We start from the raw sequence: 288358 nt of genomic DNA, 5'->3' as shown, positions 1-288358 counted from the left end.
TTTAAAGCAAATTCTCAAGTTCCACTCCAGCCCCACTGAATGAGAAATGCTAGGGACGGGCTCACATCCTGAGTTCCCACAAGTCCATTGGAGGACGTCCGTGCACATGGAAGCTTGGAAAGCACTGCTCTAGAGCATTTCTTCTCAGGTTTTAAGGTACAAGGGAATCGCCAGATGATCTTGTTAAATAAAAATACACGTATTTGCATGAGGCTTTACATGACAGAATTTTGGACAGAACTTAGGATACAATAAAAGGAAAGTAGATCGGAGAAACATTATGGAGGAAGTAAATTCGAGTAACCCTGCCACCTTCGAGAAATGGATAGCTCTTCCCCTCTATGGATTCCAAAACCACCACCGGAGCACCTCATGATAGAGATGGAGGACTTTACCTATTGACTCATCTGCTTAATGGCTCTGCTCCCTCAAGGTTCAGACCTTGTTTAATTTGATTTTTCCCTCAGCACAAAACAGAGGATGCAATAAAAGGAATTGCTACTTGGTCTTTCTGAATGTAAATTTAGGGTGATGTCTGGAAAAGTGTGATCGTCTTATCATTGAATGATTCTGTCAAAAAATGAATTTGTTGGGCATCAGATACCACCTGGGATTTGGGAGAGCAGGTTTCAGAAAACTCAGGGTTTGGATAATTCTGTAGCTACCTAGTCTAAAAGAAAAAATGCCAAAAAGATATTGAAGGCTCTAAATAGGCAAAATTCTGTCCCTAAAACTTAAGTGAAAAAAGAAAGAAGGGTTGCAGAAATCATCATGCTTTCACCAGGTGCTCTTGGAGCTAGGAAAAGACTTGCTTTAAAATTGGAAAGAGAACCCCCCACAACCCCCAGTGAAGGAGCGTGCAAAACCATGGCCTGAGCTATGGCAATGCTGCCAGACAGGCGCAGCGCCAGGAGGAGCTGATGTTTTGTAATACACAGACAACACAGAAGACGGACATTTTTAAAAGTATTGCCGAAGTAAGAACAAGAAAGTTTAGGATTCTTAACAAAGACAAAAAGGACGTAAACAGGCCCAGAAAACAGAACCTCTCCTTTCCTGCCTATGTCCCTATTCTCTGCGAATGAGAAAGAACTTTAAATGAAATGGGTACCAGATCCAGCGGAGCCAAGGCCCCTGGAAGCTCCATACAGAGAGCTCAGTGCAAGAAGAAGCGTTTAGGCCACCATGAACCGAACAGACTTGGGTACTTATGGAAAATGAGAACTTAAGTAAAGAAATAATAAAAGGTTAATGTATTTGTAACTAATAGCTGAAAATGAGGCAACAGCACAGTGAGGTAACTGCGTAATGAGTGGGCTTGAGAAGTAGAAAAGTTGAGGTTTTGTTAATAGAGTACTCAAACGGGGGAACAGGCAGCCCTACCCTTTGATGCTGGCTGGAACCCATTTGGAGCATGCGTTCTAATCTACGGCCTACTCTTTAGGAAAAGGGGCTATGGACAAGAAAGGCCACATACTACACCTGACAAGCTGAGGGGAGGCTTGCGTGGTGGCCTTACAAACTCAGAGACCAAAAGTTACCACATAAGATGGTCTAAAATTAAAACTTCTTAACTAAAAGTGAGTCATGGCAGGTAATCATGTCCTTGGCTGGTATCTTCCTCGACAAAGGTCAATCTTTACCTTAACTGAGTTATCTATTGTCTTTTTGCATTTATGATAACACACCTTTGGATTGTCAGAGGAATCCTCTTTTTTCCAGACCCCTCAGGGCATGAGAGCAGGCGACCATAGATTTCCTCCTGGTTATCTTATTGTCCAAATACCTACCATTTCTATGTGCTGTAAATGTTAATTGTTAACTATCCTGTACCTGCCAATATAAAAGAAGTATGCGCCTCTTCATTGCACTCTTCATCCGAGCTCAGAGATTTTCCCACTTTGCTTTCTCTTCTACCCATGAATTTCTACCTCCCTAATTTTCTACCCATGAATTTCATGTAACCCTTCTTACAACTCTTCCTTTGATTAAGGTATAAAATAAACTGCAAAGCTGCCACCCGCTCGAGCATTTTCTCCAGTGAGATTTTGCTTCCCATCAATTGTTGTCTCTTTGGCTCAAATAAACTCATAAAAATTCTCCACAGGTTTGGACGTTCCTTACATCAACAGGACAATCAGAAACTGGAACGCCTTTTGTTTTTCTTGATAAAGAGTTGAGGGAAGATGGACAGAATAACCTTCAGTCCCTTCTAGTGCTAAACTAAGCCTGGCCTTTGGAAATTCTCTCCCCCTTTCCCAGAACTTCTCTTGCCCCCACCCCCAAGTTCTGTCAAAATAATTGCCTTTCCTCCAAGGCTGGTCTCCAATGGAGAGGTGCCAGTTGGGTCTTTCCCTGAAATCGAGAGAGTGGCTTCCAGCCTGGGCTCTCCTATAAAGCAACAACCTAGCAGGTCTGAGAGTCAAAGCAAATGCCACTCACCCACCACTGACCTGCTGCTCTGCCGCATGACCTGACACAGTTGCTTTTTTCCACTCCTCGTTGTGCTCAGTTACAAAGTGGGGATAATAATATCTACCTGTGAGGACTGTGGTGAGGATTAAATGTGTTGACTACAAACAAAAGTCAGCCAGATATTTCTCCGGCAAAATGGGTTTATTCGGAATCAACAAGCAATTGCCAGTCAGAACACGGACACCATGTGGAGCCACGTGCCAGTCAGTGAAAACAAAGGAGAAGATGCCTTTATTATAGAGGGGAAGAGGAAGTTGAGAAGAACTGCTACAAAGTGTGTCCCCCCTGTTGTATTTTACTATCAACGTAGGGTGTAAGAGCTCCCCCTTCTGGCCTCCTTACTTCACTTTAAATGAGGTTTCTGTTGATCAATTTTTTACAAATGGGATTAACATTACACAGAAAAGTTAGTCTAGTGTTTGACATGTGGTAAGATTGTATAAATGGAAAACCACTAGAAGCACACAGGGAGACATTTCATTTGGGAAACAGTCCACGCTGAGCTGGTCTACCAGTGCCTAAGTCAGGCCGCCACCACACACCTTAGGGTCGCCTCAGAATCCTCTCCTCTCAGAAACTCAGTTGCCTTCAGGGTCGGGCAATGCATCCAGAACGAAGCGGGAGGATGGTCCGTCGAAGCTTCCCTCTGCTACTTACCAACCAATTTCAGTTCAGCAGGTCTGGATTAGTTTTTTTGGAGTATTGACTCACCTCCCCTGGGCCCCCCATAGAAATGGAGAAAATTAGGGACATTCTCAGCTCCTAATCAGCTCTTCTGTTTCAACACTGACATTTATTTAATAAGGCCATGTGGGCTGTAGCCTAGCCCTTCAACCCTCAGCATTACCAACGTTCACAAAGGCAGGTATGGAATTCCTCAACATGCAAATCCTGACCAGAGGCCTAAAATGTCAAGGGCCTTCCTGACTACCAACCAGCCCATGCGCATGACAGGGCCCCGCGATGCCGGGCCTGGGGGCTCGAGCTCTGGGCCAGGCCCTGCGAGTCCTGGACTCCATGGCCTCCTGGAAGCTCTGGGTTGCTCCAGGCCGCAGGGCGGGGACCACACAGCACACCTACCAGTCAGAGCAGCAGGGCTTGCTCGCCCTCTGACACCAAAGAACTGTTGTAGGGCAGCATTTTAATGAACTGAGTGCAAATGCATTAGAAACACATGGGATAAATGCTCCTTGAAATAAACATGGGTTTAAAAAAATGAAGAGGAAAACAAATGTTTTGGCAAAATGCATTCTGGGTTTTTTGAACCCCAAGTATTTGAATATTATTCAGGCATTCTTACTCAATCCAGAGTGCCATTTAGCTCTCCCGTGGTGATTAATAATATATACAAGAGTGGGAAACTTTAGCTTATTTCTCTAGTCATGGCATTTCCAGAAAGACACAGACCAGCAGGAACGCTTCCAGAAAGTAGTTTTTAAAATACTTAGGAAATGAAGTTGTTGATGTTTGAAGAGAAACAAGACGACTTAAATATATGTAGATTAATTAATGGAAACAAGAGTAAATAGCTCCTACATTATTAACTTACATGCTGAGATGCTGAGGTGCATAGTTGGGGGCCCACACAGTGAATATTTATGCTTATGACCAAAAAATCACAATCAATCTTATCTCCCAAAGAATAAAAACAAAACCAATCACACAAACAAACAAAACAAAACCCAATGAAACAACCAAACAACAAAAACTCTTTATTATTAAGTTTTCTATTCCTAGTCCTATACCTGGGGGTATTTGATGAGAAAGCGGAACTACCCGTGAAGGTAGGAGTACTGAGGCTGGAGAACACTTCTACGGCCCTGTGCCCCACCCCGGCCTTTCCCTCGACCACCAGGTCGCTGGAGCTCTCCTACCACCTGAACAGCCTGTTCTCTGACGATAGAGTCTCAAACCACTTCTACAGCCAGACCCAGCCCTGGAAACCGTGTGCCGTTCTGTTGTAGAACAGAAAGACTTCCTCCACGCGTGCTTATTGCAGCGGAGAGAGAGTGGCTGTATTATTGATGAATGGCTCCATCCAGAACAGGAAGCTAACGCTCAGAACTCCTCAATGGTGTGTAGGTTACAGATCACATGGAGCAAAATCACAGAACACTGTGGATTAGAGGTTGGGGGTCTTGCTGGTTACAGACTGTATAAGGTAAAATCACAAGCACTGTGGATTAGGGGTTCAGGGTCATGCTGGGAGCTGATTGGTCAGGGCTGAGGTAAGGGTAATAAAGCATTTCTTCAAGTCTCGAGGAGAGTTCTGAGGTCTATTTTTGTGTCTCTCTGTCTGGTTTCATGGGAAGTAACCAGAGGGACCTTTCTACCTGAGGGTTCAGGAACTGAAACATAATTTAGGTCAAGATGTTATCTTTAGCCTGCCAGACCTTCTGTCCATTGGTCCAAGCTACTGTCTTCTGATGCCTGGGGAGTGTGCGTGGGGGGTGATGCTGATTATTGGGAAAAGGCTAGGTCTCTGAGGAGGATAGATAGATATGATTTCTAGAGCTAAGAGTTAACTCTAAACTTAATCTAAGTATATAAGGGCTCTTCATTTCAATTCTGAACCATGTCAACTAAGGTCCCAGATGTCCTCCAACTTGCTGGCAGCATTTCCCCACCTCTCTGGAAACTGATTTCCCAACAGGCACTTGCTTTCAGATGGCTGTCAGCTCAGGTGTTAGTTAATAAGCAAGGTGTTTGCTGACAAGGGCTTAACACCTCCCAGAGGCATTTGCATTTTAATAGGGGACTGTTACAAGAATTCAGACCCCAAAGGAATGAAGGTATGGTGGTAAATTGCCTGGAGCCAGCCTGGGTATTTCAGAGCAGGGAGCCCTCTCTTTACATCTTAACACCTTCTAGCAGGCCCAGTCTATCGCTCTTCTCTTCGGGATCAGCTTCCAAAGTGCCATGGGCTCCTCCCCAGCAGCAGAACCCAGAGCCCTGAAATCCTGGTGGGGCCTGACGGGATGTCAGGAGAGGCCTCTGAAGAACTGAAGACCCATGGAAACCACCATGGAACATCCCTGGGCCAGACTCCCTGTTAGGTGCAGAGCTTACAGGCAGGAGTTGCGTGCAGTTAGTGGAGGAGGCAGGTCTCAGCAGATGGGGGTGCACAAAGGAAGGAGAAGGTGGTTCTGCTGGGGTGAAGAGGTTTCACATCACAGCAGGAGGTATCTACCCCCACTGCTGTCTCCTCCTGTTTCTTGCACCACCGCATGCCTTCATTATGCACTCATTTGGGAGCTTTTGCAAACTATAAAACTAAGGTGAGCTCATTTTAGAAGTCTTCAAAATCACAGAAAAACTCAAGGATCAAAAATCAATCATAACACCGCCATCCTTGGAGCCTCAGAATTAATTGCTATTTAATATTCTTCTAATCTTTATTCTACACGTGGGGGCCTAGTTTTAAAAAGCTACTAAGTGATCCCTGGCTGGTGTGGCTCAGTGGATTGAGTGCAAGCCTACAAACCAAAGGGTTGCTGGTTTGATTCCCAGTCAGGGCACACGCCTAGGTTGTAAGCCAGGTCCCCTTTAGGGGGCATGCAAGAGGCAACCACACACTGGTGTTTTCTCCCTCTCTTCTCCTCTGTCTAAAAATACATAAATAAAATCTTTAAAAAAACAAAAAGCTACTGAATGAATAAAGGGTGAGGCAAAAGTAGGTTTACAGTTGTGAACACTTGAAACACAGAGTTTATTCTTTTTTTAATTATACCTTATTGATTATGCTATGACAGTCGTCCTGATTTCCCCCCTTTGCCCCCCTCCACGCAGCACCCCTCACCGCCTCAGGCCATCTTCCCACCCTTAGTCATGTCCACAGGTCACGAGTGTAAGTTCTCTGGCTGCTCCCTTTCCCGTACTGTACTTTACATTCCCATGGCTATTCTGTAACTACCTATTTGTACTTCTTAATCCCCTCACTTGTCACCCAGTCTCCCCCATCCATCCTCCCATCTCTTTAACCTTTGGCATTTTAATCACTATGTGTCTTGAGGTGGGCTTCTTTGCATCCATCTTGTTTGGGACTCTCCATGCTTCCTGGACTTGCAAGTCTATTTCTTTCACCAAATTAGGGAAGTTTTCTTTCATTAGTTTGTCAAATAGATATCCAATTTCTTGCTCTCTCTCTTCTCCTCCTGGTACCCCTATAAAGCGAATGTTGGATTGCTTAAAGTTGTCCTGCAGGCTGCTTACACTATCCTCATTTTTTTGTATTCTTTCTTCTTCTTGTTGTTCTGATTGGTTGTTTTTTGCTTCCTTAGGTTCCAAATCATTGATTTGATTCTTGGCTTCACCCACACTATTGTTATTTCCCTGTAAATTGTTCTTAAATTGTGCTTCATTTCTGACTGGATCTTTTTTATGCTGTTATGGTCCTCACTAAGTTCCTTAAGCATCCTAATAACCAGTATTTTGAACTCTGCATCTGGTAGATTGCTATCTCCATTTTGTTTAGCTCTTTTTCTGGGGCTTTTATCTGTCCTTTCATTTGGGCCATGTTTCCTTGTCTCCTCAGTTTGGCAGCCTTCCTGTGTTTGTTTCTGTGTATTAGGTAGAGCTGCTTTGACTCTGTGTCTTGGTAGTGTGGCCTAATGTTGTAGGTGTCCTGTAGGGTCCAATGCCACAGTCCCCGCTATCATCCAAGCTGGGTGCTTGAGGAGCACCCCTCATGTGGGATGAGTGTACCACCCTCTTGTAGTTGAGCCTTGGTTGCTGTTGGCACGTCAATGGGAGGGGTTTACCCAGGCCAGTCAGCTGCAAGAACTGGCTATGAGCATTTACCACCAACCTCCGCCCTCTATGGAGGATCAGCTGTGCAGGGGCAGGGTGGTGATGCTCTGAGGTGGTCTGTAGCTGTCCACTGGATGTGCTGACCCCTGGGGTTTCCCAGGTGGTGCAGACCAATGTGAGTCTCAACCTATGTTTTGCCGGGGGCCACCTAAGTTATAAAGCAATCTGAGATGGCAGCTACTTGGGCTGGGCTTGGAGATTCCCAGTGAAGCCAAGCTGTGAATCTAGGCTGCTAGTTAAGGGCCAGGAGCTCACTGAGGCCAGGTGTTGCCTGTTTGAGGGGATTTAGGAAGTTGTATAGCAGGAGCCAAGACCATTAATATGGAAAAGCAGCATGGGTGGGCCTGTAAATTGGGTAGGTCAGTCTCTGGGGATCTCCAAGGTGGATCAAACAGTGTTAAGCAGGCTGATGGAGCCTCAAATATGACACTACTCTCTCCCAAGATTTTTATCCCTCTCAAATTTTTATCTACCACATATGGATGTGGGACCAGCCCGTTCCATGTCTTTGCCCCGCCTACCAGTCTGGATGTATGTGGTTTCTTTAATTTCATAGTTGTCAGACTTCCATTCAACTCTATTTCTGTTGGTTCTGAGTGATGGTTGTTTTATATCTTAGTTGTAATTGGGTTGTGGTTGTGTGAAGAGGTGAGCCATGTCTGCCTATGACTCCATCTTGACAGGAAGTCTCAAAACACAGAGTTTATTCTTGTATTATTATTTATTAATTATTGTATTATTTTCTATACAAACAACCATAAACCTGCTTTTGCCCCACCCTGTATAAATATATGTGTATGTATGTAGACATATATATGTATATTTATTATAAGAATTTTACCATGTTGTTAAACATTCTTTGAAAATGCTATAGTCCATAGTATAAAGATAAAATAAACAAAATATAACTTTGTCATGTATGTAGGTTTTAGCAAGAGATCTTTCTTCCCGTTATTAAATAGCTCAGGCCCTGTATTCCACTTCATTCATTCTGAAGTGGGCCCTGGGATGCTTATATTTAACAAGCTCCCCATGGGATTCTAACATCCCAGGGCCACCCTTTGAGGAACACTGCCCTACCAAAGGGCGGTCCAACCCCTTGTCATAAGATACGAGACCCTTCTTAACCTGGGTCAGCTCTGAGTCCCGCCCAGCTCACCTCCCCACACTAGGCCCGTCTATTCTCAGCTACCCTAATTACCCCATCTTCCCCTAATATGCATGCCTTCATCCGTTTGGTCAAGCAGTGTAACTGTCCTTTTCCCTCTGGGCTTAATGAAATCTTCATGATCCAATGTCTCCTTTTCTGTGAAACCTTACCCTGTCCTTAAAGTAGAATGGATTAGTTCCTTCTCTGAGGTGTTGAAATCTTGCTGCTCTTACATTATTTATCACAGAATTACTTGCACATTTGGGTTTCTGCTAAATGAAACTCTTATGGGTTCTGGGGCCACATCATCCTATTATGTGCCTGATGATTTCTTAGTGCTGCTTAGGTACATTATGTATATCAGTTTATTTTATCCAACATTTCTGTTATACTATTATTATTCATGTATTGCAGTAGAGAAAACTACAGTTGAGTTAAATGAATAAACAGATGAATGAATAGTAGGAACATTTATTGAATACAAAGTTAGAGCTTGAATAGAGTGGGACGAGATCCTATCTCCTAGGCCTGAGACTTGAGGGACGTGGGGAATAATTGTCTATATTTCATGGGATTATAAAGATAATAGAACACTGATAATTCAGTATTTAAGAGGAAATTATTTTTAAAAAGTCTCAATTTTTTTGCGTATATAGCATTTAAATTATAGTTTGGTGATACAAGTAATTTCATAATTTTATACCAGTTCAAAAATATGCAATTGACACATAACCTATATTATTTTATTTATGGACACAAAATATATTGGGTTGGCCATAAAATAAAAGACACATTTTTTTAAATGATTTTATTTTATTTATTTTTAGAGAAAGGAAGGGAGGGAGAAAGAGGGAGAGAAACATCAATGTGTGGTTGTACCTTGTGTGTTCCCTACCGGGGACTTGGCCTGCAACCCAGGCATGTGCCCCACACTGGGAATCGAACTGGCAACCCTTTGGTTTGCAGGCCAGTGCTCAATCCACAGAGCCATGCCAGCTAGGGTAAGAGGCACATTTTTAATTTTCACCAATAACTTTACTGATATGGATATTTTGATTATGTCAGCTATCTCCTGTGTGGTATAACATTGACTGATCTCAATTAATGTCTCCATTTGATTAGTATCAACTTCAACTGGTCTATCCAACTGCAGAGCATTGTCCAGTGAGAAATCTCTGGCACGAAACTTTGCAAACCACTTTTGACACATTCAATCAGTCACAGCACTTTCTCCGTACACTGCACAAATCTTTTTTTTTTTGCATTTCAGTTGCATTTTTACCTTTCTTGAAATAATAAAGCATAATATGCTGAAAATGTCGCATATTTACTTCATCTTCAATATTAAAATGGCTACACAGAAATTCACCAATTTTGATAAGTTTTTAAAAAAATACACACTGATATGAGAACTGTCACAATACAATCTAACAAAATTGTTTCAAATGAAGTTAAAGACAACTAAGCACTTACCAGGGCCATTTTGTGGAACAAAAAATTTTTTTTCCAATGCAATATAACATCTTTTCCAAGGATGCTCTTTTGTTGCTCTGGACGGCTCTTCCCTCAGGCTACAGTGTGACTCTGTGCATCCCTGACACAATGGCTTTCTCTCCGTTCCTTCCCGCCTCAGAGCCTTTACTCAAATGGGCGCTTCTTACTGGAATGCCCCTCCTCTCCTCGCCCAGCCAATTCTAACTCATCTTGCAAAGCCCAGATCAGATGGGACCACCACTAACATTCTCAGGGTTCAAGGCAAGAGTTCGAAGAGAAGTTCACACACTTTAGACAGAATTTAGACATCTTAAGCTCCTTGGAGTTCCACGTGGGAATGCTGTTGTGCAAGGACAGTGACTCCTGGTTCCTGGATCAGGAGTGGCCAAAGGCTCACCCCTTTTTTTTCCCCATCCTTGGTCCATTTTGACGTCATGAAAGAACTTGAGAACATCCAGTGTGCACATCGAAGTCCACGTATGCTTACTTTCTGCAAACAATCCCTCCTGGCCATGCTGAGGTCTAGTAGTCCTCCTTGGGATGACAGACCCAGAGAAGAAGCCCCCGGAAGCCTGAGAACCAGGCTTGAGGTCGTTTGGACGGGGGTTTTGAAGGCCAGGGCTGCCTGAGCATGGTCTAGAAGAGGTGTGGACGCCCTTATAGGGATGGGGACCCTTGACGGGACCTATCACCGACGCTGAGCTCAAACATCCCTTTCTCAAAGAAATCTTCCCCGGCCCCCCAGACGAGGCCAGATTTCCGGGTAAACTTTCACAGCAGCTTCTGGTTCTCCTTGAAGCACTTGCAATGATAATTAAATAATTCACAGTGTCATGAATTATTGTTCAATTAGTGGCATAAGGTCTAATCCCCTTACTAAAAAGTCAGTTTCACAAAGATGGAGCAATCTGTTTTTGTTCACCTTTGCTTTTTGCCTAAAACGGTTCCCGGAACACGGAAGATTGATGGATGAGTGAAGGGAAGGCTCGCTGGGACATCTAGAAAGAGTTTAGTTCAAAAAATGTGACACAAGTTTGCACTTTTTCTCACGTATCTCTATTACCACCATCAACAACTTTGCAAAAGAAAAGTTTAAATATTGCAAGAGGTTTCCCAGTACTTTGCTTCCAAAGACAAGAGTCCCACTGGGGCGTTTAGAGATGAAGGACTTAGATAATATTCGCAGGCACAGGGTCATGCAAATACGTGGAGTGACAATCCCGTAGCATAAATGCCAGTATCACACTATTCACAGCGTTTTTTCTTTCTGGAAAATCATAAAATTAACATTTTAAAAGTCAAACTGGAAGTGAAATGAATAAAATGTATCCTTTATAGGATTGCATGCAATTGTACTTACAGATTTTCATTGAAAAAAAAATCATTTTTGAAAGAAAAACAAATCTGGGTAGTGCTTGAAATTCAGAAGGCAGCTAGAAGCTTTGCCAATGACAACTGTAAGTAATAACATGGTATTAAATTTTATTTTCCATTTTTAAGAGCAGATTTTCAAAAACCAGCAGGTATGTGGAATTATATTCCTAACAGACATTCTGAAAAAAAAAATGTAATAGTTTTATTTATCTTGGTTGGTATGAAAACCTCGACCTTCAAGGGTAGGGTTTTGATTCATTGAGAGATATAATCCTAAGGGACAGAAGGCCTGAATGCCACAATTTGGGGTTTTAGCTAGTTCCAAGGTTTTTTGTTCTCTTTTTCCATCTTGCTGATTAGTGGGCAAAAATTATCTTCTAAATCTGAAAATCTGTTCTCACTTGAAGGCTGCGCGGTAATTTTGAATGATCTAGCAGAGATAATATTGGGAATATATCACTTTTCCTCTAAAAAAACACCGAGAGATGACAAGACCACCTTAGCCTGGGAGCCACTTTGAACAATGACCATCATTATTCAATGAAAAATGCATACCAAGCCCTAAGAATTCAGATGCTCCTTAAACAAGCCCTCTTCCATTGGAAGCTGCCGAATTTGCAGGAGCTTAACAAGCCTCTGTCCTGAATTTCCTCTGCGGGGAAAGAGGAGACAGCAGGCACTCAAGTTCAGCAAATAAACCCAGTCAGATCAATTCACAATGTAACAGAACCCCATCCTGCCTCTGTCACAGCTCCTGACCCAAGATTTCTCAGCCTCCGCACAACTGACACCTTGAGTCAAGTGACCCTTACACAAGTGTTCCCCTTTGGCTCCTGTATCTTTTTTTTTTTTTAGTCAAATTTATAGATAACAAAGTTTTTCGTTTGAATAATTTTAAATTGTTCAGTTCAGTAGCATTCAGCACGTTCACCTCGTGCAGCCATCATGGATAATGGTTATCCACGTGCAGACCTTTTTCATCTCAGACTGAGATTCCCGTCCCCATAAACACAAACTCCTCAATTTCCTCTCTGCAGTCCCTGGAAACCACTTTTCTTTCCTTTTTTTCTTTTCTCTCTCTCTCTCTCTCTTTCTTTCCTGCTTTCTCTTTCTTTTCCCTCCCTCCCTCCCTCCCTCTCTTTCTCTCTCTCTTCTTTCTTTCTTTCTTTCTTTTTCAATTTAAAAGTACTCAAAACCTTGAGGTGAAGGTGAGTGTGGGTAGGCATGTGTCATGATGTCATTAAGTCCAAAGGGCCAGGGACTGGGTATTTTTCTTCCCATGTCTGTGGGGCTCCAGGGACCAGGCCAGCTGCCTCATGGCCTGGCTTCGATCCTGCCCTTTGTCAACAGTGGACCGTGAGGCAGGTCGCTGAAAGTGGTACTGCCTCGGCTTTCCCTTTACACAGAGGGGTTGATCATAGCACTGTCACGGAGGATCCTTGTGAGGATTAAATGAGCTAATAAACACCAAGTACTAGGACTGCTTCGTACTCCGTTGAGTCCAACATCCACACAATGATGAGAACCAGAGCTGTTGCTGATACTTGGCCTAAAGTCTCCTGGCAGCTCAGTTTGTTGCTGGGGTAGAAATAGACATTTAATCCCACTGTTCTCTCCCTGTTACAATCTATCTCTAATTCAGAGTGCAGTATATTAACTCCATGAGTCTGGATTTTGTTTTCACACTCCAGGAGCAGAAGGTGAGATTAACAGCAGATCTGGAATGTGATTCAAATGCCTGCTGTGTGTACAGACATGATGGCTGCCCATTCTCAGCCAGGAGACTCAATGCTCCTCAATCAAGGATGTTTCTCTTGTCCTGCAGGTGCTAAATCACAAACTCCAAACTTCTCTGAGCTCACCTTCCTCTCTCCTCATAATGTGACTCCCAGCACATGGTTTCTTTTCTCTGCCCTCTAAATATTGTTTTCTCCTCTACCAATAATTTAAATAACTTGGTATAGGGCTTGGCAGATACTAAGCCAGTCATTCTTTTTAAATAAGTATTTCATTTATTTATTTTTAGAGACAGGAGAAGAGAAGGAAAAAAGAGAAACATGGATGTGAGAGAGTCCCAACAGGGGATCAAACCCACAACCCAGGCCTGTGCCCTGACTGGGGATTGAACCTGAGAACTTTCACTCTGTTGGATGACACTCAACCCACTGAGCCAAACCCGTCAGGGCTAACTTGGTGATTCTTATCTAAGGTCAGATTTCAGCCATTTGAATTCTGTCTCCATCAATTAACTGGTATGTAACCTTCAGGTTCTTAGCTTTAGTTCCTTCATGTTTGAAATAGGAATAATCATACTTTCTGCCTCATGGTTTTTTGAGAATAATGAGATACTAAATGTCATGCACTTGGTGTGCAAATTCGACCTTTCTTATCCATGGGAAAAGAGACGTCTTAGCAGGCTAGACAGCTGTCATATGAAGTCAGAAAAAAAAAAAATCAAGGTTTCTCAAAGAAATATCTGTTGGTGAATTAGAATGATGTATTGTTCATGAACCAAATTGAATAAATACTATTCTAAAAAGGAGGCTTCTACAGTTTAGAAGGAATAGCTATTAATAATTGTTTATTATATGCTTAGAGCTGTTCTAATGATTTTGCAGACATTTCCTACTCAAATCCTCATACAGGCTACCTGCAGGGAGGTATTACTGTCATCCACATTTTGCAGATGAGGTTTCTAAAGCAGAGGGGAGCTAATGAACTTTTTCAAGGTCACAGAACTAGTAAATGACAGGACAAAATCCAGTTTTGTCGTGTTCTCCACGGTGTAACGTTACTTCCATGCCAAAGCGCTAACCGATGAGGCCTGATGATGCCGTAATGATAAATGATGCAGTAAACCAGCGCTTCACATAGAACAATGCTATGCCACTATGCATTTTCTCAATTTCATATATTGTCTCTTTAAAAAATTCATTCATATGGGTGCTTATAGACTGAGACTAATTTTATTTTTTCATGTAGGACATCAAATCAACTAGTATTTGGTCACAACTAACACTAAATATGTGAATGATAGTGGGTGTTTTTTTTTTTTTTTATCTTTTACCTTGTAATTTGGCCATTTGCAAATTAGAAAGTTGCTTTTTGCAAAGCTTTTGCTTGATTTCGGCTCACTAGTCCAGGCTTGAAGACCTAACCAATACCTGAAGGTATTCATTGTTGGATAGACCGTCCCATTTTGAATGAGTAAAACTGGTTAAATTTGAAAAGTCCACTGTATGAGATTGGCACATAACCAAATTATAGCTTTAGGAGAAACAAACAAAAAAAAAAACCCTGATTGCTTGTTGCCTTCCAAATTCTTGACATGTTTTTAATGTAGAAAGCTGTTCTGAAGAGAAGGGGGGCGAAGGAGCGAGAAACCTTGAAAACTCCACAATATACAATCTGCGTCATTTGCTTTTCTAACTTGTTGTTCCTTGCCAGTGTCAATAAACTGCTTTAAGTAGTTTAGCATGTTTGGTTGGCTGTTCCTATGCATAAAATAAACAACGCATCTAGCATTTTCTTTACAACGGATGGTGATGGGCGCTGTGTAACTACCCTGTATAACTCTTAATGAGGGAATAAAGAAATTTACCTTGCACAGTTATCAAAAAACAAACATGTTTTTCTAGTGCCTGGGTCCATGACCAACTTTCCTATGGCTGTGTAATAATTATATATATTGAATGTCTTAAATTCCAATTCCACATGCCAAACAAGCATTTCAAAACCCTCACTCGTCTTATCTGAAATGACATCAGTGTGATTACTTCTTTCTCCCTTTTAGAATAGTGTTAGCTGAGACTCAGAAGTGAATCAAGACGGCTCAAGGTCTGAAGAAAATGTGAGTGGTTGAATTAAGGCAAGATGTTTACACTGAGCGCTTACAGGAATGAGGTGCTATATGTGGTAACTCGTTAAAAAATGTTGTGTACTGAGGTATTTACATGAATTTTCATTGGAATAGCTTGTTGGTTTTATTTTTAAATTACACAATTAAGTCTTAAGAACAACAGGCAGTACATTGTGCAAGAGTTTGTCAGGAGAAACCTCAGGTGGGTTGGGAAGCAGAAGACAAACTCATTTTTCAAATTATAAAATCTAGTATCAGAGGGTTGGTTTTAATTTTGTTGCTTTTTAAAAAGATTAATAATAAATGGAAGATGCTAATACACAGTATATTTGGGTTACCTTAAAAATAGATTTTTTTAATGAAAAAAATTGCAAAAGTTAATTTCTTGTGGGAGATTTTCTGATTCTTAAGACTGATCAAAAAGAGAGAGAGAGAGGAAAAGAGGGAGAGAAAGGATTTTTCATAAGTAGTTTTGGAACGCTGAGTCTATGGTGTCCTTCCAAGCTGGATAAATCAGGAAGCATGCCCTTTACCAGGAAAGGGATGGTCTTTTGGAAGACAGGGTAATCAACCTAGATTTCTTCTACTCGGCATAAACATCAAAGTTCTTGTGGCGGTTCACAGAAGGGAATCCACTTCCATACATTTGGCCAGATTTTTGGCACCTGCTTAAAAAGATTGAGCAACCATAAGCCTGGCTTGAATTTTATTAAAATGGAATATTCAAAGCATACTCTTACAATTGGAGTGGAATAAGTTGAGTCCTTAGATTGGGATGGGCCCTTAGTATATGCATGGCTTGGACAACTTTCTTCACTTGTTTCATTGGAAAACTTGTTATTTCCCTTTCTCTGTCTAGACATGGCCCTCTCTGTCCACAAGATCCTTTGAAGAACATCTAGCTTTCTGTAAAACATCTAGCGAAGAAGGCAAAAATAAATCCATACTTTCACAAATGCTTGTCAAAATTTTTTGAAAAAGCAATGGAATTTTATATCAAGTCTTTGTCTTCTCTTACACCTAAATTTGATTAAATGTGATGCTTGTGATTAGGTTAGAAATGAGTAATGATAAATGGTTGTTTGTTGAACTAATTAATGGAGGAAAGTGACCTCCCAAAGCAACCCTGCTGAAACCCTGTTGTGGGTTTCCAAGGAACCCTGTGTTTTCCATCCATTCCCAAGAAATTTGAGGGGAGCCATCCATTTTGCCAGTGGTTTAGCTAGAACTAAAACTAATAACCTTTTGGCCCAATGCCTTTGCTCAAACTTCTGGGAAGCACAGACTTCTGTTGTTTAGTATTGCCTGCATCTTCCAGATTCTCAGTTGGGGAAAATACAAAGTCTGCACTCTGGCCTTGGGCGGCGGTGCCCCCGGCATGGAAACCAGAGCCTCATGTATTCGCAGCAACACTAAAGGCCACCACAGGTTGGCAACCTCAGAAGCTAATCTCTTTCTCCCAACCACATTACAGAATGCTGTTCAATGGGATGTAAATACTGTATTTTGCTACGTATAATGTGCACCCACATTTTTGGCCCAAACTTTCAGGAAAAAAATCTTTCATTTTAATTTTTTAATTCAATTATTTTTTAATTTATATTTAGATACTTGTTTTTTGTATTACAAAAGAATTTTAGCATATGTATTACCTTGCATACAGATATTGTTATTGCTTTCCAGAGTTTCACTTTTAAAGGATAAGCATAAGTAAAAGAATTAAAAACATTTATATAGATATGGAATTGGTACTACCAATGTATAAGGCACATCCTTATTTTTCCCTCACAAATTTGGGCAAAAAAGGACACATTTTATGTGGCAAAATACAGTACATCTCTTGAGCCTTTGCTTCATTGATCAAGGCAGTTATTTTTTTTGCTTCTTTAAACCTTTTTATTTTGAATATTTCTAAATTTCATAAAAGGTAAAGACCAGTATAATAAAAAATCTGTATGCCCTACACCTCTATTTATCAGTTATTCTTATTTATTTCTTATTTATTTATTTTTACCGAACTATTTGCAAATAAGTTGCAAACACAACGACACCTCACCTCTATGGACTTTATCATGCATTTCCTACCCATAAGGACATAACTACAGCACTGTTATCATACATCCCCAGGTTAATAATAAGTCCATTATATCATTTGATAGGAAGTCCATATTAAAATCTCCCCAATTGTTTTCCAGATGGCTTTTGTTGTATTTATTTACTGATCAATGTAGGTGTTCATCATGGTTGGTAGATTGCCTTTGGTTGTCTTTCAGTCTCTTTTAATCTAGAACAGGTCTCTCACATTCTATTTGTTTTTGTTTTTCTTTTGGTTGTTTTGTTCTCATGACAATGACTTTTCCTGAAGAATTCAAGCTAGTCTTCTCAAAGGATCTTCAACATTGTGGACTTGCCTGATTGATTTTTCATTGTTAGATTCAGGCTCCTTGGAAAGAACATTACAGCGGTGTTTCATATTTCCGAATGCTTTATACCAGAAAGTCTGTGGTGTCATACTATGCCACCATTCATGATCCTTTTTGGTCACTTGGCTAAATGGTGACTGGAGCGGTCTCTCCATAGCGAAGCACATTTCCCCTTTGGGATTAGTAAATAATCTGTGTGGGGGTTGGGGGGATGGGGTGGGGAGAACCTTGACTGTGTGATTAATCTGTTCCCTAACAACATTTCATTTTATATTTTCATGATCCATCAATGATTGTTGCCCATTACAATTATTATTTGGAGCTTGCAAATCGGTAATTTTTCCAATGCTACTACTATTCCTTCTTCATTTATTAGCTGGTATTCTTCTACAATGAAGAGATTTTCTTATTTCTCAACATTGCTTCTTCTCTATTATCATTATAAAATCATTTAAAAAAATTCAATGGATTATAATTCATTGCCATCATTGTTCTTTTTGATTCTCCAATGTTCCGAGTTTGGCTGATAGAAGCTACTTCCGGGAGGCTCTCATGTTTCTTTGATATGGTCCTGTTAGTATTTGAGCATTTTGTTGTTTTCTTACACTACACTGTCCCTTGTGTTTTCCTTGCCCTAGACCTGGGATTAATTGTTGCTGTAACAGGCCATGGTATTTTATAGTGTGGACAGTGTTTGGAAATCAACAGATGAATATTAACTCTGCTCATTCTTATTGGAGTGCCATTATTTCTAGTTAATTTAGGTAGACAATACTAGCATGTATATGCATTATGAGTTCATATCCATTCTAATTAAGAAAAAGTATAAGATTTTAAAATTTTCTTTAATTTTATACTAATGCCTATATCATCATTTCAGTGATCTACTGTTACAATCTGAAGGAAAGAGACATGGATATATTTGGGCTTATAAGGAAGGACATGACACCAGCTGATATCTAAAGTATGGGTAAAAAGGTAACTAGCTGAAGTGGGAAAAGTTACATGGGGTAGGAAAACTATGACTAGATTAGGACTGTGATTCCTAAACTAGTGGGTATCATTCCAGTCACCTGGTAAGCTCAACAGGAGAGGAAGTGCCCAGGCCCATCCCCAGACGTCCCTATTGCATTGGTCTGGGATGAGCCCAGGCGACTGTGTTTTTAAGAGCTCAGCCAGCGATTCTGCTGTGTATCCGGAGTTGTAAATACTGGATGATCAACGCTGGCAGCACCTGGAAAACTGTTAAACAGGCAGCTCCTCCTGTCCATCCCAGACCCAGGGTGAGAAACCGTGGTTGTGGGGCTCGGAAAACAATGATGGTGCCCTCCTTCCCAGCCACCCTCCTGCAGCATGCATTTAAAAAGAAATACTTCACTGAACTGAGATTTTAAATAATGCAGGAAGCCCCACAAAGCTGTGTCCCTTTCCTAGGATAACTATGTTAGTGCTTTCTTTTCATTGCCAACTATAAAGATTTTTTGCTCATTTTTTGGTTGTCTACAGTTTATTGGCTTTAAGAACATGCTTAGTCTCCTGATTGGGCAATGAGTAGTAGGAAAACAGCTTTTGCAGAAATAACATGCAATGTTCAAAGAACTCAGGAGAGCAGGCTGGAGGAGCACAATGCGACTGAAGTGCAAGCTGGTGCGAATGGAGACCGAGGCCTGGGCAAAAGCTGCACCATGCAAGGCCCACAACAGGCTTTTAGTAACATGTTTAGATTTATATTTGCAAAGGTCAGTTTGGTTGTTGTGTGGACAATGGTCTCATGGACCCGGAATGGATGCCAGTCTCCAGGCGGTTAACAGTCAGGATGACCAGTGTTGGGGATTTGTGGACTACGTGTTCCCATCCTTAAACACTGAGGAGGGAGCTCTCTGGCAGGTCAGATGGGAAAGGGAAGCGTGGTGAGAGTAGACTGGTAACATAGCACAAGGACACTGGCCAACAACTAGAGTAGAAACTGTATCTGAGAAAGAGGAATAAATAAATCATTGACATTGCCTGAGGACATGTCAAATGTTCCCAGTCCCACATTCCAGAAACCGCAGCTCACTCTGTCCTTAATGAGGCTGAGGAGCTGTACTGTTACATGCTCTCATGTGACTTGCCAGCCAGCCAGGGGTGGGGACCACTTAAGTAGACGGACCTCAGTGTGGGTGAGCGTCAGCTCGAAAAGTGACTGGTGACCAATTTGGGCAGGCCCTCGTGGTATTTCTAACGCTGAGTGATGAGACTGGCCAGACTGGGAGCGGGGCTGCTAAGAGGCAGGTTCAGGGAGTAGGAAATGGCTGCAGAGGCTGTTTTTTGTCCTAGGCCTCAGAATAGAGTGGGAAGGCTACAAAATTTTGTAAACTGAAGCCCACAGGTTTGTCCCCTAGAGTGACTACATTATCCAAACACCTTGAAAGTAGTTTGTGAAAAGGTCTGAGTAACCGAAGCAAAGTAGGGAGCTGTTTCCTTTATAGCATCCACACCAGCTGCAGCACATGCAGGTCTCCTGCACTGATGCCCAACCGACAGCCCGCAAGCTGGAAAAGCGACCCGCGGCTCTGAGAGACGTGCACGGGGCCTCCTGCCCGGCATCTTCAAGCGCTGGCCTGCTGACTTTCAGATACCGCCTTCAGAGCTTTGGGAACTCACTAAGGACCTGGTTGTGTGGGTAATGTGTATAGCGTTTAGTCAGGTCTCATTTTCCGTTACCTAGTAACCTATGGCAGGGCTTCTTGGTCTTGACTTGAAGCCAGGTCCCCGGAGGATGAGTTTGCGTGGGTGGGCGAGTGCTGATGGGAGCAGAGGCGGAGGAGGGACGGGCAGGGTGCAGGTGACAGGGTGGGGCTTCTGGGCTTTGCCAGGGCGACTCCTAGGGAGGAAAGAAGGCAGGAAGTGGAGACCGGGATTCGAGAATGGGGGACAGACGGACAGGGGTGTCTGAAAAATACCAGCACAGCTTTTTCCAAGGGCTTGCCCAGGCTGCCTGGCCTCATAGGTATGTAGAGTGTGTTTCTTGGCTCCGTAGGCAAATTGAGGTTTTGGGGGGCCCCTAGTTTGTATAATTTTGGAGTCCCTCTTTGATTTTTTTATTTTTTACTGTTATTCAGTTACAGTTGTTCCACCTTTTCCCCGTTGTTCTCCCCTGCCCCTCCCGCATATCCCTGCCCCCCTACCCCTCCGCCCAAAGTCAGTCCCTGCCCATGGTCCATGCCCTTGAGTCCTCTGTTCATGTTCCTTGACTTGCCCCTTCCCCTGCTTGGAGAAAAAGAATAAAATTTGTGAAAAGATTTCATATGGAAATGAATATTATTTTATAATGAGATGGGCAATCACAACAAATCACAAAATTTGAAAACACCATATGTATTACCCTAAAAACTCCAAAAATGACATAGATTTTAATTAACCTCACAACGCACCTCTAAAATACTCCATTCCTCCATTTTTTCTTCTGCATACTCTTTGATCAACTCCTTGTCACAGTGCCTTTGCTATATTGTTGGTTTATTGAGAGAAAAGATAATCTTTCCTTCAGCATGGGTGATCAAAACTTGTTTTTTATTCTTGTTTAATAGCATCCTTTCAGCTCCATGACTTGTTAATGATATTGTTATATGCAGTTGACCCTTGAACAACAGAGGTGTTGAGGGAACTGACAACACCCCGCCCCCCACCAAACACAATTGAAAATCTGCATATACATGTTGACTTCCCCAAAACTTAGTTGTCCCTTGGTATCTCCAGGATGCCCACCCCCCACCCATTCTGTGAATACCCAAATCCAGGGATGTTCAAGTCCCCTCTATAAAATGTCATAGATCAGTGCATAGAGTCTGCATCCATGGACTCCAACCGTATCGGTAGAAAACCATGCAGGTATTCATTGAAAAAAATTGCATTTAAGTGAACTTGTGCAGTTCAAAGCCATGTTGTTCAACGGTCAATGGTAAATAATGAGGATTCTTGTTGAATTTGGAAAACTATCGAGCTCTGTCACATAACTAGTGTAGGTTTCACAGTCCTATCAGGGTCTGAGCAATTTTCAAGTTCAGAGATGTGAGGTGAAAAGGCTGGGTGTGTTTGGCAAATGTGCTGTCTGAATGGGCCAGAGCTGTTTGGTGGGATTTGTAACTACAAAGAGATTGCAGACCATCTGACTGAATGCTAATGGATTGATCTGAGGCAGGTTTTAAAAATATTCGGTTTTATCTACTCATTGCAGAGTTAACAGGTTCTGATGACTCTGGCCCTTTCTTTTGTGCTGTGTGTGTTACCGGGCCAAATAACCTAGCTGCGTTGGAAACTGGTTTCAAATTACTTGCAGATGGCTGGAGGCAGATGAAAGCCGCCATCTAGGTGTTCCTCATTCTCCTCTCTGGTCCCCAGACTGTAGGGCCATGTGCTGACACTTGGATGCTTGTTTTACAATATCATTTGACAAGTGGGATTTATGTGTCAAAATTTCAGCTAAAGCCAAGAAAATGTCAGAGTTAGCAAAGAGAGGCAGCATGAGAACGGTGGGGAGGGGGATGCTTTTGGAACCCCGAGTGGGTGAGCTGGCCGGGGGTGCCAAGTCTTCACTGTACCAAGCACACAGGGAAATTAACCTGGCTGCCAAAAGCCGGAGATTTCTTTGGTGTGTTTTTGTTCAGTGCTCTCTGACTGCCTTTATCTTTAGGGAAACAATGTAATAAAAACGAGACCTTTTCCCTGAATGCATTAATAAAGATAACTTACTGGATCGAGTCCAAAACCACTGGAGCCACATTTAATTTGCTGGGCTTATTGTTTGGGGATCTGGTACACAGAGGGGCTCAAGGCCACGGCAACATCAGTGGGAACCCTGACAGGACGCGCAAAAGGAGATGCCTGTTCTTTCTTGGAATCTTCAAAACGCCCTAGGTACTAAATATTCATAAATCCTTCTAAACTTGGTGAATTTTCCCAAAGGTTTCCATCTTGTGACTATTTTTAAAAGGTAAAACACATACACACACACATACAAAAATTTTTTAATTCTTAAATTCAGAAACTGTTAGAGTTTCCTATTAACTCTTTCATAAGGTAACTTACTTTCCCTGTTTCTTTCCTTTTTTATTTTTTTTTGTTGGGTGTTGGGGATGGAGAGAAGGCAAGCCCTGTGCATTGCTCACCATATTAAGAGCATGTGTGCATTACTTCATAAACTATCAGATGACATGCATCTTTATTTAGACTCAGGGAAGAAAAATAACGAGTTATTATGCAAAGTTATTTCTGACACAGGGCAAAATAGCTTTGCAAAAAGGCACCATTCATGGGGGTTAGCCCAGACTGGCTCAGGGACCATTATCCATTCGTTCCAAACAAATTCAGGAAAGAACTACATCTGTGGACACCGTGTCATGTGCCAAGTCTGAGAAGTAGGTCATGAACAAGTCACAATAAATATAATGGCAAATGCTGTATTCTCCATTCCATCCTTCTCTGTGGATTAAGTTGATCCAAGTTCAGGATCAACTGCCTAGGGAAGCCTGAGAAAATCTGAGTGTTTGTCTTCCTCAAATTTATGAAAGACAGGACATTTTGCAATGCCCTCAGATGAGCACATATTTATTTGATAAGGAGGGACAAATACTGAGATTTATTTAGAGGATTTCATACCTTTGTGTTTTCTCTAAACTTTCCTATATGAAATATAGAGAATGTTTTCTGCCAGGATCCTGGGCAGATGGCTAAGTAATTTCTCCCAATGGAAATGGTGTTCATGAGGGAAATTTCATGTGTGCAGTTGCTTCTTAGTTAAAATAAATTCTGGGAAACATACCTGGAGCTCAAAGGTATCAGAAGTGCCTTGTAAAGTGACCCAAAAGCTGACTTGTTGATTTAGAAATTTTGGAAATAAAAAGATTGGGATTTTGGAGAACTCCCACTTCATATGATGTCAGTAGGTTAACTATGTGCTGTTAACTGCTGAGAATCAGCATTTCATTACTGGTGGAATAGTTTGAATTGCCCCCTAGGAGATTGTATAGGAACACAATGCACAAACCTAAAATGCACTAACATTTATTTGTCCCTGAGCTCTATAAAGATGATCCATTACTAAATAAAGACATTAATTTTACTGGCTTATACAGACTTAAATGCATGTGTGTATATAAAATGTAGAGAAGAATAAGCCAAGATATTTGAATAAAACTAAAAAGAGGGAAAGAGGAAAACTTAGCTTCTCCCTGTGAAATGGTTATTTTTAATGTCTCCATGCAATAAGCAGGGAAAGAGAACAGTGGATGCAATGGACAAGCTGAGGCATTTGGTATCTAAATAGCTCCATGTGCTAATTGTTACAACTATGTTCTGTTCTTTAACTGAACTCAGCAGGTCAGGAACAGAGACAATGGATGTGATGAAATCATGTTACATGGTAAGTTGTTGGACCCAGTACTCAGAAGGTCATGGGGGTGAGGGACTTAAGGATGCTGTCAAGGATGTGTTGCAGTTACTGACTACAGGGTCTGAAGCAGGTGAGAAAATCAAAGCCAAGTCAAGTTTCTGAGAGTAAGAAGGCCCGGTGTGCCTGGAAATTTCACAGAATAGACATCACTAGTGTGAGAAGAGGAAGCACTGGAGATAGAATTTAGAGTGAAATTTTACTGGCACAACAGTTCCTGATAGTGGCAATATCTAGACTGTGGGTCTGGGAGTGTGGACTGATGTGTAGGAATGAAGGATAAGGTCAAGGAACCACAAGGCTGAGAAGATGGGTGAGTCAACACAAGTATCATTTCATCTAGGATGATGTTAAGACTCTGGCTGAAGAAAAAGTTTTATGCACATGAAAGATTTTATTGTCCTCTTTGACTTTCTGTGAAAGAGTTGCTAAATCATTGGTTGGTTGTGCTTTGAGAGAATCCTAAGAGTCATAAATTCCCATCAGAGAGGCAGACCCTCAGAGTGTGTCCCGGAAGCATCCTGAGGCAGCAGGGACTTGGAACTGGCAATGCAGAATCCTGTGTGGTTCTGTCCTTGACTTACTCGTGTAACTGACTAAATAACAACCTCTCTGGGCCCCTTATCTGTGAAATGAGAGGTTTGGCTTATGTGGTTTCCCAGCAATTTTCTGGCTCTAAATCACATTCAGTTTCAGCAGAATATTTGTTTCTAACCTTCCCCCATGTTGCTGTTGAGCTAGCCTAATTGCTACCCCTTCTCTACTGATTTCATTCTGCCCCACCTCACCCTCCTATGACTCCTTCTTTCCATTCAGAGATAACAGTCTCAGCTAGCTCAGGATCATTTCCCCAGCTGCCAAAACTATTTCCAGAATGCAAACTTGTGGCTGCTGATTCACACACTGCTTGAGAAACACTGCTTCTGACTGGTTTCACATATATGTTGCCATTATATACAGAGACCAAGACATCGGTGAAAAGCCGAGATAATCAGGGAAAATGACCACTTGAGATGTTATTGCGTGACTCAAAGAGGTAAGAAAGATAAAGCTTTCAAATTACCAACATCATCATTACTAAAGAGTGGAAACTTAGTTAGATATGCATGCCCTCTGCCCTTTGGAACTTTGAAATTGAAAACATTCCAGCTTAATGCCAAACATGTAAATATACAAAACACCATGTAAACATAATCTTGTTGAGTGAATAAATAGCTAAATGATTTAGGAGCCAACAGAGATTACCCAAGCACCCCCACTGAGACCTCAGGTCTTGTTAACAACATGCAGGATGGAGCAAAAGTAGGTTTACCGTTGTGTGTAAAACGTGGAGTGTATTCTTGTGTTATTATTTATTACTTTTGCCGACACTGTATATTTGGAGTTTATATGTGTAAAGCCAGTAGCATGAGAATGAATGAGGTGATAAGCCGAAAGTATGGGATGCAGTGAAAGGCATTCTCAGCAAGGGGGCTGAAGGATTTCCCCACTCCACCCCTTTGATAAGACTGAATAACAAGGGGAAGCAAAAAAGACAATAGTTGATAGAGGGAACTAGTTCAGAAATGCTCTGCTGTATCAAAGAAAGGATAGTTCCAGGAGAAGGAGCTGGACTGCAGAGGAAAATGGTACAGGTGAGTCAAAGAAGATGAGGACTGAAATAAGCTATTGGATTTGCTCATTAGGAGATTATTAGACAACCTACTCACGGGAGTTTCAATGGAATTATGGGGCAGGATCCAGATAGTATGAGGTTACATAGTGAATGATTGCAATGGAACTGATGATTCTAAGGCCAGGCTATTCTTTCAGAAAGATGGGTCTTGTTCAGATTTTCTCAATAATGTTTTGTAGTTTTCAGTTACATTTGTAACCAATGAATAGTATCCTTTTAAATTTAATTTCTCTTTATTGTGGAAATATAGAAGTACATTTAATTTTTATACAATAATCTTGTGTTTAGCAACCTTGAAAATGCTTTACTTATATTTAAAATTTTTTTTCCATCACCATTTATCCCCCTTATAATATCTTCTACCTCTGCCCACATCCTTTAGGGAGGGTTCTGTGTCTGCAATCTTGTTGTCTTCTTATGGCAGTTATCTTTCTTTCCTTTTCCTAAAACTATTTTTCTTTTCTTATTAAAATGGATAAGACCTGAAATGCAATGTTGAAAAGAAAAGGTGATAGTAAGCATCTTTGACTCATTCTGATAACAATGGAGATAACTGTCAGTATGTAATAACTAAATATCATTTTTTGTAAGTACTCTTTATCACAGAAAGAAAATTTTGTGATTATCCTTTCTACCCTGGTTTGCTAAAAGTTTTTTTTAAAATCAAGAATCAGTATTAAATTATATTAAATATTTTTCTGCATTTATTGAAATGATTATATAATTTCCTCATTTTGCTAAGAAGTAGATACATTGTCATTATATATGTATGTGTGTGAGGATATATACCTGGATGTAATTTGCTAATATTTTCATTGATTTTAAAAATTCATGTTAAGAAATTGGCAGGTACAGTTGGTCTGGAGTGTAGATTTCTGGAATGTTTATTAATGGTCCTCTTCTGTGGAAATTTGGTCCAAACTCCTTTTTCTCTTTGGCCCTCTAACAGTGCTGAAAACACTACTCTGCATTTCAGAGTTTTTTGCTTAGTTACATAGCATTTTACCCCGAGCAGATTAATATTTGGCAATTCCTCTGAGGGTATAGCACAAATATTGGGCTTATTTCTTTGTGTTTCCTTTGTGTAAGATCTTGGCCCTTCAAGTCCTAGATGTCTTGCATCCTAACTACAATATTTGTCTTCCAAGCCCACAGGATTGCCTGAAGCTCTAATGCCTCCTGAGCCTCTGCATGGCCTCTTGTCCAGGCCTAGAGTCAGCAATGTCTCAATGTGAAATTTGTTTCAAAGAATGTCAATTCTCTTTTTTTCTCTCTGAGATTGTGGCCCATTGAGTCTGGCTTACCCTAGTAGTTTTTTGATTACCCTCAAGAGAATTTTTGTTTGCATGTTTTCCAGCTTTTCTAGTTGCCTCAACAAAAGCATGGTCTGCTGAAAGTGACTCCATTTCAGCCCAACAAGATTTGATGGCATTGATTGATTTTTTTTTAAAGTTCTATAGGTTGGAAATTTTGCATTGTTCCTTGAGCTGTTTATTTGCATATTTTCATTTTTATTTTCTCCACAGGTTTATCCTATGTAATATAGGATACTTACGTAATATAATTTTACACCTAAATGTATATCGACCATCATATAATTTTTTATTAAACAAAATGGACATATAATTCTTTATAAATTTAATTCCATATGACCAATGGTTTCTAATAGCTCTCTAAGTCTCTGATTCACTGGTTCTCACTTTTGTCTGCATTTTGAATTACCTAAGGAGCTTCAAAAATTGGTCACGCATAAGTCCTACCCCTAGACATTCTTATTTCATTGGCCTTGGGTGCCGCTTTGGCATTAAGATATTTTTAAATGTCTCCTAGTAGTTGTAATGTGCAACCACTGTTGGCAACCACTGCTCTAAATGGTAAAAAATAATTTGGATCATCAAGATGGCAGAGGAGTGAGTAGAAGTGACACTGACCTCTTCCCAGGACCAACCTGGAATAACAACTAAAATGTGGAGAAATCACCTGGAACAAACAACTGAACAAGAGTTGAGAGAGGAGCCTTATAACCTCAGAGACAGAAGAATCAGCTTTAGCACAGCCTAACTGGTAAGGAGTGCAGGTGAGACTCAAAAAGGTGGGCGGGGTGCCCATAGGCAGCAGCACTAGACAGATATTGAAACGGCCAGTTGGATACCCCTTAGAAGAGTGGGGTCTAAACCATAAGCAGGAATCTCCAGCTTATAGCACCAAAGCCCAAAAAGTACACAGATAACAGCCAGCTGCGAAAACCGGCAGGGTTGCTCTCTGCCAGAGACAGGAGGCTGGAGACACAAGGAGCCATTTAAAGGGCCAACACATACATTTTTGTTTGCAGCCACTTACCCTGGGCTTCAGCAAAGGCGGGGGTAGAGTGGGCTAGAGACTCCTGAGGAGAGACTGGGGAAGGACGCTTTGGGGAGAGAGCTGAGAGAGTAGCCTGCGGATCCCAGTGCTGACTCATCCCCCATATGGCAGCAGCCATCTTGCTCAGGCAGACCACTCCCCTGAGCAGCAACAGTGTGAGAGGAGCCAATAGCCCCACCCCTAGGAGGGCTTTTGCCCCACCCTGTGGTGTCTCTAAGCCAGCCTGCTGAGTGCAGATGGACTATATTAACATCTGAAGGAGAGAGCCACAGACAGTAGATTTCTGAAAGTCTCGAAGACTGCTTAAGGTCAGACAGGGTCAACATCTGACATCATCAAAGGCAGATCCAGCGAGGAAAAAAAAAACAGCAGTCTCCTACCATAGAAGTTCACCACAAAGTCAGGAAATCAAGACAGATCAATTTAAGAAGCAGAAGCAAAAGAGAAGAGCCTCACAAATAATGGGAAGACAAAGAAACACCCCCTACTTGAAGGGAAAGGAGGGATCCCCAGAAACAGAAATAAATGAAATAGAGGCAAGTAAACTGTCAAATATTGAGTTCCAAACAATGGTTCTAAGGAAGCTGAATGAGCTCAGTAAGCTCAGAGAGAATTACCAAAAACTGCAGGGAAACTACGAGGAACTTACTGCAAACTATATCAGCATGAAAAAGGACATAGAAACTATCAATAAGAGACAAGAGGAAATGAAGAATACAATTTCTGAATTGAAGAACACAGTAGAAGGAACCAAAAGCAGGTTCAATGAAGCAGAGGATTGAATCTGCGAGCTGGAGGACAAGGTAGAAAAAAGCTCCCAGAAAGAGCAAGAAAATGAAAAAAGACTCAAAAAGAATGAAGAGGCATTGAGGGAAATGCAGGACAACCTGAAACATAATAATATTCGTGTAATAGGGATACCTGAAGGAGAAGAGCAAGGGATAGAAAATCTGTTAGAAAACGTAATGATGGAAGACTTCCCTCATTGGAGGTGAGTAAAAGTCACACAAGTCCAGGAAGCACAGAGGGTTCCATTCAACAGGAATCCAATGAGGCCCACTCCAAGACGCATCATCATTACAATGCCAAATATCAAAGACAAACAGAGAATCCTAAAGGCAGCGAGGGAGAAACAGGTAGTAACATGTAAGGGAGCCCCGACACGTCTAGCAGCTGACTTCTCAACGGAAACACTACAAGCCAGAAGGGAATGGCAAGAAATATTCCAAGTAATGAAAAGCAAAGGCCTGCAACCAAGACTGCTCCACCCAGCAAGGTTCTCAATTAAAATAGAAGGTGAAATAAGGAATTTCCCAAGCAAAAGAAGGCTGAAAGAATACATCTCCATCAAACCAGCATTGCAAAATATGCTAAAGGCACTGCTTTAAGATGAAGAAAAAGAGTCTATGAATACCCAGTTCCTTTCAGAGTTGCCAATACTTTATATTACCAATATTTTTAATACTTATTAATCTGATTGTGACAATGATGTGTTATTTTAATTGTTTGTTTATTATTTGTTGAAACTGAACCTGTTTTTGTATATTTCTTGCCTATTTCTATTATTTTTAAAAAGCTTTAAATGACTTTTTGGTATTCTTTATCCATTTTTGATTAAATGTTTGTAGAATATTTTCCCTAAAAACAAAACAAAACAAAAAGCCTATTAACCCTTTTTAGATGTGTTGCAAATCCTTTCCTATTCTATTTCTTGTCCTTTAACTTTTTGTATAGGTATAATACTAGATAGTCTTAAATGTTTAATATAGTCCTATTGTCAGTATTTTACTTTATAGCTTCTGGGGTTGAATATGTTACTTCAGGGTAAGGAAAGTATTATTTTGTATTTTCTCCTAGAACTCCTTAGATTTTTACATATTGATTTTTAATTCACCTGAATGTTTTTTGTATAATGTGTGAAATAGGGCTCTATATTTGTTTTATTTCAAGTAATAGTGGTCCATGCACCTTATTTATTGAATAAGCCTTATGTTCCCCATTAATTTGAAATATCAATATAATCATATATTACATTGTTATACAGATATATATACATTTGTTTCTAGAATGCTCATTTTATTGCATTGATCTACTGGATTATTTCTGTGCTGGTGTCATGTTTCAATTGAGGAGACTTTATAATTGATTTAAATTATTTAATATTTTATAATGGATCTTGACATTTAAAAAAGATGAAATCAATTTGCAAAAAAGAAATTTGTTACTGGTTTGAGTAACCACTGCAAATTTAGTAATCCACAATTGATCACAATGAATTAAATACATTATAAATTTTGACAAGAGAGACTTCACAGAAATCAATGTTTCAAATTGTACCTTTGTTAGTTTCTTCAAAGGTTTTCATACTTCATTATAATATATCAGTAGGGATAAGAGGTATATCTTTCCTTTTAGATGGGTAAGATATGCCTAAAAAAAAAAAAAAAAGATTAACAGAGCATTTATGAAAGCGGAAGCAGGAATGAAATCACCTCAACCAAAGACACATGCTCAGGCAGATCAACATTAGGAAAAAATAATACAACTCAAGGATCTAGAACTTGCGTGTACCATAGGAAAGCCTCACACATCCCCCAAATTAGGTAAGGGTATACCACTTTGAAAACCACTTTTTTTGCAGTGTGCTAGATGATGTTCCTCTTCTGCTCCAAATTCATTCCCTGCCCTTCTCCACCTGCTCTCTGTGTCTGGAGACTGATCTGAATGGACTATACTATCAGTCTTTCTTGCCCTCTGGCTTCTGTTTAAATTTATTCAGGGAGTTAGAGAGGAGAGGGAGGTCAGGGTGTTTATTTTCCAGGTTCCCTTTCAGCAGGGTTTTCTAGGGAAGACTGACTCCCCTGATTAAGATCACATTTAATCTTAGGTGGCCATCTCTCTCCCTGACTTTCTTCAAGTTTTTGATGGTTACTCTCTTTTGTCCTGTTGGCCTTAGGACAGGTAACAACCCAAAGGTACTTCACTATTCTTTGTGATTTCCCTATAGCATTTGAAACTGTCTCTCTATTAGGCCCTCCTTAAATTCTTAACTTGAATGTGCTTGCTGATATGTACTGGGACAGAGGAACTCTGTATGACTAAGAGGCTTCCACAGCGATTGAATGGGATCAGGGATGTTACCAAACAGTTCCTCTTGTTCCTTGTCTTCTCCAGTTAGAGAGCACAATAGATATTTCTGAACCAAACCTCAACAGAAAAACCTGGTATTATGGCTCTTGCAATATACAGATTCAGAGAATGAATGCTTCAGCTGACATAATCAAAACTAATACAATGAGAACATGGATATTCCGTTCTGGATCATTTCCTGCCCACAACTGTATGCTTGGCAAAGGAGGGAAAATTTGACAATCACTAAAGGAGGAATGTCAAGCATACACAATACGTACATTCTTCCATCACTTTCCCCTACTTACCCCTTATTTATATACAATTATATCTTTTGTTGCTTGCAAATTGTTTCTTGGATGTTAGTTTCCTTTTCTTAGCTAGATTGTAAGTTTCATGGGGCCATAAACCACAAACTTCTATTTCTTTGCAGTTGCTGTATACTGCATATTGTCTACTCAGCTCTCTTCCAGTGCACCCATATTTTGCATTTTCAATCAGATGTCAAACTCGCCTATTGAGTTCTTAATTTTAATGATTCTATTTTCTTTATTCATTTATTCAACAATAATATTTACTGAGACTCCATGCTGGACATTGTATAAAAATGAACAGAGGACCCTGACTAATTTTAATTAAAGAAGAGTGCAATAATGATTGATTTAGAAAGATTGATTGTTTTTTTAAAAATCGCATGCCCTTATTCATCTTTCACAAAACTCCATCTACTCTGTGAATGTCTGAGTTCTTGATTGAAAACAATATAAACTAACTCTGGGTAACTTAAGTAGAAAAGGAAATTATTGGGTCAATACCTTATAAATTACAGACTCAACCAAAGGTCTGTAAAATCAGGCTTAGACAATGGGCAGAGACTTGAGGAGGCTAATGGGACCAGGCGAGGATTCAGGCAGAACACAGGTGGGTAACATGGTCCTGTCACAACACCAGCGACGGACACCTGGCTCCATCACTCACTCTTGACCCTGATATCTCTATAGAGACTGGAGAGCAGAGGCTAGCACTTCCCCTGCCTCTGGCAGGTAATGTCAACTCTCTCTGCCCTTTGAGTCACACTCACTCAAGACCCTTGGACCTCATGGTGATCATCTGTGGAGCTGAGTTTAGATCTCTGCCAATTGCTAAGGGTCTGGAAGAATGTGGGCATTTAGGGTTTCTGAGAGAGGTGTACCACTTCCCGTTGAGACCGATACAGTGGAAGATTTCCCAAGCATGGGAAAGAGGCCCACATGCTTGGAGGCCAAAAAAGGCTTGTAACTGTCCATTCTATTTGTAATGGAGTTTGCAGCCAACACACTGATGATGGTAATGTGCATGGGTAAACTACTTATTCCAGATATTTGTGAAGCCTACATTTTCAGGATAAATCCTAATGACTTTCCCAGGAATTGAGCTATTCAGGGCGGAATTTGTCATTGTTAGTTCACTTAAATATTTTTAAGCACAAAACAGATCAGAGCTAATTCATTCATTTCCAGAAATATTTATTGACCACATGTTAAGTGAAAGGTAGTGGGAAGTAGTAAAAACACAGTCGCCCTGCCTCCCACCATTCCAGCATCAGCCTCTAGTCTAGCCTAGTCTTGTAAATCCTTGTAAATTCAAGGCCCCCGCTTTATTAAAATTTCTCTCTGTCTGTCTGTCTGTCTCTCTCCCTGTCTCCCTATTCCTCTTCCTCTCTCCAGAGAGCTTCTCTTGGTGAAGACAAACTAAGAAAAGGAGGTTAGGTGAATGGTAAAATGCAGAAAGGGACCCAGTGTCGGAAAAATTACTATTAAATTTTGGAGTAAAAAGCAATAAATAGACCCAAGAGAGCATCCTGGCAATGAAGGTAATGACATAAAGACAGGGGATACAGCTCCTATGCAAAAAATTTGAAAGTACTCTTTAATTTTCCTTGTCCCTCCATTGAACATCCACTCAATGCCAAATCCAAGATGATTAGGAATATGACCACTGCAGCAGCTGACCATGGGGAAGCTACTCTGTACTACGCACCACACCAGGCACTTCAGACCCATTGCTTCACTTGGCCTTGACCACAATCCTATGATGTAGCTACATATTATTCTCCCACTTTGTAAATTAGCCCATGGACTTCCAGAGAGGATAAGTAGCTTACTTAATCACACCGCCAGTAAATAACAGCTCAGAGTTGAACCCAGCTTCACCGGATTCAAAGCTGAGCTCTCAACCACCACTCTACACAACTCTTTTCTTAGGAAGACAAGAGGGAAATTTAGTGGACGTACCTGTCTGGGGTGTTTCTTGGGCTTGAAGAAGAGGTCTCTGCAAGTGGCCTTGGAGTTTGTTTTGGTAGAAGATGACAGTGGGGGCACTTCGTTTTATTTTTGTTTGGCGTGTATGAGCTTGCTCCTTAGAATCATATTGATGATATTTGGGGCTATTAAATGGAGATTAAGCATGTAAAAATTAAGTGTGTTATTGTGGCGCATCCTGACAGCTATCTTAGACATACTTAGGCATCTCTCTGAGCTTGTGAAGACGCAGCCCAGAGATTGTGCGGACTGCCTGTGGCTGGCTACAGAATGTGCCAGGTAAACAAGCAAGTGGGCCCTGATTCTTTCTTTTAAGACTGCTTTTGAGAAGGACTCACAAGCCCCAGTGTTTTATCATAGAAATATTACTGTTTTATTTGCACGAATCTTCTAAAAATGAAAGAAAGGCCGAGTCTGGGGCTTGATTTTATAGAACACTACATGTGCCAAAGCCATTCCAAATCTTACCTCATTGCAACATGCCTTTGTGGCTGATTTTATTTTTCATTTCTTTCCCTTATTTTAGGTCATTATAACACATTTTATAGGTGAGTGTCAAACAGCAAGACTTCACCAGTGTGGGGACTATTGCTGGAAGTCATGCCAGAATGCACAACTGTAATCCACTAAGTTCATGGAACTGCAACATTATGGCTGGGATTTTACGTATGTGGCAATCATGAAAACTCACAACCTCAAATCCCTCCTGCAGCCCACAGAGAAAAGAGAACTGTGCTCTATACTATAAGCAGACGGCCCGCACACCGTTAACGACTCCGTTTGTGGGGTAGGAGACCCCTGCTAGTTCCCATTTCAATAAACCATAAACTTTTACATGTGCACTAAACACCAGAAGGCTTGCAATCATTTCACTATTATCTAAATCCATTGAATATGCATGTATGCAGTCAGAGACCAAAGTGCAAGACATAATGCTACTCCTTTAAAAACCTTGTATTTTGATCCAGTCAATGCCTCCTATGCCCCCAGGAGTGCAGCAGCATGGGAAATAAAGTTTTCTAGTCCCATTTGGGCTCACTGGATACTCTATTTTACAGCTACAGTTTTCACTTGCATACAACCTTCACATCTTTTTTGCTAAGCAGAGCCAGCAGGGGCAAAACTGTAAAAGAGTGATTTTCAACTTTGGCTGCACATTAGAATCATCTGGAAAGTTTTTAAGAATCTTGATGCTTAGGCTGCACCCAGACCAATTACCTCAGACTCTCGGGAGGTGGGACACAGGCATTCATATCTGTGAGCTCTTCCCAGGTGGGGGTGCAGCCAGGCTGTGGCCCCCAGTCATGCGTGTCCTGTGCCTTGTCTCTTTGCTTCTTCATCTACTGCCCCCTTCCCAACGATGTCCCTAAACTTCAAAATGATTTTTTCCTCAGCATAAACTATTTCACGATAACACGAAATTTTATGTTTTCTCTAAAGGAAAGTGGCCTCCTAAGGAAAAAAAATAAAAGAAGTTTCAAATGGTATGTCTGATATGCAGCGCCATGGCAGTCCGCTCTCAGAGAGGGTGAGGGGTGAATTGTGTATTTCTACTTTCCATTTCATGAAAGAAAGAACTTGTTCTAACTATGTCAAGAAGACTCAGTTGCTATGGATGCCCAGGGGCTAGGAACGAGGGCAGCATTTGCTTATGTGTGGGCCTTCAGCTAATTGCCCAAGTCACCTGGACCCCAACTCCAGATCACCTGAAAGTCTAGGACAAAGCCTGGTAATCTGCATTCTCACAAACTCCTCAATGATTTGCACATTTTGGAAATTACTGAAGCAACATGTTGACCCTCTGATAGTAGTGCCATCTCTATATATCAGTTTATCCAAAAGATTAGAACACTGAATTTGAAGAAATGTCAAGTCCTATGCTAATACAACCAGTCGTTAGGAATGAACTTCTATAGAGAGTTAAAATACAATGGAAGTACCTAATTGTTTCTGAAGCTCTTGGGTCTCATTGACATTAAATGTATTTGACTGTGTCTTTTTCAATGGATAAATGGAAGCCTCTCAGAGGGGATTGGCATCATCAAGTTCCAAGCACTAAAATTTCATGCTTGTACATCACACAATCTGTGTCTTTGATACAGCCCTGGACACTTTCTATCTGTGTGACCTTGGGCAAATTATTTAAATTCCTCTGATTATCGTCATTGAACAGATGGGGACCCTGAGGCCTCACAGACTAAGTGAAAATTTAATGATATGGTAACTGTGAAAAGTACTTTGTAATCTGCGATGCATTACACAAGTGCTGGCTATCATTAGAGTTCCTGTCGGTTAGGTCAACATCTTCATGTTGCTCAAAGCTCTCAAAAACCCTGGGCTTGCCAGGTACATCAGTCAGTTTCCTGGCTGGGCTGCTGTATAGAGCAGACTTTTTGGACACTTTTGGACAATCCATATGGAGTCGACATCAACCATGACAGTTATGTCAAGTGGCACGACGCCCAGAATTGAGGTAATGAGGTGTAATGGGAACGCCCTTGGGATGGGCCTGGAACGCCCAAAACCCCAAGTCTGGATGCTTGGATAAAGACTCCATCTGGACACCAATGCGAGTGGGACTACCACCAATTGCTGACTATAAGAACTCAGAGCTTTGACCATTTGATGCTCAAGTTTGGCCGTACGACGAATCGCGCTGGGAGCCCCGCTGGACTTACACTGCACCAGATGCATGCTGCCACCGCAGCCCCCTGGATTGAGACCCATGTTCACCTGTCATCTGAGGGCGTCTCCAGTGACCAGCGTTTCATGCCAGATGATCACTTTACTTGCTGTATTGCATAAGCTCGCCCTCTCTGTGTGTAACCTGCCTGTGACACTATTGGTTTATTGGGGAAGTCTCCCGTAATAAACCTGGTATTGTAGAAAGACAAATGTGTAAGTGACCCTTTTCAGGGATGCTCCTTTGCTCAAGACAGCTGGGACTCCAGCCCAAGAGTCCCAACTAGACCCAGTCCTCTTTCCATTTCACTCTAGCATCTAAGTTGAGGTTCTCGACTTGACTTTGTTTCATGCTGAACATAGAAGTCAAAGCAATGACTGGAATTCCATATGACACAGGAAAAAAAGAAATTTTAAGAATTTAAAATCCTTTCCTTCTGCCTTCTAAAGAGAAAGGACACTTCATCAGGTTAGGTACCTGAAGGTTGCTATGCTAAAGAGAGAGATGATCAGTGGAAAGAACTGGAAAAGCCGAGAAGGCGAAATTGTGCTGCTGAGAGAAGATGAGGCTGACAGCAGAAGCCAAGATCTGAGGAGCAAAAGTGAAGAGGGCAAGGAGGGTGGAAAGAGAGGAGTAAGAGTTGAAGAGGGAGGTAAGAAGGCAGGGACTGCCTCAAGAAGTGGAATTTCTGGATGAAAAGAAATATTCAAAGAAGATGAACAGGCTGTTTTTGCTTTCTAAATTGGTGCAATGTTATCTGTTTCTCCTCTCTAAGACAGTACTATCAGGACAGATCTACATTGCTTTTAAATGGTTTTAGAGTCTGATTTGGGTTTGTTTTCATGTTTCCTTTTTAAAATGTGTTGTTGTATTGAGTCTGGCATAAAGAGTAGAAAAATTTACCGTGGTTACACCTGTTTGGGTAAATATTTCATCACCCCTTTCTTCTCTGAGGCTTAAAAAAATTACAGAACCTAAGTAAACCACCATCGAATAACAAAATGAACAATCCAGAAAACAGCAGGGTTTGTTCAATGGGTCAGGTCTTCCTCTAAGTCAGGTGTCCCCTCACCAGGCAAAGTGTGGCAGAGTGAAATGCTTCTTTTCTCTGAAGGCCTTGAGGCTAAGAGCTCCTGCTATAGAAGTGCTGATTAACTAGAAGAATTCTACTTGAGACTTGAGCAGCCCCTTTGTCAGAAACAGGTTAGGAAATAAGCACAAAGTAATGACTTCTGACTAACTCAGATCCATGGGGGTTAAGAAGCAACAGAGGGATTTAGAAATTTCCAGGTTTTCTGGGATCCCTTTTGGGTTCCTGGCTGTCTACAGGCCTCAGCCACAGATTCATTGCGTGCAGCCTCCCTTCCCTTGTATAAGATGCCTAAATTTTGATCTCTAAAAATGGATTTGATAATTAGTTCCCCCACCTTCTCAACCTAAGCCTTCTCAGTCAATAAACCTATCCTTGCTCCTTTCTTTTGGAGCACTGGATACACGAATTTGTAACTGTAACGCTGGGGCCATTCCCAGGCTGGACTTTCAGAGCCAACAGTCTCTTGCAGTTCCAACAGTCTCTATACTAGTTAGTTAGCTATTAGTGAAGGAAAGGAGCAAATGAAATCAGGCATTTAAATCTTAACAGGTAGGAAATGGCAGCTTTGCAGCTGCCCTTTGCAGGGAGGGGGCGAGGTAAGAAATGAAGGAGGGGGAAATTTCTTTCCTGGGTGCACACACAGTAGAACAGCAACCATAAAGGGGAGGAGACAAACCTGAGAAAAAAGGATTGGATAGAGGACGGGCCCAGAACAGCCCTGGGAAGATCCAAGAGAGAGATTGGATAGTTTGAAAGAAAGCCTACTCTCTCCCAAGCCCAAGGAAATACAATAAAAATTTAACAAAGGTCAGAGGCTCTCATGCTCTCTCTCTCTCTCTTCAGCAGCCAAAGAGGCTGAAGCATAATGTGCTGATTGTGGTTTGGGTGCCATGGAGCTTCGGTGGCAGTCATGCAAATGGGGAAATGAGGCCCAGGAATTCTGCATTCCTGGGCCCTGGCCCTCCTGGGCCTGATTGCCGCAGGTGTGGGTCAGAGGGCCTTGAGGCTGGACTGCTGCTGCAGCATCTCAGAGCTGAGCCACCTGATTGGGGATGAGAAATCACCTAAGCCTTTCCTTTGTTTTTGCTCTATTAAATCTTGCCATGATTGCTCCAATTGCCCCATGTGTGCCCCCCAAATTCATTTCCTGCAATACCATGGAAGAATCTATTTCCAGATCAGTTTTCTTCTGATAATACCGTTGCCAATTAAATCTGAACTTCCAGCAGGATGGGGGCATTCTGAGCCCCTCAATGCTCATTCAGAGGCCCAGATTTACTGCTGCTTGTTCCTTCTCATTGCCTTCCTGACTCACTTACAGTCTACATCCTCAGCTCTCTTGCATCATACTCTATTTTTAAAATCTATGTCATTCTATCATTTTTACTGGCACCTAATCTCCTCGGTTCCTAAACTTTCACCTAGCCTCTGATTTATAAGATTTATAATTTGTACCAATTTTTCAAACTCGATTACTGTTCTGAGCAAGGGAGCATCCCCAGAAGTAGTTACACGTTTATGTTTCTCCCTGATGCCAGGTCTATGAGGGCAGGCCTTCCCAACAAGCCAACAGAGCCAGAGTAGAGAGGGGGGGCTTATGCAATAGAAAGAAGCAGAGAAAGTCTCTGAGGCCAAGTCTCAGTCACTGACTTTGTCTGCAGGTGGAAAGACAGGGATCAGTCTCAAGCCAGGCGGCTGTAGTGGCAGCATGCGTCCCATGGAGTGAAGTCTGGCCGGGCTCAAAACACGACCCGTGGTACAAGCCAAGCTCAAGCTCTGAGTTCTTTTAAGTCACACTCGTTTATCAGTGTCCACATGGAGTTCTTATCCAAGTGTCCAGACTTGCGGTTTTGGATGCCTGTCCCCTCCTCAGGGCATTCCCATTATACCCCATTACTTCAGTCTTGCCGTAGCACTTGACATAACTGTCAAGGATAATAGTGATTCCATACTGGATTGCCGGAAGTGTCCAAAAAGTCTGCTCTGCTCTTGCTCTATATAATTCCTAACTCTCATCCCAAGGACTGCCATCTGGCTTTTCTCCTTGTTTGTGGTTCCCATCTGTCTCTTGGACACCATTGCTCTTAGCCATTTCTGGGAACACTTCTTCCCTTTCAGTCTCTCCCATGAGGCCAAGACCCAGATACTAGCTAGCAGTCTCTGTTAAGCTCACTCGTTCCCAAAAAGCACCATGGAGAAAGTCAAAGTTCCTTTGAAAACAAGGCTATCGTATTCCCTATTCATGCTTTAACACTCCAAAGGACTGGCTTGGATTTTGGATGTAGACATCTACGCAAAGGATGGCTGTATCATTATCTGCTGTAGATGAGTCAGTGAATACCCCAGAACCTCTTCTGTGTTCATATACCAGAGGGCCTGTGTGTGTGTGCATGCATGCTGGTGCATGAATTTATCTAAACCTCTACATTTGGTGTTTATTAATTTTTTTAGAGTCTTTAATTAGGAAACAACATATGTGTTCTGTGCTATTTCCATTTGTTAATAAATTCTTTTCTTAACCAATTCTAGTCAAGCTTAGCAAAGAAGATTGAGGATACATTTTGTATTTTTAAGCCCATCTGTTTTCCCATCAATTGAAATGAAAAAAAGAAAAAAAATGAAAGAGGAAAACTCCACTTGTATTACACTATTTTTCCTGGGAGGTCACATCATTTTCACCTTTATTTCCAAATTGCCTTCTGAGGGCACAGACATAACATGCATTAGCCCCAAAGCTAATTGGAGCAAAACTATTTATGGTCTGAATAAAATATTTTTATAGACTTAAGTAGCATAAAAATCAACAGTAAGCAGCTGTATTTTTGTGAGAAGTAAGAAGTGAGTCCACAAAACTCTATCACTGATGCTCTTTACTACCTTTTAAAATCAGCACATTTTCACCATGAAAGTTGCTAGCTTCTTTCCTTGGACACCCTGCCCCATGTTTCTGCCCTGCTCCTTTGCTGGGGAACATTAGAGGGAAGGATGTAAAAGGAAGATAATTGCAAAAACATGGGGCTTTGTGCTTCAATTGCCAGCTTTCCCACTCCAAGTAATACACTGGAATCTCAATGTATAATTCTTTGTGAATAAAGCATAGAATCATTTTGAAGGAAAATGCACAGAGAAAAAAGTCATTTGTTTAAAGAGGGGAAAAAAAGCTACTTTCCCTCTGTTGTCAGAGTTATTATCAACTTCTTTGTTTTTAAATGGGTTTTCCCCTAGTATGAGATAAAGAGAATTCAAAGTAAATTTATTCAATTTATATAAGCTTTTTGAGGGGGAGGTGAATAGGGGACTGTTAACATTTCATTCTTGGGTCTCCCATCATTCCCCTGCAGAAACTATTTGGATGGTTCAGAAGGCCACAGCTACGGGCAGCCGGCGATGGACCCCAGAGGCTGAACTTTTACGGCAAGACGGACCTGGGCCACCTGGAAGTGGGCGAGGCAGTGCGCCTATGCCCTTCCTTTGTTTTCAAGCCAATAAATCTTGCCATTCTACCTCAAGTCTTCCTACGTGTGAGTACCCAGAAATTCTATTCTTATGACTCCATGGAAGAATTGTATTGTGACCAGCAAAACAAAAAGCTTTTGTTTACATACATTCTATCAGCAGTTACCATATTAGAAAATAAATGAGCAAGTTTTTAAAATATGTATTAATTCACTTAGAAATAACAGTAACCAACCCATTTCATGTGAACATACTATATGTTTATGAAAATTAACTCTATTTTCTACAACAAAAATAAACCTAATGAGAAGAGTAACACTGTTTTACATTTTTGTAAATCTCTTCAATTTTGACTTAATAAAAGACAACTAGATTCTCATGTCTGCTTCTACAGATTGAATCTGCTGCAATTTCACCTATCATGTAATTTACATAAGAAAGCATATGAGAAGAGAGAGGGGAAACAATGTGATGACACAGAGAGAGAGCCATTGTGAAATTCAAGGCTGAGATCGGGGGATGCTTCTATATAGCAAGAACTGCCAAAGATTGCCAGAAAACCACCAGAAGCTAGGTGCAAAATATGGAGAGCTTCTTTCTCAGAGCGCTTAGAAGGAACCAATGGTCCAGTATCTTGATGGTGGACATTTAGGCTCCAAAACTATGAGACAATACATTTCTGTTGTTTTAGCCACCCAGTTCATGACATTTTGTTACGGTAGTCTAGTAAACTAGTATGGTCTCTTTCAATGAATGTGTCCATTTCATCTATGTGGTTGAATATATTAGATTAAAAACATTGGGTTAAAACTGGGGGATTTAAGTTGGAACATACACTGTGATAACTAAATCCTACTATATTCCAAATATTTGTCACAATGACAAGGAGGTAAGGAACAAAGCTGGAGATCTAAGTAACTTTGGACTGTGCTTCTTGGATACTGTGAAGCAAAAGAAAAAATATTTTTTTATATTTATTTTTTAAAAGATTTTAATTATTTGTCCTTAGAGAGGGGAAGGGAGGGAGCAAGGGTGAAAAACATCAATGTGTGTTGCCTCTAGTGTTGCTGGGGACCTGACCTGCAACCTAGGCATGTGCCCTAGACTGGGAATTGAACTAGTGACCTTTTGGTTTGCAAGCCTGCACTCAATCCATTGAGCCATACCAGGGCAAGGAAAAAAAATAATTTTATGCAAACACTGCTTTCATTTGTAAATTTGTTTCTCACAAGGGTCTGTATTAGCAATTCTGAATTTTCTTTACATGTATACTAAAGTTGAACAAATAAGTAAATATGAGGTCTTCCCAGCAGGTATCCAGCCATGTACTATGAAAAATAGAGACATTTTTTCAAAGATACAAGATACAAGAAACATTGTACATAGGACAAGGATGCCTCGGTCCCCTTCAAATTTGGCACCCGGGGACCTTGTACAGTTCTCCCAGTCGCTGTCAGCTGCCTTGTTGAATTTTCCTTCATCTCTTCGATGGTTTGAAATCTCTGCCCTTTCAAAGGTGATTTTAGTTTTGGGGAAAGCTGGAAGTCGCAGGGCACCAAACCTGGGCCAAAGAGGGGCTGAGTCACCTGGACGATTTGGTGTTTCACCAAAAATCTCTGCATAAGACGTGATACATAATCGGGCACGTTGCCATGATAAAGCTGGCGATCACCAGTTGCCCTTAGTTGTGGCCTTCTGAATCACCTGAATAGTTTCTGCAAAGGAATGTTTGAGCTTAGTGCAAAATTTGATGCAGATTCGTTGCTCTACTAGCTCAGTCGTTTTGAATGTGATGGCTACACAGCACACATGCTCGCTCAATGGTGTTTACTACCCCCATTGACTAGTACAGTGAAGTTATCATTGTTCACGCATGCACATTCCAGTCCACTCTCCTTGGCTGCCAGGTTACATCAATGTCCTGCAAATCATTTTCTTTATATTAACAATGGCTGGACTTTTTCTGGACAAACCTCATATGTTATAGATAATGAAAGCCAGGCCTCTCATTGTCAAAGCAAGAAATTACAAATAAGTAAGGGGAGATTCTAGAATGAACCATGTGATGTGCTGGCTTGGATTAAGAGGTATTCATATGAATTCACATGTTTAAGAAAAGATGACTAACAGCAGACATGAGTTGATATACATACATATATCTATGCTCTAGCAGGGGTGTCCAGCCTTTTGGCATCTCTGGGCCACACTGGAAGAAGAAGAGTTAGTTGTCTTGGGCCACACACACACACACACACACACACACACAAATCTCATAATGTTTTAAGTAAATTTACAATTTTGTGTTGGGCCATGTTCATAGCTATCCTGAGCTGCATGTGACCTGTGGGCTGCAGTTTGGACACCCTTGCTCTAGGGTTTAGAAGCATTGACAATTTTGTAGCAATGAGGACACCCAGCACTCAGAGACTGTGGTTCCTAAATACCTTCAATAAAAGGAACCAGGGCTCCTTGGAGAACTGGTTGATTCCGGGGCTGAGACAGGAAAATTACAAAATGAGGTTGAGACATTTGTGGTGTTAGAAGGCAAGAAAGTCTCAGAAGGATACACAAGCCAATGTGAAAGAACTTCCAATAGCTAACAATGGAACTATTTGAGCAATAAAATTATTAGTGATAATAATTTTAGGCTCATTCTGGGCTTCACCTAAAGTACATTGAACAAAGACATAGCTTTAATATTATTAAATGAGACTTTTTGATCTGTATCTACAGGAGGCCTACTCTATTTTCCAGTTAATTCAGAACTCTGATTGGAATCAATGTGTTATTTTCCTCTTAGATACACAATATGAGCTTGTGTACCTAGATGAATATATGTAGCCCTAAACAGAAGGATAAAGAAGACCAAAGGAGCAATGAATACGGAGCAAGGAAAAAAATCATCTGGAGTATTCAGGTTCACCAGAGAACTCCTTGGATTCTTTCTCTGAGCTCATTCTAGCCCAAAGAATGGCCTCTTTCTTCCTTGTGTGATATCTGTAATGCTCAATGCACTTAGGTTAAAAACCATCAATAACAAATTAAATGACTATCATATGTGTCCAGTTATAAATCTTCTCTTTCTCCCATGATGAAAGCTCAGCTGCTCATTTTTACACTGAAGTTCCAATTCATCTTCCTCTCAAACTAAATTCTGAGTAAGATTGCTAAGCCATTTCAATATGGCAACTCAGCCGTTTGGCCTCTTCTAATCTCAGAAGACAGCCGTTACCCACATAGTAATCACAACGTGTTCCAACATCCTGCTTTGTGACTGAATTTTCCAAGTACCTCTAGAACTAAGCTTGTACAATCTGTTTCTATTTTACTATAATTCCTCTTTAATTGGTACTTCGCTAATCCAGAATTTTACATAATTTAAACACCACTCTTATGATTCCTACTTAATCGAAAATTGAAAATTATTTCCTTATTGAAAATCTTTTGGGCTCTTAAGAAAATTTGATTCTCAAAGAAGTTTTTTATTCTTCAAAATATGAGCTGAAAGATTAAAGTTTCTTTTAGTTTTTATTCCACATCCAGATCTAGCAATTCCCTTTCTTATAAAGGTCTTTGGGATTTTTAGTGTAGGCCTATTGAGAATGATAACTTCTCCACTTCAGTCCATTTATAAATATTCAATACTACTCTATATGTACCTTGTAAAAGAAAAAAAAATCTGCTTTCTTTAAGTAATAGTCGGTAAGCTAAATTCTTTATAATCAACCTAGTCTTGTGGTTTGATTACCATTTTATACAAAAACACATGTAAATACATGTAAGTGCTGCTTATAATTACAGGCATACATCATTTTATTGTGTTTTATTGTAGTTCAAGCATTTTTTACAAACTTAGTAACCCTGTGTTAAGCAAGTCTGTTGGTGCTATTTTTCCAAGAGGATCAGACTATGGTTAGCATCTTTTAGCAATAAAGTATTTTTTTTAAATTAAGGCATGTACATTTTTAAAGCATAATGCTATTGCATGCTTAATAGACTATAGTATAACAAAAACATAATTTTACGTTCACTAGGAAACCCCAAAATTTGTGTGACTTGCTTTATTACAATAGTCACTTTATTGTGGTGATCTGGAACCAAACCTGTAATGTTACTGAGGTATCCTCTACTTAATTATAAATAATTATAAATGAATAATAGTACTGACATGTACAATGCAAGGGACACTTTTACAATCTATCTGTACATCCCTGATTTTGGCCACACAAATGAATGTTACATCCTCATTTCTGAGACACATGGTTTCTTATGTAGTCACCCATTATGAGGTATTTAGAAGACTTTCTAATTTTGTGCCACTTGTAAAAGTTGATGTTCACATAAGCCATCAGTGTAATTTGAAGAGTTTGATGAAAACAGATATTACTAAGGTTGTATCCTCAAAATGAAGATTCTTTTAAAAAGAGATTTATTTATTTTTTTAGAAAAGGGGAAGAGAGGGAGAGGAACATTGATGTGTGAGAGGAACATCCATCGGTGGTCTCTCACATGCCCCCAACTGGGGAACTGGTCCTCAACCCAGGCATGTTCCTGGATGGGGAATCAAACCGGTGATCTTTCAGTTCACAGGCTGGCGCTCAACGGACTGAGCTGCACCAGCCAGGGCTGAAGATGTGATCATATGCTTTTTCACACATCTCAAACTTGTGAAGTCTAAGAATAATTTTAGAAATGACTTACTATCAGGTTGCAAAACTACTTGGAACCTGCGTTAAGTAGTCATCTTCTTCCTTTTTATTGTCATGCTGATTCTGAAAATCATGGACCGTGGATATAGACCCTGTACTGTAAATGATGGCATAAACTGGCTTCTAACTCTTCTGTTAGGAGTTTTTTGATTTGAGGGATTATTATTTTTTTTTTGTACTAGCAAATACTCTCTTCCCATTTCCAAATCCATAAGCAACTATCAAGGAGATTACCACCTTCTGAGTCTGAATGCTCAGCGAGGACAAACAGCTTCACTAAAGGATATCACTAGCCACATGTTAAATGATGGTGGATCAATGCACTTATTTAACTTTTGGTCAAAAACAGACTCAAAGTTAAACAACTTGAGTAAATAATAGGCAATTGAAGTTGACCATTTTAAAACAGGGACAATGAGCATGAAAAAAACCAATATGAATGCATTGTTTCAATTTCATGGACAACATGAATTAAAAGCAGGCCACTGCCATTCTGCTTTAATTTAAATGAATAAAATGTTTTCATTGTCTCAAAAAATAGTTTATTTTCAATAACGTTTATGATATATTTTTCTTGGTTTGCGTGACTCTTTGGAAAAACAAGAGTCATTGGCTATGGAAAAAACAACTCACTTAGCCACTTACTGGGCTACACAGAGGGTGGTGGAAAACAGTTTCTTCAGATAAATCGCTATTGGCCATTAACAATATATTGTGCTTCTTAGACAGAATAAATTTACCCAGTGTGTTTGCGTTGAAGGATAAAGTCTGAAAAGTGATTGATGGCAGGAAGACAGGATAAGATCTATTTTACACCAGATTTGTGATTCAAGTTAGCTTTAGAACAAACTATTTCCGAGAGAAGTTTTCATCGACTTAGACTGGACCAAGGATTGTGACCACAGACCACAGTCAGTGCCATCCAGCTGGCTTTTCCTATCAATTAATCCAACGGAGCTATGAAATTTTAGCAGGATCAGGTGGCCAGAGATCTGCTCAGTTGTGCCTCTGTCCCCACCCTCTCTCCTCACTGCCTCCCCTCACCCCCAAAAGGCTGATGAAGTGGATGTCTACAACTGAAGTGATTAGCAAGGAAGCCTAACCGATGAAGAGAGACCAACAGGAAGCTAAGCAAAGGCAGGCTGTGCAATGGGACAGGCCTGCTTCACCCAGGGCAAGCCGGGAGCTGCTTTAAACCTCTTCAGCACAATTTCAGGCCCAAAGGAGTTCAGGGAGCTAAACGTGAGCAGTGAAGTTGGTGACATTGAGCACAAGCTTGATAATGGTAGGAAAAACGGATTGGAATTATTTTCATGACAACACAGGTCTGAGTCCTCTGAGGCTTGGTAGAAAATCAATAGACAGCTGACAAGACAGGATACCTGGAAAGGATGTTGAAAGAATTTTTGGATGCTTGTGATAAGAAAAGCAGCCTCATTGGGAGTATTTAGTTGCTGTTCCCTCAACATGGAAGGAGGAGTTTGGACTCTAGGGTATTCCACAGGCAGAGGAGGGTCAGAGCGACCACTGACCTACAAGAAGGCGACCGAGGTCAAAATGATAAAGACAGCAGCATACAACAAATATCTGGCCTTCTGTTCCTTAGCCTCTTACCCGGGTGGAGCTCTTAGGCTTCTTTCCTAGTAAACTGAGTGCCAAAACTTCACTCTCATTTCTTCCCTTAATTCATTTGTCTTTTTTTATCCTGCCAATTTTTTGAACCCCTCAGGGATAGTAACTAACTTCAAACTAGAGTAATTATTAGACGAGGTTTAAATATACAGAGTATGTAGGCTCACCTTCATTTGGGCACATAAAAATAATGATTACTTTCTTCTCCCGCAGGTCAAGTCATCCTTGTGCTCCTAGCGATAAGTGTGAAAGATCTCAGGGTAATTAAAGGAAGGGAAAACAGAAATAACAAACCAAGACTTGTAGAGGTAGGGTGGGGAGGATGGCAGGGAAACAAAAGTTGGGAAAGCACACAGCTCAACAGACAGAGATTGAATCCCCACTTGTTATTCATCATGTTATGTCAGACAAGGACAATCCCATAGTTCTTACTTGTAAAGTGGGTATATTTTCCCTGCAGTCTTTCCCCCTCAGGGTAGTAACAGAATTAACTGAGGTGATACAAGAACCACTTTGGAAATAGGGACAAAACAAATGCAGAATAAAACACTGTCTCCAAAGGAAGAGAGTAAGACTAAAATAACATTATTAAACTATAATGTTCAACATGGTTTTTGTTTTCAAAGATTTACAACTGCAGGAAATGCAAAACAAAATCAGCTTCAGCTCATTGATTGAGAGGATCATTTTTCCCCCTCTTAACACATGGACACTGTGCTTTCATCAGTAAGAGCTTCTTCCCACCCTTCTGTTCAGATGCGCTCTTACTCCCGGTATGCCAGAGGTGACTAATACAGGCAACTTTGAACTATTTAGCACAACTTTCAACTACACCTGTCACATTTATTTTTTTAATCCTCACCTGAGGAGGACATGCATATTGATTTTTAGAGAGAGGGAAAGGAGGGAGAGAGAGGGAGAGAAACATTGATGCGAGAGAGAAACATCTACCAGCTGCCTCTCATGTGTGCCCTGACCCAGGGACAAAACCTGCACCCTGGGCATGTGCCCCGACTATGAATCAAACCTGCAACTCTTCTGTTTACTGGATGATGCTCCAGCCTACTGAGCTACACCAGCTGGGACCACCTGTCACATTTTTATCTAAGCTGAAAGTAGGAGTATTAAAACAGAGTGAGCAAGTTCAAGGATGGGGTTTTGAAAAGAGGGAATAGAAGCAATGGGAAAATCATGACCTTCTGTTCCAACTTAGTGCATTACCAAATTGAATGCTGATGAAGAGTTTAAGGAAGGAAGAAAGGAAAAGGACTCTACTATAGAAGATATCATAAATACTGGGGCAATTCAATAAGCCAGTTAATTGTAGAAATAAAAAGTTGTGAAGAATAAAGGAAACTGATGAAGGGACCAGAGAAAAAGCACTGTGGGAGGAAGCTTGTAATTAAAATCACAAAGAATGAAAATGAATCACAACTGGCTAGGCAGATGAAAAGAGAAAAATGGAAAAATAAAAGTTGGTTTTATTTTTTTAAAGACAGTGATAGAGGATAAGACTATTCCAACAAAAAGCTAGGTTTAAAATAATGAAAAGCTATCTCCAGAGCAAAATGAGGCCCAAGGGGAGGCCTCAAGCTGAATGACAGATAAGAAAACCTATAACCCCAAATAGGAAAGAGACAAAACATATGGGGCAGATAAATTGAGCCAGAAACACATGAAAAAAAACCCCCATTATAAAACATGCTTGTTTTATTCAAACATTAATAAAAGAATGAGACTCTGAGAGTAATAACATATGATTTATTATCCACAACATGCTGACTGTCTCTGCTGGCAACTTCAGCATTTCTATTTTTTCGAGTGACAATCTCCTATCTTTGCCATTTCTCCTACTTTTTAAAATCTCCACTCCCTAGGGAAAACTTGTATTATTCTTGTAGAACCAGTTTAAACAACAGGCCAAGAAGCTTTGTGGTTTGAGGGTTTACTGAGAAAGACTATGTATAGTTCTGAAATTTCCCCCAAGTAGAAAAAATTAGAAGCTTTATCTCAAATGGTGGTCAATACCTGGAATGTGCTCTAACAGACTTGTATCTGTAAATGGGAATAAAGGCAATTTATAGGGTTATTAGGGGATGAAATGAGATCATACACTTAGAACATTGTCTGGCACCTAATGCATGCACAATAAATAGCTGTTATTATTAGCAAAATAAATTTAGTTTACATCACCAAAATCAGATGGCACTCTTGAAGCAACCAAGGTATGAAACCAAGGATGTGTGGCCAAAATGTTAAGTTTGACTTGTTAGGACTCCCATGCCAGAGGACTAGAAGATTACACATGTAATCTCAGTCAAAAAAAAAAAAAAAAAAAAAAAGAAAAAGAAACAGAAAAAGAAAAAACTACAGGGAGAATCCAAGGACTTTACATCATTACACTATAGTTCTATTCCAGACAAGTTGATATTAGGTTATAACTAACAAAGTATTGGCCTATCAAACCTAAAAAAAAAACAAAACAAAACCAAACAAAAAAAACACCCATGGGGCAATGTGGGTTCTCCAAAAGAAGATTTTAAAATATGTTATTAATAAATTGCTGATTTCCTTAAAGAGCTAAAAAGGCATGAGCATAAACAATTAGTTGCTATAGTCTACTGAGAATTTTAAAAGGCCTTTGACAAAGTTCCATGTAAGTTATTTTAAAAATCTGGTCATGGTGTAGTGAAGAGGCTATTTTATCTTGGAAAGAATTTAGAGATAGAAAACAAAGGGTGAAGGTAAATGAACTCAATAGAAATGGTCATAAGAGAGTTCTGTACAGACATCAGGAATTAATAAATGACTTGGAGTAGAGGCTACACAGCAAAATATTCATATTTGGGGTTGATATAAAGTCATTTTTGTGTGGTTGAGATGAAATAGACTTCTGAAAGATCTGATTTCTCGGTGAAAATGAACAGAAAAATTATTGATGTTGGACAAGTATGAGGCATTGTATTTGTATATTAAAAGAATCCAAGCCAGAGCAATGGGATTCTAGTTTCTGGTAATGGATGAATAGCTCCTATTGGACCAAATATCTTTCAAATAACAACTCTGGAGAAAATACAACAACTACCTGAAGACACCAGAGAGCAAACAAAAACAGGCAGAAACTCAATAGCAGTTTATTATTGGAAGGAAGACATGTTATAGGATAAGTTTCTAATTTTTTCTCAGCGTTTTACCTGAAAGCAGACCCCAGTCCACACCAGATGAGGTGACTGAAACTTGGCCAGGAAATCCACAGTCCGACTGGCTTGAAGAGAACACGCAGCACACAGCTGTGACCTCTGAGAGGGGGCGTGACCCAGTAAAGTGAGTCTTATGACTGTTATTAAGTTAACAGAGTCTTATGACTGTTATTTAGTTAACAGAGTCTTATGACTGTGATGGAGTTAGCAGATTAAATCATTAAATACAACTTGGCAGTTATTTTTCAACAATAGAAAAAAATAGCTATTAAAGGAAAGTGGGATATATGTTGAAGGTTGATTGCAGAGAGGGTATCAACTTTTAATTTTGGGAAGGTGTTAGTTAAACAAAGGAAAGTAAACAAATCACCTCCACCACAAACGGTACTTAAAAAACAAAACGAAATAAAAACCAAACCTCTCATCTGGAGGGGCCGCTGGTGTGATCCAGCATCAGAAAAGGTAGTTCAGGAAAGTGATCAAGGGAATATTTAGGCTCTGGAATTGGACTTGCATGGGCTCAGTTACTGACTTAGCTACTTGGTAACTGTATGACGTTGGGTAATATTATTTAACCACTCTGCCTCAGTTTCATCATCTGTAAAATGGAAAGTTACAGTTCTTACTTTGTAGGGTTAAAAAAAGTAAAATACTTATAATGTGTGATGCATTTAGAATAGTACCTAAGAGAACACCCACTCAATAAATATTACTTTTATATTTTCCTCTATAAATGTGGCTGTTTTCATGTCTCTATTTTTCTGCAATAAGTGAGCAGAGTAGAATCAGTTGCATTTTCATTTAGATACATAAGGGAGAGAATACAGTATACCTCTGATGAGGTGGGGCAGATTGGATAGGAGTGAGAGTTTTTTTGGTTGTCACAGAGATTGGAATACATAGGCACCTAATATATAGCAACTAAAGATGCCAAATATCCTGTAATTATGGAACAATCCAGTACAGCAAAGGATTGTCTAGGTCAAAAAGCTGAAGTGGTCGGGTCCCTGCCACCACTGAAAATTGCTGAGAAAGATAGGATAAAGTTGCTTGTCCTTCATTCAATGTGATGAGAGGTCTTACCACTCAAATTGCGTCTTCCCTTAATCTGGGCTTGTTTTCTCGTCTGCAAAATAGGAGCAATGATACCTTCCCAGAAGTGCTTTGAGGATTAAATATAACATGCCTCTTGCTCAATACTCTGCCTGGCATGGAGTTGTTGCTCCATGTATGGTGCTAGTCCTTGTTGCTATTCATTGGTACATACACTTCCTTTGTCTCTATTTCCCTAAACTCTCAATCCCCTTCACAGTTTTTTTAGGCCTTGAGATTTGCCTTCCCAGTAAGTTGAATTGACAATCTTTATCCTTTGCTGGGCAACAGGCCTTGGTTGTGGAATCTCATTCCATTATGACTTTTCTGCTCCAGCTGTGTTCCATTTCCTGATGTTCACAGCCCACTTTCTGGACCCATTTCTCTCATCTGAGGTGTTTACGTGGGCTCGCTTGCTATTTCTGGGTCCAGCCTCCTGGTATTCCTGCTGCCAGGTCAAGCTTCTTGGGTCCTTACCCAGGCAATCTACTAGACAGCAAGCACCCTTAAATAGAGTAGAAATAATGCCTGACTGGTGTTTCTCAGCAGGTTGGGCATTGTCCTGCAAAGCAAAAGGTCACCAGTTTGATTCCTGGTCAGGGTACATGCCTGAGTTGTGGGCTGGGTCCCCCCTTAGGGGCGTGCAAGAGTCAATGGATTGATGCTTCCCTAGCGCATTGATGTTCATCTCTCTCTCTCTCTTTTTCTCCTTCCCTTCCCCTCTCTCCAAAAACAAATAAAATCTTCTAAAATGTTGAATAGAAATCATAGAAAATCAAATATAAAGACTACCCAAGCAATTTATGCTATGCAGAGGAAATAGCTTCAGATCTACCTTTATTTTGAAATTTAGTTAAGAGCAGGTAAACTTTTCTCAAAACATCTTCTTAGAAGCCCCTATCTTTCCCAGCAATGGCCCTGAAACCTGGGCCCTACCCTCCATCTCCATCATAATGAAAGTCAAAGAAAATGGTGTATATTAACAGGAAAGCACATTCACCTCCACTGTAAGGTACATTACCATAACTCCAGGACGATGAGCCCTTCTGTGCTCCTCCTGCAGCTCCCGAAGTCTAACTGAAGAGAGCCCTCCGGTTCTCCCTCTTTGGTCTTAAAACATCTCAGGCTTTGCTTGTGATGGTCTCATTTCTATGTACTTGCATTTTTTTTATTGTGGCAAGATATACATAACATTTACCATTTTAATAATTTTTAAGTGTACAATTCAGTGCCATTCAATTCTTTCACATTTTTGTCCAACCATCATCAGTCTGTTTTGGTTTTTGAAAGGCTCAGAGCCGAGAGAGAGCCCTCTAAGATCCATTGCTATTGTAGGGTCCTTTGCCATTTCTTTCTTCTCCACTCTTATCAAGCTACTCGTAAGAGGAAACAAATGCGATGCCTACTCACAACACACCAGGCAGCAATTAGTTAAGAAACATTACTCTTAGCCCTCTCACCACGTGGTAGGTTTCTACCCAGTTCCTTTAGGCTATCTTACATTGTCTTCTTTCAATTAAGGAGCCATTTCAACTCCAGAAGACCCTTCACCCTTTTGTTAGTCTCCACTCCGAGGAAGAGCTGCAGAGAAACCCAGCCCTTCCTCTCTAAACGCCGACATGGCTGGAAGGCTTTGTAGGAACCGATCCACACGGTGTTATAGTGCAGTGATTGCCTCGCACCTTCTGTCATTGCAAAGCTAACTCTCACTGTGGCTTTTGGCCTTGAAAGTTGAGTTTACATGGCCTCTCGATCAAGGTGTCCTTAAAAATCTCCTTGGCTACCATTACTTGAAAAGTTTGGTATGAGTATAAGGATGGTCATAGAATATGATCCTTTAAAGTACTCCCCAGACACGGTGGGCTGTGCACCCAGGAGTGACAGATACCTGGAAGGGAGATAAGAAAAGACAGACCCAGCCTCACATACAGCCAGCCAGGCCCCGGACACTTGTGCCTTATTGAAACAAGTGACACTATCACCTTGGGAGATCTGCTCATTGTTTAAGCTCCTCCTTAGTAATGTTTGGAATTTGCTTCCTATAGTGCCCAGTGTGTTAAAAGGATGAAGTTACTGGTCATTGCTAATGTTGTTCTTGTCATACTGTTTAAGGAATTTATAAACTTTTCAAGAAGAGCTGTGGACATGTGCATGGTTGATAAAAATGCTTTGCTAAATCCCTCAGAATGTGGCAAATTACATGTTTTTTTCCCTCCAGTCCCCTCCCCCCCTCAGAGCTCAGCCCAAATGAAATCATCTGGTTTTGACGCACTTGGTTCCCTCATAGAACCAGGAATTATTCTAAGAATCTCTTTCCTTGAGTGCAGATCTCCTGTTGTTGATTTGTGGTTTCTTTTCCTACACAGGGTGGCAAGGACCCTCCCAGCTGGCTTCCACATGGGATTCTGTCCCTGCCCCAGCCCTGGGGAGCAGGCAGAGGAATAGAGGGTAATATCTGTTAGTAATGGACCTCAGAGCTGAAGGGTGCCAGTCTAGACTATGGATGGTCTTCCTGCCCTCCCGCTCCCCTTAACAGCCCTGATTCGTTTGCCCTAAAGTAACAAAAGGCATAATAAGATGAATAAAATGATTTACATTGCCAGAAAAATGTATGCAGCTCCATTTTTAAAAATACAAACATTGTGAGCAAGGATACTCACCTTTATCAGAGAGTGGGTGGGACCCTGTTAGATTGTGACATATTTATTATTTATCCCTGGGTCCCTGGCCCAAATGAGTGATGAGCAAAGAAACCACTTTGAGATCCTCTGATTTTTTAGGACCATAATTAGATCAATTAATCCTTTTGTTTTGTTACTTTCCATAAACAATCCAAGTTCTTTCCTTCCTTGAAGTGCTCTGTGGTCAGGGTCAGACCTTTCTCTATGCTTGATCTCTCTACCTACATTTCCCCTGCAGCCACCAGGGACCCACAGGCAATAGCCTTGGGCCGAGTGTACAGAAGGGTGGTGCCCGGTAAGTGGAATGGGCTTGTGTCAATGGCAGGTCCCAGGAAGGTGGGCGCTGCCCTCCCCCAGGGCATTGTTGAGTCTTCTCCCTGAAGGTGAGAATTTTGTCTCACCTTGACATAGATGTGCCTTACTGGGTTTATCTGTCCATAGAGAAATTCCATGGACTCCCCGCCATCTCTGTTCCCTGAGATTAAATGTTAGGGGCGGGGTCCAGAGCATCTCTGGGAGCTCTCCCTGGGGCCCGACTGACACAGGACCACTCTGGGTTCTATTTCTCTGGATTCTACTGCTCACTGCCAAAATATCTGTGACTCCCAATGCCAGTGTCTTATGAACAGGAAAGGAACTATTTATTTATAAGTTAGATTTACAACAATGGTGGAATTCTGCCGTTAAATCCCACTCCCTTTAGAAACAAAAAAGCACCCACAAATGCATACAGTTCTGCCTCCCTTTTGTTAAATCAGGCTAGTTTCAAAATATGAAACTATGAAAATATGAAAGACAGAGGTACTGTCTTTCAGGAACAAAAAAACAGAAGTCCGCAGCTTAGCATTCCCATCTGTGTTTCAGCTTCTCTCAGTCGTCTGTGCTCAGCTACGCTCCTGCTCTTAATCCAAAACCATATGGCCCTTCCTCATGGTAGGCTGGTGGGGGCCCTTCTCCATCCTTTCAAACCGCAGGGCCAAGACCCTCTTCTCTGCTCCCAAGCCACATGGTTAAGAGAGCATGGCTGCTCTGCACTTGGGTTTAAATCCCGGAATGGATCTTCCTCTATAATCCCATTTCTGACTCCTCCCACAAAGAGCTACACCTGCCAGTACTCTGGTTTCTTCTGCCTGTCTCGGCTGCCATTGTTAGTCCAGGCAGGCTTGGTCCTATGACGTGGGAGCCCTCCAAGCTGCTTGCACAGGCGCAACTGGGGGACTGCCTCTGGGCTGCATCACAGGGTGGGGCTAGGGGGAAGTTGGTTAACTTCCTACCCATCTCCCTGGCTCTGTGCAGCAAGCACAGCTATTAGCATTACCAAAACACTGGCCAAGTTCTTTAGATATGCAAAATAACTCTCAATGGCCCTGCTCTGCTTCCCCTTCCCCCAAGCCTGGTTATGGGGGGATTCCCATTTTGGGGACATCTAGCTCTGTACCCCATTACATGTCCCCATTCTCAGAAAATGGGGAAGGTCTAACAATCAAAGTGCCCTGGGGGCTTCACGTAGAAGTGGGCAGAATGAAACAAAGAATGAGTAAGAACCTTACTTGTTGGCAGTCTGGATAATAGGACCAGAAAACCAAGGACCACCCAGCACACCAAGCTCATGGGACAGAAAGAAGAAAGATCAAGAAGCAGAACTGGAAAACACCCTGAGGTTCTGACACCCGATTCCAATGTAGGTGGGGTTTTTCATACCACTAAGCAATGCTCAGAACACCAGCTGGTGTCTTATAATTCAACTAAATTCTGACAGTATTTATCCAGACATAGTATTAGATCCCATAGGTAAAGGGTTCAGTCTATAAGACTCCGGCCCTCCTTCCCCCAGTCACCAGTTCAGGTTATCACCAGTGCTTCTGACAGCCTGGCTATAGATGGGAGGTTCCATGGATGCTTCCTTGGGTTTGATTAATTTGCTAGAGAAGCTCACGGAAATATTTTACTCACTAGACTCATTTATTCTAAAAGAATACAACTCAGGGACAGCTTGATGGAAGAGATGTATGGGGCGAGGTGTGTAGGAAGCAGGAGCAGACCTTCCGTGCCCTCTCCAGGTAGCTGTTCTCTTAGTACCTCCCCGTGTTCACCAACCCAGAAGCTCTACAAACCCTGTCCTTGTGGGGCTTTATGAAGGCTTCATTACACAGGCATGACTGATTAAAGCATGAACCAATAGGCAACTGATTCAACCTCCAGCCTCTCTTTCCTCCCCAGAAATCAGGATTGAGGCCGAAAGATCCAACCTTCTAATCACATGATTGGCTCCACTGGCAACCAGCTCCCATCTCTAGGTGTGCTCCAGAAGTCCCCTCATTAACAAAGCAAAAGGCACTTTTCTTTTTCTCATCACTTCAGAAATTCCAAAAATTTTAGGATTTCTATGCCAGGAACTGGGACCAAAAACCAAGTATATCATTTTTATTATAAGTCACAATATCACACACCCATACACTCCTCTCCCACCCATGCCAGAATTCCAGTCCTCGGGCTCAGCACCCCCAGAAACCCTCTGGGTGACACTCTGACTCACTTGTCCTTACTTTCTTTATGTGAAAAAGTGGTAATTTTATAACTTATTTGTCAATCTCTTCCTGAGGTCATACTTTTAAAAATAAGACACAGAAATACTTTGCAAGCAGATGAACAAAAATACATCCAGAGAATTGGCAAACTCTGCTGCTACCTCCTACCCTCTTGTTAGCTAAGCTCTGGAAGAGGACTTGTGGGCAAACATCCTGTTTTTCATCTCCCATCTGGGGACAATATATTAAATGACTTACAACATGTTAATTGTGTAACACAAGTCTACTGTAATGAGAGCTCTCTTTAAACAGCGACAGATTAAAAAGAAGTGAAAATGACAATGCTCTCATTTCCCAGTTATGTTTGCTCCAAAGAAGTCAGAAAAAACTCCAATCTCAGTCATTATCACTGAATCATGTTTGGTCAGCAGACAATGTGTGTGTGTGTGTGTGTGTGTGTGTGTGATATGTACTCAAGAAAGACGCTAAACAGATGCAGACATAAAACAATCAAGCAAATAAAACCCTTCAAGCGCCAGAACTGACCCTCCAGTTGAAAATGCCCAGAGTATATGATGGCTTTTCACTAGCCTCTGATGACCCTGAGGCCATGTAATGGAGCAAACCATGGCTTAGCCATGTGGCTGGCACCTCGACACACGACCCAACAATTAGTGTTGAAGGAAACAGGTCTTTATTAACAGGGTTCCAACCTCAGGGGTGCTGAGAGCTCTCCTGCTCAGAGCCTTCCTCTCCCATGAGAGCCAGCTCCCCAAAAGGCTAAAGCCAAAAACCATGCCCAGAAGTTCCCTTATCCTTATCTGCCCATCAGCCAGACACACAAACAGACCTCCATCCTCTCTGGAATGTGCGCTTGTGGGTTTCAGAGTCACCATCTTCTCACAGCAGCTTTCTCCTTCAGGATCTGGGGTACGCTGTTCTCAGTCTCCATGCAGTGGATCAGGAACACATGTGCTGTGTTACACTGGGTCACGGTGGGGTCCAGGGAGGCACAGTCCCAGGAGAGTGACTTCACACGTCCTTCAGAGAAGCCAAAGTCTGCAACTCAGCATCCCCGGTCGCAGTACAGTTCCAAGCATCTCCCATGAATCCGTGCTTGGTTACGTAGGTCCCTGCAGCTCCATCATCTCTGCCATGGTCTTCTGTAGCCTGACCTCCCTGTAGACCTCGTGGTGCTCTCCCGTGTATTCTCACTCACTCCGGACCTCTTCTCTTCATGGTGGACTCTCCTACAGCCTTTCAGCCTGCGCTCATTTAAATGTTCGGCTGGGAACTTCCTATGTGACGTCATACCCGGCTCCTCCTATGATGTGTTGGCATCTGCTATTTCTGCCAGTTCCCCAGTATCTTTTATTTTCTTTTGGCTGCTGTCTTTACTTAGGGCAAGAGTTCCCAGTGACACAGGGGCATCCAGGGTGGGCATCAACCTCTGCAGACTATGTCGCGAGTCACTGTATGCTCTTAAAGTCATATACACCTTTTGCCCTGAGTGGCAGTCCTCTTCCCTTCAAGAAAGGCATGGCTATTAACTGGCCATTGTTATGCAAAATATCTTAAATGCTGTATCATCCACTTCCCCCTCCCCCCAATCCAGGGTTGTGGGGGGTACACTCTGCTATTTTCAGAGGACCACTGCTCCGCATCTCATTACAGCCACAGACTGGGAATGCAGGCCCTATACAGTTAGCAATTCCAGACAGGACCCATTCCTTATTTGTTAGTATACCCCCAGTTCTAGGGCAGTGCCAGGCATCTAATGGATTTGTGGGGCTAGACTGTTTGTTATTCATGATCTTTTAACAGAGAAGTATAAATCTCAAGGACCAGACAGCTGTGGCCTCAGAGAGAGGATTTCAATAGCCGAAGAGGTTAAAAGGTAAGGCCAACGCAGTTACCCACACTGCCAGGAAATGGCAACACTTTTCGGGAAGAGGACAGGGACAGACCCAACAACCAGCTAGATTTCAGGAGAGTCCCCGGGACATGAACTTGATTTAGTTGTGGAAGCTGGGGTACCAGATGAGCTATGACCCAGGAAAAGCCAGACAAGAGTCCGATTATGAAAATGATTGAGACAGATCACAGAGCGTCAAGGTTCCTCGCCTCCCTGGGCACTGGTCAAGGTTCCTCGCCTCCCTGGGCACTGGGATACCGGGCACTGAGAGGCAGGGAATCACTGCCCCAGGCTCTCCCCTTAATGTGCCTGGAACTTGACAGTTCGGCCAATGTCTCTGATGTTGTCTCAGGGAGTCTGAGTGTTTCCAGTGCAAATGTAAGCCCACTTTCAGAAGTTCATAAATGTAAGACAGCTGTTCAGTTTTAATTGTGTCTACCTTGCACCAGGCATAATGTACTGAAAAAAATTAAGCAGAGTAGATAAACGTAATCAGTTGTCAAAAGAATTAATCACTGATATTAAAATGTTGCTGATCCTTATACATTATTCCATGTGATAAAGTCTAATGAAAGTCATTTAACCCTAATACTTAATCATCTCCTCCTCAAACCCTGCTGCTCTCCTGGGAGTATTATGCTCCACTTTTCCAAGAGGCTGGGGAGTATTTGGAGAGAAAGACCCAGAAGAGGGGCTTCATAATTGGATAGGCTGGGCAACATTTCAAACAGATTCAGTTACAAGAACAAAAACACATTTCAAAGGCAAATATAAACGATTCCTGTATTAGCTGATTTGGAGCAGCTAATTAAGACATCTAAAAATAGTAAGTTTATAGAATGTTAGCTTTGGAAGAGATCTTGGAGATAGCCACTTTCCAGCCTCTAATTGTAAACTGAGGAACCAGGTTTTGAAGTTGGGTGACTTGCCTAAGTCCACGAGGTTAGAGGAAGGAACAAGGACAGTCAGTTCTTAACTCTCATCGCATCTGTGCTGCCTCCAGGGATCTCGCTGGAAGGAGGGGAAGGGATGGGGGTGGGGAGGCCAAGAGGAGAGATGCATAGCCTGACTCTTTTTTTTGAAGGTCCACCAAACAGAAGGAGTCATTTTGTTAAATGGGGACACTGTAAGAAAAAGTAGATTTTAAGATTCTCTAACAAAAATTAACATCACAAATCAGGTTTCTTCTCTAGAATTTCTGCCTCTAATGACAATGTTCTTTGTTTACTCACATAGTGTTCTTTGTCCTGCCCCAGGAAAAGGAAGGTTTTTGATAGCAATATTTCTGAGGTAGAAAAAGCTGGGAGATCAAACACTAGGAAAAATGTGAACAAAATCATTTTAAAAATTGTTTCCCCCCCTAAATTTTGTTACTTTTCTAGAGGGGAAAGCCAACTGTGACTATTTGATACACTTTTTCACAGTATTATTGATGAGGTTCAAACTGTTGCAAAATTACCTTTGATTATATTTCCAACAATGGCTATTCCTGTTCCTTAAGGAATTTGCAAACCCTGAAAAATGTTCCTTACATCTCTACTTGCATGTCTGTGGTTAAAACTGATTAAATATAAAGAATGCTCTTCCTAGATGAAAGAAGAGTCAGCATGTCTTGCTTCCTCTGTAAATGTATTTGCTGGTGGAATGCTCACGGGCTACCAGAAATGGGCAAATTCTACTGACAGGCCCTTGAATAACTAATTGACAACTGCCATGGAGAGTCTCCTGATAGGCCACTTGGCATTTATTAAACACCTAACTTCTTTAGACCTCCACAGAAATTGTATCCTTCAAAAGCGACTTGAACCCCTTGAGAGAAAGAAATCAGGCATATATGGTGCCAGTGTTCTGAGCTGCCTTTACTTAAAGTCAATGCTCCTTTACAGAATGTAAGAGTTAATATTGATGGGGTATTTATGTGCAAGGCACTGTCCTAAATGTTTCATATGGATTAACGGCCATATGAGGAAGGCATTATTATTTTCCTAACTGTACTATTGAAGGTTAATAGCTTAATAGCTTGCTTATATGGGAATTTGGGTCCAAAGTCTACTCCTTTATATTATCCTGCTCTTTATCTGTAAAAATCTCACACATTGTTATCATCATTGCTAATAGATAATGATCTTGTATTATTATCTAATCTTCTATGAAATGAAGAAAACGTGAGTCCTTAAAAATATCTTAAATTAACTCATTATCTCTAGTTGTCTCCTTTCAATGAGCAGTGCTGGATGTAATGGCCATTATTATCACTATGATCATTTTAAACGACCTTTTATATCCAATGGAAATAAATTGTCAATATTGTTGCTATGGTCTCAATGTTTGTGATGCTGAAAACCAAATACCCAAGGAAGGGTGGCCTCCTCGTGGGCAGAGGAGAAGCCGCTTGAGTGCTGCATCAGGGAAAAATTGGCCAGTGGTGGGGCAGGGAAACAAGACACATTTTATTGTGTTGTTTAAGCCACGTAAACCTTAAAGCAATGGAAATTAACATCTAAATGAACATTTAAATAACCCCAGCAGGAAACTAGGCCACAGTCCTGGGTACAAGTGATAATATCTCCTTCTATAACTGTCCCAAGTTGTTGTCCTGGAAGAAGATGAGACTGGCTGTATTGACAATAACCTGCCTTCACTCAGGGGACTTTCTATGTTCTTACCCTTGACTTAAAGGGAGCTTTTCCTGTGTTCTGTTACATAAGTACTAACACACCAGAAGGACCGAGCTTCTCTGAATCCCGATAAATTTATGTATGTTTCAACTCAGGAAAAATACACCATTTTAGAGAATGGGTGCTCTCAAGGAGTTAATGAAGTAGATGAACTTACGCGATTAAACTGGCTTGTCAAATGGAATAGCAGCGCACTTCCCAGGGTTTGGATGGTTTCCTCTTAGGCTTCTCCCTCCTTCCTCGGCGCCAGGCAACTTAAAGCGTCAGCAAGTATTAATTACCAACTTTTCTCTAGGCACACCATCTCTCTGGCGGCACAGAATGTTCTGCTGTTTATCATTTGTGTTCCTTTCTTTCACCTCAAAACAACCTGCTAATTCTTAGGAAAGAGTTTCTGAGGAGGCCGGCCATTTGGGCTGACGTAGGGCGATGGTGAGGTGGGCGTGGGGAGGCAATCAATCAGCAGAGTTACTTGTGAAAGTGGATACAAAGTGTGCATTCAGATTTTTGGCTCAAGTTTTTGTATATCTTTCGGTGCACTTTAGGTTTACTGCAATAACTTTGAAAAGCGAAAAAAATAATTGGAGAGTTAAGACACATATCATATATAAAGCACTGTCTAAATTCATGCTGGGGCTGAGATCATTTGGGCTCCAGGGAGAAAAGTCTACAAAAACATTTTTTTTGTGAACATCTTTAATGTTTGAAGTCATAAACATGAATATTGTCACCTCTAATTGAAGCAGAAATGCCAAGAGTCAGCTTTTCTCTGGCTTCTCCCAAAGCCACCCTCATGCTATGAATCACGGCCTGCCGCATGGGTTCACCAATAACATGATGAATAGTAATATGTGATTTTAGGCAAACGTGTTCATAGAGACATTCTGGCGATAAACACGGTAATCATTTGTTCCACGAGCCCAGTGGTGCTGCAGGCATTGGTTTGCAGGTGGAACCCAGTCTCTGCTGACAGACTGGCACGCTGAACTGCTGGTCCCGACATCTTCGTTAGTGCATGGTTATGCTTCTCGAATCACCATGGGTACATCAGGAACCTGCTGCTTGCCAGACACTGATTATGGGTTTGTGATGGTACATCTTCATGAGAAAATTGGGGCTTGCTTGGCCATTGTGAGTACCATATCCTTTCTTTCCATCCACCTCTCCTTGAAGGAAACCTCATGCTTGAAGAGCCAGTAGCCACTAAGCATCCCTTTTCCTTTAAAGGAAAGGAATAGAGCTGCATTTATGGGACTCTTCCCTGCCTCCAGGACCGTTTTATTGTGCTTGTAAGACAGTGTTCAGCATACAGAGCACTGTCATGTACATATTCATAGTTTTCAACTTCCACGTGTTGTTCCAGAGGGAAGATGTGAGATTGTGCTGGAATAAAACATCTGTGCGTACATAAAGCTATGTCCAGGAGCTAGACACTTAAACGAGTCCATTTTTTAATTGAGGCAATGCAGTTTAGGGATGAGTATCAGATTAGCAGCATTTAGCTGAAAGGACAAATTCATGGTTATAGTTAAAATGCCCAGATGATACAAAGACCTGTGCTTTTCCTGGGAAAACTATGGCAGCTAAATAATGGAATAAACATTCTACTGCTATCCCTACCAAACAAATCTCCCAAGTTTTTATTGCTTTGGAGACATACCTCCTCTTATTCCTTTTTACATAGGGCAAGTAAAAATGCAGACATGACTGGGAAATCAAGGAGCTGGCTTCCAACAAAAGCAATTAAGGTCACAAACAAAACTACACTTAATTATGAAGTTGAACTGTGACATGATCAGTCCCTCGGTGCTTTCTATGCATCACTTGCCAATCAGAAAATGCCACATCACATTCATCACAGAAACAAGGGACTCTTTTGCTCAAAATTAAAATGTGTATTTAAAAAACCTTGGCAGTTTTCAGGTTCTGTGGTTCACCCCTAGTAATGCTGTGCAGTTACATGATTGCACTCACCCTACTGGTATTCTTTGTAAAGTGAAAGCAAAGAAAAATCATTGGCCAAAGATGCTGATTAAAGCATACTGCCTCAAAAATTTTCCACTGCACTTGAGCACTTAGGTTCACTGCCACAGTTTGCATGGGGAAAGCACCCTCCTTTAGAAGACAAATAAGTTTTCCTAAGTTAGAAGTAGCAATGGGAACTTAGAGAAAGCCAGATTTTTAAAGTAAAATCTTCTTATGTGATAGTTGATATTTGTAATTAGTACTACATATTTTTAATTTAAAATATTTCCAACAACCCAGCTCTATGAAAGTTTAATATTTTGTCTGACTTGCTTCAGATTTTTAAAAGGAATAAAATATTGCAGACACATGCCCCTCTCTTCCCAATGGTAAGAACCATTGTAAATTCATTTATTTTCCTAGGCATGAATTTAAACTAATGCTACATATATATTACATATGTATATACTGATCATTTATATAGCACTGTTATGTAAGTGGTATCATATGGTATATGCTACTCTGCAATATAATATTTTAAAATGCTTTCCCATATTAATACAAAGAGATCTAGCTCATTCAGTTTAACTACTGTAAAGCATTATGAATATATCACAAATATTTATCAATTCTCCTTTTGAAGGACAATTATATTGTTTCCATTTTCTTTTAGAAACAGTACTATAATAAAAGTTATTATACATGTCTTCTTATATGCATAAGGGAGATTGCGTCTAGAGCATATACCTAGAAATAGAATTAACTAGGTTGTCAAGAAAGAATATCATCAACATTACTAAGTATTGCTAAACATCTTTCCATGATGGTTATAACACCTAAGAATGTATGAAAACTATGAAGTTACCACAAGCATTGTATGAAAGGTCCTGATTCTCCTTAATCTTGTCAACATTTAATATTGTCAGGTTTTTTATAATTTTTGCCAATCTGATAGGTATGTAATAGTATTCCATACTGAATACATGTTAATTGACCATACAAACTTCCTTTTCTGTAACTGTCTTTGTTCATTTTTCTGTTAAGCTATTACTTTCTTATTATGTTATGGATATTTAGCTTTTTATCATGATATAGAGTATAAATGCTTTCTTCTAAATTATAGATTTTTTAATAAATTTGATCATATGCTGTCTTTGTTTCAATACCCATTCTTAATTTAAAGTAATTATATTTATCAGTCTTTTGTTTGTGTTTTTTGTTTTTTACTTTCTTAAAGTTTAAAAGTTTTAATTTTCACTTTAATTTACCATTTGTAAGAGATCCAATTTCATTTTCTTTTTTAAAATACAAATAACATTAATTCAGGAACATTTACTAAATTACCCACTTTTTTCCTTATTTAGTAAGTCATCTTCACATGAGATTTACACACACACACACACACAGACACATATTTCTAGGACTCTCTAATCTATTCCATCTCTTTATAGCTGGTAGAAGAAGCAGCAGCAGCAGCAGCAGCAGCAGCAGCAGCAGCAGAAGGAGGACGATAAGGGGAGAAGGGAGGGAGGGGGAGGAGGAGGAGGAAGAGAAGACTCTTCACTCCCCATCCTTTGTTTTTCTTCAATATTGTCTCCATTATTCTATTATTTTGGGTTTTTTCTCTTGTGAATTTTTAAATAGCATCGCTCAATTACACAAAAATGCACAATGGCCTTTTGATTGAATTGCATTGAGTTCATAGATGAATTCATAAAGAATTATCATCTTCAAATTATTTAGTATTACCTTCTACTATATACCTTGATTTAATTAGGTCTTTTACTTCCTGCAATAATAGTTTTTAAATTATCCAAGAGGTCTTTAAAATGTTGTTAGATTTATTCTTAGGTACCTTATAGTCCTCATTGTTGTTATGAATGAGATTGTCTCCATTTACCTTTTAGTTGAGTATTGGTAGCATGTATGGATGTTAATGATATTTGATACTGATCTTATATTCACAAATTTGCTGAATTCTCTAATAATTTATGCATAGGATCTCGATTTAGAGAGTGGTACTGTCTAAAGATAAAGATTGCTTTTTCTCTTTCTTTCCAAATGTGTACTTGTTCTTTCCTTTTTTCTGGTCCTATTGCATTATGTACAACTCCGGGTGCACTTTAAAATAGTAAGATGAGGTTTTCCTATTATTTCTGACATTAAAGGGAATGACGATTCCAGAGTCAGATCTTATAATGATTTTTGAAGGCACAAGTATCTTAGTAATACCTTATTGGATACTGTAGACTAATCACTGAGCCCTGGGAAGACTGGTTTAATTCTTAATAATAATGAAATTGAGTATTTATTCTTCAGGTTCTCAAATTCACCAGCTCACCAACAGCCAAAGTACCAGGGGGTCAGCAACCTATCTTTGTCCATCCTTTATGGAGAAAGGGAGCCCAGCAGCATTACTCAGCTCCTGACTTTAAGCAGTTATCCTAGTTATGGTTCTCAGCTTACATAGAACCTTTTTAGCACTTTCCTGCATGCCTAGCAGTGCCTGCTTCCTGGAGGAGAGCAAGCCTAAGTTACAGCCATGCAGATTGCATTGAGTTTAAGTTCTACTCTTCTTCAGTATCTTGTGAGTTTTTTTTCCCCTAGTGCCTATATCTAGAAATGGAATTCACCAGCTTATAGAATAAAATATGTTGACTTTCTTAGATATTGCAATGGAAAGAATTATCTTGTTTTTAGATTGTCTCATATTTATTTTTATTTTTGCTTAAAACATTTTATTTCTTGTTACCATTTGTTTGCAGTGGAGACTGAAGCAATGTGCAAAATTTCAGAGCCATTTTGGCCATAAATACGATCAGTTCCACTTTTAAAATAATTTTCTTCTGTGTAAGAAAAGGTGGGAATCAGAATAAAATTATACTGGTTGTGTGTCTGTAATCTCTAATTTATGAATTGCCTGTGATTACAGATCTCAACACAAGGAAACTCCTCTTCCAGTTGCCACACGGCTTATTTGTCATTTTTTTAAAAAAAACAATCTGCACATATTAAGGAATTTTTTAAATGGAGCCAATAGAAGTTTATGATTGAAAAAGAAAACATATATCCTTAAAGAACTTTCAAGTGTGAGGGAATGCAGTGAAGGAGTTAAGAGAAGAGCTTCTAGCCACACCACTGAGTTGGATTCTAGGCTCCACCAATTATTAGCTCTTTAAACCATAGTTTCCTTATTGGTAAAAAGGGACTATATCTACTCTAAAGGGTCATTATGAAGATTAAACAAAATAAAGTACACATAAAACATTTAGCACAATATTTGGCACATAATGAACACTCAATAAAATTTAGCTGTTTTTAAGTTGACAAAGGTTAACATATTTCCCTTTTATATAGCATATAATTTGACAATAATCTGAAGCCTTTTATTTTCATTACTTTCAATTTGTTCATATCATAAAATTAAGCACATATGCTTTCAGCAATTAGCATGTGGTATAGGGTTTCCCAGAGTTCTTAGATAAGAAATAGAAACCATACTTTTAAATAAATTAAAATGGAGAAAATAAAACTTTATAAAATAATCAAAGTCCAATTAGTTTTGTCATTATTGAGAATTACTTTAAACATTAAACAAATGAGTTGCTTTACATTAGCTGAAGAGAAAAATGAACGATAGACTAGAAATTGCAGAAGAGGAAATTAAGGTAATTAAAAATGAAATACAAATATCTAACTTTAAAGACCAAATAAGATTCACTTAATAATATTATAATGTTTTTAAACTTTGCTTAGTATACAAGCACATCCCATTCTTTGAAATAGCACTTAAACTGGAAAACTCATGGTTTAACCAATATAGTATATTTACCAATTAGTTTTATAGGTACCCATGCAATGCAAACAACAATATTTAATTCATGTTGTTATGGTGATAGACATCTGTTCATATCAGAAACTGGCCTTTCTCCATCAGATGCTTACCACTCACAAGGTCTACCTCTCTTACCACAAAGTTGAACACAGGGTCAGAGAACATCTTATTGAACATTGTAATTTATTTAGAGATTTATTGCCATGCAAAATGTTTTTTAGCCAAACTTAGTTTCTCATTGCTTCTGGATTTTGATTCTTGTTGGAGACTTTTCCATTTCTATTTCTAGTATTTAATTGTATTTATTTGTATGGCTTATCCTGGTGTCTAGTATGTTCAATTTAATCTTTTTTACTATATGGCTATCCAGTTATCCTACTCCCACTTATTAAAAAAAATTCTTCACTAATTCGATGTGCTGCCTTTATCATATGTCATATATCTATATGCATTGAGTTTGTTGAAAATGTGTCATTTCTCCTTGAATATTTTAAATATTTTTCCTTTTGCTTTGTACAATTTTACTGATTTGTGTTTAATTGTGTTTTTTGAAAATTATGTTTGTGATTTGTAGCACATTTTGACTTGTGATTTAATGTCAGTTTTGAAAGAGTCTCAGCCACCATCTTTCCAAATATTGCTCTTGCCTATTCTTTCCGCTCTCTTTTTGGGATTCCTTACACATATTGGAAATTTTAAACCATGTTCCACATATCTTATTGCTTTTTCAGTATTTTCCAAACATCTCTGTTTTAGTTCACTTATTTTCTTTTGACTTATCTTCTAATTTACTAATCCTCTCTTCATCTGTGTCTAATTTGATGTTAAACATATTTATTGAGTTCTTTATTTTAGTTGTATTTTTAACAATTATTGAGATAATATTTACACACTATTGGCAGTATCTCTTTTTAGCTTCTCAACCTTGCAGTGGATATTTTTTTGCTCAGCCTCAAGGGGATTTGAGGTACAGTAGATTAGGTATATGTCTCTGAGTTTTTGTTTTCTCAAAGGTCATGGTTTCTCAGGTCTTCACTGTCTTGGTAGTTCTCTGATGTCTCTTGCACACACACACACACACAAAACTGTTTCATTCTCTCCTTGGTCTTATTCAGGTTTTTACTTATTCTTAGCAGGAGAGTTGGTATACAAGTTGATCTATCATTACAGCATGTCTTTGCATGCACTTGGATTCATTTCTGTTTTCTATTCTGTTCCATTAGTCTCTTGCCATATGCCAGAACCACCCTATCCTAATTATACAGAACCTCATGACATACTTTTATATATGGTAGGGTTAATGCATGTGTGAATACTTGTACACACATAAACACACACACAGCTTGTACATTTTCTAACTATTCTTTTTTGGTTATTCTTCAAAATAAACTGTATAACCAAGTCATTTTACTTCATAAAACAAAAACAGTGAGTGTATTAAGATCAGATTAATTTGTAAATTTACTTAGGAGCAACATACTACATTCTAGCATTGAATCTAGTATTGAATCTATTAAAAAACAATCTATTTAAGTTTGCTCTGTGCCTTCAGGAGATATTATAACTTTCCTCATATGGATGTTACACATTTTGGGGAGGATTTCACTTTGTTTTATTTCTGTTTTAAAGAGAGGCTTCTCACCCTGGCTGGGTAGCTCAGTTGGTTAGAGCATTGTCCCAATATGCTGAGGTTGCATGTTTGATCCCCAGACAGGGCACATGTGAAAATCAACCAGTGAATGCACAAAGAAGTGGAGCAAAGAGTCAATGTTTCTCATTCCCTTTCTCTCTTTCAAAAAGAAGTTAATAAAATAAAAATGAAAAAAAGAATCAACAAATGAATACATAAATAAGTGGAACAACAAATTGATGTTTCTCTTTCCTTTCCTCTCTCTAAAATCCATTTAAAAAATTCAAAATCAAAGTGGCTTCCACTTTAAAAAATAAAATAATAAAAATAAGTAAATTGATTTTTCTCTTTCATTTGTCCTGTAATTGGTTATTGTTCATATCTGTGAAGGATATTGATTTTATTTTTGTATATTAATTTCATATCTTGCAAATTTGCTGAACTCTTTCACTGTTTATAATAGTTTTCCATCAATTATTCTGAACTTTCCAGAAATATAGTAATATAGTCTACAAACAGAAATAGTTTTATCTTGTATTTTCAAATTCTTATGTTTCTAATTGCTTTCTTGTTTAATTGAACAATATTACATTTTGGTGGGGATACTAGACGTATTTTCTTATTCTTGGCTTTTACAGCAAAGTGTCTAGGGTATCTTCTTTGGGGAAGATACTGGGTTTTCAGTGAGATGTCATCTTATTATTTTAAGAAAGAATCCATTAATGAAAACTGAGTAATTTTTTTCCACAAAAAATGGATATTTTGTGCTGTTCATTGCACCTTTTGCGATGTAATGTGGCTGTTGCAAACAGTGTGCTTTTGAATGTCATCTATAATTTTTTATTATGTCTAAAACTCAAAAGAAACATATGTAAATTGCAAGGAAAGGAAATAAAAAGGGAAGACAAACCAGATTACAGAAGGGATTTCTAGTCATTTGACTTTGCCTAAGATGTTCTATAGTATTTTGATAGGCCCTTTTTGCTTACTTTCCTTCCGCCTTGTGATTGGCTAAAATCACATAACTATGTTAGAATTCACACTTAACGGGTTCAAGACCTATGTATCATACTCTCACTTTATAGTACCCTCTGTGCCCATTCACATATGTACTCATTCATTCTCAGAAACATCTGTATTTCATAATACAAGTTGAGACCAAGATTTTGCCCTGAGGGTTTACTATCTAACAACGAAATCCATGTAGTTAAGTTTTCTAACCAAAATAATGCTTTCTCATTCAAGAGATGTACTTGTGCATCTGCTATTTATTTGGTATGCTTTCCCCTGTTACTACTCACTTCACAGTTTTGGTTTAGCAAATACATTGAGTGAAATGAGGAAAATTATGTAGATCAAAACAGTAGGGAGTGCTAAATTGTCATCAAATAGCAAAATGCTGAGTTTATAAGAGAAAGATATAGTTTGATACTCCAGTCACATTTTGCTAGATCTTTCTAACACTGTCATAATTTTGTTTCTAATAGACAAATCTCTTTGACCTATATGGAATCAACGTAATTTATGACATAAGCATTTAAATAAAATTGACAGTATTTAAGAACTATTGACTATGTATTATATATTGTGTTTTAAAAGTTATATAAAATGTAATATTTTAATATAAAATCATGAGTATCAAGCAAGCACTCAGCTCTAAAAAAGGACAAGCTACCAGAAAAAAAGAACAGGTTCTACAACTCCATATTCTGTCCCAACTGCCTTCTGAACTTCCATTACTTGGTAAATGTGTAAAGTCACCTACTTAATATTGTGGCCTTCTCTATGGCAAAATCATAATAGAGTTGGAAACAAGGCAGGGTAATCATTCCAATTTTTGTATTCTATCATTCACCAAAAAGAAACTTCGGTTTTCATGGTTAAATGTATTCTAGTTTACTGCTGCCTAGCTTTAGGTTCACAACTTGACAAAACTTAAATTTTCAGACAATGGAGCAATGGAGATAAGAGACTTGAAAGGAACAGAAAGGAAGGAGGAGAAAAAAAAGATTCCTAAAAAAAGGATTCCACCCTGGCTGGTGGGGATTGAGTGCTGGCCTGCAAACCAGAAGGTCACCAGTTGGATCCCTAGTCAGGGTATGTGCCTGGGTTGTGGGCCAACTCCCAGTGGTGGGTGTGCAACAGGTAACCACACACTGATGTTTCTCCCCCCCGCCCCCATCTCTTTCCTTTCCCCTCTCTAAAAATAAATAAAATCTTCAAAAATAAAAAAGACTCTTTAACAAGATGAACCTATAATGGGGAAATGACTCAGCAACATCTTTACAGTTATTTTTGTAAAATTATTTTTTACAAATCCTTTTCCCTTCTTGCATTTCTCTACACGTGCCCTAAACTATTCCTTTTCAGATTTAATCTTATGTTTTCTCTTCCCTCCTTCTCTCCCTCCATCTCTACAATGGGCAAGAGCTACCTCCATTCGGGGACTCACACTGGAATGCTGGTTTTGGCCATAAGCAAAGCTTTCACAACTTCACTGATCCTGATGTCCCTCTTGAACAGGGTCATTTTCCATACTAACTCTCCTCAGCTATGACCACACAGATGGCTCCATACTTTTAAGCTCAAAGAAAACATGCTGTGAAAAGAAACCGAGTGAGCTCATTCATAATAATCATATGCAAATCCACTAACCATATTCACTCCATATACTTTATTGCTTTAAAGTAAAAAATGATCTTAGATCCTTTTAGTTATGTCTTGCGCTTTTTTTTGTTAAAAAATGTGTAAAGTGGCAAAACAAAACAAATGTAACCAAACACGTTAGGATGTAAATAAATTTAAAATTAGTAATTAATTTTCATCACTACAACTTCTGGAAAACACAGCAAGGAGGCCATTGAAATTGAAGGGGAAAGTGCTGAGAAACACACAAGTCCTGCATCAACTGGACATTTATGATAGACTGAGTATGTATACATGTAGGCAGCCAGTAGTTTACAGTGCATTTTAATATTTTTTAGAGAACAGTTAAATGATCCAATCCCTGAAGATACAGCATTTTCCCCTTCCTCTGCCCAGGAATCTGTTTTGGAAGCCAATTCAATGATTACTACTAGGACATGGAATTTTGATATCCATTTGGTACTGATTTACACCAGTATTTTTAAGGCTGCCAACAAGAAAGTCCAGAATTTCAGGCAGCCAAAATTCCACAAGAGACAACTGTCTTTTATTTTATAGCTTATGAGTTTGGGGCTTAATATGATTTTCCACTAACAAGTTCTGTACCCCCTCCAGAGTGCTAAAGCCAGTGTGTAGATCAGCAAAGTAACACAGAACATATGAGGCAAGTTAATATTAAACGTGAAGGAAAACTATACAAATTATATTGTTTATTTAGGGGGAAAAAAAGCACTCTAGTTGAAAAGGCTGACATATGATTTATTGCGAACACTTAACCAGCATGTTTACATTTTTTACTCTTAACCCCACTTGCAGCATTTGTTTCGTGGTGGTGTGGCGTCGGATACGGTATTAATAAAGTCATCAATTAAAAATCCACTAGATATTGGTAAGGAATGGCTCTAAATACTTCATGTCTTCTGTTTTTGTTAAACGTCTTTTAAAAATGCAGAATCATGTCCAGAAGGAATAATAAATCACAGACAAATAACTTAAGGAAGAGTTAGATGGACAACTCTTTTTAAGCATAAAATAAAGAATGTGTTTAATTAAAAACAATAAAATGTTCTTGGTTCCTAGAAATAATTCTGTTGCAAAACAAAATATCCACATATAATTAGAAAAAAATCAGTATATAATTTCTTTGTAGGCTCAAAGTAATCTTTTGAAGGAAGTCAAAGAGAATAAATATTGGAAGACTGGGATAATTAATTTTTTTTTTCAGGAATACCATGAAGTCTTCTTTCCCAGATGCTATGAAGAAAAGGATAGACATGCATCGTCCTTTAATATTTGTTTCATGCCTAAATGACAGTTCCCTAGGTTCCAGGCTTGGCCCCAAACCTTTATGTTTCATACAATTTCCAATGTGGTTTTATACACTTATTCTCAATTTAAGAGTCAGCAGAGATATATAATTGAACAAATCAGCACAGAAAGCCTTAGAATTATTTACCTACAAAATTAGATACCAAACACAGCATCCTGCAATATTTTTCAGTAAAGAGAAATGAGTTATCTCACATAATTTTACAGATGAGGCCTATTGAAAAAAACATAAAGGAAATAGTTCTATAGCAGACACCCATACTAACCACCAAGAAAACCATACTCATGAAAATCCTAAAGTCTTATTTCAAAGACTGGCCATGTTGCCTACCATGGATGACGCCCGGACCATCATCATCAGGATGTGCTCTGCCTTCCAGGAATGGGTAAGAATTTTGGATGGATTCTCAGGCTGAGCAGGGAGGGGAATATAGCATTTATGTGAGCACCACACAACACCACTATATTTCTGAAACCACAGCCGTACAAAACAATTATTTTAACTGTGTTGACGCACTGCTCCATCTCACATCAGTTTAAGCTAAACATTAACAAATGGAAGAAACACTCCTCACATCCATTTTTAATTTTTATAGTAGAACTATTTATATAAAAAAAATCTTCATTTAAAAATATATTGCTAAATTACTCCATAAAATTATTATTAGCTAATAACATAATTTTATCTACACGAACATTTAGAACTGACATTGAGTAGATAAATTATTTCTCACCAAAAGTTACACTATCTAGAATAAAATGAAAAAAAATCTACAAATCAATCTTCAAACTTGAATGTCTGTACCCGTACAATGTTACAAGACAGAACATTGAAAGAAAAAAAATCATCATTCTATTTCTAAAGAAGATCGAGGAAGCCTGTCTTAGGTGACAGCCAACCCCACACTTATTGCTTTTATCAACCCTGGCCCTCTGTCAAGAACAAACATTTCTGGTTCATTTAATTGAGAATAATTTTCTTTTTCGGCACAGAGTTATGACACATTTCATTCTTAATTTCTGATTACCTTTCCAAAAGACACCACATTAAAATTCAAATTAAGGCTGAACTCCACAAGTGTGGGCAATGGCAAAAATGAAGAAATGCATCTCTAAGCACGTCAGATCTACAGAAAATTGCTTTACTTTAAAACTTAAGTTTAGCCTTCCAAATTCCTCCTCTGTTACTGTCTGTTCTACGCTCATTCCTTATTCTGTCTTTACTAATTTGTTTTAGACATAGCAGCAAAATCAGCAGTAATATCACCGAGTGGAGTATACCTATACTTTATTTCCATTGATTTTCACATAAACATGTTGGCAATCAGTCACGTTCACTGTGTCTTTTGGAAATCTAATCATACAGGAAACCAGGTATGACAGGATATATACTACTTAACATATACAAACGAGACCTGAGAGCAAAACATAAAAGTTAAAAGAGGGGGTAACTTCTCATTAAGGCTGAAAGAAATCTGAGAAACTTAAATGAGGAGGTTCTAAAAACTCTGACTAAATTGTATCACTCACTTGTAGATAAAATTAACTCAATCTCGAGGACAGGAGCTTGCTTAAGAAGGTTCTGTTGAATAATTCATGACCAGTGGTGAGCAGGTGCTTGACATCACAATCGTTTTATATTTGAACTTCATCTTCTGCTTTAAGTTCATGGCATGTATCACTTAGACGTGTTCCTAACAATTCTCCATACGACAATAGTGGAGTCATGGCAGGGGTCTGTGTCGTCAATAGGGAAAGAGATGGAGAAAAACTGGGAGTCATGGCTCCTGGCAGAGAACTGGGATGATGGAGAAGGGGGGAGTGTGGGTATTTTTGCAGAACCTGCCCTGGGGTTATGGCTGGCATTCTTGGTGGAACTGCTTTAATTCCAGGTTGAGCTACTGCTGTTATCAAAGGGGGTGGAAAAACAAAAGATTTCTTCTCTTTGGGAATTCCAGGTTTATGTAAGTGTTCATCTTTTAGTTTTGCAATATCGTTAAATACGGAGGCAAGTGGTTGGAACTTGGGTTCCCAACTGAGGAGATAATCCCAGTGATAGCTGCTTCTCGCGTCATGGTCGGAGGTTCTCTGTGCTGAAAGAGTTGCACATCTTGTTTCCGGATCACCTGAAATAAAGATGGGCTCCTTCCTGACGTCAGCCAGGATGCCCACTTTTACCTCTCTCTTCTTTAATATCTGAGGTAACACACTATTTTGAACATAGGCTGGGCCACAGCCTTCTCCTCCATCTCCTTTCTCAAGTGTGTGGCTGGTTTCTGCTGTTTCACCAGTGACCACCACATCGGTTTCCCCGGACAAGCAGGAGAGCTGGTCTGAGTCCCTTGGGATTCCCGAGTCTGGCACCCTGGACTCCCGGTCACTCAGAGCTGAGCCAGAGTCCTTTCTGTAAGGGTGCTCATTTATCCTCTGGATCTCCTTATCTTCTGCACTTTCTCCTTCCACAGAACAGTGGCCACTGGAGTTTGAGTGCCTGTACATATTTACAGCATCCTTCTCCATGACGCTTATTAAACCCAACCATTCCGGCATGGAGCCTGCCGGCACCGCCTCATTACTGCCGTGGCTCGGTGTCTGGGAGGACTTGAGCAGGCTGGCGTCCCTGCTCAGTCTCAAACTGATATCTAAGGATGATGACGTCTTCTTGTCTTCATAATTGTTGAGTGTGTCCTTTTGTTTGTGTCTTAAAATCAGGACAATTAGAGTGAAGACGAGTAACAGGAACACTAAAAACGAGACTGTGAGGCTGATGGAGAAGCTGCTAGCTGACAAGGCCAAGTGCATTCCTTCAGAGAAAAAAGACACATTCACAAAAACAGTACAAGAGGCGAACTTGGAGTCCTGTTTGGGGCTATGAGCAATTATTTTCATTTCAATGGTGTCTTCTTTGCTGACTTGACTTCTTATTAGGGGAAGGGCTCTGGTCAAATAAATATTTCCATTTGTTTTGTTTACTGAAAAGAAAGGAGATGGAGTTTCAAAGGAGTAAAGAATAACACCATCGATACCAGCGTCTGCATCTGATGCCTCCACTCTGCCAATCAACTGTCTTACACTGTTTTCTGGGAGGTTGAAAAAATATTGATCTTGAGTAAAAATGGGTTCAAACTCATCTATCCCTTCAATATCCACCCAAACTATTAAAGAGGCCACTGAGTCGCCTCTGTCTTTTGCCTGAACTGTGAGGCAGTATTTATTGTCATTTTCATAGTCAAGGGCTTGTTTCGCATGAATGTCCCCTGTTAGAGGGTCGATGAGGAAGGGAGCATGGTCACGAGGCATCCCATGAGTGAGAGAACAGGGGGATGAAATAGAATAGGTCAATTCTCCATAAGGACCTGCGTCAAAATCCAAAGCATTTACAGAACATATGGTGGATAAAACAGGCAGATTTTCAGGAACAATACAGTTCACGCTTGGGAACATGAAATGAGGTTCATGGTCATTATCATCTAGGACACCAACAAACACAACTGCAAAAGAAAAATATTTCTTTTCTTCATCTGAAGCTTGGAGAGTTAAAGTGAATTTTATTGTTTCTTCATAGTCCAAAGGTTTAATCAAATAAAGAACTCCAGTTCTTTCTTCTAAGTGAAAATGCCCCTTCTCATTCCCAGAGATTATGTGGTAGATGATTTCTGCATGTAAACCCACATCAGGGTCACTGGCAGAGACCACAGTGACATGGCTCCCTAGAGGGGTACTTTCCTTGACATGGGCATGGTATCTCAGACTGCTGAATCGAGGTGGGTTGTCATTGACATCAAGCACTTCTATTGATACAACGGCTGTGGAACTCAGGGGAGGGTAGCCATGGTCAGATGCCAGAATGACAAGCTTATGGGTGGCAGACACTTCTCTGTCCAGGTTGTGAAGCAACACCAGATATCCAACTTGCTTATAGGCATATTCTGAATGAATGAGACGAGTTTCCATCTGGAAATTGTTCTGTGAATTACCACTGATGATGGAATATTCAACATGTGTGTTTTCAGGGGTCCAGTCATGGTCAGTGGTTGAAAAGGTGACAAGCGTGCCTCCAATTTGAGCATCTTCACTCAAGCTAAGATTGTAATATTCTACTGCAAATTCAGGGGCATAATTGTTCATATCTTGTATTTCTATCTCCACTAAGGCAAGAGCCCTCAGGTCAGGAATTCCACCATCACTGGCTTCAACAAGAAATTGAATCGTTGATTTTTTATCCAGAAGTAATACGGGATTGTTAGTAAATATTGTGCCTGAAAAACAAGACATAGCATTTCAATGTTGTGAAATGACATTTTCATGATCCATTTAATTAGCAAATATTTTCAAATCATTACAAATTGTTTACTCATTTGTTATATTTGTTACTTAAATTACAACCAAGATTAACTCAAAATTGAAATTTAAAATTACTATATTTATACTTTTGTAAATTTAACAGTCAGAAATAATACTCACGACATTCATTCAATTAAATATGTATGCTGCTTGCAGATAACTTTGCCATAAATTTCCCTTAATTTTTTTTTGTATAGTAAGTTGCTCCATTTCTATTTTTTTAAATAAAATGTATTCTTATTTAAAAAACATATATCCCTTTCTACTACCCGTAGACACATGTATAGAGACATTCTGGCATTCATATATTTATTCTGGAAACACTGGTTGACGCCATTGGAATAAAATGAAAATAGAAAATATAATAATACAGAGTTACAACTATTGCTTAATTATGGAGCGATGTCTTTCCTAAAGTTCTTGGTTAATTCAGCATGTGGATTTCCCCTTATTGATGAAATATATTTAATATAGTGTATTGTTTTAAATATAGAAATATGTAATTTTTGTAACTATACACGTAACAACATTTTTGTAAGACAAATGTGTTTTAAGTATGGTCACTGAGAAAGAATACAAAACGATGTCACTTACATGCCACATTTCGGTTGGAGTCCCACCATAAACAAAACTGACCTGACACCAGCTAGTGTGTTAACGACGTTCTAACTGATAGCTCATTGCACGGTTTGTTGCTAATACATTTCACGCAAAGGCACTGCTGCCTCCCTTCCACAGCGTGATCTGCTATGGCCAGGGCAGCACTTGTCATCCTCTGAGGACAACTATAGATATTAAACGTATTTATATATTAAAGTAAAAGTAAGTAAATAAGTAAAAAGAGAGTGAAGTGCATGTGTGTGTGCGCGCGCACAAGAAAGAGTGAGAGAAGGAAAGGTAAGCCAAAATCCTGGCATGTTTATTTCCATACAATATCCACTTATCCACACGTGTGACATTGTCTCCTTGTCCCCATTACAACACTCCATGAGTAATTTTATGCTGGTAATTTGTGACTAAATTCACAGATACTCCTGAGGTTAAATTTTTAAAAATTGAGATATAATTGGCATATAACAGTATATTAGTTTCAGGTATACAACATAATGATTCCATGTATGTGTATATATTGCAAAATGATCATCACAGTAAGTCTAGGTAATATCCACCATCCCCAGAGTCATTTAAAAATCAGCCCTCACTTGTGAAATGATGCGACGGGGTTGGGGGTGCAGAGGGGGATCACGCACTGTGCTGTGCCTCAGGTCGTCATTCTCTGTACTGTGCTCCGTTAGTGACAGTGCTTTGCTAATTCCTCATCTTCATCAGAGGTAGCTTGAATGTCTACTCACTGTTGAGCTTTCTCTGCACAGTGCCTAACTGCTCTGAGAAATTACTTGCCTGAATGCATTTCACAGCCACAAATGTTTTGCTCTGATAAAAACACAAAGAGCTTTGGAAGGCATCGAATAAACCAGAACACCACAATGTTTTTTACTTAATAGAGATGCCCAAATAATTTCCTTTTTTTGATTTTTTGTTTTGTTCCTTATTAAATGCATGATGCCATTACTGAACTTTTTGTACCTGGATTTTCATAAAAATTTTCAAATTCTAGTAACATGAAGTCCTCAGAACTAAATTAATCCCTTCAACTTCCAATTCTATTTGCTCCATTCAAGGCCTGGGACAACTACCTGAATTGTGCTTGGTCGGACCAATGGACTAGCCGTTCACTATGTGGGGTCTCTGAACTTCTGAGCCATTGCCAGCATGGAATCAATTAATCCTTTTGCTTTCCAGCCATGGAGAGGCTGGAGAAGAGAAATGACACTGGGCCTTGCTACCACAGTATTTGATGCGAAGAGAAATAAGATGGTGGTGTCTATAATACCGTGGTGTGGTGGCTTGGTGGGTGGGGGGTGATTGGAGGAGCATTTGGAAAGGATTATTTCAGGTTTCCACCCAGTAACTCAAACCTATGAACACTAAGGCCACTATAAATAACTCACCATTCATGGGATCAATTGAGAATTCCTTAGAAGAAGAAAGGATTCTGTAAGAAATGTACTTGTTGCTCTCTGCATCTGTGGCTGCCACCGTCAGCACAGGGTACCTGGCAGGCACTGATTCTGGAACTGCAACCTGAGGAGAAAGAGGGAGAAATGGGCTTTGTGCTGGAAGACTAGATATTTTCATGGACGGGGCCAAAACATGAGATCATTTTACGTATTTTGCTTATGGAAAATACATGGTGAACCTGAATTTATTAGGCATGTTCATATAGAGAGCTGACATACTAAGAAGATTATATTGTAGTCCCAGATTTCAGAAAAAAAGTATTGTCTTAAAAAAAATTGTCTCAATTTTTATTAAAAAAATTTTCCTCTAAATTATTTTTGTGTGGTAGAGGATAGTTAATACATTCACTAATATGTATTATTACTTATATATATTACATAACTTAGCAAGCCTTCACAGAAGTTCATTACTTAGGTTAGTCTCCTTTCTGTGTTTACACAGAAACCTTGCATAAATTACATTCAAGAGTCCTAGAGCCCATTTCCAAGTACTTAGTTGAATGCTATCATTGTTCCTACTTCTATAAATATATACTATGCTCTGAAAACTAAAATTTCCACTTTACACTTTTGTTCATACTTTGTTTCTTCAAAATATTAATCAATATTCCAAAATATTCTAAAACTATGCCTGGGAAAGAAAAAGCTTTCCTAGATTAACTGCAGATAATCCAGACTATCTTATTGTTTCATCTGTGACTTTGAAAATATTAATCAAGTTCCAATTGTTAGGAACAATGGGACCCCAATCCCTAAAAACTAAAGGAATAATGACATTGTTTCACATGATGACATATGATACATACCTAAGAAACTGCATACATTCAATTTCATATATACTTCTATCCTCCATGATATTAAATGTAAAACCCTCAGCATCAAGATAAGCAGTAAAAACAGTGGCTGCTGTATGTCTAAATTAATCTGTCTATAATGGTAGGCTTTCTAGCTTGGGCTGTATTTCAACATCTCTTTGAGCTACTTACCTGATACGAATCTTGGGAAAATACTGGTGAATTATCGTTGACGTCCAACACATGGACAATGAGCGCTCCCTCTGTGTGGTGCACTGAATCAGAAATTTGGATAAGCAGTTCATACTCAGTTGCTTCTTCAAAATCCAATGTTTTCACCAGCACCACTACTCCAGTGTTCTGATCAATAGCAAACTTCATTCCAGGATTACTCTCTTTTGCGAAACTGAAGATGAAAGCTGAATTCAGATCCACATCATGAACTGATATCCGAGTCACAATTACACCAGGCAAAGAATCTGAAATAATCATGACCAATGTCAGTCTCCATTAAAATTCATCCTTTGAAATACTTTCCTTTAATAGTTCAATCCAAGCGTTTTTTTAGAAAAATTTTAAGTCCAACATGATTTGCCGTTTCTTGGCATGATTTCTCATACAAAGCTCATTATAAACCGAACAAAAACTTTGAAGAATTTATAAGCCCAATAAAAGTGAAAATTTACCACTGAGTAGGGAATTGAGGAGGTAGGGAATATTCAGTTTTTATATTACATTTTTCATCATATGTTTACAACACAATTCCAGGACCAAGAAACATTCTAAGCCACTTATTTGTACTATATAGTTTCTGTATCTAAATCATATATTCATAGGGGAGATGGGTGATAAGAAGGTTATTACTCAAAACATTAATATAAAACATACAATTTTGAAAAGTAGGGAAGGTTGAAATGAAAACCCTTCAACACTGAAGTTAGAAATAGATACAATATTTAGTTCTTCGTACTTATCTTGTGAAATCATTTCTTTTGGAGTGACATACACATTGTTTCTATCCCTTAAAATATGACTCTCAAAATTATCAATGCTAGAAAGACATTAATCCATTATAGAAAAATGATCAATTATAGAAAGACAAAGCATACATAGTACTAGTTATGAAAATAAATCTTTAATATTATTCACCAAAAATAATCACAAAATGGATGATATGCTAAATGTCTCACATACTCTATGTGCTCTTTAGCTTAAATTGCCATGGAAGGGACTTTGTTTTTAAGCTCACATGGATGAGATGGTACAGGTAGAAAAAAGATACCAAGATATTCAGAATAATTCCACTGTATACAAAACTCATAATTTTCATATTTCAAGCTTGAACATTCTTGATGTGTGCCAACTATACCTTACCCCATTCAATATGGTTTGGTTTATGTTGTTTGTTCTTGTGATGTATTTGTACTGAGCACACTGTTGCATTTTGATGTCAATGCATGTACTTTAGAATAGTACCTTAAGCACATGAAAATATATCAAATAGGTAGCAAGCAAAACTGAAGACTTTTTTTTTATTGATAGAATATTTTGGTATATATAGAATATGTATAGATATCCCTATACATAAACATTTCTGGAACAAAGCCCTCTGTGAATGGTGATTGTTATAATTTGTTTGGAAAAGGGACATACAATATTGGGAACACATTAGAAGTTTGGAATTAAGGGTGAAAGGAGAGAGGCAAATGAGGGACCATATTAATTGCAACTTTAACTATAAAAGGGTTGGGTTGGGTTTTACCACTAGAGCCATTGACCACAAGCAACTTTGGGATCATAGTCCATGGAGTCATTGTATAACCCAAGAGGCTCAAACAGTTAAGATTAATCAGCATATCATGTACAATTTTGCATTTGCCACCTTTACCACTAATGCGGTGACATTTTTCTGCAGCAACTGAAGTTTAGTTTACACAAGAGGAAAATGATGACTTTGTATAATGAACCTCCAGTTCCCTTCCCTTATTACTTCTTATTAGTATATTGCAAAGACTGACAAAGTTCTCAGCCCAAGATCACTTCTTCTCAAAGAAGCTTTAGGATGATTATCAGTCAACCAAATATGCTTCTTGATAGACTAGGTTTCATGCTCATGAAATGTCCAAACACAGACAGAGCCCGTGTGACATGGTGGTGTGAGCATGCGGAGCTGGCCTCCTGCTGATCTGCATGCAAATCCCAACCTTAACCCTGAACTTCTTTGACATTTGACTAGTTAGCTTCTGGCCATCCATACTCTGTTCTGTAAAATGGAGATGAAAACTCCCTATGCTGTGTGTTGTTGAGAATTAGTACTCGTATGTAATATAGCGCCGGGCTGAAAATATGGTAGAATACAAGTTAATACAAAAGCCTGATTCCAAATTGCCACACTTACTTTCTGCAATTTCCACCGCTTCGAGGGGGAGAAAAGCTGGGGCGTTGTCGTTTACATCGGTCACCTGTATCTCGACCACACTTGTGCCAGAAAGCCTGGGCATCCCTTTATCTGTGGCTTGCACAATCAAGCTGGGTTGGAAAAGAATCCAGGAATGTCATCCATCATCCAAAGAATAAGAAAAACCACAGAAATATCAAATTCCCAGTTGAAAATCTAAAAATGAGCTGACTAGCTACATTTATTTGTTCTCCTGGCTTTTTCTCATTGGCATCATTTAAAATTTATTTCACAAGAATGGTAGCCTGAAATTTATTTACTTATTTTTGACATGTTTAGAGAAGCAAATCCAGCAAGCCACCAGGGGTCATGAGGCATTTATGCCAAAACAATGACCATTTCTGGGGGATTGACCATCAGATTCAGTCCTTTCTTACTAAGAACAACCTGAAAGATGGAAACAACATGATCTGTTCTTTGGATAAATAGATTATCTCTATTCTGCCACACATAGCCTGGGTATTGCTATATATTTTTATTTTCCTGTATTAACAAAATATAGAGCCACTAAAAGATTGCTATAGATTGATATATTTTTTCAGATCCATATTGCAAAACAATCAAAATTGTAGAATTAAGAGAGGAAATTTCCATGATTAATACACATACAAAAAATACACGATTGGTTAGGACTATAAAGTAGACACAAAAGTCCATAGTCTGAAAGAATTCACATGCAGTGATTCAGTCTCTCTTGGATGATGGTACAACTAGCTCCTCAGTAACCAAGGTAGAGACCTCATTAGTGTTTTCAACTTCTCCTGTCCTGTCACAACCCTTGCAACACCCATCTATCTATGAGTCTCATAGACTTTACCTCCCGAGTATCACTTAAATCAGTGATCTCATTCATTTCTAACTTCAGAGCTTCAGGAAGGCTGATCAACCATCCTGCTTTACCAAGGTCTAAAGGGTTGGCTGGGACATGAGACTTTCATGTCTAGTTAAAACTAGAACAGTCCCAGGCAAACCAGGACATGTTGGTTCTGTAGCCTCATCATCTTTATCTGGAATGGCATATAGTCATTATAACCTTTCTCATTTGGAGTACTTGTTTACTCACCAATCTCCTTTCTGCAAGTCCTATCTGCTCCTATTCAACCCCCATGTTACAACTCAATTGTTCTATCTAAACTCCTGATTTGAAAACCTGACTCCCTATTTAAAATCTTTCCTTGGCTCTCCCTGACTACAAAAGGTAGTCCAAGGCTTGAACATGTACACGTGACCTCCTATGATCTGTCTCCTGCCTGGATCCCAGTCCTTACACCCTCTTGGTCTTTCAAAGCTCATGCCTTCAGTAAACTTTCATTGACCTTTCATTTGATTTGGATGACCCTTCTCTGTCCCATAGCACCCTGTATATCCTTCTGCCACAACAATTTGTCAGATTTTTTCTTAATGATTTATTTGTTGGCCTCTTCCACGAGCTCTTAGAGGGCTGGTGGGCTACCTTATCTATTTTTCTTTAATATATGTTGAGTACTTGTTTCTCAAGATTTGTTCAAGATTATGAATGTAGTATATCATGGAGTCAGGATTCAAGTTCAGCTCTTGGTTGACTGGAAAACTTTTGCTCTACTATACACAGGATCCTCTTTCAACTTGCCTCTCTTACTGTGTATATGTCACTCTTTCATGCATAATCATCAGCTTATTTTTCACTCTCCCCTAAACACTGTGAGGCCTAGGAGGGTAGCTGAGTGATAAAGTCAGTTGTCAATCAGAAGATGATCTTTATTTCAGAGGTGGTATTAGTTTTAGCCAGATCTTGATACTACTGTTTAAGAAACTGAGTCAGAAGTTGACACACTCTTTGTTTTTCACTGTTAGCTTACCTGTTAAGTCTTCTTTCTTTCCAACCTTACGTTAAAAAATGATGTAGAACAAGCATCAACTCTTTCTTGGTTTAAGTTCCGCTTAATAGCAAATGGTTACTCTTTATTTAGCATTCATGGAGTACACAGGCTGCCTTCAACAGTATCAATGTTGGGACATCAGTATAATAACAACTTGAGTTTCACACTTCTGGAGCCCAGGACTAATTCCATGTGGGAAGTTTGTTTTGTTAGTATGAACATAAGTCAGGTACATATGGAAATACTTTACTAAAAATAATACACTCATAATGTTCTCTTCCCCTGCTGCCTGCCCTTCCCCAATGTCATACTAAAGTCTCGGCCAAGACATCAAAGTTATGTCTTATTCTTCCACTATAGCCATAACCACCCTTATTTTCACAACATTACAACTTCAGGGGTTCTATGTAATGCTTATGTCAGGTTAAAAAAAAGTGGGTCTCTTTCATATGGAGAAAAAAAATATGATTCCATTTCAAAATAAAAGGACAAGTAAAGGTTTCTCAATAGATTAAGAAATGAAAAATTATAAAGGCAGATCCACTGAGATTCTACACACAGCCTCGGCAAGACCTTAAGTTTCTTTAATGGCTCTTTGGCAGTCTTTGTGCCACTATCGGCTGTGGCCAGTCCACGGGCTCCATGTTTCAGAACTGCTACCCTGATGAATGTTATCAGCAGAGGCTGTAAGTGAGACTTGCCAGATTTAGAACAGGCCCATTATAGTTCAGAGCATTTTTCTGTTATCTTACCTGGGGAAAGCTTCTTTTACCATGTTTAAGTTTAAATGAAGCTTTGACCAGGTAGGATCTTTGCTGATTAACTAACACTAAAAATGTTGGTAGAGGACTTTTCAAAACTCTCTCTCAGTATCCTAACAGTATCTTAAATGTCTACTGTCAATGAAGTGTTCCTTCTGAAATTCTAAAAAATAAAATAAAATAAAACAACAAAGATATCAGCCCCTACAGAAACACCTATGAAAGTAAGAGCTATGACTTCTGGTTACATTTACACAATTTTATCTCCTGTTCTTCCTGAGATTCTACTATAATTACAGCAAAAGAATTTAAAATAAGATAGATATCCATAAAGCTAAAAAGAAATGGGAGAAGATAGCAGGTGGAAAGGGTGAGAAGTTTCAACAAATTTATGAAAAATGCAAGCAGGTTAAGAAGTGGTCACTCATGAGTGGGTCAGAGGAAAGCACAGATTAAAATGCATTTGGAGAGAGATTAGGACAAGTGAGAAACAGACTTGCCCCCATGTAACCAAAAAGAAGCTCAAGGCATAGCAAACAGTGAGGTGAGATACTGAGTTAAAAATAGCTTGAAGATTATTTTAAACTCAAAATACAGAACAATCAAGTCCCCCTTGCCCATTGCTCTTCACTCCCAGGCAAAAGAATTCCTGATGATCAAGCTCAGAACAAGTAATATTGAGGGACTATCCCAGGAGAAATGAAATCCCCTTCTAAAGGGAAAAAAACTCTCTATATATTGTCATTTGTATGTCATCCTGGAAAGTAGTCTACTCCCTCTCTGCTTCACTTGAGAGTAAAGTGTGTTGGTCAATAAACTCTGGTGGCCCACTCAGGGGTTCCCGTGACTTCAGTATTGCCTCTCTCAGAACCAAGGATCACCAGCTACTTAGAGAAAGCGTCCAACATGAAAAGAAAAGCACAAAATAGATGAAAAGAAGAAATGAACCCAAAGGAAACACATATCTTGAAAGAACAAAAGAAAATGTAAAAACAATTCTAATTAATGTCCTTGGAGAGCTAGCAGAAGATGATGCATGCATAAATCAAGAAAGAGATGCTACGGAAAAGCTCAAATTCAAGGAAGAGCTTTTGGAAATAAAAATATAAACAATATCTGAAAATGTTTTTTAACTGGAGCAAAAAAAGAAAGTTGAGAAGGTTAAAATCAAGGCACTCACCCTGAAAAATGAAACAAAAATAAACCAACACACAGAACAAGAAATGAAAGTAGGAAATAAAATTTATTGACAAAGGATGTTGGACCTAGGCAGTCCAACAATTGACTTAATAAGGTCCAGGAAAAAGAAAGAGTGCAAAGTAAGAAAACAAAACAAAACAAAACATAAAACAACAACAACAACAAAAACCAGAAGACGTAATTATCAATGAAATAATATAAGAAAATAGAAAGATTTCTCTTTCTTAAAAGTGCATACCAAATACTCAGCAGAATGAAATACCCATATCACAGTATATAATCATGAAGTTTCTAAACATTAGGGATAAAGAAAATAACCTGAGAACTTCCATAGAGAAGGAAATAACCAAATCATTTACAAAACACATAATTAGAACAGCACCCAGCTTCTCAAAGGCAACACTGGGTTTTAAAAGATAACAGAACAATACCTTCACAATTCTAAGAAAAAAAATTGATTTCTGTACTATCCATTGTACAAATCACATGAGATTTATAGAATTTATAGAATAAAGGCGTTTTTAGATGTTTAAGAACTTAGAGAATTTACTTCCCTGGCATTTTTTCCTCCAAAGCTACTGGAAGAGAAAACTAAGAAAAAGACACGTGATCTGTAGCATGGGCTCAGCTTAGGAGAGCAGTAAAGCACAATCATGGGACCACCAGCTTTGCTGGAGGCTTAGAAAGCACCCTGCAGATGGTTAATGCTAGGCCAGGAGGGCAGGAGGCATCAGGAACAGGTCTCCAGGGAGCCAAGGGGACTAGACAGAATATTTAATAGCAGAGGCACTGTGGGGAGGAAAGACGGTTGGGCATGGCAGGGCTGCTGCAGTGCTTACAAGGAACTAAATCCATGGATGTAGTAGACTGGGTGAGCAAAAAAGAAAGATAAATTATTAACTTTGGAACAGGGGGAGGGTAAGAAAGGGGATATGAGTAAGACATGGCTCTGAAGTAAACATTTATAGATTCATATAATGTGAACACTGATTGTTAATTAAATGAAAACCAGTAAGTGAATATAGAGAAAGAATTGGATATGAAAAAGTCAAAATATTAAATGCACATCTACTATAACAGGAAGTTGAGAGATAATGTTTAAAGTTATAAATTAAGACATACTGGTGTTTATAATAATGGAGAAAACCAGTCAAAACCCTGTCAGTCTCTGGAGGGCTTTAGTGCTGGGCTGGGTGATACGATGCTGGCTGACTTTCATCTCAATCTGTTGATAGACTCTATGATACTGCTTGATTTTTTAAAAAATGTATTACTTTGATAACAATAAAAACCTTGGCTCTGAAGTGTAACAAGTCTCCCAGGACTATCCAATGATCAACTTAGATAGCGGTAAGTCTCCTTGTCAGTTAAGAGTCAAGCAGCAGAAATGGTTCCAAATGATTCAAATCCCATTTGTGCATGCCCATGGCTAGACATGTGTTATCTCACAACTGCAAGCTGAAGCTTATGTTATTATTATTATTTTAAGTTTCAAAAGTATTTTTTTGTTTTGTGTTTTGTAAACACACAGGTGTGTACTTTTAAGAGTCATTCACATGACACAGTGGGAAGCCCTACTATGACCACTCACATGGACAACAATCTCAGTTGTATCATTTACTAGCTACCTAACCTTGGCAAACCTTACCTCTCTGAACTTCAATTTCCTTTTCTGTAAGCCTGAAGTCTATTATGGGAATTCAGCATGTAACGCAGGTGCTCCATAAATTATTGTGATCATTAATATGCTTCCGGCCATGGATTGATTGTAAGGGCACTGACTTTTTGAGCTCCTTGAAAACAAGAATTATTTCATATATCTGTTTATCCCAAGTTTGGTAAACAGTTTTTAAATTCCAGAAACACCAGTCAGATAGAACTTAGGGTCTGTTTTATAATTTTTCATCATCTTTCTGCTGAGTTTTCTTATATGTGGCTTAATATGAGGGCTAAAAATTATTTAATGCATTTATATTGGATACAACTATAAGTGCTATATCATTTCCCCCCTCATTTTATATTGTAAAACATAGGACTAGAATTAAGAATATTTTCCTTAATTGGATGAAATAACAATACTTCAAAAGTAAAGAAAAGTTAAAAGCTAAATGACTCCTTTTCCAAGGCATTCAATGGAAGGATAGAGGGTTAGGGGGAAATCATCCTATAGTTCCCACTGCCTTAAATATTAGATAAAGCACTTAAAATATTAAAGAGGAAGAGAAGCCACAGGGAGACGGGGAGGACCTCAACTGGAGACTCTGTGTGTGTGTGTGTGTGTGTGTGTGTGTATCTCTTTGTGCCTGTTTATGTTGAGTTCAACGTCTCCCTGTTCTCCCAGCCTTGAGCTAAATTCTTTATGGGGAATTGGGGAGGGATAATTTTAAATACTGGAACTGAGTTAAATGTTGGGAACATTGAAACTATGACGCATGTAGGAAAAACTGGAAGGAGTTAGATTTAATGCTAATTAGGCTCCATTGACTAAGGGGGCCACTGTAACAGAAAGTCTACGATCAGGAAATGCTTAGTTCCTGGAACACAGCAGACCTTCAATAACCTCTGCATTTGTAAACACTCAGGTGGCAACTAGGCTGCAATTTACCTGTAGTCACATATGGAGAGAGAAAAAAGCTTAGTGCTTAAAGTTAGTATAGAAACAAAGTGGAAGGGTTAGTTAGGTTTTAAGCTACAATTAGTTTTAATATATTTGTACAAGAAGCATGATAAAAATTGATGACAAAATATTATCAAAAAGTCCTACTAGTTAATATAGGGTAATCTTAAGCTTTTAAAAATATGTTTGAAGTAATATTTTGAAGTATATTAAAAAGAAATAAACTTGTAGAATTGGGAGGTTTTTCAGAGGTTAATTAATCCAGTCCTCCTAGTAACAGACCCATTTTCATCAGCCCTCACTGCTCAGCCACAGGGATGTCCTGCGCTCTCCTCATAAAACCTGAATGTAGCCGAGCCCAGGAGGATGCTGACACTTAGCTCTTCTGTAGGCCTCCCCCGCCGCTCCAAACAGAAGCCAGCTCTGTAGCGTGTACAGTAGAAACAATGTGACTCAGAATGCGAGTACCTGGCTGCAAATCCATAAATGAACATTAAACAGGTCTGAGACCCTGAGTAGACACTGTGTGTCTGTTGACTTTTTAGTGAATGAGAAAACGCCCAACTTGGCCTCCATGGGAGGTGATTAGGAGGATTAAAGGAAATACAGGATGTGCAAGACCTTTTGGGAGAACATACAGAAATACGACAAAAACATGAGGCATTTTAAAATAAGAAAGAAGAAAGCCAAGCATCTCTTTGACCCCCAGGCTTCTCACATGACCACATCTCCAGAGTCAAACAAAGTTAACAGTTTCTTCTGTTTTCTTCCTGAAGTCATCTGATTATGTGGGTGTGTTTTTGCTCAAATAGCCTTGATGTATGAACACTATGGTGCACCTTGCTATTTTGTCTGTGTAGTCACATAGCCTAGCGCTCTATCCTCATTAGCACCTACAGATATATCCCTTTCTCTTTGAAAATCAGTTTCATTGTATTCCACAGAAGACTTGGCCATCATTCTTAAAGCAGACTTCATTCACAGCCATGTTAAGCTCCCTGGTCTTTTTCTTTTATAGACTGAGTTTCCATAAACATCTCTGTATGTACGGCTAGACTTTTGTAGCATTGACATTTGAAATACCTAGGACACTTATAGTGCTATTATTCTCCCTTTTATGGAGTCCTGTATAAAGCTGGCATATTTTGGACTCTAGACAAAAGAAATATTTAATGTTGCATGGGTGCTTTCAATGAAATCATTTCTATTAGAACACAGCACGGCAACAAAGGTCCTGATGACAGGATTATAATTTCGTACGCAAAAGGAGAACAAAGAATTCAAAGGAGCAATGTCATTCAGTCTTCACTGTTTTGAAAACAATAATAACAAACATTTCCGGAATGCTCAATGGTTCAGTAGACATTTTACAAATACTGATTTTTTTTAAGTCTCTCATTTAGTTCTTCATAGCATCATAAATTCATGAAATCTTAGAACTAGAAGGAACCTTAAAGTTCTAGTCTAATCACCTTACCAAAACTTCAGATAATATCTAAGACTCAATATATCCAAAAGGTGATCAGAAGTTGGATCAAAGGGAAAACACATTTTACAACTAAGTTTACATTAAAGGAAGTCAAGCTGTCAAATGTCAATGCTACAGAGCAACAATAATGTTGTCAGAAACAAAGCAGATCACCGATCGAAAGGAGCGGAATCTGAGACGAACCTGTAGGAGCTGGTGAACTCGTAATCCAGAATCCCGTTTGCTGTTATCACACCGCTCAGCGCATCAACCTGGAACACTTGTCCTTGGTTGCCAGAAAGAATGGAATACTCAATGAGGCCATTCAACCCACTGTCCAGGTCAGCAGCAAAAACCTGTGAGGAAGCAACTCTTGCATGAGATAAGGATTTAATCTGCAAAGTGAGTTAGGTCTGTTTTTCAGAGAAATGCATTACAAAAGAATCACAGATTGTCAAATACATTTTAAAAAATGATGATCAAAGCAATACCGACAAACTGCTGAAGCTTACATTTCACTTTACAATAAAGTGGATAATGGGTTAGGAAACAGGTCTGTGTACTCATTCAAAGGATTTCCAAGTAACTTTCAGTAGGAGCCGCACATGTTTTGAGCTACAATTTTAGGCAAGAGGAAAACATAATTTAAAAAAAAATCTAATTTGCTTGAATAGAAAGCTTCCAGTACCATATGTGGATTCAGTCTAGCACCAGAAAAGGAAAGAAATGATAGAGGAAACCTCCACATAGTGAATGGTAATCTGTCATTTGCTTTCTTATTCACTGCTTACAGTACTGTCATACTTGAATTTTTTATATTATATTGAGAGTCTCTTTCTAAAAGGATATTTAAATAGATAAAACAAACTTGATTTAATACTAACCAATTTACCCCCTGATCATTTATATGACAAGTTATCAAAGTAGTAGCAAGGGCCAAAGTTTTCCATGGGTCTCCAGGGAGACATATTATTTAGTCTGCTTTATATTTTGGTCATAAAATTGTTAGTGAATGCAAGATTTTGTTAATGAACAAGTTGACCATTGAATTTAAATTCTTTAAACGTACTTTTATACTTTAAGCCCATCAACCGTGTGAGTACAAAGCATCAATTTAATGGTGAGAGGAAAGGGAAAAAGGAGCAGCACTACTCCTGAGCAGGTGGAGAGACTACCACAGACAGAGGGATTCAGCCTGGTGAACAGATTCTGTCCCAGGACCTGCAGGCCAGGCCCGAAAACAGTGCATCTGTTCCTTTCATACGAGACATCTGCACGTCTCAGACAGGGGCAGTGCGTCCATGCATGTGTGCCTCAGTTCAGGCTTGTCTGGCAGCAGATCCTCTCAGCAAACGCCTAAATGTGCCTTAAAACCTAGTACGGATATCCTTCTTCTGTGAAGCCCTATGCTTTTCACCAGGAAGAGTTTGTGTCTCCTCTTTTCTCTCAAGACATTAAATGCACACTTGTATTGTAACATTAATTATGTGCATTTAAATTACATACTTACATTTCTGATTTCCCCATTAAATTGTATGCATTTATAAGATGAGTTGATTTTTGTGCCCCTATGGATTGATTTCCTGCTCATGTGCAAGTCCCCAGAGAAAGTAGGTAGGCACAAATTGAAAACTAAATAAATACAGGAAGAAGAGTAAACTCAGAAACTCCAAACTTCCTTTAACCTAATATTTCATTCGGCCATTAAACATTGGACATTTCTTGCAAACATTTAAACTTCAATTTATGTGCTCAAAAATAAGGCCTGAAATATTTCGATGTACATTGATTCATGATTGTCCACATACACGCGTGCACAAAACATACTTCTGTTACCTGTATGATGTGAACATTGTAGAACTGGCCTTCAGACACTGATACTTGGTAAACACTTTGCCCAAAGCGCGGTGAATTATCATTCACATCTTGTATCAAGACGGCTACTTTGCTGTAGGCTCTCTGCCCACTACTTTCAGCTAAAACAATGAGTCGTATTTCTTTTCTGACTTCAAAATCAAGAAACTTGGGTTCTTTCACAGTGAGCTCTCCTATTTTTATTTCCAGGGAGAAAAAAAAAAAAAAAGAAGTTGATGTAGTTATTATCTAAAAAGTCTCAAATGCCTTTATGTTCCCATGGTCACCTGTCCTTCAAAGCCTTCTGTTGGGTGATCTCCCTCCTCTGCTGACTGGGGACATTGTGAAAGGAAGTTGAGGGCATGAAGATGTTTGCAAATTATGTAGGAAGCAAAAAAACCTATAAAATATCTGAAACCCAGGTGCTATCTCTTGAATTGTCTTTCTCTGTCCCCATTTGGTCTATCACCCTGCCTGGGAAATCTACCTTTCACACATCCCTTGAATCTACCTCTCTCCATCTTCACTGCACTGCCTTCCTCCAAGCCACTGGCATTTCCCGTCTTGTCCCCTGCATTAGCCACTTGCCTGGTCTCCCCAGTAACCCAGTTCCCATTCTGAATTAAATAATAAAAATGACGTGGTCATTGTCCTGTGTAAAACCTTTCAATTGCTTTCCATAGATATTATGACAAATTTCATCATTTTAAACCTCTCCCACCTCAGAAGTCTCATGATGTCATTCTGCTCTGTGCATAACACTCATAAGTGTTCTGTACTTCAAATGCTCATTTCTGAGTTTCCCTGTTGGCTCTTTCATCTGCCTCCAACAATCCGTACTTCTGTGCTTCCTCAGAGGTCTTTCCAGACCACCTGTCCCGTACCATCACTGTCAGCCCTCAACGGACTCTCCCAAACACCTGCTGTACTTTGTTCAACTACTTCAGTCTACTTACTCCTTGTGATTTAGAAGTTCTGTAAGGTGAGGATGGTTACCTGTCTCTTACATCACCTTATCCGCAGTACTAGCTTGAAGTCTGGCATATATAAGGCTCCCAATAACATTTGTTATACCCTTGTATAAAAAGCATAACCAGCCTAGAGAAAGTGACCTTTGGGTGTGGTGCCATGTTCAATTTCTCCCCCAAATTAAGGAAATCCCCTATTATTTCCTTCTTTGGGTTCTACTCTGTCTTCTCCTCCCCTCCTTTAAACCAAATTTCTTACTGAATTTATTGTTATTATTGTTTTTATTGTTATGAATTGCTTGGCTCTCACTGTCAGAGATGCCATCAAATGAGGATTTTCTGAATGAGCATTGATTTGGAGTTCAAGAAACCTGAAACCAAGCATAGGTCCTAGATCTGGCTACTTAATTTAGGCCAATTACCTGGCTCCACCACCACTAACTCTGTGACCTGGAGTCAGTTACTCAGGTTCTACAAAGCTGAGGCTCCTCTTGTATAAAATGTGGATATTCATAATGACTTCACAGGGCCACTGTGAAAAGTAATCAGTGCACATATAGAATGTCTCTTTGAAGTTGGATGGTCTAGATTCCTGTGTTGTACCTACTTCTCTCTTCCTTATCACCAGTTATAGATTTATTAACTTTATATAAAGTCTGAATTTAGAAAGATAAAATTTAATAGCCACAGACTGTTAAAGAAATCTTATGTTCTGGTGAAAGAACTTGTTTCTGGATCTATGGTCTGGAAGTCCCAGTTCTTCCCAGTTCTTAGTGCTCTCTCTGAACCAGTCTCCTTAGGCAACCAGCAACCCAAGAAATGTTCTAACTCTGGTATTGAGTAAGTTTGGGGGGGGCGGGGATTTTATAGCTTCTATTCTGTTACTAAGAGAAATTAAATATTTATGTTCTATATGAAGAACTCACTATACCACCAAATTTAAAATTTCATAAAATCTCTCTCATTTATTGTCAACAGATTTAGTTACCATTCAGAACTAAAAGCAAATTACTTTTACAAATCACAGTCTGATGTTACCGACACCCCTGACAAAATTTAGAATACATCTAACTATTGGCAGCTGGAGAATCATTAAGCTGCATTTTGAAGAGTAGGTAATGAAGGAAGCTGGTCTTTAGAAACCTCCATGAAACAAGGGGCAGAGCCCACACCCCCAAATGGGAGCAGAGCCCCAGTCTGAGGGGGGTCCAAAGTTCTCATCTGGAGCTCTCTCTCCATCACACAGGGCACTCAGCTTGCTATCATGTGCTGTTACTACCAGTAAAGGAGAAATGCAATGGAAATGCAATACTAAATTGCCAGTGTCACTGAGTAGAAAGTGTGCCAATTATAGTGCAGATCAAAGTGGGGTTTTTAATAAAAGGCTTGTGTTTAGGCTTTGATAATTGGAATTTTGAACTTGGAAAGGATCTGCAGCTCTAATGCTTTCCTTGCTTGGTTTTTATTTTTGGCATAATAATTGGCATATGCTGTGAAAGTTATGCAAGTGGAAAAGACAATAACCAGTCTGTGAGATAATTCACGGCTGGCGCACCTACCAGATCCACATTTTGCCTTGGATGATAGACGCATATTTTTCTCAGAGACATCAAGGATTTACTGTCACTGGTGAGATGAAAGTACAACTAGGCTCTGTCTAATAGTATGGGCAGAAGACCATGTTTTCCTTCAAGTAAGGGCCTCACCATACCAACTTCATGTTCATTCTCATATGTTGGAGTGCCAGTTACACAACAACTTGAGAATGAAACTGTAGTAATCTTTTCCTTCTGATACATGTACATATATTGCTTTTGTCCAAGTTATAAAATACACATCAAAATGAGGTTAAGAGTTTTCAAATGCTAAATGTTTGATAGCATACCCAGGTTATTTCAGTCAATTACAAACTGTGCACATGCATATTGTATACACAGCCAAAGCAGAATGTGATAAATATTTATGTTATCCCAAAGCCTTTAAACTCTCTCCTGTTAAAGCTATATCCTTGAAACATTGAAAGTTTGATCATTTTTGTTTCATGTCAATCGACCAAATAATGAAATGAATACTACCATCTGCTATTGACATGTGCGAGGCTAGTAAAACTCCAAAATTCATGCTGGTTTAGACAGTGAAAAGAAGATATTTTTAAGCTAAAGTGACAGGATGTTTGGATACAAAAGCAAACCTTTGGTTTGTGTCTATGGAACACAGGGCAAATGCTGGCACAGATGGACAGAAAGCACAGTGCCCAGACAGAAATCCCTCTAATCATAACTTATTTAACCAATAACTAATAAAATGGCTCTCTCCCATTTTTACCATTTAAGAAAAGTGACCACAACTTAAACTCCATTGATTTATCATACATACTAGTTTTCTATTTTAACTGATATACTGTTTAAAGAACATATATTCATAAAATCTTAAGATAATAAGTTTAATGATTGATTGGACAAAAGTGGCATAAAATATAAACTTAATATAAACTTAATATCATACTTAACTGATTTTTAAAAATACTTCTTGACAGTAATGTGATAAAGTATATACTGAAATGATCTTCATGATAAAAACAACTAACATGCTTGGTACATGTGTGTGTTGAAATGCATTATTGAGGTGGTATAGTAGAAGAGAATCCTCAGAAGAAAAAAAAATTAATGAAAACAGTATGGGGAGGTAAGCAAGTATGAAAATCCTATTTTTGTTGCAAGGATTTCTAACACAACTTCCTTCATTAAGATTCATCTCTAATAGCTGCACAGGGTGTGGAAAAACAAGAGAAAAAGACTGAACCCACAAAAGGTAAAGGGTCTAATAGGAAAATCAGAATAAAGCTATAAACCCAAAGGCTCCAAATGCACCAAATGAGTCATCAATATTTAAAAAAAAATTAAAAATGGATGCACAGAATCTTGCTTTCCTTGACCTTGGTGTTGACTGGCAGAGAGAAAAAACGTCTGCCAATAATTCATTAGCTTAAGCCTGAATAGGTAGTAACCAAGCTATCATAGCTACATATTTTTAGAAATCTTCAATAATTATGTTTAAGCTAAGCTTTGCTTGATGATGTGTCCAGGTGATTTGCAGAAAGGAAAGCAAATCCTTTATAAAGGGAAGAAATTCAACCCAGGCTTTGAAGATTCTCACAAACAAAAGGAAGCAAAACTAAAACGTTTTAAGCACAATGAGCAGTTCCTAGTTAAGCACAGAAGTTACAGGGAAACAAGGCCTCATGAATGAGAGCTAGCAAATCCACAGAGAACAAAATACATATTCAAATGCTGAAGACACTAGAATTATTAGCCACAGAATATGTGATTAGTATATATGCTTAGGTATTAAAAAAGAAGCTCAGAAACATGAACAATAAACCAGAGATTACATTTTTGAAAGACCAAGAAGAGTTGAAAAAAAACCAAGAGAACTTCTGGAAGTGAAAAATACAGTAGTTCTAAACTGACAAAGGTCAGAGATGAAAAATATGAAAAGGAGATGTAGGAGAGAGTAATACCACCCAATATTTGTCTAACTGTAGATCTAAAAATACCAAAAAAAAATGGTATTTAGGTTAAAAGCTTACTTGTTAATGCAACAACTGGAAACCAGAAGACACAATATCTTCAAAATAATTAAAGTAACTAGGAACCCAGAATTCTAAGCCCAGAAAAAAAAATCTTTTCAAAACAAAGATTATATAAAGTCATTTTTAGATGACCAAAATCTGAGAAAGTTTACTATAATAGACCCTCAGTAAAGGATGTGTTTCAGGTAGAAATAAAACGATACTAGAGAAAAGTCTGAGGCCTAAGAAAGAATAGTTAGCAAAGAGAGTAACAAAGAAGCAGTTAAATATATTTAAAATGTTAATAATGCCTAATCTGAAAATAGTAAAATAGCAGTCAACAAAAGGCAATAAATTAAAAAAAAAGATATTTGGAGCTAAAGAATTCTAAATTGCTTGTATACTTCAGGAGCAAGATATTGATAAATGTTAGACTTTAATTATATATATTAAAATAGCTAGGCTAACCATTATAAGAAGAGAAATAGCTATGTAACTTCCAACAAACACAGGGGAAAATAATCATTTTCAGATAATGATTGTATATGTTGAACATACAGAAAAATATTTAAATTAATAAGTTTACAAGTTTGCTGGATAGAAAATTAAAATATAAAGCCAATTTCAAGTATATACACCAGCATGGTAGAAAAAGCATAGTTCCATTTACTTTAGCAAGAAAACGTATAAAGTATTTAGGCCAAATCTAACAAAAAATAAACAAGCTTGCTACAGAAAAAGATTAAGACTTTATTAAGATATATTTAAGAATAATATTGGTGTGATTTTCTATATTATCCCTGGTTTAGAAGATACTACTGTAAAGATATATATTTTCCCCGAACTGATATCTGGATTAATACATTTTAAATAAAAATTCTAACAGCATGAATGTCCATCAATGAATGAATGGATAAAGAAAATGTAGTGTACACATGCAACAGCGTATTATTCAATGTCAACAAAGAAGAAAATACTGTCATGTGGGACAACATCAATGAACCTTGAGGACATTATGTTAAGTGAAATAAGGCAGTCACAGAAAGATAACTACTGCATGATGACACTTCTCTGGGCTATCCAAAATAGTCAAGCTCCTTGAAGCAGGGAGTAGCGAGGTGGTGGCCAGGGCTGGGGAAGAATGGAATGGGGAGTTGATGTCCCACGGGTATGAACGTTCAGTTATGCAAGATGAGTCAGTTCTAGAGGCCTGTTGTGCAACGTTGTGCCTGTTGCTAACAAGGCTGTACAGTACACTTAAAAATGTAAGTGGGTAGATCTCATGTTCAATGTTCTTACCACAATTAAAAAGAAGAAAAGTAGATGATTGTTATCTATAATGCACAGCTATGCAAGATTTGTGAGATTTGTGAGATTTGAAAGGAGGACATCGTGGCCTGATGATGAAGTTACTTCAGTTCTAGATTGGATTTACCTGATTTTTTCTTTGACATTTTCTTTGTTAATCTGGGTGAGGATACATCTAAAATCATATGTGCATGCCATGGTTATGTGGGTTATATGCATAAAGATATAGACAGCTGTACATCATCCCAAAATTTATAAATAAGTCTCCTTTCCTTGTGTAAAAAATCCCAATAGGTATATGTTAGGGAAAAGGGTCAATGACAGCTAATATACTCATGAAAACGAATATGAAGATGGAGTAAATACTGGGGGAAGGTGGCAGCTTCCCTGACATGAAGACTTATTATAAAGCCAATGCAATGGGGTGTGGTATTGGTGTGTGAATACACAAGAAATGAATGGAAAAGAGTGGCAGCCCAGTAAAATGTCATGGAAATGTGATAGATGACAATGGTGAAACTGCAGATCACAGGAGGAGGTTAATGCTATTTAGAATAACTTATATTATGCTATTAGCATAATAGTTATGTTATGCTATTAGCTAACTCTATATGCTATAGCTATTATGCTATAACTATTATGCTAATAGCAATCTCATTGAAAAAATGGAAGAGAAGAAAAACAGAGTTACCCCTAACTCAACCCTACATATCCTAAAAATATCCATGTGTGCACAGGAAAGCTATACAATTTAAAAAGACAATGTAAGAATATCTTCATGCACTCAGGGTAAAGAAAAGTTCCTTAAACACCTTACAAAATAAGAGCCTGATTCATTCTAACTCATTCAAAACATAACATGCCATGAAGAGAGTGGAAGATAAGTCACAAACAGTAAAAAATGTTTGCATCAAAAAAACAGGGGAAAAATACTAACAAAAGATATGAAAAATCCTTACACTTCAGAAAGAGAACACAAACAACCTGTAGAAAATTAGGACAAAGATATCAATATGAATTTCACAAAGAAAAAAACAGGAATGCTCAATAAACTATTAAAAATGGCTCAAATTCATTAGTAATAAGGGAAACGCAAATAAAAACCACAATGAGATACCATCTCATCCCAGCAGATTGGCAATAGAAAGTACAACATGAACAAGCTTGACAGCTGTCACTCGATGTTGGTGGAATGTAGAGTGGGACAAACCATTTCATCAAACAGTCTTGCACTGTCTACAAAGCTGAAGAATACATCTTCCGAGGCATACACCCAGCCTAGACTCTGAGGCCTAAAGAGCTCCTTATCTGTGCGCCAAAAGATGTGCATCAGATGTTCCTAACAGGACTTGTCATTATATCCCCAGACAGGAAAACCTTACTGTCCATCAATAGCACAATGGATAAATAAATGATGCTATAGACTTATAGCAGGATACCATAAAGAAGTGAAAATGAAAGGACCCCAACTACACCTTAACATGAATGATTCTGACTATGAATTAAAAATTTTAATCCCATAGAATACAAGAATATGAACCCATTTATAGAGAATTTTAAAAAAGCAAAATTAAAGTGTCATGCATAGGGATATATTTACTATAAGTCACAAAGGAATGATTACTCCTGAAGTCAGGACATTGGTCATCCTGAAGCAGTGGAGAGAAAGGATGCAATGAGAGAAAGGCAAAAAGTGAGTATTGATGACAATGGTCATGTTCTAGTTTATAACCTTGGCAGCAGGTGCATGTCATTCTTTGCTATTCCTCTTAAATCATAGGTAAATTGATGAGCCGAAGAATCAAGTCATAGAAGTGTACATTAACTGTGATTCTGCTATGTGGTTTAAATCAAGGAAAAACTAAATAACATGTTGTTTAAGGATTCACACATGAGGAGAATATTATAAAGAAAAAAACCAGGCAATTATCAAGACCAGATTCAGATTACTGATTGCTGATTTCATCTGGGGTAAAAGAAGAGAGATGTGAGAGGCACACACAGAGTATTTTGAGGCTCTAGTACCAACATCTCATCTCTAAAGATGGGCAGCAAATAGATGAGTTTTTATTTTACTATTGTCTATTACACAGTTTTATATGTCTTAACACATCATCTTATAGATATTTCACAATGAAATTTTGAAATAAATTTCAACATAAATAACTACTTAATTGAAAAAATAGTATGCTGTGGATATTTTATTTACATTCTAATGAGATACTACAGAAAAGAATAAAGCCAAGAGTGAGCAATGCCAGGAGTGAGAGAGTAGAAAGAAACCAGGAGAGTAGCCTGGGAAAATATGCAAGCTCTGCTCTCCTTCCTCCTAAAGGTTCTAATCTTAGCTGTTTTCCCAGGACCCTCAGACACCTGGACTGCTGGATGCTTAAGGCTTGGTGATGCTCACAGTGGCCCTCTTGCCAAGAGGCCTCCTGTACCACCCTTTAACCAAATGATGGGATGAAGAGATGAAGACTCCTCGCAGACTACTTCAGAAAGCTCCTGAACATGGGCTGTGTGGATCAAAAAGTCATACCACTACTCTGGACAAGAAGGCATTTGCTTAAGAAATTACCCCCTTTCAATTCTTCCCATGTGCATGCAGTACAGATTAAATAAGGCACTTCTATGGTAATACAGAAATTATTAAAAACATTCTTCTTGAGGGTTGACAATGAAGCTGTAGATACATATCTACTATGTAGTCGTTAGTCAAAAAAATATGTTTCAAATAATCAATTGGTATTCATTTAAAACACAATAATGGTCTTGTTAAAACTAAATTTAATACATGCTGTATTTGGAAGTAATTTCTTCACCACCACATAGAAACCTTTCCAGCTGTCCTTTCTTGTTGCATTGTTGACATTCAGTGGCGAATTGGAGGAATCTGATGAAAAGGCTAGACATGTGTGCTTATTTTCAATTCAATGTCATTATTAATGATCTCCATACTATATCTTGAATCCTCCCAAGTAGATGGGTAAATTTTTAAGTAGAAACCAATTTATCTCAAAAATTAGAAAAGTAGAATAGGAACTGTCTAATTTGGAAATGTGAAGAATAGAATTCTTAACAAGAACGTGTAAAACAAATAAATTGTTCTTGATTTCCCACAATTTCCCATCTGCTACCTTAAAAACTTTCTTGTTTACCTTTTAAATTATTTACCTATAACAATTTCTATCTTTCAAATTTTGAGTTTCCTTTGGAGAAGTATTTCTTACTGATAACATTAAATGAAGCAGGACATAAAGTTGTTACTGGATAGAGAAGATTTACCTGAGTTGGGGCACAGGGAAAAAACTCCATCTTCATTTCCACTAAAAATGGAATATTTAATATTATCTGGAATTGAGTTGAGAGCAAAAGCTTTTACAGTCACAACAGAAGTACCTGTAAAAGTGAGGTAGAAAAAAATTTTAGAGAAAGACTTCAGGGCAAAACAAGAGCAAACACTGGGTATTTATTATTTGCCTACTACATTTTCATAAGTTCATTCATTTGATGATTACTCATTGAATCTCATCAATAAACTGATCCCATGCTAGCTGCTGGGGAGATAGTGACAAACAAAATACAAAAGATCTCTATCCTTGTGGTGGTTATTAACTGATTGGAGGACACAGACAACAAGCCACTAAATAAATACACAGTCAAGGTAGATTTTATATTTGCTAAGTTCCTTGGAAAGAAATAAACAAGGTTGTATGATAGAAAACATTTCTGTTGCTGGGAGACAAACGTTCCTTTGGAGAGATCTCAGAGCAATGACCTTCCAGTTGACCCTTGAAGCATGAGAAGCCATCGCAAGAGCGGGAAGAAAAGGATTCTAGGAGGAGAACAGCAATTGTAAAAACCCTGAGCTCAGAAAAGGCGTGGTTTGGAGAAACACAGTGAATAGGAGACAAGGTGGAAGGTAAAGATAGACTCTAGTCAGGCAGGGATCACACTTTACTCTAAGTGCAGGGCAAAGTTGTGGAACATTTTGAGGAACAGAGTAACAGAATAGGATCTCCTTTTAAAAGAGAACATTCTGAATGCTGTGTAGAGAACAAAGCGGGGTAAGGATAGAGCAGAGAAACCAATTAAGGTAACACTGATACAGTCTAAGCAAGAGACAATAAACTAGGATTACAGGAGGAAAAATGAAAAGAACTGGAGAGATTAAAGACATATTTTGACACATTTCCTTGAACAGTAAGTGGAATGTGGGAAAGGAGGTAACAGGAATATAAATATTAGAAATCTTCCCTCAATGAGTTTCCAATATGGGTTTAGGTAAAAGCAGCTCAACTAAAGGGTAACTGAGTTACTAATTGCATTATATCAATTCACTGAAGAGTTGTTAATGTACTGCAGGAGTAGTCACAAGAACTTGAAGAAAAAAACCCCCAGAAATTGAGTTAGGTGTAGGAATTAGAAGGGAAGAAGAAAATCATTTCAGGTTGTAGGGTACAGATTGCTTACCAGTGTGGAAGAAGAAATAGTGGGTACAGATAATGGTGATATGATGACTGTTGTGACCAGAAGTGGCACCTCATTGCCAGGGTTCCCAAGAATCCATTTGGGCCCCAAAGTGTCCATTTAGGCACTTCGTTGTCTTCATTTGTAACAGCCTCTGCCCTTTGCTGTTCACCTTCGCTTTGCTTCCTGTGCTGGTTGTCCATTTGTCTCCCTCCTATGACTACTTGTTGTGTTTTTAAAAATATTTTTTTTATTTAATAAACTTCATTAAGTTAAACTGTATATACAACATACACATATTTTAACTAAACAGTTCTATGAGATTTGACAGCTCTGTATAACTGTCACCACCGTTGTGATCAAGATGACAGTATTTCCACCACTCCAGAAAGTTCTCTCACGTTCTTCTGTAGTCAATTTTCTCTCACTTCCGGCCCCAGGTAATTACTGATCTGCACTCTGTAACTCTAGATTAGTTTTGCAAACACGCAGTGGCTGTCTCCTTTTGTGTAGCACACTTCCGTGAGGATCAAGCAGGCTGCTCTGTGTCTCAGAAGTTCATTCCTTTGCCCACAGTAAACGGTTAGTAAGGAAGGGGAAAATGGAGGTGTTAGAGAAGAAAGAGAAGGAGTGAGGGAGGTAGGTGGTCACTAAAGTATTCTAGCCCAAGAGATTAGAAACATGCTTCTCTGCCTGCAGGTCCCTTCTAAACCGACAGCATTTTTTAAAAATCACTCAATGCTATGATATCACATCTGGTAATGGGAATTGCAAGAGTTGAAAAAAACAACAATAGCAACAACAACAAGAAGACAGCACCTACTGAAGACCTCCGCTGGTCATCCTCACTGAGTATTCCTGTGCAGGCCCCAGGAAGCAGGCTCGGAACCCATCCTGTTTGAGGCCCTGGTAACAGGGATCCCTAAACTAGGCCGAAGGGGGTCTATGTTTTTTTTTCTAGATACTTTAAAGTGTTTCACTAAAATGAAGAGAGGAAGGAAAAGCTGGAAGAGACAATATTTTCCCCAGGAGCCTTTTCAATACTTAATGCCCAAAGAAAACTGCAATTAGTGCTATAAACATTAAGAGAAACAAGTGTCTGATATTGTCTGTAAAACAGAATATTCAGTGAAAAAGGCATAAACAGAATTTGTAGAGAGAGAGAATGGAACACCAAACCTAGATTTATTGTTCTCTTTGTAAACATCATGCTTAATATAACTGTGACAAAATTTATAAATCATTTATTAGGTTTACAAATGTTGCTCTAGTAAAGGCAGTTATGAAATCATTTAGTTACAAAGTATTTTAACCAATCATGGTGGAATCCAGTTACCACACATGTTCATTATAATCTGAGCCTTATTTTGTTACATTTTAGGAGGCATATTGCGAGTATAAAAATGTCTTATATTTTGGGTAGGGACATTCCTTCGCAGTAGGGCACTGTTTTATCTTCAGTGCTCAGTCTCAGTGCTGTGCTTCCTGATACGATTAGTTTTTTAAACACAAGAAATTTTATTTCAAGTGGCTCATCATATATTCTTAAGAATGGCAGAAAGAAGAAAAACAGCTATGCAGGAAAGATGTACAGTCTTGCTGATGGCCTCTTTTTCGTGGGTTAGGATGCTTATTACATGCCAAGTTATGAAAAAATGTGGAGATCACTCACATGTAGAACAACAGAATTGCAAATAAAAATTTCATATGGCCGCTCCCATACAAGGAACAATTCTAGTTTTATTGCACTTGAAATGTTCATAATATCAATGAAATTGTAGCACAAAAACAGTTTCATTCAACGAAAATACTTCAAACTAGATGCTAAAGTCAGTGAAGAGCTGCAAATATTTATATACTTTCTTCGTCTGACAATGTTTACATGTGAGGCAGGCTGACAAAGAGGAAATAACTAAACGGTCTTGCATCCTTCTAGGTCTTGGCTTACTACGTACATTTGAAATAAAAGTCTATCTTTGGGCACCAAGATGAAACTTACAATTACTTCTCATTTCACATCAAGGTAGAAATGATAAAATATAAAAACCAATGCTGTACCTTCAATTCCTATAATGTAAGTAAAACATAAAAACATAATTTATTTTTTATATTTTCAGGCTTTTATGAATTTCACTTCATGTCTAACATTGCATCAAAAAGTATGATATATATGTACTGTTTTGGGTTTTTTTCTCCTTCACAAAAACCGACTTTAAAAACTAATGCCACTAGAGCAGCAGTAAACTATCCACTTAAAAGCAGAATTCTCTAAATATTAATGCTCTGTGATGACAGAAATCGTAGTCATGGAAACATTTAAGGTAAAATATTATGAAAAATATTTATTACAATTTGTCCGTGAGTAAATAATTCTAGAGTTTTATTTTGGTATTTCTAAGCAATGCAAGCATTTTTAAAAAAATTGATAATTGACTTGACAGAAATAGATTTTCAAACATTTGGATGATTTTGAATTATCTATTATCTCTTAAATGTCCAGCCACTGAAGTGCTAAACATATTTCAATCATTTAAGAAGAAAAGTTGGGGCGACATTAGCAAGATTGCTGAATAGAAAAATGTCTTAGAACTCGTCCCTCATAGAGACACCATCTTAACAACAACAACCAATTCCACTTGTCTAGGCCCACTGCTGTGGCTTTATTTGGGCCCTGGCCACTTATCATGTGCAAAGCCATAGTCCCCTCCTCACTTTTCTTGCTCTCCTTCAGCCACCCTTCACAAGGCCTCCAAAGTAATCTACAAAATAAACTGTGTTTGGTCACTTTTTTGCTAATTAAAGGCCATCAGTATCTCTCTGTTCCATTTTGTCAATGGAAAGCTCAGGGGAGCTTCTGCCCAGCTATTCCAGAGTGTTTGCAGTGCAGGATGGTGACCTTAGGCTCTTGAGTCCCTGCACCTCTGTGTGAGCCATTTCCCCTGCCTGGAACTCAGTACTGGCCCCATCATTTTTGTGTCTGGTTTTATTCTGTCTGGTTTTACTGTGTCTGGCACATGGCTTTTACCATTGTCAAAGTATAATGGTTAAACGGTGAAATGATTTCAACAGACGTTTGGTGAACACCTACCTAGTAGGAGCAAGCTTTTTCTGGCTCTGCTCCCCACAGCAGGGAGCTTCTCCCAACTCTTTGTGGCTGCATATTCATCTCCATGTCTTATACTTATAACTGTTGGTAATTGTGATGGCAAAATGCCTTAGAGGTTAGTAAGTGCTCATATAATCATCATAACTTCTTGTTAGAGAAGAGGTGAAATAGATGTTCAAGGCCATTTACAAGGCAGACCACTTGCTTCCTATATCTTTCAAAAGTTGAATATTAAGTGTACAGTATGGAGTATAGTGATCAACATTAATGTAAAGTATGAAGGGGAAGGATAGAAAAATGAGGTCCATCTCAAGAGTATTGTTTAAGAGTTAAAAATGAATGAAGCATAGTTACAGTTTCACACAGGACAATTTAAGATGTGCAAAGAATTTTTTTTAACTTTTCACAATTGATCTAATATTTCTTATGAACCCCACCCTGATAAACAATAGTCAAAAAACTGACCATCCTAAACATACTATTTAAGGTCATCTCAGTCTCTTCTCCTTAAACAGCATTTGTAGATGACTTAGTGTTTCTTGTGAACATGGTTAGTCTTTGAGATTTCCTCCCTCTTGTGCTGCTCCTCTGTAAGGTGACATAGCTGCGTGGGTGGGCTGGGGACCTTTGTGTGGGATCTTTGTGTGCTGTCCAGTGGCTCTTAGCTTTGTCCCTAGGAAAGGAGTCTGCTCAGACACGTCAACATGTCCAGTCTCAGAGCTCTGCCCCTCCCACCCGGCCCCAGGGCAGCCGTTTGTCAGGCTGCAGACCCTCTGCAGGGTCATCCACACCTGCACTCAGGCTGTCTACGGAGCAGATCTGGGGATGGACTCACCTCATCCATTGCAACAATGGTCCCCATGGCAGACCTGCTGGCCTGCACTCTGTGTTCACACGTGTCCAAAAGTGGGAATGCTGGGGCCAAAGGATGCCTTCTAGGCCTTGGGAGAGCCAAACAGGGGTGGGGCACTCACTTGTGCCTTCTCTTTACCCAAACATGTTGCTCATTTTACTCTGCTCTCACTTATCCTCTAATAACATAAGCAGCAGTGTCCTCCTAGAGCTGCAAAGTATCCTTTGCTGTTAGCTTTTCCCTCAGTCTATCTCAGTGGCTGCCTCCAGGATTACAGCTTCAGGAAAGGGAGGGGCCACCATGCACCTGCTGACTGCTTTTTTCCTATACCTTTTCTCCCTTGTCCTACCCACACTCCCAAGCAGCTAGAAGAGATGGCCTTTCTTTTCTTTTCACGTGGCAACTTCCTCATGAACTATCTTTGTTTGTGGTAGAACCACCTATTTTGTTTGTCAAAGGCACAGCATTTTTTCTTTACATTTTTTATGTAATTATACTAATGCTATATAAAACAAGTGGGTACCTCTGCAGAATAGATGGAAGGCCTTATCCACAGACAATAGAGAAAAGGATGAAAATACAGTTCAAAAATACTAACCCTATGGAGAAGAACAAAGCTGGAGAGCTGACACTGCACAACTTCAAGACTTACTGTAAAGATACAGTAATCAAGGCAGGGCAGTATTGGTAAAAGTAAAGACAAATAGATTAATGGAACAGAATAGAGAGGCCAGAAACAGATTCACATAAATAGTCAACTGATCTTTGACAAAAGAGCAAAGGCAATACAATGAAGCAAAGATAGTCTTTTCAGAAAATGGTGCTGGAAAAACTGAGTATTCACATGCAAAAAAAAAAAAGACTATAAATACTGACTTTACACTCTTTACAATAATTAACTCAGAATGGATCACAGGTCTAAATGTAAAACCAAACACTATAAAACTCCTATAAGATAACATAGGAGAAAACCTAGATAACCTTGGGTTTGGGGATGACTTTTTTAGAGAAAGTGTGAAAGGCGCAATCCATGAAACAACAATTGATAAGCTGTATTTCATTAAAATTTAAAACTTTTGCTCTGAGAAAGATAATGTCAAGAGAATGGGAAGACAAGCCATAGACTGAGAGAAACTATTTGAAAAAGATAAAGGACTGTTATTTAAAATATAAAAGAACTCCTAAAATTCAACAAGAAACAAACAAACTAATTTAAAAATGGGCAAAGACCTAAAAGGACACCTCATCAAAGAAGATATGCAGTAGGCAAATAGGCATATGAAAAGATCCTTCCCATCATATGTCATCAGGGAAATGTAAATTAAAATAACAATGAGACATTACTAAATACACTCTTATTGGAACAGCCAACATCCAAAACACTGACAACATCAAATTCTGACAAGGATGTGAAGCAAGAAGAACTGTCCTTCACTGTGGTTAGGAATGCAAAATGGTACAGCTATTTTGGAAGACAGTTTGGCAGTTTCTTCAAAAAACTAAACATACTCCTATCATAAGAGCCAGCAATCAGACTCTGGAATTTACCCAAAAAAGTTGAAAACTTATGTCTGCACAAAAACCTGTACATGGATATTTTTCATAGTAGTGATTTTTTATAGTGGCTCTATTCATAATTGCCCAACTTAGAAGTAGCCAAGATGTCCTTCAGTAGATGAATGGATAAATAAACTATGCTATATCCAGACAGTACTATATTATTCAGTGTTATCAACCCGTGAAAAGACATGGAGGAACCTTGAATGCATATTACTAAGTAAAAGAAGCCAATCTTAAAAGATTGCATACTGTGTGAATTCCACTGCCTGACATACTGGAAAAGGCAAAACTATGGAGACGGTATAAAAAGATCAGTGGTTTCCAGGGTTTAGGGCAGAAGTGGGGAAGGATGAAGAGGCATAACATGGAGGTGTATTAGGTCAGGGAAGCTGTTCTGTATACCATAATGATGAATTTGTCCAAACACCAAGAGTGAACCCTAATGTAAACTGTGGACTTGGGGTGATGATGACATGTCAATGCAGGTTCATCAGTTGTAACAAATGTACCACTCTGGTGCAGGACGTTGATAATGTGGGGTATATAGGAAATCCCTGTAGTTTTCTCTCTTTGCTGTGAACCTGAATTTCTCTAGAAAAATAAAGTCTTTAAAAATACATTAATCCTATTACACTACAAAGAAAACATAATGGTTCAGAAAGAGTTATGCAAAACCACCATATAGAAACAGGGTCACTCCTAGGGCAGAAGCCTTGACTAAGGTGTTAAGACACTTAAAAGAAAAAAAACACATGAATCAAAAGGAAATTGATGTGCAGTGGAAGTCCAAACAGCCGTGGCGAAATCACAAAATCGCAGTAGGTAGTGCTGTGTAAGCCCTTTCTGAGGAAGCAGTAACAAGGCTGATGATGTTTAATACATGAATCACACCCTGCTGGAGTTGTCAGAATTGCCAGCCAACTTTCTGATTACAATTTGGCTTCTGGTGTCTTTTTTCTTAGAAAGAGAGAGCTGGTCATCCTGACATGGCTGCTGTAATTTACATGGCAGTCATTTTTCTTCGTATGAATAAAAGAACTTGAGCTCTGATTTATATATGTCTCTTTCATATTGGTAGTAAGTCTTAGTCTTGGGGGAAGAACTCCCTGGTTTGTTAAAATGAGGTCTTGAGCTGATAGGGCTAAGATCCAGATGTGGGACTGGGGTAAATCATAAGGATCAAAACTGTCTTGTAAGGTGCTTGCCTTCCGAGAAAACTTGACCTTGCCCAAGGCCTTCCTTTCCCTTTCTGTCTCCCCCAGAGCTATCTTAGAGTCACAGGAAAGGTAATAAAATTCAGTGTCATTGTAAACAGGTAGTTAATACTTATTCCAGTGAATTTCATTCCAAATATGAGGCTGGCCTTAAATAATGAAGTAAGCGTGACAGATAATGTTTCATTCCTTCTTTCATTACCATAAAAATTTATGTTCCAAAGTTGTGGATGACACAGAGACACCACTGCCATAGCTATGGGAACTCTGGCCCCTTGGAGAGTATGACTCGTATCTGGTTTTAGACAAAATGGAACAAAATGGAAGAGCAGGTTTTCAAAACTTCAAGTAGTTCATTGTTGCTATAAAATTATTCAGTAATAATGGGTTGCTCCAGTTAGAATTTGTACCCAGATAAATTTATAGCATTTAATTAAAGATTTAGGACAGACGGAAGATAACAATAATAAGAAGAAAAGCATTGATTACCACACTAGGATGGCCTCATTTAAACCTTACAGCACTTCTGGTGAGTGTTTATCTTCTCCCCTTGAAAGAGAAAAGAGCTTGGCCATTGTGAGCAAAAGAGAGGCTACACTACCTGCTGTCTCACTCAAGCAGGGGTGTCCAAACTTTTGGTGTCCCTGGGCCACAAGAGAAAAAGAAGAGTTGTCTTGGGCCACACATTAAATACATTGTGGCATGTAATCACAAAAAAAAATCTCATAATGTTTTAAGTAAATTTACGATTTTGTGTTGGGCCACATTCATAGCCATCCTGAGCTGCATGGCCTGCAGGAAACCCGTGTGTCACAGTTTCCATATTCTGCATACATGTGCCAGCCTTTCCAAGAGTAGGAGCCAGAAATCGCTGAATCAATTGCCAAAGAGCCAGAAGATTTCCTCCAAAATATCAAGGTCTCACTTACTTATAATATAATATTAAATATATTTTACTAGTTAGAATGCCTCCAAGGGTCATCATGTTCTAATTTTATTCCAAGTCTTTTAAAGTATGAGCATTAACTTTTAATCAGGGTCTTGATAAAATTCATCATTTCAATTTTCTCCTTATGGTAATTCAAAGAAACGCATGAAGTCGTGAAGAGTCTACCCTGGGGACTATGGTTGCTGATTCCTCATCTTCAGGACAACCAAAACACTGGCAGTAACACAGAGGCGATAAAAACTGGCTTGAGAAGGTTCATTTCAATTGTTTCAACGGGTGGAAAGAAACATCATGGACAAGAAAGCGGTTTATCTGTCACTTTAGAAAGGTTCAGCCTGGTTAGATGTGCCCTCAACTGGGTTGAAAAGGAGCCGTGGGAAGAGTAAAGTGTGGGAAGCCACTCGGACTTCAACTTGTCACACTGCCGCTGCACAGCCAGCCTCTCTCTTATAGGCAGCTGGTGCCCTTGAGAATAACTCTTTCTATGTCTAAGCGAACACTTCATAACTGGCTCTCAAAGGGATTTTATCTACCAAAAGGTTGTTTTCAAAATGGAAACTCCTTACTGAACTATGTATTGTATTAAGCAATTGATGTTTTAAGTTTAATGTTGTCAATAGGTGAAGGAAAAGTTAATAAAAACTCAAACTTGTGGGCTTTCTAAGATAGAAATGTTAAAAAAATATAAATAAATTAGAATAATTAGTTTTAAATTTTTACTTTCTTAAAATAACATCTAAATGTTCAAACCAGTTTAGGATGATGAAAATTTAGGATAATACAAAAAATAAGTCACTGACGGTGTCAAGTGGTGCATACTGATAGGATTTTGAACAACCCACAGAAAATTTAAGCTTCTAATAGGCATATATTTTTCACATGAAGATAAAATTAGAATTTTGGGCATATTTGGGAGGGAAATCATTCCGGGAGCTATAAAACCATAGAAAATAATTTATATCAAGGACACTCAATGGATTCACAATCCATTAAGTCCACTGGAATTCAAACACACACAAACACAAAATCACCTCTGGTATCTGTGGTATGATCTGGTAGTCAGTAATGAATTCATGTTCCAGGCAACGCTTTGCCCAGCTTGAAAATGTCAATCAATATTTTATGCACCTTGTCATTTTTTTTCAAAGGGTCCTAGGACACAGGTGTAGTTTAGTTGTATCAAATCAGATTCAACAGCCTTCTTGACTGGCATCCTTCCCTTCTCCCTTTCTTCTTTCTGCTGATGAGTTTGGTTTACCTCTCAACTTAGGCTTCATGTCCTTCACACATGTCCTAGTTAGTCTTCAAGGTGAGGTCCCAACCTCTTGCTCTAGATGTCCTGAGATGTATACCTACCTGGGTACTTATAGATACTATATGCTTGTGTTACTGCCAGGAGTATTTCTAGCCTTCCTTATACGTAAGATTTAGTAAAGAGAGTGTAAGTTCTATTAAAAACAAATTTATCCAATAATTCCAAATACAAGAGGACTAAGAAGGGCAACTCCGATCCGAGGTCAAAGACAACACAGTGACGCAGACGGCAAGACCAAGGCTCCCCATCCATTTATTCATTAGCTTTTCGAGTGGAATCTTAAACAGAGGGCCAAGCTTCAGAGGTAAGAATGTAATTTGGTCTTCACCGTCTTCTGCCCTAACTTTTTACCTCATGTTACTCTTAACCACACTGATTAATCACAACTGTGATGGTTGGGAGTGGATGGAAGGTATACAGGTTTGATGAAATGTTGCCAGAGTGATGGGAAACAGGCTAAAATCGAGGTCATTTCCTCCTAGCAACAGAGCGAACCTGTGACATATAAATGAATGGCACACTACAAAAAAAAAAATTTTTCCCCTTCCACAGAAGTTTTTATTGGTGTTATTATTCAATCATTTCTGAATTCAACCAGAAATATTATTATATTTACTAATCCATAGCTTAATTTCATATTGAAACAATTTCTTTGGGGTGCCTTAGACATTGACTTTTATTTAGGTTTAATTTTGCAAATTGATCCTGGGAGAGCTGAGAAAGGATAGTTTAACAATTAGGAAATGCCTTAGGTATATTTAGAAATTTCATTCACTAATGTAAAAAATTGTAATGACAATGATGGCTTCCATGCCGATTCTTTTGAGGGATAAGATATTTAACATCTATTACTCTGCAAGATTTATACTGGCTGTGAATGTTCACTAGCAGTGGTTGGAAACCCTCTTATGTGAAGGATAAGTGAACAAACTGGAGAAGGGAAAATTATTGCCAGTAAAATCTGAAGTCCTCTTAGTCCTGCGACCTCATTTCCCACTATTCTCCCTGTTGCTTACTCTGCTTTAGTCGTACAGTCCTCTTTGCTGTTCTTTGAACAAAGCAAGCAGGATCCCACTAGCTTTTCCTTTTTTCCCCTGAAATTCTCTGTCCCAAATATAGAAATGGCTACCTTGTCCCTTTAAGTTTGTGCCCAAACATCACTTGCTCAGTGACACTTGCTCTTACCTGCAATTTGTCACCCCTCCAGCACCCTCTCCCTCCTCGGAGCCTGCTCTGCGTTTCCTTTATCCAATGGCTCTTACCACCGTCTAACATACACCATACTTTAGTGGTTTATTATGTAGATTGATATTGTCCTTCTATCTCTGCTAGAATGTAAGTCTCACAAGAATGGGCAGCTTTGTCTTTTAGTTCACTGGCATGTCCCAATGAAAAAGCACCCGACACTTAATACTCTTAAAAAATGTGTTGAAGGAGCAGATAAAATATCTGAAGCGTGACTGTGTATAGCACGGAGTGCTCCAGGGGACAGAAGTAGGATGTAAGGGTAGACACGAAGGAGGCAGACCTGGGCTCAATACATGAACAACGTTCCAAATAAAGGGGTTTTCCAATTTTGACATGCAACAGATCAGCTGAAGAGCTCGTTAAAAACAGTGGGGTCTGGACCTCAAACTTCAGCAGAACCTGGAAGAACTGGGAAGTAGAATCTGTGGCAGGGGAGGAGGGTCATAGATCACTGGTTTAATATTCAAGTTCAAGAACCATTGCCCTAAATTCTCAATTACCGAAATATTCAAGCGGAGACTGCAAAGCCACATGTCAAAGATGTTTAGGGAAAAATGCTTGTATCTGCACTGCCGATGAAGGCTGGGCTTGATTGTATGATTTTATCTGATTAATTTCAAGACTGATTAATATATTTTGTGCTATATTATTTAGAACGTGTTAACTTTACTTTCCATCAGGCTCTGCTATAAGGTTGGTATTTATGCCTCAAGAGTAATAGAAATATAGCTGTAAGAAGAATCTCATATTTTTAAACATTTAACTCTTATGTGGAAGTCTCATTACACATAAAAATATATACAGACTGGAAATCTCTAAGTTATTTTTGAAGCTACTATTATTTCATTTAATGAAGATGATTGCAATTTACTCTTAATTATGTTTAGAATAAATGACAGGACTTCTGAGTCAGCAAGAGGGTGGAACTCAGGATAATAATTTGCAATTGAGAACAACCTTAATTTAATATTCAATATTAAATGGAATATTCTCTTTTCACATAGGAAGCAGTATATAATGTGCAAAATATATTTTCACTATAAAATAAAAAAAATTTCAGAAAAATGCAGGTTGCCTTTTAAACAGAGGTTTATGTAGGTATTAAGTAAAATTGAATCATGATAAAATGACAAACAAAAACAGAAAAATGACATGAGCAAGCACACAGCACACATCAGACATTCAGCAAACAAACTCCTCCTCTCCCAAACCCTCGAGTTCTTTTGCTTTGCCCTCTGGTTGGATAAAAGAATCAGAAGATTCAATTCTCTGTTCTCGAGTTGGACATAATTACCTAGACTGAATTTTTTTCAGTTCACAACGATCTACAAAGAAGTTTTTTTTTTCTTTTATATAGAAGGATATTTTAAATTGACCTGTTTGGTAGGTTTTTAAATATTTCCCATTATGGCATACATTTGTATGGAAATTGAAAAACAATTAGTGTTATGAGGAAAAATAATCACATGTGTGTTTTACTCTATTTGAGTATGTTTTTCCGATATACTTTGGATGAAAATTAGCTTACTAAGAATTGGCTGGATTCAGAACATTTATAAATGAATCTACAATAGCACTCTTATTGTATAGTCAATCCTAAGTTTTAAGCATTTTGCCAAAGTAAGTGCAAAAATACAGAAAAACTCAAAGGAGCACTTACCTGCCTCACAATTTTCAGTCACAATCCCTTTATACAGCTGATGGCTGAAGGACATCTTTACATCTTCTCCTTCCATGTGGATGACCAAGAGACCAACGGTTGTCCTAGCTGGGACCCCTTGGTCCGTAACTTTAAGTGGCAGCCAGATAGGAAAATATCCTGAAGATGGGTTTTGCTGGAGCTGAATTTCTCCTGTATATTTATTAATAGAAAACATGGACTGGGTCTCTGCAAAACTGAAAATGACAGTTCCATTGGGCCCCAAGTCTGGGTCACTGGCTCTCAGAATGGCAGTCGTCTGGTTTACAGGTGACTGAGGGGAAAGAAAAACGTCAAAGGGGTTCTGTTCCCAAACTGGATCATTGTCATTAACATCAGTGACATGTACTTTTATAATTACTGTGGTGCTTCTGGAGCCCTGGGCGCTACGGTCCCTGGCCACAGCCCTGAATGTAAATTGAGACCTGGCTTCTCGGTCGAGGGTGTGGCCCGTTCTCAGAGTGCCTGCCACAGGATCAAGGGTGAAGGCACCAGAAACCTCATCCATCAGAAAGTATTCAGTTTGCCCATTCAGGCCTTCGTCCTTGTCCGCAGCGGCGAGCACAAGAACCACCGTCCCCACCTCAGCATCTTCTCTCACGGAGGACTGGTAATGAAGTGTGGGGAAGGAAGGGCTGTGGTCATTGTCGTCCAAGACTCTGACTTGCAGCTGCACTATGGAGCTCCGCGGTGGGTCCCCCAGGTCAGAGCACAGGATGACAAGGGTAAAATTGTTGACTTGCTCCCGGTCCAGAGCACGAGCGGTCGAGAGTTCTCCTGATGTTTCATTAATAGAAAAGTACCCATCGGTATTTCCATCTGCCAAAGAAAACAAATTCAAAAGTCACTTGAATTAAAGAAGCAGCAGCCCTTGGCTAGCAATATATACATATATATTCATTGATTCATTCATTCAACAGATATTTATTTCCTGGTTACTACATCCTAGTGCTTTTGTAAGCACTGAGGCTATGACAGTGAACACAAATGATAGCCTCTGCCCTCATGAAGTTTCTCTTATCAGGGATAAACAAAATAATATAATTCAGTCAATAATTAGAACATTTACTTTAACTGATTTGTAAAAGTATGATTTTTGTGCATGAGCTTTTATATTCATATATTTTCCTTTTGAGAGGATTAAGATGTACGTTTTATATGAAATAAAACAATAGTTGGCAGGGATAAGAAACAAGATGCAACATCTATTTTTATCTATTGTGAATTAACAGATTAATAGCAGTAATTTTCCCAATCATTGCTCACTAAAGATTGCATGGCACTTATATGACAACAGTAAGCTCTTCTACATTTCCATAGCACTTTGTGTATGACTCGTAACCCTTCCGTTTCGAAGAGTGAAATACGTGTCTATTTCTCCTTGTCATAACGTAAGCAAGGAGAGGTTTTATTTGTTTCTGCATTCTTCATAAACATCTTTCCTTTATTTTTATCCGTGGTACTAAGCAGAATAAAATTTAAAACTGAACACAGGACAAAAAGTCCTCAAAGGCATGTGAAAGTCACCCTGAACATTAGTCAGGAAAAATGTGGTTCAATAAATTGCGGGCCATATTCTTGGATGAGGTGCCCGTTCCCAATAGTGTGGGAATTTACAGGAGTCTGCCAGAGGCCTCTGGGCACGAAGTGGGCTGGCGTTCGGAGAACACAGCAGACATAGGCAGTGCTAGGGGCTGAGGAGAAGGAACTTGAATTTGTATTTATTCATAAGACATGGTTAATTTGTACCAAACACAGGGATGATCAGAAAAACTACATTACTGTGGCATTTGTGGCTGATAAACAATTCATTCACTCAGCAAACATTCAAGGAACACCCGCCATGCATCAAGTATGCGCTGGATGCTGGAATAGGAGGAGAGCAGGACATGATCCCAGCCTCTAAGGGTTCATAGTTCAGGAGGAAAGGGGGTCAGTGCCTGGACACTGAAGTACGGTGTGAAAATCCTACATATGGGGCACTGGGGTGCCCTGAGGAAGGGCACACAGTCCTGTGTTAGGATGGCCGGGGTGTGGTTATTAGAGAGAGTGGCATCAACATTGACTCCTCGAGGGGAGGAAGACAGGCCACAAGTCTCGGAGAGAGGGAAGAGCAAGAGGAAAAGGGAGGAGCATGTGGGAAATCCCCAGAGGAGGAGAAATTCATGGCTGCAAATGTTTTGGAGAACACAGGGCCCCCTGGGTATTTGAGTGTTGAGGATAGGAAGAGCTTCTGCAGTGGATTTCAGAGAGAACCAGAGGGTCAAATATGAAGTGCCCTGTGTACACCTTTGAACAGTCTGTACTTTATCTTAAAATCCATGAGGAGTCCCTGAGGGACTGCAGACAGGAAAGTGTCATGAATCACATTCCTGTTTTAGAAAGAGTCCTGGGCAGCAGCATCAAAGCCTGATGAGAATATAGGAGGTTCTGAAATTATATATGCAGAGAGGAAGTGGCTACATTCCAAAAATATGACGCAGGAAAAGAAGGAGTAAGGCAGGAAGAATTCATGATGGGCTTCAGTAAGAGACAGGAGTGTTTAGAGCAGTTCTCTTTAAAGTAAGGTCTGAGTGCTCTCAAGGTTATATGAAGATTTCTAAGGAGTTCCTGGGGACAGGTAGTTTCACAGTAACTTCTAGAATCTTGATTTGCATATCCTTATACCTAAAACTTTTCTGCCTGAGAAATCACGTGGGTTTGTCTTTCCCACATTTACTTTTGCAATCACCCTCCTTTGAAATTATAGAAGAAAGGCTCGCCTGTTGCCCATCCCAACATGACCCACGTGTACTGTCCCAGAGTGTAAAACTTTCTGCCAAGTAAAGGGGCATCCCCACTATTGGTGTTCCACATTGAAAGAGTGACAGACATTCATGCCTGGGAAATGCATCCTTTGGTAGTTGTAGAGGGTCTTTGTTATGAACTAAATTGTAGGACCTATTCAAGTTTCTAAGTGGTAAATAAGTAAAAATAAAGAGCATTCATTGATTTGGGATTATAAAACTCAGAAGCGTTACAACAATCCTTCTCCCATGTAAAAAATGTGAACAAGCATTTTCAGTGCTTACATGTGGAACAAGATTTTTTTAAGAGCAAGTTGAGCAAAAATGGTTCTTGGTGTGTGTGTATGTGTTCCTTGGAATTTTCCTTGTACCAGTTTAACATCGATTTTTTCATTAGTTAATGAGTTAAATACAAATCTTTGGCAATTGTTCATTTTATATTTGTATGAAGTTATTACTTTAATTTTATTTTTTAAAAAGTCTGGTAATGGGACTGAGATCTATGATTCAGATAAAGACAGGAAGACACTGAGGTACTAATGGTAGCTAAAGACAGGAACCAGATGAAATGATGCATTAAGAGTATGTCTCAGAAAAGAAAAAGGATAAGCACAAAAGACCCAGGGAATTCCAACAAGTCAGAGGGCCACGAGGAGAACAAAGACATTGGGAAGTCTTGTCTACAAGGATCAGCAGAAAGCAGCTTTCTGAAGACAAGGTAACACCAAGTATCCAGGGCCTGATGCATGAAGGCACAAAACAGTACAGTGAAATTAAGACTTGAAAAGGATCCACGGATTCAGCAACAACCAGATCCTTAGTGTCTTTTGCAAGGATGGTTTCAGTGGAGTAACTTCAGTGGATCACATATTGTATCAGGCTAAGGAATGAAAAGTGAGGTAAAGACACAGAAAACAGAGGGCAGATGATTTGAAGAAGCTTGATTGTGAAGGAAAAGGGTAGCGAAAGAAGGGATACATCTAAGACGGGATGTTTTTCAAGATAGGAAAGGCTGGTAAAAAGTGATGGGAAAAGCCAATAGAAGGGTAAACGTTGGCCATACAGGCAAGAGAGGTGAATGTGCATAGATAGGAAGGAGAAGTGAATGAGCATTCCCTGGTGCAACGGAAGAAGACAGGTGCAGTCTGGATATTGTTTGTAATTGGCCCTTAACAAGATGAATGCAGAAGTAGAGAGTAAGAATTTAGAAAATTGGACGGCAACTCAAGAAAATAATTTTATGTTTGCATACTACAATAATAATTCTTAAACACTGAGGTCTGCATTTTGCATGCCTTTGATTCTTTTCCCCAGTAACTGATACTTATTGCATTTTATAAAAAGTAACAGCCACAATTGATTGGAAATTTTAAAAATTTAAACCACAAATAGGTTGAGATGATCTAGAAAACAGATGGAGTTTACAGAAGAGGAAAATATTTATTCCACTGCAACAGGAGGAAAGAAGTAAGAATTGGGCTTATTGCTATAAGTTACTTGGAGGGAGTATTATTCTTCAGGATGGCAGTACAATATATCTTTATCATAAAGACATAATATAAGTATTGTTCAATACATCATTTTATAGTAGTAAGACTGTTCAATATCTAAATGACCATAAAAAGGGATGAGTGAAATAAATGACTTTATGCCTATGCATAAGAGACAGCATTAGAAATATGTATCCACTGACATGAAAGATTCACACATTATATTCATTTAAAAAATGAGGTAACAAAATAGCACACAGAAATTACCCAATATGTATAAAAATGGTGTCTGTATTCACTGAACTTCATGGAAAAGTGTTTTTCAAAATACCAAGTAAGTTACCTCTGCAAGACATAAGATTTTTTGTTATTACTTTTGTTTTTTATAAATTTTATATATATATATATGTATATATTCTACAACAATGATATATCATTTTATAATCAGGGGGAAAGGCAATAAAACTGTTTTCATTTTGGAGTAAAATGGGTGGTATAAGGCAAATGCAGCTTGATTATAGATCTTACAGCAGCTAGAAAGTGAGAGCTTCCAGAAGCCAGTCCTAACACTATGTTTACAAGACCTTAACGCAGTTTCTCTTCATGTGGAACAGTCCCTGAAGCACTGCGCTGTCCTTAAGTCCCCTCATGCCGTGTCCTCTCTGACAAGCACTAAAAATGGGATTCCTCAATCACTCTTTTTAGATGGATAAGATACGGCTCTCTCACGCTGACCGTGCTGATGCGGAAGATACTCTGTAAGAAATCCTCAGGCCTCTGGTCCAAAGGGAGCCATGTCACAAAATTACCTTCTGGGGAAGAAGTTCCTTAAGACCCTGATCTTTGGGGTATAGTTGTAGATCTGAGGGGTCACAGTGACATTCAGATCGGGGAACTGTTTGCTTACACCTATCTTCTAGGTGCATTTAGAAGGACCTGGAAAAGTCTGAATTGCTCAAAGTAAGAAAAATAAGCGATTATAAGAAAGAAACAAAAAAAGCTATCTGTTCAACCTGCATACCCACTAATGTTAAATAATTTAGGGCAATAGATGTATTGCCCTGTAGAAAATTTTACAAGAGTTGTTGACAGTGGTGTTTCTGGATGGCTGTAGAAAGGAGGCAGAGAGGAAACCCAGGGCACCAATCAGTTTTAACTGGGTATGTACTTTGTCAACATTGCAGTAGACACCAAATACAGGATAATCACCCTACAGCGTGTCAACTTGATCAGTGTCCTGGGGGAATTGGTAAGAAAATACTTACCAATTATATGATACTTGACAGCTCCATTATTGCCAGTATCCATATCAAAGGCCAAAACAGTGTAGACAACCCCTGGCTCTTGGTTTTCCAGAACCTCAATGTCATGAGCGGGGACAATAATCTTCGGAGCATGATCATTTTCATCTTCCACAGTACAGAGAATGGTTGTGGTGCCAGACAACGAAGGGACTCCCCCGTCTCGTACAAGTACTGACATGGAAAGAAAAATGGTACAGATAGGAACTATTCATTCATACCTGAAATACACTGCCTTCACTAAACAGTGTCAGACCAAACAAACCCCATGGTACTGGGTCAATAACGTTTTATTTAAAGACGCCCTCCTGAAATGTAAAATGGCAAAACTAACCCTGCTACGTACATGTTTGTTTGTTGAGCAGAGTGCAGGGGTCCCTTACCTCGGAGGGAGAGGACTTCCTGAAGTTCTCTGTCAAGCGTGGTGGCTGTCACCACCTCCCCGGTGTCAGGATTTATCTCAAACAACCCAGATGATGTACCTGGCACGATTTCAAACTGAAGCTTGGAATTAATTCCTTAAGGAAAATATAAAGAAAAATTTTAGCTACTATCCCTCTAGAATCCATTCATCTGTTCTCCTATTCTTTTCTCTTATGAACATATTAGGTGATAGATGAAAAAGGTAATATGCTTAAACAACCCTCAAATTAAGGTTAAAAACAAAACAAAACAAAACAACTCTTTTGGCTGTTCTTGCTAAATAAAAGCCTCATGAGCCAAAACGCTTGATTTTCAAAAGTCTTATGAGACTTCCCCACAGTGAATACTTAAGATTTTTTCCCTCCCATAAAAAATTTCTTATGAGTGTGCAACTCTCCAACATATTCCTAATTACTCTTTCTAACACCCCTGATTGTGACTTCATGACGTAATTGTAAGTTACAGGGCAAAGGACAATTTCCGTGGACTGACCCCCTATTTCCATGCTTGCACTCAGTTATGATACTCTGTTCTTTTTCCAGCACAGAAGGTGAGCTCAGAGTTTTCTCTGCATATTTTTTGTTTTGTTTTCTACTTAGTATTTAGTCTCCTATGTGGAGTGAGACATGCGGTACTGCATTATTACATATTTTGAAAATAATACTTCCCATATTTTTTGTGGTTTCATTTCACCCCTGGGAAAAACATCAGGCCATTTCCCCAGTGGTTGTGAAGACCTTTCATACCATTAACTTGAACGGATTTATCCTGTGCCATTGTAGCTTAGTTGCACTTTACACAAGTTCCTTTCAATCATTTTTCTACATTCTTTTCTTAACTGACAAGAATCTAGGCATAGATCTAGTACTTAGAATATAGGATTTTACACTTCAATAAAAGATGAAATACTGTTCTTTGTTCTTACCAACAACAACAAAAAAACCCCCAAAACTTCAATTAACACATTTCCATCTTGCCAATCTTAAAAAGTAAATTTCATTATGATCTAGTGAATGTAATATAGGACTGAGTGCTGGAAGGGGTGGAATATCATGCCATTTTACATAAAAATAAATGTACGTGTCTTCTTACTATGTCTCTTGGAGGAGAAAAGATATTTGAGATAATCTGCAAGCATTTGAATGACATTTTTAAAAGTCTGATAAGATCAACATATTTGATATGCTATGGCCAGCGGTCATCGAAACATTTCATTCTGTCATTAGGCATTCATCATATTATTACACTAATAATTATTTAATATCACAGTGATTACTTTGATCTCATAATGATCACATAATCTCTCTTCTAGCCAAGGCAGGATTCCTAAAAATTCCAGGTTGTTATTCTCATCCATCTCTTCCTACCTTATGGAAGTGGGAACAATACCTTACATCTACTTTACTTGTTCCTCAAGTGCTTGGTGAGCAAATTAGGTGACAAGCATAGTGCTAACTTGCCAAGGAGACGGTGGTCAGTCCAACGGGTATGGCTTCTGCTTTCATGGAGCTGGCATGGAAAACCGCACCTTCTAATCTTTGGACCTTTTATTTTTTAAATAAATTTACTCACTTATAATATGATTTTATTATATGTTACATAGAATGTTACATATTAAATATTACATACTTTTAATCCCCAGTGCTTGTCAAACCTAGAAAATATTTTTAAATGTTTCAACATAAACTCAAATCTTTATATATTCTCTTCCTTCCATTGTTCACATTGTTCTCTAATGTGCTTTGCCACTATGCTTTGATATAGCTTCTATCTGTAAAATAATCACTCACCTCCAACCCTCCTGGGTGTATTATTAAAGATAAGTAAGATCTTTTTTTATAACTATAGTTTGCATATGTACATTTTCACACTCCAAGCTTCACATCCTTCCCAACTTAAATAATGTGAGACAAATTTAAAGCATTTTTACTATGACTCTTTTGGAACTCAGTTCCTTGCTTCTTCCTCCACACACACTCACAATCCACCAGAACAAAGAGAGTATCACCGAACTTGAAAACCAAGAGAATAAAATAAAATGGAGATTATTTAGTCAAATTCTGTTACCTTGCTAAGCAATTTGGAAAGCCGGACCTGTGCCTACTGTGTGATGTACTCATGATGACACCCAACAAAGGACATGTGTGTGCCCGTGTCTGTGTGCACACACACACACACACACATCTGCTCTTGACCTCAAGACCTATAGCCTTACGACACCTTCATTCCTCCCACTGTGGGATAGCCTTCCTCCTCAGTTCATTTCTCTTCTTGCCAGGCCAGCTCCGTGAATTCTCACTTTGGCCATCCTACAAATATCTTCAGGTTCTGTGTGTGGCTTTTTGCAGAAGAGAATCAGCAAAGCTCGGACCCAGGATCATTCCAACCATCTCTCTGCCCTCCTTGAAAATCTAGCAGATAACTACAGCTGGAGAAAATTTCACAACAGCATAGATTGAAGCAACTAAAATGTCCTTGTCATCTGGCCATCTTTCCAAATCTTCTTGGTCACCTCTTTTCCATTTGTGTCTCCTGCCGAAACACCTCCTTGCTCATTCCCAGTTTGCTCCTCTCTCTATTTCCCAGTTAAAATGAAGACACTGGGAAAAGATCCCCTCAAATTCCTGCATCTGCACTCAACTCTATGTTGTGCTTTCTGTCTTCATGGCCAAATAATTCTTCAAATACCCTCCTTGGAATTTTCCTATCTGTCATAGTTTTTCTCATTAATTTTTTCCCCAAAATTATATACTTCTATAGCAATAAGACTCAAGATTTTTTTTACTTTTCTTTATACACAAATGTCTTTTAAAAACACTACCCATTCTCCATAGCTAGCTTGAAACCACTGCCATACCTAGCTACTTTTTTTAAAGTCACCATTGACATTCTGGTTATAAAATCTACTTGTCAATTTTAGTTTTTGTCTTCAGATATTGCTGACTGGTGTTAAAGAAGACAGAAAGGAAGGAAAAAAGGGAGAGCCGAAGGGAGGGAGGGAGAGAAGAAGAGAGTGAAGGAGAGAAGGAGAGAAAAGGAATTCATTCTTCCTCCCTCCCAACCCAATGGCTTCACTTTCCACTCATAAACAGATGACCCTTGTGTGTCTGCACTGAGCTCCAGCTATTTGGAAGTTTCATTCATGCATGCATGCACACATTCATTCATGTGTTCCTTTAGGTAATGCACATCTACTGAGTGACAGGCACTGGACAGGTACCACTGAATAATAAGTAATTCTCTTGATCTTCAGAGTTACCCTCTAGTGGGAGAAACAATTAAATCAATGAGTTACAGACACTGTAGTACAATATATTGAATCACTGATCCATATATTGGATCAGGGAAGACATATCACAAGTACATCATTTGTTCATTAATTATTTCATTCAATAAATGTAGAGGAGCTAATAGTAGGTGTCAAGGTACTGTGGCCAGGTGCTAAAAATATAACTGATAACAGGAAGACAACTTCTCTGCCCTCACAGTACTTACAGTATAGCACCAGGTACAAGTAAGTATGTGGGCAATTACAATTCCACCTGATAAGAATGACTGACTAAGTATAAATGCCTTTTGGATAAGCTGAGATGCTAAAGATGAATAGGATTTAACAAGTAAGGGGAAGAAAGAGTGTTGGCATCAAAGGGACATCACAGGGAGGCTGGGAGTCAGCAGGAGAGGAGATAGGACCTTCTCCTCCCATTTGCTTACTGTCCCTAACAGCACTGCCATTTCACCCCGCCACAGCAACTACTCACAGCCTTCAGCCTCTTCGGTGCTCCCAGGACCAGGCTCTGCAGGGCTCCTTCTCTCATTCCTTCCTAGGTTCTGATCAGGTCAACCACTTTTCCTTTTTTATCAGGATTTTTCCTGGGTTACGTCAAGATTCCCCATTTACATACCCAGCCTTCCAATGCCTGTATTGTAACATCCAGTTTTCCTGACTGCATCTGACCGATATAGTACTTGGCCCCAGCAGTGGGTCCCAGGTAACAGGAACTCTGGGGTTGGTTTCATTATGTCTTTGGCCTTGAATGCACTGCTGAGGTCCTTGCCCATGGGAAATGGAATACTAGTAATTTATCATTTGCAATGATATCCCAGTCAATTAAATTATCACCAGTGTTGGGTTGCAATGAAGTGACTATTAAAGGACTTAAATGCCTTAGAGGACCACATGGTGCTGACTTGGTCCATATGACAGTAAAAAGGAGTATGATGTAAGGTGGCTGTTTCTGAACTTACAAGGAACTTATAGGAAGGAAATGACAAGCTGAGGCTTTAGTCATAGTCAGAACACCAGAAAGCTTCTATGGGAGCCTTAACATTAATCTTCCTGAATATTAGACACAAATTGAGTGGCAGATACAAGAGGGAACTTCTTGCAAGTGGATGCTTATTGACCTTAAGAGCCATAACTAGAATCAGAGCTCAACATATTGCAGGCAGTCATGTACAAACCTGACTCAGCCAGAGACAGCTTATTGTTTCAAAAGAATATCAAGTTTTCTCACTTATATTGGGATACACCTGGGAATATGTGTGGAAGTTATTTCTAAGGATGTGAGATCCAGGAAAACGAAACAGAGCTTTGATTTAGGCTGGATTTATTGATATGGTGTGCTTACCAGAGATTATGAATTTAATGTGTTAGCTCATATCGCTATGTCTCTTGACAGTTTCTTTGATTGGCTGGATTCAATACTGGCCTATCATCACTGAGGCTGAAGGGCCAGATCTTCCCTTCTTCTGTACTATAAAGAATTGAAAGCTTAAGGAAATGGGAATGTTAGGATGGATTTACTAGGTCTGACATGCTCCTCCCATTATATTTCCTGAGTTGAGAGGATTCTCCCCTTATAAAGACCCTTAGAAAGACATTGGTTAGAGGGACAGCAGCATCCCTTAAAAGCCCTCTGGTAGTTGTCTCCATGTAGACTGTAGATGATGGTGTCACTGGTCCTGGAGACCACCTTTTTAAAGCCAACACTCTCTACCAATTTGTAAGAACTACAGAAGTGATTTCCTTTCACCCTGCAGGAACAACAAAGTACATCTACAGGGTAAACCCTTAAACTATCGGCCATTATCTACTTGGCAAAGATATTGATCTTCTTGGCACTCAGTAGAACACCACATTGATCCACAACTTTTGACGACATCGTAATTGGATCTGAAGAACAGAAAGTAATAGCAAGTAACTTAGATGTGTTAAATAGATGCATACGTGGATTAAACCAGCAGTCAGCAAACTACAGCCCACTGGCCAAATCCACCTCTTGTAAAGTTTTACTGAAACAGAGCCATACTTATTTCTTTATATATTATCTATTGCTGCTGTCTCCCCACCATGACAGAGTTGAGTAACAGAGATGATATGGCCTGCAAAGCCAGAAATATTTACTGTTTCCCCCTTTACGGATAAGAGTTTGTAGAACCCTGTTCTAGAGTAAAGGGTGGGAGAGTGATAGGAGTTGAGGACAGAGGAAAACTGGAGTCACTTCATAAAAACGCCTGGTTGTCAAGCTAAAACACAATAGAACTTTCCCATAAAACTCATGGAGAATTAATAAAGAATTCTGGCCAGCAGAGTGCTCTTTTCGGATATTCTTTTTAGGAAGAACATTTTTCATGTAATCCCTCAACTGTACGATGCCTTGCAACTCAGACATTTCTGAAGCAAATATAGGATTGTCTCTGGTGGATGAATAGATATGAATAGAATTGAATGAAGGAATTGATAAAAATGAACAAATTCTGAAGGGTAAAGGCAACTTGAAGCAGCATATTTCATGGAAACTCCAGTTTCTCAGATCACATAGTCAAAAATATGTACTGAGCTCCTAAGTCATAGATACTGCGCAGTAGCTAAGGGACCTGGGATAAAAGTGAATAAACTATGTCCTGAATCCATGAGAAGTTCATAGCCTAATGGACAGGCAGACAAGTAAACTGTTATACAAATACAATTCCATGAATTAAGTGAAAGAAAACTTCATATCAATATCCGCAGTGATTCTCTCTGGATGAGTGAGATTATGAGTGTCCTTACTCTTTTTTTTTTTCTGTTTACAATTTCATTAATTCTAAGACTTTTTTTCACATTTTAACACTTTTAAAATTAGATGCATTTGACAATTAATGGTGCCTTAGGCTCCATGAAATAGATGAAATGCTGCCATGTCCCCAGTTCTCCCCTGCTCCAAGTGTAGGATGTTGGGTGCAGTTGTTCATCTAGCATGAGACATTCTCCGAGAAACCAGATGTAGAGTATATTCAAGATAAAACCAGATGGGGGACACATTTTTATAGAATAGAGAATAAGTTCTCATAGAATTCCACACTCCTGTATGGCAATCTGCTGTTAAGTTATTTTACTTTTTTTTTCGCCACTCTTACATAAACCTACCAGCCAGCAGTGAGCTGTCTTCCTTGGGGGGGTGCCCTTTCCTCTCCGCAGCGGAGAGGGGCACCTGGGGGAAGGCCCTTGCTCACTAACAATGGGGCTCTTGTTGTTGGCACCAAGTACTGTAGCAGTTTTAATATCTTAGTTAAAACCTGGTAGTTGTTTTCCCCTTTTAATACAAGAAAAAACTCCTGTTGGAACTAGTGTGAGTCATTCATCATAAACATTCAGTGCTCAAATTCCCATGGGTTTTGAAGGCCAACACTTCAGGCTTAAATTTTTAAAAACTACATGGTAGAATGTTAGAAAACATATGTTCAGCTTTCTGGTATTAAGTCATGCTATGGTATTTTTTAAAATACATACTACAAAGTAACCCATTCATAAATTCCAGTGTGATGCCAGTATGTTAAAATCTTGCCTACGTCATTTAATTCTCACGCATAATCCTTTTTCATTGTTTTAACCCAACATGCAAAAAAAAAAAAATTGGTGGGAAATATGTTCAAAATCACATGCATACATACAAATTCACATGCATGGACGTAACTACTTGCTTAAACAGATCTGGCCTCAGAAAAACACTGAAACTTCCAGTAAATCGCGATTGTCTCCAAAATACATGAAGGTACATGGGACCCACAAAGATGCTAAGTATGTATTTCAAGCATACATAAATGCAAAGCCAGAAAAACAATAATTTAACATCTAAATTCCCCATCCAGCAAACTGTAATCTCTAGAATAGTGAACATTCAATTCAAGTAACAGGTTGCAGACTGTTGATTCTAAAAGAAAATAACACTAACATCAGTTAACTTGACAGTATAAACCAGAAAGCATTTTTATGGTAATTGTCTTTAGTTGATATATGCAACTTTGAGAGAAAATCTTTCCTCCTTCTTCGAACATTTAGAACAAAAGAGATTCTGTCAGTAGAGTCCATTAGAAAAAAATAAAATTAAGAAGTGAAAGTAAAGTCAAGGGGAGGAAGCATTTTACATACTTTAATGATTGCTTTATCGCGCAACATCGGTGACTGGTTTGGCATATGTATGGGTACTTTGCGAAGTGGTTTCTATGGTGCCCTGAACCCTGTATTGTTCACTTTACACCAGAGCACACACTAAAAGAACTTTACTGACCAGAATTATGGTGAAATGAAAGCTTATGTATATTCTCCCTTTTTTCTATCACTCTAAAAACCATACTGTGAGAAATGTGCTAATAAATCGTGGTTGGGACAAGCTGTTAGCATGCTCTCACCCTGTGTCTTTAAGAAAAATTGCTTGATCACACTGCCCCGCTCTGGTCAAAAGAGAGATTAGGTTAGCCCTTAAAATGAAAGTTTTTGTAATGTCACATCAAAATGCATGTATTTCATTACAAGATGTTTTCCAAAAGGGCAAAGCATCTCAATGGTATACAATTTACAATAAAAGGTCAAGGAAATGTACATTTTACTCCTTTGAAACAGGAGGAACATGCTATTATTAATAGTATTTCTCCATAGAAACATCTATTACTATTATTATAAGGAAAGAACAAAATATTATACTGATTATGTAATGCCACTTGCTATGCACAAATGTGAATCTCAGAAGACTGGCTTATTAAACTATTCATATTAATTCATGTGGGAAAATTTGGCATATGGTGTTAATGGCAAATAAGTCACTGTAATTTTCATAATTATTTTGTTTAAAATAAAAACAGGATATTATTAAAGTTACTGAAACTTAAGTGCCAAAAAGGTCAGTGGTATCGAAAAGTAATTCTAAGAAATTCTAGGAATTTACAGATTCCTAGCCAGGGTAACTGTTTATTTCAAAGTCATTTGTCTCAACCCAGTGGTTGACAATAATAACAACAACAACAGAAGTTAACACATCTATTGACCATTTATTGTGCCAGACACTTAAAATTATAAATCAGGTAGTATTATTATTCCTGTTTCAGAGATAAGCAAACAGAGGAACAGAGAGGATCAGCAACTTGCTGAAGGTTACACAGCTTACATGATGGCAGTTCTAGAATTCAAACTCAGGAAATCTGACATCAGCATCTTATCTATTCCATTATGCTATATAGAGAGGAAATAACTATTTGCCTTCCTATAGTCAATGTATCAATTATACTTTGAAAGAAAAAATGTGATACCTATTCTATACTTCTGCTTATGATCACAATCAAATCAATGAATTCTATGTTAATTAGGTGTGTATCACTCTACTATAAATAATGACAAAGATCAATATAAGGAAATGCTCTATAAAAGCACACAGTATCTTTACACATAGATAGGCTTTTCCATGCATGCTATTTGAAGAGGTATGGGAAGTTTGAGGTGACTCACAAGTGTTTCATTTTTCTGGGATATGACTAATTTGAATTACGTCGATTTTTGTTTTTAACATTAATTCCTTACTTTTCATATTTTAAATTACCTGAATCTCTGTCCATAGCTTCAACTCTTATGACAAACTCCCCTGGACTTTGGTTTTCTTTAACTGAAGCTCGATACAGGTGCTGCTTAAACACTGGTGCCTCGTCATTTACATCTAGAACAGTAATTGTCAAAGTCTGGGACGAAGACAGTGCCGGGGTGCCGCCATCCAGCGCCAGAAGGGTCAGAATGTGCTGAGTCTTAATTTCATAGTCCAGGGAGCAAGTTGTAGTTAGTAAGCCTGTTTTGAAAGTGGAGAAAAGTAAAATCTAATAAATATTCTTCAGAATAGACAAATTCTAAAACATCCATCTCGACATACATCTAAAAGTGCAGAATCTTTCTTTGTTAAATAACAAATCTTATTAAACTAACTTTAAAATTATATATTATCTAAAATAAAATCACATTTTTCATCAGAAAAGTCATCCTCATTTAAACTATAAGGATGCATGAAAATTCAGAAATAGTCTATCATATACCATTATTTACTATGAGGAATATATCAAAACTGTTTCTATACCTAACATTTACCTTCATTTTTAAAAAATGTCTTCAGGTCAAATGGCAATTCATGTTTAAAGTGACCAAGTTACCAAAAGGTGAGTATGGCTACATTCTTTAAGATAGTTAGTCTTTAACAAATTTAGTCTTTATTACACCCTCTGTATACATATTCTGTTAACTGTCTTCTTTATTAACCAAATACACTAAAGGCTTTATAACTCAGAAAAATTTCATGAACAAAGTATGTCTGCATCCCATTGTCCTTGAAGCATAAAATTCATATAAGCAAAGTGTTATAAAGACTTGCACACATATAGCTGCCAGGTGATTCCAACTGTCACATTTTTTTCTCTTAGGATGGCTGTTTGCTTCTCCAACACATGCTCCTCCTGTAAGAACTTTTCTTCAAACAATTAAAGAGGTCTACTGCTTCAGATTTTGTAAAACAGTTTTCCAGTAATTATGTATTATTTCATACTTCACAGCCAAAAGCCATTGAAAAGTTTGCCATGTCTTCTTGATAAGTAATATGAGCCTTCTGAGAGAAACACATTAATGCATTCAGCAATTATCATTTTATGTCTTTGAAAAATATCTCAACTGAAACAGTCACTGCAATTGTTCAAGATCCGTGATACCTATATTACTGAGACACAGTTCTAATTTTATCCATCTCCTTTAACAATCTGAAATCGACCTTCCCTAGCCGTTGTGGAAAACATTTTAAGTACCATTGAAACAGGTCCTTGGAGAGCCCAGCTCTAACAGCAATCAGTAACTAGGCCTGGACTATCTCTCTGTCAGTTGGGCTTTTAGGTGGTATTCACGCATGCCTCAGAATGGAACCATATGTACAGGATTCAATAAATATTTTGATAAAAATTTTCAACAGTATATAGCCAGACTATAATCATGACTTCCAAATCCTACACATTCAGTCCCATTCCAAATCATGGTCTTACTAATAGTTGGGCCAATTGGCATACATCTGAGATTTTTTTCTAAGGTTCATGCAGAAATGACTTTTTTCTTCTTTTTTTCTTTTAGATTGAGATGGTAGTCCATTTCTTCAATATCTCCTTAAAATCAGGTTGAGGGTAGTTCATTTCTAGTTTCACAAGAATGACACTTTATACATACAATCTTCCATCAAACTACATCAAAACTTTTAGTTGTTATCCAGCAACATGGTAAGAGCAAGACAAGTAAAGTAACAGCGAGTGACATTACTACAGAGTCTTTGACAGGAAACAAATGCTTCTGCAAAAAATAAAATGGTACAGTTGATATGAGAAGGGTCTTTCACCCAAATCAACCCAGCCTTTTAAAAATACATTATTTCCAACTATTTACAAATGTATGTTTGTATGATATTAAAGATAATTTTCCACACTAAAGCCTTTGAATAATGTTGTTGATTAGTCACATTCTACCTTTTTGTATTTTTGGTACCATCTCCTACCCTGTGAGGACCCACAATGGGGGCAAAGAAGTTTGCTACTGTAGATTCATCCCCTGAAATGTGAGCTAGCTACAAAGCACAGGCAATATGAACAAACAGGCCAACTACAGTTGGTTCTCTGAATACAACTGTTGTGCCTATCAATATATGTTAAAGATGAAATCAGGTCACATTTCTTTAAAGCTTATTCAATTTGTAACTATCATTTTAACAGGGAAATGACAAAGATAAATGTAAGCAAGCAATCAGAGGCTTTAACTGACAGTGACAAATACCTGATGACTGATCAAGCATAAAGGCCATGTTTTCATTTCCTGAGAGAATGCTGTAGGTTACTCTTCCATTCCTTCCTTCATCTGGATCTTGGGCAGTTATGTGGTGCACCAAGGAGCCCACTGTGGCATCCTCTTTGACATGCGCAGTAGGGAAAGACATAAAAGTGGGGCTGTGATCATTTACATCCAAAATCACTACCTTCGCCATTAGCGATCTCAGTCGCCGGTCTGTCACATTCACAGCCTGATCAGATGCAGTTACGGTCAGGACAACAGTTGGAACTCTCTCTCTGTCAAGGGGGGATGCAGTGACTAATGTGCCAAATGTGGGGTGGATGAGAAATGGATTGATTCCAGGATGGTGGGATTCAATGAAGTATTGAATTCTACTGTTCAAAAAACTGCCATCTCCATCTTTGGCATTGAAGACGTGCACCAGAGTTCCTATAGGGACGTTTTCTTCTACGCTTATCACAATGAACTCATCTTGGAAAGATGGGGAATGGTCATTCTGATCTTCCACATCAATACTAAGGAAGACGGTGTTGTACAGGGGAGGGTTTTTGCTACGGTCTTTAGTAACCACCCTGAAAAGGTAATGAGATGTCATTTCATAATCAAGTTCTTTAGAAAGGAACAAGTCCCCTGTTGAGCTGTTGATTTCAAAGTGACCATCCTTGTCATCTGCAGCGATACTAAAATGTAGTTTTCCATTATGATGTTGTTGGAAGTAATCAGGTGACTTTACCAGGCTCATTATTTTTGCAGGCTTCAAGTTTTCTGGTATAACTAAATGTCTAATATTCTGAGAAATGGTAGCTCTCCCTTTGGATAGCGGTATCACCTGAAATAAGAATTAAAAGGAGTTGTCATTCTGATGGATTTTTTTTAACAGTCAAATAAGTACATGTGATGATGTTATTTTGGAAATTAATTCCTTTTATGAGTGTGAAATACATATGTTAATTTTTGATAAAATCTATTTTTATTATATAATTCCAGTGTGCTCCTGATGATTGAAAATTGCATAATATCCAGGAGATAAGAAAGTATAAAACTTTCCACTTCCTGTTTGTTCTAATGTGTGCAATGATATACACTCTATATTGGTGAGAACATGCTATATACTATAGTTAAGCTGAAGAGCAGTCTTGTGATTCTTCCATAAGAATGTGGAATAGCTAGTTCTCCCAATTACTCTGAGTCCTAGAGACCAATATATCTATAATGACAACATCTGTGTTCATTTATGTATCGTGTGTCTTTGTTTATTTGCAACCAGGGACTTGAGGAATTACGATATAGAATTTTCTCCTAACACACACATCCTCAATCAATAAAGAACATAATTTGGAAACAGAACTCTTGGGGATATATAGTCTTGATTTTTATACATGCCAATATTAACATTACTGATTTTAATGTGCATGAACAAAGAAATGGCTATGCATAGTCATCTTATTTTTGACTCACTGGTGTAATTTTTTCCTGCTATGAAGACTTTCCACAACTTGTTTGCTCATTCTGATTAAAGTAACGCCTTAGAATGTGGATCCCAAGTGACTTTTCTAAGTTTAAAAATAATTACAAAAAAACTATGATTTATTATTGGCCATTTGTTTACATAAAAGTTTCTCCAGCAAATTTACCAGGTCTTTGCAACTAAGAGAAAAGTAAAAGAAAAGATTCTTTTTGTTGTTTATTAAAACAAAGCAACAAATGTCCATACAGTGATGAAAGTAAATATCTTGTCAAGACCTGTGCAAAGCTCAAATAAAAATGTATTTGAGTTTAATCATTTCTCCAGTGATAATAAAAGGGCATGCATATGTGCAATGCTCTCTAAAATAGTATTCATATACTTAGTGTATCTTTACTCTGTATGGTTGTATAAGAATCAGATGGCACCTTCGAACTTCCTTCCACATTTTATGGGGATAACAGAACATTACCTGAATATTAATAATTGCCTGTCCTTGAAGAGGAGGCACTCCCTGGTCCCTGGCAATTATGGTCATCCTGTAGGAAGGTCTATAATCATATAAAAGTACTGTGGTTGTTCTTATTTCACCACTGTTGGCATCAATCTTGAAGTGATCAGATCTATCTTCTACACACACACAAAAATTAAGAAATTAACATTAATTGACAATGCAGAAAACAGAATTAATTAATCCAAATACATCTGTGATCTTTTGGAAGATATATTTGCCTTAGGAACTGTGAGAGAATAAACATTAAAAAATACTAAAAATATACACAAGAAACATATTTTTTAACAATTTAGTATGGAATTTTAAAACATATAAAAAAGTAGACAAAATTATATAATGAACTCTCATGTGACTATCACATTGCTTCAATAATTATCAACTCATGGACAATCTTCATTTCCCATTCATATACTTCCCTTTGTTATCCTCTCCTGGTGTATATAAAAATTATGTTTATACTCTACTGTAGTCCATTGAGTATTCAATAGCATTGTCTACAAATCTACATATATTAATTAAATAGTAATTTATTGCTAAAAAGTGCTAACCATCAGGTAAATTTTCAACAAGTCACAATATTTTTTCTGGTGGAGGGTCTTGCCTGTTGTCAATGGCTGCTGATGGACCAGGGTGGTAGTTGCTGAAGGCTGGAGTGCCTCTGGCAATTTCTTAAAATAAGGCAGCAATCAAGTTCGCTGTATCGATTGACTCTTCCTTTCATGAACAATTTCTCTGTATGCAATGCTGTTTGATAGCATTTTACTCCCAGGAAAACTTCTTTCATAATTGGAGTCAATCCTTTCAAATGCTGTCATTGGCTTCATCAACTATGTTTATGTAATATTCTAAATCTTTTGTTGTCATTTCAACAATCTTCAAAGTATCCTCACAAGAAATCACTTTCTTTGCTCATCCATAGGAAGCAATTCCTCATCTGTTCAAGTTTTGTCATGAAATTGCAGCAATTCAGTCACATCTTCAGGTTCCACTTCTAATTCTAATTTCTTGATATTTCCACCACAGCTGCAGGTACTTCCTCCACTGAAGTTTTGAACCCCTCAAAGACATCCATAAAGGTTCTAATCAACTGCAAACTCCTGTTAAGGTCAATATTTTGACCTCTTCCCATGAATCATAAATATTCTTAATGGCACCAGGAATGATGAAGTCTTTCTGAAGGTTTTTAATTTATTTTTCCAGATCCACAACAGGAACCACTGTCTATGGAAGCTATAGCCTTATGAAGCGTATTTCTTAAATAATGACTTGAAAGTCAAAATTACTTCTTGATCAATGGGTTGCAGGATGGATATTGTATTAGCAAGAGTAAATACAACAGTAACCTCATTGTATATCTCCATCAGAACTCTTGGGTGACCAGGTGCATTGTCAATGAGCAGTCATATTTTGAAAAGAATCTTTTTTTCTTAGCAATAGGTCTCAAAAGTGGGCTTAAAATATTCAGTAAACCATCATGCTATAAACAGATGTCTTGTCATCCAGGTTTTGTTGTTCCATTTTTAGAGCTCAAGCAGAGTAGGTTTAGCATAATTCTTAAGGGTCCTAAAATTTTCAAAATGGTAAATGAGTATTGGTTTCAGCTTAAAGTCACCGGCTGCATTAGCCCCTAATTGTAGAGTCAGCCTGTCCTTTGAAGCTTTGAAGTTAGGCATTGACTTCTCTTCTCTAGGTAGAAAGTGCTAGGTGACATCTTATTCCAATATAAGGCCGTTTTGTCTGCATTAAAAATCTGCTGTTTCATGTAGCCATGTTCATTAATTATCTTAACAAGATCTGAATAAATTGCTGCAGCTTTTACATCAGCACTTGCTGCTTCACCTTAACCATTTATGTTAGGGAAACAGCATCCTTCCTTGAACCTGATGAACCAACCTCTGCTAGCTTCCAACTCTTTTTCTGCAGCTTTCTCACCCTTCTCAGCCTTGATAAAATTGAAAAGAGTTAGGGCCTTGGTGTGGATTAGACTTTGACATAAGGGAATGTTATGGTTGGTTTGATCTTCTATCCAGACCACTGAAACTTTCTCCAAATCAGCAATAAGGCTGTTTCACTTTCTTATCATTTGTGTGTTCACTGGAGTAGCACTTTAAGGATTCTTCAAGAACTTTTCCTTTGCATTCACAAGTTGGCTAACTCTTTGGCATAAGAGGTCCAGCTTTCAGCCTATCTCAACTTTTAACATGCCTTCCTCACTAAGCTTAATCATTTCTAGCTTTTGATTTAATATGAGATGTGAACTCTTCTTTTCACTTGGACACTTACAGGATGCTGTAGGGCTATTAACTTGTGATTTCAATATTTTTTGTGTCTCAGGGAATAGGAAGGCTCAAGGAAATTTATAGAAACAGGGATGGCTGGTCCATGGACCAATCAAAACACAAAACATTTATCAATTAAGTTCACTACCTTACCTGGGCATGGTTTGTGGCACCCCAAAACAGTTACAATAGTAACATCAAAGATCACAGACCACCATAACAAATATAACAACAATGAAAAACTTTAAAATATTGTGAGAGATGTCAAAATGTGACAAAGAGGCAGGAAATGAACAAATGCTTCCAAAAATGGCACAGATAGCGCTGCTCAACACAGTTGCTATAAATCTCATATTTATAAAACAAATGCAATATCTGAAAAGAGCAGTTAAGTGAAGTGCAATAAAATGAAGTATTCCTGCATTAGTTGTGATTTCTATGCTTTGATCCATTTATCTTATTCTCACAGGAATACTTAGAATACTTTCATAGAATGTAATACATATCTTCATTCCTATTATATTGATTTTTTATCTTATTTCTATTTTGTAGTTGCCTCAATTTTGCAGTTGCATAGAGTGAAAACAAAGGTATGAATAAAATGATTTTTATATTGCTATGCTGTATTTTTAAATTGCTATGCCCCAAGAATCATTTTAGAAGCTTATTTTTTTTTAAAAATCAATATTTCAAACATTCAGAAATATATGATGAACATCCATGTAAACATCTTCCAGATTGATCCATTCCTGATATTTCTTTAAAAAATGTTTAAAGAAATGACAGTTTAAGTGCAGAAGAGGACCTATGAATACTTCTAAACCTCATTCTCCTCCCCCTTTCTGTAGATAGCCTCTTTTTTAAAATAAGACTGTATTTCTAGTCCATATATCCATAAATAATATATAGCATGTTTTTAAATTTATAAACAATGCTATGATATCAGGATTATAGCTTAATTTGTTAATCTGCATGTTTGTGTGTTTGTGTGTATTCTCTCTACCCTGTTTTGTTTTTACAATTATACCAAAAAATATGTTCTCTTCCCAGCCCAAATTAAAACAGGAACATAAAAATGATACAAAGATCTCACAGACTAACTGCCCCTTGCAGGCATCCTAGCCAAGCCTGTTTTTCTTCCCTCTAGGACCAGATTAGAATAGGCCAAGGGGGTGGGGAGAGAAAGGTGAGTGGTGACTAATGGGAGAACTGAAAAAGGAGAAGGAATCCCTGAAGCAGAGAAGAGGACCCAGAAGAAGCCGTGTCCTCGCGCGGATCTGCTACAGGCCCATTCTCTGGACAGCCTGCCATGTTGTCTTGTGGGTACTGAAGTTGCCTCATCAGGAACTCACAGGCCTTTTATTTCATTCTTCTTTTATTTCTTTGTTAATATTTTGTAATTTTTGACATGAAAGATCTCAAACATCTTTTATTAGAGTTTCCTTGCCTGTGCTCTAATCAGGATGATCCTCATTATAGATGTTTTGAAAATGATATAATTTGAGGGTCCCTCTTTAAGAAAAATAGAACAATATTTATAAGTATAAATTACTCACAGGTTCCCACCCCCACTCTTGAAGAGCTTGTGCAAGGGAAGGGTCCCAAAGCTTAAACTTTGTGATAAATGAGATATTTGAAAACCTACTTAGTTTTTTAAATGCTAGAGAATTTTGTATGTTGACATTGTTCCCAGAAATTTTTCATCTTATTAATTCCAATAGTTGACCTGTAGCATCTTTTGGATTTTCACATAGGAAATTTATTTGCAGGTTAGGGCGATGTTGTCTCTTGCTTTATTATGTTTTTGTCAAACATGACAAAGCTCTAAATGTCTTTTAAAATAATGTAGAAACACAATGTCAACTAAAGTTAATCACTGGAACACATCTGAGGTCTGTGTATTCTAAAATAAAAACACAAAAACATGCCTGTCTCTATCAAGTTCCCACATACACATACATTATGTACATATGTGACACTTTCTAGGTGTGATTTACTCTAACCTTACCAATATTTAGTCTTCATAGAGATTCATAGATGCTTAGTCTTCATAATCACATTTCCTTACACTAATACTATCCACTAACTACTACTTTCCTTTCAATAAATGTTGATTCACACTTTGTATTATTAAAAATTATTCATTTAAGGTGGGTAGTTGGTGGGTTGTTTTTCACTAAACTTTTAAATTGTTTTTGCAAATATAAAGGTGATTCTAGACAATAATAAATGTAAGTTGTTTGTAACTTGATGTTATTTTCAACATTAACTATGTTCCCAGAAGGAGAGGGGATATTCTTAAAGCTCTTAATTCTGGATGCTTAGTGACATTTACCTGAAGATACTGAATATATAACTTCTGCATTGTTTCCTTCATCAAGATCTTTCGCAAACACAGTTGTAACCAACATATTTACTGGCTGACCTTCCAGAACCTGTCAATAAAACAAATGGCTTAGAAATTACCTGATAAGATTTTTAAAAGAAAAAGCAATGAACTTAAGTGAAAGAACACACTACTACTAAGCATTTTAAAAATGTTTTAGAATCCACATATAATTCAAATGTCTACCATATAAAAATTATATGGATGTAAATCCACAAAAAGAATCTACATTACAATTTAAATCTTTTACTCAATTTGAACAAATTATCTATAGCATTGGAATTAACTTTAAAGAGTGAAAAAGGAAATCAAATTAACTAAACAATCTTAGATTTTGAATGTATTTTAAGAATTCTAGCATCTTTTGATTCATCACCCTCTCAGAGTGTTTTCTTAAAGGTTGCTGTTGAGGTCTAAAATATGCTAAAGATAAAAAAAAAACTTATTTCAGGAAACATACCTCATACAGGAAAGATAACTAATTAACAAAAACTTTCCTAGAATATTGAAAGTTATGTGCAGAGTTGTGTAGTTGAAAAAATAAATTAATTAATTAAAAAAAAAGCTCAGGGGGAAAAAAATCCTACTGCCTAATTAAGCCACTAGATATTTTAATAATATTATTAAAATCATAATGATATCATATTTTGCTTTGGTAAAATTTTCTTTAAATGTGGCTTTGAAAGATGAGTTTAAAGTTATTAACTTCCTCAATACCCTACACATACCTGACCACAATTTGAATGTCTAATTCAATTGTTTGGGAGCTACAGCTTCCAAATTTTTTTATTAACATAATCCATTCATTTTTAAAAAGTATGAGTACCTCCAAGATATATTCATTTGTTAATTACATGCATGAATTAACATGCTAATTTAATGTGTACATTATAAAACATACAAAAACATAGAAATGAAAAAGATTATATATGTGTGTGTGTGTGTGTGTGTGTTTCTGCATGTGCCCTAAAAAAGATCAGCTTTTATAATCTCTGGATATATGTCTCTCCACATTAGAGCCACAGGTCACTCCCCCATCTCTAACTAATCATCTCAGCGATGTGTTCTGATTGCTCATAAGGAGCTCTGCACAAAGAGATGCATGCACATTATTGGAAATACAATCTTTGTCTAAGCATTACTGATAGTGGGGAACCATTATGTTTGTACACAAAGGGCAGAACTCCATTAATCAGAAAACAACTTGATGTTAGATCACATAGCACATATGACCATTTTTTTATAGGGTTTTTTATACTCGTGCACAGTTTCTAGCTCTTCTAGAAATGAACACACTGCCACAGCATGACTAATTTGATAAATGCCTGCTTCTTACCACAAGATGGTGCTCAACACAAATAACTAAGAGCACTACAAGTACATTGCAAGGCTACTGCACCCCACAAACCTTGATGTGTAATTCCTTCCCGGGGAAACACTGTGGGAAATATGGCCTGTTATCATTGATGTCAGTAACTGAGACGTAAACCACCATGCTGGCGTTTCGTGGTGGGGAGCCATGGTCGGTCACTAGGACAGTCACCTGATGGTGCACCTGAAGTTCGTGATCCAATGCCACCCAGCTGATCAGCTCACCTGAGGAACACAGAAGACAAGAGTCTGACACTGTGTACTAGCATTCTGGCATTGGGAACCACGTTCAAAATAATTTGTGGGAAAGAAAAATCAAACACCATCAATCTCTGAGTAAAAGAACAACTTCCGAGGCCATGAACATTAGTAGTGTGACTCTACTGTTGAAAGAATTTTCTAAAGTTTCTCCTAAAAATTACACCTTAAATTTGCCGTGCTTCATATTTCAACTTATCTACCATCAACCATTTAAACAAAAAACTGAATTCATAGAAACAGATTATAAAATGCTCTGTGAGAATTCAGAAATAACTCAGGAGATTTTAAACCACAGCACCTTCCCCTTCATACTGTTATACAGAATAACGGAGAGGAGCACCTCAGCTCAGCTTGCACATCACAGGCTCTGAGTCTGGGTCCCAGTTTCTCCGTCTCCGATGCGGAAGGGCCTCTCTGAGCCTACTTCCTTAGGGCTATCAGCAGCAAATGCAATCATACATCTAAAAGTATTTTGTAGGCTGTCAGTCATTACACCCATGGCTGTTGTTATCATCCCTTTAAAGCAATAGTAAATATCTCCCTAGGAATCAAATATATTCCTCAGGTTACAATTTTTCTTTTACATATAGTTACTTATCATTATCTCACAAAATACATGTGTAATGATGGACAGTGGCTTCCCAAATAACTCTTAATGCTTTACAAGCCTGATTTGACATATTCTTGCTAAGAACCCACTTCTAGGCAGTGTCCCTCACATTTCATCATTGGGGATTCAGGCATAATATTTTAACTGTCTCTACCTCTTGTCAAGAGCCATTAGAAGCCAAGTGCTCTCTCTGGTCTGAGCGTGTCAGGAATTATCTCCTCTATTCATGGTCAGGAAGCCACACTCTGAGGCTAAGCCACTTGCTTAAGGCCATGTAACAAAATTAGGAACACCTGGGCCCTGCACTAACGGAGAGAAATGATCATAGGGGAACCAGATGTAGTTTGCATATTTTCAAAAAAATAAATTACTAAGTAAAATAGGAGACTTGGAAAAATAGCGCCCAGAAGTCAAGAGAGAGCAGGGCCACCCTGCATTGCTGTGCAGTTTGTGCCCTGTGGAGGAGGAGGGAGCCAGAGTAGGAGCAAATGGGCGCTGGAAGCCAGTTCGGCTTCTTGCTGAGCCACGTGCCCTGGGGGAAAAGCGCCATCTGCTGGAGAATAGAGGAAAGGGCACCTTTTCCTAATTCACACAGCAGGGGTCTCTGGAGTAAAGTTAATCAGAGCTGAATTCAAATTCCATCCACTACAGGGCATGGAGCGTCATTAACACAGGCCACTGATGCGCATGGTACCTCCAGGAGTTGCACCAACTACTGACCTCCTCTCATTTCCTTCTAGCTCCGTGACCTTGGGCATGTTACTTGAGCTATTGGGGTCTCGGTTTCCCCAGCTATATAGTTGTAGCATACCCGTATCTCATTTGTAAGTGATTTCAGGGATCAGATAAAGTTCTTGTAAATTTATACAACATTTTTATATTTAATTTTATAATATTTATAATAACATTTTTATATTTAATTCCATAATTAAGACTTGAAAGAACTCACTGTAAATATCTGCCCTTTGGTTCCCTTATCAAAATGAGGTTGGGAAAAATATAGCAATAGAATGGTTTTGAAATCTTGGATTGATTTCTACTTTTATATCAGTGACATTTATATTTTCCAAAACATTATTTGGTGTTTTAAAATCTACAGATGAAAAAGACTGGTAAAAAAAAGATTAGACTTTATAAAAGGATTTATTCAATCCAGTTCTGACTGTATCTCTAATACAGAATAAGAGCCATATATTAGCAATATGTGGGTGAGAGGCAAGAGAGGTATGAATCATTGTAGATAGAATTCTATTCATTTCACTTCATTTTAAAATCACAGAACTATAATCAATATGGTATGTACTAAAAACTGTAATTTTAACTATATGTACTAATGTTACAACTAAAAGATTTGGGTTTTGTCAATTCCAGTTTTAAAGGAGTAAGTGGAAGCTACAAAATGCTACCTGTATGAGGATTCATCTTGAAGAATTTTCCATCAGACAAAAGGAAATACGACAGCTGCCCGTTCTTTCCCGAGTCTCTGTCAATTGCTGTAATTTTGCCTATTACCCCCTGGGGAAGGGGGCTCTCCTCGACTTTCAGAAACAACACATCATGCAAAAAAGTAGGGGAATTGTCATTCTCATCCCGAACGTGAACAATTACTGAAGTGCTCACATTTTGTGACAGTCTGTCTTCTGGGATCCGGGCAAACACTCTAAAATTATATGTTTGGGTGGATTCATAGTCGAGCTGTCGCCGCAGATAAATCCAGCCTGTGTGAGGGTGAACGGCGAACACAGCAGAGTCTGTGCTCGGCTCCAGCGAGTACAGAGGCTGGGAGGTTTCGCGCCGTGGGCCGAGCGGGTAGGCTCGGACTTGCAGTATTTGAGTCGTCAGCGAGAGAGACTCACTAACTTCTGCTTGGTAGACCAAATTTCCAAAAATCAAGGATGGGCTCGATTCTTGTTTTTCAATAACGATTGTCAGCAGGAACAAGGATGCTCGGGGAGGAACGCCAAGGTCCTGGGCCATGACAGTTAGCGTGTGCTCCTGGGCCACATCGCCTCCCAGACTGCCATTGAGGTACACCACCCCGAGCCCGGGGTCAATGGAATAGATGCTGGGGTTCTGGCTGGCAAGGGAGTAGCGGATGAATCCGTTCCAACCGCTGTCTTTGTCTTCCGCATGCGCACGGTACAAGGCTGTGCCAGGCAGCGTGATCCTGGGTATTTTTACCTCATCGGAGGCTTTAGGAAACACTGGGTGGTTGTCATTGACGTCGATTACAGTGATGTTGACTTCTGTGCTGCTGCAGGCTGGGGGGCTGCCCAGCTGCGCCTGGACCGTGAGCACAAACACGGGCTGCGTTTCATGATCCAGAGGCTTCTGGGTTCGAATGGTGCCCAGCCACGGGTGAACAGAGAACTTTCCGTGCGCATCGCCAGAGGAGATTCTGTAAAACACTGGCTCTGAGGAATCTGAATAGAAAAGGGAAAAAATAAAAAAATAATAAAAATAAGCAAGCACTGAATGTCAAAAGAATGTACCTACTAGGAACACTGAAATTTGAAAACAGAATAATGTCCCCTACATCTACAAGGAATACTATGCAACGTCTGGTGTAAGATACTTTAGTGGATAAAAGTAATGTCCAGTGGGAAAAAAAGCAAGGGCACAGGTTTCACTATCTCTCTTCATTCCTCTTGCATTAGGTAAAAGGAAAAGATATTCAGAAAATTATTTGGATGCCTTTGTAATATATCTGAGGGAGCCGAGTTTAAGTTTATGTTGCTGTTTCTCTGTGATATCTGCCTATGAACGACAGATACCCTCCACAGAAGTCGAGGGAAGGGACAGAGGAAGGAAACGGAGGGACTGGGAGCAGGGCAGATACTTAATTCCCTTCTAGGAATTTCTCCTGCAGAGAAACTTCTACAAATCACACAATAACGTTGCTTATTATCTGAACTAGCAAAATACTGTAAATCATGCCAAATGATTGCAAAAGAGAAATGTTTAATAAAACGTGTTTTACATCGAAGTTGAAATACCATGCAAATGCAAACTTTTTAAAATGAGACAAAATAATGTACATTTACCTGCCAAGTTACACTGTAGAAAAAATTACACAGTACAAATTATACAGTGGAAAAAAAGATAGTGGTAAGACAACAAAGATACTAGGATATAGTTTTGTAAAAAATTTCACAGGTGTGTATGTGTGTGTTTGGGGCTGGGGTGTAGGAGATGTATACTTTCTACATCCTGAGGTTTTTCTGTTTTAAACTTTCTTTTAAAAGTACCTATTAATTTTGTGATTAGAAAAAAACTGTAGGATAGAAATAATGAAGAACAAAGGGCAAACCACAGACTGTGCGGTCTCCCTTCATTCTTCTTGTCTGGACACAGGGAGAGGGTCAACCTAAGACTGTACAGCCTAAGAAAATACAGGGAATGTTCCAATAGCGGATTTCAATGCAGTATAGGAGTGGATACTTGCTCAAAGACTCTTTTGCTTTCACTGTTCCAACAGGACTGTCTTCAGGCACATCTTCATAAACTGAGAAAGTGTACTTAGGCCTTTCAAATTCAGCGGGTGCCAGAGTTGTCTGAAGAATGTGTATAGTGACGTCGGCATTAATGGCAGATGTGAGCCCACCGCCATCTCGAGCACAGACCATCAACAGAAGTGTAGTGGATTCCAAATGACTGAGAGTCGAGGATAAGTAAATAATTCCTGGGGAAGGGAAAGAAAGAATTAAAACACAGATAACATGCAATAAATATTGATGAGCAACAGAATATCTGATGTGTTGATTCTACTGTGATGGTCATTTTATGGCAAGTTGATTGGGCCATAGAGTGCCCAGATATTCGGTCAAACATTCTTCTCTGTGTCCCTGTGAGGGTGTTTCTAGGTAGATGATATAGATATAGATAGATATAGATATATAGAGCTCCTATTATGTTCATTTTTCTGGAGAACCCTGACTAATACATCAACTTTCCAAAGACTTCAGAGTATTTGCAAAATGATGGTCCAGAACCTGTCAAGTAAACAATATTTTCCTAGAGATTCAACATTGGACATCTCAGAAGTGTGTCAATTCAACAGAAAAACAATTCAACATAAATTGTGCTGCCTTTGTCAGGCCTGTCTACTGTGTCACCTGCCCAGAATGTAATGTCAGCAAAGTCAATTAGTAAGAAATGGCTGTCACCGATGAGACTGAGATAACAAAGTTCGTTATATGTCAACATTGAAGCACTAGACCAATGTTAAGTATTATCAAGAATGCTTAGCTTAGAACTTCACATTTATAGTAGTCATTCAGAGAATAAATTTATTGGGTCAGGAGTCCTACTTCCCCAAGGGAAGTGCCTTGTTAAAAAAAAAAAAAGTTTTCCAAGCTTTTTAAAATAATGACTGGCCATAAAAGGTAAGTTCTTCCAATCTCAGTTTTTCACTAGGTTTTGGAAAGAAAAGGCTCATTATCTTATTCCTCCATGTCTCATTTCAAAGCAGTCTTAAAATTAAAGTCTTCACACTAGGGTGTCTGCATTAATATATTTTATACATACACACATATACATTTGTATATACAGATACATGCATATATATTTACACATATGTGTGCTATATATATATATATGTATATGGAAATATATATACAACTACTGATCTACCCCCAAATTCTTTTCTAATGATGTGATAGTCAATATTGTATGAACAAGAGACCCATTCATCAATTGCTAAGCCAAGAATTTAATTTAACATGCTATTGACTGGCAAGATACTTGGGCAAGAGAAGCACAAACACTTTCCAGAGGAATCTACCTTCACCCCAGGGTTCAAAGAACTCTCTCAGATAAAGATCAAAGCCCACACTGAAAAAAAAAAACCACACACACACACACACAAAACATCTGAGGAAATACGTTAACATGAATGAGACTGAATACCAACAGCAGATTTCAACTGGGAAACACTTCAAAAAATATAAATGGACAAAATGCTCTAGTTAAAAGACAAAAGTTATCAGAATGCATTTCAAGATAAATCCAAACATATGTTTATGAGAAACACACCTGAAAAAAAAAGGATTGTGGGCAGACGTCAGTGAAAGACAGGCAACGAGGTGCCATCTCCAACCTCGTGCTCTTCGACTCCTGCGGCCATGATGTTCTCTTGATTTTGGACTCTTTCCTTTGGTTATATGATAGTTTTCTTTTGCCTTTCCTAAAAATTCCTGGAATTTCTACAATGGTCCTTCCTCCTCTTCAAACTTCTAAGCATTTCTCTATTGGAGGCGTTTCTCTTTGTTCTATTTGCTGGAAGGTCTCAAAGGGTGTTTCCTGACCACCTGCATTCAATCATCAGGGATACTTGCAAAATCAAAATTTCTAGGCTCTTACACAGACATTCTGATTTGTAGATGTGGGGAAGGATCCAAGGGTTGCATTTTTCATAGGCTCTGCCAGTACTTTTTATTTACTCTAAAATTTAAAAACCACCGCTATATACTCTCCTTCAAAATATTCATATGCTCTATGATAAGTCCTTTATCCTAGTATCTCCCCATGTCTTTCCACCTGAATTATAGTCCTATGCCTCCTTCTAAATGGCATTTATCACTTTGACTTCAGTTGGACCATCAATCATAGTTAAGATTTAAAAATTACATGTGACTCATCGTCTTTCATTAATAAATCAGTCACCTTCTTATATTTTCCTCTTAAAATACCTTCAATTAGTTCCTTCCTCTCTGTTTTTATTACTATCTCCTTAGTACAAACCTCATAACTTGACCCTTAGATAGTAATAATAACATCTGGCTGTCATAAATATGTATAACATATTACATATTTATGTAATCAATATGCATTTCCTGTTAATCAATATGATTTCCTGTTCAGATTTTCTAGTCCTAAAACCCACCTAGCACAATGCTGCTGGGGTAATTTTCCTTCAATGTCACTTTCCCCACAATGTGCTAGCTGCTCAAAACCCTTATGTCATTCTTACTTCCTGTAATAATCAAAGTTAAACTTCTCTGTCATGTTTTTAAATTCCTTTACAAGCCACCCCACTTGCTGTAGCTTCTCAGCATTCTGTACCCTATCTCTCCCCTTCAGACATGATAATATCCAGCTGTCATAAATATGACAAGTATGATAACAAAGCTCAGCTCAGGGGATGCAATCATAGAGGGACTTTGGGTTTTTTTCCCCTAATTAAATTTATCTTCTATGGCTAATCTCCCTGCCCCTAAGTCAAAATTCAGGAAGCTCTTACACCTTCTATAATCATTATCAACCAATTAAAATCCTGCTACTTTAACTCACAAAACAGTCTCGATTTAATAATTTGACTATAAAGGTCTATGTGATGATCAGGATGCTAAACGTAAAGTTCAAGTGGGTCAGAAATAGTTGGCTTCTCTCTTCCTCCTCTAGCTTGCTGCAAACCTCTAATCTGAAGCTGCCTTAACAGAGGTGAATACATCTGTGTTCAGACTACTCATTCACTCGTACCTTGTCTCCTGAAAAGCTGGCTGTGCTTAGAGCTTCTCTCTTTGGCCCTTCCTGGGCAGGACCTGAAACAACTCCGCACCAGCCATCTAAGTCACAAATGACCCACATCCCGGAGAAGCCATTAAGTACCCTTTACCTTTATAAACTCCTGGAGTGCAAGGTATCTCCACCCCCAAAAATTCTCATTTGTTCCAGTCAGTCATTCCCCCTTTAGATTTCTCAAGTGAGAGACAGACCTGAGTCTGCAAGCTCCAAACTGCAGAGAACACATACTAAGTTCTCAAAGTACTAATTGGTTAGGTATAGGTACCCCACCCTGGGGGAAACCCATAGACCTACAGCAGGCCTCTACAAATTATCAACCCTTTTATGTCTAATTTATCAACCTTTTATATCTTTGACAAGGAGGGTTAAAGTTCAGAAGAATAAAAAAGCGGTTTTCTAGTACCTCCTTGGGCAATCCCTCATAAAGCAAGACATGAAGGATGACTTAGGTCATTAACTAAATGAAGATGTGAGTATGAGAAGAAGAGAGGAGAGGGGACAGTCAAATGATCTTGGCTGAAGAAAAAAAATATGCAATGTGCTTGCAGAAGGAAGCAATGGCATAGAGAAGAAGGAGGAGGAGGGGGAAGAAGGAAGTAGAAGGAGGAGAAAGAGGAGGAGAAAAAGAAGAAGTAGTTGGTGTAAGGAAGGAGTATAGAAATTGAAGAGAAGAATTCTTTCCTGAGGCCTCACAGGAAAGCAGGCCAGTCATGATGGGCCTGGTTGACCATAACAAGGATTTGGTCTTCAGCCAAAGAGCCACAGGAAGTCATTAAAGATTTTAGGCAGGGGAGCAAAATGGCCAAATCTGGCTTCTATATATTTGAACAAGGTCCATTTAATGCTTACATGTATAAATTTTACTAGTCTTCCTTTAAGCCAATGACTACTTTAGTTGGCCTTCAAAGTCAACTTTGTATAGCAAAACAATTTCTACTAGAGACCAGGGAGAAACGTGTGAATTTCTTTGAACACTCACCACTTAGATAAAGAAAGTATTAAAATTAAGTTTGTCCTTCTATATGGTGAATGTTTCAAAACATTCACTTTTTTTGATATTTGAATATAAAGAGTAACTAGAAAACTTATTTACTTGAATCCAACATTCTTAAATAAACTGAGCTGCCTATTAAAGTTGAGGAGCCAGAAAATATAGCTCTATAATATATAACATTGCATATAAATATGCATAATATGTAGTAAATAATGAAATAGTAAATAAAATAAATAGCTCTCTGTCTATATATTTTGTCAGCTTAAAATTTATGATACCATATTTTAATATTGTTAAGTACAATGATTAATGGTCTCTCATTTTTTCATAACTCCTGAAAATTATCATTAACGATCCATTCAGGGGTAACTTTAAAATAGCACAGATTCTTTTACACAGCACTGATTATTTAGGTTTAATTACTGGGTGCTTAGATTTATATATTCCAATTACAAGGTGCAAAAGTATTTGTCTGTTATCTTGTCACTTTTTACTTAAAAGAGGACACTGCTGGAATAAAATTTATTTGAATTGATAGATCAATAAAACACCTTAAAGAAAAAGGTCTTCTCTTAATTAAATTGAATATATATGTAAAATCATGTTCTACTAATTAAGCAATACCTACTTTCATAATCAAAACTCCTGCAAAAGATGGGATATTCTTAACCAAGGTGGTAATTCCTAGTTAGGAAAAAATCTGTAGGTCATTACTAAAACTAAGCTGTAGGATAGCTAAGAACAAAAACAAGCACAAAATCATGACCTTTGCCAAACATGTAGTCTGTAAATCTGGTTTCCTCAAAAACAGAGAAAGGCCAAAAACTATGGGATATCAATACTACTTTCTTATTGGTTATTGACATTTATGATATCTCTCCTACAGTCAGTTTGTGAGAATACAGAAACTTATTTACCAAGTAGATGACATTATACTCCTTATTACTCTTTATTTTGCACACAAACTTGGGTAACTAAACTGTAGAGGCTGACAACAATAGAATGGATTCAAAATTCTATCTGATATTGACAACTAAAACAATTATACAAAATCTATAAAGGACTTACAGAAGTCAACACCAAAAAACCAAACAATCCAATTAAGAAATGGGCAAAAGACCTGAATAGACATTTCTCCAAAGAGGACATATAGATAACTAATGGACACATGAAAAGATGCTCAACATCGCTAATCATCAGAGAAATGCAAATTGAAAGCACAATGAGATATTACCTCATACTGGTCAGAATGGCCATCATCAATAAAGCAACAAACAACAAGTGCTGGCAAGGATGTGGAGAAAGGGTATTATCCTAAGTGAAATAAGCCAGTCAGAGAAAGACAAATACAATTTAATTTCATTTACATGTGGAATCTAATGAACAAAACTAACTAACAAAATAAAAACAGACTCATAGAGAACAGACTGACCGCTCTCAGAGGTGTGGAGGAGTTAGGTGAGGAACGTGAAGGGATTAAGCAAAAACAAATAAATAAACAAACAAACCTCACAGACACAGATAAGTGTATAGTGATTACCAAAGGGAAAGGGGGGGTGGAAGAGGGTAGAAGATGGTAAGAGATAAATGGTGATAGAAAGGAGCTTGACTTGAGGTGGCAAACAACACACGATACAATATACAGATGATGTATTATAGACCGGAAGCCTATATAATTTCATTAACCAATGTAACCCCAGGGAATTCAATAAAAATAAAATGTAAAAAAAGAACAATTTACTTGTTTTTGAAGTTTTCACTCAGTTGTATTTATTTAATGGCAAAGAATAAATAAATCAACAGGTAATTTGGTATTGTAATAGGCTTATATAGGAAGTCACAATGAGAGATCATTTTTTATGTTATTTATTTGAAACTAGTGGAGCCTATAGTTATCTTAGCTTTGTCTTTAGTTAGTTTTTTTTTAATGTCATAATAATAGAAAGATCCTTGAAATGGAAGTTCAAGAAGTAAATTCAAGGGTCGGGTTTCCAACTATGTCCTTGAACAAGTCACTAAGACCCAAAGGATCTTCATTCTCTTAATTTGCAGATGGTCATAAAAATATCCACCTTGCTTATTATCCCATAAGTTGGTATAAGACTCAAATAGGCAATAAATGGAAAAGATATTTAAAAGTATTATTATCTGAGACAGAGCAATATAGGGACAGATCACAGGTCTAGGACAAGGTTCAAGTTCAGGTCTGCTGTATGCCAGCCGTGCACCTTTAGGCAAGACACCAAATCCCTTTCTGCCTCACTTTCTTCCTCCACTAAATGAGGGAGCTGAATTGTAAGGTCCCTTTCATCTCCAAGAGTCTGTGATCTTATATTGGAAAAACGCATGAGAAAAATCTCTAACGTGCTTTTGTTTCCTATAAAAGTGACATACACTGATTAGGTGCTTGTGATTAATTTTAGTCTCTGTCTAGCAAATAAAAGAAAGAATTTTTTTGGCGTGAGCAGGCTCACATCCCTTACCAAATAAGATGTGGTATTAATTTATTAACTACATATCAGAATGTTCTATATGTAGAAAAGTGACAATCATGAAAAATTATGAGAATCATTATGTGGTATGAAATCTGAGCATGAAACTAACATTAGAAAAGAATCTGCCCTTGAAATAAAGAAAAACAGAGTCTGTGCTACATTACTTAGAATCCATATTAAAATCCATACACCCATACAAATATAGATTACAACTAAACATGGAGACAAAGTGGCCCTTGTCTGGCAGTTTAATTCACTCAGTTACCCTTTTAATTATTTGTTCTTCTGTAGTGCTAAACTTGGATTTTGTGTACGTCACAACTTAACATAGATCAGACAATAGGAGAGGCAGTGTAAGCTTTTATTGTATGATATATGAGAGCAGGAATTTGTGTTTTATTCATGGATGCATTCCCAACATCTATAACAGTACATGGTGCATAGATAAATAATCATTGAATAAATATGTATCAAAAGGATGAACTTGCTTCCATTTCCTGACTTGAATAGACAACCTACTTTTTTTTAGAACTTCTATTGACTTTTCTTTATATCAACTTGTTTCTATAAAAAGAGATAAACCACAAGAATTTAAGTGGAAGTTAATTTTGTAGAAAAAAAATAGTTAAGCAACAATAAGTAACCAACAAAAATGCTGGCAATCTCTGTCACCTTAAAATAAATTGAATTAGAAGTTATATTTGTTTCAGTGTAAAATTACAAAATAAATAGCACAAACACAAAAGCTAAAGAACTGCTCTTTTCCTGCTACTAAAGGGATACTTCAAACAATGTAGAAAAAATCTACATATTGTTCATTAAATGGGATTAAAAATACATGAAAAAAGAGCTATTAATAAATATGCCTCTGTGCTTCCTCCTTTTAAAACTCAAAATACTGTGGGCTGCCTCGTGCCCACATCAAAGGAACCCAAGTAACTGAGAGTAAGAGAAATGAAAACTCAGTTCAATATCTCTCTCCTGGTGCCTAAACACATTTTACAAAAATGTTCTTTGAACTAACAACACACTTAGAAAACCAAAAACAGACCAGGGAGATCAACCCACAAGAGAAAACAACCATGACATTGCCACACCCCTTCCAGTTTTCTCCAAAACACTGTTCTTACCAGATGAACACAGTAAGTCAAAGAGCTCTATTTTTAATGCATGAGTCTTGGTTGTGGCACAAATAGGTCAATGGAAAAATCTCTTGTCTTCAGAAAAACATGAGCCTATAACACATATTCTATGTAAGCTTACAGATACAGAGCAGCACGTCTTGTATAGGAAGCATCACAATGAAAGCGCAAAGGGACCAGTGAGCAAATGAATGAATGTCTCGAAGGGAGAATTTTAGAATAACTTGGGAAGAAGTGACAATGTAGAAATTTGCTCATCAATTATCAATATTCTTCTCATATGACATAATTGTATATAACTATAAAACTATTCAACTATATAATCAATAAACTATAATGTACATATGTAGCTATATATAACTATATACATAATATATATAAGAGTATTTATTAAGTATACAAATCGAGAAAAGTGGCATCCAGCACAGACAAGGTGGAAAGAAAATGAGAGAGCTTGGGACAGTTTTGAGGAAAAATAGGGTAGGCCACAGAACCACCTATCATGGTATGATAGAGAAAGAGGATTTTAAGCGTATTATCAATGACACTCTCTTGCAATTTCTTACAAGAATGTAATAAGAATTTAAATCATTTTTCAATTATTTCTACATGTGAGTTGTTCTTTTATTCCACAAATATATATTGGTATAGATATACATATAGTATACATGTACATGTACATATCTCTCTATATATATGCAATTCCTTGAGGCTATATTCACATTGGCAGCTTCTGTAGAGACCGGCTGTATAGGCAAAGCAAGAAAGCCCAGCTTTCTATAGGCTACAACAAAAGCACAGATCCAGAAGAGGAAAACCATGTTCCAGACTGCACCTTGTCTTATTCTTTGAGAGCACCAACAGTTTGCTTACCTTTTATGGCATGCCCTTGAAGCCTATTTGTGCAATATAGAAAATGTATGTGGAGTGGCCGTCAATCAACAGATGAACCTGAACACAACTGTTCAAATGAGAGACTTCCTGTTCACAGGCAACCCTTTTCTAATAGCCGGTCATAATGCCGTTCAATTCTCTCCTTTAAAGGTCAAAGCAAAGCATTACCAGCCTTATGAATTTCTCATGAGTTGTGATTAAGTGCAACTAAATTCTAAGCAGTTAGACTGAGAAATGTCTACAACCTAAGTGCACTGATATGAAATAATACAAAAATAACCCGAAGCTACTTCCATTACGAAATTGATCTTTGCTTTAAAAAAAAATAGCATGATACTTCCCTAGACAATGACTCAGGTAACGTGTTCTCCTTGATTAACAATGGCATTTGTCTTATCCCCAGTGCCAGGAGTGGGAACCTGTGGCTGGCTGAAGCCAGCATGACAACAGAGATGTCTTCTAAAAACAGGACACCATGAGGTTCACTCTTCAAGATCTTCCAGGAGAAACTAGGTGATGAGTGTGTTGATGTCTTCAAAAAACAATCTGCTAAGTGCTTTTTGATTCTGTGCCCTGATTGCTGGCCGACCTATATAATTTTGGCAATGCTGTTGCCCTAGAGGGCCTGGCACTTTGACAAGAAGTTAAGGTCTGTAGCTTAGAGGAATGTTGAAAAAGCCAAGATAAGCAGACCAATTTCCTAAAAAAGTATGTTCTTCTGATGCTTTAAATATTAAAGGGGCCACATCAGAGGATTATTTTGAGCAAGGGAAGTTCTGCCTTATAAAGACTGCCATTGCAAATGACTGATCCCCCCACGGTCGCATAGTCCAGATGAAGTACACTTTCCAGGCAAGAAGCAATGACTCTCCACCCCCTGGAGCTGGGAGAGAAAGCAAGATAACTTGGTATTAGATGCCCCATGTAAATTCCTATTTGTTGCTAATGAATATAGTGGTTGCCAAGGGCATTTTAACGATCCAGCAGAACAATGCACAGAGCATGCCTACCATGGCACCTGACATTTTCATCCTCATCACAAGAGAAACACAGTCTGCCCATGCTCCGATCAGGTTCTTTACAAAGAAGCGCAGCCTCAAAGAGTTATCCTCACTCCCGTGTTCACTGCAGCAGCACTATTCACAATAGCCACGTTGTGGGAACAACCTAAATGTCTTTCAATGGATGAATAAAGAAAACATGGTATATATACATAATGGAATCTTAGTTAGCCTTCAAAAAGAAGGAAATACTGTCATATGTAACAACATGGATGAACCCGGAGGACATTACATGAAGTGAAATAAGCCAGTAACAGAAAGGCAAATCGTATATTATCCCACTTATATAGGGATCTAAAATAGTCACACTCATTGAATCAAATAGTAGAAAAGAAGTTGCCTGGAGGAGAAGGGGAGGGAGAAAAGGGAAGTTGCTAAACAGTGGGAATAGAGTTTCAATACAGCAACATGAATGAGTTCTAGAGACCTGCTGCCCAACGCTGCACCTGCAGCTCACAATAAAGGCCTGTACACGGAACACTTGTGAAGAGGGCCGATCTCGTGTTACATGTTCTTACTATAAAATAAAAAGAAATTTTTTGAAGAAGAAATGTAAAAGAGAAAAAAATTTTTTTTGTATGCAGCCTCATCTTTGGACCAGAATAGCTCTAATATCTCAAAAGTATTATAATATAATATACTTGAAATTTTATGTTTTCTAGTAATAATTATTTCAAACATTATTTTGTTCATAAGAATTCAGTAGAAAGAGGAGAATAACAACTTAAATACTGATCATTTCTTTAAAATAAAGACTCCATTTGCTCACTGGTCTTTTTTGACAGGAACACAGTTATCATATCAGAAAACTACAAGGAGCTTTAGGTATTACTTTTTTTAAAAAAGGAAACTTAAGACCCAAAAAGGTTAAGAGAATGCCAGACCTAGTATTAGAAAGGGACATCTGTACAACACTCTTTGCCTTAATATGATTTGAACACTGAAATGATGCAAATTATCCTTGGATGGCATAAAGAAAATAAAATACTATTGACCAGTTGTTTCTCATAATTTATTGCCTTCAATCCTCAGGAAAATTTTGCAACATAGGGGTTATTCACACTCCTTTCCCCCGCAACCCCCCACCCCCAGGTAAAGAAACTGAGGCCAATGAAAACCGGAAGACCAGGAGGAAGCAAGCTGGGACTCAGATCCAGGTCTAATCTAACTGCGGAGCCTTGGCTCCTTTCAGTGCACCTCATGGCCTTCTGGGAGGCACCACGAGTCTTGCAATACACTGCAAATAAAAAAAAATTACTTGGTAATTTTCTGGCTGTTTCACAGAAGCTGATTTCAGAGAACTGTTCCAAGATCACGTACCTGTGGTAGAGTCGATTGTAAAAAGGGATGACAGGTCGCTGGGGATGAGCTCGTAAGCCACTGTTCCATATATCCCAGAATCTCTGTCGGTGGCGAGAACGTTGACGATCTCAGTTCCGGGCTGGGTCTGGCCGCTAATGCTCGTCACATAGGTGGACGGGTTAAACACAGGTTCATTATCATTCATGTCCTCCAGTTCCACACGAACAAAGGCTTGGGCACTTAGCCCACCCTGTTGATGAATGAGAAGTGATTGATTACAAATGCGTCTCTCCTGAACACTGGGATATGGAATAACTGACAAAGATCCTAGAACAGACTTGTGAAACATGTAAAACTTAAAGATGAGCTCCTTGAAGATGAGCTTATGTGTAACAGCATGGTATCTATACTTCAGCACTTATTCTTAAATATAAAGGCTATGTACTCTTCAGCATCTATGAGGCAATAGTTTCAGACTGGAGGCCAAAGGTACTCAAAGAAAGTTTTCTTGAGGCCCAAAGAGGGAAAAAAAATATTCAGCTTTATCTCCAGAGTAATTTTTAACTGCTAAGGAGAAAGGGGAAGAAAGTATTGGTGGAGGATACAATTTTAGAAATGGTCATCAGGGAAAGCCTCACTAGGAAGGTGCCAGTTGAATTAAAGGCTGACCTGCATGGGGAGCTAGGCTGCAGTTATCTGGATTGGAAAAGCACAACGGAAGAAAAGAGCAAGCGCAAAGGCCCTGAGGCAGGAATGCCACTATGTCCCTCCTCCGCCTGTTCAGGGAAGAGAAAGGCAGGGACAGATCAGGAAGGACTCTGTGAGCCTCTGAAAAGACCAAGTCTCTGACCCACCGGAGGGTTTTTAACAGAGACCTTGCTTGACTTGACTTCGATTTGCACTGATTCTCTGGCTGCAGCATTCACACCAGGCTGAAGGCCAGCAACGGTGGAGGGAGGGAAGCCAGTTGGGGGGCTGTTCAGAACCATCAGTGGCAGCGGTGAAGGTAGTCATTCTAAATACCTGGGGCCAGGCTTGGTTTGGAATTCGGAATTTTTCAAGTTTTAGAAAAGCAATACACTGCATAAAATAGTGAGAAGTGGATCTGATACTGTTTACTTTCTGTTGCATCCATCTCAGAACAAGGAGGAGCGGAGAGAATACAACAAGAAAATACTCCTCTGTAATTTTTACTTTTCCAGAGTAAAAACATATGTTCCTACTTTAAAGCACCATTTTCCATTTGTATCTGGTACATCGTGATACTTTCATCTTTGACAAAAATCCTTGGTAAGTTGCACAGCCTGGGTTTTCTCACTCACTTATCCTCCCCCTTCCCTTGTTCTCTCTCCCTTAATTTTTTTCTTTTTTCTGCTCTGGCAGGGAAGCACTGAGGAGGAAAATGAAAGACAGTGGGGAAGAAGTTCCGGTGGAGAGGAAGGCAGGCCCGCTGCTGGCAGGTCTGGAAGACGCTGCTCACAAGAGGGCGAGGGAGGGCAAGAAAGGGTATTGTTCGGGATGACGTTAAGGATGAATCTGGAAGTGGCTCTCATGCTCTGAGGTCCCATAGAGCTCACACTATGGGGACCAAAACTAAATTAACAAATGCATGTTTAGAAAGTGTGATTTTCCTTGTTCTCAGTTAAATACAGTGCCAGGGCCAAGCCAGTGATGAATTAAAACAGGAGAAATAAAAACAATGAACATTCCAGCTAGCCTGTATGCATGAAATGCAGACTGGCTCTCTATCTTCAGCAAATCTAAACGACCAGGAGGTCCCCGGGTGGAGCGGAATAGCAGGGGCCTGCAGACTGATCGTGTGTAGGTAGAAAATACTGCATACCATCCCACAGAGACCTGCTGTTTCTCTGAGCTGCCTCCCTGCCCACTTGTGCCTCCCTGTTCCCTTTCCTTTCTCCTCCTTTTTCTATTTCTACTCAGGTTCAAGACATCACTTCGGTCTGAAGGGGGGCTAAGACAGCAGGTAACAGAAGTAATGAAAAAGTGAGGAAGATGTGAAGAGATGAAGAAATCTCCACCTTACGATCTTTGAGAACAAAGATGTTAATTCCTAGGCTCTCCATGAAGATCCCAAACTGGGCAACACTACCAAAAACAGGCAACATGTTAGATGGACAAAGTGAGAAGTGTATTGTCATAAAACAATGAATCTTTTTTGCAGTATTATAGATCTCAGTCTTTTTTATTTATGACTGCAATTTTTAGCTGCTGAATTTATCAAATGGGATAAACTTTGTCTCATAGTAACCATTTGTGAATGTTTTAAGTGTACTTTACATATATTTTCTCCTTTGATTGTTAGAATCTCCCTTTTTCAGACTTTTATGGTTTCCCCCATTTTGACAGGTAAGAAAACCAAAGCAGAGAGAAGTTAAATGATTCATCCAAAATAAACAAGACTGTAAATAGCAGATTTGCAGGCATGTCCCCAAAGCCCCTCGTGACTTCTTTTAGATTAGATTTCTTTAAGTATTGCTATGGTACCAATTCTACCCTTCATGAAAGGCTTGTTTAAAAGACTATGCTAGGCGCAATGTCCACCTTGGACTCAGCCTTAGGGGTAAAGGAAGACAGAGTCCCTGTTTACAAGGGACTTAAAATGGAGGAGACTGACTATACAGCTGGGTTTGTGGCACGGTGAAACAGTCTGAAGCCAAATGATCTGGGTCTGATACCTGGCCCCGCCCGCACCTGGGACCACAGCCTCAGGGAGGTCAGAGAGTCCCCGGGTCCAAGCTACCGCCTCTGCAAAGTCGGGCCATCTGCTCACCTTGCAGGCCTGTCGCTGGAAGAAGTACCGTGATGCGTATGAAAGCATTTATAACAGTTAATCACCATCAGTTATAAGATTTTATAGGCTCTTTATCCTAAATACTTGGGGTCATATAGATCTGTCTTAGAATTATGAATTATTCAGGTTTTATAAAGGCAATATCATGCATATGCCTAGGAAGGCCTAAAGGAGCATCCATAATCAAGCACTTACTATTCTGCAGCAATTAAATAAGAAAAGGACAACAGTGTGGCGATGGCCATAGGCCCCGGGGGTGGGGACTGGGTGGAGGTGGGCAAAGGAAGAGTCAAACGGGGGCATCTGTAATATTGTTAACAACAAAAAGAAAGAAAAAAATAAATAAAATAAAATAAAAACCATGAATAGCCTCATGTCAGTTCAAGTCAGATTTCTCATCAAGTGAGTTTTTAAAACTTTCCAAAATGAGTATTTTGGGGTTTCAGAACTACAGACAAAGGATTGTGGCTCGTTGTTATTCAGAAGCTGACCTGAGCTATGAGCAGTGAATGGGAGGAACCTCACTGCTGAAGAGATCCTTGGGACAGGTCCTCAAAAGCAATAGGATCTTAGATCTCCCATTGATGTGCAGTTCCCAGAGTGTGGAGGAGCCCTTTTTACCTTGGACTCTGAAGTGTGGCTGCCCAGTGGGTAGTAAGGAGAACTAGCTACGGTCCCTTCCAACGAGGTTCGGCAGCACTCTTTGTTCTCAGTGACTCCAAATCGGAAGGGTGGGAGAAAATTGGAAATATCGGTTTGATGAGTCACAGCCAAATATTTGAGGAAACTAGAAAAAGTCAGAATTCAGCCCAGTTTATAGGTAGACAACAATCGCAAAGGCATCAGGTTGTATACCTTATTAATTATATCTCAATAAAGCTGCTGTAAAAAGGTAGAAAATGCATGTGCCCTTTTATTCAGTAAGTTTGCTTCTAGAGAGCTATCTGCTTTATACACAAACCGCGCGACACAAGCTCAATAGCCAACCTTTATCATGAATACATATTACGGAGAAGGGCTAAATCAATCTACTTCCTATACTGCTAGTGTGACACAGCCCTGCCCTAAGCCTGGAATGGTGAGATAGAGGCGAAACAACTTTATCTCAGACACATACTTCAGCTGCAGAATACAGCATGTCACCAAAAATGGAAATGGAATGTTAATAAACATACACACCAGAAAAAGAGACATGCACTTGATGAAAATAAATGGGAAAGGGAAACAGGAGTTTATATATCAACATGGAATAATTAAATTATAGAGCTTTATCATGAAAACCCATTTTATTTCCAATGTAATCCAATTATTTGTTTCCATTACATAATTTTATAGCATCCTCATGGCTTCTATGGATGAGATAAATAGCAGCAACAGTAGCAGCAAAAATAGGTTCTTTCAGAAGTGATACCAGTAAAATAGAAGTGATTGAATTTTTAAAAAATATTGACAGCCATCCAAGAATAAATAGAAAAGAAGCCTAGGACACCTAGGTATTTGATAAGAAAAAAATTCTTCCATAGACGAATCAATATCTTAGTAACCACCAGTAAATGGGCTCTCAGCAATTTTCTTCCATAGTGCTTTCAAGGCAAGTATGAGAAAGGGGAAGGATCAGGGGAAAAACCACAAACTGTCGAGGTAATTCTGTGAAGTGAAAGGTCTTTTGTCAAAGTGCAGTTCATTGTTTTAAATAAATTCATTATAGCCTAGAATCCAACATCTTGAACCTAAAATATCTTGTCTGAGTTCATTTGTTCCTCTGATCCAGTCTAGACTCTATTTAAGGGACAACCTACCCAGTCATTGTCAACATTATTATCCTCATCTTTGCCAACCTTTCTGAGTATGGACATATGCTGCTGGTAGGTATTGCACAGAAGAATTATGACAGATGCAGACTTTACCTTGTAGAAATGCACAGTTCCTCACAGAAGAAATTTATAAATATTATGCAGGCAGCAGAATAAACACTGCACACTGGACAACACACACACACAGAGTCTTATATTGCTTGGTCTCATATGTCCTGAGCAAACATGGGAGGCAGTTTTAGGTCCAAACAAAGTGGAGGTAAGGAAGCTGTTCAAAGCTTACCATTTAGAGGAAGGGGGAAGACTCTTGTAAAAATTGTCTTTAAAAATGCATGGCCAGGCATGCCTCTAGGGGAACCTGTTTTCAGGTGGGCCGCATGCATAGCTCTCTCCTTGGGCTTTCCTGCACCTCCTTAGGCTCACGTGATGGGCAAGAAGGAGAACAAGGCCACACAAATGAAGAAGGTGTCCAAACTCTACAGAAGGAGACTTTGAAGCCCTGATAGCCCACTTCCAGGCAGTAGATGCTAAAAAGATTCAGACCATAGAAACACCATGTCCCCACCTTCATCCAAGTTGAATGTGACATTCCCTGCTCACCCTGAAAAGGATGCATTGATCGTCTTTACTACAGATCTTTAAAGGGCCCTGCATTTAGCAACAAAAACCTGGGAGCAAGACAAATCAACGCAGGGGTCTTTAGGTCAAAGTGGGCATTGAGTGGTAGCCTGGATGACATAACCTATGCTTTTTGGTAGTTTCCATGAGTGTAGAAGGGATTATATCATTACAGTGACAGGTATGCCTTTACCCTGGACACATCCACATGGAACAAGCTGTCCCCATGAGCAACTGAGCTTGCACCCAGGTTGTGCTGCCGAATGTCCATCACTCCCAGGGGAAATAATCATCTATGGAGGCTACTGGACATTCAACAAAGGTGGACAAACACACCCTGCATTCAGATATGTTCTGACTGAAGTCTGAGGCAGGAAGGAAAGGCAAATGGGTGTGGACTCAGACCTCATGGGGAATAGAGCCCCTATAACACAGGGCATCACAGCAGCGACGGCCCTGGGTCATCAGACACTGTTCCCCAGGGAAGTCTGCGGCAAGGGAGAGGAAGAGAGCCTGGCGGACAGCTTCGTTAAAGACCTGTAGCCTAGGACACCACAAAGAACTGCTGGTCTGCGGGACAGCTGAAGGGCGTGGGTCAGAGCAGAGGAAATGTAGGCAAAGCAAAAGGAGTGGAGCCTGGAGGAGATAACAAGCAGGAATGTAGGGAGGCCGGCAGCCAGGAGCCTGGGAGGTGGTCAGAGTGGCGGCCACAGAGGATGTGATGGTGACCACTGCTGAACTAGTGCCCTCTGCCCCCGACACCAGAAGGAGGAAGGTGGTTCCGACAAGCCAGTGGCCATCCGATAGAGCTGAGGTCTCACTCCAAGGCCACACTGGCCCTGAAGCGTCGTCTACGGGGATGGGGGCATGATTGAAGCAGGTCACCCCAAAGACTAGGTGAAAGAATGGAAGGCTGTGGTGGGATGGAGCCACACACTGAAGAACATGTGGAAGAGGTAAACTTGGAAAATGGTCGAGATGAGATACAGGGTGAGGAAGGAGGACAGCAGAGAGGGAAGTGGGGAGGAGGGCGGAGGGCAAGGGTGCTCGTTGGTGGCGCCTGAGGAAGAGTATGAGGACTGTCTGTCCAGCACTGAGCAGAACTGAGTGAAGCTTGTGAAGGACAACATGGAGCTTGACACAAAGGAGGAGAAAGTGCTGAAAGTTGCCCACCATGCCCAAAACTTTCTTTGATGATTTAAGGCGCTATCCTGGGACAACAGTTAAACTGAGTAGTGAATTCCCTCAGTATCACTGGGTGTTACTTTCAATAAATTGGAGTGAGACAGGTGCCTGCAGGGATCTTCCTTTGCGAGGTCGTACAGAGGCCAGGAATGCTGACAAGGCCTTCGCCTTCCTCTTCAAGGGGGATCTGTACCACAGCAACATGTTCTCCATGTATTCCATCTGCTGTGACCTGACACATGGACATCTGGGACCTTGCTGATCCTGGAGGGACTGATCAGGACCAGGTGACCATGCTTCTCAAGAGAAACCAACCAATCCAAAGCCCACACCCCCAACCACTTCCTTTGTTGGGATTTCACACTCCAGGCCACCATGCCTCTGCCCTAATCACTCCACAGCCAGGTACCAGATAAACAGAGGCATCCTCTATGCCCCAAGAGTCCACTGAACCTATTCAAACTGGCCTATTGTAAGCCTGCTTATTCTGCCTCCCCGCTTCCTTCTCTTGGAAACCACAATAAAGACCCTTGCCTGAAGCGTTTCCTCTCTCCCTCTGCCTCCTGGCCCCTGTGTTTCTCACTGTGCACACACGCACTCCCTTGGTGTGGCGTGCCTTCCTCTCGGCATCTGTGAGTATAACAAACTGTTCTTACAATGACAATTGTCTCCTTACCCATACCTAAATAATGAAACTTCCATTGACCCAAGCAGGGTACAGACCAGCTGCCATCTGTCCCTGGGCTGGGCTTAGGATGAATCATCCAAACAAGAGGATGAAACCTTGAATATGAAGTACCTGCAGGAAGGATGTTTCTGGTCTAATAATCTAGAATATGTTGTGCTTTGTTGGAGGGTATTCCTTCTATGTAACAAGGAGTTTTTATAAAAGAATATTCTGATTCATATATCTCATTTTCTCTTCAGGCTGCTATAACAAAATACCATAGACTGGGAGATTTGTACATGGCAGAAATTTATTTCTCACAGTTCTGAAGGCTAGAAGTCCAAGTCAAGGTGCCAGCGTGGCCAGGTTCTGGCGAAGGCCCAGGGACTGCCAACTTCTGGCTGCACCCTCAGATGATGGAAGAGGTGAAGGAGCTCTCTGGGGCCTCTTTTATTAGAGCCCGAATGCCATTCACAAGGGTTCCGCCCTTGGGACCTTCCAAGGGCCCCACCTCCTAATACCATTAACATATAAATCTGGAGGATCACAAATGTTCAGACCACAGCAATCATCATCCTAAAGACTGTTTCTTCTTTGATTTCTAAAAAGTACCAAAAACTGCTATATAGCTTGTAAATGCTTTCTTAGTTACCTTGAAAAGAAAATAGCTTCTGGTTGGAGGTATGGGGTGAGGGGAACGCATTCCCTTTGTTTGAGCTGGGAAAGCTTGGTGGAAGGATGATGTGGTTAAAGATGCACTTGAATATTGCCATAGACGCTGGTAAACTGAGAGGAAAGGAAGGAATTTCCATAGAGTGAGTGTGTAGAGTAGGTTCCATCTGGAGATGGAAGTAAGCAAGGAGGTTTAAATTAAATATCTGGACTGGTATTTTTTATTCCACTGACAATGCTCCTAATGAATGCACTACTTTTTGGCAGTAAAATATTTTTTCTGGCATCAAACGATCTTATTTCTATTAGGATAATTTCTATATACACTTTTACAAAACCATCTGAAACCAACTAATTAGAAAAAGGTGTTTGACTACTGCAGTATTGGATTTAAATTGGTTATTCATTCTAGGATGGCCTTCTATAACTGTCTTAAAATCTACTAATAATATACTTCCGAAGCCATGGATAAATATTTGTGTGTGCATATATTGAGCTTTAAATAATCACACAGACCTGAATTATTCTAAGCTCCTCTGTTTACTCCTATTTTTGTTTACTATGTGTTTTCTTACATAGAAGCAAAGATTCCTGGAATCACATAGTCAGGGGTTGATAAAACCTATTCAAATAGTTCACAGTAATTCCACTGAATATAATAAGAAACCATAGTAATTTTACTGAATATTTTCATGTTAGTTTCTAATAAGTATATTTTGACTCATTTGCTTACTTGTAATAGGTATATTTAGACTCATTTTTTTCCCATCAACTAATGCCTTAAGTAGGTAGATTCTCCTATTAATTTCAAAAGAGGAAGATTAACCAGAAGGGTGTTAGCAATACCCATCTACATGAGGGAGTAAAAAGTAATCAGATCAAAAAGAAGTGATGAAAGTCTCCAAAATAGACTTAGTGAAAAGAAAAAGTGCAAAAGTATGTATCGCTGCTGTAATGTAATGGAAATTGGACAAGCTGTTTCTAAACTGTACTTGGAAATGTAAATGGTCAGGAATAGCCAAGGCAATCTTGAAAATGAAGAACAAAGCTAAAAGGATACATGTATCAGGACATGTTATAAAGCTAAAAATTTAAAAGAATATGGAGCTAGTACAAAGTTATACAAATAAGTCAAAAATAGGGTGTCCAAAAATAGACGCACACATATACAGTCACATTATTCATGATAAAAGTGATACTTCAGTGCTGTGAGGAAAGAATGATCATTTCAGTAAATGATACCAAGTCGACTGTTTACCCGTATTTGTAAAAAATAAACCTCCTTCTCACTAGATTGAAAAAATAAGTGTAAAAGGTAAAACAATAAAGTTTTTGGAAGAAAACATAAAAGAATACCTTCCTGTCCCCAACAGAAGCAACTACTTCTTTAAAGGACAGCTGTAAAGAGAAAAAGTACTAGTTGTAAAGGGAAACAAATTGATAAACTGACTTTATTATAATTAAGGATTTCTGTTCCTCAAGAGACACCAATAAGGGAGTGAAAAGACAAGCTACAGAATGGGAGAAGACATATGTAATAAATATACCCAAGAAAGAACTCAAATGCAAAAAATACAAAGAATCCCTAAAAACCAAGAAGAAAAAAAACCAACAACACAATAGAAAATGGGTAAAGAACTGAATAGACACTTCACAAAACAGGTTAAACAAATAGCCAGTAAAATAGCCAGTAAACATATGAAAACATGCTCAATTCATTAGTCTTCAAGGTAATGCAAAGTAAACCCAATATGCTATACCACCTCACAGGTACCAGAATTGCTATAATTAAAAAGACATTAAATGCCAAATGTTGGGGGACACATGAAATTCTCGTACTTTACTGGTGGGAGTATAAATTCGTGCAACCATTTTGAAAAGTTGTTTGATTTTCTTATAATCTAGCAATTCCACTCCTAAATATATACTCACTATAAATGCTTATATTTGTTCACCAAATTGTAATGTATAAGATAGTCAATAGAAGCACTGTTTGCAATAAAAATGGGTATGTTCAATTACAGAATAAATATTATGTGAATTCACAGGACAAAATACCTTAAACCAATGAGAATGAGTGAACTATTGCTATACACAACAGTATAAATGATTCATACAAATGATGTTGGGCAAAAACAGCAATAAAAACACATACTGTATGAATCCATTCACTGAAAGTTTAAAAATACGCCAATAATGTTTGGCGTTAGAAGTCAACAGTGATTATTCTTAAAGGGTGAGAGGGTGGAAGGGGCAGTTACAGCGAGAAGCAGAGAGACGTAATCAACCAAACAAGCAAATGAGCAAAATAGAACCAAAGACGTGGAAATAAAGAACAAACTGACAGTGACCAGAGCAGAGGGAGAGGGGGAGAACAGGGGAAAGAAGGGGGAGGGCAAGTCAAGGACCATGAACAGAGGGCTCAAGGGCCTGGACAATGAGGGGGATTGTCCATGGGGGGGGCGGGCAGGGCAGGGGAGAGCAACAGGGGAAAAGGTGGGACAACTGCAACTGAGCAATCATAAAAAAAAGAAGAAGAAGCTCCTAGAGGGGCTTCCAGGGTGACAGTAATGTTTCTTCATCTGCTTCCACATGTGTGTTCATGTTTCAAAACTCTGAGAAGCTGTACTTGTCATTTGTGCGCTCTTCTGCATGTTTTTAAAATGTCAATTTAAAAGTTTACAAAAAAAAATACATAAGAGCCAATTTAAAGGTGCCTTCACTGACCTAAGGTGGGTCAATATGAATATCAGAAAGGGTAAGGTCAGCAACGTATGAAACAGATCAAATATGTTAAAATCCAAGAGTGTACAATAAAACTAAGAAAAACATCACGAGCACTCTTTGGGGATAGCAACTGTACCAACTTGTTATTCCAAAAACTGATAAAGAGAAATAATCAAGTATAACTTGCCTTTCTTATATGAATCGTGTTGCAGGGTAATCAAATAGTTAATGAGAGAACATTCTTCTTAGTTGAACATTCCAGATAATAAATGCAAAAGAAGTAATAGAATTCAAAAATCACTGTATCATTACCCGTAATGAAATAATGGTATGTGTCTGCTGATGCAGTGAGAAGCACAAGGCATCACCTAAATGAACCAAAAACTAATCAGTCTCTGGCTCTAAATGCCAGTTTAGAGGAAATATGATTTTTAAAAAAACAGATTAAATGAATCCCAAGGATGGAATCAGCCACATTCAGAATTTAGAACATTTACAGTGAGAATGATCTGATTTCTTCAAAAAATAAATATCCTATGAGAAAAGGAAAGGGGGAGGGCTGACTACCGTAGACTGAAACTTAAGGAACATAAGTGATAAAATCAATTGTGAGTTTATTTGAATTTTGATTCCAACAAGGAAACTATGAAAAGGCACTTTTAGATAACCCAGAATTTTTCAAATGGAATGGATATTAGATATTATTAATTAATGTTAATTTGTTATAGTTAATTTTTAAAAAATCATTATTTGTTAGAGATATTATTGAACTATTTATGGATGAAATAACATGGTGTCTGGAATTTGCTTCAAAATTCCCCAGCAAAAAAAAAAAAAAAGAGATAGTGATTTATGAAACAGTATTGTCCATTGACAACCATTGGTGGTCTCTAATGTACACACAGTGGTTCATTTTTGAGTCTGTTTAAAATTCCATCCATAAGACTTACCCCATCTCTAGCTTTCACCAAGAGATCATATGTGGCTGGATCCCTTTCTCTGTCGATATCTTGAGAAACACAGATTCGCCCATCATGTGGGTCGATCTGGAAGGCTCGAGGTGCTTCATAGCTTTGGAACCCATCATAAAGAGAATACTCAATCAAGCCGTAGAGCCCTGCATCCACGTCAGAGGCCTTTACCTACGAGATAGGAGGTTAACCAGTGAGGACATAGAAATGCTAGCATCACTTTTCAGTTGGTCATGAATTACCATCATGATTTGCACAACCAGGTAACTAACCCTCACAGCCATTCACAGAGCGTAGACTTTGGTTTTTTCTCTCTCTTCTCTCACCTGCCGTGACAACTCCCCCTCACTTCCCTCCTTTCTTTGTGAGTTCTCCTTCACAGCCTCCTCTACCTGTCCCTGTGCTTTCATGGGATCTCTGAAAGCTTGAGTTTCTTGGGGCTCAGCCCTCGGTCCTTTTGCTTCTTTATTCCTCTCACTGTATCGAACGGATCTCATCCACTCTCAGGGGTTTTAAAACACCCCCATGCTAACAACTTGAAAACATATCTGTGGATTCTCTTTCATACTGAAGTCCTCTAAGTTATGGGTTCAACACCCACACCCACCTTTTCAGAACAGCAAGGGAAGGGCATGGAACCCAAGGTCATGGGTGGCACAATTACTAGTAATCCAATCCAACTGACAGAAGTCACCCTGGAGTATGAGGTTGAGTTTCCCAAACAAAGGTTTCTTTGCAGGAGTAATGCTCCCATGAGGCCCTGCAGGGTCTGCAGACCAAATCCTACACAGAGGCCCCATGGACTGGGGGATGCGCAGGGATAAAATCCAGCCTGTGCTCTGCTCACCAAAACATGCACACTGACGCGGAGCAGTAACTAACTGCCCAGAGGGAAAGGCATGCTTGTCTTCACCCATAAATACCTTTCATGTTAGCCATGGGCATGTGCCTGGGGGAAAAGATGAAGCAACTGGAATTATGAAAGGCATTTTAACTTATTTACACTAACTGTGGAAGTATTTAGTGAGAAATACAATAGGCTATATAGAACTTAAAATACTTTTGAGCTCATAGGCTTGGTATAATCCTTCTGATTTATCCAACTAACAGCAAACATCTAAACACTACTTACAATAAAAGAAGCACTTTAAGGGAAGATCAACCACAAAAAAAAAAAGAAAGAAAGAAAGAAAACTGCATGTTATAAAACAGGTACTATCCTAATTGCTTAATATACATTACATACTTATAACCTGTAACGACCTCCGCTTTACAGGTAAGAGAAGTCAGGCCTGGGGAGCTTAAGTAACGTGCCGAACATCACATAGCTAGTAAGTGTCAAAACTGGCATTCAGACCCAGACAGTTGGACAGCAGAGGACATGTTATTAAAGATCATATTATCCTACCTCCCAAGTCCTACCCCTTGTCAGTTCACCCTTCATTTACTGGAAACAAAAACAAAAACAAAAACCTCCCAAATCTCCTGACCTTTCTCCAGTGCACAACTTGTTAGATTACGTGCAATGTCATTCCAAGCAACCGTTTACTTAGTATGCACGTGGCTTGCTCTCCAGAATAGCATTAGCACAAAGAAAGTGAACTGGCAGTAAAGCCTGTGCTCTTGAGTTCTAGCTGAACCTTATATTCCATGTGGTCAAATTCCAGCTGGGGTCCCAAAAGTAGGAAAATAGTTACAGTGATAACAATTGGAAATAAAAGAGAATTACGTAGATAATTCAGAGTCCAACATCCACCTAAGAGACATCCCAAAGAAAGAGAACAGAGAACAGACAAGAGGAAAGAAAAGGAGCAGCTGATTCTTTGGTTCATTGGACATGTACTGCTGAGGCCCCCAAAGTCACTCTGACAGAGAAAGAGAGCAGGGATGAGGCACTCTTGTTTTGAGCTTCCTCACCCCAAAGGTTAAGTTCAGCTCATACTTCACTGCACAGAACATGGCCCCGGCCTTCCTGGAAGAGAGACTGGGGAAGCGAAGGATGCCAAAGATGTTGGTGAATACAGTCTCTGCAACAAGGGCCTCGATGTCTTCATCTGAAGACCAGCACGTAACATTATGTAGTTTCTAGGTAGCTTCTACTATGCAGTGATATTTAAGGAAGTGGAAAGTCATATCCAGATGAGGCTTCCCAATGTGATCCTACAACAGATTGCTTTTGGACGGCCCTACACCTTTCTGCAAGGTTTTTTGGAGGGAGGCACAATAGAAGGCAATCAACCACCTACATTATTAGTATTTCTACTGTAGTCACCTAACTGTGGATTTTAAAAAACTGATCTACTCATCATCAATACAATATACATGTGGGATATATCCCCTAATTATTACATTTACCCCATCCAGATAACATGTTCAACAACTTCTATCCCAATAACATGTTCAACATCCAAAGTTCTCAACAAGCAGGACCCTCATCCCATTCTACCTTGAGCATATTACTGGAATGTGACTTTAGGGGTGATTGGGTAGTCCAGCCCAGTGGTTCTCAATCAGGGGCAATTTTGCTTCATGAGGACATTTAGCAATATCTGGAGATATTTTTGATCATCACAGCTGGGGAGAGGGCACTGATGGCGTCCAATGGGTTGAAGTTAGAGATTTCATGTTAAACATCTTACAGTGCACAGGACAAACCTGACAACAAACAATATTCTGGCCCAAAATGTAAATAGTTCCTGGTTTAAGAAACCCAGCACCTGATGAAACTCATAACAATTGGCAATATCACTTTCCTCTTTGTCTTTAAATTTTTTCAACTAATGACACAGTCTTTTAAATTTATCTACACTCTCATCTATCATGTTCTCTGGCAAAATTTCATCCTGTGCAACTAGCTAACATGTTTGTGAGTTATTCTTCTCATCAGATGGGCTGAACCAGGAAACCCACAAACTTCCCCACTACAAAGGACTAAATTCCAAGTACATTTGGTCTATTCCATTCTGGCAGCTGTTAATGATTTAGTAGCCTCAAGTTCCCAAAGACACCAAATATATCTTCTAAAACCATATGGTATTCTCAATAACTTTGGCTTGATTGGAAGATAAATACAATGAACTTCAAATTCTAAAACTCATTCTCAGCCTTTTACACCACATATTAACAAGTTATTTAGCTTATATAAAACAAGTTTCCTTATTTACATTTTTCTCTCATCTGGACTTTTGGTAAAGCAAAATATAAGGAATGAAAATCAGGACAAGCGTACTGTTCTCAATTTATGTTAGCAGTTCAGATTCTGAGTGTCAGAATCATAAAGTAAGAATGTATTCCTCTCTGTTTTTAGTCAACTCCCTAAAAATATTGACCTAATATTCCAGAACAACATATTCCACCAGCTAATATTTGGTCTCGAATGCTTATAATTAATTTGCCCTCTTTATGAAGTCTATAATTCCCAATATCCATTGACTGACCCCTAAAATGTAGGCAATTGAAATAATAGAAAGTGGAAATGGCTTTGCCAAATCTTCAAGAGGAAATGTTGACTAGTAATTAAGCTTAGTGGGTCCTTTCTCCTGAGATAGCTGCTTACATCAGACAACCAGAGAAGCATCCAACCAGAGTCTATTATCACAATCTTACGGGCTGAATTAGGGATCTAGAGGTCTTGGTTTTATCCTTGAATCTACTCGAAGGGCCACATCCCAGCACTGGCAGTGCCATCCCTCTCTGCCTCTTCTTGCTCTCAATTTCCCTCTTTGAGACGGAGGTGAACTTGATGGAGGTGAAATTTACTTTAAAATTATTCCAACACAGAACTGTTCTCCCTCAACATGATCTTTCACAAATTTAATGGAGACATTATAAGAATGCAAAATATCAATATGATACACATATCTCCCATTATTAGCTTCCTGAAATTCAAAGAATTTTTACCACTTTCTTAAGGGTTAAATAAAAGATATTCCTTTTACATCTGGGTAAGGATTCCCCCATATGCAGGTGTCATAGGGATGGAGATAAATTGAGTACACTGTCTCTAGAGGGCACGTTTGTATATACCACAGTGGAATGAATCTATCTGCATTTCCCTCACCAGAATAACTCCCTGCTCCCAACCATTTAGGAAAGTCTTCTCTTCAACAACTGGGCAGCTCTGTTGGACATTACTTGCTCAGCCAAACACATCAGCACCCCAAAACCTGAAAGTCAGCCCAAAGTCATAGGGTGATATGTTGACAATCATATTTTTTAATTCAGTGATGCTTATAGAAAAGCCAGAGAGCCCAATTAAAAAAAAAAAAGAGCAAAACACCAAAGATGTCCTAGAAAAATTTGGCTGTACTTTAGATGAAATTTAAAATTAAGTAACCCACTTTAAGTTTTTCTTACTATAATTCCAAAGTTATATTTTATGTCCATGAGCACATAACAATTTATCTGAAGAAACAAAGTTATTGACACAACAAACACACAATAGAACTTCAAACAGAAAGAAGGAAAAAAAAAAAAAGGAATCACAAAATAACTTTTACATCTGAAGTATTCAGCCAATCACTGATCATACAGTTAAACAGGATTAAAGTATCCCAGTGACAGTTGGATTCAGCATTGGGACAGTAGATGGTCCCCAAATGCAAGTATGCCACTCTCTGAACACAATTTGGGCAACTTCCCAAATGACCTGTGTCATACCAAGTCTAATAATCAAGACCGGGTCCTTATTTTGTATACCATTCGGCCACTCCTAACACAGTTAATCATCTCCTTAATGAGACACCTCCTCACCAGACACCACTCTAACTCTCCTTCTCCTCCAGTAACTAAGTTTCCTGTACTGGCTGTGCTCTTCCCAGCCTCTGAACACCCCAATGCCCTAGGCCTCAGTCTTTGGGTCCCTTTTCATTTCGAACCACACACACGGCCTGTAATGGACATTGCTCATTGCGGACAACTCCAATAAATTTGACTTGCCTTTATCTTAACCATCAGAACATTCCTTCTGCAGCTGAGGAGGACATCCTCATCCTTGTCTGCTTGAAATACCCTATAATCCTTGTGCTCTTGCTGTACTTGTTTGGGGTCCACATTTTCTTTACCCTCCCCAAAGTCTCTTTTTAATTGTTTGTTACATTAACAGCATTGGTAACAAGAGTAAAGTTCTCTTAGTTTTGTTTCTTCTCATCATCTTATATGTATTATTCACCTCTTGTCTCCTTATATTTTTACAAGCCATATTGCAGCGTGAACTCTTTTCTTTGTTCAAGACAACCACCATTTTCAAACACTTTATACTACTCTTTATCAGCAATCTATAATAAAATGAAAGAAAAATCGTGTTTCAAAAATAAATCAATCTTTAATTGAATGTTTTCATAATATCCTTACAGATATCTAGAAACACAAAGAATTACAGGATCAGAAACACTTTGTGTATCCAAAAATGAACTTGTATTACAAATATTATACGATTATCAAAGACAGTCACAATGTCTAATACCATAAATCCCTAAATGACCAACAAATTCACAAGAGGATCTTTGCTAAATATTTCCTCTAAAGTTTTATTTTCCTGAAGTTCAGACGTAAATTCTTTGGCCAGTATGAACCTTATGTAAGATTTGGCAGAATAAAAAGGGAGTATAAAAGCTGACATCCTATTTCTATTATTTCTTCCTACCTCAAGGATTTCACAGTAAGATTTATTTTCAAATATACCTAATACACACAAGCATCAGTCCTTTCAAACTGCTGAGTAAACATCTCCTTTTCTTTCTCTGGATTCCCTGCTTTGGTGATCTCATCCAGTCTCATAATTTTAAATTTCTCCCGCATTAGGACAAGCCCAATTTCATATCTGCAGCATGAACCCTTTCCCTGTGTTCCTCACTCACAGGTGAAAGGCTTCCATAACTGGCCCACAGGACACGGTTCACGGGCACCTCATATTCAACATGTCCAAAATATAAATTTCAATTTCTTCCCACCCACTGCCCCGAGTCACTACTCTCTCAGCTTTTTCCAATCAAATGACAACTCCATCCATCCTGTGACTCAAGTGAAAAACCTAGGAGTTACCCTTCCACTCTCATTCTTAACCATGAGGGGGAAAAAATGCCCAGCAAAATACTTACAGACTATGTCCCTTAGTGTAAAAGTGGAAGTTATAAAATGATGCTGAGAGGTCAAGTGAGATAAGTAAAACCCATTAAACATATATAAAAATATGAAATGTTTTACTTAAAAAATAATTATATGAGCTCTCATCTGATCTTTTTCATCATTGTTTTATATCATTTTTATTTTTTAGATTGGGAAAGACAAAAATGCTTATCACATCCGGTGAATGTCGAAGACATTCTCATTTTTCAGTAAAAATTTGGAAACAATACAAAAGGTCCACCAAAATGGAATTGGTTAATTTAAACTGATACAATGGAATAGTATGTGTTTGTTGAAAAGAATAAAGCAGATCCACATGTGCGTACACAGAAAAATAAACAGACTATACTTTTAAAAACAAAAGTTGTAAAAATGTATAGGTCCAGTAAGATCCCACTTTTGAATTAAAAAAAAAAAAAAGTGCTGCAATGGTCCTATTTCTGCTGAGTCTAGAGCTTCACAGACTAAGGGAAGAGAATAGCTTTTCTAATCATCCTGGAGACGCTCGGGGTCTGTCAGCATAAACTAAGGTTAATATCAGCCCCCATCACGAGAGATGGCTGAACGGTCCTTGGGTCCCCCACAGCTGTCCAGGTCAGATGGAAACCCTCTGCCTCTACTTGCGACTCAGGACTAGAATCATCCCTGTTCTAGAAGAAAAAAAGGGTGGATCAGAGAATTTCTGGGGCTGAGTTTGCAAGAGTAGATAAAGTGCTAAAGAAGAAGAGGACCAGCTTAAAAGACTGACAGGCTGAAGCAAATGCCTCTCTAAGAGAAGTGTCACTTGCAAATGGGAATGAAAGCCCAGAACAGACAACAGTGCAAATGGGGAGCAAGACTGGGAGCCCCACACTTGACTTCTCAACCCTCTTGACACCATGTGTCATGTGGCAAGCAAAAACCTAAAACACAAAGGTGACTTTACAGCATCAGTTACAGAATAGTCACAGAGATGTAAATTATAGTATAGGAATATAGTCGATAATATTGTAATAACCATGCATGGGACCAGAGGAGTACTTGAAATATGTACATCTGAAACTAACACAGAATACTATTGAGTGTAAACTGTAATTGAAAAATAAAAAAATAAATTAAAAAAAAGGTGACTTTCCATGTTTGTGGCTCCACCTGTGTGTTTGCCAGCAGCAGGAGAAAATCAGGTATGATTTTCCTGGCTGGCACCTGTGCACCTGCGGTCCTTCTACATGAACAACAGGAGACCGAGGCGCCGGGCCGCCGGGCCACGCAAAGGCAGGGCTCATTTCCTCCCAGCCATTTACCCAACTCAAGAGAGAAGGCTTTTGTGCAGAGTTACAGAAATGTTAGTATTTCCAGAGCACATAAAAATCTGAAAAGTATTCCCCAAACTCCTGACAGGTGTTCTCTCTTGGGATACACTCATGGCGAACTTTACTTTTTAAATATGTTTTTGTCAAAGGTGTTTTCTATTGAGCCTGATATATATATATATATATAAAATGTTCTCTCTCTCTATATATATAACCTTATATATATGTAATCTTCTATGTTATGTGATTTTAAGGGCCACCTTCTGCCCACTCCACCACAAAGCACACTTTGAAAGGACTACTGAGTCAAAAAAAAGGGGAGCTGGTTGTTGAATTTTTTAAAGGATTCATTTTAAGCATCGTATTCTCTTCTGGGAAAGAATATTATAAATTAGAACCATGTGACTTTTATCTTTTAGTTGTACTTCTCCTGTACATGTTTTGTAAAACAAAAAGCTACTTTAAATTTATGCCCAGAGGTCCTCCCCAGGAAAGGGTGTGCTCTCAGGTATAAACACAACCACATGTGCTCCAAAGTCCAGGGTGGCCAGCGGGTTTGAAAAATTCTAACGAGAAGACAAATAGTGGGAAGGCCAAGTGAGGTTGTATTCACAATGTAACTTCAGGCTCTGAGTTCAGTGCTGACTCTGACTTACAGAAACATAGCCAACTGCTGTTTTCACACCTGCAAAGGCATCATAATCACAGTTGGCAAATGTTAAGGTCTGGAAACTGAGACTCCACTTAGCAGCTTTGCTTTCCTGGGGAAAAAGAGAAGATGGTGCATGTAGATCTAATGGAAGCGTGGGCTGCACTGCTTTGCATCCCCCCCCCACCCCCACCTCCACCCCATCGTACAAGCCCTTCTACAGAACTGCGTATTTATCGCAAGCAGACTCCTGCAGGGGTGTCCAAACCACGGCCTGCAGCCACATGCGGCCCAGGATGGCTGTGAATGCGGCTCAACACAAAATCATAAATTTATTTAAAACTTTATGAGATTTTTTTGTTTTTGTTAGTGTTTGTGCACTTAACGTGTGGCCCAAGACAACTCTTCTTCTTCCCGTGTGGCCCAGAGACGCCAAAAATTTGGACACCCCTGCTTAGAGGAAATTGTATTACATTTCAGTTTCTCTGTTATTAAGACCTACAGGAAAAAATTCCCCAAGGCTTTAGTTCCAGGAAAGTCAATGCTGCTTCTGAGCACCAGGAGTGTTCTAACTGGGTGACTTCAGGAATCTTGTCACCCTGGAGAATCATACCAGCTCTCATGCATGTCCATGATCTTGCAGATTCTATTCCCATGGACTAAATTCTTCCTGGCTCTGTCTTCCCGTGCCACTTCATGTTCATGTGCCCCATTTTCCCGAATTTTACTTTCATCTTTCTGAATTTTGTGTAGTTTTGTTAGCAGCTTTGTTAGTCTTTTAATTAAGTAGAGCACAAAATACATTTACTTACTAATATCACTGTGCAGAAATGGATGTTATAAGCATAACAGCTGTATGATGAATAATTGGCCAAGGAATGCAAACTTAGGGGGTATTTTTAGGCTAGAAAAGGCCAAAAGATCACTTGAAACATGCAGCTAAAATGAATTAAAAGCAAAGCCTATTCCTTGAATGTTAGAATCTCTACAGGTTGACTCAAGTCCCACTCAGACAGTTGTTCAACTCTTCCCACAATGTTCCAAGTCAACATTTGGGCTTGAAAGATTTTGTTTGGGGCAGGGGGGAAATTTACCTCACGTTTTAATACATATGAGGTGAGACAAAGGCAGCATGAGGGTAGTAAGTGATTATTTAAAAAAGAAAAAGTGTCTCTTCATTTAATTAGCTTCCCATGCCTGTTTGGTAATTCTGTCTAATTAGCAAACCCACGTGGCCACCAGTCTGAAAGAAGAGTCTCTAATCAGCATTACTGTTAATAATGTCCCAGTTTGTTGACTCCTGAGATCTTTTAATTGGCTATGAACTCAGGAAGGGAACAGAGTCTGTTGAGTCTCCGATGCCAGCACCTGGCAGTCACAGTTTCCATGGTGTCCCTGACCCAACTTTATAACCTGTTTTCTCTTATTTCACTTTTAATGTATGTATTACTGTCAAAAAACACAATCAACTGTTTCACACACTCCTTGCTCCAAAGTTTGTCTTATGATGGTCTTTATGCATGGAATTCCTTCCACATTCTGCTTCAGTGTGATCAAATCTGACTCACAATTCATTCATTTTTAATACAAAGGCCCAATGTAATTGCCACCTCTTCCAAGAAGCTTTCCCTGATGCACTCAGCTGAAGTAGGCTTCTTTTCTACTGAATTCCCATAGGCACTTACCTCTTTCATTGTTGTGATAATGACCACTCCCTATTTGAGTTATTTGTGTGTTTTAAACCTTACTTATTTAAACAGGATCTCAATGAATTGGTAGGAATTGAGTACTCCAAGAGAAGATGAAGTCATCTCTGGTGAAATGAACAGCCTTAGCAAAAAATCAGAGCCATGACTGTCTAACCCATGCCTGTGTGGAGTTGAGGGGGCACAGAGGCAGGTTGTATAAGCTAAAAGTAGACAAGGACATTGCACTGGGAAGCAGAATGTGCAGTCAAATATCTGTTCTATTCTAATGACACTAGAAGGTCCATAAAAGTTGGAATAGCAAAGGGACGTAAAGGGTTATATGAGTGAACATTTATTAGGCAAAAGTATGTTATACATTTGTCCAATCTTATTTCACCACACATATAATTTGGGCTAGGACTTAATGACTGGTTATTGTCTCTATTTCTGTTCTCAACTTCCTTCCTAAATTAAGCCAAATGTTTGAAATTAGGGCTGTCTAGGTCTAGGAAATCTATTCTATATTCAAGAAGAAGCCCATTTGTATTCCTGCAAATGGCCCAAGTTAAAATATGAGCCCCATTTAAATAAAATATTGCATCATATAAAATAAAAACAGTTCACTTACACTTCTTAAGCTTCGTATCAAATAAGACTTGCTTTTTCACAAAGCTGCAATAAACCTTTAATTACATGACACTGTGTCCTCTGGTTTTTTCAGACAACCGTCTCTCCCAGTGGGCACTCTTTCACTCTTTAAGCCCAAGGGTCCAAGTTTTATTCACTCCACAGTTAACTCTCTCAAGGATAGACAAAACATTTACTCTTTACAAGAGGTTTTCTTTTAAAAATACCATCTCCTGAGACCCATGCTTCACCTTTGCCAACAAATTCGGCATGCTGTTTCCACAGCAACAGCTTCTCGAGATGAAGGAAGGGCTGAGAAGTCATTTTACTTTCTCCTTCATTCTCAAAACAGTGAATGATGAAAACCTGGCCCACCATCTCAGAGTATCTTCTTATCTCTCAGCGGGACAGAGGGAAACTAGGTAGAAGGGAAACAGTTAGTAAGAGGAGAGTTTGAAGCTATAAAACAAAGTGTTAATGAGTGGATCCAGGACTGAGACTGGAAAAGGAGGTAAAAATGGGTGTGAAAGTCGATATGCTTTGTTCTTTGTTTTTGCTTTGAGGAGGGTGAGGAGTCACATCAGATACATTTACCTTACTATCTTCTTTTTAAATTTAATTTTTAAGTGACAACTGTATGTGTGTGTGTATGTATGTATATATGTGCGTGTATATATATGATGTGCAACATTTGGTATGCATATAAATAGTGAAAGGATTACTAGAGTCAAGCTAATTAACATACCCATCTCAGTTACCTTTGTGTGTGTGTGTGCATGTGCAAGTGAGAGAGAGAGAACTGGTATCTACTCTCTGAGCAAATTTCCAGTATATAGTATATTATTATTAACTAATGTCATGGGATACCTTAGATCTCTAGAATGTATTCATCCTACATAACTGAAACTTTGTACCCTTTGACCAGCATCTCCCCATCACCGGCCCCCAACTCCTGGCTCGTAGTAACCACCATTCTACCCACTGCTCCTATGTATCTGACTTTTTAAAATTCCACATATAGGGGGGATCATGCGGTAATTTTCTTTCTGTGCCTGGCATATTTCACTTACCATAATGTCCTCTGGGTTCATCCATGTTGTCCCAAATGGCAGAATCTCCTTCTCTTTTAAGGTTAAATAACCCAGAATCTATGTCCTCACAAGGCCTTATACTATGACCAATGAATAGCCATTAGTTTGATTTTAATTTTATTCAAATAAAGAATTATGATAAATTTTCTCTGTGTCCTAAAATAATAAAGGCACTAAATGGGAATTTAAATCCAGGTGAACCATGTACTAATTGTGTCAGATGGGAATAGCCACTTCCCAGGGTAAAGATTCAATAAAATAATGTACAGAAAGTGCCCAACGTCTGACATAAACACTCAATGAAACTTGGTTATTAGTAGCCCCAGTTCTCATCTTCCTGCCCACGTCCCTGTCTTTACCCTTCACACCTCCATCCCCTGTCATCGTCCTGAGCTCAGCAGCTCTCGACCACCACAGGCCAGTACACCACTCGGGGCTCAGCCGTGAAGCAGGTCTCAAATAATTCACTGAAGATATGCAGTAACTCCCGAAGTACTTCAGTGATTTTTGGCTTCAGTGCCAATCCTTATAAGGCTACCCCCCCATAGTGCCACTCTTAGTCCTTCTCATCCCTGAAAGCTCCCAAGTAGGACCCCTTCTTCCCAAATGACTGGCAGCACCAATCACTGAAGTCATATTAATGTACTCTAAGAAGTTTAATTCTCCATTCCTACTCAAAACTAAAGCCTGAGTGTAGATTTACATATTCAAAAGCTCGTTAAGATTTCTACTGAACAGAGGCCGTTCATTGCAGGTCTCTACATCTGGGAACCAAGCACTGACAGAGCCTTCAGAAGGACAGTTTTTCCTTTAAACACAATCAAATTCTTGGTCAGGACTTCCCTCCCTGCTCCCACCTCCTTCTCACTAGGCCCAAGGAGAATAGAAAACAGACTTATTTTCCCCTTTACTGCCATAAGCCCTCAGTGTTTGTGGGCTTTTTCCATGCCTCCAGAAAACATCATCTTAAGAGGAGATTTGGAGTTTCATGAAAGATTTCATGATATCTGTCTTCTGGGAGAACTGGAAACAGAAATTGAGCTATAAATGCTAGATTGTCATGCCTGAAAGCAACCTTCCATTTTCCATTCTGGATTGACTTTAAAATGTGGTATCATTCCCAGAACTGTTCAGAATAATTCAATGTTTACCTACCCACCTGTTCCCCTTTGCTCTTAAGCCTCCCCTCCAATCAGATGGCATGCAAGATTTTAACATTAATATCTGCCCCACCAAATATGAAAAACTAGTAAGTACAAACCTGTTCATAGTTAGAAATACTTTATGGACATATTTCAAGTACTTGGCATTTAAGAAAAAACACATCCTTTGAGACATGCCTCACTGCTGGGATATATGTGTGAAGCTGAGGACCGGGTATGAAGTTGAGGACTAGGATCTCACAGTGTGAAGACAGAAGGGCTGGAGGTGTGATGGGTAAAGACAAGAAGTGGGGCAGGATAGTAGGGACTGGGGATAGTAATAACTAAGTTTTACTGAGCTTAGTCATAAGTAAACATTTCACTTTGTTTGTGGTTGTTATCTTTATACTCCAAGGAGATTTTAAAAAATCATACCAAATGGGGAAAAGGGTTGAGCAGGAAGATACAAATTCCAGGCCAGCAGGGGGAGTTGGTGGCCAAGGGATTCATACACCAAGGTTGAATCCATAACTAACGCTGGCCTTTAGGGGCTCAATAGTAAACAGTCAGTTCCAGCTGCGCTCAGAATGTTCTGCTGAGGTTTCCTAGCTCCAGGCTGTTTCACAACAGTCAGGGAAGCCTAGGGGTCCCCTTGGGAACAAAGAAATGGAGAGGCAATTCCAAACTGCTTCGAACAAGTTGCAAGAGAATATAAATCCACAGGGAGGTTTACACTGTACAAGCAACCTGTAAAGAAATCACTGGGATTTTTCATTTATAAAACATTAGTTAGATTTCCCTTTAAAATGACTAGGCTCCCAAGACCATCCCTTATTGTTTGATGATATAAGGACCCCTGCAGAACTTCCTCCAAAGGCCCTTCTCACCCAGGAAATCAGAAATTTACAAATTTATAATACATTCCTCAGTATTACCCTCCACCCAACCAACCTGTCAGAGTACTGAGAGTTAAACACCCTTTCATGTGCTACTTGAAGCCCTTAAAAACGTGAATCCTTTTATGCCTGGTCTCAGTATGGTGACATTTTCAAAAGCAACATGAATCTACTCTGAAAGCCAAGAAGAATAAGCAAGTGCTTCACAGTTGCTTGAAGGGAAGACAAGAGTCTTCACACTGTTTCAAACAAACAGAACTCCTTAAACATCCTTCTTAGACATTCTTCCCTTTCCCCCAAGTTTCATACTCATGATGGCTATGAAATCCCTCCTTCTCTCCAATGCACTGCTGCGCTCACATTCACCTCTTCCTTTACCTGCACCCACCTATCATTCTCTGCCCTCCCCTCCATGCTCCTGACTTGCCACTTCCAGCTGTGTAGCTCCAGAAAGTGAAATGAAGGAGCCCAGTCTCTTACTCTAAGCTTTTTCCTTCATTTTCTTATTAAAGTAAGATTTATACTGAGTGATATGCATTGATCTTAAGGCATAGTTAGGTGAGTTTTGAAATAGATATAGATATATTTATATCTATAGATATAGCTATAAATAGATATAGATATAAATATGTAGATATATAGACATAAATAGATATATCTCTGTAACCAACATACAAATCAAAGTATGGAGCCTTTCGACGACCCTAGAAAGTTTCCTCATTCCTTCACTCAGTCACTCCCCACTCCCATAAGCAACCATCATTTTTAATTTTTGTTGCTATAGATTAATTTTGCTACTTTATTAACTTTACATAAATAAAATTATGTTTGTGTTTTTCTGTGTCTGGTTTCTTTCACTCAACATTAGATTTTTGAAATTTATCCACAGTGTTTCATGTTTCAGTAAGTCATTCATTTATACTGCTGGATCATATTACATTAAATCTATATGGCACAATTTATTTTTCCATTCACCATGAGCACTTGTGTTGTTTCCATTTTGAGGCTATTATGAATGAAGCTGCTATGAACGTTTTAGTAAGTGTTTTTTTTTTTGTAGACATATGTTGTCATTTCTCTTGGGTGAAAATCTAGACATGGAATTGCAGGGTTATGAGATAATAGTATATTTAACTTCATAAAAAACTACCAAACACTCCCCCAAAGTATTTTACCAACAATATGTGACAGTTACAGCTACCCCACATCCTCAGTTGGATTGATGTTACCAGACTTTTAAATTTTATCCATTCTAGTGGATGTAAAGTAATATAATATTATGACTTTAATTTTCATTTCCCTAATGATTAATGTTGTGTATAGATGAAAAAGGGACCACATACTAAACCTGACAACCTCAGGGGAGGCCTGCATAGCAGCCTTACAAACTCAGAGACCCAAAGTAACCACATAGGATGGTCTGAAATTAAAACTTTCTAATGGAAAGCAGTTTGTGGCAGGTAGTCACGTCCTACGCAGGTATTTTTTCCAACAAAGGTCAACCTTTACCTTAACTGAGCCTGTTGTCTTTTTTTGCATCTATGATAACATACCTTTGGAATATCAAAGTAATTTCCTTCCCCCACCCAGTCCCCCAAAGAACAACCACAGCCCAAGAGCAGAGACCACAAATCCCCACATTGTTATTATCATGATAATTGTTAACTATCCTATACTCACCTGTGCAAAAGAAGTATGTGTCTATTCTTTTCACTCTTTATCCAATCCCAGAGATTTACCTGCTTTGCTTTCTCCTACCTCCCTAATCTATCACCAGTGTATCTCATGTAACCTCCTCCATGAATTCCCCTTTGATTCTGATGTATAAAGTGGTAAAACCTCCATTTTCCAGAGCATTTTCTCAATCTGTTGAGATTTTGTTTCCTAGCAATTGTCACCAGTTTGGCTCAAATAAACTCACAAAAATTCTTACAGGTTGGATGTTTCTTAGATTGATATGTTGCTTACTGTAGTACAGGGGCCCCTAACCAGGGAACTGCTTAAGTGTTCATGACACTCCTAAAACAACCACCTGGTGGACTAGCCAATGTGGACATGCCATTCATTACTCTCATTACCGGAGCGTGCACCCACCATGATGGGTCGGTTTGAGAGAGACCGCATTTCCTCCTGCTGAGGCTCACCAAAAGGGGTCCTAGACAAAGGCAGCGTGGGCCCAGGTTGCACAAACCTATCTGTGGCCTGGAACTACGTTACATCAGTGTGTACGTGCAGAAGGAAAAGGTCAAGAAGCAGTCACAGGACAAGAAGCTGTTCCCATAAAGAGATAAGGAGGGAGTTACAATCCATTCCCAAAACAATACACATTCCTTCTGGCCAGGGGCCTCCTGGCCACCAGCCCTCATCACAGGTGGTGGGAGAGCCTTGTACTGAGTCCACACACACTTTTTATAGATTTATTGGACATTCCTACGTGTCTTTTTTTGTGAAGTGTCTATTCAAGTATTCTGCCTATTTTTTATAGACTTGTTTCATATTTTATTATTGATTATAGCAAGATAGCAAATATATTCTCCCAATATGCATCTTACCTTTTCATTTTTTCATTGGTATTTTTTTGATGAACTGAACTGTTTTGATTTTTATGAAGTTCAATTTTACCAGTTTTTTTTTTTCTTTTATGGTTTGGGCTTTTTTGTGTTCTCTCTGACAAATCTTTTCCTCCCTCAAGAGTGCAAAGATATTCTCCTGTGTTTCCTTCCAGAATTTTGAAAGTGTTCGCTTTTACATTTTAATCTACGAGCAATTTCAAATTAATTTTTTGTGTATGGTGTGAGATTGTGGCCAACTTTTCCCCTTACAGATATCCAATTATTCCACAATGATTTATTGAAAAGACTTTTTTTTAACCATTGAACTGCCTTGATACCTTTGTCAAAAACCAATTATAAGGATCTCCTTCTGGATTCTAATTCTGTTTCATTGATTTGACTGTCTTTATGCCAATAGTGCACTTTCTTGATTATTGTAGCTCTATACAAAGTCTTGAATCAATTAGAACAGTTCTCTCAAATTTTTTTTCTAAAAATTTTTGGCTATTCTACAGCCTTTATACTACCACGCAGATTTTAGAATCAATTTGCAACTTTTGTCAAATAAGTCTGTTGGAATCTTGATTGGGGCTGTGATAAAACTGTAGATCAATTTGGGAAGAAAGGACATCTTAAAAGTATTAACTATACTAGTCTGTGAACATTATATGTCTATATATTTAGATCGTTATTTTCTTTCTGCAAAGTTTTGTAGTTTTAAAAGGACCTACCCATCTTTTATTAAACTGATTTCTAAGTATATTATTTTGATATTTAAAAATTGAGTATTCAATTGAATATTTGATATTCAAAAATTTAACTTATAATTTTTATTGCAAATATATAGAAAAATAATTGCTTTTTGTATATAGACTTTGTATCTTGTATCTTTGTATCTTGTGATCTTGCTAAATCTGCTTATTAATTATAATCTATTTATTAGGGTTTTCTATGTAAACAAGCATATAATCTATGAAAAAAGACTGTTTTACTTCATCCTTTCCAATCTTTTGTCGTTTTTTTTTACTTGCCTTATTGTTATGTTAAAGACAATCATGTACAATATTAAATAGAAGTGATGAAAATAAACATTCTTGCTTTTTCCTGACTTAGGAGAAAAGCATCCAGTCTTTCATCAAATATGAAGCTAGCTGTAACTTTTTTGTAGATGTCCTTTATAAAGTTCTATATCCAGTTTGTTGACAGCAGATTTTTTTTTAAATCTTGAATAAGTGTTGAATATTGTCAAATATGTTTTCTGCATTTATTGAGGTGATTATATAAAGTTTGCATTTTATTCTGTTAATGTGGCTAACTTACATTGATTTTCAAATGCTGAGCAACCCTGTGCTCCTGGGATAAACCCCACTCAGCTTTATTAACCTTTCACATATTATTACATTTGATTTTCTAGTGTTTCGTTGAGGATGAGGATTTTTAAATCTATATGCATTAAATATATTCATTATAACTTTGTTTGCTTATTTTTTGATCAGGTTTTAAGACAGGATTATCCCGGACTTACAACATGAGTTGTAAAACATTGCCACACCCTCTATTTTTTTAGTTTATGTATGATTGGCATTAATTTCTTGTATAGCTGATGAAATTCACCTATAACACTTCCTGAGCCTGGATCTTTTTCATTTTGAGGGAGAGGGGTGGGTAGTTATACAAATTCTATTTCTTGAGTAAATCTAGAGCTACTAAGATTCTTTTGCTTCTTTTTGTGTCCATTTTGTAAAATTGGTTATTTTTCCTGTCATATAAGCTACCAAGTTTATTGATGAAGTTTTGCATAATAATCTTTTTAGCATATATAGAATCTGCTATAATATCCTCATTTCCTTTCTTACTATTGATAATTTATTTTTTAATTTTTTTTCTCCTTGGGGGCCAATCAATTTTATGAATCTTTTCAAAGAAAACTTCATATGGTAATTATCTCTAATATTTATATTTTACTTTATAGAATTTTGCTTTTCACTTTACAATTCCCTCCTTCTGTTTACTAATTTGCTCTATCTTGAACTTTGTTCTTTTATAATAGAAGTATGTAAAGCACTACATTTCCCTCTAATAGCTGCTTTAACTGCATCCTACAAATTTTAATGCTATATTTTTACTGTCATTCAGTTTAAAATATTTTCTAATTTCCTTTTCAACTTCTTCATGGACCTATAGATTATTTAGAGTATTACTTAATGTTCAAATATTTGTGATTTTTTCCTAGAACTTGTGATATTGTTTTCTAACTTAATTTCACTCTTGCCAGAAAACATGGTCTCTATGATTTCAAGTTCTTAAATGTGTTGACGCTTTTTTATAGGCCAGCACATTACCTATGATGTTGAATATTCCACACATACTTGAAAACAATGTGTTTTGGAATTGTTGGTTATAGGCTTCCATAAATGCCAAAAGGGGAAGAGAGTTGTTTAAATCTATATACTTTTTTAATCTACTTAATCCATCAGTTACTCAGAAGGGCTATTAAAATCTCCAACTTGTATATTTTATTATTTCTCCCTTTAGTTCTGTCAGATTTTGAAATTCTGTTATTAGATGCATTCACATTTAGGATGATTATGTCTTCATTATTAATTGTCCTTTTGTCATTATGAAATATCCTCCTTGATCTGTGGTAATAGTTTTTGTCTATTTCATCTGAGAAGATAAAGCCACGCCAAGTTTTTTATGTTTATTATTGACATAGTTTATCTTTTAACTGTTCTTCCCTGGTGTATATGTTTTCTTCCCCTCCTCCCTCTGGCCACTTTCATGGTATTCTCCTTGTCTTTAGTTTTTGGCAGCTAAATGATGATATATCTAAATATATTTCACTTTTTATTTACCCTGCTTGGGATTTGCTGATATTTTTAGATATGTAAATTGATGTTTTTCTCCAAATCTGGGGAATTTTTAGACCTATTTCTTCAAATACATGTATTTTATATTGCCCCATTTACTTTCTTCTTCCCAGGGACTCCAATTATGTGTGTAATAAATTACAGGGTGGGGCAAATTAAGTTTATAGTTGTGAGTATGTGAATACAGAGTTTATCCTTATATTATTATTTATTTTAATTATTGTATTATTTTCCATATGAACACCCTGTATATTGTTTTACACATCATTAAGGCTCTGTTCATTTTTTAAAAAATCATTTTTTTCCATTCTTCAGATCATACTTTTTATTTCAGATATTGTCCTTTTCCTTTCTAGAGTTTCCACTTAGATCATTTTTATAGTTTCTATTTTTTTACTGACATCCCCCATATGTTCCCTCATTCAAACACTCCTTTCTTTTAAGCCCTTGAACATATTTATAATAGCTATTTTAAAATCCCTGTCTACAAAATCTAACCTCTGGTTCATCTTGAGGTCTACTTCTGACTCACATTTTCCTGCCTCTTTACATGTTTGCAAAAATTTTTATTGCACACGGGGTTTGGTGTGTGACACATTGTAAAGAGCCTGAATTATGCCGTCTTCCTTTAAAGAGGTGGTGTTTTTGTTCTTAGGGTGTGGCTCTTATTTGAGGGCGTGGTTCTTATCCCCAGGGTGTGACCTTCAGTGATTTCAAAAGAATGTCCAAGTAGTTCAGCAAGGGCTCCCTGCCCCTGCGGTAAAAAACCAGTATCTCTCAGCCCTGGATAAACTCTGTGTCACCTCTCGCCCCAGAGCAAATGCTCTCTGCTCTACCTCACAGCCTGGGCCTGCACGTGCACAGCCTAGGCCAGGATCACAGACCTGCAGGAAGCATCGGCACAGATTTCTGGGTCCCCTCTGAGCAAGTCCCTCTCCTCCAGCACTCTACCCACAAAGTTTTAGCAGCCCCCAAGACCCAACCACTGTCTCTTAGTTCAGCAAGACTACTGCTCCTTGGGCTCCTCCCCACTTCTCCACAATGACAGAGGTGCCCTGAGATGGGGCAAACAGGGGGTCCTACTCTGCCTATTGTCTAACACCTGAAAACAGTTGTCTCATATATTCTGTCTGGTTTTACAGTTGTTTACAGTGGGAGAACTGCTCTTTTTGGCTGGAATTGTAAATGATAGTCCTTAATGTTTTTCTTGTGAGAGTCAACACCATACAGGAAAGTTAATGATCAAATGTCTTTATCTCATTACATCTCACTGCAAGAAAACTTTCTGGACTCCTGACAAATCTATTACATAGTTTTCTCTCAGAGGGATCATGAGCTATATTTGCTCGTGGCGAGTGAATCTCTTCTGACTTGCAGCATAGATCCCATCTTCCTTTCTTCTTCTGCTATTGTGTTGGCGACATTACCAATTTCCCGACTGCACATGACTGCATTCACCAAAGTTTCTTCTAACAAATTTTGGAGCTAGGATCTGAGTGTCTGTCTTGGAAAGGAAGCAGTTAGCATCAGGTTCCAATCTTCCCCTCCTCTGGGGTCTGCCTCCCTCACCAGAGAAGAACGATGCCAGCTCCCCTAATCCGTTCCCTCACAAATGCAGCTGGCTACCAAACCCTGCCAGAAACACGGAGGTGCCCACACTCCCCAAGTCCTTGGCAGTCCTGAGGCTGCCGCACACTTACTTGGGTCTGCCGTGAGCCAGAGAATAAGTGGTCACAGAAATCCCTTTTAGGACAATGTGGGAGAGAATAGGATACACACTCAAATGCCCCAGTTCTGGGCCCACAGGGCCTTTTGCTTGGAATTGAGGGCTCTTTTTCTTCCCTCCCCATCATGGGGACTTTCTCACTTATTACAGATCTGACTTGAAGAGGCTGAATCAGATCTACCTTAATTTCTGGTTCAACAACAGTCTTATATCAGGCCTCTGTTAGTGTGCTGCAGGCTACTATGTTTTTCTCTTTTTTTTATGTCAACCCCAATCAACTTCACCAAGAGGAAAACTCAGAGGCTGTGCAGGTGTGTGGTGGAGCAGAGGTCATGCGGTACCTTCACTCCCAACAACTCCAGCGCAGGCCTCGGCCTAGCAGGCATTCCAGACGGGATAGTGTTAGAAAGCCTTTCTCTCCTTGTTGATAAGTCCTTAGGAACTTAAAAGTTCTGGGGACGCGCTGCCCTTCTGTGTGCTTTAGAGCACGTCATGCAGTTAGTCACAAGAAAAAGGTCCTGGTAACCTTCTCGCAGACGCTGAGGACACACACCCTGACAGTCCCAGCTATGTCCCTGAGATCTTCCACACATGCCCGAGTCTTTTTTCTAGCACCACCCCCAACCCCCAGTCTTTTCTACAGCGCTTCCTTTCTCCAGGATCTGGAAGAAGGCCGCTGTACCAATGCTTGCAAAGCCTGCTTTACGGCAAGCTCCACAGTAGCAGTCCCTGGCGAACCACTTTTGGGTAGTGGGACAGGGCTAAAGCCTGTCTCCACACATTCCCATTATGACATCCTGCCTATTCTCTGCTTTCTGACCCCTTCCTCCCCCATCTCCTTCAAAAATGAGAGTTTCTGAATCTGAACCCGCCTGCCGCTCCACCCGCCCACCCGGGGGCAGCCCATCCTCCACCCTCAGGCCACCCGTGTCACGGGTAGTCCCTAGGGTTCTGCTCAACAGTACCTTTCAAGTCTGTATGCATTTGATACAGAATTAACCTTGGGAAGCAAGTTAAAAAATGAGAAAGTTAACACCAGTATCACCTTAAGATTAACTTCTCCAATACCTAGATTCCAGTTATGCGTGGTAAGAATGCAAATTCAAAACCCTTCTCTCCTGTGTGAAACACACTCAGCTACATCATTTTCAAGTCACACTAATAGCATCTCATTTGCTGCCCAGTGATTACTTCAATTTAAATATTGTGATGGTGTCTGAGCTACATTTAATGAACAAATTTAATTAAGACTAGCACCCAAGAAGGTTAAGAATTCTTGAGGGACAAACTTTCGTAGGAGACCAATCTATAATTCATATATGTTGTGCAGGGAAAATGAACCATGTTGCCCTTTGCTAATGTCAGCCATCACTATTTTTATACTAATTTATTTCTTTAAAGTAGCCTGAAGTTCAAAAGAAAAGACTTGAAAGTTATAAGGGAAACTCAGTTCCTAAAGAGCTTAAAACACACCCCCCCCCCACACTCACTAATTGTGAATCACCACGAAACTCTCTTTTTCCAAATGAATCCCCTCTTGTCAACATCGGAAATGAAGAGAAACCACAGCAAGCCTCTAAGGAAACATTTCTCTGAGGACACAGTGCAGTCAGATTTCCCAGCTCCTCTGGAACGGAACCAACACTCCACCCTGAGAGACCTCAGCCTCTCCTGGAGCTGAGCCTCCAACGTAACCCCCTTCCCCATCCCCCGCAAGTCTGGCTGTGTCTCTCAATTTCCTGCCATCCGGTGGAAGCCTTAACCTGCCCGGGTTTCTGCTGAGCTGAGGTCTGGAATCCCAGAAAGGAGAAGAAGAAGGCGATGTTCCCATGGAGCAGAAGGAAATCACTTTGGACCCAAACTCAATCTCCATGGGTCTCCCACTAAGAAAATCTTCCTCTTCCATAATGTCTGCAAAATTAAAATCTTAGGCACACCTGGTATGTAGTGGGTTATCCAGTCAATTTGCTATTTCAGCAAATGAGCACTTCTTTGAAAACAGTCAAATGCACCTTGATAGGGCCAAAACACAGAAGATCGTTTCAGTAACACTTTCTCCCAAGTCTTTAATGCGTTCTTCTTAAGACAGACCAAGTCTTCTTTAATTAGGACCATGGCGGGTATATAAAAAGCGTTCAGGAAGTGTTAGCTATCAGTATTACCATCTCGTTCATTCACTGAGAGACCCTCTGGGTTAGGAGAGGGAAACCGCGCTCCCTGACTGATTAGGGAAAAGGTCTCATTGCTGGCTTATTGCAGCTCTGCATTGTGGATGCTCAATCAACGCTTGTCGAAGGGCACGGAGGTAAGGAGGGAGGGGGAAGAGCACTAGAGAGGGAAGAAGAGAGGAAGCTAGCTAGTACCTACAGATGTGATTCCTACACTGAGTGGGAGTTTAGAAGAGAGGAGGTTTATTTTCATTACAAGTCTATGATTCTAAAAGAACTATAGAATCATCCAACCGCTTTAGCCAAATTATTCCTAAAGTATGTCTCACCTGTGCACTTTGGCCAGTGGCATATTGTAGTCCTGGAATGTTTCCTTCTTCTTACCCAACTATTAACAATCTATCCGTGCCTTAAGCTCAATTCCAATTACACTTGCTCCATGAAATGACCCCTCAAAAGCAGGAACAATCACTTCCTGTTCTCAAATATAAGTGTTAGGGTATGCAATAGTTTTATCGCCTATTCCTGGTTTTATTTTGCTAGTTTTCTTTTCATAAATTTATTTTTGATTGCCTTGAATAAACTGTAGGCACACTTGCGGCAGAAGCAATATGACATTTTCCAGCACCCATTGTCTGCCCCACATATTTTGTTCCAGTTCCCTCTGGATATCCCCGCCCCCTCCCCGCACCACGCCCCCGCCCCCAGGCCTCTAGATTGACAGAGTCCACCTTCCTCCCACCGGCTCTCTGCCGGAGAAAACTGACCTGTGTGGATTATACCATGCGGCTCCTTCTCCATGTGACTTCTAATGGGTCAGGCCAACGGGGAGCCCGTGAGGCTGGCCACCCCCTTCCCCAGTTTCCTTCCTGCAGAGACCAGAGAGCTGGCTGTGACCCACTGCAGGGCAGGGTCCCCAACAGCAGCCCTCTCCACATGGCGCTCTCTGTCTTTTGGGTAACTGGGTCCTCTATTGCAGGGTTTCCTCTGTTACTAGCCTCAAAGTACTGCACTCATTTATAAGGTCTCCTTACCCTGCCCCTGCCCATAGCTTTGTAAATGGAACTTTTATCAAAGTGTTTTCAAATTATCATAATTTAAGTATTCCCTCCATTTCATGCTGGGACCATGATGAATACGATTGCTTTATTTTTCTCTTTGCTTTAATATTTGAAATAATCTTATTAATTTATTTACTGTTTTGTATTCTACCCTCTTCCCCAAATAACAATAAGCTCATATGAAAGGCATTTTGTCTTGCTCACCACTATTACCCTCAGCTTCTAGAACATGCTTGAGAGACGAGGCAGTCAATAACTATTTATTGAATACATAAGTAGATATACACATGGATATATTCCAATTCAGAGCAATATATCTATATGTTTAAAAGACTATTCCAAAACACTAAGTTGGTTATTAATTCATTTTTTCAAGGTTTAGAACCAAGTACTAACTCAAAGCTGGAATGTAGTATTTCTGCAGCCCAGTCGAAAGGCAAAATGCATAACTGTGCACGTTATTTTCCTGAAGTTGAGCTTCTAATATTAAGGGAAGCAAGACAGAAAAATCCCAGAGACTATAACATAGAATGAAGGCAAAACGACATCTCCAAACAACCTTTTTTCTTCCCAATAGAAATACGATACCTGCAGAAAAATCAAGCCGTAATTCAAGAAGCACCTGTGACATCACTGTACACTTATTTCCTGACTCAAAACGCAAATTTATCCCCAACTGTCATTGGACTGCCATCCAACTACAACCTCCCCATTTCCTGCCTACAGTTATGCTTTTAAAGTATTAAGACATTAATCCTACCAAAACATGTGTGGGCGGGGAAGGCCTCTTCTTACACAAATACCCAAAAATGAATTTAAGTGTTCAAAATAGAGCAAGGAGGGAAGACTGGGAGGCAGACCCTGCCCACTGCTTTCCTAAATGAGATGCTGTGGATTACGGGGACAGCCAAGAGGACATGGACAGAAGGGACTGGTTCAGAGAGACCTGCAAGTGCCAAGGCAGGGACGCCACCGGGGAATGCCCGACAGCTGCGCGCAGGCTGCAGTTGGGTCCGGGGTTCCAAAATGAGCTCATGTGGGTGTGGCAAAAGGCTTGTCCCCTATAATATGTCCTCCAACAAACTTCCACAGCTGTTCCACTGCGGAACAAATGGCTATTTCCTTTGGCTAAATACATTATCACTGAATTATCCTAGTGAGAATCCTGAGGGACCTAATGAAGCTATTACTTGCCAATCAATAGATGAGGAAACTAAGCATAAAGATAAACAGTATTTTCAGGAATTTGACAGTAATTCGAGTGGTAGTTTTCCATCACTTAGGATTCATTTCTAGCCTTTGCTCTCAAATACTGGTGAACCATTTCATAATTTGTTTTGAGCTATACATAAATTTAATTGCATGTACACTTGACCGGAGCCCATGACTTATTTGCAATAGAACTTCCTGACTTCCTCCTCATTTGTAATATACTTGGGGATCTCAGAGACCGAGGCTCTCCCAGTTCCCCAGGACTTCGTATCTCTGGGGGTGTCACCGCACTATCAGCTGAAAGGCTTACCTACTCCCCGATGTGCCCTGAAGTGAGCTGGCATTTGACGGAATTCCTCCTTGGTCAGAGAAACAGCCAGAGTCAGTATGAGATTATTCAGGCATTTATTTATCCCTGACCTGTGGTACTGAGGGGAAGCCAGAAAGCCAGTCCTTTCAGCTAGAGATTCTCAAGCAAGTCTGACCCTGGGTATTGGGGGCTCTGCATATCAGTCAGGTGGAGCCAGTCAGGAGGCAAGGGAAGCTGGCAGGGGCAATGACAAGGAGCCGGGATTCAGACCAAGGTGCAGCTCCTGTCCAGCAGGGGTCTCCAGAGGGCACAGGGCCACTCCCAGGTTTGGCCCAGGGAATAGACAGAGTTGTGGGAAGAAAACAAATTTATTTTAATAATGCTTTCATCTCCTCCATTGTTTATATTCTAATATTTTATCAGATATACTTTAATGCATATTTTGTTTTACATACTTATATTTCATATATTTTATATTTATATCTATATATATACAAATTCTTGCATATGATTTAGAAACATAATGAAGATGATTCCTCAGAAATGTTTATTTGTTAACTCAAGGATGTTTGCAGGCTGATGCTGTAGAAATGAAATGGACACAGAGAACAAGCAGGAAGAGGGTGCTAAGTAGCACGGCCAGCATCACCTGTGGGGCTCGGGAGCCCCCACAGGGCCCAGGAGGAGAAGAGGCTGCAGACAGCCCCAGCAGCGGGGACCCATGGAACAGCCTGAGGGAGGACCCACAGCAGAAATTCAGGAGAACTGTGACCTCCAGGAAGCAGAGGCACTGCTGCTCAGGGCCCAGGTGTCTGTTTCTGCTGGAATGAGAGGCCCAGAAGAAGCCAGAGGGACACAGCTGACCTCACAGTCACCCCGGCACCTGGGCATTAGCAGCTGACAGGGCCAGAGGGGCTGCGTTTGCCCAACATCTTTTCCTCCCTTAAGACCCCTGGTGCTGTGCCCCGGCCAGCGAGGAAAGGGTCTGCCTTCTGTTTCTAAGACTTCACACTCTCTGAGTCCTACTGTTCCCCATTTCTGCCATCCGATCCTCGCAAGTCCTCCTGTTCCTGGCTCTGGTGGAGGACTTCCCCACATCTGCAGCCTCCAGAAGCGCATTTAATGCTCTGCGGGTTCTCGTGCTCTCAGATCACACAGCAGCTCCACCCACTCTCCTCCACAGAAGGGGAACTGGGGAAGGTCAAACTTAATACATGTCTATAAATATGGCCAATTTCCCCATGTGCAGCCATAGGATCTCTCTGTTGTTGGGGTTTTTTTTTTTTCAATCTCCAAGCTGGAGGCCGAGAAGAGGGACGTAGGCGTCTGCTCCGGTTCCTCACTGCACCTTTCTTACACAACCTTGGCAAACGTTTACATTTCCAGTCGGCTTCACTTGTTTTATTTCCCAGATGTTTTTATGCTCCAAGGCCAAACTAACATGAATCGCTCCTTCTCTGTCAGACCCTGACTCCATCTGTCCCTGTCACTTCTCCGCTCCCAGTTACAGCCACCCCCAGCTGCATGGATCATGGATGCGAATTTTATTATAATGTTATCATTATAATATTTACATGAGCACACTCTTGAGAGCACAATCTGGGGGTGTCACCACACTGTCAACTGAAAGGCTTAGGGTTGTTAGAAACCATACAAATGGGACTTCCATGGCTACAAAACCACACGAAGGCCATACTTTGACCCCTCGGGACAGTCCCAAGTGTGTGGCTTGTCGGAGGGACGGGAGAACTCAGTCTTTCTTTCCAATTTACACTGTGTTCTCCCTGGTGTACTGTGAACAAATTGAGAAAACTGAACTTGGCTCAAAGCCCCTGCAAATATGTCACTCCGATTTTGAAGGCTTAGAATCCAACGGAGCTTCTCTACATCGCTCAGAACACTCAATGTGTGCATTTTCACGACACTGATGAAACAATTAAAATCTACGAATGCATACTTAAAATTTTATTATTGAAAAAATGAACAAGAAAAAAAAACCAGACTCTAGAACAGAAACCAAAGGAAGGGCTGCCAGAGAGAAGGAGGGCAGGAAGATGGGTTGAAAAGACGAAGGGGAATATAGTCGACAATATTGGGATAAGTTTGCACAGTAACAGAGGACTGCTAGGATGAGTGGGGTGACCGCATTGTCAAGTACAAAAATATCAAATCACTGAATGGATAAAGAAGATGTGCTACATAAACGGCAGTAAAAGTAGGTTTACAGGTGTCAGTGTGAGAAACAGAGTTTATTCTTATATGATAAATTATTAATTATTGTATTATTTTCCATACAAACAACCGTAAGCCTTCTTTTCCCCCACCCTGTATATATAATGGGCTTTTAGCCATAAAAAGAATGAGATCTTAACATTTGCAACAGCATGGATGGACCTAGAGGGTATTGTGTTAGGTGAAATAAGTCAGATAAAGACAAATACCATATGATTTCACTTATATGTGGAATCTCAAGAACAAAATAAATGAACAAGTAAAACACAAACAGACGCATAGATGCAGAGAACAACTGAGGGTTGCCAGATGGGAGGGAGGTGGGGGGCTGAGTAAAAAAGGTGAAGGAATTTAAAAGTACAAATTGGCAGTAACAAAGTAGTCATGGGGATGTAAAGTAGAGCATAGGGAATATAGTCAATAATGTTGTAATAATTGTATATGGTGCCAGGTGGGTACTAATATTATCAGGGGGATCACTTCATAACTCATATGAATGTCTAACCGCTATGTTGTACACCTGCAACTAATATAAAACAATATTAAATGTCCACTGTAATTGAGAAAAATGACAAATCACTATAATATTGTATACCAACTCTAAATAAATAAATAGATAAATAAGTAAATTTTATTATACACCTGTGCACATTTTTTCTTTAAAATGCATACAAATCACCTGGGATCTTGATAAAATTCCAACTTTGGTTCAGCAAACTTGGGGGGGCCTGAGATTCTGTGTTTTCAACAAGTTCCCAGGGGAGGCCAATGCAGCTGCCCCAGGGTCCTCACTCCCAGCAGGGGGCTTAGAGCATCCTCCCTTACATTCTCCAAGCTTGCTCATATTTGAAACATGCATTTAACTAATTTTTCATAAATTACTGTACTTACGATGCACATAGTGGGAGCTTAACAAAGACCTGTTGATTAGTAAGTGTGTAAACAGCAACCAAGTATAAAATGTCTCCCATACAGATAATAGCAGCTGTGGCTCAAAGAGCAGGTAAATGCAAGGAGCTTCGAAAAACAAAAAATTCAAGAAGAAGAAAGAGTTAAATTGGATCCTAAGCAACTATTAATTCAGGGCAGAAATAGAAGTCAGTCGCTGAGCTGAATGTAAACGACAGTAAAAATAAACCCAGAGAAGAACTTCTTAACATACCAAGAAAATGTGTCTAGTATCTGAATAAAAAGCTTCACTTGTCTTTATATACAATGATTATAAGGAGCTTGAGAAACTATAGGCTGGAGGAAAGTGGAAATTTACAGTGGATAGGAAAAAAAACACATGCAAGAACAGGAAAATGAAGATGAAAGCCAGCTGCGGATCCAAACAACCCAAATGAATTTTCTTTTGAGAAAATGAATTATGCAGACACTAAATTGAATTACTAAATCAAACTAGAATGTTTTGGATTTCAGGATAAACAGCACAAATTCACACTGCGAAGAAATATATGAACACTGACACTCGGGATTTTAAAAACTGCAACTTGCCTGAACCCTTCCCAGCTCTCATTCAGTTTGTTAGGCCTGTGTATCTACCCCTGTATCTCAAATCAGTTGTCTGACTGAAAATGGGAAGGTAATCTTCATTTAAGCCCATCCCATTTGAGATTCAGGACTGCGTTATCTGCAAATACTGCCTACTCTTCTACGGGGTAAGGAATGGTCGCTGGAGGCCTCCGGCTGGAGGACCCTCCCCTCCCCCCATGATAATGACATCCACAATACATTGGTCCAGAGTCCAAAGATAACCGTGGAACTCAATAGCTCACTTTTGGCAGCTCTATTTCTTTTTTAATTAACATCTTTTTCCAGCGAGAGAGAAGACCACATTGCAAAAAGCAGATTCCTGATAAGCGCACCTTGACAGTTGCAGATAAACAGGATCTCCAGGCTGAAGAATCAAGGCCAAGTAACAGGTGACAGCAATTATTCACCATGGCTGTGCAACAGGGCCTGGTGGGGTCTATCCCTTCAGTAAAGAGATTTACCTTCAAAGTCACCCAAAAGTTGCAGCTGAATAAGAGGACAAACTACTTCACAAAAGCTCTGCCTCCATCAGAGGGAAAGCAGCTTTGTGCTATACCTGTGTTGTACGAACGTTTGGAAAAAGCAGTCCTGGCTATCTCTGGTCCCTCAAGGGGTGTTTGGAGGATTCTTCTCTGTTCAGAATCCCTAAGCTAAGTAAAAACCACACTTCTTCCAGAGAGAATAATTTAATCGACCATGAGTGTTTGTTTTTCCAAATGTTGCTGCAAAACATCTAGCGGGAATACAGAATCAATGCTCTATTTAGAAGCCAAATAACCAATTAGCAGGTCCCCTAAAGCATTAAAACTGGAGCTTTGAAACTGACCCAGTAGTTAGTTCATTTGGAGAATTTAGCATTTTAACACTTAGCAGGAACTGCCTTTCCATCCCACCAGATCTCCACGTCTCCACAACAGAAAGTGCGTTTCTGGTTCAGCAGGCTCCACTTAACCAAGGCAAAACCCATAGCTGTGAGGTAACTCCCAAAGCCACAGCACTTAAATGAACCATGACCAATTTTTAAACGGGGCTTTTAAAAAGTAATACTGTCATCAGGTTCTCGGTCTGAGCCCCACAGGCCCCTTGCACCCCAGCCAAGTACGTCTGGTCGCTTCTCTGCTGGGCCACCCGCACTCCGGGAGCCGCTCGGGGCCTGGGCGGAAAGTGAGGAAGAATTCAGTATCACGTTCCATTTTACTGCTGAAACATTCTGTTACGGTCACCTGCCTACTCTCTAGGATTGGGACACCGTGAGGGTCAGGGAGGGGAATCTCTGGCCCTCTGAACCCCTGCCCTGTTTTTCAGTTTCCTCCCTTGGTTGACCTCTTGGCCTCCATTTTTCCTAAGGATTAATGTGCAGGTTGTCCAGACCAGAATTATATACCAGACTCTTCCTGGGGCCTCAGTCCCTACTTGGCTCTCCTGCTGTCACCCAAGTCCTCATATGACACACAGGAGACAGGAAACTCTATTATATCACATCCCATCTAAATATACACTGTTATATCTCACTTCAATTTTAATTATTTCTCAGTGGCAGATAGTGAAAAGTATGGCAAATGGAAAAGCTGCCCTTAGTGGCGGGGGTATTAACGTGTGACGTCTGTTGTGTCGACCCTGGCCTTGCCACGGACATCATCCACAATGTCGTGTCCTCAGCAGCCCTGCTCAGCTCCTGTGGACTCAGGCTCGTGGCTTCTTGTATGGAGTCGGCCCATCTCATAGTTGGTCTTCCTCTTTTCCTGCTGCCTTCTATTTTTCCCAGCATTACTGTCATTTCCAAAGAGCCCTGCCATCTCATGATACTAACATAGGTTCTTTAAAATCACTGTTTTCACGTTTTCCATTCTTTAGATGAGGAAGCATTTTATTCATTCATCAGTGCTAATACTTTGATAATGTAAGGGAATGAGCAGGAAATATCACACATGGTCTCTCATTAGCCTGTATATGAAGAACGGTAATGCAAAGCGTTGCTCTATAGAAAAGAGATAAAATGCCACAGGAAATCAGAGGGGGTGGCGTTACTCAGAACTATACTGAGAATGTTTCACTGAGAAGGTGGCATTAGGATTTTCTTTAAAAATGGAGAAATTTTAATCATATCAAAAGAAGGCAAAGGGAATTCCAGAGAGAACTGAAAAAGCTGATGCGAAGAGGGGGTGGAGTGTAGTAGAAAGATGACAGACCTCTGGGCTACACAGTGCGGGCTTGAAGCTCAGCTCCACCACTTACTGTCACAGCAACCTTGGAAAAGCCCCCTGGTGTGAACCCTCTTTCCCTTCATCTGTAAAATGGAAAGAATAAAACCTTTTCACATAGGATTTCTGAGACAACATATATAGTCAAACCGCAACACCTGCCCTACACTTTGTAAGCAGCCAACAAAGTATTCACTCACAGCTTGGCTGGAAGGAAGTGTATACAAAGGCGGAGAGTGGGGAACTGGGTTGGGGATGTGGTCTGAGGCCATACCATGGCGTGCTCTGAACTCACGCTCAGCAGCTACAGCCGTCAAACCCTGTGGAGCAAGAGGGTAACGGGGACAGAGCTGTGCTTCAGAGTAAGTTAATCTGGTAGCAGTAAAGGCAGATTGGAAGAGGGAAGACTGGACATGTGAAATGCAGTTAGGTATCAAGTCATGCAAAAAATAACAAGGATGAAAATAAAAAGAGAGAGACAATGCTAGGCATATAAAAACATAACTGCTAAGGTTTGCTTACCACTTATAATTTGGTAAATATATAGATGTTGAAGTCAAAGGGAATGGAAGAGAGAACTGGGTAAAAAACAGTGTGATTTACAGAGTTGGAGAACTCCTAAGAAGAAATAACTTTGAAAAGAAAAAAAATGAATATAATTAAGTTTGAGGCTCAAGCAGGACATTCGATTATAGTGTTTCTAAACATTCAGGAAGATCTTCAAAAGGGCAAGCACAATCAGGCAACGGTATGCAACACTAAAGGGTTATTGCTTCATGTTCTAAGTGTGGCTTACGCAAACAGCCTGCCTATTCACTGGCGTGTTGCCTGGCATGGGATGAAGCACCTAGTGGGCAGAATTGCTGCTTCAGGGTGAACACATGATGATCAACAGGAGAGCTGTAACGACTGACCGTCACTTTTTTGTCTGCTCAACATCAACCACCCCACTCCACATTAACCTTGTGGGGAAGCCTTCAGTGTGTGGGTTTTGATGGGAAGCCACATCCTACTCTCACCAAAAGCCAAAGGAGGCCACATACTCCATCCTCACCCTTGGCAGACGAAGCACGCACAGGCGTCTGAGGCTTGGCCAAACGGAAGTTTCTACAAGATAACTTAAATTGTTGAACAAGAGAGGCAATGACAAGGGGACATTTGAGAACTTAGCCTTAGCCCTGGCTGGTGTGACTCAGTAGATTGAGCACCGGCCTGTGAACCAGAAGGTCACAGGTTCAATTTCCAATCAGGGCATGTGCCTCAGTTGCAGGCCAGGCCCCCAGTTGGGAGTGTGCGAGAAGCAACCAATCGATGTTTCTCTCCCTCTCTTTCTCCCTCCCTTCCCCTCTCTCTAAAAATAAATAAATATAATCTAAAAACAAAATAAAACACCTCAGCCTTAGCAGGGGCACCAGCAGCAGCAGATTTCTCAGACTACTTCTGCAACATGACCTAGCTCTTTGGCTTTCTGCCCATACTCCTAGTTGCCTAGATATTGGCTCAATTTTTAAAACTACCCAATATCCTTCCAAGAATCTTTTTCTACATAAGTTAGCCAGGGTTGGTTTCTGTTACCATAAAACCTCAGAACTTCTTTTCTATAATCAAGTTCAGTATAGAATAAAAATCATTATACAGTAGAGAGCAGCAAAGACCCCAGAATAGGCCTCCCTGGGTTTGACCCCGAGGTCTGCTCCCTACTCACTGTGAGATTTAGCAAATCACTTCACACCTGTGCTTCAACTTCCCCATCTGCAAAATAAGGATTGTAACAGTAACTGACCTCACGGGGGTGTCTTGCCAATTGTGTTGATATTATAAAGCATCTATGAGAGAGCATGGCACAGAGTAAGCATAAATGTCCGCTGTGATTATGATAATGATATGACAATTACAGTGAGGTGCCCCTCAAATAAGGCACGATCACTGTCTTTGGCACTTTGGAATCTAACCGAAGAGGCAGGAGGCATACATATGCAACATTCCATATGGGGGAAAGGATGGCACAGATGTAGATCTGAACCCTGTTAACATGGTCGGTTTATGAAATATTCTTTCTTAAACCAGCCACATTTAGGCCACTGAAATGTTAGGCCATTCCCTAAGCCCATGAAAATGTTTCAAGGTCCACCTAAGAACTCATGATAGGTTAAAATTAAAGGAGAAAATGAGCAAAGGATGTTTGTTTCAAGCCTGAACAGCATCAGAAATCTAAAAGCACCCCCCAGCAAAGTATGTTCCAGAGTCCCCTAGGGGTTCTGTTCAGATACACAGGAATCCCAGGCACAATAAAATTGAGATATGACCTCATAGGATCCTTCCTGAGGGAATGGGAGAACAAATTGTCCAGGCTGAGGAGTTCCCCAAAAGTCTCTTCTGTGGAGCAGAGGAGGCTACAGAATTCTTGGACCTGTTTGCACAGCCCAAGTCTGAATTGTGTATCCTTTTAAATCTAAGCCAAGTTGTGTGATGCAGCATTTATCAATAGTCTACAAAAATGTATACATCCTTACATCATCCAAAACAACACTTAGGGATTCAATTTCAGCATCATTTATTATAATGGTGTTTGGGGGATTCAATTTCTTCTCCCTTCCCCCTATAAATTTCCAATGGTCCCAGCACCATTTATTGAAAAAGACCATCTTGCCCTATGGCTCTGTGGTGTCACTTTCTGAAATAAATCAAGTGTTATATGCACGAATCTGTTTCTGGACTCTCTTCCCTTCCATTGATTGATTTGTCCATTCCAATGCCAGCGATACACTATCTTAATTACTATGCTTTAGTTGCAAGTCTTCTTTCCTGGTCGTTCACGTTTCCTGACCTCCTTCTTCAGAAGTGGCTCAGTGATTCTTGGCCCTCTCCATGTTCACAGACACTGTAGAACCAGCTTGTCAAATTCCACCCAAAAAACCCACTGGGCTTTTTACTGGGATGGCACTGAATCTACCAGTCAATTTAGGGAAACATTAACATTTTTTCTTTCTTAATGAAAGAAGAAGAGCAAAAAGACCTCAGCTGGAAAAGATTTAACACTAAATTAGATTCTGGTTTTTGGCTATAACCGAGGCTAGGGACTCTATCTAACAAAATAAGGCCGCGTGTGTAATTTAAAGAGAACATAGGACTTATTACCTGAGAGGAATCAGAAAAGACAGAAACTGCTCTTGTTGCAATCCCAGTGCGAAGAGAGCTCCTTGTCTGTATATATTGTCAAGGGAAGATAAGAGGCACAAGTAAAGTTACCTTTTGGTTATATCGTAAGCAGCCCTAGTTCATCTGGAATCCCTCAACACCAGCATGTGCTTTTCTCAGAAAATGTCTCACACAACTTTTGTTAGCAGTATTTTGTTAAAAGGTTAGTTAGTTACTTTCTCTCACATTTTCTCATTGCTTATTACATGTATGTAGGAATGCTTCTGAGTTTTTGTATTAACCTTGTATACTGCAAAGAAGTCCTTTAATTATTAGTTAATTTTTAGAACTGTTTCTATGCAGATAATAGCCTTGATAGACTGGATCTCTCCTAGTGCTCGTAATGGCATCTCAAGCTCCTGTCCCATTGGGTACACGGGGATGTCCTATTCCTAGCCTCAATGTCTGGATCAGGTTTCGGTCACCTGTCTGCACCCTCAGACTGCCTGCAGAAACCGAACTCTAAGCCATGCTGCCTGCTTCCCGAACACCCCAGGACCAGTGCCCAGTAAGCCCAGGGCTGGGTTCCAAACACCATTTTTCATTTCTGTTCTACAGAGAGGAAGGTGTTCTTTCAGAGCTTGGATCTATATTTTTGGTTTCCTCTCTTAATATTTCTTCTGCTATCAATTGCGTTTGCAATGAAGGGAATTAATCAATCTATAAACCACCTGTGACACCTTGTCAGAAGTTAATACAACCATCATTATAATGTCTTGACTATAGGAAATGTTTTGAATAAAGCACAGTGCACACAACACACCATATTTTGCCATGTATAATGTGCACCAACATTTTTGGCCCAAACTGTCAGGAAAAAAATCTTTTGTTCTAATTTTTTAATTCAATTTTTATTTATATGTAGATACTTGCTTTTTTGTATTACAAAGGAATTTTAGCATTTATTTTTGAACATATTATGGTACAAGAAATTTTATGTAACAAATAACTATAAAACACAAGAACAAATACAAAATATTTCAGGTACTACCCATGTATAATGTGCATCCTTATTTTTCCCTCAAAAATTTGGGCAAAAGTGTGCATTATACACAGCAAAATATGGTTAAGTGTGAAATTCTAAGAGATCATATGGCAAATCATAACAAAACCAAAAGATGCTTTTAGTTACTTTGTCTAAAGAGCAACATTAATAATCAGTCCAATGTTTTTGTGTATTCAACCAGATGCTATCACGTGGATTATATTTTACCTCCATACCCTCAGAGTCCAGCATAAAATACCACAGCGGAGTTCTGCCTGACTTAGGGAAGGCCGCGTAAGCTCCAGAGCCTCACTTTCCTCACCAGACAAGCTGTGTTAAATTAACCATTTCAAATAGACCATAATAGCATCTAAGGTGGGGAAAAAAATGGGAGTTAAAGTTCTTACATTGTTCAGTAGGAGGGTAAAGGTATAATTTACACTTTAAGTAAATATGCATGTTAAATAGGCAGGGCAATGACAAGAAGAGCAGCTATGGAGAATAAAGTGTTCAGGATTATGATTGTGGGGGGGGTGGGGGAAGGTGGAACAGGGTATGGGGGATAAATGGTAATGGAGAAATACAAAAAAAAATAATGATGCAAAAATAAACAAATACATGTAAGTGTTCCAGATTAATAGAGAAAAGGATATAAGAAAAAGAAGAGAAAGAAAAATACCTCAGTCAATCCGCCAGGCCCCTGATCCTGTCTTTACCCTTGTCTGCCATGCTCTGTGCCCTTTAGGGCTGACCTTGTCTGGATCACACCCTGAGGCTCACTTGCTGTCTGGACTGACAGTGAGCTCAGCCAATAGGAAGCAGAAAGGAAGGTCAGAGGGCGGGAAAAAAGAGAAATCGGGGCACCTGTTCCCTGGCTCCATCCTGGCAGGGCTACTAGGCTCTGAAGGGAGGCCTCTACAGATTCATTGATACTCTTCCTCTCTCTCTCCTTTCCTCCCTCCTCCCTGACTTCAAAAACTTAATCCAAAAACAAAGCATGCAAAATATCTCAATAATATTTCTTTTGATCATATATTGAAAGGAAAAGATTTTAATATATGGCTTAAATAAAATATATTATTAAAATTAATTTCTCCTGTTCCTTTTCCTTCTTCTGATGTGACTGCTGGAAAGTTACCGCCTTACATATTTGGCTCACATTTGTGATTCACAGAGCATTCCCTTTGGACGGTGCTGATCTAGAGTCTCAAGTCAAATTAGGCCTCCTTGGCTTTTTTTCAGTTTAGGCCCTCCTCAAAGTGTGGTCCCTAGACCAGCATCAGAGAGTTCACTGAAGAGCTTATTAAAAATGCACAATCTCTCAGGCCCCACCCTGGAACTATTTAATCAGAATTTGTGAATGAGACCCACTAGGAGACTACAATGTACAAGGTGAGAACCACAAGTTTAGATAAACATCCAACATTTGGGCATCTAGATCTTGCCACTGACTGCCCTAATGATAAAAAAAAAAAAAAAAAAAAAAAAGCTAGGAAAGATAAATTCAATGGCATGAAAGGGCGGCAGCAATCTATTGAAAACCTAAAACTAAACAAGCCTAATTCAAGCTTTTTTGGGGTGGAGATGGGGGCAAACTTCTGCATGAGTGAATCCTTGGAAACTTCCAAAACCGTTGTGCAAATTCAAGTAATTCACTACAACAAAGATATTTGCTTATTAAGTCAGTTATGGAATCAATGTTTGTGTCCCTCCCAAAATCTATGTAGTGAAATCCTAACCCCCAATATAACGGTATTTGGAGGTAAGACTTTTGGGAGGTAAATAGGTCATGAGGCTGAGATGCTCAGAGATTAGTGTCTTTATAAAAGAGACCCCAGAGCGGTCTCTCTCTCTCTGTCTCTTTCTTCTTTTAACCATGGGAGGGTGCAAGGAAAAATTAACTTTCCAACCCACAGAAGACCCTCTCCAGAACTCTACCATGCTGGCACTTTGACCTCAGGCTGCCAGCCTCTAGAACCCTGAGAAATAAACTTCTGTTGTTTATAAGCCACCCAGCCTACGGTGGTCTGTTATAGTGGCCCGAACTGACTAAAACACTGTCTTTTGTTAATAGTCAGACAAGGAAAATATTGTTAGTGTTTCTTCTGCCATTTATAGGTGTCTTTTCAGGAGTAAAATTCCAAAATGCGCATAACCAATTTGTGTGATAGCCTCTAACTTCGTTGCTGTTCCTCTGAATCTTTGATTTTGAGTAACACATTTTTTGAAACTGGCTTAGTTTGTTTTTCTTTGATGACTTAACAGTAAACACCTCTCTCAACTCTTCTCTAAAATACTTCTATCACTATGTATGAGAAAACCTTTATAAAGTATCCTTTCGTCTCCTACTTAGAAATACACTATTCCCCAAATCCTCTTTTTATTAGAGATCCAAATTTCATTTCAAAAAATGACCCTGCTTGGTCCCTCTGTACACTGCCCCCCGACAGGCATGCACCCACATCACCCTCCCCCGAAGAAGTGCAGCAACAAGACATTTGTCCCTAAAAACCACCTTGCCAAGTAAACTCCATCAAAGGGTCATCCTCTGCCTGCCATGGCTAACTAATTGGGTCCCAAACACTGAACTGGTGCAACGTGCCACAGGAAGTGCAAAGGAGTCAAGGCTGGTTGTGGCCCACGTGGAGTCTAATAAAGGGGCAGGAAGTCTGACTTTGTGTCTCCAGTAGACAAATGCCAATCAGTGCCCAAGAGGTTGGAGTGGATAGCCAACTAATTTTTGGCTTTCCATTCTGTTAAATGGATCGTTTCATCGAATCATGGGCCAAGTGCTCACTATTTCCACTATTTTAATTTTAGAACACTCTTTAATATCTGGCTGCACAGGCACACTCTCATTATTCTTTTTTACAGATTTCCTTAGCTATTCTTGCCTGTTTTTTATTCTTGCAGAAGAACTTCAGGATCATTTTGTCAAGTTTAATTTCCCATGGGTTTTGACTAGATTTGCACTAAAATCTATAAACTTACATTGAATCATCCAATTCAAGAACATGGCACATCTCTCCATTTATTTGGGCTTTCTTTTATATACCTCAGTAAAATTTAATAGTTCTCTTTCCACAAGTCCTGCACATTTCCTGGTTGGTTCATTCCTAAGCAGTTTATACTTTTGTTTTCATTGTAAATGCGATCATTTTCCAGGATCCTTTTCCATTTTTATTTAATTATACAGGACTACATAGATAAAAAGTCCAAACATTACATTAGAGAAATAAAAACAAACTGGTCATTCATCCAACCAAGCCCCCCCCCCCCCACCAGCAGGACCGTCTATGAAGAATTGGGCCCATATCCATCAAGATAATTTTCCATACTCTCTGGATTATGATGAGTTTTTGGCTTTGTTATGTTTTACATAAACGAGATCACACACATATTTTCCCTATGGCTTCCCATACAGCAGAGTGTCTTAGAAGAATTTCCTTGTTAATAGGCAGAGCTGTATCAATATCTATAGCTGCATATAACACCATTATAAGAATTTGACAATATATTCAATAAGTTTCCCACAAATGGACTAATTTGAGATGCTTTTGGTTTTTCACAATGAAGAAAAGCCAGAAGCAACTTAAACCAGAAGCAGCTGCTTTGCCAAACATCCTTGTGTGTATGTGTGTGTGTGTGTGTGTGTGTGTATGCACATATATGCCAGTATTCTCATAGAAGAAATTTCTGAAGTTGGGATTTCTATTACAAGCATTTTTTAAAAATTGAAAGATAATATCATATTGTCATGAAAAAAGGACTCACCACTTTGTACCAATATTATTAAACAGTATATTTTCCTATACTATCATTAACAGTTTAACCTTTAGTTTTGGCAATTTGCCAAAATTTTGTTACATAATTGTTTTTTTGTTCATATTTCCCTGAGGATCTGAGAGATATTTTCATATTTGCATTGGCCACAGCAAAATCTTCCTCTACAAGCTATTTTCATAGCCCGTCTTTGATAAGCCATGAATTTTCTCCTTAATCCCATGACTCTGGCGTAGGAGATGTATTTTTATCATAAATATGTATCTCTTATCTGTTATATATGCATCCCATGCTGTCATTTACCTTTTAACTTAGAGGTGCCCCTTGCAAAACATTAGTTTTGAATTTTCATATGGTCAAATGTAAGATTTACAGAATATGTACTGTATTAACATGTTAAATCAAAAGGTCTAGAAGTGAGTCAGGGTAACTACTGTAATTTCAAAGTTATAACCATAAACAATATTTTAAGACAACTGCAACAACTATAATGTACTACAGAAATATCTATGATTTCTATTGATGACAAAGTCCAGATACTGGTAATTCTCCTGTGGTTTGTCACATCATAATAAAAGGAAACAGTGCATTTCAGATGGAGGTCATTGAAAATAAAGATGTAATTGCTTTACCATCCAAGTTTGTAAACTCCTTGGGCTAAAGTCATCTCGTTATTGAATCCCTTCCTAAAACACCTTTTGGCAAAACATTTATGCCTTTGTGACCCCACAGCCGTCTACACTTGCACGTGCTGCGTGTCCCATGCCAAGCGCTGCACTTTCCTTATCTCATTGCCCCCCAAGGACAGCTGGCTCCTGGAGGAAAGGGCCAGGGAAGGCAGTGCTGAGCCAGCAACGTCTTGCCTCCAAAGCTTGGTGTCTACAGAGCCAGCGTGAGTTGCAAATAGGCTGACACACTGAAAGCTCAGTATAAAACTCATGGTTTGCAAACAAATGAAGTTGTACTTGGAGAGTATGCAATTGGAATTATTTTCAAAATTGATCTATAAGACCTCCCATTTTATTTTGGTGCTGAATTTCCATCTTCGAAAACTAAATCAGTGTTTCTCAATATTTTTGTAAGTGTTGTCCTTCTGAAGAGCCTTTTCAGACATCATTTTCCCACCCCCCCCCCAGTGAAATTTAAATATCGCAGATATACTGCACGTCTAATTATGCACTCTGATACTTTCAAAAGCCAAAAGTCATTGTTGTTATCTTTTTTCTACTCCTCCAAAAACCAACTATTGCCCCTTGGGGCAAATAAAGATTCATAGACTAGATGAAATTCTATGAATTACTGAACATATTTGTATTCTATTTTTATGAGACACAAAAATCATACATCATTCCATTAGTTTCCCAGAAACAGTTAGCTCTTCCCCTCCTTATCTCTGTAAGCTAAGAAGTTGTAAGACCAAAGAACACAGTATAAAGAAGATATAAAGGCACAGACACAGACAACGTACAGTGGTCACCAGAAGGAATGCGGTGGCAGGGTGGGGAGGTAAAGGGAGCCAACTAGTAGGTGACAGAAGATGGTCTGAATTTAGGTGGTGGGCACACAATGCCATATACAGATCATGTATCACAGAAGTGTACACCTGAAACCTATATGATGCTACTGACCAGTGTCACCCCAGTAAATTTAATAAAGAAAAACAAACAAAAAAAAAACCCCACAAAAAAGAAGATACAAAGAGAGGCATTTTTAAAAAATCACAATTGAACCTTGTTCTTGCCACATAATTCAGACTTTCTCTGTTTCACCAATAATGTCTTTCACATGTTTATCCCCCCATATGTCATTAGGAAGAAAAGCATGGGCTGCCTGGAGTTATAACGTGCAAAAAGCACACACATACATATCACCAGTAAGTTGAGAGTTACTATGAAGTCTCTTTGAACTTTGCCAGCATTTTAGAAAAATGACACAAACTTTTGCTGGCAAAGACAAAAATAAAGAGGCACTGCAGCACTGAAGTCCTTTGATATCAGGAGGTGTTTAAAAGAAAGGATGCTAAGTCTTTGTTGGAATCATGCACTGAAAGAGAATGGAAAACCTCATTGACTTAAAAGCTAAGTGGAAATTGGTTTGATCATATTTTAAAACTTTCGCCAAGATTTCTTCAATATGATAACATGGCATGTTCAAAAGATTTATGCATCAACTGGAGCAACCTGTTGATGCTCTATGAGCTAAAAATAAATAAGACTCTGGATCAGCAGTTTTGGAAATGGAGATTATAATGGTTCATGAATTAATTAAATACCATGAATGATTGGCTGTATTTTTCCCAGCTTACTGAAAACATGTAAAGTCCATTTTTAAAACCACGCAAAGTGCAAAATCGATGTTATAAAATAAAAATACACTGAAATACAGTCAAGCTCTCGGCAGCTGCTCTGGGGATCACTGGCAGAGAGTGCGGCACGAGTAAAGTTTATCAGAAAGGTTTGTTCTTATTTTTGTTTTTAAAAGCCTTTGTAGCAGAACATCTTTTCTCCAAATTAAGAAAAACTATAACACAGCACTTATCAGAGTTAGCACACCTCAATTTGTTTTTCATTTTTAATTTGTTTGTATTTAAAGGATTATGTCATTTTTTGTTAGGCAGTCATGTATTTTTTTTTCCTTTTGAAAGTCTCAGTGATTATTTATAAAGCATTTTTACTTTATAAAAAAAGCTCTTTATTCATTAATAAACATAAATACCCATGCATGGACAATAGCTCTCGTGGTTTACGGGATCTCAGGAGGAGGCTAGAATGAACTCATCATCAGTCTCCCTAAGCGACCTTCAGGGACGAGCTCATCGCCATGCCTCCATCCTGTTGACCTCAGTCTGCATAAGAAGGCAGAGCCCCAACCACTAGACTCCCTTACCCCACATGGCTCCATGCCTCCCCTGACTGACTCGATGAGCACACCCTTCCTGGATCCCCCAAACCCTTCGTGGTACCTTGGATAATCCAGGGCTGCAATCAGGAAAGCCCCCTTGTGCTCGCACCCTCTTTTTTGAATTTTCCCTTGACCTTCTTGGTATAACTGAGAACAGCCCCCACTCACTCACTAGACAGGGGTGTCCCATGCACAGCTCATGGGTCACATGTGGCCCAGGATGGCTATGAATGCAGCCCAACACAAAGTCGTAATTTTACTTAAAACATTATGAGATTTTTTTGTGATTACGTGTTGCAATGTATTTAATGTGTGGCTCAAGACTACTCTTCTTCTCCCAGTGTGGCCCAGGGACGCCAAAAGCTTGGACACTGCTAGGACATGGGTGACCTTGATATCCTCTCAAGTGACAGGTGTTTTCCTCCCACACTCCTGGTGCCAGTGGCCTAGCAGTGAGGTGCGTAACCTCTTTGCTGCTCCCAGGCAATTTCTCCTTCTTCTGTGTTAAACCCACAGCTCCTTTGATGCCCATGGCATCAGATACACGAGCTACCTCTCCTGACTGCAACTGCCCGCTCTAGTCATGAATACTCCCTCTGTTTTTCTCAGAACGTTTTCCTGTGGTTCTGTCTTTCCCTTGCTCACTAGTGTTATGGAGCTTAGGGATTTCACATGCATCAGTTGCTCATCCAAAACAGGACCTGCTCTTCTGGCCAGCAGACCCCTCCTCTCAGCCATTCAAACCTAGTCAAAGAAGGACCTGCACACTCAAATCATCATCCACTGTGAGACACAAGGGTTACATTAACAGCAACAAAGCAGATAGCGAGAGGGACCAACCAATCCTTGTTTATGGCAAACAGAATTTTATGGCTCCTTTTATATTTAATTCCTTATGCCAGCTGGAATTAATTTTGGCATGTGGTTTAATTTGAGACTCCAACTTGATTTTATTCCAAGTACTTAACTGATTTTTTTTTTTTTTTAATCTAGGGATAGAAGATCCAAAAGTCACAAAGGAAAAGAGAGAAAGACTTGGCTACAAAAAAAGCTTTAAACTTCTATACATTAAGAAAATGTTGCAAATAAAATGAAAAGGCAAGAAGAGGAAAAATGGAACAAATACAAAAGGCTGATACTCATTATATAAAAAGGATTTTTTCCCACTAACTATGAACAATGTTGACATCCTACATGAAAAGTAGGTAGAACTCACAGTAGACTAAAAAACAGGGAAAAGGTTCAACTGGTAAAAAGTTTAAGCAATCTCCTATTTTTACATATCAAATTAGAAAAGACTGTTTTAAATAGATGCTATGATGAAGTGGATTTAGAGAGGCAGACAATCCCATGCATTGCTAATGGGGGAGGAAACTTCACAAAATTTCTTGAAAGTAATTACGTGGCATGTGTTAAAGACCTTAAAATGAGAATAGCCTTTGACATGACAATCTCATTGTAGGGATTTATCTTAAAGAAATCACCAAAGAGATGATAAACGATGTAACTGCAAACATGTTCATCACACTTTGACATTGAAAAAACCCATAAAAACCAAAATATGCATTGATGAGAAAATTAAAAACATGAGAGGAGCATACATCATTAAACATCCTGCATTCATTTTAAAATCATGTTTTCAAGGAAAATTTAATGATTTGGGCAAACATCCATTGACTCTAATGTTAACTGAAAAATAGAATAAAAATATGAATCTGATCTCCATTAACTCCACAATCTCCCCCTTTCTCTCCTCTCTCCTTCATTCTTTCACATACCTACACATGTACGCACATGCACACACACAGAGTATATTTCTTCATATGTACATCTCTCAGGCTTTATGGGAGACATGGGGTTAGACGTGTAGTAGTCACAGCCCAACTCCAATGGCTGTGGCTTGTACAAGAGCTCCAACCCCTGCATTACTTCTGGGCATCACCAGCTGCCTGCGTGTTTCCAAACATCCCTGCTCCAGCTAAGCACTTCCGGTGATCTGGGCATGTGCCGGATACCCCTCAGCTTGCTGGGCTTCTCCAAGCACCATCACGTCCCATCACTGTGACTGCTCTACCAATGCTATCAGCACAAGGGCCCGTTTCGAGGTGATCTGTGGTGACACTAGAGGGCCTGGCCCTTTCAGGCGTGCTTGGTGTAATCCCGAAACCACACTCTTTGAGCCACAGCATTTCTGAAACAAGAAATTTTGTGGGTCCCAGACATGAGTTCCATGGCTCCAGGACTGACAGACACCTATAAATAAATGGCAGTCACCAAGGGAGTAAATAAAGGTAGACTGGGATTTTCTTAAGGGAACAAGTGCATCTTGGTTGGTCTTTCTTCTCTTAGCATGAGCTCATCCCCAAGCCCAGGCACTGGCAGGCTTGTGAGGTCACGGCTGCCAGCTCACAGCTGCGGTGCTTCTGGGGTCGGGCTGCGGTTTTCGCAGAGAAGACAGCCTGTCCCGCTAATTCAGTGGCTATTTGCAGACCCCGCTCACAATGCCTGCTACACGTGCACATTTTATAAAAAAAAAAAAAATTACAAAGGAGACACCACAAAAGCTAACTGTATATTCATTTTCAGTTTTGGAATTGAGTGGTTTTTTAAAGTATATTTTATTGATTATGCTATTATAGCTGTCCCAGTTTTTTCCCCCTTAGCCCCCTCTGCCCAGTAACCCCCTTCCTTCTATGAACTCCCTTAGCTCATGTCCATGAGTCATACATATAAGTTCTTTGGCTTCTCCATTTCCTATATTATTAATATACCCCTGTGTGTTTTCTACCTCCAATTATGCTTCTTATTCCCTGTACCTGTTCTGCCATTCTCCCCCTTCCGCCTCCCAGCAGATAACCCGCCATGTGATTTCCATTTCTATGATTCTGTTCCTCTTCTGGATGTTTGCTTAGTTTGTTTTTATTATTTATATTCAGTTGTTGATAGTTGTGAGTTTGTTGTCATTTTAATGTTCATGGTTTCGATCTTCTTTTTCTTAAGTCCCTTTAACATTTCATGTAATAATGGTTTGGTGATGATGTGTTCCTTTAGCTTTACCTTGTCTTGGAAGCACTTTATCTGTCCTTTCATTCTAAATGATAGTTTTGCTGGATAGAGTAATCTTGGTTGTAGGTCCTTGCTTTTCATCACTTTGAATACTTCTTGCCAGTCTCTTTTTGCCTGCAAAGTTTCCTTTGGGAACTCAGCTGATAGTCTTATGGGAACTCGTTTGAGGTAACTCTCTGCTTTTCTCTCGCTGCTTTTAAGAGTCTCTCTTTATCTTTAACCTTTCGCATTTTAATTATGATGTGTCTTGGTGTGGTCCTCTTTGGGTCAAACTTATTTGAGACTCTCTGTGCTTCCTGGACTTGTATGTCTATTTCCTTCATCAAATTAGGGAAGTTTTCTTTAATTATTTTTTCAACTAAGTTTTTAATTTCTTGCTCTTCCTCTTTTCCTTCTGGCATCCCTATGATTTCAATGTTGGCACATTTGGAGATGTCCCAGAGTCTTTTTATACTCTCCTTTTTTTTTTTTTTTTTTTTTTTTTTTTTTGAATTCTTGTTTCTTCATTCTGTTCTGGTTTAGTGTTTTTCTTCCTTATGTCCCAAACCATTGACTTGAATCCTGGCTTCCTTCTCTTCACTGTTGGTTCCCTGTTGGTTCCCTGAGGATTTTTGTTAGTAAAGCCTTCATTTCTTCCTGTGTGTTTTTGCTGTACTCAGTGAATTCTCTAAGCATCCTGATAACCAATGTTTGGAACTTTGCATCTGATATGTTGGCAATCTCTGTTTTGTTTAGTTCTTTTTCTGGGGTTTTGCTCTGTTCTTTCATTTGGACCATATTTCTTTGTCTCCTCCATTTGGCAGCCTCCCTGTGTTTGTTTTTGTGTATCAGGTAGAGCTGTTTTGACTAGCTGTCTTAGGGTAACCTGTTAAGTTGTAAGAGACAGAGCCTTAGTTAGGTATTCACCAGGGTGGGGAAACCTGCTTCACAACTTTATGGCTCTGTGCGTGTGTCGGTGGCGGCGGGGGGGCGGGGGGCGCGGTTGGAGAGGGGATAATGCCACTGCCTGTCTTCTGGAGGCTTGTTCAGCACCCACCCCATTTCCAGTCACTTCACCCACTCCCTGTATGCAACTGGCACCCTACCAGCTGTTGCCCTGGTTTGAATCCCTGGGTGGATGGGTTTGTGTACGTTTTAAGACTCTGTGAAACTGCCCTTTAAATGGACTCTCCTGAGTAACTTGTAGTTTCGTCTATCACCCCAACCCCCACTGGTTTTTCCAGCCAGAAGTTATAAGGCTTTCCCTTTCCGGTGCTGAAGCCCTGGGTTGCATGATTTGGTCTGGGGTTGGGATTGCTCACTCCCAAGAGATCCCTCCCAATTTTATCCACAACACATCAATGTGGAACCACTCGTTCTGCTACCACCACTGACTCTCTGTGCCACACAGTATCCTCTCTGCCCCTACTCCCCATCTCCACCCCTCCTACCCCTCTGGATAAGCATTGCTTCTTTAAATCCTTGGTTGTTGGACTCCATACAGTTCGATTTTCTGGCAGTTCTGGGTGTTTTTTGTTTTGAGGTTAGTTGTGATTCTTCTTGTGGTTGCACAAGGGAGGCAAAGCCTTCCTACCTACGCCTCCATCTTGACTGGAAGTTGAGGAATTGAGTGGTTTTTAAGTACATGATTCTCTAACCACTATGGTTGCCACATATCTGAAACTGATGCAAAATAATATAGAATATAAACTGTAATTGAAAAAAATAAAAAAGGGTGATTTTCATATCCTTTTTTTCTTTTTCTTTTTTCATATCCTTTTTAAAAGGTTTCTTATAGTTCCAGTTTGTCTGAGTATGCATTGTATTTAGAATTAGAGAAAGCAATTACGATACATTTAAAGAAAGCTAAACTTGTTCTCTAGATCCTAGGTATAGATGAAAATAAATACTAAAATAAAATAGTGGTTATAAATCTTCAAATAAAATAAGATTAGCCCTTAGGTTTAAGAGAATATACAATTTCATGTTGGTTATTCTGTGGTTTTGCACGATTCCAGTGTGTTTCTAATAATCCCCAAATACCAGTAACAGTATTCACATGAATGAATATTATGACTGTCAATTTTAAAGCTTGACGATAAGGTAGTTTATAATATTGCATAATTGTGGTAGCCATGGGACTGGACCGCTCAGATCTCTCTTCAAGAGAGAACTGGCTGGCAGGAGAATAGTCAGCCAACAGCCTCTGGCTGCCACAACCTGGCCAACGCCATGCTTCCCCCAGCTGCTCCCAGCCAACGACTGAGCATGAGGGGGTATGAAGGCCGGCCATTCCTGCCCAATGTGGGACTATTATGATAGGCAGTCTTTGCTCGAGGGTACCCCATTGTTCTGGCTGAACCTTTCTCAGAACTACCCAATCTCCCCTCCTTCCATCACACTCCAGGAGTCTGCGTCTCCTCCTGCTCCATCGTCCCGTATCCTTTACAGGTTTTTCTCCCAATGACTCTCTTGCACGTCTAATTCCATTATAGAAGCTGCTTCTTAGAGTACCTGAACTGACATAAGAACAAATAATGCTATTTTGGACTGGTTTTTATAAGGTTTTAAAAGAAGAGAATATTGTTATTATAGATATATAGCATGTTGCATTTCATGAGTGCTAAGCAATTGCTTATTTTTGAAAGTATTCATGTGACAAATACATAGTTCTTAGCTTTCATACTATTTGACAAATATAAATGATGAGCACAAAATATTAATAGAAGCTATAATTGTTTTCATATGGTACAATAACTCTACACATTCTCATGGTTCAAATAGCATTAATACACAAACACACAGATACTTTCCCGTTATTAATGTACTCAGCATAACATGCTCAAGTCTTCCAACGGAAATTATTTTAATCAGAGAAGTAAATCAGCAATCTATCTACTAACTACAAATCAAGGCTTAAAAATAATATTCTGTGGATGAACTGGGTAATTATTACATTTTACATTTGAATTCGTTATCATCTGAGAAACATTTATTTATTTTGTTGCTATAGCACCCTGGGCATAACAACCAGGCAAACTGCAAAGCAGGTGAAGTTGTCTGTGACACCCTCCCATTCATTTTTAGCCTCAAACGTCTCCCTGCACCTCCTCGCCCCCTTCGGGGTGTGCCGGGTTCTTCCCCAGTCACCCACATCTGTGTTCCCTGAAGCCCTCACCCCCTTAAAAGGCACTTTCAGGCCTCAGGTTCTTTCTCTCAACCAGTCTCCAAACCCAGGTATTCCATTCTCTTCCGAATATTTTTCTTTTTCATAAATGCGGGGACAACAGCTGTCCTCTGGGGTAATAGCAAGTGATAGCAGCTCATAACACAGTTGCTTTTCAGGAAGAAAGTAATCTTAACTACAGTTAAATTGCCCTGCCAAGCTAAGCCTGTGACCTGGATCTAAAGGGATTAAAGGCAAAGCCCCACTGATTTCATAAGTGACATATAACTGACTTCCACTTTTATGCTGAACCACAGCTTTCTAACTATTCCTTGTCAAAATGTGTTACTGCAGGCTTTGTCTCCAAAGACATTAATGTGAGGCAGCTGCTAAAGAACTGTGTGAAGACAAAAATTTCAAATAAGAGAGATCTGTAGAAAAACATCCCATCTGTCTGTAAGTATGTTAGAAGCTCAACGTGGTAAACACGCTACCACAAGTCTTAAAAATCTCCACTGTTAAACTCACCAGACCGAGACCTACTTTCTGTTACTGATGCTCATTTAATAACATCTGATTTCCTCCTTAAAATTTATAATTAATTTACCAACCATTTACGTTCAGTCACAAACCTACTTGAGAAAGGTCCAGGCCAACTCAGGAGAACAACTGGATCTGAGCCACTTTATATAAACAAAGAATCATCTGACTTCATAAACTGTCACGGGAAATATCATCGGAAGGAAGAGATGGGAACGGAAAAATTAAAGTTTTGGTAATTGCTTGGATCCTGTCTTTTAGCATATATTTTATGATACAGGTTCCCACCATTTCTGTAAGGGATCCTTGTTTTTTAAATGTTTTTCACACACATTATTTCATTTAATTGTCAAAACAGTTCTGTGCGGTAAGTTTGTGTTGGCTCCCCTCTGCAGATAAGGAAACAGCTGTTCACGAAATTTTAGTGACTCACACGAGACCCCCATTAACTATGTGGCAGACCACAACTAGACCCCAAATGAAAATTCTATCACAGCTTTGTCTTATGCCAGATGGCCTTTCCTTCCTCTTAGCACAGTGTGTCAAAGAGGCATTCATGGTTGCTAAAGAAAGTGTTCCTTAGCCACGAAAAATTACCACGTTATAAGATTAAAATGGTTCAAGGTAACATAAATGGGAAAAATATTCATGTGTATCTGTCTAAAAACTAAGAGAATACATTTTCTCCAGCTGAACCATAAGGTATAATATTTTGTCCTGGAAGAGAATGCGATCAAACTAAAATGAATGAAAATTGTAATACTAGATATACCAATACACTGTCATTACTTAAAGTCATATTTGAAAACTATAGTGACTCAAACAATGTTTTAATTGAAAAAACAACACTAAAGCCCTGGTTAGCTGGGTACTCCAGAGAGCCACGTGTCCTGGAGACTGGTTTTCATTTTAGGCGACCATTTCTGTAACTCTTACACACTTAAATATGTGGCAGTCTTCTCTTTACATTTGGAAATTAATCGTCCGTTTTATAAAGTGATTAGTCTTTGTCCTTCAGATTCCTGCACTTCTTTGGGTTTATTTTTGAATAAATTTTCTGTTTTGTCCTTCATTGTAAAATCAAGAGTCCCTCCTCCCTGCTATCATGTCTCCACCTGGAAGCTGTGTTTTCACTTGCCCTTTCCAAAGGGCTGTGGGGCTACAAACCAGACGACCACAGTAAACTCAATGGAACAAACATTTTTGGAGCCCCTTGTATTTATTACCAAGAGTCTGGTAGGATCTGGTGACAAAAATTCCCTGAGGCGTGGTCCCATCCTCCAGGGATCCACAGTCCAACAGAGGAGATGAACACAGAAAGGGACACGGCCTATCTTGGCTTAGTAAATGGGCCTCTTTACATTTATTTTGGGTTGCAGACGTCTGCTTCCTTACTTTGTGTTTAGATGTGTTTGAAACTACCATACAACTGAGCAAACAGCAGGTAAATTGTCATTGGTACTGGGGCCTATTTTGAACTGTAATTCTCTTTCCTATGCGTCAGCTTGTTTACTTGTAAGTGCACATTTTTAGCTTTATGTGTAACACATACCTAGTTTAAACACAACTGCAAGTCTCCAGAGCGTGAGTTCCATGAGGGCATGGGCTGTGTTTCCTTCACTGCTTACTCCCTCGTACCTGTAGCTCTTAAACATTTGTTGACTGAACAAATGCATAGATTGCATTATATAGTGCTTTACGATGTGCAAATTATTTTAATATCTATTATATTCTTTTATGTTGTGAACCCCACACAAATGAAATCAAGTACCACTCCAACTAGACCCCCCACATGTGGCTTCTCTATGTCCCACCAGCAACGCCTTAGTGCTACAGTGGCAAACCTTAAGAACGGTGTACATATCCCTGCCTGTAGAAGTACCACTGCCTTAAACCGAAGACAGTCATGCCACCTTTTCTCCACGAGATAGGAATCTTACAATCAAACGGCCAGCATCAATAGTATTAATGATTTCTTTTTTATACTATCTGTGCCATCTGGTAAGCCTGGTTCATAATAGAGTAATCTCAATATTTGGAAAGTGATACCCAATTATGATCATTATTCTGGGGTCCACAGAATCACCTGGAAGGTTTGTTAAAACACAGATTGTTCTCCTCTTATCTCCTAAAGACTTCTGTTTCAGTGGGTCTGGGATGGGACCCAAGAATTCACATTTCTAACAAGTTCAGTGATGCGGATGCTGCTGGTCCAGGGAATGTTGAGAACGACTGATCTGGAAAATCAGTCTATTGATACCAGATGCAAAAATATAATAACACCAGCATAATTCAATTACTGCAATTACATTGGTATGCCTTGTGTTTTTATGTTGAATTTTTTTTGGTAAGTATTTTTATGCTACATCAATCCTCAGTCAGATACAGAAATAAATGTTTCTTCAGATGAGTTATTTTATAAAAACTACAGTTTCATTCATCCTCTTCCTAATTGAAATGTGTTAAAAGAAGAAAAATACGCAACACAAAAAGGGCGGGTGACTGTTGAGAGTTAGAATAACACGAGTTATTTTAAAATGAAGTATTTCAATTTAGAACAAGTTTCTTTTGCCCAAACAGAAACAGTAATTTGCTAAAATTTTAAAGAAAATTTGCTGACTCTTTAAATAGGAAATCAGACCCGTATTTCCAAAGGAATGAAATTTTCATTATAGAATCAAGTTACTTGGTTCACAAGCAGCATGTAGGAGCTTCATGCTTCCAAAGGACAAACTGGAAAACAGCTGTTATGGTCTTTCTCCTCTATGCCTTAATTTCACAGAGAAGAGCTAGTTTTTATTATTTATAATTTAAATGCTTCACAGTTTGAAATTTACCTTGTTTTCTGTTTATTTGTTTTGGGGGGGGTTTTTAGTTCAAAAGGTGATGATTGGCTACTCGGGTCTGGGCTCATGTTCTGAAAGTTGATAAGTTCAGTTATGACATAAAATATGATCTCCTGCATATACCATATTAAAATCTAGAAATTTACGTTCAGAGAGTTGTTAAATGATCCTCCATGTCACAACCAAATTGTTTACAAATAATGTATAAGTACACACACACACACACACACACACACTGAGAAGTGTAAAGATAAAACAAACTTCATCCTCTGACTTAAAGAGCTGAGCAATTACAATGCTCACCGATTCTCAAGTTCATTGGATTGGTTATGTGACCAGCCCAAATGCTATATTCTCCTCTAAGGCTGAAGATTGCAGTTTATCAGATGCACACACACACACTCCACAGACATGTGCAAAGCAAATCCACACCCTACAAAACAAAACAAAAAACATATTATTACAATATTTTCAGTTACTAAAATCTTTCCCTCCAAAAAAAGTCAAGTGGAGACTCAACAACAGAAAATAACTGCTTCCACAATGGCAAATATATATATTTTAGATATATAATATGAGAAATTTCTAAGAGGACAGTACCTTCACAGTTGCCTAGTGGATGCTAGAACTGTGAAGAACTGTGAGGAGTTCCTATTCATCACATGTGGGAAGAAGCCAGAACAGGAGCAATAGCTCCCATCGATGATACACGATTTCACAGTTGGATTTGTCAGGGGGGTTATGCTCCTTCTAATGCATTTTCTCATCACAAAATGGAGCACACCCCAAAGGGAGAGCCCACTTTGAAACTCTTGTTTAAAAATCCCGAAGGAGGTTAGAATTGAAGCAGACACCCAAGGGATGAGATTCCTGCTTTCAAAGGTCTCACCATTACTAAGAAAAATTTCAAGTTTCGTAAGACTGGAAACAAATAAGAGTTTAAAGAATCATAGGAAATCCCTTAAACCAGTACAGGAGCTTATTCTCTTCCCTTGTCACAGAAGGGAGACCAAAGGCAAAGAGCACGCAGACCTCTGTCCCACACATGTTGTGCTGGTCGCTTGCATGTGGGCACTCTCATCCTTTACTTCCCCACGCCCGGCTCCGCTCTGTGTCTGTCTCACAGGATGCCCCTGCACATTACTTCACAGGCTCCCCGTCCAGCTGCTCTCGTTAGATTTGCATAATGGCAGGAGACCTGAGGGCCCGTGGAGGGGAAACCCCAACGTCTTCCACCCCTTCTCTGCCCCCGGTGGTGTCTGTAGTGATGGCTGTGTTGTCTCTATGGTCTGAGGGAATATGAACATGCACACGCACACACATACACAGACATTGTTTCCAACTTACAAAACCCAAACAAGATGTAAAAGTAAAACCTTCAGAACCTAAATGAGCCCAATCAACCCAACAGGGACCAGCTTGGTACTTAGTAGGTCCTTCCCTTCATTCAACCTGCCAGGCCACCAGTTTCATACCTGTTGAACTCCTAGTTGACTGGGGCTTGTCTTTGCATATAAAGTAAAGCAATATTGTCATGAATGCTGGGCAATACCAAGTTTGTACAAGGGGCACTGCACATTTGTCTGTCAAAAGTAGATTTATCTTCTCTGTAAATCTCAGTTTCCCCCATCTTATCCGGCATGAATCATACTGATTTAATTTACAAATGTCTCCAAAGATTTAATTAGAAATACTTTCAAGAAAAAAAACAACACCTACTGCTGTGTAAATGCTAAGTATTAGTTTCATTACTTCAAACCCCCCACACTCCTTAGACATACATCTTGTAGAATTATTTACTCAACACTGGTGTGTATATAGTATTACATTATATGCCAGAGGAATAAAAGACAAACCAAATTGTGAATAACATAGAATCATTGCACAGATGTATATTATAGCCACTCCTTTAGGTGGGTGTGTGAAGCAGAATTCCTTCCTAAGGGACAGATGTCACCGGAGAGAGCTATCAACCTCAGTGATGTCCCCAGGAAGGTGTTCTGACTCTGCCATTTACCCTTTGTTTGAAATTAGGCACACTAATCTAAGGCCATAAGCCTCAGTTTCCACATCTGTAAAATGGCTTAAATACAGGACCTGCCTCATGGGTCATCATGGCGATTAAATCAGATATTCCATATGAAGTGCGTCGCACAGCCGAGCATAGAATAACTCAATAAATATTAGGTATTATTTTATTGCCAGCATGTAACTTCATGCCAGTAACAAAAAAGGAATGTAATGAGAAAATGTTGCTGACTTATACATTATTTGATTAAAGTAATCATAATAAATCTAGCCTTAAGTATCCATATAAGAGGTACAAACCCTATTTTTAGCCTCAGCTTTCAACCAAAAGGTATAATTGAATTATTACATGTCGTTGTTACCTAATCGAGCTTTCAGGCCAAGGAAAATGAAAACTAGCTCAAAGGAAAAAAAGGAAAAGCCATTCAATGAGAAGAAGAGTGTGTAAGCTCAAGGTTCAGGAGGCCCTGAGGCCCTCGGGAGACCGTTCCCCGCAGCCTGCGAAGCCTGGGAGCGGCTCGGGTGGGAGCCTTGCCAACCCCAGGCGCAGACCCAGGCTAAGGCATGGCACTGCTCAAACGTGCTGTGGGCCGTGTGTTTGTGCCCCCCGCCAAATTCCTCAGCCCGGCTGTGCTGCTGTTCGGAGGTGAGATATCTGAAGGGTACTTAGGTTAGACTAGATCAGTAGAGTAGGGACCTCCTTGAGGGTTTCCGGCCCTTAAAAAAGAGCAGGAGAAACGGGGCGTGTCTCGCTCCGCCACGCGACGCCTTCGCGAGGCGGCAGCCGTCTGCAGACCGGAACCCGCCCCCGCGGGCGCCCTCTGGCGGGCCCCGGGCCTCCGGAGCTGCGGGAAATAAATTTCCGCGGCCGAAGCCGCCAACGAACCACTCACTGTGTATTGTCCTAGCGGCTCAGGCTGACCCAGACGACAATTCAAGTCAAATTTTAGGCCTCTCCTCTAAGAATCTAGATGTTTCATTAAAAACATATTTATTCTTTCTTCTATAAAATAGCATGTTCTGTTCTCTTTCTGTATCAGTTTTCATACTGCCTATCCGATAGCTGCCCAGCACCTAGTTAAATAAAGCTGATGAAGATAGTTTTAAGGAAAAACATAGTTCGAGAACCATGAAAACAAGTAATTCTACTTTGCATCTCAGGAGATATCAGTATTTCATATATTTCAACAGGAAATTTATATTTACCCACCTTGTAAAAGATATATTTACTTCTCTATCCTTCTAGGTATATTTTCTGAGAGACTATAAGGGAAAGAAAAAAATAAAATAGAAAACACTGTGACATGCTGTAATGGTACATCAGGACTCAGGATAGATGGCACATAGTAATTGAAGAGAAAATTATAAAAATTTTTTTGAAAGGAATTACACTCTAAATATTCTGGTTTAAGTGTGTGTGTTGTAAGAAGAGCTAAAATGTTGCTTTTTTTTTTTTTTTTTTTTTTTTTTTTTGGTCCCCCTTGTGCTCCTAAGCTTGTTACCATCTGGTCGCATCAGATAGATCCTTAAGTAACTGTATTTATCATTTAGAGAAATAGAGACCAAGACCTGGAAACTTCATGGACTGTGCAAGGGACCAGTGAGGAGGGGAAGTGTTCCAGAGGAAGACTTTCCCATACTTGTTCAATTTCTACAGCTTCCCAGAAAGTTCTCCCTGAGGTCAGGAGCTGATATTCAATGCCCTGCACATGATGTTAAACTCATCAAAAGCACAAGACACAAGAGGTAGGTCACACTTTTGAAATTCAGAAGTAAGAAAAGGACAAAAGCCACCTAGTAGGAACTTTCCCCACCCTACTCCCCAAAAATGAGGTGCCTCCATTCCCTTTTCGTATATACAACCAACCTATTTTATTATCCAGAATTTTTATCCTCTTACCATAGAGTATCTTTTGTTGCTCTTTTTCTCAAGTTACAAGTGATATATTCAGTGTTTTTTCTTAAAGTTTTGGCTTTGTAGATACTATATGGAAAATTGGATATCTAACTCAGTGGTCTCTGTTTAAAACTTTACAGTGGAGCAAAGGACTTCAAAGAATCACACTTTATGTTTGTACAGCTTACAAAAGCTTTCATGCCTATTCTTTTTTGTTCCTCCTCACAAACCTGTAAGTTAGGTGAGAAAGACATTATCATTATTCATGTTCTCAGACAGAAAACTAAGTGTCTGGAAAATAGTTGTTACTATTGACTCTGTGAGCGTGGATGGATGGAGGAGACAGGCTAAAGGAAAATGGGTGGTTAAATTTTTTTTGTACCAGGTCTTAAAACAATTAAGTGATAGAATTTAAATTCCTTCCAAAATTTCTGACTCTGGATTTTGTCTCTACAAATTGACAACTGCTCAAGTCTGAAATGTGACTTAGGGAGATTTAGCAACTCCAACATAAATAACCAAAAAGCATTTAAATATTTGGATAACGGGAAAAAAATCTAAGAGACTTAGTATGCATACCATCAATAACTTAAAACAAATAAATGTATAAACCCAGTATCCAGTAGAAACAATGGGAAAGAGAGATAATAAAACAGATGATAAAGGGAAATAATTACACATAACTCTTTACAGCTAATATAAAATTGCACTACTAATATGTGTCCACTCAGCATTAAATTCACTAGTTTGTTAATTGGGAAAATGATCCATGAAATAATAAAAAGTCAAACAACTCAAAGGGTACAAGGCAAAAAGACGACTTCACCTCATATTAAATCCTCAGTCTCCTTTCTCAGTTTGTTCGGTATCCTTCTAAACATTTTATATACATTTACAAGTATGTATACACACACACGCAGAGGAGATTTGGGTATACGGTTATTTTTTTTCAGTAAAAATATATCTTGGCACATTTTTCTAAGCCAACATATACATATCTACTTTTTAAAATTACATAGGCTTTTCCCCCAACATAAGGTCTTACAATCCCCAACTATTAACTCCTTTCTCATAGCATTTTTTTAAAAACCTATGTATTCTCTGTGATTTGGAGGTGATACTTAACCCACACAAGCTTATGTACTACTTTACTAGAAAGCATATGTAAAAATAAAACCCATCAAGATTAACTTTGCAGATAATAACAAATATTCAGAGATAAAATACATTAGAAAATATGCCAAATAACCCCCCCCATTACCCAAGTGACATCAAAATACAACCCCTGTCTACCAGAGTAAAACTCAGAAAATTAGTATCAGTGTTACCACCTTACTGCTCATCCACATAGGCTGGAAAACCAGCAACATCACCATATAAAATTTGCAAGCAGGCCAAATCAGACTAGTCACCAGAAAAGCACCCCTCGGAGTGTTAGGTGGAGGGCACACACCAAATTCCTACAGAACTCAGTCAACGACAATATGAAAAGTTACTGCCGAATACTCCTTAAGAAGTATGCGACTTTTCTGATAGAAAAATGAAGGTGGAGTTTGACTTCTACTTCCAATGATGGTAGACTGAGTAACTCATTCCAGTCCTTCTCACAGGTCAACTAAAAAACTGGATAAAATATTTAAATAACCAACTGAAGGCATCAACAAGCTCATGATATAATAAAGATTTACTGGAAGGACGGTAGGGAAGGAAGCACAGGTTAATGCATCCCAAGTTCAGGACAGGTTAATACACTCCAGCTCCCGAGGGGAGAGCAGGGAGGCTGGGAGGCTGAGTGGACTTTGAGTAGGAAGCTTACAGCTTAGGTCACAGAAATTGGTCGTATCCAGGCCTGGAAAGAGATGGGGAGAGCCCTGCTGAACTCCCTCACTTTGGGCTGGGTCCCTTAGGAGCCAGGGGGAACCACGGAGAGGCCCTCAGAGGAGCAGCAGCTCAGCTTTGACCCATCTCAATTTCTGAAACTGGAAAGAGAGATTCTGAGCCCTGGGTCTCCCCCATGTCCTATGGTGCTAACGCCCCCAGGCAACTGGAAGGAGCAAATAGAAATCCTAATTGTTAAAAGAGATCATGGTCTGAATTAGATTAGCAGATGCCACATAAAGAATTATTCTAAATGTAATACCTAAAAATAATAAATATTCTTCATCTCTCAGTTTTTATGGGTCAGGGATCTAGGGGCAGCTTAGTGATTCTGGGTCAGGATTTCCAACAGGCTTCCCGCATGGGGCCAGATCATGCAGTCATCTAAACTTAGACTTGGTCTGGATAAGAGAAGCCACGTTCAAGTTCACTTATGTGGCTGTTGGCAGAAGGGTTCAGTTCCTCACATGTGGCTTCTCCCAGAGCTGAGGATCCAAGAGCAAGAGAGGGAGACGTACATAGGAGCCATAGTCTTTTATAACCTAATCTCAAGAGCAACATACCATTGCTTCTGCCATTTTTTATCAGTCAGAATCAAGTTGCTAAGTCCAACCCAAGCTCAACAAAGGATACCACGCAAGGATGGGGTCAATGGGGACCATCTTAGAGTCGGGCTACCTCATTGTCCCAGGACTCAAATAATTTTTAACGAATAGTTCTGCAATTACAATATCTACCTATAATAAAAGATAGCCAGAAATACAAAGATAAAAGACAAACAAGAAAAAAGAAAAATTCAGTGGAAACATACGAGAACAACACATTCCCAAACCTCCAGATTTTGGAGTTGAGTTGCCAAAAGATTTAAAAACAGTATATTTATTTTCTTATAAAGAACAAAAAGGAAAGATGGCAATTTCTTACAGGTAACTGTAAAAGAAAGAAAGAGAGGAAAGGAAGGAAGGAAGGAGAGAAAGAAAGAAAGAAAGAAAGAAAGAAAGAAAGAAAGAAAGAAAGAAAGAAAGAAAGAAAGAAAGAAGGAAGGAAGGAAGGAAGGAAGGAAGGAAGGAAGGAAGGAAGGAAAGAAAGAAAGAAAGAAAGAAAGAAAGAAAGAAAGAAAGAAAGAAAGAAAGAAAGAAAGAAAGAAAGAAAGAAGGAAAGAAAGGAAAGAAGGAAAGAAGGAAAGAAAAGGAGGAAGGAAGGGAGGGAGGGAAGGGAAGAAAGCGATCCCTAGATGTCCACTCCCAGGCATGGTATAACCAGGACTGGACTTTTTATTTTCTCATAAACAACTAGAAAACTGGACAAAATATAGGAAACAACTCTTTTCAGACATCAGACAACAGAAAGCACAAAACTGTGATCCGTAAATTGAGAGAAACCATAAGGCGCTCTTACAATCGCCCAGCCTAGAGGTTGAGAAAAGACATAAAACACAAGACTCCTGGACTAGAGATGAAAGGCCATTACTCATAGCAAAAGCAGTAACCATAATGTCAGCATATCTGTGTCAGTTCTTCAAGCCCATTATTAAGGGGGAGGTTGAGACCAGATGATGCCTGCACACACAATAGGTTGCTTTACAGGAAAGGAACTTTGACCTTAAAGGACCCATTGTTTTAGAGCAAGCAGTAAGCAAGCCTGATCTTAGTCCTGAATGGAGACACTACCTTATCCATAAGGTTGCTTATGGCAAACACAAGCCCAATAAATAACCCAGGTAAGGAGCAGTCAGGGCCTTGTGTTCTTGGCATTCCCAGGGAGACAAGTAGGACCAACCTAGTCTAAAGCTGTGAGTTTCGCGGAAGTGAAAAATGTTAGCTAGGTCAGGATTAGTGCTCTAGAAACTGGAGTGTTCTTTGCCAACTAAAGAAACAGACTATTTATACACAAATATTTAGTAACCAGCTAAGAAAATTAATGCTAGAGCTACGATTTAAGCAATCGATCCAAGATTTTATGTTTTTAGCTCAAGAAATACAGGTAGCATACTGTTACACTTTTTACATAAAGAGGATTTAAGACTTAACTAGATTTTACTATAACACCTTTTTATTACAGCTTTCTTTACTGGTATATGAGTAATACTTTGTTGCAAGCTTAACTACTTCTCTTTCCCATATTTCCAAGTCTTAAAGGTAGTACACAAAAACTATGTCAGATCTGGTACAAGAAGATGCATTTCTAAGTATTTAGTGTGACAGTTATGAAGGTTAACACAAGATTGCTGGTTTAAAGAGTTTTGAGGAAAATCCAAAGATCATTCAACCTAATCTGATATACATTTTTTTAAAAACAAGAATTAAAATTTGTTCATGAATATAAAATCTATTCACATGTTTTTGAAGTACATCAGAATAAAAAGTAACTTATACATTTAGTATACCAGATATGTCTTGGTTGTCTGATATTCTGGATAGAGTTAATACCACTATGTTACATATTTAACTTGAGCCTTGCACAAACAAGTAAGGGAATGCTGCCAGGCATGAAATAATACTATGTAATGGTCCTTATTAGCAAAATAAGGCATACCTCAGTATTTTACTCTTATTAAGACCTTATTTTAAATAGTTCTAATTCTGAATATATGTACTCTGTAGCCATTATAGTCATTTGAACAGAGAAGTGCACCTTTTAAAATTGCTAAAATAATGAAAATGGTCAAAAGAAGTATTAACCAGCTTTCTAAACATTTGTCAGAAGTTTGCAGAAATATTAAAAGTTTTAGAAATATTTGTAATTTACCATAAATGAAGAGGTATAATTATTTTCAAGGATAATACTTAAAATATTTACATGTTTCTAGAAAAAGAATTAATGAAAATATAGGTTGAATTATGTAATTCAAATGCATGATGAAAGTAATATTTAAAGATGATTCTTAAAGAAATGATTAAGAAGCAAATCCCCTTTTTTGCAAAATAAGTGGGCTTCCATAAATCAGAAGTGTCTGAAGTGAGGTTCTGCTTTCCCGCGCTGTGTGAGCGCTCACGGAGCGGGAGTCAGGCCCAGAGTCCCCGCACTGTGATGAAGGCGCTCTGTCACTGGCTCACGCCAAGGCTGTTGAATAAGCATGAAAACAATTTGAAGATACATGCGCGTTTAGTCATTCTGATGTGTAATATCTGGCAGGTTTGCATTTAAATTAGTGTGATTAGCTAGCGTTTGCTTTAATGCCTGGCCACCATTACCCTGAAAGCAAAACCTCATCTGCCTGCTATCCTGTTAGTGTCTGATTAGTTGTTTCATATACAAAGAATTATTAAATGTGAGCAGTACTCCAGCTGTACATTCTTACCCAATGACAGAGTTTTATTGCACATACATGTTTCATGAGCAGTAATATCACATTTTAAGTGTTTTAGAATGTTTCTTCAGCTCATCTAGATACAAATCATAAAACAATCAAGACCAGAATGTGTAGCAAGATTATTGAATGCATAAGGTAAAATCATATATTATTATACATAGAAAAGTGTAAGCATTTTATTTTAAAAGTTTTCCAGAACTTTCTTAGGGCATTTATGTCACCAAAAGCTCCCTAATACTGACTAATCTCCCCCAGAATCATGCTTTTGTTTAGTCAATTCTCCATGTTAAGTTTCTAGTGTATTCACTCGACACTTTTCCTTATGAATTTTTTCATTAAAATTCTCATCTACCATGCAGTATAAAATTTCATTTTCTCTAAAATCATGTACTGGTGGTTTATCATTTTAATATATGTTTATAATAGCATCCAGTTGACTAAAACAAGATTAGTCCATTTTATGATAATACTTATTTATTGCTATTGATATAATGAATTCTCATAACTTATTCATTAAATCATTGACTGACTCCTTCTCTGAATATCAAGTATTACTTAGCTCTATTTGGCTTAGTAGTAATCTGCTATACTTTAAACTATTCAGTAATAGACCAAATAGTCATTACATACTATCTGTAAGGTATTGGTCTCCTGAGAGCCATAAAATATGTATTTGAGTATTGTGAACCACCTGGAGTCCAGTGGGTGAAGGAGTAAAAATATAAAAGAATATTCATAACACAGAGCATTATGTGCAATAATTAAAGCATGTAAAATTTATGTATTCGTTCAATGCCTCCTTCAACCAATAATTGAGTGTAGCCTACACATGATTGTCCAAAAATCTATACAAAATGGAAGAATAGAAATAAATAAATAAATAAGGGATCCAGGACTAAGAACAAAGTGTGGGTAAATGGTAAGGAAGCAGTAAAGCCAACCATAAGAATACTATAACTTAACATATTCTGCTAATGGAGGTACACAAAGGCACAACTCCACAAACACAAGTATCTACCAAATTATGTATCATGAAAAGTACACTTTGATCTAGCAGTCCCACCTCTGGGAATTTACCTTACAGTTATAGTTCATGAATATACAGTGACATCTGAAACAGGTTATTCACTGCAGCACTGTTTATAATACAAAAGATAGGAAACGACTTGAGTCCCTCAATGAATGAAGTTATCAATGAAATAGCATGTAGTATTTCTACTCTTCTGCTCAATGAAAACCCTTCTTATGCTAAAAAAGAGTGAGAAAGTTCTCTGTGTGTGGACAGGGAAAAATCTCTAGATTCAATTAGGCAGAGAAAGCAGGAGGTTAAAAAAAATACACATATAACATACACACATACCCCTTTTGGTGAAGAAGGCAGGGAAAGAAATAACAATAAATATTTATATTTACATAAATAAACACTAGAAACACGCAAGAAATAAATGTAACAGATGAAGTGTAGGGGGCAGGGGTGAACGGTGAGTTGGGCAGAGACAGAAGTGGGAGAAAACTTTATATATATTTCTAGTTGTTTACTTTTGGACATCATAACTATACTACCTATTTAAATAAACATTTAAAAAGAAAAATGTATACTATATAATAGTGTATAACTGCTAAAGGAAAACTGCAAATTAATTTCGAACTTCTCACAAGTCGAATCAAAAGGGAAATCATATTGTTACAAGAATCAGGGATAAGTTTAACATTTTCTTAACTTTTTCTTGAACACTGAGACTTGAAAGAAACTCCTCTACTGTATACTCATGAGTTGGACATTGTGTGATCCAGTGAATGGCAACCTCGCAACATCTTTTAAATGCATACTTATGAGGATCCAAATTATGCCTCTGCTTAAAACTCTCCAGTGGCCTCCCACTTAATAAGAATAAGTCCAAACCTCTTACCATGGTCTGCAACACCCCACATGACCTGGCCCCTACCTATCTCTCCTCCCACTCTTCCCCTTGATCAGGAAGCTCCGGCCACATTGGTCATCTCTCTGTTCATTGACCATAACAAGTTCTAGCTGTGTTCATGCCTTTGCACTCACTGTTCCTTTCTGCCTTCAATGCCGTTCCCCCAGGAAGTATCAGAATGGCTGCCTCCTTCTCATCACACAGGCCTCAGCTGGAGTCAGCCTCCTCAGCCATTCTCACTGAAGCAGCACCACCTTCCCCCAGCCACTCTCTCACCCATTACTGGGTTTCATATTATATTCCTTATAGCACTCACCACAGTCTGCTATTTTATTTTTTATCATTTTTATTTTCTGCCTTCTCCCACAAGAAAACAACCCCTGAAAGTTGTTCTGTACTGTATCTTGTATCTCTAGTGGCTAGAATAGGGCTTTGAACATAGCAGGTGGCTAATGAATACTAGAGGAATGAATGAATGCATGAATGAATGATGGTTGAGCAATGGAGGAGGATGAAAGAAGGAAGAAAAGGAAGGGCGAGGAGAGGGAAGAATGGAGAAAGAGATTGAAGTAAATTTTTGAAAATTCAAGAAGGGCCAAACTGCTATGGCTAATATTAAGTTAGACCTGTCAGCTAACTGATGCCATCTCACATAAGATTTTTAGACACCAATGGCTTACACACTATCTTAAGCTGATTTTACTTACGGCCCAGAGTTTTGATGCCATCATATATAGATACTGTCACACATTTCATAAGCTACATATCTCAAGAAAACCCATATTGAAAAAGTCCTAGAAGTTTCACTACTCCCTGGAGATGTTAAATTTATAATGAATTTATGTTTCCAAAGCATTCCCAATCCCTCAGAAAGATTAATAAAGCAGAGCTAAGGATTTGAAAAGGAGATTTTTATCACCACACTTTTCCATTGTAAGGCTTGGACACAGTTAACAACTGGTCTTTCCAGAGGAGATGGAGTTTCATAAAGATTTTGGATTTGGACAAGCACACCTAGCAATTGAGAAAAGTAAACTGGAAAAGTTCCACTGGATAGTGACTCTTTTCACTCATGTTCGAGACAAAATCCAGCATCAAAACTTTCTTTCAGCCCCTTCACAATGGCTGATGGGAAGGAACCTTACAAATGGTTTTTAATCTGTGGGCCCCGAATTGAACAGCACTTTATTTATGTATGTATTTATTTATTTATTTATTGGCTGGCTGGCTGGCTGGCTGGATTTTATAACCATTGCCAAAGGGGTGAAGGACACACTGATTTACTTAAAGCTCCACATTAAAAATGCCCCAGATCCACAGGGTCTCTGACAGCCAGTTTTGTATCAGAATGGTTCCACCGTCTACACAATCTGTTAAATTACTCATACAAAGATTACTCCCTATTATTTGCATCTGTTAAGACTCATATGTTTTATTTATTCCAGCTTAGGTCTGAAATAAATTACAGTTTAAAAAAAAAATGTGTTCCTGATAATGCGCTTTTTGTGTCGCAGCACGAGGGTGGCCGGTGTGAAAGCCTTCCCGCTTGTGACCCAACTATGCGTCCCCCTTATTTTCAAGGTCAGCTGTAAAAACAGAGGAATGTTTCTAATTGAGTTCAAAATGACTTATCTTAGGGCCTTCCTGTCTGTCCTCGGTCACAGGTGATTTTTAATTTTCAGCTAATAAATCCTGGGCCAAAGTTAAGGTTCCTTGACCCTTCCTGAGACACATCTGTGCCATCCTAACAGGGCGACAGTCTCAGGGAGCCACCCTCTGTGTCGTCGGGACCAAAGCCTCACTGGGGTCGTGTGCTTAGCACGACTTGTCCTGTGTCTTTTCCATTCTCTAAACTTTAGAGAATGCTTTGGATTCTGAGATCGGACTTTTCCTGGAAGAAGAGTGCTTATTAATGCAAATCTATGCCAAATCTTCACAGAAGGTGTAGGAAGAAACACAGGCAGAAGCAGGGAACAGAAATGCTCACAATCCGGATTTTGAAGGCGATACATATTTCAGTGGGCAATTTGAACACTGCTGGAGCCTTTGACTGAAAAATGGAATCATGTTCTTATCTTAACAGTGATATCATTAAGGATTCCACTGCAACTCTTCTAAGTCTTATATCCTGTGAGTCTCTAGCAAAGGCAACTTGCTATTTAAAGCTTTGGGCAAAGAAGGTGGTTTGGATAGCACGGAGTTATTAATTAATATGACAGCAACACTCCAGGACATGAAACCACAAAGCAGCTCTTGGGCCGCCAGTCAGCAGTGTCACACATATGTAAATAATCCGCGGTTTTAAAAGGCCCTTTCTCTTCAATGTTTTATCCCCTTGACAATGGTTGTAACTCTCCGTACTGAGATCTCTTCCAAGTCTAGCATTTGCGATTACGGGACAGCATGAAAGTCATCTTGGCGCCAATTACTTTTTCTAAGTCTTGCAATAATAAAAGCATCCAAGAAATAAGCTCGGTCATGTGCTTAAAGACAAATGAGACTATTGTCAGCATGTCAACTCGGCACAGTCGTAACCAAGCAGGTAACATTGATGAGCATACGCATGTATTCTAAGGTTCTGGGTATATTTGCAAGCAACACCACCCTTTTTATCAACATGTTAAGAAGTCTCCATTTCCCCCCTAAAATTTTGGCATACACAGAACTTAGAAAAAAATTTTTATTAAGACTTACTGAAAGAAAATTTTTACTCTCACCAAAATATCCAAAACTTAATGCATTTTATAATGTTTATTTTTTAATGAGCAGCTAAATTGATGGAGGCATGAACTCATTGCACAACTGCCTTGGATCTCAAAACTGATATTAAATACATATGTTTCAGAGGCAATCCAATCCTGCTCAAAACACACGCACACGCATACCCACATGTACACACTCTGCAGAATTAAATCTCTCACCACTAGGCTGCTTCATTATATTAATAACTTTTCAGTTAGAAACCAAATTGAAAAATCTCTCAACAAATGTCTACTTCAAATATCAACTCACTTATTTTAATAATTTAGTAAAATTAATCCCTGTGAAGTCATGGGAAGCAGCATGGCTCTCCTGGCTAGAAAAGGTGTCGTCTAGTCTCCGCGCCCCTGCTACTTTACTGTGCCATCCTGGATACGCTGTGGCACCTCCCTGACCTACTAAAACCAGGGAAGCAGACCAGTTGGGCTCTACCATCTCTAGAAATTACAGGTCTATAGTTACTTCAAAGCAATCCTTCGATGTAGCTGGTCCAAATGACCAGTCCACCTCCTAGTTAAAAAAACAAAATTGACCGCCAGCACTACAACTCTGGGCCGTGTGTGTCTAGAGATCCCGGTGCCCAGGGTGGCCAAGCACTTCCCCATGGGACAGAGCAAGAATCCCATTCAGCTAAGCTGAGGCTGATGTTCTGTCACTTCAGGCTCCTTGTGCCACATTACCATCCCGACAAGGGTACTTGACTGTGACCACAAAGGGGAGGCAGAGCCAATATTACACAATGAGATCGGGAGAGAATGCACTGGACACCCAGGCGATACACTGAAACATTTTTTGGTACTGTCTTCACAATTTTGATAGAAAAGAAGTGGACAAATGCAGCAGATATAAGCTGGGGAGGGTCATGGTAATCAGAAGCTCAAGACCCCTCAGAAGGAGGGTCTGAGTCACACCACCTGGAGCCCAGAAGTGCTGGCTGGGCGTGAGGGGATTCTGGGATGGGCAGTAAGAGAGGAAGACCACGGGGTCGGTCACAGCCCCCCAAACTAGCAGCAGGAGCAGGGCTATGGTTCCTCCTACTGATCATCCCTTTTTAAATTCTCCCAGGAAAAGAAACCAGCAGAAGCCTGAGGGAGCGGTTCCCAGCCAGGATAAATTTACGGAGGAAGCAAGCCGGCGGAGCAGCACAGGGGGCCTCAGACTCCCTTCTAGGGTTGCCACACGGGGGGCTTCAAACAGCAGAGCTCTATTCTCACAGCTCTGGCCCTGTGCGGGAAGTCAGAAATCAAGGGATCGGCAGGACCGTGCGCCCGCTGGAGGCCCTTAGGAGCCAGCCTTCCTTGCCTACAACTCCTGGTGGCTCCTGGCCATTTCTTGGTTGGTGGCAGCAGGACTCTAATCCCTGCCTCCGTCTTCTCATGGCCTTTGGCTCCGTGTCTCAAACCTCCCTTTCTTTTCTCTTATGATACCACTTGCTACATGAAGGGTTCTCCCATCCAGGATGAGCTCATGGCGAGAACTTGAGCTTAATCACATCTGCAAAGCCCCGCTTTCCAAGTAAGTCCACAGTCACAGGTGGGCTGTCGCAGATGCCGCACCCCCGAAGTCCCCAGCAGGCCCCAGGCATGCATGCCGCCCCTGCTGGCATCTCTCCTGGGAGGTGCCCTCCGCCAAAGGGAGCTGCTTTACCAAAGGATATATCCATCCCTTCCTCAGGGGAGCCCCAAGACTCAGCTCGAGATGATCTGAAGACTCCTCCAGCTCCAAGCTCCGGAGAGGATCGGCTGAGGTCCGTGCGGAGTCTGCGTGATTCATCTCCCCGCGCTGCTCCGTTCCGCTGCCCTCACTCCCTTCCAGGGGTTCCTCAGAAGAGCGCTCGCCAGGAAATCCCTCCATGCAAGTCTCCACCTCAGCATCTGTTTCCAGGGAACTGGACCTCAGACACTCGGCACTTACTAGCTGGGGAACTTTGCACAAGTTACTTAACCTCTCTACTCCTAAGTCTTCTCACCCACAAAATGGCGATGAGAGCAGTGCCTTCCATGCAGGGTTGTGAGAGTGAAACAAGTCGGTTCACCCAAATGTCTTAGAGCAAGGCCTGGCACCCAGTAAGTGTTCGATAAATGTTTCTTAGAAGCTGTTATTATGAGAATGTTTTCTTCTGTAGGGCAAACATTCATAAGGGAATAAAGTCATTGTCAGGTGATTATCATATTTTTGGCTTTTCCTAAGTTATAAATCAGAAGAATGAATCTTAAAGCAATAAGCTACAGTTGACATTATTTCTGACATTGCAATTGTAATAAAGTTAAAATATTAATACTTTTTAAGATCCCTATTATCATAATTTCCAGGTTAGTTACTGTTCAGCAAAGGAATAAAGTCAGTTTTGTATTCCTTATAAAGATCAACGGAATAGATGTACTTAACTCCTTCTGTAAACTCATATATTTATTCTAAATTTAACACATACAAATCAAAAAGGAGAAAAACTGTAATTTAAAAAGAAGTCTTGATACTTCACTATAGTTCTGGGTCTTATATATCAGCAATTTGCAACCAGTGTTCCCCAGGAATTTTTAAAACATGCAGTACCTGACTATTTAGTCAGGGGCACTGACGTCTTTTCCCTTAGAGTGTCAGTTTGAAAAATGACAACAGCCAACACAACAATAGCTGTCCAGTGTGAATGAATCAAAATTATACTTTTTTTTTTTTGCCAGACTAGCAAGAGACATAATATATTTTTTGGTGTGCCACAGAATTTTAGTAATTAGTTTATTTGCGCCATGAGATGAAAAAGGTTGAAAATCGCTGTTATATATCAATGCCTGAAGCTATATAGAGTTCTGCCCATCAAAGCTATAAATTAACCCTTGGAGAGCAATAGAAAGGCTAGATTCACATGGTTTATAAGCTGAATCTTAAAGGAATAAATTAGCAATGCTCTTTTGCATTTAATGCAGCCATAGCGTAAATCAGTTTCCCCCAGGATGAGGATGCGTCACGTATGGTCTACCCTATCTCATTATCTGTTAGGGCATGATGAGTAAGTGACAGTGAGTAAATGAAACAAGGTAAATTAATCCTGCAAACAGAGGCCTCGCCTTCTGTTTGCTTTTATGTAGTAACTGTACCCTGCACCGCTTTGTGTAGGAACCTCACCCGGTCCAGTGAGGTCCAGTCCAAAGAATAATACCGGGTTGCGTTTCCATTTCTCCACTTATAAGAAATAGTCATGACTCGTTAAGTGCTTACTATGTGCTCATGTTTAAAATATAGTATCTTTGATTCTCAAAATAACCCTTCAAAGTACATATTATCATCCCATTTTCTAGACGAATAAAATGAGGATCAAAGGACACAGCTTTCTTCCACGCAGAGCCAGCCAGACTCCAACCTATCTGTGCTCTTTCCACTCATGTCTCCCACTGAGCACATAACTATTAATAAGCCAGCTCATATTCTGCTTAAAAGGATAGAAAAAAAATTGATTTACAATATTGGCATTCCTCCAAAAAAAAAAACAGAAAGAAAATATATCTACTACAATTGTTCTTTTTTTAAAAAAAAAAAGTTTTGAACTGATTGGTATATTTTTCAAGTTAGAGAACAAACAGAATAAACTTAAAAGTTTAAATGTTGCTATAACCTCATGTCACCTACCCGTTCTTTCTGGATAACAATGAGAGAGATATATGCCTTTTAAAGACAAGTTAAAGGACTAAATGGCAGATTGTTAACTTGGGATATTGAAGACTAGTGATGTTTCTGCTAATATGCCAAATTCATAACTTTATATTCTGACAGCATAAAGGGGCACTAACAAAAATCATGTTATTTTACATGAAATAAGACTGGGTGCTAAATGACAAAATAAGAGGGCTGTCTTACTGTGATATCAGGTGCATGGCAGATGTTTCGATGACAGTACTGCTTCTCAGAAAGCCGGCAGAACACTGTAGCTTATGCCCAATTCCTGAAGCGGGCAGCACTCATTTATGCAGGTTCCATATAGATCATGCCATTTTGTCATTGAACAAATCTGACTGTTATTAGGGACTAGGTATTCTACTAAGCACTTAGCAGTAAGCAAGACAGATAAGGCCTCTGCCATCATCTCATGAGGCTTATTGCATAAATGTGTGTAATCTGCTGGTGTTTATTAGAGAGGACTTCACTAACAGGGGTGATGTCAAAGGAGGCCCCCTAAAGACATGACATTTTCAAGGCATGGTTAGAAAAACTAGAGGGAGAGGGACCCATGGTGCAGAGGACAAGAATAGCACGTTTCACGCAAAGCCAGAAACTAGTGTCTTAATCATAATAAAGCCACCATAATAAAGTACCATGGCCTGGCTGGCTTAAAAAACAGAAATTCATTTCCCCAGTTTCGAAGGCTGGAAGTCCAAGCTGAGGGAGCCAGCATGGGCAGGCGCTGCTGAGAGCCCTCTTCCTGGCTTGCAGACAGCTGGTTTTTCACAGTTTCTTCCCAAGGTAGAAAGATCAAGCTCTGGCTTCATCTTCTTCTTACAAAGACGCTATTCCCATCCCAGGGGCCCCACTCTCGTGACCCCATCAAAACCTCGTTGCCTCCCGAAAGCCTCTCCTCCGAGCATCATCACATTGGGGGCTAGAGCTTCAACAGGAGAATCTGAGGGTGGGGGATACAAACCTTCGGTCCATAACATAAAGCAAAGGGCAGAGGTAAGAAAGAGCATGGTGTCTTCATGAAATGTAAAGGGGTTTGGAAAGTACCTTGGAACAAGAATAGAAAGGCAGGCAGAATGGATTAGGCAAAGATTTCTAACTTGATTTTAACACTAGTTTGAAGTCACTGAAGGCTTTAAGCATGAAGAATATAATCAGATCTATGTGACAGATGATTCCGAAAAAAGGTAGTTACCATTTCTAAAAAAAGAAATGTTAGATTCCAGTTTATATATCATAAGAGAACAATGCACTTAGTAAAACATAACCATGAGATATGTTGGCTCTAGAGTCCTGATTTACCAAAACAAAAAAAAAATAGCAAAATGAATTTCTACTTAGACAAAAATTTTTAACAATGATTTTTAACAACCTTAGCTTTCTTTTTTTTTTTCCCATTTGGACAGGGCTTGCTAAGGCCTAATTTTCCTCAAATGGGTGTGAGTTATTTTTCCTACATGTCTCAGCTAAACTCAAATATGGTGGGAACTATCAGCTGGTTCATGGAGGTGATTTTTATTTCTATTTTTTCATGAAGGATTATCATTTGTTCAGTTAAGATTCTAGAATTACAAACACATAAAATTATTTGTTGAACCTGGATGAAACTAAAATACACTTAAGTGATTTTAAACTACTAACATTTGCTACTATCATCACTAGCATTTACTAGTATCATTAATCCATGAAACAATGAATCAATAAACCTTTGTGACTGTACACATTAGCCGTCATTCAATCATAATCTAATACATTATAAATAGAGTAAAATTCTACAGGCTTAATTTTCAAAGGGCTCTTACTATTAAGTCTTAATCATCTGAATATCACTAAAATTAATAGAAGTTTGAATTTAAGAAGAAAGCAATTTTGCTTCTGGTAAGGCCAAGGACACTCCTGTGATAACCTACCTGTGACAACTATAGACTCTGAATGAAACAGAAAAAATGAAGGATCTGAGGACTGAATAAAACCAGTCAGATGTTCACAAGGGGTCAAAAAACTGAAATGCACTGCAATGAAGTGGATTTCCTGTTTTTTAAGTTTATTCTTTGTTTTGGTAAGCCTGTTACCTAAGGACAGGCATCAGTCAAGGTATCATTCAGGTAGCTAAAGCACCAATGGAAACACACAGTCTTTCTGAACTGAAGAATCTAAGACAGAGTCTTGGGCAACCACAAACATTAGAAATGGGAAGGGAATCCCAGATAGGAGAAAGCTGTCTGGGAAGCCCCACATTTTGTACAAACTCTCCTCAAATCTCAGACTAACCCCTGAACTACACATGTGTGGAGTATATTGCAAAAGCTCAGATCAGGAAAAGCAGAACGAAACTGAAGTTTGCACTGGTACCCAAGAACCAGAGTTTGCAGCTTGAGTCCAACCAAGTTAATTACCTACTAGAACAAAACTACCTACATTATTCAAAAGAACATAACAGAATCCAGAGCCTCCACAACATAATGTATACAATGTCCAGAATACAACGCAAAATTATTCAACATATGAATAACTAGGTAAATATGATCCATTTCCAAGAGGAAAAAAAAAAAAGAGGCCAACCCAAAGATGATCCAGGTGTTGAAATTCACAATGACTTTAAAGCAGCTCTTATAGCTATGTGAGGTAAAATAATAATAATAATAAAATAAAAAAATCTTGTAATGAATGAAAAGAGAGGGAAAATCAGCAGAACAAATGGAAACTGAAACAGAACAAAATGGAAATTATGCAAATAAAAAATACTGTATCAGAATTTTTGAAAATTTCTTGATTGTGCTTAACAGCAGGACAAAGATGAGAAACAAGACAGTGAACTTGAAAATAAAGCAACAGAAACCATTTGATTTGAAGAACAGATAGAAAATTATTAGAAAGAAAAATGCACAGAGACTTAAGACCTCAGACCAAAAGGTCTAGCATGTGTATTTGTAATCTCAGGAACACAGAAAAGAAAAAAAGAGGCAAAAAAGTCTTTAAAAATAAAGAAAAAGCAGCTTCTAGAAGGAGCTCTCAATACATGGAATAAGCTTAACTTTCTCATTAAAAAGATTAACTTCATATTATAGATAAAAGTGGTAACTATACTTCATATATTAAAATGCATTTAGAGAAATAACAGCAAAATAGTCTTAAGGTGTTATAAATTTAAATAAGAGCACAATTGTATTCTGCTTGGTACATGGCAAAACTGAATATTATCATGTTCCAAAAAATTATCTTTCTTTTAAAATACACTAAGATTCAAAACTCAAGATGAACTTACTAAATTCATTTTGTGGTATTACAAGTATGCTACAATATACAAAGAATCTATATTTTTAATTCAAGCAAGCAAATTACCTAGAGTACATTAATTTATAAATGTCAAATATTAATTTATAAATTGCCCTTCCTGTCACCTCTCTTCTTTCTGCTGGATGCTGATAGAGGCAATGGAAGTGAAATAGACATAAGCATGACAATTAGATTCTACGCTACGAAAAACCATATTAAAATTCTTGCAAGATGAGTCCAGGAAATAAAGCATCTGCCAGCACCGAAATATTGTGTTCTTGTTTATGCATAATGTAACAGAACAGCCTTTGTATTATTTTTAACAGTTCCGTACTTTAAATAATCTATACTTCAAAGCAAAGTAAACAGTGCATAAGCTTAGATTCATGACTGGGTCCTTTTATAATAGAAATTCTTAAGAACTAGACAAGTCAATCTCTATGTAAACAATAACTTCCTCTGCATTTCCAAATGTAGGAATCGAGAGGAGTATACAACATGAGAAGTTTCTAATTAGACAACTGTTAAAAATCAGATAGTACTTAAGTCTATTTATGGTAGGGCTAGAAATAATATTTGATCTCTTGAAAACATATTCATAACAATGGCTATTTCTGCACAGAGAGTTTAAGTGAAGGACAAAAGAACTTTCCAAATAACCTGAACAAAAGAGCTTTAAAAGGTAAAGGATTGTTTCCTGTATTGAAAAAATTTTTGGATTAACAGTCCATTATTGAACTGATGAGAAATTGCCTCAAGTTCTGTTTTGTTCTTTTCTCTTTGCTATCCTTGTGAACACAGCTGTGCTACAAGTTTTTCTTGCTTTTTGCCACATTACATCCCCTCCCAACCCGCCCCACCAAAGAATCAAGTAGATGCTGTTTCCTTGTCTGAAGATCTAGTATAAAGTAAACCAACAAGGTCATCAAAATCATCATTATTGACTTCATTTAAAATAGAAAGCATGGGTTCTAATTTCTATAAAGTAAGCTTAAACAAATAACTTACTTGATTACATGAGGAATCTCAATGTATCAAGCGCACGTACAACATACAAAAAATACAACTAAGAAAGTTTTACATTAACATTAAAATAATGCCTTAAACATATGTTTCCTTTTTCATATGCAAAAGAACTTCTAAGGAATGACTTGTTTTGTTAAAAGAGTTATCCAAATAAACTTTAATTGATGTCCTCTTCTTCTCTTAGTAAACTTCCTGCAATAAATCATTCAAAACCACTCAATGACTTTATTTTACAATTAAGTCCATGTTCAAAGGGGTGTGTATCAATAAACTTTTGTTAAAGGGTGCTATGAATGATAATGCTCCTATTTACTCTAATTAAAAGAAAATTCAAAGCATCTCTTTCTTCCCTTCACCTCTCTCCTACTATTTAATGAGAAAAAAGAAGTTCTCAGGATAATCGATTTTAAAAAAAGATGCAAGACAGCCATATCCTAGGAAGTCAATGTTTTTCTCCTTCACTGGGATAACTTATATATGTTAGGAGAAAAGTACAGTAAGACACACCGTGATAATGCCTCTTCCTTAGGAAATCGCCTTGACCTTGGAAGGCCAGAGGAGCATCCTGGGTAATGGAAGCTCTGGGACTGGCAAGTATGACCACAGAAGAACCATGGGAAAATGTCAGAGAACAGACTATTCAAATCTTTATTTTCAACCAAGAGGGTCAAGGTATCCTTCCTCTAAGGTTCTATGGATCCTGTAGCAGCCGTGGTGAGGAGCTGACTGCATTTGGGACTGAAAGTCCACATAGCAACTATGACAGTGTGCTTTCCTAGAGTGTCATTTGAGGTTCAAGATCATATTTCTACCCATTTAACATGACTAGACATTGAGATTTTTAAAACAGGAGACTGACACTTCTTATTCCATTCTCACTAGCTCCTCGGACTAATTTAACTCAATTGAAGCTATACATCATAATATAATTTCCTGGGAGCAGCCTTGTCTCAGACATTGCTCTCTACACTGGATAGGCACCATCTCATTTATCTCCACGATACCCCTATGAGGGAGATTCCATTATCATCCCTATTTTACAGATGAGAAAATTGAGGCCTGCACAAGTTTGGAAACTTGCTCAAGGTCAAGTTACTAAGTGGCAGTGCTGAAATTCAAACTCAGTTCTGCCTGGCTCCATCGCACAAGCTTTTAACTACCAGATCACTCTTCCTCTGTCCAAAACAAGGACAGCTGGAAATAATGAGTACCAGTAAACCTCTTGCATCCTCTCTACTAAAGAGCTTCCACACACTTCATCAGTGGGCAATCTGAGATCTGCATTTTTATGGGAAAATGGTAAAGCCTGAAATGAAGTGAACGGCATGGGCTTCATAAAAGAAAATTCAAAACAGAATTTCTAAGAAAGAAAGAAAGACATAGTGTCCTTTTGCATACTTAGGGTTGGGTTAGTATGCCCAAAAGCCATAGAGTAAAAAGGTAAAAGCAGCAAGATTACTTAAACAATAATCAGGACTAAAGTCTTTTTGTCTGTTCAACAGAATATCCTATCTCACCTGATTCAATCCTTTCTTCTCATATGAAAGACATTAGTTAACGGCTTCCATCAACTATAGGATATAATATTAAGAAATGAGCAATAATAAGTCCCATATGTCATTTTTTATACTTTAGCAGCTACATTTTCTTCACAACTTCCTGACACTAATAGATGCTGAAGAAGACAATTTTAGCTTAAGGGGCCCTGAATCCATCAGCAAGAGATACCAGACACCGAACAAAATAATAGCAGTGTTCCAGAACCCTTCTTTAAGTGGGAAAGGGCTCTTAATATATGGCCAGGCCTGGGTAGAGAGAGGCCAACAAGCAGCAAACTCAATCTTAAAGGCACTGAGGAAGGAAGTGGAGCAAGCAGGGTGAGATGCCTATAAACTTGACTTGTAATGACTGTCAACAATGGGAGAGGCAGTATAGAGGCTGGGGTAAAAGATGGAAGAGAAAGGGGATAATTGGGAAGCAATGTCAGAGAAGATGGGAGAGGTATAACATAAAGTATGAATGGATGACTTTGATTTGGTCAGAGGAGAATCACCTAGTCCTTGGAGGACTGGATGGCATAGATACAGAAAAGGTCTGATGATAGGAGGCAAAAACACAAGCAAGTTTTTTTCACTTTCTAATCTCTTCTGAGCAGGAGGCATGGTTGCCAGAAAGAGTAAAGGGACCAAAGTATGATGCTCAAAGAGAGTGAAGTTATGGAGAGATGCTAAGGTGAACACAATAAACTCACTCAGCAGTATTGCAGGCCCGGCAGACACCCTACACTTGTAATAGTACCTAGCATCACTTGGAATTCCTCCAGCAATGCTCCAAGTCCAAGTGTTGGGGAAGGGGACATGCAGCTAGATTAATCCACTGTCTTGTGTGCTAGAGTCCCACGTGGACAGAGAAGGAGCTAGAGCAAGGCCATTCCTTTTATTACACTTCACTACCACTCCCCTAGTTCAGGCTCTCATGGCTGAATATAGATCATTACGAGAGTATTATCAGACTCTCTTGCAGGGTTTCCTTACTTTTCTTCTCTCTACTAATTCAAAACAAATCCTCCTAAAACCTCACTTTATATAGTCCAATCCCTATTCAAAAACCTCCCATATCTCTTAGTTGCTTCCATAACAAAGGCCAGACTCTTGTTTTTTTATTTTATTTTATTAAATTTATTGGGGTGACACTAGTTAATAAGATTATATAAGTGTCAAGTGTATAGTTTTATAATGCATCATCTGTATATTAAGGCCAAACTCTTTGGTCAAACCCTGCAAGTCCGTCATGGGCCACCTCCTCCCACGTCTTCAAAACTCCTCCCATTACTTCACTATGGGAACCAGAAACACCGTAATTATTTCAATTCATATTATCCCCACTTGGACTATGTAATCCTAAATAGATTTTTTAATTAAAATTTAGATTTCTTAAGATATTCACCTGATCTACCTGCACCACAAAGCACATATTCCTTTTAAATGAAGATTTTAATTAAGATTTTAAGCAATTAACCTGGTATTTGTAAAAATGATCAAGCATAATTTCCCTAATGGGCTATGAAAGTGCAAATTACTTCTACAGTTGCTCACTTTTAATTTATAATTTAGAAGGCAAGGGGCTCATCAGTAGAAGTTCGTTGTGTAGGTGTTAACAAAATTAATTTATTGTCATATTTAAGTCCTAAGAAAGGAAATGTTACTGATCACAACTTTCAGAAATCCATCCTCAGTGATTCTGTATTAGAAGTGATCATGCCTAGAAATGTAGACATTTGTATGGGGAGAAAAACTGCAATGGAATACCTCCGTGACAAATTGTAAATAAAAACATATATATCACAACACAGGACCCCTTAGAAAGTCCATATCTATTGAAGCCTTCATCCTGATGCACTGAAAAAGAATCTTTCCTATCTCCAAGGTCCCTTAACTCTTACTGTACCAGCTACTTTCTACCATAAAGCATGGATTACCTCAAATCCGTAGAATAATGTGTTGTTGAAACAAATTAAAACTTGCGATGGTTAATTTTATGTATCAATGTGACTGGGTCCCATGATGCCAGATATCTGGTTAAACATTATTTCTAGGTGCATCTGTGAGGGGTTTTTTGGCTGAGATTAACATTTGAATTGGCAGGATAAATAAAGCACATTCCCCCTCTCCCCTCTCCTCCCTGCCAAAGTGTGGGGGCCTCATCCAATCCATTGAAGTCCTGACCAAAACAAAAAGGAGAAGGAAGGATGAATTTGTTGCCATGAGCTAGAATATCAGTCTTCTGCAGCCCTCTGAGTCCTGGTCCTCGGGCCTTCAGACTTGGCCTAAACTACACCTTTGGCCTTCTTAGGTTTTCAGCATCCAGACAGCAGATCATGACATTTCTAAGTCTTCATAATCACATGAATCAATTCCCCTGGATTAATTACATATATTTTATATATAATATATGCACAGGTAATAAATAAATAACACATTATATGTTATATTTAAGATATATATTTATTATGATTTATTATATAACTATAATATATAAGTTTATAATATATAATTCATTTTATGACATTGCATATTATACTATAATAAATTTATATACTATATAATTCATTTTAATAAATTTTATATATTTTATATATTTTATATATATTTTATATATCATTCTAGTCAATTCCTCACATTAATATATATGTATATACTCATATACATACATATGTAAAGATATATTTTATTTATTATTTCTCTGGAGAGCCCTGACTAACATACAATATTTTATAGATGAAGAACTGTGGCCAGAAAAGTTAATAGAGGCAGTAAATGGTGGAGTCAGAATTGGAATCAAGGTTTTCTGAATCTTATGCTGTCTTTTGTCCAAGTTGTCTCAATAGAAGAGTCTAAGGAGTAAGAACCCATAAACAGTATAAAAGGCACAAAGACACTCTAAAGGCCAGAACCATGCCCTGCGCACCTGAGCAGGGTCAGGTGCAGAGTCTCAGCACGGCAGCCGGTGCTCTAAAGTGCACCCCCGAGGAGTCATGACCGCCATGCCTCACCACAACTGTTGCTCGTTGCCCAGGTTCTCTAAGACTTTCTGGGGGCAGGGGGTTGGGTGAGGATCACTATTTAGAGGTCATCTCCACCTTCCTTAAGACAGGTGGGTTTCTGTGAGCCCACAGGAGATGCTACAAGCATCCAAAATGAGCAAAACATATTTCTGCTTTCATTGTAAACATATGCATCTACGTAAAAACCTAATATGCAATTAAAATTTTTCTGCTCCATTTTCCATCTTTGAGTCCAAGATAATCTTCGTTCAACATGTTATTTTCAGTTCGTCCTCAGCCTTTGCTATATTGACCAAAAATTTCCCTCTTCATTTCGAGATGCCTTATTTACTAACAGTTAATAACATGTATTGGGCAATTACTGAGTCAAACATTGTTCTAAGTATACATGCATCAATTCATTATCCACACAAAAACTTTAGCAAGCTGACACTATTGTTATCCATATTTTCCATGTGAGGACACTGAGGCACAGTGCCCGAGACTACACAGCTGGAGAGCAGGGGAGCTGAGACTCAAACCCAGCCACTCTAGGTTCACAGTCTGTCTATATTTTTCACTACTGCACACAGCTTAGTCTTAATCTTCAAAGACATGAACACTCTACCATGTAATATCAACCACGTTTAATTATAAAACCAAGAACTAGACAAATTACTAGTAAATTATATATTAACTGTAACCTCAGATTCTAGGTTATATCCTCCTTATTACATATCCAAACATATTATCTGATCAAGTGAAAGGGGAAAGGAAGTATGTCCAGCTGACTGGCCCTGGGTAGTAGTGGCTTGGGGGAAAGGGAGAGGTGGGATGTCACAATGAAGTCTGGGAGAGAATTCTGCAGTGGACCCTAAGTACCGAGTGACTATCAAAGCAAAACCACAGGCATACACAGCACATGCTGGAACTAAGGAATAAAGCCAGGAAGAGTCAGATAATTAGGGAGGACGATAGTTGGCAGGTGATCTAAGCATATCCTGGAGAGCAGCACAAGTGACATGCTTTCAGTGCATGTGTATGGATACATCCAATCCACTTAAAGCAGCCAGAATAGGACAATCATACACAGGTGATACTTAGGTGCCTGTTAAAGCTGGTGCACACTATGGAAGTCCATTAGTATGAATATAAGTTAAACAATAAAAGTATGTTAGTAGTAAGTTGATGGAGACAGGATAAGCAATGCAATAAATTTCCAAAGGACCAATGATAAAATATATTGAGTAAATAAACTTTACAATACAATTAATATATATTAATTATATATGCTATATGATATATATAATGTGAAAACTAAAAAAGTTTTAAAAAAACCTTGACTAGTTGTAACAGTTACCAGCAGGTTTTTGTTTTTGTTACGTAGCTCTTCAATATGATTCAACAAAGCTTTTGACCTTCTAGTACATGAGACTGAAGACACTAAAAATTACCAGGGACTCAAATATCATTACGTTGCAACCTCTCAAAGTACTCAAAAATCCTGTTTTACTAATACAAGGAAATAACTGCAGCACCATAAAGAACATTAAGAAAGAGCCAGGCAGATCAAGAAAACACTTGGTGGGAAGAGGTGGCATTTGAGATATGCCTACAATCTCTCCAGCTTAAACAAGAGACAACAGTGATGAGGACCACGGGTATACATGAACTGACAGAGTAAGAAATACTGCAGGACTTGGCCATTACCATGGTCAAATCTGAGGAGGAATCAAAGATGACACTAAGATTTTAGTAAACATCTTCTTCTTTAATAAAGTCTCTTACTTCCAAAGTTGGCAGGGGCTTCCCACGGTTCACAAAAACCATGTAACTTCAGCATCCTTTGCCATCATCACCACTCAGACTTCAGGAGAGGGGCTACGAGCCCTGGACACTTGGACTGATGCTAATTAACAACACTTCCCTTTGATCGTACCATTACCATTTCAGTTCTCCATTTTTACCTCCACAGCACAGTTGAGACAAAGCCAACGAACACACTTAGAAAAACTTTACTAAAGGCTAGGGGCTTAAGGAAAGGAAATAACCTCAAAGATATAATGAATCAGAAACAAGAGACTAGTTTAGTCCTTTTTAGTCTACGGAGCACAGTGGGAATCAAGCCATCCAATTTCTCACGTCTTCGCAGATGGTAGATACTGCTTTCAAGGTCCATTGCCCAGACACCCCTCCTAGGAGGCTCTGCATAGTCAGGCCATGAGAATAAGCAAACAAGCAAGCCAGGTGCTCTCTCCCACAGCCCCAGCTTGGAATCTCAAGACCTGCTTGTGAGTGAGACATGACCTCGCTCTTTACCCTTATAATTCTCAACGATGCAAACACACCCATGCCAACAAACAGCAAATACATCACACAGACAACCACCAAATGCGTTAAACACATCTATAGAAAGGACACATTTGCAAAGATAGGAAAGTTTCCAAAAGGAGCTGATTAATGGAGGTTGAAAATAAGAGAAAGAAAAAATACTATTAGAAGGGAAACAACTTCAACTGGGGAAATGTTAGATTTGCAGTGCCAAGAAAATATCCAAGTACAGATACATACCAAGTAGATAAATGTTTAATCTGGAGTTTATAAGGAAGGTTGACCCTGGAGATGGAGAAAATAAAAACCGTTGAAGTTGTGGGAATATATAAGAAGGAAATAAAGAAAAGAGTGAAACGAGAGGAAGACAGAATCCTTGGAGATGCCCATAGCACAGTGAGTGGGGGGGCACAAGGGGACAAGGGGAAACTGGCAGGACAGAGCCAGAAAGAGAATGCATGTGACAAAGGCAGTGAAGAAGGTGCACTAAGAAAGAGCAGTGAGTAGGTCACCGTCCAACATGTTTCAGAGAGAATGAGGGAGGTTATGAGTAAGAGAAGCCCATTGGACTTGAAAGAGAACATAGCTGCCTTTTGAGAGGCAGAATTTGGTATTGTGATGGGGGAAGGTCAGAACAGGGAAGGGATCAGCAGGTGGAGGCAGAGCACGCGTCATTCACTTACGGGGGCTGAGTGCAGGGAAGGAGAGAAAGAGCCAGGACTCCATTAGCACAGCAGCCTTGGCCATCGTTGCTCACGGCTGCCTGTCTAGCACCAAGACCAGTCCCTGGTGTGCAACAGGCACTCAATAAATAGTTGTCCACTGAAGGTTGTTTATTCCATGAATGCTGTGTTTGATTAAATAAATGAATCTGTGTATGAATACAGTGCTGATATTTGAGGGATATGAAAGAATAATCTTATTATGGCCATTGTTTTAAGATCTGGTTATGAGATAAAGGCTGTAAGTGCAGTTTGCATCATTGGACTTAGTGTGGGTGGAGAATGAGGTCTTGCTTTGGGGTGGAAGTTACTCTTTTTGACAGTAGTAATCCAAGGAAAAGGAGACTCTCTCAAGCCAGACACTAAGTTGGGGGAGAGCACCCATGAGTGTCTGTTTGCAGAACAGAAATCCCCCTCTGCCTTGACCATAAAAGCACCAAGAGACATTGAGAGGCACTCTGGAGGGGTGAGCAGATAAAAAGGGGTTCTCCATATGAGGGGAGGCCTTAGGGAGCAAGGAATTAAGAAATCCAAGCCAGTGCCCACAAGGTTGTGAAAACCCTTTGGGCAAGAGGTCGCCTTTCTCAGGCTGGGACCGATTCTTATACTCTGTATTAAATCCCTGTCATCTGCCCCACATTTAAAGTGTTCACGAAGTTCCTATCTGGGTGGGAGAATATAAAAAGGTTCAGACAGCCCTAGGGGTCGGGAGCAGAGGCAGCACTGTGGTGTGAGCAGTAAGGAGAGCAGGTAAGTGATGTGGAGAAACTACCAAGATGTCTAGAAGGTCCAAGGGTGTGTTTTATTAGATGACAGGTAGTCACTTAGAGGGAATCTAGAAGAGAACTTTCTTTCCCTGTTATTTCTCATTTTGTTTTGATTCTGACAAAGGAGAATTTAGCAGATAAGAGGTCTATAGGGAGAAAATGGCAGAGTGCAACAGAAAGAAGGTACAGTTAGAAGAACTGATATAATGTAATTAAACAAAGCCCTGGAAGAAAGGCTAGGCCACAAGATCTAAAGCCTAGCTGGGGAGGTTTGTTTTTACAAAGTGTTATAAAAACAATTGAGAGCGTAAAAAGATAGAAAGCCTATGTTTATTACAGCATTATTTGCGATAGCCAAGATATGGAAGCAACTTAGGTGTCCATCAATAGATGAAGGATAAAGAAGATGTGGTATATACAAATAAAGGAGTATCATGCAGCAATAAAAATGAAATCTTGCCATTTGTGAACATGGATAGGCCTAGAGGGTATTATGCTAAGTGAAATGTCAGACAGAAAAAGACAAATACCATATGGTTTCACTTATATATGAAATCTAAACAAAATAAATGAACAAACAGAACAAAAAAAAAAACCAGACTCATTGAAGCAGACATCAAAGAAATAATTGCCAGAGGGAGGGGGCTGGGGGATAAATTGAAAAGGTGAAAAACGGATATATAGTCAATAATATAGTAATATGTTTGCATAGTGAGGGATGATTAATAGAATTAGTAGGAAGATCGCATCGTAAGGTATAAAAGCATCACATCATTATATTGTACACCTGAAACTAATATAATTAATATAATTAATTTTTTAAAAGAAGAGATAAAAAGAGAGCACATGGAAGACAACCCACTGAGGCTTAGGGAACATGGTCAGCTCGAGGGCCTACGGAACACAGGACGCTCCCATCCCTGCTGTGGAGCGGCCACCAGAGAGCCCAGCGAGTAAGAGAGCTTGAGGATCACTGGCACTCCCCAAAATCCTAATCAGCACAATTTAATACTATCTACAGCAATACTTGGCAACCTGAGAAACTGATTTGCAGTTAGAGACGCAGCCCTACACTTGAGCCAAGTTCAGCCCACCATAATCGATACGCCACACACAGAGTCATAGTAAAGGGCTAAACTCACACCTCCTGGCAGAATCATCTCCCAATTTTAGAAACAGCTATAAAGGCAGGTTGTAATCAAAGGAATCACAATTAACTCACCCTGCCCATTTTTCTTCAAATGGAGCCAAGCCATACTGTTTTATGTCAAGATCCTTAAGGTCTTCCAGATGGAAGAAATCTAGTCCAACCTCTCACCTATTATGACTTTATTTTTAGAAATGCATGGCAGAAACTACCAGTGTACCCAGGCATCCATGTGCTCTGCTCCACTTCTCAGCTTTCTTGTGGTACACCTGTGGCCATGTGGCTGAGCTCTGACCAACAGGACATTGGTGGGGACCTCACCTAAGTCACCCCCAGGCCTGGCCCTACTTTGGGTGGAGTAGGACCAGCCAACCCGCACCATCAGACTGTGCTTGAGTGATAAGTGATCTTCCATTACGTTACTTACTGACAACCGCAGATTTGTCCATTTCATCAGAAAGCATTCACTGATTTCCAAGCCTTCATTTAATAGTCTAGCAACTCAAAGAGTTGCCAATTGTGCCAGGAAAAAAAAGGATGGAAATTGTTATATTATCGACCATAGACCCCAAAAATTTTTTAAAAAGTAGAAGCAGTCATGAGGCTCATATTTAGAATATAGTAGCATCTCACTTATCTAACGGATAAGTTATGATGTGAGACATAACTTATAAAGGCTAACACCCGCCACCTGACCACCACCACCAAGTACCCGGAAATAAGCTGTTGAGGTCTTAAAACAATCCAGCCTGAACGCAAACTAAAGCTTTAGAGCTTCATTCACTAGTTAGCCTCTCAGACTCTATTTACTTACTCAAGTTTCCTGGGAGTAAATAAATCAATCTTGAAAATCTGGTTTGTTATTTCACATCAGACAAGAAATAGAAAATTGGAATCAAGAAACAGTGATGTTAGAAGATGCACCTCATATCCTGAGAGAGAAGAAGGGGGTCAGAACTCTAAAAGGTAACATGCCCAAAACACAGGGTACAGAGCCCCAACTTCTCAAGAGTGACTGAGCCCCACTGCTCTTCCTGGTCCTGAAGGGCATCCCTGGAGGAACTTGGCCCACAAGAGATACAAATGACTTAATGTCCTCAAAGAGCCATGGTAGGCATCTAATGAAGGTAGGACAATGTGTAAGAGGTCTCTGGAAATGATTACTCAAAGCAATTTCAATGTTTAAAGGCATATACTTGTTTGTTTGAAAAACTGATTTGTGAAGGCCACCTTATTTCCCTAGGATGCCACATAATGATGCTTGAAAACATGAGACATTCCTATTCTCCTACTGTTTGAGAATGGGTGGTTCCTCCCAATTTGGGTGCACATACCCAGTATGAAGGAAGCCAGGAAAGATTCCATAAGCAAAAGCAAGATCCAAATAAAACTGTGAAGTAGAAAGGACCCTAGAGATCATTCAGTCCAAGTCCCTGGCAGAAAGGCTAGGTTGGCCAGAGGGTGCCCATTCAGTACAGGAGGAACTGGAGCCCATGTTCCCTGCTATCAAGCTGGAATATAACCACCACATCTCAACTCTCCTTCGCTGGACACTCACAACCGCTCCATCCCTCCGCGGAACTTCCTTTGGATCCACAGGTCTCATGCACTCACCTGCAGAAAGCAGTGTCCAACGGGGGCGTGCTCCACAACGGTGGCGTTGTACACCTGCCTCCAGAAGATGGGCTCGTTGTCGTTCACGTCGTCCACAGTAATGCTCACCAGGCAGGTGGCAGACAGCGGGGGCTCTCCGAGGTCTTGGACCACCACTCTCAGCTCTACTGCCTCCTGGACCTCTCGGTCCAGACTCCGGGTGGTGCTGATCAGGCCGCTGTTGGGATCAATGGTGAAGGATGGTTCACACTCCGCAGTGGGCCGCAGCACCTCTTGGCTGCAGCGAGCAGGAAGTTGAACCAGCTTGTAGAGGAGCCTGGCGTGGCTCGTGCCAGCTTCGTCCGCGTCGGAGGCGCTGACCCACACGACCGCGGTGCCAGGGGCCGCCGCCTCGGATACTGAGGCCTGGTAATGCTCCTGGCTGAAGAGAGGTGGCTGGTCGTTGAGGTCCGCGATCCGGAGCAACAGCGTCTCCTCCGTGCTCAGCGGCGGAGACCCGGCATCAGTGGCCACCAGTCTCAAGTCATAGAGGTCGCGGCTCTCCCTGTCCAGGGGCCCCTCGACGCAAAGGAAGAATACTCCTGGGGAGCCGCCAGGCCGCAGTGCGAAGGCTCCCTCCGAGCCCTCCAAGGTCAGAGAGATGGTCCTGTCCCCGAGGCTAATATCAGGGTCCCCAGCTGCCTCCTCTTCCTTCTCCGGGTCTTCGTCTGCGTCGGACACCGAGACTCGAGCCACATAGTCGCCTGGTCGGGCACCCTCGGAGACTCGCGCTGCGCCCCCCTCGGTGAGAAAGAGCACGTGAATGGTGGGCCGGTTGTCATTCACGTCCAGCACCGCTATGGACACCCGCACAGTGGCGACCTCGGGCTCGGCACCTCCATCGCGGGCCTCGACCACCAGCTGGTGCCAGGCCTGAGCCTCACGATCCAGCGGCCTTTGCAGGCGCACCACCCCGCTCAGCTCCTCCACCTCGAAGTAGGCCGCGTCCCCTAAAGGCCCACCACCGCCACCCGCCCCGGGCGCCTGCCGGGCACGGATGCTGTAGCGCACCTGGCCATTGGGCCCCAGGTCACGGTCGGTGGCATGCACACGACATACCTCGGCACCGGGCCGAGCATCCTCGCGCACGGTGGCGCGGTACTCGTCCTGCTCAAAGACCGGCGGGTTGTCGTTCTCATCCAGCACGCGCAGCTCCACACGCAGGTGGCCTGTGCGCCGCGGGCGGCCACCGTCCCACGCCTCGATCTGCAGCTCGTGTGCTGCCGCCTCCTCTCGGTCCAAGCGCCGCAGCAGCACCAGGTCTAGGGGCTCCAGGGGCGACGAGGGCTGCGGAGACCCGGGAATCCCGTAGCGCAACTGGAAGAAGGGTCCTGCGGGGTCCTCGGAAACGTCGGTCGGTTGCACCAGGGTGTAGCCCTGTGTGCTGAACAGCCCTGCGTCCGGGTCGTGGGCACCGGGCAGGCGAAAAGCCGTACCTGGAGGGCTAAGCTCGGAGACGTCAAGTTGCAGGGAGTCTCGGGGAAAGCGGGGCGAGTGGTCATTGACGTCGTTGACACGGATCTCCACCTGCACCACGTCGCCCAGCAGGGTGGCGGCCACGAAGCTATAGTGGTCCCGCCGCTCGCGGTCCAGGCGCCTCGCTGTACGGATGATGCCAGTGTCCGGATGCACGTGGAAGTCGTCCAGCAGCGGGGAGTCCTCTGAATCCTCGGACAGAAAGAAGCCGCCCCCCTCCTGTTGCTGCGCAGCCGGCAGCCCGGCGCGAATGTCGCCTACTAGAGTGTCCGGAGGAAGTCCCTCGTCCACGGAAAGGCTGAGGTTGAACACCTGGGCAGACGAGCCCGAGGCAGCCCACATCCACGCATACGTGAAGAATCCGAGCAGGAAGCGCTGCGCCCTGGCGCCGCCGCCGCCGCCTGGCTGCCCGCGGGGTGACCGTCGCCTGTCGGCGGGAGCTTCTCTCCGCTGATGCCCTTCGCCCATCCTGCGTGCAGAAGGGCTCATCGCTCCGCCAGCTCCTTGGGAAGGCTCCCGGGTAACTGCCAGCCTGTGGCGGGATGACAGAAAAATCCAGGAGCCTCTGCAGTGTCTGAGCCAAAGAAGAAAAGACTGTTTGGCAAACAAACCCGCAGACCCAGGAGTTTCCGAGGTTACATCTGCAACTGGTGAAAAGGTCCTCCGCTGCAGCTCGCGCAGAGGGGGACGCTCGGGACGCCTCTGCCGCTGCGGCCACCTCTTCAGCCCCAGGATTTCTTTACACGAGTCTCATCTTTTTTTTTCTTTCCCGTTCCTCGTTCTGCTCGGCTGGTTGTTTTCCCCCTAGTAAAGTCAGGTGCATTATTTCTTTTGCCAAAAAGGATGAAATTATTTAAAGAGCGCAAACACAAGGAAAGGATGGGGGTCGGGCAGGGGAAGGGGTGGAGTAAAGGCGGGGAGGCCGATAGTGCGGGCGCCAGGCGGGAGCGAGGGAGGGAGGCAGGAAGGGAGGGGGAGGCGGCTGGGTCAGCCGCGCAGTCGGCTGCCGGGGGCGGCTGCTCCCCGCCGCGTCTTGGGGCGCGGAGGACCGCCTGGCACCCGCGGCGATTCAGCCCCCGGCGCCTCGCCTCCCGTCTCCTCCCCGCCGGTGACGCGGCGCACGCGAGGGCAAATTCCAACCTGTGAGTCGCTCGCTGCTCTGCAGCAGGGCGCGTTCTCGGCTGGGCCAGGGACGCAGGAGAGGGGAGCAAAAGAGAAAGGACCCGGAGATCCGGGCCGCTAAGCGGGTGGGGGCTGCGCAGGCGGGCAGCTGCCCTGGTTTTGCGTGCAAAGTGACGGTGGTGGGGCGGGGGCGTGAGGGGAGCAGTCTCTTCGCGCCCTCCCTCTCCATCCCCTTGACCATCCGTCCCTTCCTCCGGCCAGACGCTTGGCTCAGGCTGAGCACAGAGGGCGGGGGTTATAATCACTTTGGGGAGCCAAACTTGTGTGCTCCATTTGGCAAGGGAGACTCGTCCCCAGCGGAAGGACAGATGAAGTCGAAAGCCCATGCACAGCTGGGGCCAGGATAACTGCAAAATGGGGAAGGTGGAATTTGAAAAAAAAACCGTCGAGAAACCCCGAGAAATCTGTGCCACACATGGTGTAAACCACGCTTTATTATGCCGCGTTACTACTCGGCGACACGTGAGTGTCTTGTCGCTCCCCTCCGCCAACGGGAATGAAGACAATGAATTCGGCTTTCGTACACTTTTTATACATTCAGCGCCATCACGACACTTTCAGGATGTTTTAAGATGCTGATTTATGGGCTGAAAGACGAGGTGGCTGAGGCCCCACCGCCTCCCGGCGCTCCGCCATTGCCTCTCAGCGGGGAAGTTGGCAGGCAGAGCCAGTATTGATAACACTTTCGAGGTAGCTTGTTGGCTGAGCCCAAGAGAAATGCCAATAAATTGCCATCGTCGCAAGTTTCCTGTCAGTTGTCCATAATAATTGGTAGAAATTGATAAATGGCCTCCAATAAAGAATGCCTGATAAAGGACTGTGTGACCTCTTAAGGATGGCTGGCCATGTTTTAGCAAATGGTTTCTGCACTTTTGCATTTCGATGGGAAGGAAAATTAATTTTCTAGACCCCGTAGCTCTCCTTCAGGGAGGACCAGAAGCCCTGCACGGCGGTTCCTTGCAGCAGCCGGGAGAGGCCCTTCCGATGGGCTGCGGAGGGACATGGAATTGCTACTCGACACCCACACCGTCATCCCCACCCCTCCCCACACACAGAATAATGAAACAATTTATTTTATAGCAGATATATGGCATGTAAATGGAGACAGTATTGTAATAAATTCAGCTTCCTTTCACCAGTGAAGACTCCTTGCCATGAAGGAGATTTGTTACCTCTTTAGTCTTCTTTTATCTTAATCTCTTCAAGTTCACCCTAACTAGTTCCCCTGCCTCCATTCTTGCCCCTTTGTAAGTAATTCTCAGCCAAGCATTTGGATCAATGTTTTTAAACTTGCCAATACATTCCCATGATCCTTGGATTAGTGTTCAGACTCCTGTTTTTAGTTCAAGACTCTGCCTACGTGGCCCTGCTTACCTTTCTGGCTTCATGGCACACGGCCATTCTGGATCCAGCTGCACTGCCTGCTCTCCGATCTTGGTACCTGTTAGGGACTGAATGTTTGTGTCTCCCCCAGAATTCATATGTTGAAATTTTACCCCCAAGCGTGGTGGGACGATGAGGCAGAGTCTTTGGGAGGTGGTTAGGATTAGATGACGTCCAGGGATTGGTGTCCTTGTAAGAGTCACGAGAGAGCCTGCTGCTCCCTGCCCTCTGTTCTCCACCAAATGGCAGGCACTGCACAACCGGGGAGAAGCCCTCACCAAGCTTGACCTAGCTGGCACCCTGACCTCGGGCTCCCAATCTCCAGAGCTGTGAGAAATACATTTTTGTTTGTAAACCACCCAGTCTACGGTACTTTGTTACAGTAGCTTGAATGGACTAAGGCAGTGTCAGTTTGAATTGTTAGAACTTTTCTGTGCCTGGGAGTTATTTCTTCTGCTTTACAAATAAACGTTTGGCTCTTTCTCTTTTAGGTCTTAAATCAAATGCTTAGAGACCTTCCTTGACCACCCCAGCTCAAGTAGCTTCTGCAGCATGAACCCGGTCATATTCCATTTCATTCACAGCACCTATCAGTACCTTAAATTAGCTTGTTTTATTCATTTGCTTATTAGATTTTGTGATCTCAACTGTCTTTACACACTTTAAGTGCCATTTTATCCCAGCACCTAGAACAGCACAGTGCATAAAGGGTCTCTATGCACTAATTCCAACTATGTGTTGGATGACTGGATGGCTGGTTGGTTGAACTGATGGGTAGATGAAGGATAAGTCTGTTAAAGGAAGGGTTTGAAGCCATAACTCAGAATTAATTGGCCATGAGATCCCTTACTGTGATGAATTGTACCTTCACAATTTACTCATTTTAATCATCCTCTGGGGCTTCATGAACTTATTTTTGAACTTCTTCAACTTATTTTGAAAACTGCATTGTTATCAAATATTTACTGGAGTCTAAAAATAAAGGAAAAGCAGCTAATGTTTCTGCATCTTTCACTGACACATTTTTGTAAGCAGTGGTTTCATTTAGAGACAAATGGAAAATCAGGAACTTCAAGCATCTACTCTTCCGTTAGTTTCTAGGCTTTATATTTTGAATATGTGCAATTCAATGTCTCCTGCCCATTTCTCAATACCCCTCTAGAATGCCATCCTGAGCAGCATTCTAGAATCGAGGAGTCAGTTTAGTGGAGTAAAAGAAATAAGAGTATTTCTCAAATATGCAAAAAAAATAAATAAAATAAATTTAAAAAATTTAGATTGCACAGGAGCTAACAGCCTGCAAAAACAGGCGAGGATCTGATCCTCTTGAGAGAAGCATTGTACATAGCGTAACTGGTAAGAATTTGGGCTTTGCAGTGGGCAACCCTGGTTCTGTTCTACAATTTTGGGCAAGTTAGTTCAGCCTTGTTAAGCCTCAGTTTTCTCCTCTCTAAATTGAGGGTTATAATACCTAATTCACAGGGATGTTATGAGCCTTAAATGGGACAGTGTATGTGAACTAGCACATAGAAGGCATTCAGTAAATGTTACTTTTTTTCCCCCTTCTGTTTGTGTGATGAAAGTTTTGGGATTCTCAGTAATATCAAACTCTGACTTCTTAGATCTTCTGAATGTGGAGAGGGAAGAGGTAAAATTCCCAGTACCATGAACAGACACTACCATGGGCAAAAAGGCCCAGAGCAGATCTATACTCGGTGTGACATAGTTTAAGTAGTACAGGAAGTCCATTGTCAAAAACATTCTCTCCCAGACTGTAGATAGTCCTTAGCTTTGTAATAGTTCATTGAAGTAGCCTAAATAGTTAGCACTGAGTGCTCAAAGCAGTGTCCAAAGCATCTCAGATTAACCTTTAAGGAAAGTAATTTTAACTATCACCTCCATTTTACAGATGAAGAAACTGAGGTTCAAGGACATTGCAAGTAAGTTGACCAAAGTTGCACAGGTGTGAGGGGTAGAACTGGAATCTAAACTCAGACAGCTTTGCTCTAGTGTCTGTCGCCTTTTGGGGCCTTCACTGGTCATATACTGTCTCTGTGGTTTTCTGCTTAAAGCTGATCGTTTGGCCTCTGGATTCTCATTGAGAATTCTCATTGAAATCAATACAGTGACATAGCAACAGTTTTTGAAAAAGTCTGGGAGAACAACAGGACAAATATCTTTGAATAGCATGTGTGTGTAAATGGCGGAATGGCACAAGGGAATGGACACTGGAATTAATCCCGCATGGATACCGAGGGACGACTACAGCTAAGCTTTGAGGGAATCCAAAGTTATACAAGGATTTTTGACTGCGTGGGAATTGAAGCCTCTAAACCCCATGCGTTCAAGGGTCAACTGTAATTATTTCCTCGGATTCTTTGGGAAGACCGAGAAAAACTTCATACCAACATTTCATCGTATGGTTGGAGACAAGTATAATAGCTTATCATTAAGTAGATTTAGATATACTATATCAAAACATATTTTTCAAATCTAGTAAAAGCTGGAATGTAAGAGTTAGCCTTCACTAAAGATCCCCTTGCATTTGAGGATGATCCAATAAGCAGGTCTGAGACAGAAGTCCTGCTAAAGTAATTCCTCCCTGATTTCCCCCAAATCCCCTTCTCTCCCTAAATTGCTTATTCTCCTTCCCAGTAAGTGGTAAGGCAGACCAACTTCTCCCCACTCCCTCCACCAGACTCCAGATGGCCTACAAAGGCCAATCAAGCCTGCTCAAACACATAGCCTTTAAGATCAGGCTTCTCAAACTGTCTCTGGCGCGCACACACACGCACATACACATCTTGTTCCCCCCGCCCCTGAAAGCCTTTCTTTAGATGAAATAATCCCATTCCTTATTTCCCCAACCCTTTAATCATTTTGTTTCTCTTCTCTGAACTCTTTCCAATTTCCCTATAGATTGTTTAAGATGTGGAAACCAAAACCACACACCATTTTCTAGCAGGGTCTATGCATTGCCAAACCTAGGGAGGCTGACTTACTGCTTCAGTCAGAAATCAAAGCCAAGTCCAACAGGTTCTTACCAAGTGGATGTCAGAACAGGTGTTACACCCCCCAATTTCAATAACACAACACAGTCTGAGTAGATTGCTATTCAGTTTGCAAAGGTAATTGCTTTCACTCAGAGGGATTTTTAGAATATTCATGCATGTATGTGTATAAGACAGTATGGAAGGGCATAGCTAGTGAAGGAAAAGATAAGTAGCATTTAATCCTGTCCATATTTTTTGAGGTGTAATTGCTCTTTGTGTGAAGTAAAGGAAGCCGATCTGTTTCCTGGGACAAAGCAAAGTTCACTGAAATACATACATATAATATATGTTACAATAATTCCAGGCAAGAGAAAGCAAAGGAAATACCCAGGACCCTGCCAATCCCACAAATATTCAGTGAGAAAAACACCTGGATTCTCCCCAAGCCACAGCTGTTCAGTTGGAAAATGCCTGGATCCCATTGAATCAAGGCAGTCGGGGAAAAGAACCACATCCGGCCCAGTGTGTCTCCGCAATGCGACAGGCACACATGAATCCTATTTGATCAAGACGCAGTTCTTTTGGAAATAAATGGATCCTGCTGGATTCCAGCACCATTCACGGGTACCACATACAGATGGGGATGTACTGGGTGCAGATACTATCTATGAGAAACTCCTTCGATACACAGACATTTGGGAAGAGAGCTTATGCCACTGATTTTTGGCCATGTCAGTATCTCTCTTGTTTTTCTCATGGAACATATGTGGCTCTGGCAGTACTGCTCCTTGATTAAGTTTCCTGGATCACCCAGGAGCTGAGTGTTTTGCCCTGGTTCTTCAGATTTAGCTGTGTGTACATGTAAAGAGAAATGCAAGATTGAATGTCAACATTGCTTTTCTTCAGTATGATCAACAACACAGTAACAGGATCATAATAAGAATGTTCCACATCTCTCTGAACACAAGTGAATCAAGGGGAAAGAAAAACATTATCTCTGTCATCACAATTTACAATTTCCACATATTTCCTTTTTTTTTTACTTAAACTTCTTTTGCATCTAATACATGTTCACATTTTCCAAATATTTGTTTTCAGCAATTTGTAATATGAATACAACTATTGGCCCTGAAACTAACTTGCAAATCAGACAGATATTTACACAAATTTAATAATGAGTGAACTTACCTATCGGAAGGCATGCGGAGGTTTCTTGTAGTTACTGTAACATATAAGGAGTGCGTCGTTGTTTAATAAAGATGTTTTTAGATTGCAGACCAAGCTAATCTTGAGGAGAAAACCCATGCTTTGGAAAATCAGACTTGGAGCTTGAGGGTTCCAGAATCCTGAGGTCTCCGGAGAATCCATCCCACCCAGTGACTTCCCCCAGAAAATGAGCTTGCCATCCCTGGGAAGGCCGGGGTAGAAACTGCTTTCTGAATTCAGGTGCTCCTCGACTTTCCTCTGTTGATTGCCAATTCCATATTTCCCATGATTATTTGTATAGTGCTAAAAGAGGGAACAAAACAGACAATAAAATTCCAGAAGCTCTTGGCCTGGCAAGACGCATTCAATTAATCAACCATGGTCTTGCTGGAAAGCAGGCCTAAATCCCGTGGTCAATGACATGCACTTTGACGGCCGCACACAGTGTTTTCGCCATTATGCTGAACTCTGGGGTATCTACCGTTAGTAACATTGCTGCAAAGACGGGGGCTTCTTAAATACAGCTTCCTGTGTCTGCAAATGTTTCTTTCTGTTTCTTTCCTCTGCTTTCAGGCATTTTTATTTCTGTCCTTTCTATATAAACCCAGCCTCTGAGGTTTTGCTGTGTGCTTTATCTTCAAGATCTCCTTTGAAGGCCATCAACCTCTCTTATCATGGGTTTTGATCTCCAGCCCACCTGCTTCACCTGTGGGCTTTATTCACTGTTCTTTCATTCTTTTAAGCTCTGGTCTCCAATCCAGGCAGAAGGGGCAAGCTTAAAATAACAGCTGTTTAAAAAAAAAAAAAATTATGTACTCTAGAGGAGATGCTTTCAAGGCCCAAATGATAAAGCTCTTCAGGAGACACAGATGAATGTTAAATGCTGGGAAGCAAGCACCAGCAATCAGAGAGGCAATTGTTCAGTTTTGAGCAAGTGTGCAGCATGGACCACGAGCAAGGAGGCAGAGCCGAGCAAGGCCACAGAGAGACCACACAGCTGCCGATCCTGGAACGCTGTAGGGGTCACGGGGAATGATTCCCGTCCCTCCTCTGCAAGCGTGGTCCCAGCAGCAAAGCCATGTTCACCTATCAAAGTAATCCGAAGGCTTATTGGGGACCTCATTTTCACTTGTTCCTAGACATGCATTCTCATAGTCCCCTGTGGCAGATAAAACAACAATCCTCTGAAGATGCCCACATTCTACGCCCTGAACCTGTGAGCGTGTTACCTTATATGACAAAAAAGGACTTTGCCAATTTGATTAAGTTAAGGATCTTGAGAGAAGGAGGTTGTCCAGGTAGGCCCAGTGTCACCACAAAAGTCCTTGTAAATAAAAGAAAAAGGCAGAAGGGTCAGAGTCAGAGAAGGAGATGGGACAGTGGACACTGAGGTCAATGTGAAGGGACCATGGGGGACAGAATTCAGGCAGCCCCTGGAAGCTGAAAAAGACCAGGAAAGGGATCCTCCTCAGCACCCAGAGGGGCAGAGCCCTCAGAGCACCTTGGTTTTTGTGACTTTTTTACAGCAGCAATGAGGTGCTAATACAACCTTTGATGGTGCCATTGCCAGTTTGCCCTCTTTCCTGCATCCTCCATAATAAATAGCAATATTCCTAGTGCCTGTTGTCTCTCAAACATCTAAATTCTCATTAGAAAGTGGAAGTTATCCCTGCTCTGGTTTTGCTTCTTGCCAACCTTATCTCAAAGGATTACTTCCAGCTGGTAATTTGGGCAGATTGATTGCAGAGAACGTGATTCTTACAATGTCAAGATAGGTTTTCTTCTTTGATTTAAACACATTCTCCAAAAGCTTCATCTTTGAATGAAATGTTTTAGAAAAATGTCTGCACACACACACAAAAACAAAACAAAACAAACAAACAAACAAAAAAACCTGTTTAAAAGATTAAAGAATACTGTGCACAGAAAATACAAGTGTTAAAATCTTAACTCAGACATGCATATTTGGGGTATGATTGAGAGGTAGCCACGATTTATCTGAGGAAGACAACAGAACCTTTGTGAAAGGGGTTTAAGGTATGAGGTTTACTTCTAAAGCCAAGTGCTTGGCCCAACAGCCAGAAAACAGGCTTGTGTTGTGGAGAGAAATAAATCCTGACTCTGGAAACAACCTGGGTGTTACGTGAAGGGCCGTGAAATCTACTCAATGGTGGAGTCACTGGCCCAGGAGTCAGGAAACCTGCTAATGTATACACAAAGGATCTGTTGCTTCTCACCTACTCGTACTCAATGCTAGAAGAGGTGGTTTTCAAACTTTTCTGACCAACTCTAAGAAACACATTTTATATCATAAGCCACTATACACACACACGCGCACACACACACAATGTAACTGGAACAACAGTTTTATGATACTCTACTTAAGCTTACAATGTGAGATGTACTCTAGGAAATAATAAAAATTTCCTAATGTTTATTATTATTTTCCATTGTTATTTTTAAAATGCTGGCCAGGACCCACTAAGTGGTCATACCTGCAGTTTAAAAACACATCTTTAGTAGCACTATTTATCACTACAGAATTTTTTTTCCAATTAATACTAAGAGTTTTTTACATTATTACCTAGTAACTTCAAATGAAATAATAGTTTCTAACTGACTACCTTTAAATTCTTTTCCAAGTTTATGATTTCACAGTTGTTTTTTCTTTCTCAAGAGGAACATTATTGTACCCAAAGTTTCTTTTTTAGTATAATGAAGTAAGGACTGACAACTTGGAACCTTCCCTTCAGCAAATTTGTTTAATAAATAAATTGTTTTTCTAAGATAATTCTGACATTTCTTGTTCTTTAAAGATTAATTCACAATCAAAATAAAGAATTATTGAAAGCATTGCCATTTTTTTGCAAGGGGAGGGCACACTAGCATTGGTATTTGTGAATTTTGATTCCAGGAATTTGGGGAACTAGAGCCACTCCTTGGGGACAAAGCATTGTGAGTCAACCCGCCTCCCCCAAAGCAATTTGATTTATCGTCTCAGCCAATATCACCTCAGACATCACCTTCCCTCCCTATGGCTAAGCCTGCTCACAAGAGCTAACGCTAGCATCCTAGACTCAGAGAAATCTGCTCACCTTCACTCTGTTTTCAACAATTACACTTCATAACACACTTCTCAGATTCTTGCCTATAAAATAAGAATGACACTAAACTCCCAGGACTGGGGAATAGTTAATAAACTGTTCTATCCCCACTGAGATGTAAAACAATAGCCATCACTCATCAGTTTGTAGAGAGGTGACAGATTCCAATTCCCATTTTTCAGAGACACTCTCCTCATTACCAAGCAAAACTGGACCCGTTAACTTGCCCAAGATCTATAGCCTGCTACGGTGATCTCGTGGGTCTGTGTCCCTGAAAGGGACTCCAGCAGGTGGTGCAGAGAGCAGAGAGCTGACACATGGAGACGTATTGCCTCCATAGGCTGATCCACCAGGCCGGCTTATTTCCCTTCCATTTTGAGAGGGGCAATTATTTTAAACTGCCATATATCAAAATGACTTTGCCTTTGCCCCTTCCCCCTACAATATAGCAAGTCAATAAACTAGAATGTAAATGAGTGTCTGCAGTTACTCTGATTTAGAAAAATTAAAGATTACCAAAAAAAGAGGCAGCAGAGCCCACTCGGCTTCACTGAGAACTGAGGCAGGGTCACGGTTCAAGGCTCCACAATGTGAGCCAAACTGGATTGGGATTCTTTTGACTCCGGGAGGAAAAATACTTTGTAACTTGGTTTTTAAGTCCCATCAAATCTTGTTGGAAAGTTTCTCATTTATTTTGACAGAAAGGACATGGCTTCTTTTACACAAAGGGATAGAAAGACAAAATGAAGGACATTGGAGGGTAGATGTTGGGTATAAGAAGACCACTGAGAAGATACCAAGAAATCTTTGCCTCTGTCAAATAGTTACTTGAAGGAAAATGTCAGTGTTGAATGCAGAAAAAAACTCACCTGCCGAACCTGTCCAGAATAGAACTTAGCCTGGCTCAACAACTAGTACCCTGTTTAAAATGTGGCTCATCAGGAGAAATGCATTCAGAATTTCACATAGGAATTTTGAAGAGAAATTCTAATGTCTATAGATTGACCACCCCTAAAGGAAAACAGGGTGTTGATTTATGATGCTGAGAGAAAGTATGAGCAGCTGGAACATTCAGGATGCATGATCATAGGGGAGTTTTCATCTCCAATTCGGACTGAAGTTCCAGAACAGTCCAGAGCCATGATTTGGACTCATAAGACATTAGAGGTCCCTATGTATTCAGGCTTAGAAAGCGATATACTCAACCCTTGGACTATTTATTTGATAGAAGTTAAAAACATAGCAATTAAAGACAAATACAAAAAGTAGTTAAGTTTTATAGTTTTTTCTTTAGAGACAGCTATTTTTAACTAATTTATGATAATTTTTGAAATCTAAAAACATTTAAAATGAATGATAGATGTTTAAAAGTCTGAAATATCTAATAATTCCAGCAAGCCCAGCTATCAAACTACAAAGCTCTTCCCAAGGTATAGCATCTAAATGAATACAAGCTCTCTGCCGCGGGCTGAGCTTGCAGACAGAGGCATAAAGCAGTAAGAACAATGTCTCAGGATGGAAAAATATGTAATTGTCATCTAAATTATTGGATGAATAAATTACTGCATGGTAAATTATGCTAACCTGTTTTTTTTCAAATGTGAATAAAAATTATTTTTCCTCACTTATTGGTGAGAGCTTCTAAAAATATTCAATCCATTCCTGATTGCCTTTTGGTTTCTTCCAGCAATCTTTAAACCAATATAAGGAGAGCAGTTTAAGTCAATGACTTCTGTTTTGTTATTTTTCAAGATTTATCGAACACTGCTTTTCTGTTGAAGAGACAAGTTGCCTGATTTGGGGGGATCCAGTCTCCCTACACAAGCAGATTACTGGGGTATATTGAACTACCACAAGGGGGCGTGAGAGCCAAGTGTTTTCCCGCAGGCATTCCAGAAAAAAGCCTTCCAGAACTCTTAAATCCATTACGCGTTAGGAATTCTAGGAAGAATCTGCTTGGACAAAATCCCATCCTAAGAAGAACTCACAGTCTAGGGGAAGCAGATAACTGAAAAATTAATTACATTCCAGGGTAAACAATGCTACAATAGATTGTGCCAAAAGCCATGTGGAACTCAGAGGAGAGCCTCGCTGTCACTCAGTGCTAATCTAGCTAAGAGTTCCTCGCATCAACCACGGCTCAGCAGCAACCTTAACATCCTGGGCCCTTGCCCCTTGCCCCTTCTGAGGCTCCAGCCCCCTCGACAGCGCCCCATACCCCACGTCTTTTGGGATTAATCCAAGCACCGATTTCCTGTTATTTGGTCTTCCCTGACCGGCTAACTGCGGGTCTTAGAGGTAACCTTCCTCTCACTCTGTATCACAGCGCTGCTGTTTGTCTACTTTCTTTCGTAGCACTTAAAACTTTCTAAAATCAATACCTTTATTTAATTTCTTGTTACTTGTCTGCCTTTCCTTTGAAATTCAAGACCCTTGTGTATTATATTTACTTCTCTATCCCCAGAGCCCACACTGTACTGGGTGACACTTAGGAATGAGTGCAGGTTGACACTATTTCAAATCCATAAGTTCCAACCTCAGGCGGGTCCTCACAGCTGTTCAACAAACCCTTAAACCAACGAATTTTATTCCTTGAGTCATAAGAACACATCCCCCATTCCCTTCTGCAAATGATCTACCCCCCACACACACACCCCCAAGGCGCCAACTGCAGGGCCCTCTAAGGGCTTCAGTGGGCTTCCAGGTGCCGCATTTAAGGAACTGCCGGCATGTATCTTACGTGGCCTCTGCTAAATCAGACAAGGGTGATCAGACCCTCCTTTAAATGTGTCTCCTGGGCCTTGCACAAAACTTTCCTCTCCTGCTTTTCTTTTCCCTGGCCTGCTGAATGAACATCGCCTTAGACAGGACCCAAGCATGTGCATTTTTCTGAAGAGCCATAGGTAGTTTTGTTGCACAGGCAAAGTTAACAACCACTTCCCCGGGCTTGCTTCTCTTCTTCTTCTTCTTTTTTTTTTTTTTTGGTCCAGGGATGGTTTTAAATTTAAGGGCAGTTAGGGGAGCATAAAGGTGGTTGTCGGAAATGGAAGTGGGATTAGACGAGTTACCTTATAACTGCCTCTGGACGGCAAACACTTCTCTTTTACTTGGAATATGGGTTTCCAGAATGCTACAAATAACAAGTTTCAAGATTCCCTGATACACAGTTTATATGAAAGCTGTTGTAAAGTGCATGTATTCAAGACTTACATAAGATTCAGAAAATATTAGCTACCGGAGAGACTGTTTTTATCACCAAGGTGATTATTATTGGGGGATAAACTGTCCCCCACAATGGGTAGCACATGCCCACTTCCATGGCTTCAGCCTCCTAGACCCTAAGATACCCACACTGTGACTTTGAAGATTACACACACCTTTCCCCTCAAACGCTTTCTTCTAATTTTCGACTGGTGCCCAGTCTTCTCCAAAAGATATTTATAGGCCTCTCAAATCCAACATATCATTTTCCCCCTGAACTTGTTTTCTCTCTCACTGATACAATTCATTCCGTTATAATAGTGTGATTATCTGCCCAGTCGCCTAATTTAGCACTTCTTTCTCAGTACCCCAAACAATCACTGAGGTCTATTGACTGTCCTTTTAAGTACAGTTCAAATCTCTTCTCTATCTTTGACATTGTTTTAGTCTAGATGATGAAGTCTTGTTTAAACCTTTGGAATCACTTCCTGACTAGCTAGCCTGCCTAACGTATCTAAACATGTTCCCTCCCCTTCACTGTCAACCTACGAAATATTGCCACAGTTATCTTTCCAGAGTGCAACCTGCTCCCCAGCCTCACCTTGTTTAAACCTTTCGGTGGCTCCTCAGTGAGGACCAGAGTCACATCTCCTTAAACCTCTAGGCACTGCCCTTTATTATTTCCCAGCGTCATCACCTTCCTGCCCTCCCAAGACCTCTACCAGCTCTCATCTTTTAGGAGTTCTAGAAAAAGATACTAAATTGTAAACATTCAAATGTATTCAAGACTTAGGCACATACTCTCCCCTCCGGAAATGCAAACTCGCAGACAATCAGTTGATTTTTCTTTGCTGGTTGGTTTTATTTCACACTCTAAGTTTCTTCCACATCATTTATTCTGACTTCCCTACAGCAATTCTGCCCCATTCCATTTTAAGTCAAATTGCTACATCAGCAAAGCTCAGAAACACTGCCATCTTGTGCTCACAGAAGGAGGTGGAAAGCAAAATGATCTTCCCTTTACAAAATTTTTTATAAACAAGAAGAGCTAAGAACTGGAAGTTTCTCTCACCATTCCCCTTTCCTAGGCTTTAAAATGAGCAGTACTTGATTACCACTAGAAACTTGAAATTATGTCGCTACTTTTAGTGACTCTCTTTTGTGAGTTCTGTTGATTTCCCTTAACCAGAAAACAAGAATATTGAAGGACACACTTATGTAAGAGCCATTTGCAGGGTCAGGTCTTTTACTGGCTTGGAGGACTTTTTTAAGTCTTTGATTTTAAGAAACTAATGTGAGTTCCAGACCACGTCTGTTAGGTCTATGTATTGACCTTTACTTGTAGTATAGGGCAGCAATGTATTGACTTTATTTGTAGTATAAATGTGAAAAGTCCTAAAGAACTATTTACTGAAAGAATAAGTGAATAAATGGACAGCAGATATGGTGACAACTTCACAAGTGGTAACAAATGTTTGTCTAATATTTGTGAAAGCAGGCACTGTGTTTTGAAATTTCAAGTCCATCCTGAAATATTGATGAACCATATAATCTTGACTACCCAAGGATGAGTAATAAGGGTATCTCCACTCTCTGTTTCAGTGGTCACATGAACATTTATATACATATTTCAACTTTGGTGTTTTGGGGGTTTTTTTCTTGACAAAATTCAGCCTACTTATTTATCACTTAATTACCAAATACATCAAGCACATCCCCTAGTAAATAGGCATGGATCTAACGCATTTCATTATTGTCTTCAACCCCACCTTAATTGATACATAAGTAGTCCAAATGTTGTAAATAAATAAAACAAAAACAATAAAGTTGATATGTGTGCATAAATGTTCACAGGACTACAGGAAGGAAGGGCAGGGAGACCCCCTTACTGCCGCAGGAGCAGTGCGACCTCGGGAAAGGGGGTCATGGACGTCAGCAATTAAATAAATTTCTCTAATTATTTCACGTTACTTTTGTAATTTAAAAAACAACAATTGTATGAAACTCAAAAACCAGTTATAGAAACAAAATATTCAGAGTAAACACTGGCTGAGATTCTATCACTCCAAATATCAGAATAAAAAAATAAAAGAGCTAGAAAAACTTCTGCCATCTTGCAATCTCTTTCTTTGTTTTTTTTTACTTACTATGATGAGACATTTACAACCCATACAAAAGTAGAATGAAGAGTAGAATAAAATCCGCGACATAGCTTCAACAATTATTAGAAAGGAACGAACGCAGGAGGAGGGGCGGCGAGGGGCCGCGGTCTGCCCAGGGACAGCAAGGCCCGGCTCCAAGGAGCGGCTCAGAGAGTGAGTGGGCACGAGCGGACGGAGAGCGCACTGAACACGTTGAAATTCCCAAATTCTTTTTTGATGGTGCTTTGGAAAAAAAAAAACACGAACAAACCAGTTTTGTTAAACTCTTCTGTTGCCTTTCTTTGTATATTTTTCAGTTTATATTTCATCACCTATACTATTTTTTTTTAAAGACTGTTCTCGGAATGATTGTTTTCAAATGCCTTAGAACTGGATTCCTCATAAGCAGCGTGGTGGCCCCTGGCGACATTTTCGTACATAGGAATGAACTAAGCTGTTTTGAAAAGTCATTGGTCATTCTGAAGCTCATTTGTGTCATGGACCATCATAGAATAAATGCTTTACAAATAATTTGTTTTTCACAGTCAATAACTAATTACTAGTTCATGCCCTATAAATACCGGTACATCAATATTGAAAAGGAAGTCTAACTGGACTCATCACAGAAACGATCGGCTGACCGAGCAGACAGCAAACCGCGGCACGGCTACTTGGCTTAGTTGCTCTTTCCATGTCTTTTTTAACCTGCCTCCCTCTCCCTCTGTTGTGATTATGATAAAGTGTGAAAAGGGAAAAGGTGAGGCAAGGTTAGCCAAAGACGTGAGTTTAAAAATCATCAATCCAAGAAAATGCTTTTTGGCTCTTGGGTTGTTGAGAGATGAAGCAGGTCCTGACACAGAACAGAATTCACACTCAGCGATTAGCCAAAAATAAAAGTGCTGGTAAAATGAAATCATGGCACTGACATTATCAGTATCTCCACTAATTTAAGTGCTTGAAACAATTTAACATTATCTCTGAAACTCAATTTTCCTTCTTACTCTCCTTTAAGGATCTTTACTATTAAAAAAATAAATAAAAAGTTTCGAAGGCAAAAGGGCCAGCTTCGGCCGCAGCGAGGTCACTGTCCAGCTGGTGGCAGATGCCAGAAGGGGCCCGGGGCCCCTTTCCTGCTCCCTCTGCCTCGGCCCTGCCTCATCCGTTCCACTGAGCCCAGTTTGCTTTGCTCAGACACGCAACACAATGTTGGCTGGCCCAGGAATTCTGGGGTATTCCATTATTAATAAAACACCCCCAATTTGTGCACTATGAAATTGAGATTTTCATGACTGTTGAGCCCTGGGCAAAAGACAAATATTTTTTGCCTGATAGAGTTGAGAGCCAAAGTAAACTACCAGGGGAAACAGCCAAGTAGCCGGTCATAAGCCATAGCGGTGACAGTGGCCTCGGTAAGGGAGGTCAGGGACATTCTGCCCAGAAAATGGGGCACCTGCCAACTGCTGTACCTCCTTCCTTCCCAGCAATTCCTCACAGATTCCAGCTGCCCAGGGCTTTTCGCCCAATGAATCAATGCCATTCATTGTTTCCAGGGGGAGAATGGGTAAGAACCAGAATTAATCATTTAACATTAATTAACGTGCTACATTAATTTTTGTCAATCTATTACAGAAATAACAAACTGGAAGGCAAAGCATATCTTTGCAAGAGCTTGGCTTTGTTGAGAGAGACAAGGATTTGTGTTTCCAAAAGCACAGAGTGGAGGGCTTGGGGTGTTGGGTTCACGCTGTGAATGACAGTAAGAGGAAGAACACAGCGATGCACCCAGTTTCCCTCTGCACAGAGTAGAGAGGACAGCCCTCCCTGGGCTGGAGGGAGGAGGACTGGATGAGAGAGGACAGGTATTTAGAAACCAATACAACAGCCCATCTGTGTCCCTTTCCACCCCACGCCTCGTTGTCATCATTTTAATCCCAGAAAGAGATGGTACTGAAACCCCAAGACTGCTTAGGTCTCCAAGAGCACCGCAGGTCCGTGCCCCAATTCCTGTCTGCAGCTCTGGAAGACAGCTTCGCAGAGGACCCTGTGACCGTGTGCGTCACAGGAGAGCGAAACAGCTGTGTCCCAGACCTCCAACATGGGAAGGAAGTGTGCATATGTCTAGGTGTGTGTACGAAACGGGGCAGTGGGGGGTGAGGGGGAGCAGAAAAGAATTCTACTGGAATCAGTTTAAATCCTGACGTGACTGTATTTCACACCAGAAGTGATTGAGTTGAGAGATTCCCCCCCTCTCCAAGAACAAGGCAGAAATAGGGACTTGAGGACTAGGTTGACTTAACAAAACCATTACCAAACTGAGCCTTGAGACTATTTACAGTTCTCCTCCTTTTACTTTAATTTATTAATTGATTTCCAGGACGGTGGCCTGCACTCCTTCCCTTTGCTCCACTCTGCACTGCTGGCTGCCTGCTCTCCTTACTAAGGGAACAAGACCAGGAGCCTACGGCTTTTAGTCCCTCATTTAGGCCTATGCATCTGGTTTTTCTCTGCCATGGTCTCCCCCGCCGCCACCATGTAGAAAGAGGAGGGTTTTAAGCCTCCAGTAGTGCTACAGATCAATTCTTGCTTGGATTGTAATTTAAAATCAATTCCCCATGGGCAGAAATATGGGCGCTATATTATTTGCTGAGCGTGTCAGAAAATTCCCTCTCTGCTGGCTTTGCTATTCAATCACATCATGCCCAGTGTCTTCCGGGCACATCGGCTCACAGAACCCTGGCATCTGTCTTTTCATTAGTGCTCCACACTTCTCATGTGCCAGTTCAAAGTTCCAGAGAATGCTTGCTTTTGCATCTACTATGCCACCTCTCAGTCTGAGGTACACTTTCTCAAATTCAAAAAAAGACTTCTGCAGAACTGTGTGTGAAAAGATTTTCTGAGGAATTTCAATCCTATAGAAAAGAAAGGACACGTTTTTATAAATTGGCCTAAGAATGAAAGCCATGGAATTAAAATGAAAAACTGTATCATGAGAACTTCCTTTGACTTGCGACCTATGTGAATTACCCATCGCAGCATTTGGGGAAGCCCCTCCATCAAACAACCAACATGCGGCCAAGAAGGAGAGTGTCCATTCTGGACAGTACGTAGCCGATCTGCTGGCCCTGCCCCACCAACGCCACATAGGTGTTAAGGCCCCAGCCGGGGAACCCGTGCTGGCGGTGGTCTGTGCAGGTGCTTCGCTGACCATTCGCATCTCCAGAGCCCTGGTGTGTCAGTGCAGGCGGCTTCAGAGCACAGGATCACCGCGCTCTCCTTCTGCTTCATCCTCTCCTCTGAGGCACTACCTGCTTTCACCAAAGGAGTTGGTCAAGTCAGTGTATGAGAAGGAAAGAGAAAAGGAGAGAGTGAGGAAATCCAGAAGGAAATCCCAATCTGCCTGGGAGTCCTTGTCCACTCGCAAGCATGAGTGTCAGCATGACCTCTCGCGTGAGCCAAATAGCAGGATCCAAAACAGGAACTAAAAATAACTACGTCTGAGGCTCTTAGACTCTTCCCTGCTGAGTTATCTTGGTGGAGAATTTTTGATTTGTGACCTGCAGTTGCTGTTGCTGCTATCATCAGCTTTACTACGTTTAAACCTGTAGAAAACATGAATCGCTTGATTGCAAAAAGGTCCTTGTCCTCCCATGGTTTCCCCCACTGCAGCCCTCAGCCACGTCCATAACATAACGTACCAGTTATGAAAACCAATTTTCCTATTGAAGAGGATGATAGAAAAAGTGAATATCTAATGTGGAAATACGGTGAGAAAAATAAAACGTTGGAGGTAAAACTCAGGGAGACAACAGCAAGGCTCCTCATCCAGCTGGATGCCTCCTGACCGGAATGTCTCCATGCAAATCCACTCTGCAGACACTGCACAGCGGCACAGCGGAGCGGCACGGAACTCCCAGTGACAACGGAAAAGGTCCAAGTCAGCGCCGTCCAATATGGCAGCCATCACCACATGCAGCTGTCAAGCCCTTGAAATGGGCCTTGTGTGAGTGAGGAACTGACTAAAATTAATTCACACCTAAAATTAAAGAGCCAAATGAGTCTAGTGGGCACTATTTTTGCACTGTGCTTCCCCAGAGGATTTCCAGAACTTGCTTATAGAAATGCTGCTTCTTCAGCCAGAGGGTAGTAAAGGAAGAGGCCTTGGCACCGGGCACAGGCGTAAGGGGGGAGACTACATTTGACCTTGCTGGTGACCCTGTTTGGAGCCTCTGAGGACCCCAGAAACTGACACTGGGAGAATGGAAATGGGCTAAGAGACCCTTTATGATTCTCTTCCAGACCCATGAGAATTCTGCTCTATTCATTATGTGTAATTGTAGTTTCTCTCCCTTCCTCCAGACATTTTTCTCATTTGGAGACATGGTGGTTGCTAGGAGACTGAATTGCCTTTTCAAGTAGAGTATTTTAGAGGGAAACAATTCACATGATTTTCTTCTTTAGTAAAATGAAAATTTGTAAAATGTTTGCAGTGCATAGTGAAAAAGTCAAGCTTTTACATTTCTTTGTGTATTTGTTTTAGCAATCATAGAATCTTTCATTTACTTTTCCCACCGCCTCCCACTGCAAGAAAGAAAACAAAAACTGACTGCTCCTTCTGTAGTATTTCTTAAGAAAGAATAACATTCCCAGGCTTGTTCCCAGGGATGGCGAGGTGATATTTATCCTTCTTACCTCACTAGGGAGCTGTGAGTGGTGATCAAAAATAATAACATTTATAGTAGAAATTGTAAAGCATCGTTCCCTACTCCTACTCCCAAACATTAGTAATGTACTCAGCGGTTCATAGTCATATCCACAATCTCTTCTTACCAAGATTTTAATAAATTTATTTAAAAAATCAGCCAGTCTAAATATATCATTTAAGAAAGGAAGAAACCACAACTTGGATAAATAAGTCTTCCCAGGTTTCTAATTTTCACACAAAGATTCTATTATACTACAGTGATTCCTCAGGGAATACGGACAAACTCTTTTAAATGTTCAAGAACTTTCGTAATCAGTGTCGACAACATTTGAACCTTGAAAAAAGAGTTCTGTGAGTGACATGAGATCCCCTATATAATTCACCTAATACCATGTCTGACATATAATAAGTGCTCAATAAAAAATCTGTTAAATAATGATGATGAGAACTTAGCTAGTAAAGATCTTTTCTTTCAAATTTCTTGCCCACCTCCCAACTTTAAAAATCCTGTTGCAGTAATTGTTTTATTGACCAACTACAGAACCCTGCGTTGTTTGAGGGATTTGGCACTGATAATTGACAGTCAAAAGCTGAGGAGCTCCCTTCCTGTTTTGTATCTCTGAGCAGCAGAAGAGCTCACCAAAGGGGGAATAAGAGCCTTTATCTTACGAAGACTTTATAACGTGAAAACGCTGTGGTTGAATGAAGCTATTTGACCATTATGTTGAATGCCATATTTTTTTCTATGGCTTCTGAAGAGTCCAGCTCCTTAGAAAGTGTTAGCACTGGGGACCACCGTGGGGACCCCTTGCTCAAAGGAACTAGTACAAAACAAGTAGTTAAATGCAGACATGTTCCCCAGGGAGACAACTACCTTACAGACAGCATTCCACAAACACCAGGAGCCGGGTGCGTGCTGCCCCACGGTCTTCAGCCCTGCCTGGATGACCTCAGCCCCGGCTACGCACTGGGACAACCAGGCGAGCTTTGCAAACAGCCAGGCCTGGGGGAGCCTGCCCTGCGGCCAGCACGGAAGCACTTCCAGGCCTACTGCGCCACTCTGGCCCTCGCTCAGAGGACTAGGAGACCCGATGTGCCTCTGCGCCCACCCCTAACAAGAGTTTGTTACCATAGGGTGGGTTTCCTTTTCTCCCCTCCTCTCACCCTCCCTCTGTTCTCTCTCCCCTCCTCTCTCTCCGCCCCCCCCCCCACCGCCAAGCTCTCTTTCCTCCCCACTGTCTTCTCTCCCCTGCGCACACCTCCGCCCTTCCCTCCGCCTCCCCTCTCACTCTCAGTTCTGCTTTGAGAAATCTTCTCCCCCAAAAGCCTTTGATCCCCTTCTTTTTTCTTCTTTTTCCCACTTTCTGCCAGTTTGTCTCAGGAATCTTCCTCCTGAACCGTTTCTTGTTGCATTTTCATTCCATTTCCGAGCCAAGCTACAACAGCTGGGCAGGAGAAAGGGGCAAGGGCCCAGGCTCGCACAGTCACTGAGAAGAACTGGGTTCCAAAGGAATCTTTGCCTCCAGCTTTTAAAGCCCTGAAAGCAGCCACAAATCCCATTTGGACTCTCCTCATCCTCCTCTAATTAGACTTGCCTCCCCTTAAGCACCAGCATTCAAAACAACACAGTTTTGCTTTTAATGTATTTAATACTCTTGACTTTGAATCCAGGGCATTGCAACATCACTGTGCTGTTTTCCATGGCTTTCAGTATTCAACCTCCAGTTCAGTGGCTGGATGCCTGAAGTCCCCTTGGCAGCAGAGTTGGAAATTGAGAAACCTAAGATGTGAAGGAAAAACGGGTTTGAGGACATCGAGACTGAGAGTGAACCCATGAGTGATATTAATTACTAATTAATTCCATTCAACATCCCGTGTTCTCTGGAATCTTTTGATGGCCTCCCACATAGGCCATTTGAGGGAGATGCTCCTCAATTTAAAAATGTAAGATGCATACTGAAGGGCATTGTTCTCTGCCTCTGTTCTTCCATCAGCATGATCAACATATGTCTGAAATTTTCACTCATCAGGGGTTTGCGCCCATCTTTGCCTCAGTCCCTCTTGCTGGAATTTTTCCCCAACCTGCCTCCTGTTTGCCCCACCAGGGGGCTTCTGAGGCTGAAGTTTACGTTCTACTGGATTTTTGCCTTCTCTATGGCCCCTTTTATCTCAAATCTGGATAGAGAGGCTTAAAACTAACCTGCATAAGAATATAATTCCTTGAGATTGTTGTAAATAGTACAGAAAGAAATTCAGTGTGCCAGGACTGTCTTTTTTGTTTATTTGTTTGTTTGTTTGTTTGTTTTTTAAATAAAAGAAGGGAGGGAGAGGAAGGACTAAGCAGTGGTTAAGGTGGTCCAGGTTCCCTGGGCTTTTACAGACCAACCTAGGAAACTAGATACAAAGATGGCAATGTTTGTGGGGGAAGTGCTTCCTGAGTTCCAGATGGGCAGTCTACAGCAAATACATGGCACAAACTCAGCAAACCATTATTATTCAATAGCAGTTGCTGTTCTGTGAGTTGTAAACTGCAGGTGGCCTAAGGCAGTAGGAATTCAAGTGAGCTGTTTGGACAGTAAGAGAGTTTTGATTGGAAAAGCTTTCTTCGTCTATGGGATTCTTAAGTCACCCTGGTTAAGATTACTTGGAGACCACAGTGAGGGAATGGGGGATGAAAGGAGGGCCATGCTGGGAAGTGGAAGGGTTTCCTCATCTTCACACCGGGGTGTGCGCACTTCCTGCCACTGTCACCGGTGCCCAGACTTCCTTGTTGCCATTATCAACGACATACTCAAAACTAACAGTAAACCAGCCCCCTCCAGAAAACCACAGGGAGAGGAAAACAAATGACGCAGGATTCAGTGAGCTAAAGATCCAAAGTTTAAGGAACAGTAATCTTTAAAATTGTCAAGTTAAAAATTGATGAAAAAAAATTTTAAAGGATGTAAAAAACTGTATTTATGTTAACAGAGCTCCAAAACATAACTCAAAGAATAAAATTTTAAATAATTCAGACTATACTTAAATAAATTTCATAAAGAATACTTAGTATGGTAAAATCAATGAACTTTTATTAAATACCAAAATATTTTAAAAGAAGAAATATTTGCTATAAATTCCAAATCTATTAATGGGCATTTTTACCAGAAGAAGGCTATTATTGTATACATTGACTTCTAAATGCTTAATTCACTAGAACACATTAAGGAAGCATTATCAGTAAGACTGCTAGATTGTGGAAATTCTCTCCCTATAACTAAATTATTATAAGGCTAATTAAAGTAAGTCTCTGCCCATATACATCTATGTCCTCATACACAGATCCACATAGGTACCTTGGTAACACCAAATGACTACCTTCTAAAGAATTCATGGATTATAAATCCACATAGACCAATGCATATTATAATTTAATATTGCTTTTCAAGATAGCAAAAAGATGACTTGCTCGCACATATAATTTTCCTGTGCAGGCATTATTCCCTGGTTATCCAGAGCTGCATTGTTAACGCTCTTTAATTTTAATAGCCTCTTCAATTCTGAATCCTGTTTGCAGAATGTGTGCTCAGTTCTTGTCCTTTTATGCTTGACTTGTCTACACACCTGGGAGAAATCCCTGTTTTAATTTGCATTCAGAATTCATTTTAAAAAACATCATCAATTTGAAAACAACTCCTCTCTGAAAACATAGCCAAATAAATCCTCTCCCATTTATAGCACCCAGGAAAAATGAGACTAGTGAGTACGAATGCGCTTCCAAAGACTGTTTCTGTCAATATTTCATTAGCATCAAGAAGGATTTGCCTTGTATTTTTGCATATACAGAAGTAAAACCAAAAAACACAAACATATATTCTATTTTTGCATTATTTTAGACTGCTTATACAGTTTAAAAATATTATCTTTATCTATATGTCAATTGATCAATCAATAAATCAATCATCTGATAGAATCCAGTGCCACTTAAAGAAGCCTACGCAGGGTAACACCAAATATGTTTTTAATGGTTATTAAAATAAATTTCAAGAGTGAAGACATCTAAGAGAATCCAATTCTTGGGACAATGTAGGAAAAGAAATGGTTCTAAGGAGCTAAAATTGAAGTGTCCCTTTCATGGATTTAGTGCAAATTCTCTCAGAGAAATTGATAAATTTCACTATGGAGTGGTTGCTAGGATACCCGTCAAAATCCATTAAAGTAAGCTCTTTTCTTTAAAGGGCTGGGCAGGGTTTCCATTATTTCAAAATGGCTTTGAAAATCACAATGGGTGTTCTCTTGGGTTTTATCTACGTGACAAAACAGGTGAATGAATAATCCTTCAGAAAGAAACAATAATTATCAATGTTTTAAAAAATAATTATACCCTCTTGTGTGATTTATTTTAAAAAGTAAGCTTGTCAAAGAGGTTCAGAGTCTCAGAATCTGAAAAGAAGGAATAGCACTCAAAGGCAAATGGACAATGCAAAATTCCTTCGAGGTAGTTAAAGGCCTGTTACTGCAGGAAACAAGGAAGAGAGCCCACATTTACGGTGGCCATATATTTGCCAGGTGCCATCATAAAAGGCCATTTTTTTTCTGGAACTGAAAGTAGCACAGATGCTTTACGCATTTTGCTTTTTGAATTTCTGTTAATTAATTAGTAAAGAAATTATCAGCACTTCTACAGGAATGTTTATATCCAGTTCCATGAGAAGGCAGGCAGGCCAGGGAAAAACGGTGAACCAGTTTTGGAGAGAAAACTAGGACATGAGTCCCAGACTCAAGGGCACGCAGCACAGAAAAGGCTGCAGGAAAGTACACAGAAAGAGGCAAACCTTTAAGGAGAAGAGGTCTCACTAGAGTGTTAGAATTATTTTTTTAAATTTTTTCACTTTGCCTTCTGAGGCTATTTCTGAAATTCCTGCCTATTACTACAAAGGATCCTGAAATTTCTGTATATTATAAAGTTGGGCTGGGGATTTTTTAACAAGGAACGCTGGGGCCAGCCTTCAATTGGGATATTTTTACCTATATATGTTTTTCTACACCTGAAAAAAGTGGTATATGTGTTTATTTCAAGAGTTACCAAAGATCACATTTTCATTGGTTAGCATGACCAAATCAGAAGAAAGTTGTGGTTTATAGAATTTGTCTCCTTATTTAAAATAAAGTAAACAAGCCAAGAAGTTAGATCCCTACTCAGCAGCCGGGGCTTTGATGGAAGGACAGGCAAAGTGAGGATGCCGCGCAGCTGGTGGAGTGAGCGCTCTCCGGGGACAAGCCCTGCCTGCAGACGGGTCCCCTGCAGAAGGCTTGCCACCCCTCACCCCAGGGGGCTCCCCAGACACCCAGGAGTCCACTCCAGCTCCCACCAGGACTGGGATAATAAAATACTAAAAGAAATAAAAACAGAGAAAAATTACGTCTGTGCTGAAAGGGGGGAAGGATAATGTGTAAGTAAACATTTGCTGTACGAATGAATGAATGAATAAATGAATCATGCAAAGTTCTACTATCTTCTTAAAATAAGGTAGTAGAGAGCTTGCCATAGCTAGGAGCCAGAAATAAAGAACATAGAGCTACTTTCGTTACATCTGGGGTACGTGCCTACAGCTAACTCAACGGATGTTTTGAACTCTTATTGATAAGAGTCGAATATCAAATTTGTCAAACACCCATGGAAAACAGAGAGGGTGATCACAGTGAAAGTGAACTCTGGTAGTTTTATGGGGCCCCAGACTCCTCCCTGGAACCGCGTTCCTCTTCCCTCCCAATACTCCCAATCACATCAGCACTTGAGAGTCCTCACTCCGTCCCCCTTACCGACAACTGTTGTGGCGCCCCCCCACCCCCGCCCCGCCATCTCAGGGACACTCTCCAGTTTCTTCGTTTTTCTCTTGCAACATTCCCAATGTAAATGGTTGACTAGAATGCATCTCCGACTGTACGCCCTGTAAGAATGAAATAGAAAATTCTGCAGTTAACTCCTTATCGAAAACAAAACTTTCCTTCACTTCAAATGTCACCAAGGGTATTGGAAGCAGTGTGATTATAAATAGTTTCCCAAAGGATAGTAGACAGGCAAGGCTATATGCTCAAATAGCTGCTTGTCATTTATAAAACAATCTACTAAATGTTGACAAGGTCACACGAACTTTTTGACCAGAACTACTGTATTCATATGTTCTCTGAGGAATTTTCTCTTCAAATAGGCATGTTCAATGCAGAACAATGCTTCTTAGGAGGTTTCATGGATATTTTTCTTTTGTTGGTATCTTTAAAAATAAACAGCAACTACACAGATTGTGATTTGCTCGAGCAAATTCTTCTTCATGTTACCACAGTGTTAGGAAACATCCTGATGGCAGGTACTTGTAGTGAGATAATATCATAATATTAATCCTTGCTTTCCTCTCCCCTACTTCCCGATCTGTCGGCCCATCGGTCGGAGACGATTATGCTGCCCAGAGGAGGGTTAAGATCGTTAGAACAAGGAATCCAAGGAGAAACAAACTATTTATAGTAGTATTATTTTTGATTCCTAAACTAAGATTTTAAGACTTAAAGAGGTAGTTAGGGGAATAGGACAGAGAGTTTATAACCCTTTCAAGAGCAGAGAGTCCACCCAAATCCTGCCCCGGCCTTTGGCAGCGTCAGGAAGCCGGCCAACACCTGTGGGACTATCACTTGCCCTTCCTTTGAGCACATCGTCTTGCCCCTGGCGGAGAAGCTACAACTTCCTCTCACTGTTGCCTGCACTCTGACAACCGGTCATTCAACAAAAGAGCCATCCCCTCACCCTTGTCCTCTCCCTGCCATGAGACTTGGATGAGTTCCCATTGCAACTGGCCCTGCGGGGGACCCATTTCTGAGGTCACTGAAAAAACATGCCCGCTACATCTGCTGAGATTCCACACAGCTATCTGTAATAGAAAACCTAAAGTAACAGTCGCTTAAGGCAGATAAAAGTTGATTTCCGTGTCATATGGCGGAAGTCTAGACGAGAGCAGTGCAGAGCTGGGGTAGCGGCACTGGGGTGAAAAAGACCTCAGGCTTCTGCGCTGTTGCTCCGTGACCCTAGGCCGCGCTTCGGTCCTCAGGTCACCCCTTGTCCCAAGATGATGACTGGACTTCCAACTGCTTACTACCTTTGACTTTTGACAGAAGGAAGGATGCAAAATTCAAACCTCCGGGCTGAGTCAACAACTTTAAATCGACCTTGCTGGAGGTCTCACACGACCAGCTAGGACTTTCCCACAGGGCCACACATAGCTGCAACAAAGGCGGAAATATGTAGCTGAAACTTTAGGTGGAAGCATGACCCTCCTCCCCACCCCCCAAAACAAGACTTTCCTTCCTAGGAAAGGAGAGGAGAATCGCTATCGGATATTAACTCACAGTCTCTTTGGTCTTTGAAGTCTTTGAAAGGGAGTTCATGTAGAATTGAATGCCAGTAGAGGGCAAGATAGCAGGGAAAATTCACCTGTTTTATTATAAATAACCACATAAATAAGCTTCCATTAATTTTTTTCTAAGTCAAACAATTAAACATCAACTAAAGTCAAATGTGTCCAGGGTATTTTATATATTACATGTCTTCTATACATGTACACACGCACACACTGTAAGAAGAAAAGCGTGTGGGGAGGAAGATAATGAAACGCACTGGTAAGGGAAGCCTGCACACGGCATGGATGCCCCTTCCTGTGCTGTAGACGGCATTGTCCAGGGACAGCTCGATTTGCAGGGAAACAAAAACAGCGGCTTTTCCAGTCATCTTGGGAGAGATCAATTCCCTAGAGTGTAAAACTAATTTACCAACTCCAGCTAGAAGTGAGAGTGAAGAATCTATAACACTTTTTAGGCAATTATAAAAGGCTTAAAAATAGCAGCAACTAAGAATGATGAAAGTCAAGGTACCCAGGGGAAATAATAGTTAATACTTAAATGTTTACTGTGTGCCAGGTCCTGTGATGACCACTTTGCTTTTAAAGAGGCACAGCAGCTCTATGGGATTGGTACTATTATTACCCGACTTTTACCAGTTAGGAAACAGAGAAGTGTAATAACTTGCCAGCAGGCACGCTGCACCTGTCAATCAGGGGCAGGACCAAGAGTCACGCCGGGGTGGGCAGGTCTGTGGGCCGTGCTCTGACCTGCTGCCCTCTCCTCCCCCAGAGGGGCAGCCATCTGATCAGAAGAAAAGACAGTGTGACAAGATAGGTCACCAGGATGTTACTGATGGTGGAAAAACGGGATTGTCTGAAAGTTTTAAAGAAATTCATAAGCATGATTTTTAAAATGATGTTAAAGCCCTGGCTGGTGTGGCTCAGTTGGCTGGAGCATCATCCCAAACACCAAAAGTTGCAGGTTTGATTCCTGGTCAGGGCATATGCCTATGTTACAGGTTCAATTCCTAGTTGGGGTGCATATGGGAGGCAACCAATCAATGTTTCTCTCTCTCCCTTCCTCTTTCTCTAATATCAATAAGCATATTTTTTAAATGATGTCCGAGATATCAACCAAATATTGCCTTTCTAGGGGTGATTTCCATTCCAGTTCCAGTTGCTACTTCTTATCAGTACAAATGCTGTGAGATATAACTCACATGTTGTAAATTCAGCTTTATGTCATCAGAGTGTCTTCTAAATCTATGAGTTTGCTAAGTGTTAACTGTTAATTATTTTAAATTCATAGAAGTATAACTTATCTTCATTAAAATTACTTTCAATCTTTCACTGTTTAATAATTCATTCAATAATTTACTTTTATTACAAAAGTAAAAAAATCAAATCAGATCACTAAGAGGTGATTCTTCCAATTTCCGTTATTTAAAATATCTGACTTCAACTATCTAACAAAACATACTGAGTACCTACTAGGTGTCACTGTTCTAGGTGCTAAAAATACATTGATGAATAAAATGTAACATGCATTGCCAAACCTTCACAAAGTAACGTTAGCAATTTACATTTACCACAATAGCTTTTGAGTGTAGCATTAATATAATTTCACAAACCAATTATTTTTAGAATTATATATTTTCTATTAAATTTTTTTTTTTTTGAATACTAGAAAAAGCAATTTTGACAAAATCAGGCTTGGCTGACGTGCGCAGCACAGGGCAGTGATTTATTTATAGCAGGCATTATAAAGACCTCCTGCGGTAGGTGTGTGTTTGTTGGTCAGTAGGGGCCACGGGTTCCACAAGGTAGAGACCCACCGCTCTATACGTTCATTAACCTGGCCTCAAATATATGTGCTCGTGATCTTTTCCCGCAGTTCCAGTGTACCTGAATGGTTTCCCATGGCCTATTCATTAGCTGGCAGAATAAAAGCCAAATTCTTAGCTCAATATTCAAGTCTCTCCTCCAAAAGGTGCTGTTCCCAAGTGACTGGACTTGTTCCCCACCCCAAACCCACACCCTTATGTTCTACTCGGCACCAAGCCTTGGCTAGGCTCACAACACACTTCCTCACCTCTGGTTTTGATCTCATTGTCCATCTGGGAATGTTTTCCCCTTTCCTCTTCTTCCATTATGCAAGTCTCATTCTAATGCTCCTGCTCCTGTGAAGCTTCTTCAGGGTCACAGGTCTGAATGAACACATCTTCTTTGGCACATCTATGGTCACTCCCAGGGGACCTCCAGTGTGGTAGTTTTATGACATCTCACATTCCAGTTATCATGGATATTTTTTGCCCACCCCGATCCTCCGGGAAACACTCAAAACGTTTGAGTGCCAAAACAGGCAACCAAAAGTATGTATAAAAAGAAATTAACCAAAAAGTATCCTTGTATTTGTTTTTTAAGCTAAAATTCTACATGATTCTTACATAAGATGGCTGGGTGTTTTCACCTGCCAGCCCCAGACTTGTCTCCTATCCTCTGCTTTGTAATGCTTTGTGGCTGAAAGTCAAAAAAGACCCCACCATTTTCTGGGCTTTTTTGCCAATTGGCTTCCAGTTACATTCTGCTCATAATTTTTCTACTTACACAAACCAATATGGTGAATTATACTATTTCCTAATAATAAATTGTCTTTGCACTCTTAAGAATAAACTTCACTTGGTTATGTGATACTTGATTCTTTTATTAGACTCTCATAACTTTTGCATTGACATTTATAAGCAATATGAAATCATAATTTCCTTTATTTGTGCTTTATTGGATTTGGGTATCTTTGTTATACTCACATTTTAAAACACACAAAAGCTTCCCTTCTTATCTAGGTTCTAAAAAAATTTAAAGTGCATTACCTAATCCCTCCACCTTCCGGACACAGACAACGATGTGGTGAAAGCCAGAGGGAAAGGGGGGACAATGGCAAGAGGAAGGGGGGAAGAGAGGCAAAATGGGGACACCTGCAATAGTGACAACAATGTATCTAAGAACAATGTTTAACAGATTTGTTTTCATTTTTTTGGATTAGAGTCAATTGAAAGAATGGGAAGTGAGGAAATTTAGGGATAAGCTTATGAAAGCTTTCTAGGAGTCTGATGATAAAAGAGAAAATGTACATATTAGAAGGGATGTTAGGGTTTTTTTTTTTTCTTTTTGGAAGACAGGCATAATTATTTGTCTTTTTAAAGATGGGCGTGTTTATTTAAATGCATATATTAAATACATATTTGAATAAATTTGTTGAAAATCATTTGGTAAAAAGCAAAAGGGTTTATGACGAAGAGAAAGGGATGAATCATAGGTGCAAGGTCCTTGAGAAGACCAGAGTCTAGGGCAACAACTGTGTGCTGCGGAGCTCATTCCTGGGTGGGTGGCTCATCCTCCTTAACAGGAGGCAGAAGACATTAACTATAGAAGCATGTTATGTGGTCATTATTGAGATACATGGTCGTAAGTCAAGAAGGAGTCTAGTAGCACAATGTCCTCCTAACAATTTACAACTTGCATGTGCTGAAGGCATAGGCGCGGTTAGAGATTTGAGTTTAATTCGGTGTGGGGTTCTACAAAATCAAGGGCACACATACGAAATTCTGCTTAAATTTTCATGGGATTCAGGACTACATATGGTAGATGCAAGTGTTCGCAAGAGGATTCAAGAACACCATAATACAGGAAAGCATGAAGCAGGGAAATGGACTGTTGAAATGCTTTTCAGGGTTTGATACTTGTGGCTAACACAAAAGTTGAAGATTTGCTAGGCAGGATAATGGGGCTATCTTCAATTTGTCTTCTGTTAGAGGCCATATTAGAGTCTGTCAGGGATGCACGTGTAGTGTTTTGTTGTTTTTTTTAAAATTTATTTAAGTTTACAATACACACTTATAGAAAATTAAAACATGGAAATATATAGCCAATCATGAATGTTCTCCCATAATCCCACTCCCTCACAAAGCCACTGATAACAATGTGGTGCTGCTTCTCCATTATCTTTTAGAGCATTAACAAGTTATTTTACCAGTGCTTGCATTTTTTTTTTTTTTACATAAAAGTCTGGACATCTTATTAGTCCAGAGACATTCCTCACTTTTAATTGATAGAAATAAATCCCACAAAGGTATCATAATCTATTAAACCAGCCCTTTATCAATAGGACATCTGGGTTAGTTTTAACTATTAAAGAACACAGATGCAATAAACTTGCTTATGTATGCTTGTCAGATTATTCCTATTAGGAAGTTTCCTAGTAATTTCATTTCTAATAAAGAGTTAGCAAAAGAGGTCAAGCATTTTCAATATATACCAGAAAACTATCCACCTAAAGGTTTTAACAATTACACTCCCACCTATAGCATGCAAGATCAAACATGTAACTTGGAAATGCTTATCCAAAACTGTAATTTTTAATTTGGAAAAAAAAAGTTAAGCCAATTATTCTTTTAACTGCATTTTCTAACTATAGGTAGTGAAGTTTGACAAATCTGCTTGATTGATGGGGAGTCAGGATCCTAAGGGCAGGATTTATAAAACTCATGTTTGCCAAAAAGAGGCATAGGTATTAGAAACTTAACACTTTTCTATAAAGTCTCCAGCCCTTTCCACTCCAGCCCTTGCTATAGCTTCAAATAGCTCTATTGGCATCTCCAGTGAGTCCTCCAGGTTCTGATACCTATATTGGCACTGACGACCAATCCAGACTCAAAACCCGAGCTTTCCCCATCCCCAACCAGCTGTGCACACTCCATGGCAGCAGACGACACTTTCTCCCTGGCACACGACACGCACTTTCACACGTCTGGCTGGTTTCATTTACGTTGTTCCCTCTCAGAATACCCATTTCCTTCTCTGCCCTCTCAAGGTTCTGCTCACATACCACTTACTCCATGAAGTCTTCCACAATCCTCCCAGAAAAAGAGTCTTTTCCTCTGTGCTGCCCCAGCTTTTCACTTGCACCTCTACTATAGCATTCTATAACAAATCAGGAGTCTTGGAGGATAGCCACATCTTATTGGTCTGTATTCTAAACAGTATCTAGTGCAGAACTTTGCAGAACATGCACTCAAAAGCTGTCTGTGGAATCAACATACAAAAGTTAAACTAAAACCTCAAATACTCTAATACAAAATTATCAGTCACAGATACTAGTTTTTAAAGAATTAAAAAAAAAAACTTTCCCTCAAAACAAGTCCTGTTATGACAGGCAATCTGGTAAGTCAAAAGAAAAAAAAAAATGTGTCTTTTAAAATTGACAAAATATTCTATCTTTAGTTATATTCAACAAATCTGCATGTGTTTGATTATCTGCATCTTCCTAGGATCTCAGTTTATTTTAGAAATAAAAACATGGGGAGGGGGAGACAACACATTTTATTATAAAATATTAAGCAGCAATGATTCAAGCATGTGAGTTTCTGCTTTATAATACTAGCCAGAGCACAAGATGACTGGGTATCCTCATCAACACCAGGCTAAACAAAAACAAAAACAAAAACAAAAAACACTGTGAAGAGAATGTCACATTAAAATCTCTTTCTCTTGATAATTTCTGGCTTCCAGCTGACTGGATGAGTTTCTTCTGTCTGAAAATTGAAAAGTAAATAAGAAAATAAAGTATTAGTTTACTTCATTTATAATAACTTTCTTCCTAACAAAAATAAGGCATCTGTTCTAAATTATATTACTTGGCATTATGTATTTACTTAACAATTTCAGAAATTGCTGATAAACTTTTGGCATTATCTGTATCTAATAAAGGATGAACGAGGTCACTACACATCCAGTTTATGGTTTTTCATCTCAAATAAAGTTGCTATGTAGCTATTCTAGTAACACCAAAGCTGATGATTCTAGAATTCATTTGTACAGCAATCTATCTGTTCTTAAGCAACATTTTCTCAGTAACTGTAATAAGAAAAGTTAGAATAAGAAATCCATAGAAACAATCTATGGATTTGTTGGCATCATTGAAACCAATACAGAAAGCTATGAGCAAACAGGACTCAAGATAATAAATACTTTAATATTATAAAGATTATTTTCCCTTCTGAAAATTTCCAGTAACTTTAAAATGAGAAAACACTTGCAAAATTGGTACAGCTGATTTACTTTAATATACATATGAAATAGAGAACTTACCGCTGTATCGTCCTCTCTGTACACTTTAATGGTTTTATCAGCTTCAGCTGTTAGTAAACGACTTTCAGACTGATCAAAAACACAAGCAAATATTCCTGATTCACTGTCCAAAGACCCAGGCTGCACAGCTGCATGAACTCTCTGGAAATTGTAGCCAGTTCTCCAGTCCCAAAGATGCATTGTACCATTGTCAGCTTAAAGGGAAAGATGTGGTTAAACTTGGTATCCCTTCAACAATTCAGCTTGACCAGCATTAAGCACCAACCATTAGCTGAGCACTATGGCAATAATTACAGTTATAAAGACATATAAGATACAGGCACACGTTTCTCTCAATATTGGTTTGTCCACTTTCGACTGTGCTTAAATTTAGAATTTATTACAAATCTCAAAAGCACCACAAAATGACATCCAATTCCAGAATGTACAAACTTCAGGTGAGTCCCAGCATAAATTCCAAACTTAGGTTTGTCATGTGGGAACTCAAAAGAGGTTAAACTATGAAACATGCTGCATGTATTATGATCAAGCAGGAACACACATAAAAACATTCAAATACACATTAACTAGGTAAGTTTTGCATAGCATGTAGGTGTGATGGCTCAGAAATTACACAAATGTTTACTTATTCACTAAAAGAAAAAATGACATTCTAAAACACACATTTATCAAAAATTTTATTTTACCTCCAGATACAAGCACTCCATCAGAATTTACTGTCAATGTGTTAATAATAGCATTGTGACCAGAGAGATTTTGAATGAAACTTCCATCAGGGAATTTCCACTGTTTTATGTTATCTGGAGAACCAGATGCAAATGTGTAACTGAAATAAGATTAAAAACAATTAATAAAGTAAACCAAGTTAAACAAAAATGGTAGATTTAAAGAAGCTTATTATGGTTGTATTTAGCACATGTATTCAGCAATCCATGTAGTTTCAGCCAAATATTACTGTCATACCAAGAGATAAAAATATCATGACATTTGTTTCAAGTTAATTCAGATTTTCAAATTATTTTAAATGTATTTTAAGGCCTGGATTAATGTTTTATTGTCCTCTCGCTTCCCCAGTGCTCTATACCGAGCTACAGAAATAAATTCACAAAAAGGGCAGGGGGCTGTGCAACTATGTGGGGGAGAGAGAGAGAGAACAGAAGGAGAGAACTACTGGGAGAGCGGGAGAAAAGGAGAGAAACAAGGCGAGAGGAAGAGTAAGAAAGAGGGAGTGAGGAGATGAAGAAGGGGGATGAGGAAGACAGAGAAAGAAAGAAAAGTAGGAGAGAGGCAGCAAGGATAAGGCCGGGAGAGGAAGGAGAGAAAAGACATGAGTATGAAGAGATCGGGGTGACGTGACACGACAAACAGCAGCTTGGGGTGCTACGCTCTGCTTCTTTGGATGCCCTGCCTGTGACGTTCTCAGTCCCTGCCTTTTTCCCTATGTATATTAACTTCCTCCTTAAGAATCAAACTATGTTATGTGTATCTCAGCGCACAATAAACAACGTAAGTCCAAAACATTAAATCTATCTACTCTTAGCTTGTTTTGATATGCAGCTTTGAAACATGATTTATTTATGTTGTTTCATTTGACATTATCATTATTTACCATGCAGAAAACTTTTCTCATCTATAGGGCACGAAGAAAAATACATAAGGAAAATGAAAGAAATGCATGTTCCTAAGTGGAATAGGCCTGGAAATAAGTGTTTAAATGACTACCAAAGTAATATTAATGTTGGCATTTCTGTACTATACCAAAAACTGAAGGGAGAAGGGGAACTAATTAGGAAAACACACTTACTGTTTTGGGTGTAACACCACAGCCCTGACCGACTTTTTGTGGTTTGTTAATGTGACTCTTGTTTTGCCAGCCACCAGATCCCATAACCGTATCGTGGTGTCATGGCTTCCTGTAACAAAAACCCCCCAAAACACAGATCAGGGAAAGAATGCAAAACTATAATAAAATACGATGTATTCTCCCATAGACACATATATACCATTTGAAAATTATATCAACTCTTGGCTAATTGCTTTGGCCTTCCAAAATTTTAGCTTGTTTAAAAAAATTTGTTTTTAAATCCTCCCCTAAGAACATTTTTTCATTGCTTTTAGAGAGAGAGAGAGAGGAGAAGAAAAGAGGGATGTGGGGGAACATCAATGTGAGAGAGACACACCGATCCGTTGCCTTCTCTCATGTGTATCGACTGGGAACTGAACCTGTGACCTTTTGGTAGGGCACTATGATTCAACCAATTGAGCCACACTGGCCAGGGCTGGTTTTAAATTTATTTCTTAAAAAATGTAATATATGCTTGATATACTGTCAACTGAACAGTCCGAACAAATACCAGTTTAACAAATAAAAACAAATACATGTTCAACTGAACAGTTTGAACAAATACCAGTAACAAATAAAAACAAATACATGATGTTATTCCCCTGTGGAAGGGGAGAAAAAAACTCAAATAATATTTTAGTTAATAAAATATATCACAGAATTATTGTCTAGTCTTAGAGTAAATATACATTTTTATTAATTTTATGTAAAA

General features: G+C 39.5%; 2 protein-coding genes across 2 annotated transcripts in view; both read right to left on the bottom strand.

Moving 5' to 3' along the window:
• Positions 1-74186: 74186 nt before the first annotated feature.
• On the bottom strand, positions 74187-252866 carry DCHS2 (dachsous cadherin-related 2). Its single transcript, XM_054595798.1, has 20 exons — positions 250863-252866; positions 166106-166297; positions 154679-154910; positions 143693-143929; positions 141654-142670; positions 139414-139601; positions 137955-138054; positions 133299-133456; positions 131347-132190; positions 129104-129343; positions 120209-120343; positions 119790-119999; positions 114210-115067; positions 101120-101233; positions 91970-92181; positions 90338-90489; positions 82169-82299; positions 79963-80249; positions 78908-79040; positions 74187-76810 (listed from the first exon to the last, which is right to left on the bottom strand). The coding sequence occupies exons 1-20, from the start codon at positions 252864-252866 to the stop codon at positions 74187-74189; spliced, it is 10068 nt and encodes a 3355-aa protein (XP_054451773.1).
• Positions 252867-283506: 30640 nt separating this feature from the next.
• PLRG1 (pleiotropic regulator 1) overlaps positions 283507-288358 on the bottom strand; it is a 16952-nt gene continuing 12100 nt past the window's right edge. The window contains exons 12-15 of the mRNA XM_054562319.1: positions 287608-287716; positions 286490-286629; positions 285804-285997; positions 283507-285247 (exon numbers count right to left, since the gene is read on the bottom strand). Coding sequence (XP_054418294.1) covers positions 285188-285247; positions 285804-285997; positions 286490-286629; positions 287608-287716 — 503 coding nt within the window. The 3' untranslated portion in view covers positions 283507-285187. The remainder of the gene's footprint in view (positions 285248-285803; positions 285998-286489; positions 286630-287607; positions 287717-288358) is intronic.

The sequence above is a fragment of the Pteronotus mesoamericanus genome, unplaced genomic scaffold, assembly GCF_021234165.1.
Source record: "Pteronotus mesoamericanus isolate MK-2021 breed Mesoamerican mustached bat unplaced genomic scaffold, CSHL_Meso_final contig_163, whole genome shotgun sequence".
In the NCBI taxonomy this organism is placed as follows: domain Eukaryota; kingdom Metazoa; phylum Chordata; class Mammalia; order Chiroptera; family Mormoopidae; genus Pteronotus; species Pteronotus mesoamericanus.
The sequence above is the reverse complement of the archived record's forward strand: the minus strand, read 5'-3'. Positions and strand labels throughout refer to the sequence as shown.

Bases quoted from the DNA above. Each gene is read 5' to 3' on its own strand.
- DCHS2 (XM_054595798.1), bottom strand. From the start codon at position 252,866: ATGAGCCCTTCTGCACGCAGGATGGGCGAAGGGCATCAGCGGAGAGAA. The intron at 129,344-131,346 runs GTATTTGTCACT...CTTTCAAAACAG, and splicing joins TATGCTTGATCAGTCATCAG to GCTTACTAACTACAACTTGC. The intron at 120,344-129,103 runs GTAATTTAAAAT...ATTTTCCTTAAG, and splicing joins AGCTATGGACAGAGATTCAG to GAATTAATTCCAAGCTTCAG.